The sequence below is a fragment of the Euprymna scolopes genome, chromosome 22 (genome assembly GCF_053919585.1).
Source record: "Euprymna scolopes isolate OS-2025 chromosome 22, ASM5391958v1, whole genome shotgun sequence".
Taxonomy (NCBI): domain Eukaryota; kingdom Metazoa; phylum Mollusca; class Cephalopoda; order Sepiida; family Sepiolidae; genus Euprymna; species Euprymna scolopes.
The window spans coordinates 29508127-29764623 of NC_136503.1; the positions used below are offsets into that span (position 1 = coordinate 29508127).

The 256497-nt window shown below is 34.5% G+C and overlaps 1 protein-coding gene, 281 non-coding genes and 1 pseudogene across 282 annotated transcripts; all 283 read left to right on the plus strand.

Annotated features, from left to right (window-relative positions):
- The first annotated feature begins 31124 nt into the window (after positions 1 to 31124).
- On the plus strand, positions 31125 to 32108 carry LOC145243824 (uncharacterized). Its single transcript, XM_080106851.1, has one exon. The coding sequence runs from the start codon at positions 31125 to 31127 to the stop codon at positions 32106 to 32108; it is 984 nt and encodes a 327-aa protein (XP_079962977.1).
- Positions 32109 to 73192: 41084 nt separating this feature from the next.
- On the plus strand, positions 73193 to 73290 carry Trnai-uau (transfer RNA isoleucine (anticodon UAU)). The gene is made up of 2 exons: positions 73193 to 73230; positions 73255 to 73290. It is a non-coding gene; the product is annotated as a tRNA-Ile (tRNA).
- A 3220-nt stretch (positions 73291 to 76510) lies between these two features.
- Trnai-uau (transfer RNA isoleucine (anticodon UAU)) lies at positions 76511 to 76608 on the plus strand. The gene is made up of 2 exons: positions 76511 to 76548; positions 76573 to 76608. It is a non-coding gene; the product is annotated as a tRNA-Ile (tRNA).
- Positions 76609 to 76818: 210 nt separating this feature from the next.
- On the plus strand, positions 76819 to 76915 carry Trnai-uau (transfer RNA isoleucine (anticodon UAU)). The gene is made up of 2 exons: positions 76819 to 76856; positions 76879 to 76915. It is a non-coding gene; the product is annotated as a tRNA-Ile (tRNA).
- A 209-nt stretch (positions 76916 to 77124) lies between these two features.
- Positions 77125 to 77222, plus strand: Trnai-uau (transfer RNA isoleucine (anticodon UAU)). Its single transcript has 2 exons — positions 77125 to 77162; positions 77187 to 77222. It is a non-coding gene; the product is annotated as a tRNA-Ile (tRNA).
- Positions 77223 to 78051: 829 nt separating this feature from the next.
- Positions 78052 to 78149, plus strand: Trnai-uau (transfer RNA isoleucine (anticodon UAU)). The gene is made up of 2 exons: positions 78052 to 78089; positions 78114 to 78149. It is a non-coding gene; the product is annotated as a tRNA-Ile (tRNA).
- A 520-nt stretch (positions 78150 to 78669) lies between these two features.
- On the plus strand, positions 78670 to 78767 carry Trnai-uau (transfer RNA isoleucine (anticodon UAU)). Its single transcript has 2 exons — positions 78670 to 78707; positions 78732 to 78767. It is a non-coding gene; the product is annotated as a tRNA-Ile (tRNA).
- A 210-nt stretch (positions 78768 to 78977) lies between these two features.
- Positions 78978 to 79075, plus strand: Trnai-uau (transfer RNA isoleucine (anticodon UAU)). Its single transcript has 2 exons — positions 78978 to 79015; positions 79040 to 79075. It is a non-coding gene; the product is annotated as a tRNA-Ile (tRNA).
- A 553-nt stretch (positions 79076 to 79628) lies between these two features.
- Trnai-uau (transfer RNA isoleucine (anticodon UAU)) lies at positions 79629 to 79726 on the plus strand. Its single transcript has 2 exons — positions 79629 to 79666; positions 79691 to 79726. It is a non-coding gene; the product is annotated as a tRNA-Ile (tRNA).
- A 211-nt stretch (positions 79727 to 79937) lies between these two features.
- Trnai-uau (transfer RNA isoleucine (anticodon UAU)) lies at positions 79938 to 80035 on the plus strand. Its single transcript has 2 exons — positions 79938 to 79975; positions 80000 to 80035. It is a non-coding gene; the product is annotated as a tRNA-Ile (tRNA).
- A 211-nt stretch (positions 80036 to 80246) lies between these two features.
- Positions 80247 to 80344, plus strand: Trnai-uau (transfer RNA isoleucine (anticodon UAU)). The gene is made up of 2 exons: positions 80247 to 80284; positions 80309 to 80344. It is a non-coding gene; the product is annotated as a tRNA-Ile (tRNA).
- A 211-nt stretch (positions 80345 to 80555) lies between these two features.
- On the plus strand, positions 80556 to 80653 carry Trnai-uau (transfer RNA isoleucine (anticodon UAU)). Its single transcript has 2 exons — positions 80556 to 80593; positions 80618 to 80653. It is a non-coding gene; the product is annotated as a tRNA-Ile (tRNA).
- Positions 80654 to 80864: 211 nt separating this feature from the next.
- Positions 80865 to 80962, plus strand: Trnai-uau (transfer RNA isoleucine (anticodon UAU)). The gene is made up of 2 exons: positions 80865 to 80902; positions 80927 to 80962. It is a non-coding gene; the product is annotated as a tRNA-Ile (tRNA).
- A 211-nt stretch (positions 80963 to 81173) lies between these two features.
- Positions 81174 to 81271, plus strand: Trnai-uau (transfer RNA isoleucine (anticodon UAU)). The gene is made up of 2 exons: positions 81174 to 81211; positions 81236 to 81271. It is a non-coding gene; the product is annotated as a tRNA-Ile (tRNA).
- Positions 81272 to 81482: 211 nt separating this feature from the next.
- On the plus strand, positions 81483 to 81580 carry Trnai-uau (transfer RNA isoleucine (anticodon UAU)). The gene is made up of 2 exons: positions 81483 to 81520; positions 81545 to 81580. It is a non-coding gene; the product is annotated as a tRNA-Ile (tRNA).
- A 691-nt stretch (positions 81581 to 82271) lies between these two features.
- Trnai-uau (transfer RNA isoleucine (anticodon UAU)) lies at positions 82272 to 82367 on the plus strand. Its single transcript has 2 exons — positions 82272 to 82309; positions 82332 to 82367. It is a non-coding gene; the product is annotated as a tRNA-Ile (tRNA).
- Positions 82368 to 82577: 210 nt separating this feature from the next.
- Trnai-uau (transfer RNA isoleucine (anticodon UAU)) lies at positions 82578 to 82675 on the plus strand. The gene is made up of 2 exons: positions 82578 to 82615; positions 82640 to 82675. It is a non-coding gene; the product is annotated as a tRNA-Ile (tRNA).
- Positions 82676 to 82885: 210 nt separating this feature from the next.
- Positions 82886 to 82982, plus strand: Trnai-uau (transfer RNA isoleucine (anticodon UAU)). The gene is made up of 2 exons: positions 82886 to 82923; positions 82946 to 82982. It is a non-coding gene; the product is annotated as a tRNA-Ile (tRNA).
- Positions 82983 to 83191: 209 nt separating this feature from the next.
- On the plus strand, positions 83192 to 83290 carry Trnai-uau (transfer RNA isoleucine (anticodon UAU)). The gene is made up of 2 exons: positions 83192 to 83229; positions 83254 to 83290. It is a non-coding gene; the product is annotated as a tRNA-Ile (tRNA).
- Positions 83291 to 83499: 209 nt separating this feature from the next.
- Positions 83500 to 83597, plus strand: Trnai-uau (transfer RNA isoleucine (anticodon UAU)). Its single transcript has 2 exons — positions 83500 to 83537; positions 83562 to 83597. It is a non-coding gene; the product is annotated as a tRNA-Ile (tRNA).
- Positions 83598 to 83808: 211 nt separating this feature from the next.
- On the plus strand, positions 83809 to 83906 carry Trnai-uau (transfer RNA isoleucine (anticodon UAU)). The gene is made up of 2 exons: positions 83809 to 83846; positions 83871 to 83906. It is a non-coding gene; the product is annotated as a tRNA-Ile (tRNA).
- Positions 83907 to 84597: 691 nt separating this feature from the next.
- On the plus strand, positions 84598 to 84693 carry Trnai-uau (transfer RNA isoleucine (anticodon UAU)). The gene is made up of 2 exons: positions 84598 to 84635; positions 84658 to 84693. It is a non-coding gene; the product is annotated as a tRNA-Ile (tRNA).
- A 210-nt stretch (positions 84694 to 84903) lies between these two features.
- On the plus strand, positions 84904 to 85001 carry Trnai-uau (transfer RNA isoleucine (anticodon UAU)). The gene is made up of 2 exons: positions 84904 to 84941; positions 84966 to 85001. It is a non-coding gene; the product is annotated as a tRNA-Ile (tRNA).
- A 210-nt stretch (positions 85002 to 85211) lies between these two features.
- Positions 85212 to 85308, plus strand: Trnai-uau (transfer RNA isoleucine (anticodon UAU)). Its single transcript has 2 exons — positions 85212 to 85249; positions 85272 to 85308. It is a non-coding gene; the product is annotated as a tRNA-Ile (tRNA).
- Positions 85309 to 85517: 209 nt separating this feature from the next.
- Positions 85518 to 85615, plus strand: Trnai-uau (transfer RNA isoleucine (anticodon UAU)). Its single transcript has 2 exons — positions 85518 to 85555; positions 85580 to 85615. It is a non-coding gene; the product is annotated as a tRNA-Ile (tRNA).
- Positions 85616 to 85826: 211 nt separating this feature from the next.
- Positions 85827 to 85924, plus strand: Trnai-uau (transfer RNA isoleucine (anticodon UAU)). Its single transcript has 2 exons — positions 85827 to 85864; positions 85889 to 85924. It is a non-coding gene; the product is annotated as a tRNA-Ile (tRNA).
- A 210-nt stretch (positions 85925 to 86134) lies between these two features.
- Trnai-uau (transfer RNA isoleucine (anticodon UAU)) lies at positions 86135 to 86230 on the plus strand. The gene is made up of 2 exons: positions 86135 to 86172; positions 86195 to 86230. It is a non-coding gene; the product is annotated as a tRNA-Ile (tRNA).
- Positions 86231 to 86440: 210 nt separating this feature from the next.
- Trnai-uau (transfer RNA isoleucine (anticodon UAU)) lies at positions 86441 to 86538 on the plus strand. Its single transcript has 2 exons — positions 86441 to 86478; positions 86503 to 86538. It is a non-coding gene; the product is annotated as a tRNA-Ile (tRNA).
- A 516-nt stretch (positions 86539 to 87054) lies between these two features.
- On the plus strand, positions 87055 to 87152 carry Trnai-uau (transfer RNA isoleucine (anticodon UAU)). The gene is made up of 2 exons: positions 87055 to 87092; positions 87117 to 87152. It is a non-coding gene; the product is annotated as a tRNA-Ile (tRNA).
- Positions 87153 to 87363: 211 nt separating this feature from the next.
- Positions 87364 to 87461, plus strand: Trnai-uau (transfer RNA isoleucine (anticodon UAU)). The gene is made up of 2 exons: positions 87364 to 87401; positions 87426 to 87461. It is a non-coding gene; the product is annotated as a tRNA-Ile (tRNA).
- A 210-nt stretch (positions 87462 to 87671) lies between these two features.
- On the plus strand, positions 87672 to 87769 carry Trnai-uau (transfer RNA isoleucine (anticodon UAU)). Its single transcript has 2 exons — positions 87672 to 87709; positions 87734 to 87769. It is a non-coding gene; the product is annotated as a tRNA-Ile (tRNA).
- A 210-nt stretch (positions 87770 to 87979) lies between these two features.
- Positions 87980 to 88077, plus strand: Trnai-uau (transfer RNA isoleucine (anticodon UAU)). Its single transcript has 2 exons — positions 87980 to 88017; positions 88042 to 88077. It is a non-coding gene; the product is annotated as a tRNA-Ile (tRNA).
- A 211-nt stretch (positions 88078 to 88288) lies between these two features.
- Trnai-uau (transfer RNA isoleucine (anticodon UAU)) lies at positions 88289 to 88384 on the plus strand. Its single transcript has 2 exons — positions 88289 to 88326; positions 88349 to 88384. It is a non-coding gene; the product is annotated as a tRNA-Ile (tRNA).
- Positions 88385 to 88594: 210 nt separating this feature from the next.
- On the plus strand, positions 88595 to 88692 carry Trnai-uau (transfer RNA isoleucine (anticodon UAU)). The gene is made up of 2 exons: positions 88595 to 88632; positions 88657 to 88692. It is a non-coding gene; the product is annotated as a tRNA-Ile (tRNA).
- Positions 88693 to 88902: 210 nt separating this feature from the next.
- On the plus strand, positions 88903 to 89000 carry Trnai-uau (transfer RNA isoleucine (anticodon UAU)). Its single transcript has 2 exons — positions 88903 to 88940; positions 88965 to 89000. It is a non-coding gene; the product is annotated as a tRNA-Ile (tRNA).
- Positions 89001 to 89210: 210 nt separating this feature from the next.
- Trnai-uau (transfer RNA isoleucine (anticodon UAU)) lies at positions 89211 to 89309 on the plus strand. The gene is made up of 2 exons: positions 89211 to 89248; positions 89271 to 89309. It is a non-coding gene; the product is annotated as a tRNA-Ile (tRNA).
- Positions 89310 to 89516: 207 nt separating this feature from the next.
- Positions 89517 to 89614, plus strand: Trnai-uau (transfer RNA isoleucine (anticodon UAU)). The gene is made up of 2 exons: positions 89517 to 89554; positions 89579 to 89614. It is a non-coding gene; the product is annotated as a tRNA-Ile (tRNA).
- A 210-nt stretch (positions 89615 to 89824) lies between these two features.
- Trnai-uau (transfer RNA isoleucine (anticodon UAU)) lies at positions 89825 to 89922 on the plus strand. Its single transcript has 2 exons — positions 89825 to 89862; positions 89887 to 89922. It is a non-coding gene; the product is annotated as a tRNA-Ile (tRNA).
- A 210-nt stretch (positions 89923 to 90132) lies between these two features.
- On the plus strand, positions 90133 to 90230 carry Trnai-uau (transfer RNA isoleucine (anticodon UAU)). Its single transcript has 2 exons — positions 90133 to 90170; positions 90195 to 90230. It is a non-coding gene; the product is annotated as a tRNA-Ile (tRNA).
- A 210-nt stretch (positions 90231 to 90440) lies between these two features.
- Trnai-uau (transfer RNA isoleucine (anticodon UAU)) lies at positions 90441 to 90538 on the plus strand. Its single transcript has 2 exons — positions 90441 to 90478; positions 90503 to 90538. It is a non-coding gene; the product is annotated as a tRNA-Ile (tRNA).
- A 211-nt stretch (positions 90539 to 90749) lies between these two features.
- On the plus strand, positions 90750 to 90847 carry Trnai-uau (transfer RNA isoleucine (anticodon UAU)). Its single transcript has 2 exons — positions 90750 to 90787; positions 90812 to 90847. It is a non-coding gene; the product is annotated as a tRNA-Ile (tRNA).
- Positions 90848 to 91365: 518 nt separating this feature from the next.
- Positions 91366 to 91463, plus strand: Trnai-uau (transfer RNA isoleucine (anticodon UAU)). Its single transcript has 2 exons — positions 91366 to 91403; positions 91428 to 91463. It is a non-coding gene; the product is annotated as a tRNA-Ile (tRNA).
- A 210-nt stretch (positions 91464 to 91673) lies between these two features.
- Positions 91674 to 91771, plus strand: Trnai-uau (transfer RNA isoleucine (anticodon UAU)). The gene is made up of 2 exons: positions 91674 to 91711; positions 91736 to 91771. It is a non-coding gene; the product is annotated as a tRNA-Ile (tRNA).
- A 211-nt stretch (positions 91772 to 91982) lies between these two features.
- Trnai-uau (transfer RNA isoleucine (anticodon UAU)) lies at positions 91983 to 92080 on the plus strand. The gene is made up of 2 exons: positions 91983 to 92020; positions 92045 to 92080. It is a non-coding gene; the product is annotated as a tRNA-Ile (tRNA).
- Positions 92081 to 92461: 381 nt separating this feature from the next.
- Positions 92462 to 92559, plus strand: Trnai-uau (transfer RNA isoleucine (anticodon UAU)). Its single transcript has 2 exons — positions 92462 to 92499; positions 92524 to 92559. It is a non-coding gene; the product is annotated as a tRNA-Ile (tRNA).
- Positions 92560 to 92770: 211 nt separating this feature from the next.
- Trnai-uau (transfer RNA isoleucine (anticodon UAU)) lies at positions 92771 to 92868 on the plus strand. Its single transcript has 2 exons — positions 92771 to 92808; positions 92833 to 92868. It is a non-coding gene; the product is annotated as a tRNA-Ile (tRNA).
- A 211-nt stretch (positions 92869 to 93079) lies between these two features.
- Positions 93080 to 93177, plus strand: Trnai-uau (transfer RNA isoleucine (anticodon UAU)). The gene is made up of 2 exons: positions 93080 to 93117; positions 93142 to 93177. It is a non-coding gene; the product is annotated as a tRNA-Ile (tRNA).
- A 211-nt stretch (positions 93178 to 93388) lies between these two features.
- On the plus strand, positions 93389 to 93486 carry Trnai-uau (transfer RNA isoleucine (anticodon UAU)). Its single transcript has 2 exons — positions 93389 to 93426; positions 93451 to 93486. It is a non-coding gene; the product is annotated as a tRNA-Ile (tRNA).
- A 211-nt stretch (positions 93487 to 93697) lies between these two features.
- Positions 93698 to 93795, plus strand: Trnai-uau (transfer RNA isoleucine (anticodon UAU)). Its single transcript has 2 exons — positions 93698 to 93735; positions 93760 to 93795. It is a non-coding gene; the product is annotated as a tRNA-Ile (tRNA).
- Positions 93796 to 94006: 211 nt separating this feature from the next.
- On the plus strand, positions 94007 to 94104 carry Trnai-uau (transfer RNA isoleucine (anticodon UAU)). Its single transcript has 2 exons — positions 94007 to 94044; positions 94069 to 94104. It is a non-coding gene; the product is annotated as a tRNA-Ile (tRNA).
- Positions 94105 to 94315: 211 nt separating this feature from the next.
- Trnai-uau (transfer RNA isoleucine (anticodon UAU)) lies at positions 94316 to 94413 on the plus strand. Its single transcript has 2 exons — positions 94316 to 94353; positions 94378 to 94413. It is a non-coding gene; the product is annotated as a tRNA-Ile (tRNA).
- A 211-nt stretch (positions 94414 to 94624) lies between these two features.
- Positions 94625 to 94722, plus strand: Trnai-uau (transfer RNA isoleucine (anticodon UAU)). The gene is made up of 2 exons: positions 94625 to 94662; positions 94687 to 94722. It is a non-coding gene; the product is annotated as a tRNA-Ile (tRNA).
- Positions 94723 to 94933: 211 nt separating this feature from the next.
- On the plus strand, positions 94934 to 95031 carry Trnai-uau (transfer RNA isoleucine (anticodon UAU)). Its single transcript has 2 exons — positions 94934 to 94971; positions 94996 to 95031. It is a non-coding gene; the product is annotated as a tRNA-Ile (tRNA).
- Positions 95032 to 95242: 211 nt separating this feature from the next.
- Positions 95243 to 95340, plus strand: Trnai-uau (transfer RNA isoleucine (anticodon UAU)). The gene is made up of 2 exons: positions 95243 to 95280; positions 95305 to 95340. It is a non-coding gene; the product is annotated as a tRNA-Ile (tRNA).
- Positions 95341 to 95551: 211 nt separating this feature from the next.
- Positions 95552 to 95647, plus strand: Trnai-uau (transfer RNA isoleucine (anticodon UAU)). Its single transcript has 2 exons — positions 95552 to 95589; positions 95612 to 95647. It is a non-coding gene; the product is annotated as a tRNA-Ile (tRNA).
- Positions 95648 to 95857: 210 nt separating this feature from the next.
- On the plus strand, positions 95858 to 95955 carry Trnai-uau (transfer RNA isoleucine (anticodon UAU)). Its single transcript has 2 exons — positions 95858 to 95895; positions 95920 to 95955. It is a non-coding gene; the product is annotated as a tRNA-Ile (tRNA).
- A 211-nt stretch (positions 95956 to 96166) lies between these two features.
- On the plus strand, positions 96167 to 96264 carry Trnai-uau (transfer RNA isoleucine (anticodon UAU)). The gene is made up of 2 exons: positions 96167 to 96204; positions 96229 to 96264. It is a non-coding gene; the product is annotated as a tRNA-Ile (tRNA).
- Positions 96265 to 96783: 519 nt separating this feature from the next.
- Positions 96784 to 96881, plus strand: Trnai-uau (transfer RNA isoleucine (anticodon UAU)). The gene is made up of 2 exons: positions 96784 to 96821; positions 96846 to 96881. It is a non-coding gene; the product is annotated as a tRNA-Ile (tRNA).
- Positions 96882 to 97091: 210 nt separating this feature from the next.
- Trnai-uau (transfer RNA isoleucine (anticodon UAU)) lies at positions 97092 to 97189 on the plus strand. Its single transcript has 2 exons — positions 97092 to 97129; positions 97154 to 97189. It is a non-coding gene; the product is annotated as a tRNA-Ile (tRNA).
- Positions 97190 to 97399: 210 nt separating this feature from the next.
- Trnai-uau (transfer RNA isoleucine (anticodon UAU)) lies at positions 97400 to 97497 on the plus strand. The gene is made up of 2 exons: positions 97400 to 97437; positions 97462 to 97497. It is a non-coding gene; the product is annotated as a tRNA-Ile (tRNA).
- A 210-nt stretch (positions 97498 to 97707) lies between these two features.
- Trnai-uau (transfer RNA isoleucine (anticodon UAU)) lies at positions 97708 to 97805 on the plus strand. The gene is made up of 2 exons: positions 97708 to 97745; positions 97770 to 97805. It is a non-coding gene; the product is annotated as a tRNA-Ile (tRNA).
- Positions 97806 to 98016: 211 nt separating this feature from the next.
- On the plus strand, positions 98017 to 98114 carry Trnai-uau (transfer RNA isoleucine (anticodon UAU)). Its single transcript has 2 exons — positions 98017 to 98054; positions 98079 to 98114. It is a non-coding gene; the product is annotated as a tRNA-Ile (tRNA).
- Positions 98115 to 98324: 210 nt separating this feature from the next.
- On the plus strand, positions 98325 to 98422 carry Trnai-uau (transfer RNA isoleucine (anticodon UAU)). Its single transcript has 2 exons — positions 98325 to 98362; positions 98387 to 98422. It is a non-coding gene; the product is annotated as a tRNA-Ile (tRNA).
- Positions 98423 to 98632: 210 nt separating this feature from the next.
- Trnai-uau (transfer RNA isoleucine (anticodon UAU)) lies at positions 98633 to 98730 on the plus strand. The gene is made up of 2 exons: positions 98633 to 98670; positions 98695 to 98730. It is a non-coding gene; the product is annotated as a tRNA-Ile (tRNA).
- Positions 98731 to 98940: 210 nt separating this feature from the next.
- Positions 98941 to 99038, plus strand: Trnai-uau (transfer RNA isoleucine (anticodon UAU)). The gene is made up of 2 exons: positions 98941 to 98978; positions 99003 to 99038. It is a non-coding gene; the product is annotated as a tRNA-Ile (tRNA).
- Positions 99039 to 99248: 210 nt separating this feature from the next.
- On the plus strand, positions 99249 to 99346 carry Trnai-uau (transfer RNA isoleucine (anticodon UAU)). The gene is made up of 2 exons: positions 99249 to 99286; positions 99311 to 99346. It is a non-coding gene; the product is annotated as a tRNA-Ile (tRNA).
- A 210-nt stretch (positions 99347 to 99556) lies between these two features.
- Positions 99557 to 99654, plus strand: Trnai-uau (transfer RNA isoleucine (anticodon UAU)). Its single transcript has 2 exons — positions 99557 to 99594; positions 99619 to 99654. It is a non-coding gene; the product is annotated as a tRNA-Ile (tRNA).
- A 211-nt stretch (positions 99655 to 99865) lies between these two features.
- Trnai-uau (transfer RNA isoleucine (anticodon UAU)) lies at positions 99866 to 99963 on the plus strand. Its single transcript has 2 exons — positions 99866 to 99903; positions 99928 to 99963. It is a non-coding gene; the product is annotated as a tRNA-Ile (tRNA).
- A 211-nt stretch (positions 99964 to 100174) lies between these two features.
- Positions 100175 to 100272, plus strand: Trnai-uau (transfer RNA isoleucine (anticodon UAU)). Its single transcript has 2 exons — positions 100175 to 100212; positions 100237 to 100272. It is a non-coding gene; the product is annotated as a tRNA-Ile (tRNA).
- Positions 100273 to 100482: 210 nt separating this feature from the next.
- Positions 100483 to 100580, plus strand: Trnai-uau (transfer RNA isoleucine (anticodon UAU)). Its single transcript has 2 exons — positions 100483 to 100520; positions 100545 to 100580. It is a non-coding gene; the product is annotated as a tRNA-Ile (tRNA).
- A 210-nt stretch (positions 100581 to 100790) lies between these two features.
- Positions 100791 to 100888, plus strand: Trnai-uau (transfer RNA isoleucine (anticodon UAU)). The gene is made up of 2 exons: positions 100791 to 100828; positions 100853 to 100888. It is a non-coding gene; the product is annotated as a tRNA-Ile (tRNA).
- A 210-nt stretch (positions 100889 to 101098) lies between these two features.
- On the plus strand, positions 101099 to 101196 carry Trnai-uau (transfer RNA isoleucine (anticodon UAU)). The gene is made up of 2 exons: positions 101099 to 101136; positions 101161 to 101196. It is a non-coding gene; the product is annotated as a tRNA-Ile (tRNA).
- Positions 101197 to 101406: 210 nt separating this feature from the next.
- On the plus strand, positions 101407 to 101504 carry Trnai-uau (transfer RNA isoleucine (anticodon UAU)). Its single transcript has 2 exons — positions 101407 to 101444; positions 101469 to 101504. It is a non-coding gene; the product is annotated as a tRNA-Ile (tRNA).
- Positions 101505 to 101715: 211 nt separating this feature from the next.
- Trnai-uau (transfer RNA isoleucine (anticodon UAU)) lies at positions 101716 to 101813 on the plus strand. The gene is made up of 2 exons: positions 101716 to 101753; positions 101778 to 101813. It is a non-coding gene; the product is annotated as a tRNA-Ile (tRNA).
- A 211-nt stretch (positions 101814 to 102024) lies between these two features.
- Positions 102025 to 102122, plus strand: Trnai-uau (transfer RNA isoleucine (anticodon UAU)). Its single transcript has 2 exons — positions 102025 to 102062; positions 102087 to 102122. It is a non-coding gene; the product is annotated as a tRNA-Ile (tRNA).
- A 210-nt stretch (positions 102123 to 102332) lies between these two features.
- On the plus strand, positions 102333 to 102430 carry Trnai-uau (transfer RNA isoleucine (anticodon UAU)). Its single transcript has 2 exons — positions 102333 to 102370; positions 102395 to 102430. It is a non-coding gene; the product is annotated as a tRNA-Ile (tRNA).
- A 210-nt stretch (positions 102431 to 102640) lies between these two features.
- On the plus strand, positions 102641 to 102738 carry Trnai-uau (transfer RNA isoleucine (anticodon UAU)). The gene is made up of 2 exons: positions 102641 to 102678; positions 102703 to 102738. It is a non-coding gene; the product is annotated as a tRNA-Ile (tRNA).
- Positions 102739 to 102948: 210 nt separating this feature from the next.
- Trnai-uau (transfer RNA isoleucine (anticodon UAU)) lies at positions 102949 to 103046 on the plus strand. The gene is made up of 2 exons: positions 102949 to 102986; positions 103011 to 103046. It is a non-coding gene; the product is annotated as a tRNA-Ile (tRNA).
- Positions 103047 to 103257: 211 nt separating this feature from the next.
- Trnai-uau (transfer RNA isoleucine (anticodon UAU)) lies at positions 103258 to 103355 on the plus strand. Its single transcript has 2 exons — positions 103258 to 103295; positions 103320 to 103355. It is a non-coding gene; the product is annotated as a tRNA-Ile (tRNA).
- A 211-nt stretch (positions 103356 to 103566) lies between these two features.
- Positions 103567 to 103664, plus strand: Trnai-uau (transfer RNA isoleucine (anticodon UAU)). Its single transcript has 2 exons — positions 103567 to 103604; positions 103629 to 103664. It is a non-coding gene; the product is annotated as a tRNA-Ile (tRNA).
- A 210-nt stretch (positions 103665 to 103874) lies between these two features.
- On the plus strand, positions 103875 to 103972 carry Trnai-uau (transfer RNA isoleucine (anticodon UAU)). Its single transcript has 2 exons — positions 103875 to 103912; positions 103937 to 103972. It is a non-coding gene; the product is annotated as a tRNA-Ile (tRNA).
- Positions 103973 to 104182: 210 nt separating this feature from the next.
- Trnai-uau (transfer RNA isoleucine (anticodon UAU)) lies at positions 104183 to 104280 on the plus strand. Its single transcript has 2 exons — positions 104183 to 104220; positions 104245 to 104280. It is a non-coding gene; the product is annotated as a tRNA-Ile (tRNA).
- A 210-nt stretch (positions 104281 to 104490) lies between these two features.
- Positions 104491 to 104588, plus strand: Trnai-uau (transfer RNA isoleucine (anticodon UAU)). The gene is made up of 2 exons: positions 104491 to 104528; positions 104553 to 104588. It is a non-coding gene; the product is annotated as a tRNA-Ile (tRNA).
- A 210-nt stretch (positions 104589 to 104798) lies between these two features.
- Positions 104799 to 104896, plus strand: Trnai-uau (transfer RNA isoleucine (anticodon UAU)). The gene is made up of 2 exons: positions 104799 to 104836; positions 104861 to 104896. It is a non-coding gene; the product is annotated as a tRNA-Ile (tRNA).
- A 211-nt stretch (positions 104897 to 105107) lies between these two features.
- On the plus strand, positions 105108 to 105205 carry Trnai-uau (transfer RNA isoleucine (anticodon UAU)). Its single transcript has 2 exons — positions 105108 to 105145; positions 105170 to 105205. It is a non-coding gene; the product is annotated as a tRNA-Ile (tRNA).
- Positions 105206 to 105416: 211 nt separating this feature from the next.
- Positions 105417 to 105514, plus strand: Trnai-uau (transfer RNA isoleucine (anticodon UAU)). The gene is made up of 2 exons: positions 105417 to 105454; positions 105479 to 105514. It is a non-coding gene; the product is annotated as a tRNA-Ile (tRNA).
- Positions 105515 to 105724: 210 nt separating this feature from the next.
- On the plus strand, positions 105725 to 105822 carry Trnai-uau (transfer RNA isoleucine (anticodon UAU)). Its single transcript has 2 exons — positions 105725 to 105762; positions 105787 to 105822. It is a non-coding gene; the product is annotated as a tRNA-Ile (tRNA).
- Positions 105823 to 106032: 210 nt separating this feature from the next.
- On the plus strand, positions 106033 to 106130 carry Trnai-uau (transfer RNA isoleucine (anticodon UAU)). The gene is made up of 2 exons: positions 106033 to 106070; positions 106095 to 106130. It is a non-coding gene; the product is annotated as a tRNA-Ile (tRNA).
- A 211-nt stretch (positions 106131 to 106341) lies between these two features.
- Trnai-uau (transfer RNA isoleucine (anticodon UAU)) lies at positions 106342 to 106439 on the plus strand. The gene is made up of 2 exons: positions 106342 to 106379; positions 106404 to 106439. It is a non-coding gene; the product is annotated as a tRNA-Ile (tRNA).
- Positions 106440 to 106649: 210 nt separating this feature from the next.
- Positions 106650 to 106747, plus strand: Trnai-uau (transfer RNA isoleucine (anticodon UAU)). Its single transcript has 2 exons — positions 106650 to 106687; positions 106712 to 106747. It is a non-coding gene; the product is annotated as a tRNA-Ile (tRNA).
- Positions 106748 to 106957: 210 nt separating this feature from the next.
- Positions 106958 to 107055, plus strand: Trnai-uau (transfer RNA isoleucine (anticodon UAU)). Its single transcript has 2 exons — positions 106958 to 106995; positions 107020 to 107055. It is a non-coding gene; the product is annotated as a tRNA-Ile (tRNA).
- Positions 107056 to 107265: 210 nt separating this feature from the next.
- Positions 107266 to 107363, plus strand: Trnai-uau (transfer RNA isoleucine (anticodon UAU)). Its single transcript has 2 exons — positions 107266 to 107303; positions 107328 to 107363. It is a non-coding gene; the product is annotated as a tRNA-Ile (tRNA).
- A 211-nt stretch (positions 107364 to 107574) lies between these two features.
- Trnai-uau (transfer RNA isoleucine (anticodon UAU)) lies at positions 107575 to 107672 on the plus strand. Its single transcript has 2 exons — positions 107575 to 107612; positions 107637 to 107672. It is a non-coding gene; the product is annotated as a tRNA-Ile (tRNA).
- A 211-nt stretch (positions 107673 to 107883) lies between these two features.
- Trnai-uau (transfer RNA isoleucine (anticodon UAU)) lies at positions 107884 to 107981 on the plus strand. Its single transcript has 2 exons — positions 107884 to 107921; positions 107946 to 107981. It is a non-coding gene; the product is annotated as a tRNA-Ile (tRNA).
- Positions 107982 to 108191: 210 nt separating this feature from the next.
- Trnai-uau (transfer RNA isoleucine (anticodon UAU)) lies at positions 108192 to 108289 on the plus strand. The gene is made up of 2 exons: positions 108192 to 108229; positions 108254 to 108289. It is a non-coding gene; the product is annotated as a tRNA-Ile (tRNA).
- Positions 108290 to 108499: 210 nt separating this feature from the next.
- Trnai-uau (transfer RNA isoleucine (anticodon UAU)) lies at positions 108500 to 108597 on the plus strand. Its single transcript has 2 exons — positions 108500 to 108537; positions 108562 to 108597. It is a non-coding gene; the product is annotated as a tRNA-Ile (tRNA).
- Positions 108598 to 108807: 210 nt separating this feature from the next.
- Trnai-uau (transfer RNA isoleucine (anticodon UAU)) lies at positions 108808 to 108905 on the plus strand. The gene is made up of 2 exons: positions 108808 to 108845; positions 108870 to 108905. It is a non-coding gene; the product is annotated as a tRNA-Ile (tRNA).
- A 210-nt stretch (positions 108906 to 109115) lies between these two features.
- On the plus strand, positions 109116 to 109213 carry Trnai-uau (transfer RNA isoleucine (anticodon UAU)). The gene is made up of 2 exons: positions 109116 to 109153; positions 109178 to 109213. It is a non-coding gene; the product is annotated as a tRNA-Ile (tRNA).
- Positions 109214 to 109424: 211 nt separating this feature from the next.
- Trnai-uau (transfer RNA isoleucine (anticodon UAU)) lies at positions 109425 to 109522 on the plus strand. Its single transcript has 2 exons — positions 109425 to 109462; positions 109487 to 109522. It is a non-coding gene; the product is annotated as a tRNA-Ile (tRNA).
- Positions 109523 to 109732: 210 nt separating this feature from the next.
- Positions 109733 to 109830, plus strand: Trnai-uau (transfer RNA isoleucine (anticodon UAU)). The gene is made up of 2 exons: positions 109733 to 109770; positions 109795 to 109830. It is a non-coding gene; the product is annotated as a tRNA-Ile (tRNA).
- A 210-nt stretch (positions 109831 to 110040) lies between these two features.
- Trnai-uau (transfer RNA isoleucine (anticodon UAU)) lies at positions 110041 to 110138 on the plus strand. The gene is made up of 2 exons: positions 110041 to 110078; positions 110103 to 110138. It is a non-coding gene; the product is annotated as a tRNA-Ile (tRNA).
- Positions 110139 to 110349: 211 nt separating this feature from the next.
- Trnai-uau (transfer RNA isoleucine (anticodon UAU)) lies at positions 110350 to 110447 on the plus strand. The gene is made up of 2 exons: positions 110350 to 110387; positions 110412 to 110447. It is a non-coding gene; the product is annotated as a tRNA-Ile (tRNA).
- A 211-nt stretch (positions 110448 to 110658) lies between these two features.
- Positions 110659 to 110756, plus strand: Trnai-uau (transfer RNA isoleucine (anticodon UAU)). The gene is made up of 2 exons: positions 110659 to 110696; positions 110721 to 110756. It is a non-coding gene; the product is annotated as a tRNA-Ile (tRNA).
- Positions 110757 to 110967: 211 nt separating this feature from the next.
- Trnai-uau (transfer RNA isoleucine (anticodon UAU)) lies at positions 110968 to 111065 on the plus strand. The gene is made up of 2 exons: positions 110968 to 111005; positions 111030 to 111065. It is a non-coding gene; the product is annotated as a tRNA-Ile (tRNA).
- Positions 111066 to 111275: 210 nt separating this feature from the next.
- Positions 111276 to 111373, plus strand: Trnai-uau (transfer RNA isoleucine (anticodon UAU)). Its single transcript has 2 exons — positions 111276 to 111313; positions 111338 to 111373. It is a non-coding gene; the product is annotated as a tRNA-Ile (tRNA).
- A 210-nt stretch (positions 111374 to 111583) lies between these two features.
- Positions 111584 to 111681, plus strand: Trnai-uau (transfer RNA isoleucine (anticodon UAU)). Its single transcript has 2 exons — positions 111584 to 111621; positions 111646 to 111681. It is a non-coding gene; the product is annotated as a tRNA-Ile (tRNA).
- A 210-nt stretch (positions 111682 to 111891) lies between these two features.
- On the plus strand, positions 111892 to 111989 carry Trnai-uau (transfer RNA isoleucine (anticodon UAU)). The gene is made up of 2 exons: positions 111892 to 111929; positions 111954 to 111989. It is a non-coding gene; the product is annotated as a tRNA-Ile (tRNA).
- Positions 111990 to 112200: 211 nt separating this feature from the next.
- On the plus strand, positions 112201 to 112298 carry Trnai-uau (transfer RNA isoleucine (anticodon UAU)). The gene is made up of 2 exons: positions 112201 to 112238; positions 112263 to 112298. It is a non-coding gene; the product is annotated as a tRNA-Ile (tRNA).
- Positions 112299 to 112509: 211 nt separating this feature from the next.
- Trnai-uau (transfer RNA isoleucine (anticodon UAU)) lies at positions 112510 to 112607 on the plus strand. The gene is made up of 2 exons: positions 112510 to 112547; positions 112572 to 112607. It is a non-coding gene; the product is annotated as a tRNA-Ile (tRNA).
- Positions 112608 to 113125: 518 nt separating this feature from the next.
- Trnai-uau (transfer RNA isoleucine (anticodon UAU)) lies at positions 113126 to 113223 on the plus strand. Its single transcript has 2 exons — positions 113126 to 113163; positions 113188 to 113223. It is a non-coding gene; the product is annotated as a tRNA-Ile (tRNA).
- Positions 113224 to 113741: 518 nt separating this feature from the next.
- On the plus strand, positions 113742 to 113839 carry Trnai-uau (transfer RNA isoleucine (anticodon UAU)). The gene is made up of 2 exons: positions 113742 to 113779; positions 113804 to 113839. It is a non-coding gene; the product is annotated as a tRNA-Ile (tRNA).
- A 211-nt stretch (positions 113840 to 114050) lies between these two features.
- Trnai-uau (transfer RNA isoleucine (anticodon UAU)) lies at positions 114051 to 114148 on the plus strand. Its single transcript has 2 exons — positions 114051 to 114088; positions 114113 to 114148. It is a non-coding gene; the product is annotated as a tRNA-Ile (tRNA).
- Positions 114149 to 114358: 210 nt separating this feature from the next.
- Trnai-uau (transfer RNA isoleucine (anticodon UAU)) lies at positions 114359 to 114456 on the plus strand. Its single transcript has 2 exons — positions 114359 to 114396; positions 114421 to 114456. It is a non-coding gene; the product is annotated as a tRNA-Ile (tRNA).
- A 210-nt stretch (positions 114457 to 114666) lies between these two features.
- Trnai-uau (transfer RNA isoleucine (anticodon UAU)) lies at positions 114667 to 114764 on the plus strand. Its single transcript has 2 exons — positions 114667 to 114704; positions 114729 to 114764. It is a non-coding gene; the product is annotated as a tRNA-Ile (tRNA).
- Positions 114765 to 114975: 211 nt separating this feature from the next.
- Trnai-uau (transfer RNA isoleucine (anticodon UAU)) lies at positions 114976 to 115073 on the plus strand. The gene is made up of 2 exons: positions 114976 to 115013; positions 115038 to 115073. It is a non-coding gene; the product is annotated as a tRNA-Ile (tRNA).
- Positions 115074 to 115284: 211 nt separating this feature from the next.
- Positions 115285 to 115382, plus strand: Trnai-uau (transfer RNA isoleucine (anticodon UAU)). The gene is made up of 2 exons: positions 115285 to 115322; positions 115347 to 115382. It is a non-coding gene; the product is annotated as a tRNA-Ile (tRNA).
- Positions 115383 to 115592: 210 nt separating this feature from the next.
- Positions 115593 to 115690, plus strand: Trnai-uau (transfer RNA isoleucine (anticodon UAU)). The gene is made up of 2 exons: positions 115593 to 115630; positions 115655 to 115690. It is a non-coding gene; the product is annotated as a tRNA-Ile (tRNA).
- A 210-nt stretch (positions 115691 to 115900) lies between these two features.
- Trnai-uau (transfer RNA isoleucine (anticodon UAU)) lies at positions 115901 to 115998 on the plus strand. The gene is made up of 2 exons: positions 115901 to 115938; positions 115963 to 115998. It is a non-coding gene; the product is annotated as a tRNA-Ile (tRNA).
- A 210-nt stretch (positions 115999 to 116208) lies between these two features.
- Trnai-uau (transfer RNA isoleucine (anticodon UAU)) lies at positions 116209 to 116306 on the plus strand. Its single transcript has 2 exons — positions 116209 to 116246; positions 116271 to 116306. It is a non-coding gene; the product is annotated as a tRNA-Ile (tRNA).
- Positions 116307 to 116516: 210 nt separating this feature from the next.
- On the plus strand, positions 116517 to 116614 carry Trnai-uau (transfer RNA isoleucine (anticodon UAU)). The gene is made up of 2 exons: positions 116517 to 116554; positions 116579 to 116614. It is a non-coding gene; the product is annotated as a tRNA-Ile (tRNA).
- Positions 116615 to 116825: 211 nt separating this feature from the next.
- Trnai-uau (transfer RNA isoleucine (anticodon UAU)) lies at positions 116826 to 116923 on the plus strand. Its single transcript has 2 exons — positions 116826 to 116863; positions 116888 to 116923. It is a non-coding gene; the product is annotated as a tRNA-Ile (tRNA).
- A 211-nt stretch (positions 116924 to 117134) lies between these two features.
- On the plus strand, positions 117135 to 117232 carry Trnai-uau (transfer RNA isoleucine (anticodon UAU)). Its single transcript has 2 exons — positions 117135 to 117172; positions 117197 to 117232. It is a non-coding gene; the product is annotated as a tRNA-Ile (tRNA).
- Positions 117233 to 117443: 211 nt separating this feature from the next.
- Positions 117444 to 117541, plus strand: Trnai-uau (transfer RNA isoleucine (anticodon UAU)). Its single transcript has 2 exons — positions 117444 to 117481; positions 117506 to 117541. It is a non-coding gene; the product is annotated as a tRNA-Ile (tRNA).
- Positions 117542 to 117751: 210 nt separating this feature from the next.
- Trnai-uau (transfer RNA isoleucine (anticodon UAU)) lies at positions 117752 to 117849 on the plus strand. Its single transcript has 2 exons — positions 117752 to 117789; positions 117814 to 117849. It is a non-coding gene; the product is annotated as a tRNA-Ile (tRNA).
- A 210-nt stretch (positions 117850 to 118059) lies between these two features.
- Positions 118060 to 118157, plus strand: Trnai-uau (transfer RNA isoleucine (anticodon UAU)). The gene is made up of 2 exons: positions 118060 to 118097; positions 118122 to 118157. It is a non-coding gene; the product is annotated as a tRNA-Ile (tRNA).
- Positions 118158 to 118367: 210 nt separating this feature from the next.
- On the plus strand, positions 118368 to 118465 carry Trnai-uau (transfer RNA isoleucine (anticodon UAU)). Its single transcript has 2 exons — positions 118368 to 118405; positions 118430 to 118465. It is a non-coding gene; the product is annotated as a tRNA-Ile (tRNA).
- A 211-nt stretch (positions 118466 to 118676) lies between these two features.
- On the plus strand, positions 118677 to 118774 carry Trnai-uau (transfer RNA isoleucine (anticodon UAU)). The gene is made up of 2 exons: positions 118677 to 118714; positions 118739 to 118774. It is a non-coding gene; the product is annotated as a tRNA-Ile (tRNA).
- A 211-nt stretch (positions 118775 to 118985) lies between these two features.
- On the plus strand, positions 118986 to 119083 carry Trnai-uau (transfer RNA isoleucine (anticodon UAU)). The gene is made up of 2 exons: positions 118986 to 119023; positions 119048 to 119083. It is a non-coding gene; the product is annotated as a tRNA-Ile (tRNA).
- Positions 119084 to 119601: 518 nt separating this feature from the next.
- On the plus strand, positions 119602 to 119699 carry Trnai-uau (transfer RNA isoleucine (anticodon UAU)). Its single transcript has 2 exons — positions 119602 to 119639; positions 119664 to 119699. It is a non-coding gene; the product is annotated as a tRNA-Ile (tRNA).
- Positions 119700 to 120217: 518 nt separating this feature from the next.
- Positions 120218 to 120315, plus strand: Trnai-uau (transfer RNA isoleucine (anticodon UAU)). The gene is made up of 2 exons: positions 120218 to 120255; positions 120280 to 120315. It is a non-coding gene; the product is annotated as a tRNA-Ile (tRNA).
- Positions 120316 to 120526: 211 nt separating this feature from the next.
- Positions 120527 to 120624, plus strand: Trnai-uau (transfer RNA isoleucine (anticodon UAU)). Its single transcript has 2 exons — positions 120527 to 120564; positions 120589 to 120624. It is a non-coding gene; the product is annotated as a tRNA-Ile (tRNA).
- A 210-nt stretch (positions 120625 to 120834) lies between these two features.
- Trnai-uau (transfer RNA isoleucine (anticodon UAU)) lies at positions 120835 to 120932 on the plus strand. Its single transcript has 2 exons — positions 120835 to 120872; positions 120897 to 120932. It is a non-coding gene; the product is annotated as a tRNA-Ile (tRNA).
- Positions 120933 to 121142: 210 nt separating this feature from the next.
- Trnai-uau (transfer RNA isoleucine (anticodon UAU)) lies at positions 121143 to 121240 on the plus strand. The gene is made up of 2 exons: positions 121143 to 121180; positions 121205 to 121240. It is a non-coding gene; the product is annotated as a tRNA-Ile (tRNA).
- Positions 121241 to 121451: 211 nt separating this feature from the next.
- Trnai-uau (transfer RNA isoleucine (anticodon UAU)) lies at positions 121452 to 121549 on the plus strand. The gene is made up of 2 exons: positions 121452 to 121489; positions 121514 to 121549. It is a non-coding gene; the product is annotated as a tRNA-Ile (tRNA).
- Positions 121550 to 121760: 211 nt separating this feature from the next.
- On the plus strand, positions 121761 to 121858 carry Trnai-uau (transfer RNA isoleucine (anticodon UAU)). The gene is made up of 2 exons: positions 121761 to 121798; positions 121823 to 121858. It is a non-coding gene; the product is annotated as a tRNA-Ile (tRNA).
- Positions 121859 to 122068: 210 nt separating this feature from the next.
- Positions 122069 to 122166, plus strand: Trnai-uau (transfer RNA isoleucine (anticodon UAU)). The gene is made up of 2 exons: positions 122069 to 122106; positions 122131 to 122166. It is a non-coding gene; the product is annotated as a tRNA-Ile (tRNA).
- Positions 122167 to 122376: 210 nt separating this feature from the next.
- Trnai-uau (transfer RNA isoleucine (anticodon UAU)) lies at positions 122377 to 122474 on the plus strand. Its single transcript has 2 exons — positions 122377 to 122414; positions 122439 to 122474. It is a non-coding gene; the product is annotated as a tRNA-Ile (tRNA).
- A 211-nt stretch (positions 122475 to 122685) lies between these two features.
- Positions 122686 to 122783, plus strand: Trnai-uau (transfer RNA isoleucine (anticodon UAU)). Its single transcript has 2 exons — positions 122686 to 122723; positions 122748 to 122783. It is a non-coding gene; the product is annotated as a tRNA-Ile (tRNA).
- Positions 122784 to 122994: 211 nt separating this feature from the next.
- On the plus strand, positions 122995 to 123092 carry Trnai-uau (transfer RNA isoleucine (anticodon UAU)). Its single transcript has 2 exons — positions 122995 to 123032; positions 123057 to 123092. It is a non-coding gene; the product is annotated as a tRNA-Ile (tRNA).
- Positions 123093 to 123302: 210 nt separating this feature from the next.
- On the plus strand, positions 123303 to 123400 carry Trnai-uau (transfer RNA isoleucine (anticodon UAU)). Its single transcript has 2 exons — positions 123303 to 123340; positions 123365 to 123400. It is a non-coding gene; the product is annotated as a tRNA-Ile (tRNA).
- A 211-nt stretch (positions 123401 to 123611) lies between these two features.
- Positions 123612 to 123709, plus strand: Trnai-uau (transfer RNA isoleucine (anticodon UAU)). The gene is made up of 2 exons: positions 123612 to 123649; positions 123674 to 123709. It is a non-coding gene; the product is annotated as a tRNA-Ile (tRNA).
- Positions 123710 to 123920: 211 nt separating this feature from the next.
- Positions 123921 to 124018, plus strand: Trnai-uau (transfer RNA isoleucine (anticodon UAU)). Its single transcript has 2 exons — positions 123921 to 123958; positions 123983 to 124018. It is a non-coding gene; the product is annotated as a tRNA-Ile (tRNA).
- Positions 124019 to 124228: 210 nt separating this feature from the next.
- Trnai-uau (transfer RNA isoleucine (anticodon UAU)) lies at positions 124229 to 124326 on the plus strand. The gene is made up of 2 exons: positions 124229 to 124266; positions 124291 to 124326. It is a non-coding gene; the product is annotated as a tRNA-Ile (tRNA).
- Positions 124327 to 124843: 517 nt separating this feature from the next.
- Trnai-uau (transfer RNA isoleucine (anticodon UAU)) lies at positions 124844 to 124941 on the plus strand. The gene is made up of 2 exons: positions 124844 to 124881; positions 124906 to 124941. It is a non-coding gene; the product is annotated as a tRNA-Ile (tRNA).
- A 211-nt stretch (positions 124942 to 125152) lies between these two features.
- Positions 125153 to 125250, plus strand: Trnai-uau (transfer RNA isoleucine (anticodon UAU)). The gene is made up of 2 exons: positions 125153 to 125190; positions 125215 to 125250. It is a non-coding gene; the product is annotated as a tRNA-Ile (tRNA).
- A 210-nt stretch (positions 125251 to 125460) lies between these two features.
- On the plus strand, positions 125461 to 125558 carry Trnai-uau (transfer RNA isoleucine (anticodon UAU)). Its single transcript has 2 exons — positions 125461 to 125498; positions 125523 to 125558. It is a non-coding gene; the product is annotated as a tRNA-Ile (tRNA).
- Positions 125559 to 125768: 210 nt separating this feature from the next.
- Positions 125769 to 125866, plus strand: Trnai-uau (transfer RNA isoleucine (anticodon UAU)). Its single transcript has 2 exons — positions 125769 to 125806; positions 125831 to 125866. It is a non-coding gene; the product is annotated as a tRNA-Ile (tRNA).
- A 211-nt stretch (positions 125867 to 126077) lies between these two features.
- Positions 126078 to 126175, plus strand: Trnai-uau (transfer RNA isoleucine (anticodon UAU)). The gene is made up of 2 exons: positions 126078 to 126115; positions 126140 to 126175. It is a non-coding gene; the product is annotated as a tRNA-Ile (tRNA).
- A 211-nt stretch (positions 126176 to 126386) lies between these two features.
- Trnai-uau (transfer RNA isoleucine (anticodon UAU)) lies at positions 126387 to 126484 on the plus strand. The gene is made up of 2 exons: positions 126387 to 126424; positions 126449 to 126484. It is a non-coding gene; the product is annotated as a tRNA-Ile (tRNA).
- Positions 126485 to 126694: 210 nt separating this feature from the next.
- Trnai-uau (transfer RNA isoleucine (anticodon UAU)) lies at positions 126695 to 126792 on the plus strand. The gene is made up of 2 exons: positions 126695 to 126732; positions 126757 to 126792. It is a non-coding gene; the product is annotated as a tRNA-Ile (tRNA).
- Positions 126793 to 127309: 517 nt separating this feature from the next.
- On the plus strand, positions 127310 to 127407 carry Trnai-uau (transfer RNA isoleucine (anticodon UAU)). The gene is made up of 2 exons: positions 127310 to 127347; positions 127372 to 127407. It is a non-coding gene; the product is annotated as a tRNA-Ile (tRNA).
- A 210-nt stretch (positions 127408 to 127617) lies between these two features.
- Positions 127618 to 127715, plus strand: Trnai-uau (transfer RNA isoleucine (anticodon UAU)). The gene is made up of 2 exons: positions 127618 to 127655; positions 127680 to 127715. It is a non-coding gene; the product is annotated as a tRNA-Ile (tRNA).
- Positions 127716 to 127925: 210 nt separating this feature from the next.
- On the plus strand, positions 127926 to 128023 carry Trnai-uau (transfer RNA isoleucine (anticodon UAU)). Its single transcript has 2 exons — positions 127926 to 127963; positions 127988 to 128023. It is a non-coding gene; the product is annotated as a tRNA-Ile (tRNA).
- A 210-nt stretch (positions 128024 to 128233) lies between these two features.
- Trnai-uau (transfer RNA isoleucine (anticodon UAU)) lies at positions 128234 to 128331 on the plus strand. The gene is made up of 2 exons: positions 128234 to 128271; positions 128296 to 128331. It is a non-coding gene; the product is annotated as a tRNA-Ile (tRNA).
- A 211-nt stretch (positions 128332 to 128542) lies between these two features.
- On the plus strand, positions 128543 to 128640 carry Trnai-uau (transfer RNA isoleucine (anticodon UAU)). The gene is made up of 2 exons: positions 128543 to 128580; positions 128605 to 128640. It is a non-coding gene; the product is annotated as a tRNA-Ile (tRNA).
- A 209-nt stretch (positions 128641 to 128849) lies between these two features.
- Positions 128850 to 128947, plus strand: Trnai-uau (transfer RNA isoleucine (anticodon UAU)). Its single transcript has 2 exons — positions 128850 to 128887; positions 128912 to 128947. It is a non-coding gene; the product is annotated as a tRNA-Ile (tRNA).
- A 210-nt stretch (positions 128948 to 129157) lies between these two features.
- On the plus strand, positions 129158 to 129255 carry Trnai-uau (transfer RNA isoleucine (anticodon UAU)). The gene is made up of 2 exons: positions 129158 to 129195; positions 129220 to 129255. It is a non-coding gene; the product is annotated as a tRNA-Ile (tRNA).
- Positions 129256 to 129465: 210 nt separating this feature from the next.
- Positions 129466 to 129563, plus strand: Trnai-uau (transfer RNA isoleucine (anticodon UAU)). The gene is made up of 2 exons: positions 129466 to 129503; positions 129528 to 129563. It is a non-coding gene; the product is annotated as a tRNA-Ile (tRNA).
- Positions 129564 to 129773: 210 nt separating this feature from the next.
- Trnai-uau (transfer RNA isoleucine (anticodon UAU)) lies at positions 129774 to 129871 on the plus strand. Its single transcript has 2 exons — positions 129774 to 129811; positions 129836 to 129871. It is a non-coding gene; the product is annotated as a tRNA-Ile (tRNA).
- Positions 129872 to 130081: 210 nt separating this feature from the next.
- Positions 130082 to 130179, plus strand: Trnai-uau (transfer RNA isoleucine (anticodon UAU)). The gene is made up of 2 exons: positions 130082 to 130119; positions 130144 to 130179. It is a non-coding gene; the product is annotated as a tRNA-Ile (tRNA).
- Positions 130180 to 130390: 211 nt separating this feature from the next.
- On the plus strand, positions 130391 to 130488 carry Trnai-uau (transfer RNA isoleucine (anticodon UAU)). Its single transcript has 2 exons — positions 130391 to 130428; positions 130453 to 130488. It is a non-coding gene; the product is annotated as a tRNA-Ile (tRNA).
- Positions 130489 to 130698: 210 nt separating this feature from the next.
- Trnai-uau (transfer RNA isoleucine (anticodon UAU)) lies at positions 130699 to 130796 on the plus strand. Its single transcript has 2 exons — positions 130699 to 130736; positions 130761 to 130796. It is a non-coding gene; the product is annotated as a tRNA-Ile (tRNA).
- Positions 130797 to 131006: 210 nt separating this feature from the next.
- Trnai-uau (transfer RNA isoleucine (anticodon UAU)) lies at positions 131007 to 131104 on the plus strand. The gene is made up of 2 exons: positions 131007 to 131044; positions 131069 to 131104. It is a non-coding gene; the product is annotated as a tRNA-Ile (tRNA).
- Positions 131105 to 131315: 211 nt separating this feature from the next.
- Trnai-uau (transfer RNA isoleucine (anticodon UAU)) lies at positions 131316 to 131413 on the plus strand. Its single transcript has 2 exons — positions 131316 to 131353; positions 131378 to 131413. It is a non-coding gene; the product is annotated as a tRNA-Ile (tRNA).
- Positions 131414 to 131930: 517 nt separating this feature from the next.
- Positions 131931 to 132028, plus strand: Trnai-uau (transfer RNA isoleucine (anticodon UAU)). The gene is made up of 2 exons: positions 131931 to 131968; positions 131993 to 132028. It is a non-coding gene; the product is annotated as a tRNA-Ile (tRNA).
- A 210-nt stretch (positions 132029 to 132238) lies between these two features.
- Trnai-uau (transfer RNA isoleucine (anticodon UAU)) lies at positions 132239 to 132336 on the plus strand. The gene is made up of 2 exons: positions 132239 to 132276; positions 132301 to 132336. It is a non-coding gene; the product is annotated as a tRNA-Ile (tRNA).
- A 210-nt stretch (positions 132337 to 132546) lies between these two features.
- Positions 132547 to 132644, plus strand: Trnai-uau (transfer RNA isoleucine (anticodon UAU)). The gene is made up of 2 exons: positions 132547 to 132584; positions 132609 to 132644. It is a non-coding gene; the product is annotated as a tRNA-Ile (tRNA).
- A 210-nt stretch (positions 132645 to 132854) lies between these two features.
- Positions 132855 to 132952, plus strand: Trnai-uau (transfer RNA isoleucine (anticodon UAU)). The gene is made up of 2 exons: positions 132855 to 132892; positions 132917 to 132952. It is a non-coding gene; the product is annotated as a tRNA-Ile (tRNA).
- A 210-nt stretch (positions 132953 to 133162) lies between these two features.
- Trnai-uau (transfer RNA isoleucine (anticodon UAU)) lies at positions 133163 to 133260 on the plus strand. The gene is made up of 2 exons: positions 133163 to 133200; positions 133225 to 133260. It is a non-coding gene; the product is annotated as a tRNA-Ile (tRNA).
- A 210-nt stretch (positions 133261 to 133470) lies between these two features.
- On the plus strand, positions 133471 to 133568 carry Trnai-uau (transfer RNA isoleucine (anticodon UAU)). Its single transcript has 2 exons — positions 133471 to 133508; positions 133533 to 133568. It is a non-coding gene; the product is annotated as a tRNA-Ile (tRNA).
- Positions 133569 to 134087: 519 nt separating this feature from the next.
- Trnai-uau (transfer RNA isoleucine (anticodon UAU)) lies at positions 134088 to 134185 on the plus strand. The gene is made up of 2 exons: positions 134088 to 134125; positions 134150 to 134185. It is a non-coding gene; the product is annotated as a tRNA-Ile (tRNA).
- A 210-nt stretch (positions 134186 to 134395) lies between these two features.
- Positions 134396 to 134496, plus strand: Trnai-uau (transfer RNA isoleucine (anticodon UAU)). The gene is made up of 2 exons: positions 134396 to 134433; positions 134458 to 134496. It is a non-coding gene; the product is annotated as a tRNA-Ile (tRNA).
- A 207-nt stretch (positions 134497 to 134703) lies between these two features.
- Positions 134704 to 134801, plus strand: Trnai-uau (transfer RNA isoleucine (anticodon UAU)). Its single transcript has 2 exons — positions 134704 to 134741; positions 134766 to 134801. It is a non-coding gene; the product is annotated as a tRNA-Ile (tRNA).
- A 211-nt stretch (positions 134802 to 135012) lies between these two features.
- On the plus strand, positions 135013 to 135110 carry Trnai-uau (transfer RNA isoleucine (anticodon UAU)). Its single transcript has 2 exons — positions 135013 to 135050; positions 135075 to 135110. It is a non-coding gene; the product is annotated as a tRNA-Ile (tRNA).
- A 211-nt stretch (positions 135111 to 135321) lies between these two features.
- Trnai-uau (transfer RNA isoleucine (anticodon UAU)) lies at positions 135322 to 135419 on the plus strand. Its single transcript has 2 exons — positions 135322 to 135359; positions 135384 to 135419. It is a non-coding gene; the product is annotated as a tRNA-Ile (tRNA).
- Positions 135420 to 135628: 209 nt separating this feature from the next.
- On the plus strand, positions 135629 to 135726 carry Trnai-uau (transfer RNA isoleucine (anticodon UAU)). Its single transcript has 2 exons — positions 135629 to 135666; positions 135691 to 135726. It is a non-coding gene; the product is annotated as a tRNA-Ile (tRNA).
- A 211-nt stretch (positions 135727 to 135937) lies between these two features.
- On the plus strand, positions 135938 to 136035 carry Trnai-uau (transfer RNA isoleucine (anticodon UAU)). The gene is made up of 2 exons: positions 135938 to 135975; positions 136000 to 136035. It is a non-coding gene; the product is annotated as a tRNA-Ile (tRNA).
- A 211-nt stretch (positions 136036 to 136246) lies between these two features.
- Trnai-uau (transfer RNA isoleucine (anticodon UAU)) lies at positions 136247 to 136344 on the plus strand. The gene is made up of 2 exons: positions 136247 to 136284; positions 136309 to 136344. It is a non-coding gene; the product is annotated as a tRNA-Ile (tRNA).
- A 209-nt stretch (positions 136345 to 136553) lies between these two features.
- Positions 136554 to 136651, plus strand: Trnai-uau (transfer RNA isoleucine (anticodon UAU)). Its single transcript has 2 exons — positions 136554 to 136591; positions 136616 to 136651. It is a non-coding gene; the product is annotated as a tRNA-Ile (tRNA).
- Positions 136652 to 136860: 209 nt separating this feature from the next.
- On the plus strand, positions 136861 to 136958 carry Trnai-uau (transfer RNA isoleucine (anticodon UAU)). The gene is made up of 2 exons: positions 136861 to 136898; positions 136923 to 136958. It is a non-coding gene; the product is annotated as a tRNA-Ile (tRNA).
- Positions 136959 to 137168: 210 nt separating this feature from the next.
- On the plus strand, positions 137169 to 137266 carry Trnai-uau (transfer RNA isoleucine (anticodon UAU)). The gene is made up of 2 exons: positions 137169 to 137206; positions 137231 to 137266. It is a non-coding gene; the product is annotated as a tRNA-Ile (tRNA).
- Positions 137267 to 137476: 210 nt separating this feature from the next.
- Positions 137477 to 137574, plus strand: Trnai-uau (transfer RNA isoleucine (anticodon UAU)). Its single transcript has 2 exons — positions 137477 to 137514; positions 137539 to 137574. It is a non-coding gene; the product is annotated as a tRNA-Ile (tRNA).
- Positions 137575 to 137785: 211 nt separating this feature from the next.
- On the plus strand, positions 137786 to 137883 carry Trnai-uau (transfer RNA isoleucine (anticodon UAU)). The gene is made up of 2 exons: positions 137786 to 137823; positions 137848 to 137883. It is a non-coding gene; the product is annotated as a tRNA-Ile (tRNA).
- Positions 137884 to 138092: 209 nt separating this feature from the next.
- Positions 138093 to 138190, plus strand: Trnai-uau (transfer RNA isoleucine (anticodon UAU)). The gene is made up of 2 exons: positions 138093 to 138130; positions 138155 to 138190. It is a non-coding gene; the product is annotated as a tRNA-Ile (tRNA).
- Positions 138191 to 138400: 210 nt separating this feature from the next.
- Positions 138401 to 138498, plus strand: Trnai-uau (transfer RNA isoleucine (anticodon UAU)). The gene is made up of 2 exons: positions 138401 to 138438; positions 138463 to 138498. It is a non-coding gene; the product is annotated as a tRNA-Ile (tRNA).
- A 211-nt stretch (positions 138499 to 138709) lies between these two features.
- Positions 138710 to 138807, plus strand: Trnai-uau (transfer RNA isoleucine (anticodon UAU)). Its single transcript has 2 exons — positions 138710 to 138747; positions 138772 to 138807. It is a non-coding gene; the product is annotated as a tRNA-Ile (tRNA).
- Positions 138808 to 139018: 211 nt separating this feature from the next.
- On the plus strand, positions 139019 to 139116 carry Trnai-uau (transfer RNA isoleucine (anticodon UAU)). The gene is made up of 2 exons: positions 139019 to 139056; positions 139081 to 139116. It is a non-coding gene; the product is annotated as a tRNA-Ile (tRNA).
- A 210-nt stretch (positions 139117 to 139326) lies between these two features.
- Trnai-uau (transfer RNA isoleucine (anticodon UAU)) lies at positions 139327 to 139424 on the plus strand. The gene is made up of 2 exons: positions 139327 to 139364; positions 139389 to 139424. It is a non-coding gene; the product is annotated as a tRNA-Ile (tRNA).
- A 209-nt stretch (positions 139425 to 139633) lies between these two features.
- Positions 139634 to 139731, plus strand: Trnai-uau (transfer RNA isoleucine (anticodon UAU)). The gene is made up of 2 exons: positions 139634 to 139671; positions 139696 to 139731. It is a non-coding gene; the product is annotated as a tRNA-Ile (tRNA).
- A 210-nt stretch (positions 139732 to 139941) lies between these two features.
- On the plus strand, positions 139942 to 140039 carry Trnai-uau (transfer RNA isoleucine (anticodon UAU)). Its single transcript has 2 exons — positions 139942 to 139979; positions 140004 to 140039. It is a non-coding gene; the product is annotated as a tRNA-Ile (tRNA).
- A 211-nt stretch (positions 140040 to 140250) lies between these two features.
- On the plus strand, positions 140251 to 140348 carry Trnai-uau (transfer RNA isoleucine (anticodon UAU)). Its single transcript has 2 exons — positions 140251 to 140288; positions 140313 to 140348. It is a non-coding gene; the product is annotated as a tRNA-Ile (tRNA).
- A 211-nt stretch (positions 140349 to 140559) lies between these two features.
- On the plus strand, positions 140560 to 140657 carry Trnai-uau (transfer RNA isoleucine (anticodon UAU)). The gene is made up of 2 exons: positions 140560 to 140597; positions 140622 to 140657. It is a non-coding gene; the product is annotated as a tRNA-Ile (tRNA).
- A 210-nt stretch (positions 140658 to 140867) lies between these two features.
- On the plus strand, positions 140868 to 140965 carry Trnai-uau (transfer RNA isoleucine (anticodon UAU)). Its single transcript has 2 exons — positions 140868 to 140905; positions 140930 to 140965. It is a non-coding gene; the product is annotated as a tRNA-Ile (tRNA).
- A 209-nt stretch (positions 140966 to 141174) lies between these two features.
- Trnai-uau (transfer RNA isoleucine (anticodon UAU)) lies at positions 141175 to 141272 on the plus strand. The gene is made up of 2 exons: positions 141175 to 141212; positions 141237 to 141272. It is a non-coding gene; the product is annotated as a tRNA-Ile (tRNA).
- Positions 141273 to 141482: 210 nt separating this feature from the next.
- On the plus strand, positions 141483 to 141580 carry Trnai-uau (transfer RNA isoleucine (anticodon UAU)). Its single transcript has 2 exons — positions 141483 to 141520; positions 141545 to 141580. It is a non-coding gene; the product is annotated as a tRNA-Ile (tRNA).
- A 211-nt stretch (positions 141581 to 141791) lies between these two features.
- On the plus strand, positions 141792 to 141889 carry Trnai-uau (transfer RNA isoleucine (anticodon UAU)). The gene is made up of 2 exons: positions 141792 to 141829; positions 141854 to 141889. It is a non-coding gene; the product is annotated as a tRNA-Ile (tRNA).
- Positions 141890 to 142098: 209 nt separating this feature from the next.
- Trnai-uau (transfer RNA isoleucine (anticodon UAU)) lies at positions 142099 to 142196 on the plus strand. The gene is made up of 2 exons: positions 142099 to 142136; positions 142161 to 142196. It is a non-coding gene; the product is annotated as a tRNA-Ile (tRNA).
- Positions 142197 to 142406: 210 nt separating this feature from the next.
- Trnai-uau (transfer RNA isoleucine (anticodon UAU)) lies at positions 142407 to 142504 on the plus strand. The gene is made up of 2 exons: positions 142407 to 142444; positions 142469 to 142504. It is a non-coding gene; the product is annotated as a tRNA-Ile (tRNA).
- A 211-nt stretch (positions 142505 to 142715) lies between these two features.
- On the plus strand, positions 142716 to 142813 carry Trnai-uau (transfer RNA isoleucine (anticodon UAU)). Its single transcript has 2 exons — positions 142716 to 142753; positions 142778 to 142813. It is a non-coding gene; the product is annotated as a tRNA-Ile (tRNA).
- Positions 142814 to 143024: 211 nt separating this feature from the next.
- Positions 143025 to 143122, plus strand: Trnai-uau (transfer RNA isoleucine (anticodon UAU)). Its single transcript has 2 exons — positions 143025 to 143062; positions 143087 to 143122. It is a non-coding gene; the product is annotated as a tRNA-Ile (tRNA).
- A 210-nt stretch (positions 143123 to 143332) lies between these two features.
- On the plus strand, positions 143333 to 143430 carry Trnai-uau (transfer RNA isoleucine (anticodon UAU)). The gene is made up of 2 exons: positions 143333 to 143370; positions 143395 to 143430. It is a non-coding gene; the product is annotated as a tRNA-Ile (tRNA).
- A 209-nt stretch (positions 143431 to 143639) lies between these two features.
- On the plus strand, positions 143640 to 143737 carry Trnai-uau (transfer RNA isoleucine (anticodon UAU)). The gene is made up of 2 exons: positions 143640 to 143677; positions 143702 to 143737. It is a non-coding gene; the product is annotated as a tRNA-Ile (tRNA).
- A 210-nt stretch (positions 143738 to 143947) lies between these two features.
- Positions 143948 to 144045, plus strand: Trnai-uau (transfer RNA isoleucine (anticodon UAU)). Its single transcript has 2 exons — positions 143948 to 143985; positions 144010 to 144045. It is a non-coding gene; the product is annotated as a tRNA-Ile (tRNA).
- A 210-nt stretch (positions 144046 to 144255) lies between these two features.
- Trnai-uau (transfer RNA isoleucine (anticodon UAU)) lies at positions 144256 to 144353 on the plus strand. Its single transcript has 2 exons — positions 144256 to 144293; positions 144318 to 144353. It is a non-coding gene; the product is annotated as a tRNA-Ile (tRNA).
- A 211-nt stretch (positions 144354 to 144564) lies between these two features.
- Trnai-uau (transfer RNA isoleucine (anticodon UAU)) lies at positions 144565 to 144662 on the plus strand. The gene is made up of 2 exons: positions 144565 to 144602; positions 144627 to 144662. It is a non-coding gene; the product is annotated as a tRNA-Ile (tRNA).
- Positions 144663 to 144873: 211 nt separating this feature from the next.
- Trnal-uag (transfer RNA leucine (anticodon UAG)) lies at positions 144874 to 144971 on the plus strand. Its single transcript has 2 exons — positions 144874 to 144911; positions 144936 to 144971. It is a non-coding gene; the product is annotated as a tRNA-Leu (tRNA).
- A 210-nt stretch (positions 144972 to 145181) lies between these two features.
- Positions 145182 to 145279, plus strand: Trnai-uau (transfer RNA isoleucine (anticodon UAU)). Its single transcript has 2 exons — positions 145182 to 145219; positions 145244 to 145279. It is a non-coding gene; the product is annotated as a tRNA-Ile (tRNA).
- Positions 145280 to 145489: 210 nt separating this feature from the next.
- On the plus strand, positions 145490 to 145587 carry Trnai-uau (transfer RNA isoleucine (anticodon UAU)). Its single transcript has 2 exons — positions 145490 to 145527; positions 145552 to 145587. It is a non-coding gene; the product is annotated as a tRNA-Ile (tRNA).
- A 210-nt stretch (positions 145588 to 145797) lies between these two features.
- Positions 145798 to 145895, plus strand: Trnai-uau (transfer RNA isoleucine (anticodon UAU)). Its single transcript has 2 exons — positions 145798 to 145835; positions 145860 to 145895. It is a non-coding gene; the product is annotated as a tRNA-Ile (tRNA).
- Positions 145896 to 146104: 209 nt separating this feature from the next.
- Trnai-uau (transfer RNA isoleucine (anticodon UAU)) lies at positions 146105 to 146202 on the plus strand. The gene is made up of 2 exons: positions 146105 to 146142; positions 146167 to 146202. It is a non-coding gene; the product is annotated as a tRNA-Ile (tRNA).
- Positions 146203 to 146412: 210 nt separating this feature from the next.
- Positions 146413 to 146510, plus strand: Trnai-uau (transfer RNA isoleucine (anticodon UAU)). The gene is made up of 2 exons: positions 146413 to 146450; positions 146475 to 146510. It is a non-coding gene; the product is annotated as a tRNA-Ile (tRNA).
- Positions 146511 to 146720: 210 nt separating this feature from the next.
- On the plus strand, positions 146721 to 146818 carry Trnai-uau (transfer RNA isoleucine (anticodon UAU)). Its single transcript has 2 exons — positions 146721 to 146758; positions 146783 to 146818. It is a non-coding gene; the product is annotated as a tRNA-Ile (tRNA).
- A 210-nt stretch (positions 146819 to 147028) lies between these two features.
- On the plus strand, positions 147029 to 147126 carry Trnai-uau (transfer RNA isoleucine (anticodon UAU)). Its single transcript has 2 exons — positions 147029 to 147066; positions 147091 to 147126. It is a non-coding gene; the product is annotated as a tRNA-Ile (tRNA).
- A 211-nt stretch (positions 147127 to 147337) lies between these two features.
- On the plus strand, positions 147338 to 147435 carry Trnai-uau (transfer RNA isoleucine (anticodon UAU)). The gene is made up of 2 exons: positions 147338 to 147375; positions 147400 to 147435. It is a non-coding gene; the product is annotated as a tRNA-Ile (tRNA).
- A 210-nt stretch (positions 147436 to 147645) lies between these two features.
- Trnai-uau (transfer RNA isoleucine (anticodon UAU)) lies at positions 147646 to 147743 on the plus strand. Its single transcript has 2 exons — positions 147646 to 147683; positions 147708 to 147743. It is a non-coding gene; the product is annotated as a tRNA-Ile (tRNA).
- A 210-nt stretch (positions 147744 to 147953) lies between these two features.
- On the plus strand, positions 147954 to 148051 carry Trnai-uau (transfer RNA isoleucine (anticodon UAU)). The gene is made up of 2 exons: positions 147954 to 147991; positions 148016 to 148051. It is a non-coding gene; the product is annotated as a tRNA-Ile (tRNA).
- A 519-nt stretch (positions 148052 to 148570) lies between these two features.
- Trnai-uau (transfer RNA isoleucine (anticodon UAU)) lies at positions 148571 to 148668 on the plus strand. The gene is made up of 2 exons: positions 148571 to 148608; positions 148633 to 148668. It is a non-coding gene; the product is annotated as a tRNA-Ile (tRNA).
- A 211-nt stretch (positions 148669 to 148879) lies between these two features.
- Trnai-uau (transfer RNA isoleucine (anticodon UAU)) lies at positions 148880 to 148977 on the plus strand. The gene is made up of 2 exons: positions 148880 to 148917; positions 148942 to 148977. It is a non-coding gene; the product is annotated as a tRNA-Ile (tRNA).
- Positions 148978 to 149188: 211 nt separating this feature from the next.
- Positions 149189 to 149286, plus strand: Trnai-uau (transfer RNA isoleucine (anticodon UAU)). The gene is made up of 2 exons: positions 149189 to 149226; positions 149251 to 149286. It is a non-coding gene; the product is annotated as a tRNA-Ile (tRNA).
- Positions 149287 to 149496: 210 nt separating this feature from the next.
- Trnai-uau (transfer RNA isoleucine (anticodon UAU)) lies at positions 149497 to 149594 on the plus strand. The gene is made up of 2 exons: positions 149497 to 149534; positions 149559 to 149594. It is a non-coding gene; the product is annotated as a tRNA-Ile (tRNA).
- Positions 149595 to 150112: 518 nt separating this feature from the next.
- Positions 150113 to 150210, plus strand: Trnai-uau (transfer RNA isoleucine (anticodon UAU)). Its single transcript has 2 exons — positions 150113 to 150150; positions 150175 to 150210. It is a non-coding gene; the product is annotated as a tRNA-Ile (tRNA).
- A 211-nt stretch (positions 150211 to 150421) lies between these two features.
- Trnai-uau (transfer RNA isoleucine (anticodon UAU)) lies at positions 150422 to 150519 on the plus strand. Its single transcript has 2 exons — positions 150422 to 150459; positions 150484 to 150519. It is a non-coding gene; the product is annotated as a tRNA-Ile (tRNA).
- A 211-nt stretch (positions 150520 to 150730) lies between these two features.
- On the plus strand, positions 150731 to 150828 carry Trnai-uau (transfer RNA isoleucine (anticodon UAU)). The gene is made up of 2 exons: positions 150731 to 150768; positions 150793 to 150828. It is a non-coding gene; the product is annotated as a tRNA-Ile (tRNA).
- A 210-nt stretch (positions 150829 to 151038) lies between these two features.
- On the plus strand, positions 151039 to 151136 carry Trnai-uau (transfer RNA isoleucine (anticodon UAU)). Its single transcript has 2 exons — positions 151039 to 151076; positions 151101 to 151136. It is a non-coding gene; the product is annotated as a tRNA-Ile (tRNA).
- Positions 151137 to 151346: 210 nt separating this feature from the next.
- On the plus strand, positions 151347 to 151444 carry Trnai-uau (transfer RNA isoleucine (anticodon UAU)). The gene is made up of 2 exons: positions 151347 to 151384; positions 151409 to 151444. It is a non-coding gene; the product is annotated as a tRNA-Ile (tRNA).
- A 210-nt stretch (positions 151445 to 151654) lies between these two features.
- Trnai-uau (transfer RNA isoleucine (anticodon UAU)) lies at positions 151655 to 151752 on the plus strand. The gene is made up of 2 exons: positions 151655 to 151692; positions 151717 to 151752. It is a non-coding gene; the product is annotated as a tRNA-Ile (tRNA).
- An 828-nt stretch (positions 151753 to 152580) lies between these two features.
- Positions 152581 to 152678, plus strand: Trnai-uau (transfer RNA isoleucine (anticodon UAU)). Its single transcript has 2 exons — positions 152581 to 152618; positions 152643 to 152678. It is a non-coding gene; the product is annotated as a tRNA-Ile (tRNA).
- A 519-nt stretch (positions 152679 to 153197) lies between these two features.
- Trnai-uau (transfer RNA isoleucine (anticodon UAU)) lies at positions 153198 to 153295 on the plus strand. The gene is made up of 2 exons: positions 153198 to 153235; positions 153260 to 153295. It is a non-coding gene; the product is annotated as a tRNA-Ile (tRNA).
- Positions 153296 to 153505: 210 nt separating this feature from the next.
- Trnai-uau (transfer RNA isoleucine (anticodon UAU)) lies at positions 153506 to 153603 on the plus strand. Its single transcript has 2 exons — positions 153506 to 153543; positions 153568 to 153603. It is a non-coding gene; the product is annotated as a tRNA-Ile (tRNA).
- A 210-nt stretch (positions 153604 to 153813) lies between these two features.
- On the plus strand, positions 153814 to 153911 carry Trnai-uau (transfer RNA isoleucine (anticodon UAU)). Its single transcript has 2 exons — positions 153814 to 153851; positions 153876 to 153911. It is a non-coding gene; the product is annotated as a tRNA-Ile (tRNA).
- A 211-nt stretch (positions 153912 to 154122) lies between these two features.
- On the plus strand, positions 154123 to 154220 carry Trnai-uau (transfer RNA isoleucine (anticodon UAU)). Its single transcript has 2 exons — positions 154123 to 154160; positions 154185 to 154220. It is a non-coding gene; the product is annotated as a tRNA-Ile (tRNA).
- A 210-nt stretch (positions 154221 to 154430) lies between these two features.
- Trnai-uau (transfer RNA isoleucine (anticodon UAU)) lies at positions 154431 to 154528 on the plus strand. The gene is made up of 2 exons: positions 154431 to 154468; positions 154493 to 154528. It is a non-coding gene; the product is annotated as a tRNA-Ile (tRNA).
- A 211-nt stretch (positions 154529 to 154739) lies between these two features.
- Trnai-uau (transfer RNA isoleucine (anticodon UAU)) lies at positions 154740 to 154837 on the plus strand. The gene is made up of 2 exons: positions 154740 to 154777; positions 154802 to 154837. It is a non-coding gene; the product is annotated as a tRNA-Ile (tRNA).
- A 210-nt stretch (positions 154838 to 155047) lies between these two features.
- Trnai-uau (transfer RNA isoleucine (anticodon UAU)) lies at positions 155048 to 155145 on the plus strand. The gene is made up of 2 exons: positions 155048 to 155085; positions 155110 to 155145. It is a non-coding gene; the product is annotated as a tRNA-Ile (tRNA).
- Positions 155146 to 155357: 212 nt separating this feature from the next.
- Trnai-uau (transfer RNA isoleucine (anticodon UAU)) lies at positions 155358 to 155455 on the plus strand. The gene is made up of 2 exons: positions 155358 to 155395; positions 155420 to 155455. It is a non-coding gene; the product is annotated as a tRNA-Ile (tRNA).
- Positions 155456 to 155665: 210 nt separating this feature from the next.
- On the plus strand, positions 155666 to 155763 carry Trnai-uau (transfer RNA isoleucine (anticodon UAU)). The gene is made up of 2 exons: positions 155666 to 155703; positions 155728 to 155763. It is a non-coding gene; the product is annotated as a tRNA-Ile (tRNA).
- Positions 155764 to 155974: 211 nt separating this feature from the next.
- On the plus strand, positions 155975 to 156072 carry Trnai-uau (transfer RNA isoleucine (anticodon UAU)). The gene is made up of 2 exons: positions 155975 to 156012; positions 156037 to 156072. It is a non-coding gene; the product is annotated as a tRNA-Ile (tRNA).
- Positions 156073 to 156282: 210 nt separating this feature from the next.
- Trnai-uau (transfer RNA isoleucine (anticodon UAU)) lies at positions 156283 to 156380 on the plus strand. The gene is made up of 2 exons: positions 156283 to 156320; positions 156345 to 156380. It is a non-coding gene; the product is annotated as a tRNA-Ile (tRNA).
- A 211-nt stretch (positions 156381 to 156591) lies between these two features.
- On the plus strand, positions 156592 to 156689 carry Trnai-uau (transfer RNA isoleucine (anticodon UAU)). The gene is made up of 2 exons: positions 156592 to 156629; positions 156654 to 156689. It is a non-coding gene; the product is annotated as a tRNA-Ile (tRNA).
- Positions 156690 to 156900: 211 nt separating this feature from the next.
- On the plus strand, positions 156901 to 156998 carry Trnai-uau (transfer RNA isoleucine (anticodon UAU)). The gene is made up of 2 exons: positions 156901 to 156938; positions 156963 to 156998. It is a non-coding gene; the product is annotated as a tRNA-Ile (tRNA).
- A 211-nt stretch (positions 156999 to 157209) lies between these two features.
- Trnai-uau (transfer RNA isoleucine (anticodon UAU)) lies at positions 157210 to 157307 on the plus strand. Its single transcript has 2 exons — positions 157210 to 157247; positions 157272 to 157307. It is a non-coding gene; the product is annotated as a tRNA-Ile (tRNA).
- Positions 157308 to 157518: 211 nt separating this feature from the next.
- Positions 157519 to 157616, plus strand: Trnai-uau (transfer RNA isoleucine (anticodon UAU)). Its single transcript has 2 exons — positions 157519 to 157556; positions 157581 to 157616. It is a non-coding gene; the product is annotated as a tRNA-Ile (tRNA).
- Positions 157617 to 157826: 210 nt separating this feature from the next.
- Positions 157827 to 157923, plus strand: Trnai-uau (transfer RNA isoleucine (anticodon UAU)). Its single transcript has 2 exons — positions 157827 to 157864; positions 157889 to 157923. It is a non-coding gene; the product is annotated as a tRNA-Ile (tRNA).
- A 210-nt stretch (positions 157924 to 158133) lies between these two features.
- Positions 158134 to 158231, plus strand: Trnai-uau (transfer RNA isoleucine (anticodon UAU)). The gene is made up of 2 exons: positions 158134 to 158171; positions 158196 to 158231. It is a non-coding gene; the product is annotated as a tRNA-Ile (tRNA).
- A 1134-nt stretch (positions 158232 to 159365) lies between these two features.
- Positions 159366 to 159463, plus strand: Trnai-uau (transfer RNA isoleucine (anticodon UAU)). The gene is made up of 2 exons: positions 159366 to 159403; positions 159428 to 159463. It is a non-coding gene; the product is annotated as a tRNA-Ile (tRNA).
- A 211-nt stretch (positions 159464 to 159674) lies between these two features.
- Trnai-uau (transfer RNA isoleucine (anticodon UAU)) lies at positions 159675 to 159772 on the plus strand. The gene is made up of 2 exons: positions 159675 to 159712; positions 159737 to 159772. It is a non-coding gene; the product is annotated as a tRNA-Ile (tRNA).
- Positions 159773 to 159983: 211 nt separating this feature from the next.
- Trnai-uau (transfer RNA isoleucine (anticodon UAU)) lies at positions 159984 to 160081 on the plus strand. The gene is made up of 2 exons: positions 159984 to 160021; positions 160046 to 160081. It is a non-coding gene; the product is annotated as a tRNA-Ile (tRNA).
- A 210-nt stretch (positions 160082 to 160291) lies between these two features.
- Positions 160292 to 160389, plus strand: Trnai-uau (transfer RNA isoleucine (anticodon UAU)). The gene is made up of 2 exons: positions 160292 to 160329; positions 160354 to 160389. It is a non-coding gene; the product is annotated as a tRNA-Ile (tRNA).
- A 210-nt stretch (positions 160390 to 160599) lies between these two features.
- Positions 160600 to 160697, plus strand: Trnai-uau (transfer RNA isoleucine (anticodon UAU)). Its single transcript has 2 exons — positions 160600 to 160637; positions 160662 to 160697. It is a non-coding gene; the product is annotated as a tRNA-Ile (tRNA).
- A 211-nt stretch (positions 160698 to 160908) lies between these two features.
- Trnai-uau (transfer RNA isoleucine (anticodon UAU)) lies at positions 160909 to 161006 on the plus strand. Its single transcript has 2 exons — positions 160909 to 160946; positions 160971 to 161006. It is a non-coding gene; the product is annotated as a tRNA-Ile (tRNA).
- Positions 161007 to 161217: 211 nt separating this feature from the next.
- On the plus strand, positions 161218 to 161315 carry Trnai-uau (transfer RNA isoleucine (anticodon UAU)). The gene is made up of 2 exons: positions 161218 to 161255; positions 161280 to 161315. It is a non-coding gene; the product is annotated as a tRNA-Ile (tRNA).
- A 211-nt stretch (positions 161316 to 161526) lies between these two features.
- On the plus strand, positions 161527 to 161624 carry Trnai-uau (transfer RNA isoleucine (anticodon UAU)). The gene is made up of 2 exons: positions 161527 to 161564; positions 161589 to 161624. It is a non-coding gene; the product is annotated as a tRNA-Ile (tRNA).
- Positions 161625 to 161835: 211 nt separating this feature from the next.
- On the plus strand, positions 161836 to 161933 carry Trnai-uau (transfer RNA isoleucine (anticodon UAU)). The gene is made up of 2 exons: positions 161836 to 161873; positions 161898 to 161933. It is a non-coding gene; the product is annotated as a tRNA-Ile (tRNA).
- A 517-nt stretch (positions 161934 to 162450) lies between these two features.
- On the plus strand, positions 162451 to 162548 carry Trnai-uau (transfer RNA isoleucine (anticodon UAU)). The gene is made up of 2 exons: positions 162451 to 162488; positions 162513 to 162548. It is a non-coding gene; the product is annotated as a tRNA-Ile (tRNA).
- A 211-nt stretch (positions 162549 to 162759) lies between these two features.
- Trnai-uau (transfer RNA isoleucine (anticodon UAU)) lies at positions 162760 to 162857 on the plus strand. Its single transcript has 2 exons — positions 162760 to 162797; positions 162822 to 162857. It is a non-coding gene; the product is annotated as a tRNA-Ile (tRNA).
- A 210-nt stretch (positions 162858 to 163067) lies between these two features.
- On the plus strand, positions 163068 to 163165 carry Trnai-uau (transfer RNA isoleucine (anticodon UAU)). The gene is made up of 2 exons: positions 163068 to 163105; positions 163130 to 163165. It is a non-coding gene; the product is annotated as a tRNA-Ile (tRNA).
- A 209-nt stretch (positions 163166 to 163374) lies between these two features.
- On the plus strand, positions 163375 to 163472 carry Trnai-uau (transfer RNA isoleucine (anticodon UAU)). The gene is made up of 2 exons: positions 163375 to 163412; positions 163437 to 163472. It is a non-coding gene; the product is annotated as a tRNA-Ile (tRNA).
- Positions 163473 to 163683: 211 nt separating this feature from the next.
- Trnai-uau (transfer RNA isoleucine (anticodon UAU)) lies at positions 163684 to 163781 on the plus strand. Its single transcript has 2 exons — positions 163684 to 163721; positions 163746 to 163781. It is a non-coding gene; the product is annotated as a tRNA-Ile (tRNA).
- A 211-nt stretch (positions 163782 to 163992) lies between these two features.
- Trnai-uau (transfer RNA isoleucine (anticodon UAU)) lies at positions 163993 to 164090 on the plus strand. The gene is made up of 2 exons: positions 163993 to 164030; positions 164055 to 164090. It is a non-coding gene; the product is annotated as a tRNA-Ile (tRNA).
- A 209-nt stretch (positions 164091 to 164299) lies between these two features.
- On the plus strand, positions 164300 to 164397 carry Trnai-uau (transfer RNA isoleucine (anticodon UAU)). The gene is made up of 2 exons: positions 164300 to 164337; positions 164362 to 164397. It is a non-coding gene; the product is annotated as a tRNA-Ile (tRNA).
- A 211-nt stretch (positions 164398 to 164608) lies between these two features.
- Positions 164609 to 164706, plus strand: Trnai-uau (transfer RNA isoleucine (anticodon UAU)). Its single transcript has 2 exons — positions 164609 to 164646; positions 164671 to 164706. It is a non-coding gene; the product is annotated as a tRNA-Ile (tRNA).
- Positions 164707 to 164917: 211 nt separating this feature from the next.
- Positions 164918 to 165015, plus strand: Trnai-uau (transfer RNA isoleucine (anticodon UAU)). Its single transcript has 2 exons — positions 164918 to 164955; positions 164980 to 165015. It is a non-coding gene; the product is annotated as a tRNA-Ile (tRNA).
- Positions 165016 to 165535: 520 nt separating this feature from the next.
- On the plus strand, positions 165536 to 165633 carry Trnai-aau (transfer RNA isoleucine (anticodon AAU)). Its single transcript has 2 exons — positions 165536 to 165573; positions 165598 to 165633. It is a non-coding gene; the product is annotated as a tRNA-Ile (tRNA).
- Positions 165634 to 165844: 211 nt separating this feature from the next.
- Trnai-uau (transfer RNA isoleucine (anticodon UAU)) lies at positions 165845 to 165942 on the plus strand. The gene is made up of 2 exons: positions 165845 to 165882; positions 165907 to 165942. It is a non-coding gene; the product is annotated as a tRNA-Ile (tRNA).
- Positions 165943 to 166769: 827 nt separating this feature from the next.
- Trnai-uau (transfer RNA isoleucine (anticodon UAU)) lies at positions 166770 to 166867 on the plus strand. The gene is made up of 2 exons: positions 166770 to 166807; positions 166832 to 166867. It is a non-coding gene; the product is annotated as a tRNA-Ile (tRNA).
- Positions 166868 to 167078: 211 nt separating this feature from the next.
- On the plus strand, positions 167079 to 167176 carry Trnai-uau (transfer RNA isoleucine (anticodon UAU)). The gene is made up of 2 exons: positions 167079 to 167116; positions 167141 to 167176. It is a non-coding gene; the product is annotated as a tRNA-Ile (tRNA).
- Positions 167177 to 168934: 1758 nt separating this feature from the next.
- Positions 168935 to 169032, plus strand: Trnai-uau (transfer RNA isoleucine (anticodon UAU)). The gene is made up of 2 exons: positions 168935 to 168972; positions 168997 to 169032. It is a non-coding gene; the product is annotated as a tRNA-Ile (tRNA).
- A 521-nt stretch (positions 169033 to 169553) lies between these two features.
- On the plus strand, positions 169554 to 169651 carry Trnai-uau (transfer RNA isoleucine (anticodon UAU)). The gene is made up of 2 exons: positions 169554 to 169591; positions 169616 to 169651. It is a non-coding gene; the product is annotated as a tRNA-Ile (tRNA).
- Positions 169652 to 173886: 4235 nt separating this feature from the next.
- On the plus strand, positions 173887 to 173984 carry Trnai-uau (transfer RNA isoleucine (anticodon UAU)). The gene is made up of 2 exons: positions 173887 to 173924; positions 173949 to 173984. It is a non-coding gene; the product is annotated as a tRNA-Ile (tRNA).
- A 2998-nt stretch (positions 173985 to 176982) lies between these two features.
- Positions 176983 to 177080, plus strand: Trnai-uau (transfer RNA isoleucine (anticodon UAU)). Its single transcript has 2 exons — positions 176983 to 177020; positions 177045 to 177080. It is a non-coding gene; the product is annotated as a tRNA-Ile (tRNA).
- Positions 177081 to 179769: 2689 nt separating this feature from the next.
- On the plus strand, positions 179770 to 179867 carry Trnai-uau (transfer RNA isoleucine (anticodon UAU)). Its single transcript has 2 exons — positions 179770 to 179807; positions 179832 to 179867. It is a non-coding gene; the product is annotated as a tRNA-Ile (tRNA).
- Positions 179868 to 184097: 4230 nt separating this feature from the next.
- On the plus strand, positions 184098 to 184195 carry Trnai-uau (transfer RNA isoleucine (anticodon UAU)). The gene is made up of 2 exons: positions 184098 to 184135; positions 184160 to 184195. It is a non-coding gene; the product is annotated as a tRNA-Ile (tRNA).
- A 211-nt stretch (positions 184196 to 184406) lies between these two features.
- Trnai-uau (transfer RNA isoleucine (anticodon UAU)) lies at positions 184407 to 184504 on the plus strand. Its single transcript has 2 exons — positions 184407 to 184444; positions 184469 to 184504. It is a non-coding gene; the product is annotated as a tRNA-Ile (tRNA).
- Positions 184505 to 184714: 210 nt separating this feature from the next.
- Positions 184715 to 184812, plus strand: Trnai-uau (transfer RNA isoleucine (anticodon UAU)). Its single transcript has 2 exons — positions 184715 to 184752; positions 184777 to 184812. It is a non-coding gene; the product is annotated as a tRNA-Ile (tRNA).
- A 211-nt stretch (positions 184813 to 185023) lies between these two features.
- On the plus strand, positions 185024 to 185121 carry Trnai-uau (transfer RNA isoleucine (anticodon UAU)). The gene is made up of 2 exons: positions 185024 to 185061; positions 185086 to 185121. It is a non-coding gene; the product is annotated as a tRNA-Ile (tRNA).
- Positions 185122 to 186262: 1141 nt separating this feature from the next.
- On the plus strand, positions 186263 to 186360 carry Trnai-uau (transfer RNA isoleucine (anticodon UAU)). Its single transcript has 2 exons — positions 186263 to 186300; positions 186325 to 186360. It is a non-coding gene; the product is annotated as a tRNA-Ile (tRNA).
- A 3918-nt stretch (positions 186361 to 190278) lies between these two features.
- Positions 190279 to 190376, plus strand: Trnai-uau (transfer RNA isoleucine (anticodon UAU)). The gene is made up of 2 exons: positions 190279 to 190316; positions 190341 to 190376. It is a non-coding gene; the product is annotated as a tRNA-Ile (tRNA).
- A 210-nt stretch (positions 190377 to 190586) lies between these two features.
- Positions 190587 to 190684, plus strand: Trnai-uau (transfer RNA isoleucine (anticodon UAU)). The gene is made up of 2 exons: positions 190587 to 190624; positions 190649 to 190684. It is a non-coding gene; the product is annotated as a tRNA-Ile (tRNA).
- A 210-nt stretch (positions 190685 to 190894) lies between these two features.
- Positions 190895 to 190992, plus strand: Trnai-uau (transfer RNA isoleucine (anticodon UAU)). The gene is made up of 2 exons: positions 190895 to 190932; positions 190957 to 190992. It is a non-coding gene; the product is annotated as a tRNA-Ile (tRNA).
- A 210-nt stretch (positions 190993 to 191202) lies between these two features.
- Trnai-uau (transfer RNA isoleucine (anticodon UAU)) lies at positions 191203 to 191300 on the plus strand. Its single transcript has 2 exons — positions 191203 to 191240; positions 191265 to 191300. It is a non-coding gene; the product is annotated as a tRNA-Ile (tRNA).
- Positions 191301 to 192441: 1141 nt separating this feature from the next.
- Positions 192442 to 192539, plus strand: Trnai-uau (transfer RNA isoleucine (anticodon UAU)). The gene is made up of 2 exons: positions 192442 to 192479; positions 192504 to 192539. It is a non-coding gene; the product is annotated as a tRNA-Ile (tRNA).
- A 4230-nt stretch (positions 192540 to 196769) lies between these two features.
- Trnai-uau (transfer RNA isoleucine (anticodon UAU)) lies at positions 196770 to 196867 on the plus strand. The gene is made up of 2 exons: positions 196770 to 196807; positions 196832 to 196867. It is a non-coding gene; the product is annotated as a tRNA-Ile (tRNA).
- Positions 196868 to 201970: 5103 nt separating this feature from the next.
- On the plus strand, positions 201971 to 202088 carry LOC145244264 (5S ribosomal RNA; annotated as a pseudogene).
- The last annotated feature ends 54409 nt before the right edge of the window (positions 202089 to 256497 follow it).

Below are 256497 nucleotides of genomic sequence, written 5' to 3' on the forward strand. Positions count from 1 at the left end.
TTGAATAAGAAATCCTGATTGAGTTTTTATTGAAAATAGAACTATATCTGTGTGGGTATTTGAAAGAGTTTTGTACAATGTTGAAGAATTCCTTAGGTATATTAGTTTTGACATTTAGGCTAAATGGAGGATTAAACCAAATATTTTTCTTTCTCCTGATGCAACTAGGTGGGTTAGAGATATTGCGATTAGTATTTTGGTTTGGATTAAATATGTAGACTGGTTCATTGTTATTGATAGCGGCAGATCTTGTTATTTGAACTGGTTTCTTACGAGTCATATTCTGTGTGATTACAGATATAAGGCGGACTGCAGGAGGAGCATAATTGTTGTATTTAATCTTTTCCTTGTGTCCTGAGTTCCTTAAGGCATTATTGAAGAAAGTAGCATTTTGATTAAAAGTTCTTTTATCAGCGGAAAGAGCAGAAATTCTTCTAGAGAAGAATGGCACTATAGATTTTATAATTGAGTTGGGGTGGTTAGAAGATTTATGGATGTATAAAAGCGTAAGGTTAGGTTTATGATAGAGACTATGAGTTTCGGTGTCAAGATTAAGTGTAACATCTAGAAAATTTGAAGATTTTTTGTTTGGTTCGATAATTATAGAAAGGCCAAAGTTATTAAAGAAGTTATGTAATTTTTTAATTATTTTGCTGTACTCTCTTGACCTGGCTGTTGTAGTAAAAAGGGCATCATCTCTATCAAGGCCCCCTTGGATATGTTTAAAGTGGTATTTAAGTTCTTTCAGTAAGAAGAGTCCCACTAAATCGGTAACTTCTGCAGAGTCAGAAGCACCCATCAAGATGTCAAAATTATCAGGGGTGTCCTTTCTAGTTCAAAGCTTATTGTTAAATTGTATAAGGGACTTTCTCGCTAGGAGAATTAATTTAATTTCTAAATTAGTTAAGTCAGAATTTCTTTTGGCAAAGATTAGAGCCTTATTTAAAAGGATCGGAGAAATTGATTGATAATAATTTTGGATATGAAAGGTTATGAAGTTAAGGAGGTGTTTATTTTTAAGGGAGACAAACCAATTAATTACGGAATCTGAATTTAGCCAAAGAGGGAAACTTACTTTTTCTTTAATAGAAGGGATGATTCTATCTAAGATATTTTTGCTTATAGCATCTCAGTCAGAGTTAGATGGGCAGATCAATCTGATGGAGGGGTTGTCATAGAAATTAGGTTTATGATCTGTGAGGGTGAATCTAGAGGTACCCGGAGAAATTATTTCAGTGACGTTATGAATATTCATAGAAGTCAGTAAACGTTTAGCTTCAGAATTAATGGAATCTAAAGTCTTAGGAGGAACTATTTTATAAGATTTATTAAGTTCTTTATACAAAAGTCTTTTATATGTAGAATAGTCAAGTTTATAATAGTTTTTTGTCTTATCAGCAGGGACGAATATATGTTTATTCTTTTTAACTTTTTTCGACAAAATTATTTATTTTTCGAGTAACCGGATTATAATGGTGTTTTTGTTTCTAGAATTTAAATTTTTGACTAAATTTAACATAGAATTCTCAAAGCTCTATCTCCTATTTGGTTTTATCGAGCTTTTACATCTGGTTGAGATTAGTTTATAAATATTAATTCTTTAATATTTATAATATACTTTAGTTTTACAATCTTGGATCATTTTGGTAAATTTAATTGTAATTTTTGTTTTATATATATATATATATATATATATATATATATATATATATATATATATATATATATATATATATATAAAGTTATGAACTGTACATGGGCCTGAGAAAAGCCGGGCTGAACTGCTAGTGAGTGCGCGTGTGTGTGTATATATATCTATTTATATATCTATAAAAGTGAACGTGTCTGTGTGTGTACATTTCCCTACGCAATAACTCTGTCAATTTTTAGTCTACAGACTCGAAATTTAATATACAAGGTACTGAGATTTGGAAAAATCTATGTAATCGGGTTTCGGCCATAAATTTGGTTGTTAAGGGGTCAAAGTTCAACGATTTGACCTTTCAGAACTTTACCAAATTCCTCCGCCAATTTGGGGTCTAAACACTTAAAATTTTAGATATAGGTTCCTTGCACATGGATCTAACTTAATAACTTTATGTGAGCTCAAAAAAAATACATGTTAAGGGGTCATAATAGGGGTCAAAGTTTAAAAATATTGGCCGTTTTATATATATATATTACGCACACATAAAGGAAACATTTTCTTCAATATACACTTCGTAATCATACAGACGACTTGTTTCTTTATTATTTTTCATTGATCTCATCTAGGCTGGGACTGGTTGATGAAATTGCTGTACGGGTTGGATACCTTCGTGTGTGTATGTGTGTGTGTGTGTGTGTGTGTGTGTCCTGCCATTGACCACTGAATTCGGTGAGACGTGCACAGCTTTCAAACTAAATCCCATGAACAATTGACTCTTTGTTTGGATCGTGTCAACTTGCCCCAACGGTGGTGGAAGAGTAAGGGGGGGGGGCGGACCATTCTGAAATACCGGATTCTTCCACAGATGAATCACGTCACGTGACAACTTCAACACAACACTCCGTCATCATTTTACACAAATGCGTAGATGAAAACAAAATGGAAGTTTCATTGAAGATGTTTTACGACATGCGTTTGAAGACAAGGCAGTGCAAGAGTTGCTCATCAAAAATGCATTTGAATAAATTAATGTTTTTCACTAGACAATGTCAACACCACAGAGATGTATGGTAAATCAGAAATTGATATGCAAGACGAACGGGCATGGGAAGTTTACTTACTAGTTTATGTAAGCTCACCCTTTTCGTTCTTTGTTCATTCGGCCTATATTTTCCTATTCTTTCCTTTTCTTTAACTTTCATTTCTTTCTTTCTTTCTCTTATATAATCGCTGTTTTGCAGTCTATATAATTTCTAAAAAAAATCAACCTTTATCATTGTGTCGGTATATACACTTGGCAGCAAAATAAAACACACACAGCTGGTTATAAAATATTTTGTTTATTAAAAATAAACTTTTCGGTTTCAGAATGACAGTTATGACATTCATGACGGCGTGCGTGGTTGGGCTGGTGTGTTTTTTTTTGTAGTGGAGAAGAATGTGTCGCTTTGCTCGCATGTCGTTGCCACTTCTCCCTCGTTGTTGTCTGCTCCTCTATTTCATTGGCACAGATGACGTCAAACATTCCACCATGCATTGTCTTGAAATGTCTTTCAATCTCGCTGACCTAATCTTCGAGAATTCTAAATCTCTTATTTCAACTTCTTGGACGTCATTCTCAGGAGCACCTGCATCCAGGCTTCTGACCGACTTTCCTTTGACATCATTCCCGGGCACTTGGATTGTCCAATATTTCTTTCTTCTCCGGCTAATAAAGTTATTTGCTTTAAACTAAATACACACTGGTTTTAACATAGAGATGTGAATTCTATATTTTTCAACCAGTTAAAATGGTCCCCACATGTTTTAAAACCAAGCAAAAATAAGAAGCCCATACCTAATATAAAACTGTGACTGGTCAATAAAATCAGTTTTTCTTGTCGCGACCCACGAGCGGATCTTGACTCGCCGCCGTCGTCGCAGCAGCAGCAGCAGCAGCAGCAGCAGCAGCAGCAGCAGCAGCAGCAACAACAACAACAACAACATTCCACCACTATCACTACCAAATCAGTAAACACGTCTTGACGTGCACAAAGCTGGAAATGTTTTAAGCTTGACTGCTTTCTCTACAATAAAAAAACTTATTCACAAGAAGGTAAAGTCTCTCTCTCTCTCTCTCTCTCTCTCTCTCTCTCTCTCTTTTACACACACACACGCATATATACACAAAGAAAACCTTCAAAGAAACGATTATTCTAACACTCGTGTCTAGTTCTCAGTCAAGAACTTTAAACCTTCTCAACGAACTTTGATCTTTCAAAGTATATTTTACACCTTTGTAAAATTGCGGAGATATAAATGTTTTATTCGTTTAATTCAAGTTTTCTCGATTTCATTAACAAAACCTCGTTGTTAAAAGTTTGCACTTGGTAAATGGTGACACATTCATAACATCCATACTTTTTTTTTATCAATCGCGCCCCTTCACCAAGTCAGCTACATTTTTATTAAATGTTAGAGTTGTTCTTGGCGCTTTTCAAAGATGGGACCGTCGTCTAAATACACAAAAGCCAGAATGAACGTCACACATGTACATTTTGCACAGAAATCTGATTAATTCAATTCCAGATTAAAACAACTGAATTTCAAATTTAAATAAATGGAATTAAACTTTAAAAATAAATGTTTAAATCAAAAGCAAAATAAACGTTGTTGGATATGCCACATTGGTTAGGACTATGATGTTGGCGATGATCACTGTTTTAACAGTATTTACGTTAATCGTGTTTACCATGCCCGATGTAATACTTGAAATATCTTGTAAACGACCCATTAAACCATTCAGCTTGTTATTTTACATTGTTAGATTACACTTCTGATTGGACAAGACTTTCCTCTTCGACCAATAAACAAACATTGAATATTGGCAGCATGAAGTCGAAATTGTGGCCGGAATCTAGTCAAGACGCTAACTCATTCTGTTGAATTAGCTTTTATTTTGTTGTAAAAAACATTTCTTATAATTTAATACGTTTGTTATTGTTTGGCACGGTCTTGCTGATTTCTGTGAGCTTTAATCCAGCATCTTCCGTAAAATATGAACCAAATCATTTTTTCCAACCGAATCCTTTCAATACATATTTAAGAATACACTCCAACACACACACACACACACACACACACACACACACACACACACACACACACACACACACACACACACACACACACACACACACACACACACACACACACATTAACAAAATGAAAAAAAAAATAATTGCAACTTCTCTCCAATTTTCCGATTTTGTAATAATGTCCATATGATTTATTTTCTTTTAAAAATTGATAAGTGCCTTTTCTTCTAATGAATTAAGGGCGCAATAAATTCAAGAATTGATAAACTAATTACATCATAAATGATGCTGCACTGCGAAACAGGTCATGTCAAGAATTATGCATATGAACTTACTTAAAGAAATAAACGGTAAGATGGCCAACATCTTGAGATTTGGAATATAGACTTTTTCATATATATATATATATATATATATATATATATATATATATATATATATATATATATATATTTCCTTGGATTTTACTTGTACAAATGGAAATTCTTTTAACTTTCTTGAAGTTATACATTTGGATTTTACCGTCACTGGATTTTTTTATCTTCCACCAGACTATCCATTCATGTGTAATCACCTTTTTCTTCACCATATTCCCTCTACTTCACTTTTTTAGTTTTCAAGTAAGATCTTTGATTTACTTGCTGTTTCATCAAATACTTCTGCATGCAAAATCCGATCCCGCATTTTGCTAATTCCTGCCCTCTGATGAGAAGGAAAGTATTTCTTCGAAACTCCGCGGATTAAGGACTATCCATTTATCTAGTGTTTCCTTTTCAGATTAAATATGTTTTTAACTCATTTCAAAGTGTTTTTTTAACATATTTTATTAACTGTTTGCTAATATTATAAGCCCTATTTCCTGTTTGGTTTTATCGAGCTTTACATCTGGCTGAGATAATTTTATAAATATTAATTCTTTAATATTTAAAATATACTTTAATTTTACCATCTTGGATCATTTTGGTAAATTTGATTGTAATTTTTATTTTATATATATATATATATATATATATATATATATATATATATATATATATATATATATATATATATATATATATCTATATATATATATATATATATATATATATATATATAGAAAGAGAGAGAGAGAGAGAGAGAGAAAGAGAGAGAGAGAAACTTACAAAGATAAATATAAATATTATATTAAAATTAGATAATATAATATAATAAAATAAAAAGCTCAAAATATTAGATAGAGCAACTAAGAAACACGAAAATCTGATAATGGAAAATAAAGTTGAATAAATTACAATTTTTATTGATTCATTAAATACTCAAACAAACAAGTATAATAATGAAAACTCTTTAATCGATGAATTTTCACAAAATGAAACTCTTTTTATTGAGGAGTTACATTAGTAAAAAGGCATCACAGGTGAGCATAAATTCGAAAAAAAAATATTAAAAATATATATGAGAATATTTTACGACAAATAAAACGCATTTTTAATAACAGATAAAAATTCAATCAATTAATTAATGGAATAATAATCCGTAAGGTAAAATGAAGAATATGGAATCCAAGTGTGAAGAATATAAGTGTTAATTGTAATATAAAAAATTAATTTGAAAATGAATTCATCATCAATTTTTCCTATATTTCTGTTTGTGTCTTTTGTGCTGCCATTATTCGCTGAACTTGCACATATGTGCACAGCTAGGTGTGTCAGAAACTGACCTTACGAATGCGTGAAAAAATATTGAATAATTTGACCCCCTCTCTTTCCAAGCTTATAACTACTCGAAAAATGCAATTCAAATCCTATTTTTTTCAATTAAAGGAGCAAGGACCAAGATTTCATTTAACCCCCCCCCCAAAAAAAACAAAAAAACAACAACAACAACAACAACAACAACAACAACAACAACAACGTGGTTTAAAAAAAAAGGTTTTAAACTTCGGACTTTACAGGTAAATTTCTAAAAACACTTCTTTTTTGTTTTAAATTTGAATATATTATTTATTGATCTTTTATCTTCAATTTGTGATGTATAAAACTAAATGGGGGGTGCGTGAATTAAAAAATATTCTATTCGGTTTATTGGAAAGAGCATAAAATCTCACATTGACCCTGAAAATATCGTAAAAATTGAATACATATATATATTTATAATATGGTTTAAAAATACTATTTAGAATATATATATATATATATATATATATATATATATATAAATATATATATATTGTGCATATTTAAAACTAGCCATTAGCAATTTGAATCAAATTAGTAATATCCAAGAAAATTACCAATATGTATATTTATGTAATGGTATATACGTGTATATGGGTACATGTGTGTGTATATGTATGTATGTATGTATGTATGTATGTATGTATGTATGTATGTATATATACATCTACTTCTTACTGGAGATCTATATCTCCACGCATATGTATATAGGTAGGTATATATATATATGTGTGTATATGTATATATGTGAGTATGTATATGTGTATAAGAGTTGTGTGTATGTGTGTGTGTATGTCTGCATATAGATCCATGTATGTCTGCATATACATTGTTTATATATATATGTGTGTGTGCCTATGTGTCTGTATGTGGATGTGTAGAAATGTACATATGTATGTATATGTATGCATGCGTATTTGCGCGTGCGTTAACGTATGTATTAACTCTTAACTGCCTAAAAAACAACCCATTGTAAACTGAAATGAACAAGTCGACTTATAGCGACTACGAAAATTTTAAATGGAACCCTGTACTTGTCAAACACATGACATCTACACTAACCCTTTCCCCTCTCTCCCTCTCTCTCCCTCTCTTTCCCTCTCTCTCTCCATCCTGTCTCTTATCTACTTAATATACCTTGCCGAACAAGCAAAAAGCAGTTTAAAGTTTAAAACCTAAAAATTGAAACTCCCCCTTCCTCTCCTTACTCCCTCCCTTTTTCCTTTACATTCCTCTCTCCACCTCCACCCCCCTATATCCATATATCTCCACCCACGCCTACCCGAATCTGCTGCACCCCACAATACAATCTAATTTATTTTAACCTTCAAAACTGAAATATTGTCAGTATCCGTCTTCCTCCCCCTTATTATCTCCTACCACCCATTTTCCTTTTATTTTCTTATTTCTTCTAAAACACTTCTTCCTAATACTAACAACGATTTCTGTAAGCTCTGACGCGGCTGGTGGATCGTAAACATGGTTCAACATCCGAAACATGTAACCAAACAGATAAAACGGTAATAAAACACATATTAGCTCTGCAATAGTATTGAGCACTCTCTTCAGGTTTTTACTAATTACCAGTTTTACCAAATATATATATACATATATATATATATATATATATATATATATATAGCTTTAAGTAAAAAAGAAAAGAGAAAGATCAATTCCACAAAAGGAGACTTATCCGGATAATTCCAAGCTCAACAATAATTATTGGAGCTTTGTTCAATAAATGATCCATTCTATATCTACCTATATATAGTTTTGTGTCTTCATTTCATTCTCTTGTTGTCCAATATATATATATATATATATATATATATATATATATATATATATATATATATATATATATATATATATATATATATATATAAACATTATATATTGGATTTTCTAATGTCTGCGCCCGATTGTGCATTTATTACTTATTAATTCCTTTCATTTTCGTGTCAGTTACTTTGGTGGGCTGAAAGTAAAAGCTTAGCAAATGGAGTCAAACGTGACTTGGTTCGAATCACCGTTAAATTGATGATTACATAAGCATAAAACACTGGTATGAACGAATAATTATTATTCAATTACAGGGTGAACGATAAAATTATCGCCATAGAAAAGACGACATGATTCCATTTTCGTTTGACGAAAACCGGTTTTCTTTTTTTGTTGAAGACCATCTACTATTTGGCCAGTTGTATACAAATCCCAAGAGCGATAGGAGCCTTCTATCATGTCTGAAAGTGACACAATATTTAACGAGCAAAATTGGAGCTGTACAATTTGGTGTGGTTTCAAGTGAGGACCACATCATGCCACCTCACATTTTCGAAGTCGGCTTGAAAGTCAACAGGAAAATGTACCTAGATGTGCTGAAGAGTGTAATCTCCTGATGCAATCAGGTAGCCGCTGGCAGACGCTGAATATGGCAGTAAAACTTGCAACCGGCTCACAAGTCCAAAGAGACCTAGACTTTGCTCCAGAAGGAGTGCCACGACTTTGTACCATTCTCTTACTGGCCCACTCCTAGCCCCACCTGAGCTGACTACTTCGTTTGGTCATATGTCACCATGATCTTTCACAACACCAAAGCGAACCCGATCGCCGCCGTCGGCGCTAGTTGAAAAGGCATGCTCCCAGTTCCGGACACATATCGAGACGGTGATTTAGGCTGAAGGCGGCTACATTGTATGCATGTCAGCTCTACTACATAATCAAGTTATCTGAATTGAATTTTTCAATAAAAGTTCTAAAATAAAGCTGTAGTGTTGTTTTTTCATTGCGACAATTTATTGTCCCCCCCTCTCTCTCTCCCCTTTCTCTCTCTCTCTCTCTCTCTCTCTCTCTCTCTCTCTCTATATATATATATATATATATATATATATATATATATATATATATATATAAATAATTTAAAGGAGATTAGAACAATAGTCTAAAGAGCAGAGTGTATTTTAATGTAATAGCGAAATTACTAGTTTAATTAAAATACAGGAAAGAAAAAGTGCTCGTTGTAATTTAGATATATAATAATATCAATCACATTACTAAATATATATATATATATATATATATATATATATATATATATATATATATATATATATATATATATATAGACTCTTTTTCAACGACAAAATTGCTCTTGATGATAAACAAATGTTTGAAAGCGCTAGAAGAAAATGGCCGAACAAAAAATAAATCGGCAACCTAATGCACAATTTACTAACTGAAACGAGAAAAAAAAAAAATGCTCAGCAGATTGAGAAATCAACTGAAAAATAAAGAAAGAAAACTCCATTGTATTTAATCAAACGCGCCTTTATAACGACTTGCTGCCAAAATACACACACACACACACACATATATATAAGGTGAGATTAAAGAATTCGGGTAAATCATTTATATAGGGATTTTTAGTATATATAAAGCGCAACACTTAAGAGTGACGCATAACATAGTAATAAATTCAAGCCAAAATAATATAATAGTAGATATTTTATTTCTCAGTTCAATAAGAAAAAATATAAATAAAGTTTATAGAAGTTTTCTTAAACCATTGTTTATATGATGTTTTTTTTTCATTGAACTGACGAATAAATATATCTATACTTATATTATTTTTGGCTCGAATTTATGTATATGGCTACAGTATTCAAGTATATATATGTATATGTTTATTTATGTATATGGCTACAGTATTCAAGTATATATATATATGTTTGTGTGTGTGTGTGTGTGTATGTGTGTATACATGTATATATATATATATATATATATATATATATATATATAAGAGCAAATAGTTAATAAAAATAAAATAAAAATAGTTAATTTGAAAAGGAAACATTAATCCTTAATCTGCGGAGTTTCGAAGAAATACTTTCCTTCTTATCAGAGGGTAGGATTTAGCAAAATGCGGGATCTGATTTTGCTTGCAAAAGTATTTGATGAAACTACAAATAAAAAGTATTTGATGAAACTTGATAAAAAAAGTGAAGCAGAGGGAATATGGCGAAAAAAAAAGTGATTTCACGTGAATGGATAGTCTGGTGAAAGTATCCAATGATGATAAAATAAAAAAATGCAAATCCAGGAAAGTTAGTTAAATTTCTATTCGCACAAGTAAAATTCAAAGGAATCCTGTAATTGGAAGATGGTCCGAAATAATCCAAAAGGTAGAAATCCGTGGAATAATTCACAAATAGGTACAAGAAAATGGGGAAAGAATTCCAATAATATTATTGAAAGAAAGATAAGATATGCGTTATATTCGGCTGGCGAGGCAAGGCGTAATTAAGAAAAATGAGTGCAGAAGAAGAGAAAAAAATGAATGGTGATTGGCTTTTTTATTCTAAATTTAATATATATATATATATATATATATATAGGCAAAAAGAAAGTCCGCACTTGTAATTTTTTCAAAAAACTGCAAATTTCAGCTAAATTTAATGCAACTGTTTAAACAAACTATACCTTATTTGATTGGATTTTTATTCTTCTATAATTTTACCTGTTCAAATTTGACTTTTAATTGAAATATTCTAGTGTTCACGCCAATTAAAAAAATAACTTCAAATTGAGGAGGCAAAAAGAAAGTTTACACAATAGAAAATTGTTATTTAAATGTATCTTTAGAACATTAATGCAACACAAATACATCAGGAACACAATGAAGTAGTTAATATTTAGTAGCATAGCCCTTCTGCGATTTGACAGCCTGCAATCTTTTGGGAATTCCTTAAATTAGTCTGCAGCAATACTCTGGGGAAAGGACATCCTACTTTTCTTTAGTTTTGTCCAAAGTTCTTCCAAATTTGAAATTTTATCATTGCGTAGCTGTTGCTTGATGTAATGTCATACGTTTTCGATAGAATTGAAGTCTGGAGATTGTGCAGGCCAATCGAAACACGGAATATCATGCTCTTTCATGAACCTCTTGACATTGCCAGCTGTACTATTGGGTGCATTATCCTGCATGAAGATAGGATTATCATCCAAATTCCGACCAAAGTAGGGTAGAAAATTCTCAGTCAACATATTAATATACTTGCTCGAATTAATTCGACCTTGCAAGCGAATTAACAAAACTGAACCTCCACCACCTTGCAGCGTTGAAACTGAGCACATAGGATTAAATTCTTCGTCTTTCCTACGACGGACATACTGCCTACCATCACTACCTAGACTATTAAACTTGCTTTCGTCGCTAAAAAGCACTTTTGACAAATATGAAGAGTCATGATCTTCATTGCATCTGACGAAGTCCAGACGACGCTTTCTGTTCTTTACAGAAATCATTGACTTGCGTCTTGCAACATATCCTCGCAAATTAAATTCCTTTTACCTGTACTTGAGAGTAGAAAGAGAGCACTTTTTAACAAGATTGCACTGTTTTTGGATTTGGGGAGCCGTTTCAAATCTGTTTCTTAGGCTGCGGATCTTGATAGTATTGTCTTCCCTGTTAGAAGTAACTCTAGTACGACCAGATTTAGGGGCATCACGAATACTGCCGATGTTTTGGTGCTTTTGCACAGTTTTTCGTACCGTTTTCTCATCACATTTCAATCTGCGGCCGATTTCTCGACTGGATAAACCAGAAAGGTGGAGATGAATGAGCCCCTGACAACCACTAAGAGAAAGTCGTGGCAAAATTTAAGAATTCAGGTGATAAGTCATCTCTCTCTCAGTACAGACCAATAAGTCTCCTGTGTGTTATGAGTAAGTTGCTGGAATCCATATTAAATAGAGAAATAGTCAGCCACCTCAGCAGGAATAACCTTCTTAGTGACACACAATATGGTTTCCGCTCTGCAAGATCTACCGCAGACGTGATGACGGTTATATCCCACAGGATTAGTGAATCTCTTGACAAAGGCTTCCTTTCTAGGGCAATTGCTCTTGACATATCAAAGGCCTTCGACAAGGTATGGAATAAGGGTCTACTTCACAAGATTTCCAGCTACGGTATAACTGGAAATGTTTTCTCAATCATTAAATCATTTCTCTCCGATAGGCTCATAAGAATAGTGGTAGATGGACAAAAATCGAAGGCCTGCAATATAAATGCTGGAGTCCCTCAGGGGTCAATCCTGGGCCCAACTCTCTTCCTGATCTACATCAATGACCTCCCTAAACACATACTTAAATCATTCATTGACATCTATGCTGATGACACGACCATCTACGGCAACACATCAAAGGCTGTAAATGACAAAGTTCTCTCTGATTCTCTCTCCTCTGATCTCGAGCACGTGGTTCAGTGGGGGAAGATGTGTCTGGTTACCTTTAATGCATCCAAAACCAAACTCCTATCCTTACATCATCAACGCTCTGATCCCCAGCTGGCATCAATTGTGATGGATGGCTCTCGTCTGGGTGAGGCCCCGTGTTTTGACAAGCTTCTGGGTTTGACCTTTACCCCAGATCTGAAATGGAACACGTACATCAAGTCTGTTGCCAAGGTCGCTGGAAAGATGGTGGGATCCTTCTACCGCTCCAGAAGATATCTCACTACTGATGCAATTCTCTATCTATATAAAAGCCAAGTACGTCCAAGGATGGAGTACTGCTGCCATATCTGGACAGGAGCTGCTAAAACAGCCTATCCTGCCTTGACAGAGTACAAAATAGACTTCGTGGCTTAGTGGAGGATGCCCTTTTCTCTACCCTGCAACCCCTTTCCCACAGAAGAGACGTTGCGAGCCTATCCTTGTTTTATCGTTATTTCCATGGCAGGTGCTCGTCTGAACTCCAATCTCTGGTCCCCCCTCGCCAATCTTTCACGGAAAACACCCGTCTAGCTGAATCCACTGTGAAAAATTTTCCCCACTCTGTATCTGTGCCTAAATCTAAACGCGGATTCCATGAACAAGGCTTCTTTCTTAGAACTGCACGCCTGTGGAACTCTGTTCCGTCTGCCTGCTTCCCACCGGACTACAACTTGGATGTGTTCAAGTCCAATGTTAACAAATTCCTAATGAACCGCCCCCTTAAGTAAACACTTCATCAAATCTCCACACTAACGTAATGTACTTGCAATAACCCTTATCCCTGAGTGGCTTCCGGGCCTTGATAAGTGGTGATCACTGTGTAAAAAAAAAAAAAAAAAAAAAAAAATTCAACAACAGTTTGTTCCTGCTGTTAAGGTTATTCATTTTAGCATCTTCCTTTGTTGATAAAACATGTCAATAATTGTTATTCTTTGTGGTGTTGTTTTTGATAACAATATCGAAGGATAAGGGTTTGTTTTTTAATGGGATACGTTAAAGGAAGCAACTTAGCAGACTTGTCGTCTACTTGTTATTAAAATTTCTTCCTCTTACATTAGGTGGGACGTTTATTCAGCTGTGCTTTACGGCGTTGTAGATTCCAACATGGTACAGATTTGTCGTCTGCCAGTTAGCGATATCAACTTTGTCTGCAGCCGTCTCATCTCTCGGGCAAGCTGTCAAGTCTTCTGGCTCACGTGGTAGCAGCATCTGATAGTAGCGCCTTCGATGGATTTGTTGATCCTTAGGCTGGGGATTTGACCAGCGGTCTGATGTGGAAGTCAGTATTAGCCGGTGGTAGACCGGTGAAGTTGTACTTCTCATCTCTTGGTTTTAGTCGGCCAGGGTTAAAGTTGATTGCTCTCCTTGGGTTGGAACTTGGGTTCTCAACTAACAGCGATTCGCGTGGCGTGCGCCGGGCTTTATCAAGCCAGTTTTCTCGGATCAGCTTAGCTCATCTCTATTTAAACGTAAACATAGCAGGTGCCTGGCTCCCACGGCAAGTCGTTTCTAATTGGTCAAAGTTGGATTTTGATAGTCAATCAAATTGTTGGAAATTAACCAATCAGAGTTGAGTATTTTGGTATGTTGTAAAAATTGTTGTTTTTTAGCTGCTGCTATTATTTGTCATGGTTGGGGCTGTCCCTTCTAATTCAATACTGTATTTGCTGCTCCTGCTAATTTGTTGTTTTCTTTACGAGGAAGCTTCACAAATCGAAATGAGATCTTGCACTCAACTTCGTAACACACACACACACACACACACACACACACACATATATATATAAATTCGTATTCCTGTCTGTTTGTTTGTTTATTTGTTTGTGTGTTCACAATTTGATTAATATATACAAAGGGCCCATTACTTTATTATTTTATTCATTCCTATATATACTATGATTCTTGCAAAATATACGATTAAGATGTGATGTCATTTGCAGATTAGATTAAGAAAAATCGATTTCATTAAATAGTGGTGTGTTAGTTATTGTTTATAGTGAGAGAATTGTTTGAAGTGTTCTATTTAAGTTTATTATTTAAATTTGATTTATATTGATAACATATTTAATCTAATTTATTTTTACCGACATCAATTTTTTTATAAACTGGTTTGAATTATTTCCCCTGGGTGCGAACTTTGTTCTTTTTTGTTTTAGTTTTCTTTTTCGTCGGATATCAAAACTAAATCTAAATAAAATAATTTCCGTGATTTCGCAATTAACGTTGTGATCCAGTAGATTTTTATTTTAAAATAAATAAACAATCCAATTTAACTACGATTCTTTATTTAAAACAAAAACAAACAAAAAAAAACTTCCATTCACGTTTTTTACCAGTTTATTTCTTCAAATTTTTTTGACATCGTGACTACTATTTTTTTTTCTTTTAATAACACAATTAGTCATAACTCATCATTTTTATAACATAAAAACGTGTATTTCGATTAACACAAATTCTACTTTGGTATTTTTGAAACTGAATTATTTACAGTTTGTTTTCGTTGAAACAGGGTGTGATAACAAATCTTTCTAAACTGAGGTAGCATTAAAAGAAATTTGCTTACACTGGAATATAGTCATAAAAAGGTGCTCAATATCCGGAGAATAGCTTCTCTTACTATCCCTTCTGCCGAAATATCTGGTGGAGAGTTTGTCACATACTTTTCTTTTTTTTTTTTCGATGGGGGGGGGGGGGATTACATTTTCGTGTTTTCATTTTTTCTTTTATTTTTGAAATTTTTGTTAGGGCAACGATGGAGTTGACATATAATAATGAAAAACTGCTCAATATTTTAAGTATAGCAGGTGTGATCAAATCGAACTTGATGTCGACTCTGGCAATGCTGGGTATCCATGCTAGTATATATATATATATATATATATATATATATATATATATATATATATATATATATAAATATATAATTTGCAGTATTGAAACCCGCTGTTAGAAAACAGGATGAGGATGATTTTGCAGTTCCTGCCGACTTTCAACAAGAACCGAAATATAGAATCTGTGGCAGATTTTTTCTGTCTAAAGCTAGTTTGGTGAAACTTTTAAAGTCACACATTAGTAGAATCAAATGGGAAAGCGACAGTGTTCTATGACAAAGACATACAGGCGGGCAGACACATAAAAGACAAGGTTCCAAATGATTTTGGCCTTAATAGAGTTGAACGGGGAAAGATAACAAAATATCAGGACCTAAAAATATGATCTAAAAATGACATGGTCTCTGAAAGAAATAAACATTATACCTATTGTGATAGGAGCAACTGGCCTAATAAAAAAATAATCTTCAGAAATACTTAGAAGCAATCCCTGAAAAACCAAGCTGTAACGAAATACAAATAACTATAAAGGGAATAGCATCTATTCTTAAAAGATCCCTCGGATATGAATATAAATCACAACGGAATCAAGCGTTAGCTCCAGGAGGGAGCCCCTTGATCTCTTAAAACTTACTGAAATAGAAAAAAAAAAAGTAGATAAAGCCAACAGTTTTCTGAGCATGTGCTGCCACCAAGATAATCCAAGTATTGTTGTAATTTTTATAGATTGATTTGTAAATCTGCTAGCAGGTTGACAAGACACCGAAAGCAAATTAGACACAACGTCGTTTTTAATGTGAGGGGAAACCAGCTCCCCCAAAAGGCGGCACTTTGGCAGTTTCCAAATAAATAGTAATTGTCTTAGTATGAAGGGTCTCCCCCCACATTGATCAAAGACAAATTACAGAACAGATATTACCAGGCCGGAAGGCCGGGAGTTGGCGCATGACTACAAGCAAATATTGGCAAGTTCTCCTGTCATATCTTTTAACGATTATATAAGAGTGAAGCTGAGCTGAAGAGATGGCAAGCTTCTGTCAAGAAGTGTGTGTGTGTGTATGTATGTGTGTGTGTGTGTCTGTATGTGTGTGTGTGTGTACGTGTGTGTGTACGTGTGTGTATGTACGTGTGTGTGTACGTGTGTGTGTGTGTGTGTGTGTGTGTGTGTAATGCCTAATTTGTGTTTTTTTTCAGTCACATCTGTTCTTTGTGATGGGAATACTTAGACGGGGGTGACCTGTTATTTAATATTCCAAAAGTACGAAAATTCAGTAGACACTTAGTCATGTACAGAGCTTTCCGTTACACACCCAGCATTATTATTGCCTTCATATTCACAATAAGACACAGTCTTATAGAACAACGGTGGCCAATCTTTCATATAGCAACCACAAATTCATCACACCTGAGTCCAGATGTGTCCTACAGTTTTACATGACATTAAATTAGTTACTTTCAGTCTGAATTTTTGAAATTAGAAATTATCATCTAATATATAAAGTAAAGTTAGTTTTACTCAGCACTTTTGTGACCGATGACGTTTTTAATACAAACTACATAAAAAGCTGTAAAAGGAAAATTTTAGTGCGTTTTTTTTTACATAGCCTCCCCAAAAATGTTGAATCGATTTGAGCGATTTTTATATTTATCCTGATCAATAATACTTTTTTTTTGAGGAAGAGTTCTTACCTTCTCAGTCAGAAATCTTAATACCGCTACTCATATCATCGCGTTATTAAAACGGATTCTTTTTCGATCTTTACTGGTTTGTCTTTTTTTTTTTATCGCTCGTTAAAGATTAAATTCGATTAGCTCTAAAATTTGCGGAATGCACTCAGTGTAAATTTAAAATATTTAAGAAAAATAGTCAAGAGTTTCTTTTTTAATGATAACCATCCTCCACTTTATAAAGTTTATATATATATATATATATATATATATATATATATGAGAGAGAGAGAGAGAGAGAGAGAGAGAGAGAGAGAGAGAGAGAGAGAGAGAGAGAGAAGAGACAGTGTATGTATTGTTAATCAAACGGATGAGTTAGTTTCTGTAAAAAACCTTTAATGTGAGAGCTCAATGCGAAACTAAGCATACATAATGGTTAAAAGAAAAATACAATATATATATACATATATATATATATATATATATATATATGTGTGTGTGTGTGTGTGTGTGTGTGTGTGTGTGTGTGTGTGAAAATAATTTGATTTGGAGACAATTTAAACTTGGCCTTTGGGTCAAGATCAAAGTGTAGTATCTGTCTTCAGATACTACACTTCAATTTCTTGTTCTCTCTTAGTGGAGGAGAAATCCTTTACGACTGAGACAAATTTTATTTTTGTTCCTTTTCTCCACCTTAAAAAAACGACCCTGGTGTCTAACTCTGTCCTGTGGGGAGGCATTGTAAATAGGGACAATTTAAAAAGGGAGTAAAGTTGAATTGATTTTTACCTTAGCGACATCAGATTAATTACTGTTGGGAACGGCACCCTCTATTACTGGGAATAATGAACTATTTCATGAAGTCATTTCCGTTCATGACGTCACTTCCGGGGAACGAGAAGGGTTTACCAGAGAGTCAAAGTCACGCGAAGCGGATGATCGTTCACAACTAGTCCTGCCATGAGCAAAAGATATTTTCAAGTGCCTGTTTTATTTATTTTATTCTTACTGCGTCTTTCTCGTCATTTATTCAACTACTAACACCACAACAATAGTAAAAATCTCATTTCTTAGAAATTCTTTAGCATATTTTTATACTCTTTTCCACCCCCAAATAAGGCATATTGTTATTTAGTCATAAGAGGCTAGCTACTATTTGTGTTTCATGTTTAATATAGAATTGTGGGGATTTTAATAGCGAGGTATCTATTCACGCTACGTTTAAACTTCTGCATGTCAGTACAGCCAGGAAAGCAGGAAACAGGGAGGGAAATCCAAAGTCTGGCGGTCCGAGGGAAGAAACTATTAGAACAAAAGCCTTTCTCGAATCTAGGAACCTTCAACATTAAAGGGGTGGAATTTTGCTGATTATCACGTTGGTCAGAAGTATGTATGTCGAGGGCGGAGGGACAAGTGTTTTGACTACAGCAGAGCACGTTCCATTAAAGTACTTGTAAAACGGGCAGAGCGATGCAACATTGCGGCGACGGGACAGAGGTTAGATTTTAGATTCGTTTTTGAACCCTGTCTAAGAGTGAAAAACGATTGGTAGATACAACAACCCAGATGTGGCAGTCATAGGCGAATTGTAGCTAAATAGAGGTATATAATATTTTCAGCTGTGATTAATTTTCTAGCATGGTAGAGAGAGCCCGCCTTCTTTGCAACAGTCTTGGCAATGTACTCAATATCTTTGTTTCAATTCATGTTATCTGCGAATGTCAAGCCGAGGAGTGGTATTTTTCTTGGCAATCAGTGGTATTATTATTATTATTATTATTATTATTATTATTATTATTATTATTATTATTATTATTATTATTATTATTATTCACCCACTAGAAGTTTTCACATTGGTTAATATCAAATATTTTTCTTTGTGAATAACCTGCGGTATTCCCTGGAGTCTGAGTGACAACAAGTCTCCCCAGATTTTCAATACTCTTTACCTCTTTCGATAACCTTTACAAATGAATTTGCGTTATCGCAACCACCGTTTACCATTGATTTTTCACTGGTAGAGACCATTGGTCTTCATTGGAATTTAGATGGCAATAAGTCTCCACAAAGCGCCAGTCTGTTCTCACTAATCCAGTGGAGGTCAGGTTAGTGCTTTCTCATCTAGGTCTTTCCATTCTTCTTGGCTCTCATCGATTATATGTGTGTGTGTGTGGGGGGGTGAATAATAATAATAATAATAATAATAATAATAATAATAACAATAATAATAATAATAATAATAATTATTATTATTATGATGATGATGATCATCATCATCATCATGATCAGAATAAAAATATTCTTCATATTGCCTTTTCTTGATTTTTCTTTCTAGAAATATACAATGCCTGATCGTGCTAGGATCAAAGTATAATAATTGCCCCACTCCCTTTCGAGTGTTACGAAGGATTTATTGCCTGTCATCATCGTATTTCCATGTCGGATTGGTTTATTGCTTATTATACGAGGCACTCTCATCCGTGAGAGAATGCCAACGAGATCGAGCAAGATATTTTTTGCGGCAGTATCAGAGTGCGTCTCTTTTCGGAGAGCTGGAGTCACACGATAAACTGAGTTTTAGTTTAACCTTGTTATCGTGGGGGGGCAGGTAACCAAATATACTTCAACCTTTCCGGAAGAGAGTTCCAGTAACCGGATGTGAGTCAGCAAAAAGGCGTTTCAACCTCGCACGTTTCATGAGAACACGCACAGAGAAGAGCTTTTAAGAGAACTTTTTCAAAGTTTGATTGTATTTCTTTTTTTTTTTTTACAAACATGTTTTTCCTTTAATCTTTTTTTAAACTATCATTATTATTTTGCCTGTTGGTTTATTGTTTCGCTTATCGAGTGCATTTGTTACATTGACTTCCCCTTAATAGTAGAATCACCTGATACGAGAATAATTTCCACTTTATTATCTCGGACTGTATACCTCAGGAATTTCTTCCCTCTTCGTTTTATCTCATGCAGATTTCTTTGATTATTATTCAATATATAGTAATTGATTATTATTCAATATATAGTAATTGATTATTATTCAATATATAGTAATTGATTATTATTCAATATATAGTAATTGATTATTATTCAATATATAGTAATTGATTATTATTCAATATATAGTAATTGATTATTATTCAATATATAGTATTATTATTGATTATTATTCAATATATAGTATTATTATTGATTATTATTCAGTAATGATTTCAAAAGTTATGTATAAAAAAGTATGACTTAGGTACAATTCGCTAGAATCGAATCCAGAACGTTTAGCACTCCAGAAAAATAAATTCTGGAGCACAAAAAAAAAAATCATTCGTTTTAATGATACCACTCCTATATCCGTAGCTCTTCAACTTTTTAAGTGAAAAAATATTAGGCTTTTCTTTTGGAACGACCCTCATATGGCATAGCGTGCTCTAGTCTCCCATGCACGGTTATCGTGCATCGCTGGCAAAAATGCATTGAGAATGGTGGCGACTATGTAGAAAAAATTATCCGGAGTATAAAAAACAGTTTATGGTACAACTCCCGTCTTCGAAGTTCTTTAATTTCTTTAGTTAAAAAAATGAGATGCTTTACTCTTGGGACGACCCTCGTATGTATATATATATTTTGTATGTAAACGATTAACTCCTAAACTAATTAACCGATCATTATAAATTTTGGGAAAACATCCGTTAAGAGTCCAAATGCGAGATTACTTTATTTTATTTTAATTTAATGAAAAGCGAGGGAAAAGGTAACAATAAATATTAGATATCAATATTTTTCTAATGTCTAGTTTTATTGGAGTTTTTAAAGAATTTTAGGGAGGGTATGGGACACCATCGCATTTGAAAATTCAAATCCATCAGATGTACATGTTTGATCCATAATCTTTAGGCAACAATTTAGCAAGATTTCCTGAATGCCAAATTCTTCTTAAGACCTCTGAAGCTTAAGCTTTAGATTGTAAACATTTTCTAGAACCAAGATAATAGAAACTGATTTTAATCATAGTTGGAATAAGGATACAAGGCATAAGGTTTAGTATAATTATATCTTGAGTTTAATCTTTTTAACAGCGACATAAAAGTGTTGCAAAACTCTTCCGTTCGAGGAATTAATTTTACCTATCCTGGGACGGGTGTTTGGTAATTTTTTTTAATATATATATATTTAACATCATAGTGATTTTAGAAAAGTAAAACTTCAGCCAATATTAACGCCCATACGAAGTGACGTATTAAAATATGTTGTTACTGTTAAAGGCAACTCTATATCATTAAACAGATCAAAGAATAAAACTAAGATGAGCCCCAGAGTCCTTATAAAATCATCTCCACTAGGAATTTTGCCCCTACTCACACCATCTTATAATATTTACAAGCCCTACAACTATGCAATTTTCTAGATGAAGGGTCTGCAAAGTTTTCGAATGGGAGATCGGCGGCATATTGCTGACTTTTTAGAGCTACGTGGGGCAAAATAATAATCAGAAAAAAAAATGACCTGGACGTGTTTTATATTGTTTTACTCATAAGCTTTGCTTCGTAGTGAAACTGGTTCTCCCAAACCTCATTCTTTTAATCTTTTTTTGAACAAACAGAAAAAAACACACTCTAAAAAACACACTCTTTTCACACATTTCCATTTAAAAAAAAAATCCTGAATATTTTTACGTTTTCCATAAGAGCCCTGCGGGCCGAATTAAAGACTGGCTTGTTGGTTGTAGTTTGGCAGCCCCTGTCCTAGATTAGGATTTATCAAACATTTTTACTCCCATCAGAAATTTTGGTAGTAGACTTAGCAATACGACAACTAGCAATGGAGGAAATGTATTAGCAAGTCAGTCTTCATAAAGTAAATTATCTATATCATATTCCTCTTAGTCTATCTGTATGTCTGTCTGTCTACCCGTTCTACTTTTTCTCGATACCGAACTGAGATTTTGTATGGATTTTTATTGATGCAACGAATCAAGTATTATGGTATCCGTTTAATGAGATTTAGGATAAACCCCCTGCTATACAACACAGTTAGGGGTTAATAAGGGTTGATCATTACAATACCACATTTACTCTAGAAGTTTTCCCGGAAACTACTGAGCCGATCTGACTGAAAATTATGTATGGACTTTTGCTATAAGAAGGCGCAGCAAACTAAATATCATGGTATACGTTCGGTACACAGTTCTGGATTAATAGGGATTTATAGAGATAAATCTTACTACAATAAGACATTTACGCGAGAAGTTTTCTCAGAAACTGTTTTAACGGCCTTGCTAATTTTTTTTACTGACAAGGTACTTTGAACTAAGTATTATCATATCCGTTCGATGTACAGTTAGGGATTAATAGAGATTTATAGGGTTTGGCATTTAATGCATAATGAACAAAAATTTAACCATATCCAACCTTCAATTTGGCATGAAGCACTTATTCTAAGTCAAATGGCAAAAACTCTTGTATATATATATATATATATATATATATATATATATATATATATATATATATATATATACATACTAGACTAAGCCCGATGAATCCTAGCGTGGATGAAATGCGGAGTATTCTGTGTAGCTTAATCGCAATATATATATATATATATATATATATATATATATATATATATATATATATATATATATATATATATATATATAATAGAGTAATATATTTGTAGGACAAATTTCACATCCCAGTTAAAAGTAGGTCGAGCATACACAGTTTTACGAACAAACGAGGGGAAAGATAAGAAACAATATAAAATAAATAAATAAAAAGAATGAATATACAACAACATTTCAGGAATGTAACCGATGAAATATTTAAGATATCAAATTTCGTTTGTGTATTCATACTAGCAAGTCGCCCTACGTTGCCCGGTCGTAAAATACGCTTAAATATGATATTTTAATTCATGCAGATTTCGTATTTATTTTTATAGAGCCAATATTCTATTGCTTAATATATTGTAGCCAATATATAGTAGTGATTTAAAAATTTTAATAAATGACTTGGGTGCCATCAGCTAGAATCGAAATCAAGAAATGAAAGTCTATAATAATTAAACGACAGTCACTCGGATGTGAGTGTGACATACAAAATACGCTATCTTAATATATAGATAATAATGCCACCAGTCTTGACTGATACCACACAAAATACTCCTGAAGGGTCGAGGAGGATGGAACGACTGATGAGGAAGGTATAACACGACGGAGATTCCAGAGAGTGTTCGCCGGTATAAGAGTTCGGTTTTAGGCTGTTCCGATCACAGAAAACCCAAGAAAATTCAGCACTCACAACATGATAGCTTGGCCTTGATCGTCTACGCGAGGACAAGGTTTGATGAGGGATTCTTGTTATTCTGTTTCAGCAAGAAAAGTCCGCAAGTCCAGAGAGATAGGTGCGGCCAAGGCCACGTCGTGATTTTTTTTATCCGCGGGCTACACCCCCACGTCCGGCGCTGAGGTAGGCACTCTTCTTCCAATAGGTCTCCTGAAAAATAACTTAAATTAACCCTCCGGTTCGGTAGCAATGTTAAACAGCCTCACAGAAGCAGTAATTAAAATCTCCAGTAGTTGTTTCATTTTAATAAGAATTATATTAACAGTAAACTATATAACTCCAGAGTTCTAATATAATACAGCTGGAAAAAAGAGATAGTTGGGATGAAATCAACTCAGAGTCCACAGTTCAACACGTGTCGCATCATCTGCGACAGATAGTGCTCTCACCAAAAGAGACAGTCGCCCGTAGTTCCAAAATACACTTTTTCGTAACAAACACGAATTAGCCAACAGTTAGTTCTAGAAGTTTTCAGCCACAACGATCTTATGCTTTCTTCCTCTCTAGTTCTATTTCCTGTCGGCTTGGAAATCAGCCGATTGGTCACAGTGAGAGTGACGCGGGTGGAGGTGGAATTAGCGAGCGTTAAAATTCCATTGAGGACCAATTCACAATCAGGGAGTTAGGAAAATAAATCCGCGTTTTCAACTTGTGATCTTTGGGAGTCGCCGCTAGGAGCTCATTCAGACTCTCTTCTGTTAAGACTCGTCGTCTAACTACGAAATCTGTCCCAAATCGCTCGTGTATAAACGTATATAATGGGGTGACGGATAGGGGTCTGGCGCTCTCATGTCCATTTCAGCCAATCGGTGATCGCCGCGTCACGTCCCCTTCTCTTTTGATATGTCCAATATCAATCTTATATAATCACTCCTCGAAAGTACTTTTCCATCGAGATGATTCACACGCAGACTATTATTGGGAGGATGACCTCAGGGTCCTCGGCGTAACAATGTTTCACTACCATTTTCTTGAATTACATGGTTTTAATAACAAAACAATATTAGTATCAAAACATTATTATCAATCTCAAATCCGCTCAGCTGAAGGTATTGTCCCTTATTTTGGTTTGTGTTATCGACCAAACAAATGGAGTCAGCAAGGCAATCAGGAATTGCCCGGGATTGTTCACATAATTAAAGCTCAAACCCAGATCTATTATAATCGTTATTAATGTAAAATTCGACCACCATAGGTGGTTACAAGAGCACTAATCTGACTCCTACCAGTGTTACGTTGTCGAATCATAAAACGGGCGTTTGTTGTATATTGTTATCTCTAAAGGATTGAGTGTTTGATTATCTTATCAGAGTTAATGTCGTTGTCTGTGTGTTCGTCTAGTGGTCTTTTTATTACATATGTTCATATGCTGTTAAGTGTGAATATGTGTGTGACATGTCATTTGAACATACCTTCTGCCATTTTGTTGGTCCATCTGGAAATTCTCGTCTGAGAGGGAGACTTGATACTTGTTTTTGGGGAAGAAGGTTTATTTCACTCCAAGAAAAGAAATTGGATATATAGTTTTTTTTATTCACCTTCCAGTTTGTTCACAGAAGATTGGAAAGTGAATTTGGCCTGTGTTTTCTTCTTCTAGGTCTTATTTATACCACGTCAGCCTTCCCCCCTCCCCCAGCGAAGGGGAAGAGACAACGGTGAAGCCGTCCGCTCTCTTCCAAGTCCCAAGCAAATCTCCTCGATTCAGCTAACCTGATCACATGACTCACACGCAATCCAATCAGCTGATCTTGACTTCCGATCAACGTGTCTACACTATAATTCACACACACACACACACACACACACACACACACACACACACACACACACACACACACACACACACACTCTCTCTCTCTCTCTCTCTCTCTCTCTCTCTCTCTCTCTCCATTCTCTAACACCAGAAGAGTACGGGGGTACTGGGACCGAGCAGAGACTTATTGCCACCCAAATTTCAAAGAAGACCAAAGATCGTTGTCGGCAAGAAATCAATGGCAAGCGGTTGGCAATGGCAACAGCAAAAATTCCAATGAGTGATATTTAGTTCTTTCCCGCTGTAAGAACTATGACACCAGGGTTGGAAAGTGGGATTGAGAAGTCAGTGCTCCTCTGAGAAAGGGGCACTCTGGCTTGCTAAACGTGCTTGCGGGGGCGTGGCATTTTCCAGTAAGGGCGACCCAGGCGATTAGCAATAAACTAATCCCTTCAAAAAGAGAGAAGGAAAAGCCTGGGAAGGTGGACCATCTAGGACTGTACAAAACTAGCATTACATCGCAATCAACAGGGAATAGATCATTACAGGAATGCTCTGATCTCTGTTGATTTTGGAAGGCGAGGATAAAAATCCATAACCGTTTTGGAGTTTTGGAGTTAACGATTATTATTGGTGACAAATCACTTATGATGACAAGTGTGAGAACTACTACTACTACTACTACTACTACTCAGATCAGGGAACCTTGCCTGTGTTTGTACCAGTGAGTCATCACTACAAGAAAAATAAGATGAAAAAGAAAAAAATTAAGGCCCAATGCAGCCACAAAGAGAAATAGGATTAGATCAAGACACGCGCTTAGAGAAGCAGAGAAGGTTCGTATTGGTACTGAACGACGAAAAATGACAATTCAAGTGGTTTTATTCAATAAACGTATTTTAATCTTAGTCAACAAACACATAAGAATGTGGGCTAGACAGGTGAGAAACCAGACATTCCACGAATGTCTCGCCATGGAGCGACTTTATTTAGGTCACCTTCCGTTTTCAACAACGTCTCTCTCTCTCTCTCTCTCTCTCTCTCTCTCTCTCTCTCTCTCTCTCTCTCAATATATATATATATATATATATATATATATATATATATATATAGATGTTATTTGTTTTTGTTTCTGCGATATGTTTTGAATGAATTCAAATATTGACGAAAGTGCATTTTTACCTAAATGCGAGTTGGGAATAATTTTCCATTTAACCAACTTGGTACCCCTACATGGGGAGCGCCATACATATTGTTGTTTTTTTGTTTGTTTTGTTTTAAATATAAGCATTTACTGACACGTGTTTCGTCGTCTACGACTCATCAGAGTGGCTGAATCTAGCGAGATTCGAAATCGGGACCCCGAACTTAAGATTCGAAATCGGGACCCCGAACTTATATATATATATATATATATATATATATATATATATATATATATATATATATATATATATATATATATATATATATATATATATAAAAATTAAGTTCGGGGTCCCGATTTCGAATCTCGCTAGATTCAGCCACTCTGATGAGTCGTAGACGGCGAAACATACCCCGAACTTAATTTTCGGGTATCTTGTTAACATGAACTAAAAACCAGCATTTCTCCAAAAGTGCTTAACACGTGTGTAGAACTTTTATATAAATAAATTATATGAGCATTCTAAGGAATCCATGCGGACCGATCAACGGTTCAACATTTTCATGTTTCATCAGCACTCCAAACTAATCTGGCAGTCGGAAAATCAAATCAAAATTTTCCCAGAATGTCACATCGTAACAACAGAAAAGACAACTCCTTCATTTTTTCATTTAGATTCTTTTTAAACACAGTAACCCTCTCGTCCCTGTCGCATACCTAAGTGTGTGTGTGTGTGTGTGTGTGTGTGTGTGTGTGTGTGTGTGTGTGTGTGTGTTGCCTTCCAAATTGTTTTAAACTTATTATGAATTATGGAATATGTATTATAGGCAACAGGCTGTGTAACATGGGCACATTGTTATTTTTTTTAACTATACCATTTAGTTGTTTCGTTTTTCTTTGTATACTAATGGGTCACTGCTTATCAAGGCCTGAAGACCACTCAAGGATAAGTGTTAATGAGATTGTAAGTTGGTGAAGAATAACATCTTTGAAATGATTGGAGACGATGACTTAAATGGTAAAAATTCGATTTTTAAGTGAGCAGTTTTTCAAGAGTTTATTGGCATTAAACTCAAAAGCAACCATATTGTATTCAGCTGAGAAGCAGCCTTGCGGTATCGTGTTCCCCAGATGATTAGTTATTAGAAAGAAAAAAAAACTTTGTTCGTGGTAATTCTTTACAGTAGTTGGAGCTAGATTAGTTTTTACTGCGAATGTTTTACAAGTTAAAAACCAGAGATTGGAGCTCAGCCGAGCACCTTTATATATATATATATATATATATATATATATATATATATATATATATATATATATATATATATATATATATATATATTAGACAAAAAGGGCTGCAGGGAAGATAAGAGAGTACCGTCACTAGATTTCGAAAACGATTTTATGCTCTGTCAAGCTAGGAGAGAATGCTCTGAGCATCACGTCTCCAGATGTGGAAACAGTGCTCCATCTTCAGGCAGATAGAAGATCGCGTCAAGAATGAGATGAGATATTTTGAAAAAAAAAGAAAAAGATTAACAAACAAAACAAACGACAATCACAGCATTTAAATAACCGTTACTCAAATATTAGGGACATGGGACAAAACCTAATAACGGATATTTGTTTTTAGATAAAAAAATTAAAAAAACAACAAAAAAAACAAAAAAAAAAACGTTGCTGTAATCCGATCACCTTCGTGATCGCACCATGATAAAATAACACAAGACAAGTGTTTGATACAAATCAGTTAAGCTCTGTGTGTATGTGTGTGTATGCGTGTGTGTGTGTGTGTGTGTGTGTGTGAGAGTGTGTGTGTATGTATGTGTATGTGAGTGTATGTATGTGTGTGTATGCGTGTGTGTGTGTGTGAGAGAGAGAGAGTGTGTGTGTATGTGTGTGTATGTGTGTGTATGTATGTGTGTGTATGCGTGTGTGTGTATGTGTGTGTATGCGTGTGTGTTTGTGTGTGTGTGAGAATGTGTGTGTGTATGTGTGTGTGTGTGAGTGTATGTGTGTGTATGTGTGTGTGTGTGAGTGAGTGAGTGTGTGTGTGTGTGTGTGTGTGTGTGTGTGTGTGTCTGTGTGATACCGTCGCGTAACGTAAAAACAGGAACTCCAACGTTGTCCATTGATAGCCCTCTGGTCGTGCCAGTCCCTAACAATTTTCTTATCGGCCCGATTTACTTTCGTCCAGATTCGATCTCTCTTGGGGGACCCCTCGCCGCCAACTCCCCTCGACTAAGTACAATTCGTTACTATCGTCAACCGGAAACTCTCCGTTTGTTGTCGTCATCTGTCACACCTTGATTACAACACTACCTCACCTTTTCTTTGTGTGCATTGTTTGTTTGTTTTTTAAATATCTATATAGTAACTGCTGTCTTTGCTGGTCTTCTTGTAAATTGTTTTTAATATTCATAAGCGGGACTATAACGGGCTGTGGGTCATTTGGTACCGGGCCGCACAGAAAAAAATTGGTTCATTTTCTATTTATTTTATTATTGCGATGTGCAGTAGTATGCGAGGGGGGAACACCGAAAAGCGGTAACTAAAGGGGAGACGGAAAAATCGGGTATAGCCAACCATGTCTGGATGGAGAGGGGGGACCATCGCCCCCTATGGGATGAAGTAAAGATAATAAACAGAGAGACCCACTGGAAAGTGAGAAAAAGAAACAGCTCACATGCTCGGACATAACAACCTCCTGAGCAAACCAAGCGTAGAGCTGAATGCAATTTGGCCACCTCTAATAGAGAGAGAAAACCATGAATAACAACATAGGTTTAACATTAACAAAAACCAACTAAGAATTGTCCTAGTGATATGTGGCCGAGTGGTCCTAGACGTTATATCAAAGTTTACAGTAACCCAATCCTGAACGAAGGCAGTGAAAAGTAACATTCAAAACAGAGAATCAGCGACTATGTCCCAGAGACTAGCTGGAGTTCGAACACGGTACCCCCATGATAATAATAATGGGTTGGGATTCGAGACTCCTTACAAACGGTTCCCCAGTTCGATACAAAACACCTGATGAAGGCCGGAGGGCAAAACGGCCGAAACGTTGTGACTATAACAACCAAGATGAAGAAGTCAGTCCGACAATCTCAATGCCTTAACATATTTAAATTTGAGTTCAGCACCATGCAAAACTACTAAATAGACACACACAGAAAAACGTAGTGTTTTTATTAGCCCTAAAAGAGTCCCCGGGGCACACCCAAGAGTTATCGGTGAGTATAGACACAAAAAATCATATAGACATCAGTTAGTTAGTTACAACTTTTCAGGAATAAAAAATCCAAGGCATCAGTTTTTTTTTAATAAGCGTAAAAGTCTACAATTTTAGCTATTTTAACTCGAAAGGCACACATAGGGGGGGGGGCAACCAGAGTTTTCCCGAAAAATGCGTTCTATTACTTTTATTTTACTCATATCATGTTTAATGTTTGTGCAAATTTTCAAAAAATTCCAAAGCGTAGTTATTGAGAAAAGCGCGGACAGACAAATGGACAAGGATGAATTTACAGTTCCACCCTTTTTTTTGTCGGGGGGGCCAAAAAGGATTTAGAACGAAATTATTCAACATTACATTTAAAACATGTTCTTTTACATGAATGCTGTTCATTTTCCTGTCGCAAAATACGGTTCAATATAATATTTTAATTTATGCAGATTTCATATACATTATTATTATTATCTTGACACAGGATTTTTATCCTGAGCCCCCAAAACCAGCAGAGATTAGACCATTCCTGTAATGATCCAGTTCCTATTGATTTTGCGGTGGGAGTACTATTCTGTGAAGTTCTAGGAGGTCCACCCTCTCAGGCTTTGCTTTCTCTCTTTGAGAAAGGGGTTAGTTTATTGCTAATCGCCTGGGGCGTCATTATCGATTATCATATACTAGCAGTGTTGCTCGGTCGCAAAATAAGCATAAATATTAGCTTTTAATTAATGCAGTACGTGGACGCTGGTGACTATAGAAACTTCTATGAAGTCTTCAAGACAATTTATGGCCCACGCACCACGCCCAGAGTCCTCTGCATAGTGCGGACGGCCAGACACTCCTCACAGATGGAGCGTTTATCCCGAACCGTTAGTCTGAGCACTTCCAGGCCTTCTTCAGAACTGACCGGGTCATTCAGAACTCAGCAATTCTCTCCATCCCTCAGCTGTCAGCCAAACTAGAATTGGATGAACCTCCCTCCATGAAAACCTCACTGAGGCCATACAAAAGTTGAGGAGTGGCAAGGCAGCAGGAATTGACGGGATCCCACCAGAGATCTGGAAATATGAAGGCCCAGCGTTGCACAGCAAGCTTCTTGAGCTCTGTCTGTTGTTGGGAGTATGAGAACTTTGTGGCGCAGTCATTGTTGCATTGTAAAAGAACAAGAGGGAAAAGTCAGTCTGCTCTAATTATGGGGTGGGAGATCACCTTACTCTCTGTCGCAGGTAAAATCCTTGTCCGTGTGCTCCTGAGCAAACTGATACCTTCCATCAAAACCCAATATGGCTTAAGAGTAAGCTGGAACATCACGGACATAGTCTTCGTCCTCAGGCAACTCCAAGAGGTGCCAAAAACCAAACAGGTTACCATGTAACGTTTGTGGACCTGACCAAAGCATTTAACACAGTGATCAGGAGGGGGATTTGGCTGATTATGAAGCGCCTCGGCTATCCCCCAAAGCTCCTCAGCATGATCATTCAGCTGCATGAGAACCAGAGTAGTCAGGTCAGAGTGAATAACAACCTCTCAGAACCCTTCCTCATCGTCAACAGCGTGAAACAGGGATATGTCATGGCACCAACATTCTCCAGCATCTTCTTCAGCATGATGCTCAAGCAGGCGACCGAAGATCTTGACGATGATGATGCTGTCTACATTCACTATCGCCTCGACGGCAGTCTGTTCAACCTCAGAAGTCTGCAAGCCCACAAAAAGACTCTTGATCAACTGATCCGAGACCTCCTCTTTACTGATGACGCTGCCCTCGTTGTCCACACCGAAAGAGCCTTGCAGCGCCTCACACTCTGTTTTGCAAAGGCTGCTCAGCTCTTCGAATTCGAGGTCAGCTTGAAAAAGACGAAAGTCCTCCAGCAGCCCGCTCCTTGGGTAAAGTACCGCCCTCCCCACATCACTATTAGCGAGACTGAGCTGAAGGCCATTCACCAGTTTACCTACCTGGAGTGCACCATCGCATCAGATTCCATACTCGACAGGGAAATTGACAACAGACTGGCCAAGGAAAACAGCACTGGAAAAAAAAAACCCCACAAAAAAAACCCACTCCGCATCATCCTCAACGTTCACTGGAGTGACTATGTCCCCAATGTTGAGGTCATCGAGCAGGTGGTAACCACTAGCATTAAGGCCATGCGGCTGAAGTTGCAGCTACACTGGGCCGGGCACGTCTCCAGAATGGAGGATCATCGCATGCCCAAAATAGCCCTATATGGCGAACTCTCCACTGGCCACCGTGACAGAGAAGCGCTGAAGAAACGAAGAAGTCCCTCGGTGCCTGCCACATTGCCCACTACTAGCGACGCCCTGTCCACCAGGCTGTCACTTCCTTTGAGGTCACCCACACAGAGAAATGCTGCAGGAGGAAGATCCGGGAGACCTCAGCAGCCGTACCTGACGTGAATTTGACTACAGCCGCTGCGGCCAAACCTGCTTGTCCCGCATCAGGTTCGTCAGCCACAAACGGGCCTAGTCGACGTAGCATCCTTCGTAAGATCTTCGTTCGCAATGTCAAGCCAAGAGTGAAATTATATACTAGCAGGCTGTAGATTATGTACCTGCGCAGTCTATTAGGATCATCGCCGATTTAAAATTAAATGTTTCGGGAATATCATCTACTGGATTCATACTTATTATGTTGTTTGAATTTAATGTCTTTTTAACATATGTGAAATTTTTAAACTGTTAAACTATTTTCTGTTGCACATTCACCTTTGTGAAACTGCTAAAACTGCAAAAAATATAACACATTCATTGTTTCTTTTCATATTTCTGTAAATAAACATATTTTAAAAATATATTAACAGTTGGACAAAATATACAACATATTAACTTAAATAACCATAGTTATTTGAAAGAAATATGCAATTAAAAAAAAACTGAATTGATAAAAAAGATGTATTTTTATACATTTTTATTATAAGGGGATGAAAAAAAAACATAAAATATAGATAACTATAAAATAGTTTAACATTTTTAAAATGTGAATATTTCACAGATGTAAAAAAAAACATTAAATTCAAACAACATAATAAGTACGAATCCAGTAGATGATATTATTCATTTTTAAATCGGCGACGATCGTAATAGATTGTGCAGGTTTAAATAAAGTAATTTAAATAAAGTACATTAAAAAAAACGTAACTATGTTTGAATAATATAATTACAATGTACAAAGCGAGCGAGCGAGAGAGAGAGAGAGAGAGAGAGAGAGAGAGAGAGAGAGAGAGAGAGGGGGGGGGGAAATAAATTTTTGTTGTTTTCTCTTCAGTATCGTTGTAAAATGTTTTCTTTTTCGGCATAAAAAGAAATGTAAAAAGCGAGAGAGAGAGAGAGAGAGAGAGAGAGAGAGAGAGAGAGGAAATACAAACTGACGCCATAAAATGTAAGAAAATGAACTCAGCAATTTGCTCAGAGGGCAAAAGTAGGTATCATTGCGACGGATATTTGAATGGTACATTTACGTTTGTTCAGCATGGGAATACCCTTAATTCGGAATATAGGAATGGTCAGAGCTCAGCTAATCAGAATGATCAGAATTACGCTGAGGAGACTTTATTATTTTTGAATTGAAAAAGGAAAAGGTTACGTCATATCTATGAGTTTATGGTCCATTTATGAAGGGTGCAAGTACAATATATGTATAATGTGTATATTTCCTCCCGGTGTTAACTGGGGCGGTAGAATGATTTGATATTTAGAGAGAAAAATAGGAACTACTTCCTCTAAACATGGTTGCGATTGTGATGATGTTACTCTTAAGATGAAATGTAGGTTTTATTATAACGATTAAATGTGTCTAAAATGTCGTTCTTAAGTTACATAAGATAGTGGTTAATAGTCTAGACATAATAAATTTGTATGTGGCATCTGTTGTTGTAAACCTATGGTGGTTTGGTCCAGAGGGGAGTTTCTATAATCAAAATATAATATACGGAGACAAGATTAAAGCGAGCGAACTATTAAGCTTGTTTAATAAGTACATTTAAAACAGGTTTTTCTTTAATATGTCATTACTTTTGTGTAATTAATTTCATTTCATCGCCTGTCCAGCCTCGTTTGCTGAAAGATTGCCTTGTGTGAAACTGGTTTGTGGTGCAGAATAGGTTGGAGATTGCTGGTGTTGCGTACTTAATTCAGTCATGCGCAAACTACGCCCCGCAAACATTTCTATAATGACGCACCCAATTTAACAAGGGAGATAAAAATGTTTACATTTCGTTTCGTTTTCTTCTTTTTGAAATTTAAATTTACTTTTACGAAGTAATCTTTTCAGTACATTTTTATGCATCATCAATTTTATTTTTCAGTTTATAAAGTTTTTTTCTACTTTATCGTTATTCCATGAAAGTGTTCGAATAAGCCCCAATCTTCATGTGAAACATTCACCGCAAGAACTCGTCTTAAAACACCACTGCAAGGATTTTCATTTCTTTATTTCGTGTGCCTAACATAAAACAAAATTTCATGGACAGAGTTTCTTTCTAAGAATGTGACATTTGCGGAATACGATGCCACAAGAGTACTTCCCTGCGGTTTACAACATTGGATTTTCAAATCTAACATCAATAAACACTTATCACAAGGCATCCTTATAACCATTAACCCTTAACTTTGAGTGGCTTTTAGCATCGATAAGTAGTGACGCATCTAAAAAAATGTCAAACGAAATTGTAATTTATCAAACTGTTAAGCAACGTAGGACCGGTTCAGTACTAAGATGAGTGACAATTTGGGAAATACCAAGTGCTGTATGTGTTCTCCACTTATCTCAACATTGTTTGTAGCTTTTCTTTTACACAGGAGTGACTACTTATAAAGGCCTGGAAGCAACTCGACGATAAGGGTTAATGAGTGTAGTCAATTGAACAATAGTAATCGTTAGTAGTGGAAATTTGGCGAACTGGATTATTTAAGGGTAATGGCTCATCAAGAAATTATGGATTTCTTCTCACCACTGGAATCAAGCAGCGCTGGCCCAGGATATGTTTGGTTAGGTATTTGTTCAACCACTGCTTCACAATTACGCGCACATACACTTACAGGGAGTATCCATTGTTTCTAGCGACTGGACAAAGGTCATAATATGAAATACACGTCTGTAAATTATTTTTCAATGTATAACGGCACTATTGTATGTTAATCATATTGATACCAGTGGTATTTATTATTATATTATATTGGACTCAATACATCGTAATGATTTAAAAAGTTAACCACCGAGAATCGAAACCAAAACGTTTAGCTTATGATTTACTTTTTTCTTTGACGTTAATGCCTTAGCTATGAAGACATGTTTGCTGTAAGGTTAAAAATTAAAACATGAACCAACAGCTATTACATTACGCATTCATATTCGTAATGCCGTCGTTCGACCTTCACCTGGAAAATTCCATTTTTTTTAATTTTCGCATTCATAGATTCCACGACTCATATATAACAAAGTTGTATTTTCTTTTGAAATAATCAGAAAAAAGGTTCGCCTTTTTTACTTCTCGGCCTTTGGACCAAGATCTTTTTTCTACTATCAAAGTGTAGTATCTGTTCCGGCAGATACTGCAATCAAAGACCATATGTGGGGGGGGGCAACCCCACATATAAGACCATTGCCGAATGTAGGGGAAACCCTTCAAACCAATTGTCACTATCCAGTTCCCTCTCGGGAGAACTGGTCCCCTCCCCTCACTCTCTACATTAAAAAACGGCCTTGTGCCTAATTTGCTCAGTGTGGAAACAAATAACTAAATAATCAGAAAAAAGGGGTTTTAATATGAATATCAATACAAAAACAAAAGCAAACCAAATTTATAGTATAGATAAAAATAGATTTTATTGAAATAGAATAAAGCATTTTTTCGCAAAACAAAATTGTGGATAGCAAATACTGACATCGAAAGTGGTTTTGTAGAGTTGTCAATCATATTATTTTAATTAATAAATTATAAACACACGCATGGTCATCGAGTGTCAGCATGACGTCAGCAGATTATAAGTGATTAGGGGGATGAAAGTTTTTGCAAAATTTTGTCAGTAAGGAAATACTCGCCGGATAGTAGAGAAAATAAATTTGGATAAAACCGTAAACCGTTACCCATTGGCTGTAATATTATCACGTATTCAAGTAATCAAATCTGATAACTCTCTATATTTTAAGAATGCGACCATTTACATAAATCGGAACTTAACCATGATTTCTTGAACAATGAAAATTCGGGATATAACATGACTTTATTTTGTTTGTAGTATGGTTAATGCATTTCATGAATTAACATTGTATGTTCCAAGAATTCAGATAAAAGTTTGCCGGAATTATCTTACCGACGAGAAAGGGGAGTGGGTGAAGAAACGGCATAAAGGCTTGACAAGGAAATGGCGTCGTTGCGTTAAAACAATCTTTTCTTGTAACGTTAACGAACTGGTAATGTAGACACATATGTCTTCTCTCAGGGGAAAAAAACGAACATTAACAACAACGAGAGATCGCGAATAGCATATTTTACACGCCCAACCTCTCGTTCAGCGAGATTTGACGAGACTAGCGTGTCTATATAATGCATCAAAGCCGTTTTTGTTCGTTTGTTTGTTTGTTCTTTTTTTTATTTTTAAAGAAACACAGTGCAATGTCGTCCACATACGAAAATATCTTACTTCCCCCTCCTCGGCAAGTTTAACAATTCCAAGTTCTTACAAATTTTAGTGTATTTCCAGAGAAGTGAGAAGGGGAAACAAAATAAGAAATCTGTGGCAGCCGACACTCGCTACAAACATAGATAGGAGCTGCTTCTCACGACTTCGAGATTTGAAATCCATTTTCTACCTAGCTTGTCCAATCACAAGCCATCTCTCTATCACGTAACAGAGTATATAAAAAGCGAAATCACATATCGCCCTCGGCCGAACGTGAGTACTACAAGCTAACAATGTCTCCCTTCTAATGACCACACACACACACACACACACACACACACACACACACACACACACACACACACACAAACACACTTACTCTTTCTTACCACGAGACACTAACCATTTGCCCTGTCTCTACTATCGGACGCACGCTCCTACATACGTATATACATTGGACACCTGTCTCCTTCTTTCTCCTTCAACAAGCCTGACCTATATCTAATTGTCGGATATCTAATCTTCGTCTCCACGTAAGGAACTCTTCACGACTACTATAAAAACACGTGCGCGTACGAACACTGAACTCTCTTACTAATCCGTTTCTCTCTTGTACGCATCTACACGCTATTAACGAGGATGACAAATAAGGTTGTTTATTAATATAGAATGAAACTCCATTGCGTTGCCCCTTATATTCTATAAATCTTTATAATCATCGTAACTTGTTTTAAAGTTGCTATTCGTTTCTTCGCCTATTGTTATGCAAAATATCAATTGATTTTGTTTGTAAGAGGCCGATTTCCTTAGTACAAAAGATAGTGTATTGTTATTCAGTGCAATATCAATTTACTACTTCCGTCAAGGAGGTTATGTTTTCCGTCGAATGTGTTTATTTGCTTCTCTGTGAACAGCTTAGCGTCTACATTGCTTGACCAATCGTCACCAAATTCGATCAAAATTTCATTCATGTTCTAACTTAGAAGTAATTCAATTTTAGCATATCTAGATCAAATTTCAAAGGTCAGGGAAATGAGTAATACTTTTGGCGATACCTTCGGTTTTCCCTATCATAGAAACTATCTATTTGATCTTTACCGCAGCATATGACGTCTACTATAGCATTTGACGTCTACTATAGCATATGGAATTTATCTTGACCATCGAACTTTAACGCGCCGGTCAAAGTAGAAAATTTAGCGGAATTTTAGCTTCGAGTTTTTCCAAATGGATCTGATGCTATTTTATAACGGTATATGCAAAATTTCTGTCTAATTAGATAGTCTTTTTTTGTTATCAAAATTTTTATGATATAACTTCTGACAACATAGAGAAGTAAGGTCAAGATAAGACCTTGGTCCATCCTTACGTTGTCTGGTGAGAGTATGCAGTTTCACGACTGACTTACGTGCTTCTTTTATACATAGACTATCTTTTAGTTTAAAATATTTTTTCTATATTAATGAATGACATATTGGTATAAAATATATTTCTAATTTGCGACTGTTCCACTTTTGTCAGGAGCCACCTAACCCTCACCCTAACCCTAACCACTTCGATGGTCATGATGTTTACTTATCATTGAAAAACAAAATGAACTGCTTGAGCTGGTGAAGTTAAATTTGAGAGAAAACCGAGGAAACATATCTTATACGTGTTACTTAGAAAAAAAAAATTATTTTAATCGTATTTCTAAATCTAATTCAATTTTCGCACAGAATTGATACTTTAATTGAAACCACATTGCGCCAAGTTGGGATTTATATATTTTTTAAAATCCACTTTATTTTATTGTGCATTATCATCAATTTTAATGTGCGTGTGCGAAGGTTAATCTCAAACCGGTGTCGACCGAAATCTGTCCCTTTCTTTTCTCCCGCCAGTTCTCGTCTGCTGGGGTCTTATAACCGTCTTGATACACGAAAGAAATGCAAGTGTTAATATTAAAAGATATTTGCATAATATCTATGTATGTGTAGGGTTGCTTATAAAATACTACTGGTATTTCATTGTATTTTAAAAAATAAACTTTTTTTTTATCCAATAGAGTTTATTTACACTAAATGATTATGGTCGTGTGAATCGAGCGAAATAGTGATGTGTTTGTATCTTTATTTTGACTAGTTGGTTGCATGTTTATACACTGTTCCATGTACTAAATATTTCATTTCGTCTGAAATTTTCATTTCATATTTTAAACCCCCTTATATTAGTCACCACCACCACCACCACCACCACCACCACCACCACCACCACAACAACAACAACAACAACAACAACAACAACGACGACGAAGATAATCGTCGGCCCATATAGAACGTCATGCTTTGGTCGCATGGATTATCACCAGTTGTAGACAAAAATGCCGCCACAAATAAAACAGGTTCAGCATAACATTTTTCCCACGGAGTTAATACTTTAATGAAGACTTTATTTCGAAAAAATCTGATTTATATTTGTCTAAAGTCCAGTTTATTTGATTAAGTATTGTCCTCGATTTGATCAAAGAAATTCAGGTGTGTCCATCCACAAATATTTACACATTGTTTATTCAAACGAATATCTATGCATGTGTCAGGTTGCTTATAAAGTAACACTGGTGCCCAATACTGCCTTGCATATTGTCTTGGTTACCGATGACTAAGTTGATGACTAAGTTGATGACTTGGCGAGCAGGATAACTAAACAGGAATTGTGAAAGGGCTGATGAAAGTGTAGGGTCAGCGGTCATCTAGAACAGTGTTCACAATCGGTGATCCACAGACCACTGGTGGTCCACAGGCAAAATCGTTTGATGGTCCACACAAACATTGGAGCATTATTTAAAATTGTTATGAAGCAATTTAAGCATGAATTAAAGAAAACTATCAATTTATATTGCTACGGCAGTCTCAAAACTAAATTCTAGTTATCCTTATGAAGACATCGTTTTTGACTCTAGAACCCCCCCCCCAAAAAAAAAAAAGATTAATAACGCAGCACTCTATAAAAAGCAATGAAATTTTTCATTTAATCACCAACAGCATATTTATGAAAATGGGGAACTTTTTCTCTGTCACAGCAATTAAAATTCGGTACTAGCCTCGACCTGAACTAAACACAGCTCTTCGCCTTGCGATGACGTCATTAGAGCCCTAAAATCCACAAACCAGTTTCAAACAGGAACAAGTGGAACACTAAACTCATGTGATAATCCCATCGATAGTGCTTGAATAACTGAAAGAGTAGTTTTTCTTTGTTTTGCCTCTCCTTCTGTTGGGAAATTTTCTTGGCGAGTGTTGTGCATGTTGTGCGTATAACATTACAACGAGTGTTGAACGAGAGTTGTGTCTGATTGTTGGTCTAGCGAGTAAGACGGGCTTTCCATTAATTTCAGTTTGTTATTCTTTTCTTCTCCAACGCGAAACCTTTTTTTTTTTTGTATAATAACAAGAATTTATTTACTCCTTCTCAAAAATAGGTGAGGTTTTGAAAAACCAGTACGCTCAGAGAAGCGTATTCTGACCTACGAAAATGCCTGTACAGCCCTGTCGATATTTTCCAGTAAGGGCGGCTCAAGCGATTAGTAATAAACAAACTTTCAAAAAGAGAAGGCAAAACCTGGGAGTGTGGACCTCAAAGAACTTCAAAGAATCATACCTCAGCGCGATAAAAGCAAAAGCATTGTTAGACTGATTGTCGAAGACGTATCCTCGACTCGCATAAACCAGGTCGGATAAGAGGGTTAGGGTTAGAATTAGGGTATGAGAAAATTTATTCTATTTTTTTGTAAGGCGTTAATAAACTTTATTTACCAGAGAAAATATATTACGCTTTTTTTTGTGCTGGAAAGAAAACCAGATCAATATTATGGTTAGCTTCAAAGTGTAGTATCTGTTCTGTTTAGAGGAGGATCCTTTCAGGGAACATTTTCTTCCGGATCGTCGAAAAATGTATTACATTTTATTTCCTCGCTCCTTTCAAAGAAAGCATGGATATATTGTTTATCGCCTGGGGCGTTCGCATTCATGAAGGAATGCCGATCGGATCGACCAGGCAGTTTTTTGCAGCGTGTGCCTGTTTGTGGAGTTGAATTCCGACTATAATCTGACTTAGTGCCTAACCTGCTTTGTGTCAGACAGAGAAACACATCTGGCTATCTAATTAGATATAATGTGTAGTATCTGTTTTGTTCCCCAGTCAGAAAAAGAGAAATCCTTCAAGACTGAAATAATTTGTATATACAATTGTTACTGACCATAAATACGTTGTTTCTCTCATAAATTGCATATTCTTACGTTAAGCTTGATCTGTATCACATCTAGCCCCGGTGGAGAGGTCATTAAGAAAACGGTATATAAATATTATTGCCGATATAATGTTAAAATTTTTTTTTTTCTCAATACTACTATGAATTCTGATTTCAAACAATACGCACACACACACACACACACACACACACACACACACACACACACACACACACACACACACACACACACACATAATCTTCATTATAGTAAAAACAAATTCTTTCTTTAATTAGAGCAGTAGCTTTAGAGATTCGTGACCCCCTCCCCCGAAAGGTTAATAGGAACCGACGTTAGGTCGTCAAAATAATTTCCGTGTTCATCGTACTAAGTAGCCTAACTTTGACCTAAAATATAATTTTGCAGAAGTATTTTAGCTCGTTTCCCAATCAAAATATCAGCACTCCTACGCTTATGAAAGATATGAGCCCACACTTTATGACGGCTAACGTTAGTAAAACAACTTGTCTTCAATAGATGTTACTTAGTATGCATTGTATAACACCAAATAACTTAATAACTTAAATAACACCAAAGTCGTATATGAACGATAGCGCACCTTTTACTTGTTGAAAACATTTTAGGCGCCTAAATAAATATTTGAACAAACCAGTTTTCTCTTCACACTTCGCTTACATTGTTTTCAAAGAGGTTTTAACATTATTGATTCCTTTCATCGTTTTCGATTCCGTCTTGCTTTTGTTAACGTCGTATGCTAGCTGCGCTCTAACCCGGCGTTTCCAGAGAATATTTAGTTTGTAGTTTTTAAATATGTTAGGTACATTTCACGGAGCGTTAGCAAAACCGTTTAAAAAATAAGGATAGTTAATAGTAAATAATGGAAACAAGTTAACATATAAATAAAGTTGCCCATTTATGAAGTTTGCCTTTTTATGAAGTTTACTAATTTATGGAGTTTACTTACTTTGAAGTTTACCTTTTATGAGTTTTCATTTTATGAAGTTTACTAATTTATGGAGTTTACTAATTGATGAAGTTTACCTTTTATGAGTTTTCATTTTATGAAGTTTACTAATTTATGGAGTTTACTAATTGATGAAGTTTACCTTTTATGAGTTTTCATTTTATGAAGTTTACTAATTTATGGAGTTTACTAATTGATGAAGTTTACCTTTTATGAGTTTTCATTTTATGAAGTTTACTAATTTATGGAGTTTACTAATTGATGAAGTTTACTTACTTTGAAGTTTACTTATTGATGAAGTTTAACTTTTTTTTCTCCGAATTGATAAGGCGTTTCTGAATTTTTGAGATGAGGATTGGTTATACATATTATTATTCCCGAGTTCGACAAGATACACCTGAAGTAGGTCGGAGGTTACATCGACCGAAACGTTGTGAAAATCACCCTGAAGATAAGAACAGTAGCCCGATGAATAATAATACGTAAAGACAGTTTTCTCTTCACGAAATTTCACTTACATTGTTTTCAAAGAGGTTTTAAAATTCTTGATTTCTTTCAGCATTTCCTGTTCCCCCTTGCCTTTGTTAACGTAGTTTTTTCTTTTTTTTTACACAGTGATCACCACTTATCAAGGCCCGGAAGCCACTCAGGGATAAGGGTTATTGCAAGTACATTACGTTAGTGTGGAGATTTGATGAAGTGTTTACTTAAGGGGGCGGTTCATTAGGAATTTGTTAATGTTGGATTTGAAGACATCCAAGTTGTAATCCGGTGGGAAGCACGCAGACGGAACAGAGTTCCACAGGCGTGCAGTTCTAAGAAAGAAGCTTTGTTCATGGAATCCGCGTTTTGATTTAAGCACAGATATAGAGTCGGGGAAATTTTTCACTGTGGATTCAGCTAGACGGGTGTTTTTCGTGAAAGATTGGCGAGGGGGGGGGGAACGTAGTATGCTAGCGGTGCTCTAACCCAGCGTTGCCAAAGAATATTTTGTTTGTAGTTTTTAAATACATTAGGTACATTTCATGGACCGTTAGCAAACCGTTTCAAAAATAAGGATAGTTAATTATAATTCAATAACTTGAGTGTCATTTCTTCCGCCCGTCGCACCAATAATTTCCTGGGTAAGGTTGACAATGTTGTCCAAACTTCCAACTTCCAAACTTCTGTATACGTAACACACCTCTCAACTCCAAACGAACTTTTGCTAATTCAACCTATTTCTTCGAAATCCAACTTCCAAATGAACATCCCTCTAAAAAATCAACCCTTTTTATCTCCAACCAGGAGCATCTCATTTGCATATCGGGTGGTCACATTACAGGCATATAAAGAGATAAGGCAGACATGTTTGTTTCTTTCTTCTTCATTCATTTCATTCCACGACCGACCCGTTGAATTATGCACACGTGCTTCTTAGGTAAGTCACACGTTTCCCTATACCCCCCGATCTCATGATCACATACAGGGCAGGGGGGCAGTCGTCTTTGTCGGGTACTTCTTCGAAGAATCGGGGGCAGCACTTCCTCATTGCCATCTTCCTTATTAGCACCGTTATTGCCACCAGTCTGTACCATTATCCCCTCTTGTGGTTCCCTATGCGGTGTTTCACAATCAGGGCAAGGGGGCAGTATCCGTCTTTGTCAGGTACTCCTTTGAAGAATCGGAGGCATCACTTCTTCGGTTCCATCTTCCTCAGTATGTTCCATCATCCCCTCTTGTGGTGCTATAGGCGGTGTTTCACAATCATGGCGGGTGGTCAGTATTCGTCTCTCGGGTACTTCGATGACGAACTGGTGGTATTACTTCTTCATTTCCATCGTTCTCATCACTATTGCCACTATTATGTTCCATCATTCCCTCATCTGGTTCTGTAGGTAGTGTTTCTATGCTCACCTGTAGGGGCAGTAGGCGATCAGGATCATCCCTGAACTGTATGTGATCTTCCTCATTATCCTCAGAATCAGAAGAGGTATAACAAGGGTGGATATCTTTTACATGACGTGGTACGCCATTAATCAACATGGTCTGAGGACTTATGATTTTGTCTATTTTTCCTCTGCAAAATTTTACAGTGCACCCAGCATTTGGGGGTTTTACCCAAACACGGTCTCCTACTTGATATGGTGCACTGATAACGCTAACCACTGATGGTGTGACATCAATTCCTTTTATACGCTGTTCATAGCGGTAAATCCCATTAGCTGGTGCAGTTTCTGGTGTTGCATCATCCTTTGGTGTCACATTATACCAGTACACAGCTTCTGGAATAGAACACTGTGTCCTGGCCGCAATTCTTTTAATGGTGCGGTGACACCGCTCCGCTATACCGTTACCTTCTGGAAAATATGCACATCGGTAACGCATTCTAATCCCCCATTCCTGCGTGAATTTCTGATATTCTTGACATCGAAACGTAGTGGCGTTATCAATCAGAATTTCAACCGGGACACCACGTTAAAAAAAGACAGCTCTCAACTGTCATATAATGCTAGATGCATCCTGTCGTGTCAACAGGCGCTATATCGTGAAACGTGTCGGACCACAATCTGTCAAGGTCAAAAATGCTTGCCCTAATAATGCGTTACATCCATTCCTACTCGATACTAGTTATCCTCCACCTCAAGCTTCCCTTTTTGCCATTGGGACGGTGCTGGATCAATTCGCTGACACTCTTCACACGAGCGTATAGCTGCCTTGATTGATGCTCTTGTAGTTGAAGGAAACACTCTTCGGACAAAATATGTTGTCCTCCGAATTCCGGGATGTCCGGAAGGCAGACGTTTTTGTTTCTTTCTTCTTCATTCATTTCATTCTACGACCGACCCGTTGAATTATGCACACGTGCTAGTTAGGTAAGTCACACGTTTCCCTACAATAATAAATAATGGAAATAAGTTAACATATAAATATCCGAATGAACGTATAATTTTGATTCTTTGGGTTACTGTTGTCATTTTGAGTTAAATTTGCACAACGTTTCGGTCGATATAACCCCTGACCTTCAGATGCATCTTGTCGAAATCTGAAATCTTTCTGTCGAACTCGGGAATCTGCACGTGTAATATTGCAACCCTTTGGCTGTGATCACAGCGTAGTATCTGTGTTAACTGTGGTAGGCAGTGCCAAAAGTCAAAACATTATTATCATTAATTGATCCGAGAGACGGCGGATCGCTGAATCGATTATTATGATTAGAAAAATAAATACAATTAGATTGGAAAAATGTGAGTGACAGCTGAAATAATAAAAGGCCACAAAGGAATGTTAACTCGGAAAATAAAGGTAAACAAAGTTCTGGAAATAATTTTAGTTTACGTAAACGAAATAACTCGATTTAGGCTTACGTCAGCGTTGGGGTTTTGGACACGCAATGGTGATGCGATGATACGTAGACTTGAGTAGATTTTAATGTCGTTAGTTGAACGCCGGGGAGAACGGACGATTCAAGGGGGAATTAAACTTTCGTCATGACGCAGAGAGTGGCGTTTTCCAAGACAGCCAAAATATGAAGACGTTGTAATCTCTGAAGATGCCGACCGGAATCGAGAGAATAAATGTTTTATATATAAACCAGGTATGTGGTGTGTTTGTCTACAACTCATAAAACGAACTATTTTGCCTACAACTGTTCCGATACGTCCACGTCAATGCCGATGGGGATATCCGGTAAAAGATATAAACGAAAATAAAAACAATATTAATGTTGCGATGTTGAATTTATATATAATTTTCTACTTGTAGTTCAAATGCTTGCTAAAATCATATATTATATACTGATAATTATTTTGTCGCTTTTCTAAAAATCGACGCAGAGACAAATTCCAAAGTATAAGTTTTATTTAAAATTAAATTTCTTGATAATTGACAAAAACAGAGAGAGAGAGAGAGAGAGAGAGAGAGAGAGAGAGAGAGAGAGAGAGAGAGAGAGAGACAGAGAGAGAGAGAGAGAGAGAGAGAGAGAGAGAGAGAGAGAGAGGGGGGGCGTTGGTTGTAAGAGGTTGTGTGGCTCGACGACTGAGAGGTGTCAATTACGTTCGCTGCTGTCAGCCTGGTCTCTTCTGTTTTCTGCTGTCTATTTTTCTTTTATATAGTCATAAATCGACATTCCTGGAATTGTAAATATCAAGATACCACATTCTTCTTTTTTATTTTACATTGCGCAAGTTATAACTTCTGATTGTGGAATGTAAACAGTTCTTTGTTTTTGTGATAAGTACCATCCCGGTCATTTTTATGGGGCACAAAAAATGTCGATCAACTACATCTGGAATGTGCGTCTGTGGACACCTTTGCTTTCAAATGTGCGTCGCCACGTCTCTATATTCAACACTAATCGTTATCGATAATTTGGAGTATTAGTAACGATCGCAACTAATTACAGTGTATTTCATAAACGACTTGTTCTTTCTAGGTAATAAACCAAAAATGACTCTAGACTAAAAAATTTCCTAGCAAGCATAATTATTATCAGAAAGAAACTTAGTTGAACTAAATTTAACAGACTCAATAACATAGTGAAAGAAAAAAAAACAAACAAAAAGGATTATTTTCAATTCCAGCATATATCAGTTAGATAAATTGCTACTTAGGTATGGCTTTAAAAATCTGACAAGATAATACTACATATAAGATTGTTAATTAAAAAATCCGAATACGATGTTTTAACTTCCGAATCGTACCGTTTTCCACCTTAATTTTCTAAACCATTAATCCATTGAATTTTAAAGATAACGATACTCTTCCTTCTGAAAGTAGACATTAAATTTATAGGGAAATTTTTGAAAACAATCCCCATATAGGAATTGCTAACAATTTTACGACAGTAAAATCACCTTTCTACCCATTGTTTCAAGTACAGGCATTCTCTGTATTTATCCTGGATCTGCAAAAAATAAAATAACATAAAACAAAGAGAAAGAAAATGCAGCCGTCACAAATGATCTATTTTTTTTTTGTGAATCAAAGCCCCCCCCCCCTCGCTGAGGATTCGGTGACATAATAACCAATCAGCTTTTTTTTAAACACTGCTAACCAGCAAAGAGAACTCAGCCAACAGAGAAGACAGAAATCGTGCTTTCTTTACCGCCCCGATCCACTCGACATTCCAGCATCGACGTATTTCTTTGAAAATAACTGCTGCCAACCTGGGACAACACAAAGCGTGGTTTCCTGACTGACAGGCCTAAAGAAGCTTCTATTGTTTTCTTCTCAACCCGGACACAGTCCAACTTTCAACTTTCTACTGTCCAAATAAATCGTTTCGTTGTTTTCTTTTAAAAAGTGTTTTCTTATTTGTTCCGTGATTTTGTGTTCGACAACTAATTATTTTATTCGGGGTGCTTACATTTGAACATTTTAAAACGTTTTAGACATAGATAAAATAAATTAATCGCTCGCGGCCAGGGAAGACCAGAAAGAGTATTTTTCATTACTATACAGAAATGTAGGAAATTCCATCAAACCTTTCGTTGGATTGCTCCACTTACTCTTGATCCTCACCTTATAACATTGAATCATTAACAAGAAGGCAGCAAGTATCAGCTTTTGTTTTTGATATGATTCGACCGAAGATTGAACCCAGGTCTCTTGGCACACGTGACCAGTAGAGACGAAAAGGGATCACCTGTCGTCATTCTGATCCCTGGCAGGTGCGATGCCTATCTCAAAATCATTAATTCTCGTCGGAGACAGCTACGGGAATAGGCAATCATGGTGGTCGAACAGGTGTTGCCCCTAACATCGAGAACTGACCTAAGTTATAGCGGTCAACGAAAACACTAAAGAACAACAAAGAGATTAAGAGTTAATTATCACCAGTTCAACCCACAGGCTATAGAAACTGACAATAAACACACCTCTTTTTTATATAGGGGACTGAATTATTTCACTTGAAACTAGCCATGAGCAAATTGTAATACTGGAGGGCTTCTGAATGACATGCTTAATTTTATGAGGAAAATCACATTTATTAACATTGTGTTGGTTTCGTTTTGTTCTTTTTTCTTTTTTTGGAATATCCAAATTAAAATCAGTAACTAAAGAAAGAGTCTTTTTCATTAGTAGAAGAGCTCTTACGTAAAGTTATGATTCTCGAGTCCATGTCAGGATCTCATAAGTGTATGGGTGGGATAACTAAAAACGTGTCTCGTGACGATTAAAACAGACATAGAAACTATATATGACCGTCGCATCTACGACTTTCGACGTTTGACAAGAGTGGTTCCAATCTATAACCAATGCTTCCGTAGGTCGGAGACAATGGGATACAACTATCAGAGGTGTGCCGCAGCCGTTCTCTACTGCACTGTTGTCCATGCTAGGTGCCCAACTGAGCTCGAATCCCAACAAAAATCCGTTTAATTACAGCCACAGAAAAGAACTATCCCATTCTTCCTTTCAATAACAAAATCAAACAGAACTTCTATGAACAAAGTTTTTCACTAAAACATCTCATCTGTGAAACAAGGTATATGATTGCTTCCCAACCGACTGTAAGATGATTGTATTCAAGTCTAATGTGAACAAATACTTGTAGAACCGTACTCTTGGATTATAAATTCCTTTTAGTAGTTCCACCGGAGGAGAGTTACTTGGTTGAGGAACGTCTTGGTGACAACCAGCTCCCCGGGGGTTAGACACGATATCCAACGATATCCAAACGATTGGCACATGTTGGAAACATCAACAAAAAACGGGTCGATATGTCGTCGGCTATAACTGTCTGGCATGGGTCGCTTCTTGTGTGTTCATTGCGTCATTACAGGCAGCTTTCCGTCGTCACATTAATGGGAGGAACTGCAGGCTGAAATCGAACACTTGTACAAAAATAGCGAACACATGCATTTTTATAAAAATATATGATTTATTTAACAGTTAAAACGTAGGAAGCATATTTAGTCTACCCATTGCGTGCACACCAAACTACTATGTCCGAGGCGTACGGGGTGCAAGCTTCAACTGTTTTTACAATACAATCATATTTCAATTCTCTCTTTTTTCATTGAAAGAGAGAAAAGGGAGTAAAAGAGAGAAATAGAGAAAGAAAGAGAGAGAGATAAAGAAAGAAAGAAAGAGAGAGAGAGAGAGAGAGAGAGAGAAATGTGCGTTTTACACAATGTTTTGTTTATCAAATTATAAATGTCAACATAGTTTAACTTTTATTGTGCACTGGAATCATAAACACCTGCCAATCTTCGTGTGTCGACAGTTTTAACCTTAAAAAAGTGTCCGCACTGAAATGTGTGTGTGTTTACCTCTACATAAGTTCAAACCAAGTTAAGCACAAAGTTTATTAATGTAGAAGCCCCCAGCTCCTTCAAAAGGGGCTACGCCATTATGCCACAATAGACCCTTTAAAATGTAACCAGACACTTACGCGGACGACCCTAAATCCATGTGGCAATAACTTTAATACGCTGGCTGGTCGCTCGTCGTCAGATGCTGTGGTTTGAGTTCTTCTCGTAGGTGCTCTGGTGAATGGTTGGTATATCGCTTTTCTCAGTGCAATTCAAGCTGGTTGTGGCGTCACGGCTGTAAATAACTGTCTTCAAATCAATAATAAATCAGAGATAATTTTCTTATAAACGAGAATAATTATTCATAAGATATTTCAGGGTGCACTTGTTGCAAAGGGGAGTTAAATTATTCGGGTTATTAACAGTTTCAAGATGCAGGATATTTTCCAACTTAGATTCGTTCAGATGGTTTCTCACTCAAAGGAGAAAGAGGTTTCCAACAGTTCTTTCGGACATATTCCAGTTTGGGGGCTAAACCCAAAAACTGATGCGTCCGATCCAAACGTTTTTTTCTCAATTTCTGGCTCCCCCTTCTCTTTAAGCACTATTACCATTCTCTTTCTCTTAATTCATGTCTTCCTCTAATTCTTTTATTCCTTTTTCCTTCTTTTCTCTAAAATTATTTTCTCTCTCTTTCGCTTAATCTTTTGTTTTAAAGAAATTTTTATTATCATAGCAAACCTTCCTGGGAAATAATTCTCTGGCTGGATACAAACCACGTGACATCTCTAAACATATCAAGCCAGATTCCAAGGCGTCAAATGTCGACTTTACTTCGTTGAGAAATTACTTTTTTTTTTCTTTATTATCACATAACAAACATATCCTCTCATCCTTTTGGGCATACGGGACATCTTTGGCCAAGTGTCAACACCCCACCTAACCTTAGCCCGTAAGCAAAGCATGCAACAACGTTACAATTAACCCATATCCTCGAGTTGCTCCACTTCCTCAATAAGTGGTGACCCATCAATAAAAAGTAAGAAAAAAGAGAAAAATGAAGAGATCATCCCGCACCTCTCCAGATTTTGAAGGATGAGGCAAGAAAGAGTGGCCTGAGATGGACATCGCAGGATGTGGCAACATTGTACCATCTGAGAACATATCTGACTCTTGCATAGGCAGAGGATTGCATCTGGAGTCAGGTACATTCTGGAGCGATAGAAGGATCCAATTATTTTTCCAGCGATCTTACCAACAGACTGGAAATACGTCTTTCTGTTTAAATATGTAGTGAAAATCAGTCCTGAGAGCTTATCAAATCGTCTATGATGGCGTATCCCCAGATGTGGTACTAGTTTAGTTTGGTTGTTTTGTTTTCCGGGATAAGTACCCTTTTCGGATAATTTAATGGCGAATTCAGTCAATTTTGATAAAAGTATGTACGCTTTAAGTTCCTAATAACCTCATATATTTATAGTTTGATCTATATAATCTGTCAACGAAGAGTTATTGTTACTTTACTCCCCCCCCTAAAAAAAAAACTATTCGAAGTCTTATTCTTTCTTCTTTTTGGCTTGAAATGACTTTTGCTCTCCAGTGATACAGACTTTAGTTACCAATGCCGAACGATTCGGCTTGTTGATCTTTTCACAACGTTGGGAGAGTGAGGAATCCGCCGGATCGGATTTTTAAACACTCATGCCCATTGCCAAAGTGACCGTCGAGTACCATGAGATAAACCGGGATTAAGAACAACCGATTTTGGTGACATCACTCAATGGACATCGTTGGAGGAGTAAAAATATTCCGTAAATAGATAGTCAGAAATATTGTTCTGTCTTCTTATCACTTATGTCTGGGTTCGAGGTTATTATACCTTCTGCGTTTCGCTATACTGATGAGTATTTTTAAAACGAAACAATGGGTTTCTATTTTGTACATATATACTTGTTGATTCGACCGGGCTTTGGCCGGGATTATATAAAGTTGTTTATATTTTGAAAAAAGAAAAGGGTCCGAATCGGTTATTTCCAATTATAAACGTTGATACATATTAGGTTAGTGCAAAAATAATGTCCTTTTTTATAAGATATACATACGTCAAAAACGACATTATTTTTGCACCAAGCTTAAAAAAATAGAACGAGTTCAATGGTTTTCGCAAAATTACCTTCGAACTTGTTTACTGAGATAATGTGAATTGACCTTAAAAATGCGATGGAATAAAAAAGAATAAAAGAAAGGAAATTTAAAAGAAGAAGAAAAAAAGAAACCTATTTTCTTGTTTCATTTGTTCTTCTACCCCTTCTCTCTCTCTTAAAATGTATTTATAAGAGGGAAATGTTTGTCAGATTGGGTAATGGTAGAAATCTCGGTCAAGTAGTGTAGTGTGAGGGTTTCAATTCTCAGGTGGTTTGTAAGATACGTTTATGGTTTCCCAATCATTATTTAATGGGATGTTGTACTTATGTAACTATAAGTAAAAACTGGCCCTCCCTATCCGGCAATTATGAATCTAGATCTAAGAATACTTTGAACTTATAACTTATATCAGATATATTTAATGTACCCCTCGCCCCTCGAAATTTGATTAACGTTAGGCAAGGCCAAACCGGAAGGAGGGAGTAAGCAGACAGAATCTCTCTTTAAAACTCTACCAAAAATCAAGTAATTATCTAATCAATACGAAATTTTCACCGATTATTAAGTGAAGAATGAACTTTATAACGGTGTACTTTTTTTTCATAATCGATATATATATATATATATATATATATATATATATATATATTGCCTACAACCTCCTTCTTTATTTGTGGTTACAAATATGCTCAAAACTGAACAAAATATATTGTATTGTGGGGAGAGTGAGGATTGTAGATAAAAACAAACAAACAAAAAACAACTGCGCGCGATTTTAAGGTTGAAAATCCGAATTTTAAATGTGTTTAATTCTTCATCCACTGGGTTTTATAATATAAAATTAGTATATGCTAATAATAGTAATAATTATCATTTCAGATTAGCAATATATATATATATATATATATATATATATATATATATATATATATATATATATATATCCATTATTTTTAACGAAAAACACTACTTTTAAATCTTTGTCAAATAAATTAATAATTTTCTTTTAGTGAACCCAATATCGCTAATATACCATTAAATAGGAAATGCTTTGAAGAATCGATACCAAACAAGAAAAAATCGATAAATAACCGCGCATTTTGCTAAAAATACGATAATTTCTTTCGCCAATTTAATATTACTTCACCTATGGTAATCCATAAAGATCTACAAACAGTTATTATCTCACCTTTTTCCTTTTTGCTATGACTAAGTTTAAAGTATGGGGGCCTTGCATCTACCACATTTTCTCGTTCAGAAACACTTGGTTCTGCAAAACGACCAAGCGTGATACTAGATGCGGGAGTTGTCTCCAACACATATGACGCCTAGCATTCTCAAAATGCTTACCCCTCTGGTACTGGACAGCCTCATCATTGCTTAACTTCGGGGGTTATGTAGGTAACAAATATGTATTGCTTATAAAAAAAGATAATTAAACCCTTATAAAGTTGATTCTTCACTTTATCGTCAAAACAAACGTTAAAATACATGGAAATTTACAGGACTAAATGACTTTATTTATTTATGTAAAGGCTACCGTAGTTTCTTCCAAACTATCATTAAATTTTGGATTTATTAATTTCGCCACGCGAAATCTATAGAGTGAGATAAAAGATGGAATTATTTGAAATTCAGATACTTATGTTATAATATTTTTGCATAATCTTATAGCAAATCATCCTAAATCTTATTTAGCCACAAAAAAATTTAATTGATTCAAAACATTGAAAAATATGCACATAAATGTGTTATACATCGAGACAAAATGAATGAATGGTGAACGGTGATTTTTTTTTCTTTTATTAAAAATAGTAGAAAAACTTTTATATTATTCTGCTTTTCATATGATAAAATTCAGGCTTTAATCTTTCTGGGAAAACAGTTACTCAAGAATTATGGATATTAATAGATTTTAATTCGTTTTTAAAATAAAAACAACTAAGTTTTTCTATCATTTTTTGGCCGTGCCTAATTAACGTGATATTTTAAAAGTTTTATCAGTTCTTTTTATTAAATCACTTTTATTGCTTTAATTAATATCGATACAAATACTCTCTCTCTCTCTTTATCTACTAATTTACCTCTCTCTATATATCTATTATCTCTCTCTATATATATCGCCCTCTCTCTCTCCTTATATATATATATATATATATATATATATATATATATATATATATATATAGTAAAGTGTTATCTTTAAGAAATGTTTATAGCTCTAGTATTGCACTATTGAGCTATCTAAATGAGAACTTTGTGTTATTTATTTATGTGTAACCACAATCTCAAGTAGTATAAATTATATGTATTATATATATATATATATATATATATATATATATATATATATATATATATACGCGCGCACACACACACACACACACACACACACACATATATATATATATATATATATATAAGAACAATAAAATTACAAATGAATAATGCCAAACATATAGATTGTTAAAAAAATAGTTATGCAAATTTAGTATAAAAATAGATGTATGTGGGCCATAGCTTTTCTATTGTGTATACAGCATTTCAAACGTCTATTTTGTATCATTAATTTAAATGGCAGTGAGTCGTTTTGATATTAATATAGGTATTTTGTATGCAAACATAGAATAGCTGTCATCTTTAGTGGGTTGCATGTTTGTAATACGTTCGAATAACAACCTTCGTTGCGAGTTGAGATATTTGAACGAAGAGAGACTGCACAAGAGTTTTGATCATCTAGAAATTGATTTCTTCTTGAAATAAGAGTATTGTTTCTACAGTGCTGTGACTATAACCTACTCAGGATCTTCCAGATACAGAACCAATAAGCAATACTTTTTTATGTCCATAGATAAAACTGCCAATTATTTTCAAGTGGATAACTGAGTTGTCTGTTCCAAACACCAGAATAGCTACAAACCCGCACTGAAGAGCTGTTATACAGTGAAAATATCTGTCTGGATAACTATAAATGTTACCTTTCTTAAGTTGAGCATATTGGTGAGTGAAATAACAAACTACTACTACCGTATAACGCAATGCTTACAAATGGGGCTTACGGCGTTTGGACAATGTTGGTCATTGCTATCTTATCTACCTACTTAGCAGCAGCCAAAATAGCATAACGGTGATCGAGTTTCGACCCTAGCTTGAGGCAGTTGATGATCTAGACACACCAGAGAGTTATGATACAGCTTAACAGTCTGTCCATCGCTGATTATATATATATATATATATATATATATATATATATATATATATATATATATATATATATATATATATATATATGTATATATATATGACAACAACAACATATATATATATATATATGACAACAACAACAACACAACAATCGCACCTGGTCAACAAAGTATGGAAATAAAAAATGAAAAAAAAAAAAACTTAAATACTTAAAAACTTAAATAGGGATGGTATAATAAAATTGTGGGGTCTGCGTTCGCATCTGTACTCCATGGAAATATGGCACAAACTTTAATAAAGACTTTTCATATCTATTTGTGTAAGGAGACTTTGATAATTATGTTTCAGTTTGAAGAAGTATGGTATAATAAAATTATGGGGTGTTCGTTCGCGCCTGACTCCCATAGAATGTAAATATGTCACAAAGTTTAACAAGGTTTTTTTAAAAGGGGTGAGGGTCCACAATAACACCTTAACTTTAATCTCAATTCACGTTAGCTCTTATTTATTTTTTTTTTAGTTGAATCATATTGTGTCGAATAAATTCACGTTCTTATTAAAGTGAAAGCAAAAAAAAAGTCGGAATTTTAGACAATTCTCGACACAAATTTTGCATAACTCTGTTTTTTCCTTCTCCACTTGCACGTGGCACTCTTTCGAAATAGATAAATAGATAAATAATAAAAAATAAGAACGTTACTGGTTATCGTGTCAAAAGAAGGAAAAACCCTGCTCACATGATTACATGTCTTTTTAAAAACATTTACATAACCTTTTTATTTTTATTTATATATCTGTTTAAGTTGTTTTTGTCAGTGTACTAGAAGGAATTCAGTTGATTACAACCCTTTCTGCGTATTCTTTACATTACAATAGTACAACCCTGAATCCGACGGCGTAATACCACACCGTTCAATACTGAAAACCGAAATGAAGCTGTTCTGCTTGAAAAGGGCACCATTTTCTTCTTATTAATTTTTATATCGATTCTTTGCTTTAAAAAACTAAAGTAATTACGTGTTTACTTTTTTTAATATCCCATTTTGCTGTTTCGGATTATTTTACTAAAGTAAGTAAAGCTTCATTATTTTTCCAAACTGTTTTTGTTTCTTTGTGTTTCGATATTTCGTCGATATTATTTAGTAAGAGTGTTTAGCAGAAAAGCCAACAAACGACTACCCGAAAAATTAATATACAAGAAATAAATGTTACCATAGTCAATAAAAGTTCAGTTCATGTTTTTTTTGTTTTGAAATAGTTTTTAATGCTCTTTACTTGAACTTTACTTCAGCGAACCGAAATTAAAACGAAATTTGAGGCGATAACTACTTAAATGAATTTTAATATAAACTACACATGCCATAATCGAATATTCCTCAAGCACAAAATAACGGAAAATATTAAAATATGTTTATAAATATTCCTTACGTTGACGGAACTCTCTTAAATTGTAAACACAGAATGTTCAGGTGCCCCTCCTCCAAATTGAAAACGGGACTCTCCATTTCAAAGTCGTTGCCATTTTGATTTTTTTAAAACCGGTTCGTGAATTAAAAAAAAAACATTTTTTTTTTACAAACTACTTAAACATACAAACCAATAAACTTTTCTACCATAAAAGTAACTTTTCTTGACTATGGTAACATTTATTTCTTATATATTTATATTGTTATATATATATAACATTTTCTCTTTGTAAGGAAACATAATTTCGTTGGTCACTCTTGGCTACGAATGGAAACAAAGTTGATATAAAAAGTATATTTTCGCGAAAATTATCTTTACTTTCATCATATTTTGCTTAGGGTAAAATTTTTGAGTATCAAAACCTATCTCTTTACAACCCCCTCCTTTTCATAACCTATTACACTTTCATCAATCACAGTCCATTTTCTGTAGGCTGTTTTTGAACCCAGTCAATACATAATGTAGCGAGACTTTGTGGACACCCTGTATATATATATTACTCTTGATTCACCACGCTTGAGTATAAAGTAGAATTTTGTCCGTCACATTTAAGTTTTAAAAAATTGTCAGTCTGTTACACTTAAGCTTAAAATATTTTTTTTGCCGGTCTGTCACGTTAAATTTAAAAATAATGTATTTGTAGATTTTTCCACCCATCCCTAGAACATGCTCTATACGTTATCTGTTTTTTACGCTTAAGTTTAAAATACAATTTTCGTTGACCTGCCACGCTTAAGTTTGAAAAAAAATAACATCTTTTATCTGTTATGCTTAAGTTTAAAATAGAAATTATTTTGTTTGCCACGTTTAAGTTAAAAAAATAACATTTTCATTGATAAACGCGCAGGTTGAATGGGCGTATTTTATATTCACACAAGAGGTTTTGTCCGTCGATAAGTGTGTTTGGAATCCTAATGTTTTTTATACGTTCACTAATCTATGCCCATCTGTCGATCTGTCACGATCAAATTCAAAATAGTATTTCCAGTACAAAACGCACAGATTAAATGGGCGTATCTTCATAAAACTAGTTTTTTAATGTTATTGTTGAATCATTTACTGCAAACACATATACGCATGCATGTATCCGCTTTCCTATATTCCGTTTTATTATGTTTTAGATTCATAAGAATTCCCCAAACACACAAATGAGTTGTTAGTTGAGGCAATTTTGAAAATATTGCCCCCCCCCGTTAGTGTGTTATTAGGCAAACCTTGTACTCCACATCACTCTTCTACAATCGGGTTAATGAATTGTGAACCAATGGTGAGCATTTTAAAGGATTTCGCGATGGTCCACGAATATTAATCACTGTTTTGCCTCTATTTTTCGCCCATACCTTTACTACATTCTGCCATTCGATTGGTTCCTAAGTGACACGTCATCATTCAACCATTCGGTCTGTTCTCGGTTTCAGAATTATTGATCGTGCTATCGACAGCGCAATATTTCGTTTGTCATGCCCTACAAACAAAATGGCTGCCGAAGAATAACGCTTTGCTTACGTCATAACATGCAATCGTGGATTTGGAATCTCATCGATATACGGCTCTCTAACTTTAAAAGTAAAAAAAAACTGGGTAAAAACGCTCACTTTTTTTTTTTTTTAATTATTAGGCGTTTCAATTATATACCACTTTCTTATCCCATAACCAGCATTACAAACTGAGATTTTCAAAAACCCGCTAAATCACCTCTCCAATTTCCATAAAACCGTTAAATTTAAACATTTTGTACCTTATATAAAAACATTACGAACATACATCATAGTTCGTGTTTTCCATACGTTTTTTTTGTTGTTAATCTAATATTAAAAAACAAAAACAAAACAAAACAAAAACTCGCTATGTCTGTCTATCTGTGTGTATGTCGGTTTTTCTCCATGTTTTTTTTCAAACTGCATATATCCCGACTCACAATGTCGCAGAGTGACGCGATGCGGATCAAATGATTGTGTTTTTTTGTGGACAGTTCTTTTATGGGGTTTCAGCCGGTAAAAAAGCAGCTAAGGGGTCAAAAAAAAAAAAAAAAAAAAAAAAAAAGAAATGGAACTTAAAGTACTTTTGTACGCATGCACAAATATGCAGTCGGTTCATTTTTAAAACTATTTATTATCTGTCTTACGATAGCTCAAACGATAACGAGTTTGAGCGCTAAATGTTTTGGTTTTGATCACAACCGATGCCATACAAATCTTTTTTTTTTTAACTTTTGAAATCATTACTATATATATTGGGTACAATATAGTAATCAATACAGAATTAGCGTTATAATAATAAATACGAAATCTGTATGAATTAAAAATATCATATTTAAGCACGTTTTATGCCGGGGCAACACCAGGGCCCTGCCAGTATTATTTATATTGTTGTTTGTCACTTTAATGCTATTTATATTTCATTAAAAAAGTTAAATAAACGAGATCTAATTCATGAACGATTTGCTTTTAAATGTTTTCTTTTGTTATTTATTATTTTTTTTTTTTTACAAATGATTAATAAAAGTCCGATGGAGTAGTTCATGCTTAGTATGGAAATACAGCCATCGTCAAAAGTTTTGAGACTAGGGTAATTTTCAGGATTTCAGGCTTTCAACTATTTATTTTTATTTCAAAATGCTGCATAAATAATTTGAAGAAGAAATATAAGCAAATTTGCTGTCCAAATTAATTTATTTAGAAACAGCAACAAAATTCTTCTTTAGTACAGTTTCAATACGTTTGGTTTTCAATAAATTTTCAATCGTTTCTGCACTAATATTGTTCCATTATTGAGTAATAAGTTCTTTCAGCTGCTCACAGTTAGATGGTTTTTACTTATCCACCGCTCGTTTAATTATTGACCAAAGATTATGTATGGGATTCAAATCCGGTGAATTCCCGGGCCAAGATTTCAAGATTTCGATATTTTTATCATACAAGAACTCTGTTATCGTCCTCGCGGTATGGCAAGGATAACCATCGTGCTGGAAAAAAGCAGTTTGCGCCCAGAAATTGCTCTTGAATTGTTGGGAGAAGGTGATCTTTAAGCACATTCAGGTACCATTTGGCATCCACAGCAGTATTTTTTCCAATTCCCCGAGATGAAAAGCACTCCCACACGTGAGCGGTGTTCGGATGCTTTACCGTAGGGATCACGCAAGATGTATGGAAACGTTCCTCCTTCCTTCTACTAAGAAGGGATTTTCCAGAAGCTCCAAACAAGCAAAATGGTGCCTCATCCGAAAATATCACCTTGCTCCAATCCTCCACTGTCCAATCTTTATATTTTCTGCAAAACTTTAGCCTGTCTGAAATATTTTTTCTCGATAGAAAAGGCCTTTTTGCTGCTCTCCTTAATTCAAGGCCACTGTCGAAAAATCTTCTCCTCACTGTATGCGTTGAGGCACTTACACCAGCCTCATTCCACGTTTCAGCAAGTGTGGCACTGGATGAAGTCTGTTCCTTAAGTTGAAATCTTATCAAGAGACGATCTTGGCGAGCATTCGACAGTCTTGGTCGTCCAGAGGATTTTTTCCCCGAGTATCACCTGTTTCTTTGAACTGTTTGACGATTCTGAAGAAGGTACTCCTTGTTGCAATGCCATTGACTACAATATCTTTGCATTTCAATCCACTTTGATGCACAGCAATGATAGTTTGGCAGTTTCACACCTGGAAAAAGATGAAGAAAATTTTGTTAAGCAAAATGTTTCAGAATAATGACAAAATGTTGCTAAAATCTCATGTTTTTTATGTTCATTGTGACTGTTCATTATGTTGATATCTTATTGCGACTTAATAATACAACCAATTTACCCAATCCAACTTCTGCAGGAATTAGCCAAAAGAGCAATTTTAGTGCAAGGGATAAAATCTCCAGTTATTATCCAAAGTATTAAATATAAAGACTTTTAGATAATCTGCAGAAAATCACATGTTAGAAAAATACATCATGAAACATTTTTCTTAATAACTTAGGGATAAAATATAAAATATCTAATAGTCTCAAAACTTTTTGCCATGACTGTACCTATTTACAATGCCTCCCCACGGGACAGAGTTAGACACCAGGGTCGTTTTTTAACGTGGAGAAAAGGTACAGAAATAAAAATTGTCTCAGTCGTGAAGGACTGCTTCTCCACCGAAAGAGAACAAGAAATGGAAGTGCAGTATCTGAAGAACAGATACTACACTTTGAGGTATTTATTTGCTGCCCCACTGAGCAAATTAGGCACAAGGCCGATTTTTAAAGTGAGGAGTGAAGGTGAAATGGGGACCAACTCCGCGGGGAGTAGGGGAGCTGGATAGTGACAATTGGTATGAAGGGTTGCCCCAACATTGACGAAGGTCTTATATGTGGAGTTGCCCCCACATCTGGTCTTTGCTTGCAGTATCTGCCGGAACAGATACTACACTTTGATCCTGGCCCGAAGTCCAAGTCAAGGCCATGGCTGTAGAGTGACATCTTGTGTTAATCATACAATCAGAACATTAACAAATTAATGATTTTCAGTCTCAAAATCAGTCATGTTTGGGATGTGTTATTAGATATTTGTTGGCGTACTCCAATCATATATTTTCGCTATACGTTATCTAAATTGGCCGGTTTGTGGATAACAAACAAAATCTACAGATGGGAGTAGATCCTAGATTTCAAATAAAATCTCCAGATCTAGTCACGAATGTTTCTTATCTTTGATCAATGTTCTTGTCTGAAGTCCACCAAATATCATAGCTTTAAGCTTTCCACTGCTTAAACCCGAAAATTTTTTTGCATTCATTATTATAATAAATTTCCGTATATATCGAGTACCCTGGCAAGTTTTATTTTTATCCCAATTTCATATGAAGAGGCGATAATATAATTTTACTTCTTGAATTGAAAAAATTATTAACTTAAGTATGGAGTCTTATTTTATTTTTTTTTTTGGGGGGGGGGGTCGTCGTTTGATAATACCCTCGAGTTACACTATAGTTTAATCCTACTTATAAAATTACAAATGCTTTTTGCATATTTTTTTCATAAATATTTAGGCATCGCTACGAGTATACTGGGCTTTTGTAAACGCAAAATCGCCTGATGTTTGTTAGTTAGTTATGACTGAAACATTCATGAATCTAGCGATACCTAAACGTTTATGTAAAAATAAATGCATCTTGCTCTACCTTGGTATTGAGCACTCTCGTATACACCTAGTTAAATACCTCACATGCATTAAAAAACAACAATAAAAAAGATACTTTGTATAACCCAACTGTTCACCCAATAAAAAATTCACTATTTTAAAATCCACACAAATTATCAATCGATTCTCCAGATTATGCAGGTTATCCAAAACTTGTTTCAAGTTTTGATATCTTGCCTTCATTTTTGTAGAATGTCCAATAGAAATACAAGCAAACATTTTTTTACTATTGTGTAAAAGCACACATTAGAATCTCGTTTTGGTGCTCTCCTAAAATAGCCACCATTTTTCGTGCTTGCATTAAGTAACACTGGTATTTATCTGTGTCTGTCTGATTTAATTTATAAAAAAAAATAGATCTTGAGTTTTACTTTCAGCAGCTTCATAACTCCAGATTCCCTTCTTTAGTCCTTTATTTCTCACATTCCATGAATGATGTTTCTGACAAACGGGGAAGAATTGCTATATATATGGTTTGGAATTTATCGATTTCACACTTATCATTAGCTAGTTTTTGATTTAGAAATAGTAGTTTTTAACTCTTTATATGAAGTAGCTTCATGCTTTGTCTGGGAGTGATTTATATTAGAAAAAAAAAAATGATCATGAGACCCCAGCACCGGCACTGACCTACTAAGATATAATAGACTCTTAACTTCATTTACTCTGTAAATACTTAGCAACTCTTTAAAATCCAATATGCATAATTAGCTTCAACTATAATAACACCTTTTCTCTGGGCCCTTAAAGACGAGCCACTTCAGATAATATAAAAAAGGTATGAGCGTCCCAGGAGACCTAGTTTTTCCCTCTACAACTCTTCCTTCAAACATTCTCTTGTTTAGCTAATGTCTAAATCTGGCCCTGTCAGTAAGATATGATCATCACAGGTCTATGTATGGTATCACCGATCGAGACAGTTTTAATTTAGTCACTTATCTTATCAAGCGTTACACCCTTGTAACTCAAGGGACCATTGCGCCCCTTTAGTTGTGTGTATACAGACTTATATGGTTATAAAACAACACGATGCATGTTGAAAGTTTTTTCTTCTTTTATTCGCATATTTAGTTTATCTGTGTGTGTCTAATTTGGTCTATACATCTGGCGGGAGAGAGTTTTCTTTTTATAGATTAACCTTTCTTTTTCTGTGTGTGTGTTTTTTTTTGTGTGTTTATTCTTCTGTCGTTGTCCATATGTTTTTGAAATAACAAAGTTAAAAAAAAAATCTGCAAGATGAACAAATTAATTAGATTAATGAAAATACAAATAACCAAATGTATCGCTCTTCTAAGCTTTAATCAATGAACATGGTGTTAAAGTCGCTTTAAAATCACTTTATATTATTATACCAAAAAAAAAAAAAAAATAAATAAATAAAAAATAAATAAAAATAAATAAATAAAATTCATCGCTGCCTCCTTTATCGGGACATTATTGTGAAATAATCCATGGTTTAATTGATTTTTTTTTAATAAAGAGCCATAACTTATCGAAGCCCAAAGGCTATTCGAGGATAATAGTAAAAAATAACACAATAATATAATAATAGTTTAGTTTATATGCCATTCACGTCTCTCTCTCCCATCATCATCATCATCATCATCATCGTCGTCGTCGTCGTCGTCATCGTCATCATCATCATCATCAGCAGCAGCAGCAGCAAGAAGAAGAAGAAGAAGAAGTACAACAACAACAACAACAACAACAACAACAATGATAATAATAAGCGGAAGTAGACAGAAAAATTAAATAGATGCAAAGAACTAAAGGGAATACGGATCATAAAGAAAACTACAGTAATACCAATAATTGTAGGAGCACTATGAAAAAAAAATGAGGAAAAAAGAGATTATAAGAAACTTAAATCAAAGATAGGACTGGCACAATACGTACCATAATCCTGATTAAAACAGCTGAAATATTAAGAAAATCCAAGAGTGCGGAAACCAAGCTTACACAACCAGGCGACGCAGACCAGCCACAACTAGAAATATAGATAGAACATACCAAGGGAACAGAGACTGCCAAGATAGATATATTAAAAACTTCAACAGCATCCAAATCGATTCATATAACAGAAAATGTTTTTTAAAGGCCTCGTAAGATGGAAAGGTTGAAGAGAAAAAAATACTATTTAATTCTCCACTAGAATATTACGAAGAGTATTCAAATTCTAGTTGGCTGCTTATTGTCATACAACCCTCTTCCCCTAAAAAAAAGCCACCGGCCGTTACCAGCGAAAATTTATTGGTAAAATATTCGCCGCTATAATGCAAAGTACCTTGCAACTATTAGCGAATCAAGAGTATTGGGAAGCTGGGTATACTTGATGTCACTCAGACCGCCTGTTCCTTTTTATTATTATCATTTATTTATTTGTAAATGGACGATCATTGGTAATGATGCGTGCTATAACTTCTGGTAATAATATATTAATTATAATAATTGACTGACTTAGTAAATACGAGGGGCGTGCAATAAGTAATGCCCCTGACCCACTTCCCATAGCAGTAGAGCAACGAAACTTGGCACAGTTATTAGTCTTTCTCTACATAGGAACCACCCAGAGTTATGCATTTCTCTCATCGTTTGATGCAGCTCTGGAGACCGTTTTTGTAGAACACCCCAGGTTGGTCCTCCAACCACGACGCGTCTTCAGTAATCAATGCTGCATCATCTGGGAAACGCTTTTCTTTCAAAAACAAATTCATGGCTGGGAAGAGGTGAAAGTCAGAGGGTGCAAGGTCAGGAGAGTAGGGATGATGGGAAAGATTTCATAACCACACGGCTGTGCTTCTGATCTGGCGACATGCGAGTTGTGGATGAAGTATTGTCCTGTAGGAGGAGGGTACCTTTGCTGATCTTGCCCACCTCTTGATTTTGATAGCTTCCCTTAATTTCCTCAAAAGTGAAGCATAATAGGCTCCTGTAATTGTGGTACCCTTTGTCAGGAAATCTATCATCACTACTCCGTCCTGGTCCCAGAAGACTGTGAGCATGACCTTGCCAGCGGAGGGCTACACCCTTGCCTTCTTTAGAGGTGGTGACTTCAAGTGCTTCCACTGCATTGACTGGGCTTTGGTCTCTGGATCATAGTAATGGATCCAGGTTTCATTCTGTGTAATAAGTCTTTTGAAAAACTTTGACTCATCTTCTTGGCACATCTCCAAATTCATCCTCGAGCACTCAACGCGTTCTCGCTTCTGGAATGGTGTGAGCAACCTGGGTATCCATCTGGCAGACACCTTATGCATATTCAAATGGTCATGAATGATAGTTTCCACAGACCCTGTACTAATCTTGACATCTTGGGCTATTTGGCGAATAGTAATGCGCCGATCTTCCAAAATGGCAGCCTCAACTTGACGGACAGATGCCTCATCAATGGTAGAAGGGGGGGGCGACCAGATCTGGGAGCTGTTTCCACAGACTTCCGGCCATGTTTGAATTCACGATGCCAGCGTTTTACAAGGTCATATGATGGGGCATTATCACCATAAGTTTCTTTCATTTCATCAAAAGTCTCCTGTGGTGTGTGTCCTTTCAAATACAAAAACCGGATCACTGCTCAACATTCAACAGGCTCCATTTCACACATGACTCAGTTCAAACATCTGTAAAACAGAAACCACAATTAGTTCAGAGCTGTAATTTGCCACATAACCCGTAGAGATATAAATCATTGCATATGCAAAATTTCAGCTAGATCAGACAACTGGAAGTGGGCAGAGGCATTACTTATTGCACGCTCCTCGTATTATACGCCATATATTATAGCTTTGGGTCACAGTAAAGACCTGCTACTAATAACTTAAATATCACGTAACGATATAGACTCTTAAATTTCAATAATTAGGTTTAAGTTAGACACAGAACTAATACTATGTAAGGTCCTAATTTTCTCATAATAGTCAGTTAGCATATATAACCAAATAGTATGCAATGAGAGGGGCATTGTATTTCAAAGGTGAGCATTAACTTTGTAGGGGAATAACGGTGAAGAACTCCGGTTGATAAGACACTGGTGGGTTTCTTCCTCTTAGGTAGAGAGATCTATCTAGAGATCGGGACACGATGCATGTTTTTCGCATGGTAGGTCAAATTCCACATGGGCGGATACAAGACTATGTACACCTCTGTATATTTTCCTCTTATGTAAGAGACCACTATGAAAATGAGTACATACCATCCTATCTCGACCCTATAACTACCTTGTATTGCAGAGACCACCACGAATGTGAATAAAACCGTTTTATTGTATGTTCTGTTATGTTACTTGTCTTCTTACACTTGTCAATGTGTAAATAAAACGTGTGTAATGTATTTAGGCGCATTTTCTTCTTATTCAGTGTCTCGCATGGAGTCGAGTGCAGTACATATGTTTTTCATCCTATACAGGAGATCTATCTATCTATCTATCTATCTATCTATCTATCTATCTATCTATCTGGTTGGGCTACTGTGACTCTCTTTCTCCAGATTTTCCTGTTTTCCATCAACTGCCTCAGATCTTCAGGATCACAGTTGGCGGCATGTGCATTCAAACTCCCTAGTCTAGCATTCACCAAAGGTATGAATTGGAGTAAATACATAAATGCAGAGAAGATACTGCCAAGTATGCTGCAAAGAAGGTGGGCATCCTCTACCGGGCTAGAAAACTTTCCAGCCCTGCCAGTATTCTATATATTTATACGGTCATGATTTGCCCATACATGAAATATTGTTGAGACACCTTGGCTGATAAACCGACTCCTAATCTCTCTCCTTCTTAAAATTGATTTTGTTTCTAGACAAATTCGTTAAAAATCATCTCAGATGGAAGTTAGCTATACATCGAAAAATGAAAAAAAAATGTCTTAAAAAATATAAAATTATATTTTATAGATCTAGGTTGTCCTTTGCTCGTGTGTCCGCGCCGTAGAGTCTACAGCGATACATTTCTCACTAGCTCTTGCTTGCTTCTGTGGCAGTGACCAGAAAATCGTAGACGTCGTTCCCTGATAGTGGCAGATATGGCAGGTAGGTTGCCATAAAGTTGCTGCTTCGTGGGATGATCTTGCCAATATATATTTAACACTGTTCGCTGTTAAACAAAAACAGGGAACAGAGAGATAAATGCAATATATATATATATATATATATATATATATATATATATATATATATATATATTTATATTTATATTTATATATATATATTTATATTTATATTTATATATATATATATTTATATTTATATTTATATATATATATATATTTATATTTATATTTATATATATATATATAGTAAAACTGGTAATTAGTAAACACCTGAAGAGAGTGCTCAATACTATTGCAGAGCAAATATGTGTTTTATTTTTTTTTTATTACTGTTTTATCTGTTTGGTTACATATGTTTATATACGGCATAATCATGTAGACATACCGGTTCCCGTCAGATCACCGAAGTTAAGCAACCTTGAGCCTGGTCATTACTAAAATGGGTGACCAATTTGGGAAGTCCAGATGCTGTATGTAGGAGGACGTCAACATCTCCCTACAAAAAGTTGCAAAAACCTAACGTCGTCATCTCCCCTAACGGGGATATACATGCGACTGGGGGCCGCTTGTGAATTTCATACTCCCATGAAACTTCCTACTTCGGAGGAAGCCGGTTAAACTCTGAATAGGGTTGGTGCTGACTGCACACACATACATATGTTTCGGATGTTGTACCATGTTTACGATCCAACAGCATCATGCACATGCGTGCATCTGAGTGTTAGTGTCTGTATATATATATATATATATATATATATATATATATATATATATATATATATATGTATATCTATGTATGCATGGGTAAACGTATGCATGCAGATATAGCTGTATCTGAGTTTATATGCATGTATATGTTTGTATGTATATATATGCCTATATCCACAATACATTTGACACTGAAAATAAAGTTAAGCATAACCACTGCCCAAAGCACCATGTTAGGAGCCCACTCCATATATATATGAACTTAACGGAACTAATAGAACCCCTGACTCATTATAACTTAACCACTACTCTCATAATCGTTAACCTTTAAACCTTTATACGCCCTTTTTAAATTATTTTTCTAGACACTATAATTTAATCCCTATCCAATAAGCAAAGCAAATCAATACAGACCCCTAAATTTTAAATCAACAACATGTATTCTGAACATATCTTACAATGCGTCTACCTAACCTCGCATTATTAACTACACTCGTTTATTTATTTATCATAACTTTACTTTATTTACTTAGTATAAATATACACATGTCTATGTATGTATATATATATATATATATATATATATATATATATATATATATATATATATCTGTATATTTACATTTTTATGAATATGTATATTTATATAATTGTATATACGTGTGTGTGTATGTATGTATGTATATGTACATCTACTTCTTACTGGAGATCTATATCTCTACGTATATGTATATATGTAGGTATGTGTGTGTATATATATATGTATATATATGTATATGAGTATGTATATCTGCATAGGAGTTGTGTGTATGTGTGTATATGTGTATGTGTGTATATATAAATGCATGAATGTCTGCATATACATTGTTTATATATATATATGTATGTGCGTATGTGTGTATGTGGATGTGTATAAATGTACATATGCATGTGTCTGTATGTATGCGTATTTGCGCGTGAGTTGGCGTATATATTAACCCTTAACTACCTAAAAACAGCTCCTTGTCAACTGAAATGAACGAGTCTACCTTTACTTACAAACCTTTTCTCTCCCCACTCTCTCTCTCTCTCTCTCTCTCTCTCTCTCTCTCTCTCTCTCTCTCTCTTTCTCTCATCTATTTCATATACCTGGCTAAACAACCGAAAATCAGTCAAAATTTTTAAAACCTAAAAATTGAAATTCCTTCCCCCTACTCTCCTTAACCCCCCTTTTTTAACAATCCACTCTCCCCTCCCCCTCCCTATATCCATATGTCTCCACCCACGCCTACCTGAATCTGCTACCTCCCCACACAAACTACAACCTAGTGTATTTTAACCTTCAAAACTTAAATATTGTCGATACCCGTCTCCCTCCTCCTTATTATCTCTTACCCACATTTTCTTTTCTTTTTTTTTCTCGTATTTCCTCTAAAACACTTCTTCCAAATACTAAGAACCATTTCTGTAAGGTCTGACGAGGCTGTTGGATCGTAAACATGGTCTAACATCCGAAACAAACAGATAAAACGGTAATATGTATGTATATATATATATATATATATATATATATATATATATATATATATATATTTATATATATATATACTGTACCCAGGATGCGTTTGTTTAGAAACATACGATCCTTAAACAGTTAGCATAAACGCGTACTAGCAATGAAAACACTGAAGACAGGAAATGCCATAAACAGGTTTATTGAAGGTAGATACGGTAAAAAACTTAAAGAAACAAACAAAAAAACATTGTTCAGAATACAAAGAGAAAAAGTCCCGAACGAAGTTATAAAAGGGGTGGATCGGGGAGTCGTATGTAAGGAAATTAATAAGGCCGAACACGTGGATAAAAAAAATAAACAAAGTTCGTGGTTAAAATGAAATAATATAAAAAAATAACATTAAAGTATTAAAAGGTGTTTTTAGGAAGGGAATAATATAATGTTTCTTACCGGAGATGGCTTAAGACGGCGAAGGATAATTAGAGATAAGAAACCGATCCATGCGGCTAGAAAGACAGCTAATTAGGGGACAAAACACCGGTCAATCTGCCGATGTCGAGTAGGGGAAACTCTATAAGAAAAATGTCCGGCCAAGGGAGATAACTGTTTAAGGCACAAAACTCAGAGGCATAACACTCCTCGCCTGACGTCTTAGACGTCATAAGTTTTCTAGTTCTCGGTACAAAGAAGGACAATCTCTGTAATGGGTCTGAGGAGGAGCTTGGTGCCAACCTTTCTGGAAATCTTGACTTCCACTTTCCTTACTAGGTTGTCTTCACTGGAGAATATGCGTGTGATCAGTCCTAAGGGCCACTTGTTTCTTGCAGCCTGGTTGTCTTTGAGCAACACCATGTTCCCTGGTTGAAATCACCGGTTAATCTGCCGGTTTCGAGTCAGGGGAAACTCTATAAGAAAAATGTCCGGTCAAGGGAGATAACTGTTTAAGGTACAAAACTCAGAGGCATAACAATATATATATATATATATATATATATATATATATATATATATATATATATATATATATATATATATATATATAACAACCTGTTCCAGACATATCTAACAATGTAGCAACAGTGTGGAGACTATACAACTAACTAATGCTTTCTAGTCTGGCACGAGAATCTCCGGAATTATTCGGATGGAAAGATATAATGATTAGTTAAACGAAAGTTAAACGTTTACTTACAGAATGTGTAGATGTTAATTTGCATTTTTCGCTTTCTTGCTTCCCATGAAAGAATTATTGTTGCCATTTACACACTATAGCAGTTAGGTATGGTATGAAGTCCCATGCCCCCACAATAGTAAGTAAAATAGTAACTTAAATTCAAATTATCTTAACCGTTTACAATAGGTATCGTGTTTAGAGGCCAACATCCAAACTCCATAGTCTAACATACATCAGAGGTACGAATTGAAACAAATGTATAAATACAGAGAAGATACTGCAAAATATGCTGCAAAGAATGTGGGCATCCTCTATCCGGTCAGAAAACTGCCGCAAAGATAAGGTCGTGTTTTTGTTTTTCGTTTTAAAAGAAGCTACACAATAAAGATTGCGATGCGTTTCCCAGTGTAAGCTAACCATGATACTTAATCAATTATCAAAAAGATGGTGAATGATGGAAACCAATCAATAGTTTAGACGCCAGTATTCTATATATTATTATACGGCCACGATTCGGCCATGCATGAAATATTATTGAGACACATGGGCTGATAAACCGACTCCTAATCAACCCCCTCTTAAAATTGTTTTTGTTTCTAGACGAATCATCTCAAATTTTTTTAATGGTGGTAGTTTCAAATTATTTCTTGTTTGTTTTCCCTCGCTCTATCATACCTGTTAAGCTATTTAATATTATTTACTACTACATTCGGTTGTGTCATATTTGTTTTTTATTTCTATATCTATAAATTTGCTTTTGTTTCAGTTTTGTTATAATACTATATGAAAACTCAGAATCAATATTATTATTGAACCTTTAATGATCAGATATAACCATTTGTTATGGCAGCGATAATAATTATTTAAAAAAAAATGTAGGGTAATTGGGAAATCTGTATTGTAATTAATTAACTGATATTACTTTAATGAAAATTATGTTTATCACGCATCTTCAGGCATGGACGTATGCATGTATGCATAGGTCAGCGTAAGGTTATCAGTATTTAATTTTCTGTTTATGAGCGATTATTAATTTTGCATTTGTTTTTGTGTTTTAAATGATTGCCTCTTGTAGAAAGTGGCACCATATTTGAACAGACGTGGAGCGTTCGTTTATGTATTAAGAAGTAAATTCCAGAATAATCGAATTGTCAGCTCTCAGCCATTGAAGTTGGGCGAAATTTAAGTACTGAGCATTTATTATTATGAATCGGGAAATGGACGATTACGTTATCTCTATGAATTTATGATCCAGTTTAATGGGGGAAGCACAATATCTGTAGAACGTGTATATTTACTTCCGGCTTTGATTGGGGTGGTAGGAGGACACAATATTTAGGGAGAACAATAGGAACTATTTCCTATAAACATGTTGCTCTTGTGATGATATTGTCCTGGGATGAAATGTATAGCTTTATTATGACAACTAAATGTGTCTAAAACGCAGACAAAAAGTTACAGAAGCTAGAGACCTATAATCTATACATAATAAATTTATATATTGCATGTGTTGTGCAAACAAATGTACATTTGGCCCAAAGTAGAATTTCTGAAATCTAAATATTATATATGGAGATATATGAATAAATACGTAATATTGATTAAAAAAGTTTAAAAAAATGAATCGTGCGCTACCACCGAGAATCAAACATAATATTTAGCTTACAATACACTTTTTCCTTTAATGTTAATACAAGAAAGTCTGAGCCCATGTGGCGCAATTGGTTAGACCGCCGTACTTATCGACAATTTGTTAATATAAAAAAAATGCAAAGGTTATGAGCTCGACCTACACCAGAAACAAAACATTTAAGATAAATTTGCTATTGTTAAAAGAGAAGATTATACCATCACTTAGGATGAGACATTTGATCTGATTTTAATTGTAAACTTTGTAATCACACATATCTAAATAGTTTGTGTATATTATTGAGTAGGATGTGTTAATTGAATTATAACTGCTTCGTAATAAAAAAAAATTCAATATTAATGCACTTGTGCACGAACGTTCCAGCTGCGGTGGCGTAATCGTTTAGCGCGCCGTACTTATAGACATTTGGTTAATGGTAAAAGATATGCGGAGGGTGTGAGTTCGACGCTCACCTGGTGCAATGGTTTTATTTGAATTTGCTATCGTTAAAGTGTAAGCTCCGGTGGCGCAATCAGTAAGCGCGCCGTACTTATAGACAGTTGGTTAATAGTAAAAGATATGCGAACGTTATGAGTTGGATCCTAACCCAGAGCAATAGTTTTATTTGAATCTGCTATGGTTGCTATGATAAAAACAGAAGATTATACAATCACTTAGGATTAGACTTTTGACCTGCATTTCAATGTAATGAAACATTTTCAATGTGAATTTTTGTAATTACATATTTCTTACTATTTTGTTTATATTACAGAGTATGATGTGTTAATTCGTAATAAACATTTACTAATATTAATGTTATTTTGCAATAAAGTGTAAGCTTCGGTGGCGCAATCGGTTAGCGCCCCGTACTTATAGACGGTTGATTAATGGTAAAAGACATGCGGAGCTTGTGAGTTCGACCCTCAGCTGGAGCAATGGTTTTATTTGAATTGTCTATGGTTAAACCGAAGATTAAACAATCACTTAGGATTAGACTTTGGATCTGCATTACAATGTAATGAAACATTTTCAATGTAAACTTTTGTACTTACCTATTTCTTACTATTTTGTTTAAATTAGAGAGTATGATGTGGTAATTCGTAATAAAAAATGCAAGTATTATGCTATTTTTAAATAAAGTGTAAGCTCCGGTGGCGCAATCGGTTAGTGAGCCGTACTTATAGACAGTTGGTTAATGGTACACGGTATGCAGAGGTTGTGAGTTCGACCCTCACTACGAGAAATGGTTTTATTTAAATTTGCTATGGTTAAATAGAAGATTATACAATCACTTAGGATTAGACTTTTGACCTGCATTTCAATGTAATGAAAGATTTTCAATGTTAACTTTTGGAATTACATATTTCTTGCAATTTTTTTTATATTACAGAGTATGATGTGTTAATTCGTAATAAAAAATCCTAATATTAATGCTATTTTACAATACAATGTAAGCTCCGGTGGCGCAATCGGTTAGCACGCCCTAGTAATAGACAGTTGGTTAATGGTAAAAGATATGCGGAGGTTGTGAGTTCGACCCTCACCCGGAGCAATGGTTTTATTTGAATTGTCTATGGTTAAACAGATGATTATACAATCACTTAGGATTAGACTTTTGACCTGCATTCAATGTAATGATACATTTTCAATGTAAACATGTAATTACATATTTCTTACTATTTTGTTTATATTACAGAGTATGATGTGTTAATTCGTAATAAAAAAAAACTAATATTAAGGTTATTTGGCAATAAAGTGTAAACTCCGGTGGCGCAATCGGTTAGCGCGACGTAGTAATAGACAGTTGGTTATTGGTAAAAGATATGCGGAGGTTGTGAGTTCGACCCTCACCCGGAGCAATGGTTTTATTTGAATTGTCTATGGTAAAACAGACGATTATGCAATCACTTAGGATTAGACTTTTGACCTGCATTTCAATGTAATGAAACAATTTCAATGTAAACCTTTGTAATTACCTATTTCTTACTATTTTGTTTATATTACAGATTATGATGTGTTAATTCGTAATAAAAAAATTCTAATATTATGCTATATTGCGATAAAATGTAGGCTCCGGTGGGGCAATCGGTTAGCGACCTATACTTATAGACAGTTGGTTAATGGTAAAAGATATGCTAGGGTGTGAGTTCGACCCTCACACGGAGCAATGTTTTATTTGAATTGTCTATGGTTAAACAGAAGATTATACAATCACTTAGGATTAGACTTTTGACCTGCATTTCAATGTAATGAAATATTTTCAATGTAAACTTTTGTAATTACCTATTTCTTACTATTTTCTTTATATTAAAGAGTATGATGTATTAATTCGTAATAAAACATCCTAATATTAATGCTATTTTGCAATAAAGTGTAAGCTCCGGTGGCGCAATCGGTTAGCGCGCCGTACTTATAGACAGTTGGTTAATGGTAAAAGATATGCGAAGGTTGTGAGTTCGACCCTCACGCGGAGCAATGGTTTTATTTGAATTGTCTATAGTTAAACTGAAGATTATACAATCACTTAGGATTAGACTTTTGACCTGCATTTCAATGTTATAAAATATTTTCAATGTAAACCTTTGTAATTACCTATTTCTTACTATTTTGTTTATATTACAGACTAGCGGGGGTACCCGGCGTTGCCCGAGTGTTTGTTTCCTGGATGGGGGGGGGGGAGTTTTAAAAAATGTTATGGTAGGTAAGTAGGAAGGATCAAACCCGGAGTCATGAGTAAAAGTAGGAAAATAAAGTGTGAAAAAAAAAAAATCTGCAACGTTAACAGTTCGACCACCAAGAACAGTCCATTCCAGTTGTTTAGGAAAAAAAAAAAAAAAAAAAAAAAAACGATTACGGTAGGTCGGCGCGAACGTTAAAATATAATGTGAATTGTCTAGCACGCTAACCACTACGCCACAGAGCACTACAACTCAGTTTAGTGATTTTAAATAACTTCACATGAAAGAACTACGAAGCCAAACCGGTGTTCTCTTCTCAACTGTTCCTTGTGAACGATCCCCAAACGGTGTTAAGTGGTGGCAGGGGGAGGAGGAATTTATTAGAGAGAAAATATTTTACCACTTCCATTGATCTTAACCGATTTTGGCCGTGACTTCTCAGCAGAAAAAGTATAGAAATCTAAGATAATCGAGGAATTTGAGAAATAATAAGCCTATAACACACCTCAGATATTGTTCTGCCGTTTGTGCATATTATATTTGCATGAAATATCTTGATTTTTAATCCTATTAATGTCAAAATCAGACGGGAAAAAATGAGTTCATTTTACTTATATATATATATATATATATATATATATATATATATATATATATAAGAAAGATAGAAGAGAAGAGATTATGATTATATTATTATTATATTATATATGATTATATGATAATTCGTAGTAAAAAATCCTAATATTAATGCTATTTTGCAATAAAGTGTAAGCTCCGGTTGCCCAATCGGTTAGCGCGCCGTACTTATAGACAGTTGGTTTATGGTAAAAGATATGCGGAGGTTGTGAGTTGGACCCTCACCCGGAGCAATGGTTTTATTTGAATTGTCTATGGCTAAACAGAAGATTATACAATCACTTAGGATTAGACTTTTGACCTGCATTTCAATGTAATGAAACATTTTCAATGTAAACTTTTGTAATTACCTATTTCTTACAATTTTGTTTATATTACAGAGTATGATGTGTTAATTCGTAATAAAAATACTAATATTAATGCTATTTTGCAATAAAGTGTAAGCTCCGGTGGTGCAATCGGTTAGCGCGCCGTACTTATAAACAGTTGGTTAATGGTCATCATCAACATCATCATCGGGTGTCACTCGTGTCCGAGTAAGACTGTCCTCCGTTGTGGCTTCTGTGGGTCCTCAGGTGAGCATAGAGCCCAATCCTAGACCCAATTTGTCTTGTGCAATTTAGGCAGATAAAGGTAGTGGTGGTGGGGTCGGGTTGGGTGTGTCTGGTTAATAATCTGTCCTTTCTGTGCTTGCGTTTATCCTCAGCAGCTTGATTTAGGTCACCACTATAAAGCGCAGCACCTTTGTGGACAGCGCTCCTCCATGCCAACCTGCTCCCAGCCACGTCCTCCCATGTCTCAAGGTCCATGTGAAACCGCTTTAGATTTGCTTTGATGTTGTCCTTATACCTCATCTTTTGGCCACCCTGGGCACGCTTTCCCTCAACAAGCTGAGAGTAGAATATCTGTTTTGGGAGGCGGAGATCCGGCATTCGGACAACATGACCAGTCCATCTGAGCTGGCGTTGAGCAACAGTAGCGGTGATAGTGGGAATGTCAGCCTCACTCAGGACGCTGGTGTTGGTGCGTCGGTCCTTCCAACTAATTCTGAGGATTTTTCGGAGGCATCTTTGGTGGTACGTCTCCAGGGTTTTTACGTGCCTCCTGTATGTGGTCCAGGTCTCCGATCCATAGAGAAGAGTGGGCAGCAAGACAGCTTTATATACCATGATCTTGGTCTTTGCCAGGAGGTCACGGTTCTCAAATACTCTCTTCCTTAGCCTTGAGAAAGCCCCACTCACAACCTCCGCAAGTTCCCACAGTTTGCCTTGTCTCCCTTCTTAAAGACAACTAGGGCATCTCTAAGTTGTGCAGGGATTTTCTCTTGTTCCGATATTTTGAGCAGCAGGGCATGGATGTGTCTGAGAAGATAAGGCCCGCCTTTCTTCAGGATTTCTGCTGGGATGCCGTCAGAACCAGCCGCCTTATTGTTTTTCATCTTCTAATTGCATCCCGCACCTCTTCCAGACTGGGTGGTTCTCCCATGCTCTCAATGATGGGCTGTTGGGGGAGTTTTTCAAGGGCCTCACTCTCTGGAGTGGTGTCCCTGTTCAGAAGATCCTCGTAATCTCTTTCAATCTATTTGTTATTCCTCCCTTTCCTTTCAGCAGCGTGAGCCCATCCTAAGACCGAAGGGGGGTCAGAGAACGGTAGCTGGGGCCGTATACCACTTTTGTGGCTTCAAAGAATCTTCTGGTGTCCCCAGAGTCAGCAAACTGCTGGATCTCCTGAGCCTTCTTCATCAACCAGAGGTTCTTCAGTTTCCTGACTGGTGCAATCGGTTAGCGCGCCGTACTTATAGACAGTTGGTTAATGGTAAAAGATATGCGGAGGTTGTGAGTTCGACCCTCACTCAGACCAATGGTTTTATTTGTATTGTCTATGGTTAAACAGAAGATTATACAATCACTTAGGATTAGACTTTTGACCTGCATTTCAATGTAATGAAACATTTTCAATGTAAACTTTTGTAATTACCTATTTCTTACTATTTTCTTTATATTATAGTGTATGATGTGTTAATTCGTAATAAACACATCCTCATATTAATGCTATTTTGCAATAAAGTGTAATCTCCGGTGGCGCAATCGGTTAGCACGCCGTACTTATAGACAGTTGGTTCATGGTAAAAGATATGTGTAGGTTGTGACTTCGACCCTCACCCGGAGCAACGGTTTTATTTGAATTGTCTATGGTTAAACAGAAGAGTTTACAATCACATAGGATTAGACTTTTGACCTGCATTTCAATATAATGAAACATTTTCAATGTAAACTTTTGTAATTACCTATTTCTTACTATTTTGTTTATATTAAAGAGTATGATGTGTTAATTCGTAATAAAACATCCTAATATTAATGCTATTTTGCGATAAAGTATAATCTCCGGTGGCACAATCGGTTAGCGCGCCGTACTTATAGACAGTTGGCTAATGGTAAAAGATATGCGGAGGTTGTGAGTTCGATCCTCACCCGGAGCAACATTTTATTTGAATTGTATATGGATTAACAGAACATTTTACAATCACTTAGGATTAGACTTTTGACCTGCATTTCAATGTAATGAAACATTTTCAATGTAAACTTTTGTACTTACCTATTTCTTACTATTTTCTTTATATTAAAGAGTATGATGTGTTAATTCGTAATAAAAAATCCTAATATTAATGCTATTTATCAATAAAGTGTAAGCTCCGGTGGCGCAATCGGTTAGCGCGCCGTACTTATAGACAGTTGGCAAGGTAAAAGATATGCGGAGGTTGTGAGTTCGACCCTCACCCGGAGGCACATTTTATTTGAATTGTATATGGATTAACAGAACATTTTACAATCACTTAGGATTAGACTTTTGACCTGCATTTCAATGTAATGAAACATTTTCAATGTAAACTTTTGTACTTACCTATTACTTACTATTTTCTTTATATTAAAGAGTATGATGTGTTAATTCGTAATAAAAAATCCTAATATTAATGCTATTTTGCAATAAAGTGTAAGCTCCGGTGGCGCAATCGGTTAGCGCGCCGTACTTATAGACAGTTGGCTAATGGTAAAAGATATGCGGAGGTTGTGAGTTCGACCCTAACCCGGAGCAATGGTTTTATTTGAATTGTCTATGGTTAAACAGAAGATTATACAATCACTTAAGATTAGACTTTTGACCTGCATTTCAATGTAATGAAACATTTTCAATGTAAACTTTTGTAATTACCTATTTCTTACTATTTTCTTTATATTACCGAGTATGATGTGTTAATTCGTAATAAAAAATCCTAATATTAATGCTATTTTGCAATAAAGTGTAAGCTCCGGTGGCGCAATCGGTTAGCGCGCCGTACATATAGACAGTTGGTTAATGGTAAAAGATATGCGGCGGTTGTGAGTACGACACTCACCCGGAGCAATGGTTTTATTTGAATTTTCTATGGTTAAACAGAAGATTATACAATCACTTAGGATTAGACTTTTGACCTGCATTTCAATGTAATGAAACATTTTACATGTTAACCTTTGTAATTACTTATTTCTTACTATTTTGTTTATATTACAGAGTATGATGTGTTAATTCGTAATCAACAATCCTGATATTAATGCTATTTTGCAATAAAGTGTAAGCTCCGGTGGCGCAATCGGTTAGCGCGCCGTACTTATAGACAGTTGGCTAATGGTAAAAGATAGGCGGAGGTTGTGAGTACGACACTCATCCGGAGCAAGGGTTTTATTTGACTTGTCTATGGTTAAACAGAAGATTATACAATCACTTAGGATTAGACTTTTGACCTGCATTTCAATGTAATGAAACATTTTCAATGTAAACTTTTGTAATTACCTATTTCTTACAATTTTGTTTATATTACAGAGTATGATGTGTTAATTCGTAATAAAAAATCCTGATATTAATGCTATTTTGCAATAAAGTGTAAGCTCCGGTGGCGCAATCGGTTAGCGCGCCGTACTTATAGACAGTTGGTTAATGGTAAAAGATATGCGGAGGTTGTGAGTACGACACTCACCCGGAGCAACGGTTTTATTTGAATTGTCTATGGTTAAAAAGAAGATTATACAATCACTTAGGATTAGACTTTTGACCTGCATTGTAATGTAATGACACATTTTCAATGTAAACTTTTGTACTTACCTATTTCTTACTATGTTGTTTATATTAAAGAGTATGATGTGTTAATTCGTAATAAATAATCCTTATATTAATGCTATTTTGCAATAAAGTGTAAGCTCCGGGGGCGCAATCGGTTAGCGCGCCGTACTTATAGACAGTTGGTTAATGGTAAAAGATATGCGGAGGTTGTGAGTTCGACCCTAACCCGGAGCAATGGTTTTATTTGAATTGTCTATGGCTAAACAGAAGATTTTACAATCACTTAGGATTAAACTTTTGACCTGCATTTCAATGTAATGAAACATTTTCAATGTAAACTTTTGTAATTACCTATTTCTTACTATTTTGTTTATATTAAAACGGATAATGTGTTAATTCGTGATGAAAAATCCTAATATTAATGCTGTTTTGCAATAAAGTGTAGGCTCCGGTGGCGCCATCGGTTAGCGCGCCGTACTTATAGACAGTTGGCTAAAGGTAAAAGATATGCGGAGGTTGTGAGTTCGACCCTCACCCGGAGCAACATTTTATTTGAATTGTATATGGATTAACAGAACATTTTACAATCACTTAGGATTAGACTTTTGACCTGCATTTCAATGTAATGAAACATTTTCAATGTAAACTTTTGTACTTACCTATTTCTTACTATTTTCTTTATATTAAAGAGTATGATGTGTTAATTCGTAATAAAAAATCCTAATATTAATGCTATTTTGCAATAAAGTGTAAGCTCCGGTGGCGCAATCGGTTAGCGCGCCGTACTTATAGACAGTTGGCTAATGGTAAAAGATATGCGGAGGTTGTGAGTTCGACCCTCACCCGGAGCAATGGATTTATTTGAATTGTCTATGGTTAAACGGAAGATATTACAATCACTTAGAATTAGACTTTTGACCTGCATTTCAATGTAATGAAACATTTTCAATGTAAACTTTTGTACTTACCTATTTCTTACTATTTTCTTTATATTAAAGAGTATGATGTGTTAATTCGTAATAAAAAATCCTGATATTAATGCTATTTTGCAATAAAGTGTAAGCTCCGGTGGCGCAATCGGTTAGCGCGCCTGAATTTCAATGTAATGAAACATTTTCAATGTAAACTTTTGTACTTACCCATTTCTTACTATTTTCTTTATATTAAAGAGTATGATGTGTTAATTCGTAATAAAACATCCTAATATTAATGCTATTTTGCAATAAAGTGTAAGCTCCGGTGGCGCAATCGGTTAGCGCGCCTGCATTTCAATGTAATGAAACATTTTCAATGTAAACTTTTGTACTTACCTATTTCTTACTATTTTCTTTATATTAAAGAGTATGATGTGTTAATTCGTAATAAAACATCCTAATATTAATGCTATTTTGCAATAAAGTGTAAGCTCCGGTGGCGCAATCGGTTAGCTCGCCGTACTTATAGACAGTTGGCTAATGGTAAAAGATATGTGGAGGTTGTGAGTTCGACCCTCACCCGGAGCAATGGTTTTATTTGAATTGTATATGGTTAAACAGAACATTTTACAATCACTTAGGATTAGACTTTTGACCTGCATTTCAATGTAATGAAACATTTTCAATGTAAACTTTTGTACTTACCTATTTCTTACTATTTTGTTTATATTAAAGAGTATGATGTGTTAATTCGTAATAAAACATCCTAATATTAATGCTATTTTGCAATAAAGTGTAAGCTCCGGTGGCGCAATCGGTTAGCGCGCCGTACTTATAGACAGTTGGCTAATGGTTAAAGATATGCGGAGGTTGTGAGTTCGACCCTCACCCGGAGCAATGGTTTTATTTGAATTGTCTATGGTTAAACAGAAGATTTTACAATCACTTAGGATTAGACTTTTGACCTGCATTTCAATGTAATGAAACATTTTCAATGTAAACTTTTGTAATTACCTATTTCTTACTATTTACTTTATATTAAAGAGTATGATGTGTTAATTCGTAATAAAAAATCCTAATATTAATGCTATTTTGCAATAAAGTGTAAGCTCCGGTGGCGCAATCGGTTAGCGCGCCGTACTTATAGACAGTTGGCTAATGGTAAAAGATATGCGGAGGTTGTGAGTTCGACCCTCACCCGGAGCAATGGTTTTATTTGAATTGTATATGGTTAAACAGAACATTTTACAATACCTTAGGATTAGACTTTTGACCTGCATTTCAATGTAATGAAACATTTTCAAGGTAAACTTCTGTACTTACCTATTTCTTACTATTTTCTTTATATTAAAGAGTATGATGTGTTAATTCGTAATAAAACATCCTAATATTAATGCTATTTTGCAATAAAGTGTAAGCTCCGGTGGCGCAATCGGTTAGCGCGCCGTACTTATAGACAGTTGGCTAATGGTAAAAGATATGTGGAGGTTGTGAGTTCGACCCTCACCCGGAGCAATAATTTTATTTGAATTGTCTATGGTTAAACAGAAGATTATACAATCACTTAGGATTAGACTTTTGACCTGCATTTCAATGTAATGAAACATTTTCAATGTAAACTTTTGTACTTACCTATTTCTTACTATTTTCTTTATATTAAAGAGTATGATGTGTTAATTCGTAATAAAACATCCTAATATTAATGCTATGTTGCAATAAAGTGTAAGCTCCGGTGGCGCAATCGGTTAGCGCGCCGTACTTATAGACAGTTGGCTAATGGTAAAAGATATGCGGAGGTTGTGAGTTCGACCCTCACCCGGAGCAATGGTTTTATTTGAATTGTCTATGGTTAAACAGAAGATTTTACAATCACTTAGGATTAGACTTTTGACCTGCATTTCAATGTAATGAAACATTTTCAATGTAAACTTTTGTAATTACCTATTTCTTACTATTTACTTTATATTAAAGAGTATGATGTGTTAATTCGTAATAAAAAATCCTAATATTAATGCTATTTTGCAATAAAGTGTAAGCTCCGGTGGCGCAATCGGTTAGCGCGCCGTACTTATAGAGAGTTGGCTAATGGTAAAAGATATGCGGAGGTTGTGAGTTCGACCCTCACCCGGAGCAATGGTTTTATTTGAATTGTATATGGTTAAACAGAACATTTTACAATCACTTAGGATTAGACTTTTGACCTGCATTTCAATGTAATGAAACATTTTCAAGGTAAACTTCTGTACTTACCTATTTCTTACTATTTTCTTTATATTAAAGAGTATGATGTGTTAATTCGTAATAAAACATCCTAATATTAATGCTATTTTGCAATAAAGTGTAAGCTCCGGTGGCGCAATCGGTTAGCGCGCCGTACTTATAGACAGTTGGCTAATGGTAAAAGATATGTGGAGGTTGTGAGTTCGACCCTCACCCGGAGCAATAATTTTATTTGAATTGTCTATGGTTAAACAGAAGATTATACAATCACTTAGGATTAGACTTTTGACCTGCATTTCAATGTAATGAAACATTTTCAATGTAAACTTTTGTACTTACCTATTTCTTACTATTTTGTTTATATTAAAGAGTATGATGTGTTAATTCGTAATAAAAAATCCTAATATTAATGCTATTTTGCAATAAAGTGTAAGCTCCGGTGGCAAAATCGGTTAGCGCGCCGTACTTATAAACAGTTGGCTAATGGTAAAAGATATGCGGAGGTTGTGAGTTCGACCCTCACCCGTAGCAATGGTTTTATTTGACTTGTATATGGTTAAACAGAACATTTTACAATCACTTAGGATTAGACTTTTGACCTGCATTTCAATGTAATGAAACATTTTCAATGTAAACTTTTGTACTTACCTATTTCTTACTATTTTCTTTATATTAAAGAGTATGATGTGTTAATTCGTAATAAAAAATCCTGATATTAATGCTATTTTGCAATAAAGTGTAAGCTCCGGTGGCGCAATCGGTTAGCGCGCCTGCATTTCAATGTAATGAAACATTTTCAATGTAAACTTTTGTACTTACCTATTTCTTACTATTTTCTTTATATTAAAGAGTATGATGTGTTAATTCGTAATAAAAAATCCTAATATTAATGCTATTTTGCAATAAAGTGTAAGCTCCGGTGGCGCAATCGGTTAGCGCGCCGTACTTATAGACAGTTGGCAAGGTAAAAGATATGCGGAGGTTGTGAGTTCGACCCTCACCCGGAGCAACATTTTATTTGAATTGTATATGGATTAACAGAACATTTTACAATCACTTAGGATTAGACTTTTGACCTGCATTTCAATGTAATGAAACATTTTCAATGTAAACTTTTGTACTTACCTATTTCTTACTATTTTCTTTATATTAAAGAGTATGATGTGTTAATTCGTAATAAAAAATCCTAATATTAATGCTATTTTGCAATAAAGTGTAAGCTCCGGTGGCGCAATCGGTTAGCGCGCCGTACTTATAGACAGTTGGCTAATGGTAAAAGATATGCGGAGGTTGTGAGTTCGACCCTCACCCGGAGCAACATTTTATTTGAATTGTATATGGACTAACAGAACATTTTACAATCACTTAGGATTAGACTTTTGACCTGCATTTCAATGTAATGAAACATTTTCAATGTAAACTTTTGTACTTACCTATTTCTTACTATTTTCTTTATATTAAAGAGTATGATGTGTTAATTCGTAATAAAAAATCCTAATATTAATGCTATTTATCAATAAAGTGTAAGCTCCGGTGGCGCAATCGGTTAGCGCGCCGTACTTATAGACAGTTGGCAAGGTAAAAGATATGCGGAGGTTGTGAGTTCGACCCTCACCCGGAGGCACATTTTATTTGAATTGTATATGGATTAACAGAACATTTTACAATCACTTAGGATTAGACTTTTGACCTGCATTTCAATGTAATGAAACATTTTCAATGTAAACTTTTGTACTTACCTATTACTTACTATTTTCTTTATATTAAAGAGTATGATGTGTTAATTCGTAATAAAAAATCCTAATATTAATGCTATTTTGCAATAAAGTGTAAGCTCCGGTGGCGCAATCGGTTAGCGCGCCGTACTTATAGACAGTTGGCTAATGGTAAAAGATATGCGGAGGTTGTGAGTTCGACCCTCACCCGGAGGCACATTTTATTTGAATTGTATATGGATTAACAGAACATTTTACAATCACTTAGGATTAGACTTTTGACCTGCATTTCAATGTAATGAAACATTTTCAATGTAAACTTTTGTAATTACCTATTTCTTACTATTTACTTTATATTAAAGAGTATGATGTGTTAATTCGTAATAAAAAATCCTAATATTAATGCTATTTTGCAATAAAGTGTAAGCTCCGGTGGCGCAATCGGTTAGCGCGCCGTACTTATAGAGAGTTGGCTAATGGTAAAAGATATGCGGAGGTTGTGAGTTCGACCCTCACCCGGAGCAATGGTTTTATTTGAATTGTATATGGTTAAACAGAACATTTTACAATCACTTAGGATTAGACTTTTGACCTGCATTTCAATGTAATGAAACATTTTCAAGGTAAACTTCTGTACTTACCTATTTCTTACTATTTTCTTTATATTAAAGAGTATGATGTGTTAATTCGTAATAAAACATCCTAATATTAATGCTATTTTGCAATATAGTGTAAGCTCCGGTGGCGCAATCGGTTAGCGCGCCGTACTTATAGACAGTTGGCTAATGGTAAAAGATATGTGGAGGTTGTGAGTTCGACCCTCACCCGGAGCAATAATTTTATTTGAATTGTCTATGGTTAAACAGAAGATTATACAATCACTTAGGATTAGACTTTTGACCTGCATTTCAATGTAATGAAACATTTTCAATGTAAACTTTTGTACTTACCTATTTCTTACTATTTTGTTTATATTAAAGAGTATGATGTGTTAATTCGTAATAAAAAATCCTAATATTAATGCTATTTTGCAATAAAGTGTAAGCTCCGGTGGCAAAATCGGTTAGCGCGCCGTACTTATAAACAGTTGGCTAATGGTAAAAGATATGCGGAGGTTGTGAGTTCGACCCTCACCCGTAGCAATGGTTTTATTTGACTTGTATATGGTTAAACAGAACATTTTACAATCACTTAGGATTAGACTTTTGACCTGCATTTCAATGTAATGAAACATTTTCAATGTAAACTTTTGTACTTACCTATTTCTTACTATTTTCTTTATATTAAAGAGTATGATGTGTTAATTCGTAATAAAAAATCCTGATATTAATGCTATTTTGCAATAAAGTGTAAGCTCCGGTGGCGCAATCGGTTAGCGCGCCTGCATTTCAATGTAATGAAACATTTTCAATGTAAACTTTTGTACTTACCTATTTCTTACTATTTTCTTTATATTAAAGAGTATGATGTGTTAATTCGTAATAAAAAATCCTAATATTAATGCTATTTTGCAATAAAGTGTAAGCTCCGGTGGCGCAATCGGTTAGCGCGCCGTACTTATAGACAGTTGGCAAGGTAAAAGATATGCGGAGGTTGTGAGTTCGACCCTCACCCGGAGCAACATTTTATTTGAATTGTATATGGATTAACAGAACATTTTACAATCACTTAGGATTAGACTTTTGACCTGCATTTCAATGTAATGAAACATTTTCAATGTAAACTTTTGTACTTACCTATTTCTTACTATTTTCTTTATATTAAAGAGTATGATGTGTTAATTCGTAATAAAAAATCCTAATATTAATGCTATTTTGCAATAAAGTGTAAGCTCCGGTGGCGCAATCGGTTAGCGCGCCGTACTTATAGACAGTTGGCTAATGGTAAAAGATATGCGGAGGTTGTGAGTTCGACCCTCACCCGGAGCAACATTTTATTTGAATTGTATATGGACTAACAGAACATTTTACAATCACTTAGGATTAGACTTTTGACCTGCATTTCAATGTAATGAAACATTTTCAATGTAAACTTTTGTACTTACCTATTTCTTACTATTTTCTTTATATTAAAGAGTATGATGTGTTAATTCGTAATAAAAAATCCTAATATTAATGCTATTTATCAATAAAGTGTAAGCTCCGGTGGCGCAATCGGTTAGCGCGCCGTACTTATAGACAGTTGGCAAGGTAAAAGATATGCGGAGGTTGTGAGTTCGACCCTCACCCGGAGGCACATTTTATTTGAATTGTATATGGATTAACAGAACATTTTACAATCACTTAGGATTAGACTTTTGACCTGCATTTCAATGTAATGAAACATTTTCAATGTAAACTTTTGTACTTACCTATTACTTACTATTTTCTTTATATTAAAGAGTATGATGTGTTAATTCGTAATAAAAAATCCTAATATTAATGCTATTTTGCAATAAAGTGTAAGCTCCGGTGGCGCAATCGGTTAGCGCGCCGTACTTATAGACAGTTGGCTAATGGTAAAAGATATGCGGAGGTTGTGAGTTCGACCCTAACCCGGAGCAATGGTTTTATTTGAATTGTCTATGCTTAAACAGCAGATATGACAATCACTTAGGATTAGACTTTTGACCTGCATTTCAATGTAATGAAACATTTTCAATGTAAACTTTTGTACTTACCTATTTCTAACTATTTTCTTTATATTAAAGAGTATGATGTGTTAATTCGTAATAAAAAATCCTAATATTAATGCTATTTTGCAATAAAGTATAATCTCCGGTGGCACAATCGGTTAGCGCGCCGTACTTATAGACAGTTGGCTAATGGTAAAAGATATGCGGAGGTTGTGAGTTCGATCCTCACCCGGAGCAACATTTTATTTGAATTGTATATGGATTAACAGAACATTTTACAATCACTTAGGATTAGACTTTTGACCTGCATTTCAATGTAATGAAACATTTTCAATGTAAACTTTTGTACTTACCTATTTCTTACTATTTTCTTTATATTAAAGAGTATGATGTGTTAATTCGTAATAAAAAATCCTAATATTAATGCTATTTTGCAATAAAGTGTAAGCTCCGGTGGCGCAATCGGTTAGCGCGCCGTACTTATAGACAGTTGGCAAGGTAAAAGATATGCGGAGGTGATGAGTTCGACCCTCACCCGGAGCAACATTTTATTTGAATTGTATATGGATTAACAGAACATTTTACAATCACTAAGGATTAGACTTTTGACCTGCATTTCAATGTAATGAAACATTTTCAATGTAAACTTTTGTACTTACCTATTTCTTACTATTTTGTTTATATTAAAGAGTATGATGTGTTAATTCGTAATAAAAAATCCTAATATTAATGCTATTTTGCAATAAAGTGTAAGCTCCGGTGGCGCAATCGGTTAGCGCGCCGTACTTATAGACAGTTGGCTAATGGTAAAAGATATGCGGAGGTTGTGAGTTCGACCCTCACCCGGAGCAACATTTTATTTGAATTGTATATGGACTAACAGAACATTTTACAATCACTTAGGATTAGACTTTTGACCTGCATTTCAATGTAATGAAACATTTTCAATGTAAACTTTTGTACTTACCTATTTCTTACTATTTTCTTTATATTAAAGAGTATGATGTGTTAATTCGTAATAAAAAATCCTAATATTAATGCTATTTATCAATAAAGTGTAAGCTCCGGTGGCGCAATCGGTTAGCGCGCCGTACATATAGACAGTTGGCAAGGTAAAAGATATGCGGAGGTTGTGAGTTCGACCCTCACCCGGAGGAACATTTTATTTGAATTGTATATGGATTAACAGAACATTTTACAATCACTTAGGATTAGACTTTTGACCTGCATTTCAATGTAATGAAACATTTTCAATGTAAACTTTTGTACTTACCTATTACTTACTATTTTCTTTATATTAAAGAGTATGATGTGTTAATTCGTAATAAAAAATCCTAATATTAATGCTATTTTGCAATAAAGTGTAAGCTCCGGTGGCGCAATCGGTTAGCGCGCCGTACTTATAGACAGTTGGCTAATGGTAAAAGATATGCGGAGGTTGTGAGTTCGACCCTAACCCGGAGCAATGGTTTTATTTGAATTGTCTATGCTTAAACAGCAGATATGACAATCACTTAGGATTAGACTTTTGACCTGCATTTCAAGGTAATGAAACATTTTCAATGTAAACTTTTGTAATTACCTATTTCTAACTATTTTCTTTATATTAAAGAGTATGATGTGTTAATTCGTAATAAAAAATCCTAATATTAATGCTATTTTGCAATAAAGTGTAATCTCCGGTGGCACAATCGGTTAGCGCGCTGTACTTATAGACAGTTGGCTAATGGTAAAAGATATGCGGAGGTTGTGAGTTCGATCCTCACCCGGAGCAACATTTTGTTTGAATTGTATATGGATTAACAGAACATTTTACAATCACTTAGGATTAGACTTTTGACCTGCATTTCAATGTAATGAAACATTTTCAATGTAAACTTTTGTACTTACCTATTTCTTACTATTTTCTTTATATTAAAGAGTATGATGTGTTAATTCGTAATAAAAAATCCTAATATTAATGCTATTTTGCAATAAAGTGTAAGCTCCGGTGGCGCAATCGGTTAGCGCGCCGTACTTATAGACAGTTGGCTAATGGTAAAAGATATGCGGAGGTTGTGAGTTCGACCCTCACCCGGAGCAACATTTTATTTGAATTGTATATGGATTAACAGAACATTTTACAATCACTTAGGATTAGACTTTTGACCTGCATTTCAATGTAATGAAACATTTTCAATGTAAACTTTTGTACTTACCTATTTCTTACTATTTTCTTTATATTAAAGAGTATGATGTGTTAATTCGTAATAAAAAATCCTAATATTAATGCTATTTTGCAATAAAGTGTAAGCTCCGGTGGCGCAATCGGTTAGCGCGCCGTACTTATAGACAGTTGGCTAATGGTAAAAGATATGCGGAGGTTGTGAGTTCGACCCTAACCCGGAGCAATGGTTTTAGTTGAATTGTCTATGCTTAAACAGCAGATATGACAATCAGTTAGGATTAGACTTTTGACCTGCATTTCAATGTAATGAAACATTTTCAATGTAAACTTTTGTACTTACCTATTTCTTACTATTTTCTTTATATTAAAGAGTATGATGTGTTAATTCGTAATAAAAAATCCTAATATTAATGCTATTTATCAATAAAGTGTAAGCTCCGGTGGCGCAATCGGTTAGCGCGCCGTACTTATAGACAGTTGGCAAGGTAAAAGATATGCGGAGGTTGTGAGTTCGACCCTCACCCGGAGCAACAATTTATTTGAATTGTATATGGATTAACAGAACATTTTACAATCACTTAGGATTAGACTTTTGACCTGCATTTCAATGTAATGAAACATTTTCAATGTAAACTTTTGTACTTACCTATTACTTACTATTTTCTTTATATTAAAGAGTATGATGTGTTAATTCGTAATAAAAAATCCTAATATTAATGCTATTTTGCAATAAAGTGTAAGCTCCGGTGGCGCAATCGGTTAGCGCGCCGTACTTATAGACAGTTGGCTAATGGTAAAAGATATGCGGAGGTTGTGAGTTCGACCCTCACCCGGAGCAACATTTTATTTGAATTGTATATGGACTAACAGAACATTTTACAATCACTTAGGATTAGACTTTTGACCTGCATTTCAATGTAATGAAACATTTTCAATGTAAACTTTTGTACTTACCTATTTCTTACTATTTTCTTTATATTAAAGAGTATGATGTGTTAATTCGTAATAAAAAATCCTAATATTAATGCTATTTTGCAATAAAGTGTAAGCTCCGGTGGCGCAATCGGTTAGCGCGCCGTACTTATAGACAGTTGGCTAATGGTAAAAGATATGCGGAGGTTGTGAGTTCGACCCTCACCCGGAGCAACATTTTATTTGAATTGTATATGGACTAACAGAACGTTTTACAATCACTTAGGATTAGACTTTTGACCTGCATTTCAATGTAATGAAACATTTTCAATGTAAACTTTTGTACTTACCTATTTCTTACTATTTTCTTTATATTAAAGAGTATGATGTGTTAATTCGTAATAAAAAATCCTAATATTAATGCTATTTATCAATAAAGTGTAAGCTCCGGTGGCGCAATCGGTTAGCGCGCCGTACTTATAGACAGTTGGCAAGGTAAAAGATATGCGGAGGTTGTGAGTTCGACCCTCACCCGGAGGAACATTTTATTTGAATTGTATATGGATTAACAGAACATTTTACAATCACTTAGGATTAGACTTTTGACCTGCATTTCAATGTAATGAAACATTTTCAATGTAAACTTTTGTACTTACCTATTACTTACTATTTTCTTTATATTAAAGAGTATGATGTGTTAATTCGTAATAAAAAATCCTAATATTAATGCTATTTTGCAATAAAGTGTAAGCTCCGGTGGCGCAATCGGTTAGCGCGCCGTACTTATAGACAGTTGGCTAATGGTAAAAGATATGCGGAGGTTGTGAGTTCGACCCTCACCCGGAGCAACATTTTATTTGAATTGTATATGGATTAACAGAACATTTTACAATCACTTAGGATTAGACTTTTGACCTGCATTTCAATGTAATGAAACATTTTCAATGTAAACTTTTGTAATTACCTATTTCTTACTATTTTCTTTAAATTAAAGAGTGTGATGTGTTAATTCGTAATAAAAAATCCTAATATTAATGCTATTTTGCAACAAAGTGTAAGCTACGATGGCGCAATCGGTTAGCGCGCCGTACTTATAGACAGTTGGCTAATGGAAAAAGATATGCGGAGGTTGTGAGTTCGACCCTCACCCGGAGCAACATTTTATTTGAATTGTATATGGATTAACAGAACATTTTACAATCACTTAGGATTAGACTTTTGACCTGCATTTCAATGTAATAAAACATTTTCAATGTAAACTTTTGTAATTACCTATTTCTTACTATTTTCTTTAAATTAAAGAGTATGATGTGTTAATTCGTAATAAAAAATCCTAATATTAATGCTATTTTGCAATAAAGTGTAAGCTCCGGTGGCGCAATCGGTTAGCGCGCCGTACTTATAGACAGTTGGCTAATGGTAAAAGATATGCGGAGGTTGTGAGTTCGACCCTCACCCGGAGCAACATTTTATTTGAATTGTATATGGATTAACAGAACATTTTACAATCACTTAGGATTAGACTTTTGACCTGCATTTCAATGTAATGAAACATTTTCAATGTAAACTTTTGTACTTACCTATTTCTTACTATTTTCTTTATATTAAAGAGTATGATGTGTTAATTCGTAATAAAAAATCCTAATATTAATGCTATTTTGCAATAAAGTGTAAGCTCCGGTGGCGCAATCGGTTAGCGCGCCGTACTTATAGACAGTTGGCTAATGGTAAAAGATATGCGGAGGTTGTGAGTTCGACCCTAACCCGGAGCAATGGTTTTATTTGAATTGTCTATGCTTAAACAGCAGATATGACAATCAGTTAGGATTAGACTTTTGACCTGCATTTCAATGTAATGAAACATTTTCAATGTAAACTTTTGTACTTACCTATTTCTTACTATTTTGTTTATATTAAAGAGTATGATGTGTTAATTCGTAATAAAAAATCCTAATATTAATGCTATTTTGCAATAAAGTGTAAGCTCCGGTGGCGCAATCGGTTAGCGCGCCGTACTTATAGACAGTTGGCTAATGGTAAAAGATATGCGGAGGTTGTGAGTTCGACCCTCACCCGGAGCAACATTTTATTTGAATTGTATATGGATTAACAGAACATTTTACAATCACTTAGGATTAGACTTTTGACCTGCATTTCAATGTAATGAAACATTTTCAATGTAAACTTTTGTACTTACCTATTTCTTACTATTTTCTTTATATTAAAGAGTATGATGTGTTAATTCGTAATAAAAAATCCTAATATTAATGCTATTTTGCAATAAAGTGTAAGCTCCGGTGGCGCAATCGGTTAGAGCGCCGTACTTATAGACAGTTGGCTAATGGTAAAAGATATGCGGAGGTTGTTAGTTCGACCCTCACCCGGAGCAACATTTTATTTGAATTGTATATGGATTAACAGAACATTTTACAATCACTTAGGATTAGACTTTTGACCTGCATTTCAATGTAATGAAACATTTTCAATGTAAACTTTTGTAATTACCTATTTCTTACTATTTTCTTTATATTAAAGACTATGATGTGTTAATTCGTAATAAAAAATCCTAATATTAATGCTATTTTGCAATAAAGTGTAAGCTCCGGTGGCGCAATCGGTTAGCGCGCCGTACTTATAGACAGTTGGCTAATGGTAAAAGATATGCGGAGGTTGTGAGTTCGACCCTCACCCGGAGCAACATTTTATTTGAATTGTATATGGACTAACAGAACATTTTACAATCACTTAGGATTAGACTTTTGACCTGCATTTCAATGTAATGAAACATTTTCAATGTAAACTTTTGTAATTACCTATTACTTACTATTTTCTTTATATTAAAGAGTATGATGTGTTAATTCGTAATAAAAAATCCTAATATTAATGCTATTTTGAAATAGAGTGTAAGCTCCGGTGGCGCAATCGGTTAGCGCGCCGTACTTATAGAGAGTTGGCTAATGGTAAAAGATATGCGGAGGTTGTGAGTTCGACCCTCACCCGGAGCAATGGTTTTATTTGAATTGTCTATGGCTAAACAGAAGATTTTACAATCACTTAGGATTAGACTTTTGACCTGCATTTCAATGTAATGAAACATTTTCAATGTACACTTTTGTAATTACCTATTTCTTACTATTTTCTTTATATTAAAACGGATGATGTGTTAATTCGTGATGAAAAATACTAATATTAATGCTATTTTGCAATAAAGTGTAGGCTCCGGTGGCGCAATCGGTTAGCGCGCCGTACTTATAGACAGTTGGCTAATGGTAAAAGATATGCGGAGGTTGTGAGTTCGACCCTCACCCGGAGCAACATTTTATTTGCATTGTATATTGATTAACAGAACATTTTACAATCACTTAGGATTAGACTTTTGACCTGCATTTCAATGTAATGAAACATTTTCAATGTAAACTTTTGTACTTACCTATTTCTTACTATTTTCTTTATATTAAAGAGTATGATGTGTTAATTCGTAATAAAAAATCCTGATATTAATGCTATTTTGCAATAAAGTGTAAGCTCCGGTGGCGCAATCGGTTAGCGCGCCTGCATTTCAATGTAATGAAACATTTTCAATGTAAACTTTTGTACTTACCTATTTCTTACTATTTTCTTTATATTAAAGAGTATGATGTGTTAATTCGTAATAAAACATCCTTATATTAATGCTATTTTGCAATAAACTGTAAGCTCCGGTGGCGCAATCGGTTAGCGCGCCGTACTTATAGACAGTTGGCTAATGGTAAAAGATATGTGGAGGTTGTGAGTTCGACCCTCAACCGGAGCAATGGTTTTATTTGAATTGTATATGGTTAAACAGAACATTTTACAATCACTTAGGATTAGACTTTTGACCTGCATTTCAATGTAATGAAACATTTTAAATGTAAACTTTTGTAATTACCTATTTCTTACTATTTTCTTTATATTAAAGGGTATGATGTGTTAATTCGTAATAAAAAATCCTAATATTAATGCTATTTTGCAATAAAGTGTAAGCTCCGGTGGCGCAATCGGTTAGCGCGCCGTACTTATAGACAGTTGGCTAATGGTAAAAGATATGCGGAGGTTGTGAGTTCGACCCTCACCCGGAGCAATGGTTTTATTTGAATTGTATATGGTTAAACAGAACATTTTACAATCACTTAGGATTAGACTTTTGACCTGCATTTCAATGTAATGAAACATTTTCAAGGTAAACTTCTGTACTTACCTATTTCTTACTATTTTCTTTATATTAAAGAGTATGATGTGTTAATTCGTAATAAAACATCCTAATATTAATGCTATTTTGCAATAAAGTGTAAGCTCCGGTGGCGCAATCGGTTAGCGCGCCGTACTTATAGACAGTTGGCTAATGGTAAAAGATATGCGGAGGTTGTGAGTTCGACCCTCACCCGGAGCAATAATTTTATTTGAATTGTCTATGGTTAAACAGAAGATTATACAATCACTTAGGATTAGACTTTTGACCTGCATTTCAATGTAATGAAACATTTTCAATGTAAACTTTTGTACTTACCTATTTCTTACTATTTTGTTTATATTAAAGAGTATGATGTGTTAATTCGTAATAAAATATCCTAATATTAATGCTATTTTGCAATAAAGTGTAAGCTCCGGTGGCGCAATCGGTTAGCGCGCCGTACTTATAGACAGTTGGCTAATGGTAAAAGATATGCGGAGGTTGTGAGTTCGACCCTCACCCGGAGCAATAATTTTATTTGAATTGTCTATGGTTAAACAGAAGATTATACAATCACTTAGGATTAGACTTTTGACCTGCATTTCAATGTAATGAAACATTTTCAATGTAAACTTTTGTAATTACCTATTTCTTACTATTTTCTTTAAATTAAAGAGTATGATGTGTTAATTCGTAATAAAAAATCCTAATATTAATGCTATTTTGCAATAAAGTGTAAGCTCCGGTGGCGCAATCGGTTAGCGCGCCGTACTTATAGACAGTTGGCTAATGGTAAAAGATATGCGGAGGTTGTGAGTTCGACCCTCACCCGGAGCAATGGTTTTATTTGAATTGTATATGGTTAAACAGAACATTTTACAATCACTTAGGATTACACTTTTGACCTGCATTTCAATGTAATGAAACATTTTCAATGTAAACTTCTGTACTTACCTATTTCTTACTATTTTCTTTATATTAAAGAGTATGATGTGTTAATTCGTAATAAAACATCCTAATATTAATGCTATTTTGCAATAAAGTGTAAGCTCCGGTGGCGCAATCGGTTAGCGCGCCGTACTTATAGACAGTTGGCTAATGGTAAAAGATATGCGGAGGTTGTGAGTTCGACCCTCACCCGGAGCAATAATTTTATTTGAATTGTCTATGGTTAAACAGAAGATTATACAATCACTTAGGATTAGACTTTTGACCTGCATTTCAATGTAATGAAACATTTTCAATGTAAACTTTTGTACTTACCTATTTCTTACTATTTTGTTTATATTAAAGAGTATGATGTGTTAATTCGTAATAAAAAATCCTAATATTAATGCTATTTTGCAATAAAGTGTAAGCTCCGGTGGCGCAATCGGTTAGCGCGCCGTACTTATAGACAGTTGGCTAATGGTGAAAGATATGCGGAGGTTGTGAGTTCGACCCTCACCCGGAGCAATAATTTTATTTGAATTGTCTATGGTTAAACAGAAGATTATACAATCACTTAGGATTAGACTTTTGACCTGCATTTCAATGTAATGAAACATTTTCAATGTAAACTTTTGTAATTACCTATTTCTTACTATTTTCTTTAAATTAAAGAGTATGATGTGTTAATTCGTAATAAAAAATCCTAATATTAATGCTATTTTGCAATAAAGTGTAAGCTCCGGTGGCGCAATCGGTTAGCGCGCCGTACTTATAGACAGTTGGCTAATGGTAAAAGATATGCGGAGGTTGTGAGTTCGACCCTCACCCGGAGCAATGGTTTTATTTGAATTGTATATGGTTAAACAGAACATTTTACAATCACTTAGGATTAGACTTTTGACCTGCATTTCAATGTAATGAAACATTTTCAATGTAAACTTTTGTACTTATCTATTTCTTACTATTTTCTTTATATTAAAGAGTATGATGTGTTAATTCGTAATAAAAAATCCTAATATTAATGCTATTTTGCAATAAAGTGTAAGCTCCGGTGGCGCAATCGGTTAGCGCGCCGTACTTATAAACAGTTGGCTAATGGTAAAAGATATGCGGAGGTTGTGAGTTCGACCCTCACCCGGAGCAATAGTTTTATTTGACTTGTATATGGTTAAACAGAACATTTTACAATCACTTAGGATTAGACTTTTGACCTGCATTTCAATGTAATGAAACATTTTCAATGTAAACTTTTGTACTTACCTATTTCTTACTATTTTCTTTATATTAAAGAGTACGTTGTGTTAATTCGTAATAAAAAATCCTAATATTAATGCTATTTTGCAATAAAGTGTAAGCTCCGGTGGCGCAATCGGTTAGCGCGCCGTACTTATAGACAGTTGGCTAATGGTAAAAGATATGCGGAGGTTGTGATTTCGACCCTCACCCGGAGCAATGGTTTTATTTGACTTGTATATGGTTAAACAGAACATTTTACAATCACTTTGGATTAGACTTTTGACCTGCATTTCAATGTAATGAAACATTTTCAATGTAAACTTTTGTAATTACCTATTTCTTACTATTTTCTTTATATTAAAGAGTATGATGTGTTAATTCGTAATAAAAAATCCTAGTATTAATGCTATTTTGCAATAAAGTGTAAGCTCCGGTGGCGCAATCGGTTAGCGCGCCGTACTTATAGACAGTTGGCAAGGTAAAAGATATGCGGAGGTTGTGAGTTCGACCCTCACCCGGAGCAACAATTTATTTGAATTGTATATGGATTAACAGAACATTTTACAATCACTTAGGATTAGACTTTTGACCTGCATTTCAATGTAATGAAACATTTTCAATGTAAACTTTTGTACTTACCTATTTCTTACTATTTTGTTTATATTAAAGAGTATGATGTGTTAATTCGTAATAAAAAATCCTAATATTAATGCTATTTTGCAATAAAGTGTAAGCTCCGGTGGCGCAATCGGTTAGCGCGCCGTACTTATAGACAGTTGGCTAATGGTAAAAGATATGCGGAGGTTGTGAGTTCGACCCTCACCCGGAGCAATGGTTTTATTTGAATTGTATATGGACTAACAGAACATTTTGCAATCACTTAGGATTAGACTTTTGACCTGCATTTCAATGTAATGAAACATTTTCAATGTAAACTTTTGTACTTACCTATTTCTTACTATTATCTTTATATTAAAGAGTATGATGCGTTAATTCGTAATAAAAAATCCTAATATTAATGCTATTTTGCAATAAAGTGTAAGCTCCGGTGGCGCAATCGGTTAGCGCGCCGTACTTATAGACAGTTGGCTAATGGTAAAAGATATGCGGAGGTTGTGAGTTCGACCCTAACCCGGAGCAATGGTTTTATTTGAATTGTCTATGCTTAAACAGCAGATATGACAATCACTTAGGATTAGACTTTTGACCTGCATTTCAATGTAATGAAACATTTTCAATGTAAACTTTTCTAATTACCTATTTCTAACTATTTTCTTTATATTAAAGATTATGATGTGTTAATTCGTAATAAAAAATCCTAATATTAATGCTATTTTGCAATAAAGTTTAATCTCCGGTGGCACAATCGGTTAGCGCGCCGTACTAATAGACAGTTGGCTAATGGTAAAAGATATGCGGAGGTTGTGAGTTCGATCCTCACCCGGAGCAACATTTTATTTGAATTGTATATGGATTAACAGAACATTTTACAATCACTTAGGATTAGACTTTTGACCTGCATTTCAATGTAATGAAACATTTTCAATGTAAACTTTTGTACTTACCTATTTCTTACTATTTTCTTTATATTAAAGAGTATGATGTGTTAATTCGTAATAAAAAATCCTAATATTAATGCTATTTTGCAATAAAGTGTAAGCTCCGGTGGCGCAATCGGTTAGCGCGCCGTACTTATAGACAGTTGGCTAATGGTAAAAGATATGCGGAGGTTGTGAGTTCGACCCTCACCCGGAGCAAAATTTTATTTGAATTGTATATGGATTAACAGAACATTTTACAATCACTTAGGATTAGACTTTTGACCTGCATTTCAATGTAATGAAACATTTTCAATGTAAACTTTTGTACTTACCTATTTCTTACTATTTTCTTTATATTAAAGAGTATGATGTGTTAATTCGTAATAAAAAATCCTAATATTAATGCTATTTTGCAATAAAGTGTAAGCTCCGGTGGCGCAATCGGTTAGCGCGCCGTACTTATAGACAGTTGGCTAATGGTAAAAGATATGCGGAGGTTGTGAGTTCGACCCTCACCCGGAGCAACATTTTATTTGAATTGTATATGGATTAACAGAACATTTTACAATCACTTAGGATTAGACTTTTGACCTGCATTTCAATGTAATGAAACATTTTCAATGTAAACTTTTGTAATTACCTATTTCTTACTATTTTGTTTATATTAAAGAGTATGATGTGTTAATTCCTAATAAAAAATCCTAATATTAATGCTATTTGGCAATAAAGTGTAAGCTCCGGTGGCGCAATCGGTTAGCGCGCCGTACTTATAGGCAGTTGGCTAATGGTAAAAGATATGCGGAGGTTGTGAGTTCGACCCTCACCCGGAGCAACATTTTATTTGAATTGTATATGGATTAACAGAACATTTTACAATCACTTAGGATTAGACTTTTGACCTGCATTTCACCGTAATGAAACATTTTCAATGTAAACTTTTGTAATTACCTATTTCTTACTATTTTGTTTATATTAAAGAGTATGATGTGTTAATTCGTAATAAAAAATCCTAATATTAATGCTATTTTGCAATAAAGTGTAAGCTCCGGTGGCGCAATCGGTTAGCGCGCCGTACTTATAGACAGTTGGCTAATGGTAAAAGATATGCGGAGGTTGTGAGTTCGACCCTCACCCGGAGCAATGGTTTTATTTGAATTGTATATGGACTAACAGAACATTTTGCAATCACTTAGGATTAGACTTTTGACCTGCATTTCAATGTAATGAAACATTTTCAATGTAAACTTTTGTACTTACCTATTTCTTACTATTTTCTTTATATTAAAGAGTATGATGTGTTAATTCGTAATAAAAAATCCTAATATTAATGCTATTTTGCAATAAAGTGTAAGCTCCGGTGGCGCAATCGGTTAGCGCGCCGTACTTATAGACAGTTGGCTAATGGTAAAAGATATGCGGAGGTTGTGAGTTCGACCCTCACCCGGAGCAACATTTTATTTGAATTGTATATGGATTAACAGAACATTTTACAATCACTTAGGATTAGACTTTTGACCTGCATTTCAATGTAATGAAACATTTTCAATGTAAACTTTTGTAATTACCTATTTCTTACTATTTTCTTTAAATTAAAGAGTATGATGTGTTAATTCGTAATAAAAAATCCTAATATTAATGCTATTTTGCAATAAAGTGTAAGCTCCGGTGGCGCAATCGGTTAGCGCGCCGTACTTATAGACAGTTGGCTAATGGTAAAAGATATGCGGAGGTTGTGATTTCGACCCTCACCCGGAGCAACATTTTATTTGAATTGTATATGGATTAACAGAACATTTTACAATCACTTAGGATTAGACTTTTGACCTGCATTTCAATGTAATGAAACATTTTCAATGTAAACTTTTGTACTTACCTATTTCTTACTATTTTCTTTATATTAAAGAGTATGATGTGTTAATTCGTAATAAAAAATCCTAATATTAATGCTATTTTGCAATAAAGTGTAAGCTCCGGTGGCGCAATCGGTTAGCGCGCCGTACTTATAGACAGTTGGCTAATGGTAAAAGATATGCGGAGGTTGTGAGTTCGACCCTCACCCGGAGCAACATTTTATTTGAATTGTATATGGATTAACAGAACATTTTACAATCACTTAGGATTAGACTTTTGACCTGCATTTCAATGTAATGAAACATTTTCAATGTAAACTTTTGTAATTACCTATTTCTTACTATTTTCTTTAAATTAAAGAGTGTGATGTGTTAATTCGTAATAAAAAATCCTAATATTAATGCTATTTTGCAACAAAGTGTAAGCTACGATGGCGCAATCGGTTAGCGCGCCGTACTTATAGACAGTTGGCTAATGGAAAAAGATATGCGGAGGTTGTGAGTTCGACCCTCACCCGGAGCAACATTTTATTTGAATTGTATATGGATTAACAGAACATTTTACAATCACTTAGGATTAGACTTTTGACCTGCATTTCAATGTAATAAAACATTTTCAATGTAAACTTTTGTAATTACCTATTTCTTACTATTTTCTTTAAATTAAAGAGTATGATGTGTTAATTCGTAATAAAAAATCCTAATATTAATGCTATTTTGCAACAAAGTGTGACCTCCGATGGCGCAATCGGTTAGCGCGCCGTACTTATAGACAGTTGGCTAATGGTAAAAGATATGCGGAGGTTGTGAGTTCGACCCTCACCCGGAGCAACATTTTATTTGAATTGTATATGGATTAACAGAACATTTTACAATCACTTAGGATTAGACTTTTGACCTGCATTTCAATGTAATGAAACATTTTCAATGTAAACTTTTGTACTTACCTATTTCTTACTATTTTCTTTATATTAAAGAGTATGATGTGTTAATTCGTAATAAAAAATCCTAATATTAATGCTATTTTGCAATAAAGTGTAAGCTCCGGTGGCGCAATCGGTTAGCGCGCCGTACTTATAGACAGTTGGCTAATGGTAAAAGATATGCGGAGGTTGTGAGTTCGACCCTCACCCGGAGCAATGGATTTATTTGAATTGTATATGGATTAACAGAACATTTTACAATCGCTTAGGATTAGACTTTTGACCTGCATTTCAATGTAATGAAACATTTTCAATGTTAACTTTTGTAATTACCTATTTCTTACTATTTTCTTTATATTAAAGAGTATGATGTGTTAATTCGTAATAAAAAATCCTACTATTAATGCTATTTTGCAATAAAGTGTAAGCTCCGGTGGCGCAATCGGTTAGCGCGCCGTACTTATAGACAGTTTGCTAATGGTAAAAGATATGCGGAGGTTGTGAGTTCGACCCTCACCCGGAGCAATGGTTTTATTTGAATTGTCTATGCTTAAACAGCAGATATGACAATCACTTAGGATTAGACTTTTGACCTGCATTTCAATGTAATGAAACATTTTCAATGTAAACTTTTGTACTTACCTATTTCTTACTATTTTCTTTATATTAAAGAGTATGATGTGTTAATTCGTAATAAAAAATCCTGATATTAATGCTATTTTGCAATAAAGTGTAAGCTCCGGTGGCGCAATCGGTTAGCGCGCCGTACTTATAGACAGTTGGCTAATGGTAAAAGATATGCGGAGGTTGTGAGTTCGACCCTCACCCGGAGCAACATTTTATTTGAATTGTATATGGATTAACAGAACATTTTACAATCACTTAGGATTAGACTTTTGACCTGCATTTCAATGTAATGAAACATTTTCAATGTAAACTTTTGTACTTACCTATTTCTTACTATTTTCTTTATATTAAAGAGTATGATGTGTTAATTCGTAATAAAAAATCCTAATATTAATGCTATTTTGCAATAAAGTGTAAGCTCCGGTGGCGCAATCGGTTAGCGCGCAGTACTTATAGACAGTTGGCTAATGGTAAAAGATATGCGGAGGTTGTGAGTTCGACCCTCACCCGGAGCAACATTTTATTTGAATTGTATATGGATTAACAGAACATTTTACAATCACTTAGGATTAGACTTTTGACCTGCATTTCAATGTAATGAAACATTTTCAATGTAAACTTTTGTACTTACCTATTTCTTACTATTTTCTTTATATTAAAGAGTGTGATGTGTTAATTCGTAATAAAAAATCCTAATATTAATGCTATTTTGCAATAAAGTGTAAGCTCCGGTTGCGCAATCGGTTAGCGCGCCGTACTTATAGACAGTTGGCTAATGGTAAAAGATATGCGGAGGTTGTGAGTTCGACCCTCACCCGGAGCAACATTTTATTTGAATTGTATATGGATTAACAGAACATTTTACAATCACTTAGGATTAGACTTTTGACCTGCATTTCAATGTAATGAAACATTTTCAATGTAAACTTTTGTAATTACCTATTTCTTACTATTTTCTTTAAATTAAAGAGTATGATGTGTTAATTCGTAATAAAAAATCCTAATATTAATGCTATTTTGCAACAAAGTGTAAGCTCCGATGGCGCAATCGGTTAGCGCGCCGTACTTATAGACAGTTGGCTAATGGTAAAAGATATGCGGAGGTTGTGAGTTCGACCCTCACACGGAGCAACATTTTATTTGAATTGTATATGGATTAACAGAACATTTTACAATCACTTAGGATTAGACTTTTGACCTGCATTTCAATGTAATGAAACATTTTCAATGTAAACTTTTGTACTTACCTATTTCTTACTATTTTCTTTATATTAAAGAGTATGATGTGTTAATTCGTAATAAAAAATCCTAATATTAATGCTATTTTGCAATAAAGTGTAAGCTCCGGTGGCGCAATCGGTTAGCGCGCCGTACTTATAGACAGTTGGCTAATGGTAAAAGATATGCGGAGGTTGTGAGTTCGACCCTCACCCGGAGCAATGGATTTATTTGAATTGTATATGGATTAACAGAACATTTTACAATCGCTTAGGATTAGACTTTTGACCTGCATTTCAATGTAATGAAACATTTTCAATGTTAACTTTTGTAATTACCTATTTCTTACTATTTTCTTTATATTAAAGAGTATGATGTGTTAATTCGTAATAAAAAATCCTAATATTAATGCTATTTTGCAATAAAGTGTAAGCTCCGGTGGCGCAATCGGTTAGCGCGCCGTACTTATAGACAGTTGGCTAATGGTAAAAGATATGCGGAGGTTGTGAGTTCGACCCTCACCCGGAGCAATGGTTTTATTTGAATTGTCTATGCTTAAACAGCAGATATGACAATCACTTAGGATTAGACTTTTGACCTGCATTTCAATGTAATGAAACATTTTCAATGTAAACTTTTGTACTTACCTATTTCTTACTATTTTCTTTGTATTAAAGAGTATGATGTGTTAATTCGTAATAAAAAATCCTAATATTAATGCTATTTTGCAATAAAGTGTAAGCTCCGGTGGCGCAATCGGTTAGCGCGCCGTACTTATAGACAGTTGGCTAATGGTAAAAGATATGCGGAGGTTGTGAGTTCGACCCTCACCCGGAGCAACATTTTATTTGAATTGTATATGGATTAACAGAACATTTTACAATCACTTAGGATTAGACTTTTGACCTGCATTTCAATGTAATGAAACATTTTCAATGTAAACTTTTGTAATTACCTATTTCTTACTATTTTCTTTAAATTAAAGAGTATGATGTTTTAATTCGTAATAAAAAATCCTAATATTAATGCTATTTTGCAACAAAGTGTAAGCTCCGATGGCGCAATCGGTTAGCGCGCCGTACTTATAGACAGTTGGCTAATGGAAAAAGATATGCGGAGGTTGTGAGTTCGACCCTCACCCGGAGCAACATTTTATTTGAATTGTATATGGATTAACAGAACATTTTACAATCACTTAGGATTAGACTTTTGAGCTGCATTTCAATGTAATGAAACATTTTCAATGTAAACTTTTGTAATTACCTATTTCTTACTATTTTCTTTAAATTAAAGAGTATGATGTGTTAATTCGTAATAAAAAATCCTAATATTAATGCTATTTTGCAACAAAGTGTAAGCTCCGATGGCGCAATCGGTTAGCGCGCCGTACTTATAGACAGTTGGCTAATGGAAAAAGATATGCGGAGGTTGTGAGTTCGACCCTCACCCGGAGCAACATTTTATTTGAATTGTATATGGATTAACAGAACATTTTACAATCACTTAGGATTAGACTTTTGACCTGCATTTCAATGTAATGAAACATTTTCAATGTAAACTTTTGTACTTACCTATTTCTTACTATTTTCTTTATATTAAAGAGTATGATGTGTTAATTCGTAATAAAAAATCCTAATATTAATGCTATTTTGCAATAAAGTGTAAGCTCCGGTGGCGCAATCGGTTAGCGCGCCGTACTTATAGACAGTTTGCTAATGGTAAAAGATATGCGGAGGTTGTGAGTTCGACCCTCACCCGGAGCAATGGATTTATTTGAATTGTATATGGATTAACAGAACATTTTACAATCGCTTAGGATTAGACTTTTGACCTGCATTTCAATGTAATGAAACATTTTCAATGTTAACTTTTGTAATTACCTATTTCTTACTATTTTCTTTATATTAAAGAGTATGATGTGTTAATTCGTAATAAAAAATCCTACTATTAATGCTATTTTGCAATAAAGTGTAAGCTCCGGTGGCGCAATCGGTTAGCGCGCCGTACTTATAGACAGTTGGCTAATGGTAAAAGATATGCGGAGGTTGTGAGTTCGACCCTCACCCGGAGCAATGGTTTTATTTGAATTGTCTATGCTTAAACAGCAGATATGACAATCACTTAGGATTAGACTTTTGACCTGCATTTCAATGTAATGAAACATTTTCAATGTAAACTTTTGTACTTACCTATTTCTTACTATTTTCTTTATATTAAAGAGTATGATGTGTTAATTCGTAATAAAAAATCCTGATATTAATGCTATTTTGCAATAAAGTGTAAGCTCCGGTGGCGCAATCGGTTAGCGCGCCGTACTTATAGACAGTTGGCTAATGGTAAAAGATATGCGGAGGTTGTGAGTTCGACCCTCACCCGGAGCAACATTTTATTTGAATTGTATATGGATTAACAGAACATTTTACAATCACTTAGGATTAGACTTTTGACCTGCATTTCAATGTAATGAAACATTTTCAATGTAAACTTTTGTACTTACCTATTTCTTACTATTTTCTTTATATTAAAGAGTATGATGTGTTAATTCGTAATAAAAAATCCTAATATTAATGCTATTTTGCAATAAAGTGTAAGCTCCGGTGGCGCAATCGGTTAGCGCGCAGTACTTATAGACAGTTGGCTAATGGTAAAAGATATGCGGAGGTTGTGAGTTAGACCCTCACCCGGAGCAACATTTTATTTGAATTGTATATGGATTAACAGAACATTTTACAATCACTTAGGATTAGACTTTTGACCTGCATTTCAATGTAATGAAACATTTTCAATGTAAACTTTTGTACTTACCTATTTCTTACTATTTTCTTTATATTAAAGAGTGTGATGTGTTAATTCGTAATAAAAAATCCTAATATTAATGCTATTTTGCAATAAAGTGTAAGCTCCGGTTGCGCAATCGGTTAGCGCGCCGTACTTATAGACAGTTGGCTAATGGTAAAAGATATGCGGAGGTTGTGAGTTCGACCCTCACCCGGAGCAACATTTTATTTGAATTGTATATGGATTAACAGAACATTTTACAATCACTTAGGATTAGACTTTTGACCTGCATTTCAATGTAATGAAACATTTTCAATGTAAACTTTTGTAATTACCTATTTCTTACTATTTTCTTTAAATTAAAGAGTATGATGTGTTAATTCGTAATAAAAAATCCTAATATTAATGCTATTTAGCAACAAAGTGTAAGCTCCGATGGCGCAATCGGTTAGCGCGCCGTACTTATAGACAGTTGGCTAATGGTAAAAGATATGCGGAGGTTGTGAGTTCGACCCTCACCCGGAGCAACATTTTATTTGAATTGTATATGGATTAACAGAACATTTTACAATCACTTAGGATTAGACTTTTGACCTGCATTTCAATGTAATGAAACATTTTCAATGTAAACTTTTGTACTTACCTATTTCTTACTATTTTCTTTATATTAAAGAGTATGATGTGTTAATTCGTAATAAATAATCCTAATATTAATGCTATTTTTCAATAAAGTGTAAGCTCCGGTGGCGCAATCGGTTAGCGCGCCGTACTTATAGACAGTTGGCTAATGGTAAAAGATATGCGGAGGTTGTGAGTTCGACCCTCACCCGGAGCAATGGATTTATTTGAATTGTATATGGATTAACAGAACATTTTACAATCGCTTAGGATTAGACTTTTGACCTGCATTTCAATGTAATGAAACATTTTCAATGTTAACTTTTGTAATTACCTATTTCTTACTATTTTCTTTATATTAAAGAGTATGATGTGTTAATTCGTAATAAAAAATCCTACTATTAATGCTATTTTGCAATAAAGTGTAAGCTCCGGTGGCGCAATCGGTTAGCGCGCCGTACTTATAGACAGTTGGCTAATGGTAAAAGATATGCGGAGGTTGTGAGTTCGACCCTCACCCGGAGCAATGGTTTTATTTGAATTGTCTATGCTTAAACAGCAGATATGACAATCACTTAGGATTAGACTTTTGACCTGCATTTCAATGTAATGAAACATTTTCAATGTAAACTTTTGTACTTACCTATTTCTTACTATTTTCTTTGTATTAAAGAGTATGATGTGTTAATTCGTAATAAAAAATCCTAATATTAATGCTATTTTGCAATAAAGTGTAAGCTCCGGTGGCGCAATCGGTTAGCGCGCCGTACTTATAGACAGTTGGCTAATGGTAAAAGATATGCGGAGGTTGTGAGTTCGACCCTCACCCGGAGCAACATTTTATTTGAATTGTATATGGATTAACAGAACATTTTACAATCACTTAGGATTAGACTTTTGACCTGCATTTCAATGTAATGAAACATTTTCAATGTAAACTTTTGTAATTACCTATTTCTTACTATTTTCTTTAAATTAAAGAGTATGATGTGTTAATTCGTAATAAAAAATCCTAATATTAATGCTATTTTGCAACAAAGTGTAAGCTCCGATGGCGCAATCGGTTAGCGCGCCGTACTTATAGACAGTTGGCTAATGGAAAAAGATATGCGGAGGTTGTGAGTTCGACCCTCACCCGGAGCAACATTTTATTTGAATTGTATATGGATTAACAGAACATTTTACAATCACTTAGGATTAGACTTTTGACCTGCATTTCAATGTAATGAAACATTTTCAATGTAAACTTTTGTAATTACCTATTTCTTACTATTTTCTTTAAATTAAAGAGTATGATGTGTTAATTAGTAATAAAAAATCCTAATATTAATGCTATTTTGCAACAAAGTGTGACCTCCGATGGCGCAATCGGTTAGCGCGCCGTACTTATAGACAGTTGGCTAATGGTAAAAGATATGCGGAGGTTGTGAGTTCGACCCTCACCCGGAGCAATGGATTTATTTGAATTGTATATGGATTAACAGAACATTTTACAATCGCTTAGGATTAGACTTTTGACCTGCATTTCAATGTAATGAAACATTTTCAATGTTAACTTTTGTAATTACCTATTTCTTACTATTTTCTTTAAATTAAAGAGTATGATGTGTTAATTCGTAATAAAAAATCCTAATATTAATGCTATTTTGCAACAAAGTGTAAGCTCCGATGGCGCAATCGGTTAGCGCGCCGTACTTATAGACAGTTGGCTAATGGAAAAAGATATGCGGAGGTTGTGAGTTCGACCCTCACCCGGAGCAACATTTTATTTGAATTGTATATGGATTAACAGAACATTTTACAATCACTTAGGATTAGACTTTTGACCTGCATTTCAATGTAATGAAACATTTTCAATGTAAACTTTTGTAATTACCTATTTCTTACTATTTTCTTTAAATTAAAGAGTATGATGTGTTAATTCGTAATAAAAAATCCTAATATTAATGCTATTTTGCAACAAAGTGTAAGCTCCGATGGCGCAATCGGTTAGCGCGCCGTACTTATAGACAGTTGGCTAATGGAAAAAGATATGCGGAGGTTGTGAGTTCGACCCTCACCCGGAGCAACATTTTATTTGAATTGTATATGGATTAACAGAACATTTTACAATCACTTAGGATTAGACTTTTGACCTGCATTTCAATGTAATGAAACATTTTCAATGTAAACTTTTGTAATTACCTATTTCTTACTATTTTCTTTAAATTAAAGAGTATGATGTGTTAATTCGTAATAAAAAATCCTAATATTAATGCTATTTTGCAACAAAGTGTGACCTCCGATGGCGCAATCGGTTAGCGCGCCGTACTTATAGACAGTTGGCTAATGGTAAAAGATATGCGGAGGTTGTGAGTTCGACCCTCACCCGGAGCAACATTTTATTTGAATTGTATATGGATTAACAGAACATTTTACAATCACTTAGGATTAGACTTTTGACCTGCATTTCAATGTAATGAAACATTTTCAATGTAAACTTTTGTACTTACCTATTTCTTACTATTTTCTTTATATTAAAGAGTATGATGTGTTAATTCGTAATAAAAAATCCTAATATTAATGCTATTTTGCAATAAAGTGTAAGCTCCGGTGGCGCAATCGGTTAGCGCGCCGTACTTATAGACAGTTTGCTAATGGTAAAAGATATGCGGAGGTTGTGAGTTCGACCCTCACCCGGAGCAATGGATTTATTTGAATTGTATATGGATTAACAGAACATTTTACAATCGCTTAGGATTAGACTTTTGACCTGCATTTCAATGTAATGAAACATTTTCAATGTTAACTTTTGTAATTACCTATTTCTTACTATTTTCTTTATATTAAAGAGTATGATGTGTTAATTCGTAATAAAAAATCCTACTATTAATGCTATTTTGCAATAAAGTGTAAGCTCCGGTGGCGCAATCGGTTAGCGCGCCGTACTTATAGACAGTTTGCTAATGGTAAAAGATATGCGGAGGTTGTGAGTTCGACCCTCACCCGGAGCAATGGTTTTATTTGAATTGTCTATGCTTAAACAGCAGATATGACAATCACTTAGGATTAGACTTTTGACCTGCATTTCAATGTAATGAAACATTTTCAATGTAAACTTTTGTACTTACCTATTTCTTACTATTTTCTTTATATTAAAGAGTATGATGTGTTAATTCGTAATAAAAAATCCTGATATTAATGCTATTTTGCAATAAAGTGTAAGCTCCGGTGGCGCAATCGGTTAGCGCGCCGTACTTATAGACAGTTGGCTAATGGTAAAAGATATGCGGAGGTTGTGAGTTCGACCCTCACCCGGAGCAACATTTTATTTGAATTGTATATGGATTAACAGAACATTTTACAATCACTTAGGATTAGACTTTTGACCTGCATTTCAATGTAATGAAACATTTTCAATGTAAACTTTTGTACTTACCTATTTCTTACTATTTTCTTTATATTAAAGAGTATGATGTGTTAATTCGTAATAAAAAATCCTAATATTAATGCTATTTTGCAATAAAGTGTAAGCTCCGGTGGCGCAATCGGTTAGCGCGCAGTACTTATAGACAGTTGGCTAATGGTAAAAGATATGCGGAGGTTGTGAGTTAGACCCTCACCCGGAGCAACATTTTATTTGAATTGTATATGGATTAACAGAACATTTTACAATCACTTAGGATTAGACTTTTGACCTGCATTTCAATGTAATGAAACATTTTCAATGTAAACTTTTGTACTTACCTATTTCTTACTATTTTCTTTATATTAAAGAGTGTGATGTGTTAATTCGTAATAAAAAATCCTAATATTAATGCTATTTTGCAATAAAGTGTAAGCTCCGGTTGCGCAATCGGTTAGCGCGCCGTACTTATAGACAGTTGGCTAATGGTAAAAGATATGCGGAGGTTGTGAGTTCGACCCTCACCCGGAGCAACATTTTATTTGAATTGTATATGGATTAACAGAACATTTTACAATCACTTAGGATTAGACTTTTGACCTGCATTTCAATGTAATGAAACATTTTCAATGTAAACTTTTGTAATTACCTATTTCTTACTATTTTCTTTAAATTAAAGAGTATGATGTGTTAATTCGTAATAAAAAATCCTAATATTAATGCTATTTTGCAACAAAGTGTAAGCTCCGATGGCGCAATCGGTTAGCGCGCCGTACTTATAGACAGTTGGCTAATGGTAAAAGATATGCGGAGGTTGTGAGTTCGACCCTCACCCGGAGCAACATTTTATTTGAATTGTATATGGATTAACAGAACATTTTACAATCACTTAGGATTAGACTTTTGACCTGCATTTCAATGTAATGAAACATTTTCAATGTAAACTTTTGTACTTACCTATTTCTTACTATTTTCTTTATATTAAAGAGTATGATGTGTTAATTCGTAATAAAAAATCCTAATATTAATGCTATTTTGCAATAAAGTGTAAGCTTCGGTGGCGCAATCGGTTAGCGCGCCGTACTTATAGACAGTTGGCTAATGGTAAAAGATATGCGGAGGTTGTGAGTTCGACCCTCACCCGGAGCAATGGATTTATTTGAATTGTATATGGATTAACAGAACATTTTACAATCGCTTAGGATTAGACTTTTGACCTGCATTTCAATGTAATGAAACATTTTCAATGTTAACTTTTGTAATTACCTATTTCTTACTATTTTCTTTATATTAAAGAGTATGATGTGTTAATTCGTAATAAAAAATCCTACTATTAATGCTATTTTGCAATAAAGTGTAAGCTCCGGTGGCGCAATCGGTTAGCGCGCCGTACTTATAGACAGTTGGTTAATGGTAAAAGATATGCGGAGGTTGTGAGTTCGACCCTCACCCGGAGCAACATTTTATTTGAATTGTATATGGATTAACAGAACATTTTACAATCACTTAGGATTAGACTTTTGACCTGCATTTCAATGTAATGAAACATTTTCAATGTAAACTTTTGTAATTACCTATTTCTTACTATTTTCTTTAAATTAAAGAGTATGATGTGTTAATTCGTAATAAAAAATCCTAATATTAATGCTATTTTGCAACAAAGTGTGACCTCCGATGGCGCAATCGGTTAGCGCGCCGTACTTATAGACAGTTGGCTAATGGTAAAAGATATGCGGAGGTTGTGAGTTCGACCCTCACCCGGAGCAACATTTTATTTGAATTGTATATGGATTAACAGAACATTTTACAATCACTTAGGATTAGACTTTTGACCTGCATTTCAATGTAATGAAACATTTTCAATGTAAACTTTTGTACTTACCTATTTCTTACTATTTTCTTTATATTAAAGAGTATGATGTGTTAATTCGTAATAAAAAATCCTACTATTAATGCTATTTTGCAATAAAGTGTAAGCTCCGGTGGCGCAATCGGTTAGCGCGCCGTACTTATAGACAGTTGGCTAATGGTAAAAGATATGCGGAGGTTGTGAGTTCGACCCTCACCCGGAGCAATGGATTTATTTGAATTGTATATGGATTAACAGAACATTTTACAATCGCTTAGGATTAGACTTTTGACCTGCATTTCAATGTAATGAAACATTTTCAATGTTAACTTTTGTAATTACCTATTTCTTACTATTTTCTTTATATTAAAGAGTATGATGTGTTAATTCGTAATAAAAAATCCTACTATTAATGCTATTTTGCAATAAAGTGTAAGCTCCGGTGGCGCAATCGGTTAGCGCGCCGTACTTATAGACAGTTTGTTAATGGTAAAAGATATGCGGAGGTTGTGAGTTCGACCCTCACCCGGAGCAATGGTTTTATTTGAATTGTCTATGCTTAAACAGCAGATATGACAATCACTTAGGATTAGACTTTTGACCTGCATTTCAATGTAATGAAACATTTTCAATGTAAACTTTTGTACTTACCTATTTCTTACTATTTTCTTTATATTAAAGAGTATGATGTGTTAATTCGTAATAAAAAATCCTAATATTAATGCTATTTTGCAATAAAGTGTAAGCTCCGGTGGCGCAATCGGTTAGCGCGCCGTACTTATAGACAGTTGGCTAATGGTAAAAGATATGCGGAGGTTGTGAGTTCGACCCTCACCCGGAGCAATGGATTTATTTGAATTGTATATGGATTAACAGAACATTTTACAATCGCTTAGGATTAGACTTTTGACCTGCATTTCAATGTAATGAAACATTTTCAATGTTAACTTTTGTAATTACCTATTTCTTACTATTTTCTTTATATTAAAGAGTATGATGTGTTAATTCGTAATAAAAAATCCTACTATTAATGCTATTTTGCAATAAAGTGTAAGCTCCGGTGGCGCAATCGGTTAGCGCGCCGTACTTATAGACAGTTGGCTAATGGAAAAAGATATGCGGAGGTTGTGAGTTCGACCCTCACCCGGAGCAACATTTTATTTGAATTGTATATGGATTAACAGAACATTTTACAATCACTTAGGATTAGACTTTTGACCTGCATTTCAATGTAATGAAACATTTTCAATGTAAACTTTTGTAATTACCTATTTCTTACTATTTTCTTTAAATTAAAGAGTATGATGTGTTAATTCGTAATAAAAAATCCTAATATTAATGCTATTTTGCAACAAAGTGTGACCTCCGATGGCGCAATCGGTTAGCGCGCCGTACTTATAGACAGTTGGCTAATGGTAAAAGATATGCGGAGGTTGTGAGTTCGACCCTCACCCGGAGCAACATTTTATTTGAATTGTATATGGATTAACAGAACATTTTACAATCACTTAGGATTAGACTTTTGACCTGCATTTCAATGTAATGAAACATTTTCAATGTAAACTTTTGTAATTACCTATTTCTTACTATTTTCTTTAAATTAAAGAGTATGATGTGTTAATTCGTAATAAAAAATCCTAATATTAATGCTATTTTGCAACAAAGTGTAAGCTCCGATGGCGCAATCGGTTAGCGCGCCGTACTTATAGACAGTTGGCTAATGGTAAAAGATATGCGGAGGTTGTGAGTTCGACCCTCACCCGGAGCAACATTTTATTTGAATTGTATATGGATTAACAGAACATTTTACAATCACTTAGGATTAGACTTTTGACCTGCATTTCAATGTAATGAAACATTTTCAATGTAAACTTTTGTACTTACCTATTTCTTACTATTTTCTTTATATTAAAGAGTATGATGTGTTAATTCGTAATAAAAAATCCTAATATTAATGCTATTTTGCAATAAAGTGTAAGCTCCGGTGGCGCAATCGGTTAGCGCGCCGTACTTATAGACAGTTGGCTAATGGTAAAAGATATGCGGAGGTTGTGAGTTCGACCCTCACCCGGAGCAATGGATTTATTTGAATTGTATATGGATTAACAGAACATTTTACAATCGCTTAGGATTAGACTTTTGACCTGCATTTCAATGTAATGAAACATTTTCAATGTTAACTTTTGTAATTACCTATTTCTTACTATTTTCTTTATATTAAAGAGTATGATGTGTTAATTCGTAATAAAAAATCCTACTATTAATGCTATTTTGCAATAAAGTGTAAGCTCCGGTGGCGCAATCGGTTAGCGCGCCGTACTTATAGACAGTTGGCTAATGGTAAAAGATATGCGGAGGTTGTGAGTTCGACCCTCACCCGGAGCAATGGTTTTATTTGAATTGTCTATGCTTAAACAGCAGATATGACAATCACTTAGGATTAGACTTTTGACCTGCATTTCAATGTAATGAAACATTTTCAATGTAAACTTTTGTACTTACCTATTTCTTACTATTTTTTTTGTATTAAAGAGTATGATGTGTTAATTCGTAATAAAAAATCCTAATATTAATGCTATTTTGCAATAAAGTGTAAGCTCCGGTGGCGCAATCGGTTAGCGCGCCGTACTTATAGACAGTTGGCTAATGGTAAAAGATATGCGGAGGTTGTGAGTTCGACCCTCACCCGGAGCAACATTTTATTTGAATTGTATATGGATTAACAGAACATTTTACAATCACTTAGGATTAGACTTTTGACCTGCATTTCAATGTAATGAAACATTTTCAATGTAAACTTTTGTAATTACCTATTTCTTACTATTTTCTTTAAATTAAAGAGTATGATGTGTTAATTCGTAATAAAAAATCCTAATATTAATGCTATTTTGCAACAAAGTGTGACCTCCGATGGCGCAATCGGTTAGCGCGCCGTACTTATAGACAGTTGGCTAATGGTAAAAGATATGCGGAGGTTGTGAGTTCGACCCTAAACCGGAGCAACATTTTATTTGAATTGTATATGGATTAACAGAACATTTTACAATCACTTAGGATTAGACTTTTGACCTGCATTTCAATGTAATGAAACATTTTCAATGTAAACTTTTGTACTTACCTATTTCTTACTATTTTCTTTATATTAAAGAGTATGATGTGTTAATTCGTAATAAAAAATCCTAATATTAATGCTATTTTGCAATAAAGTGTCAGCTCCGGTGGCGCAATCGGTTAGCGCGCCGTACTTATAGACAGTTGGCTAATGGTAAAAGATATGCGGAGGTTGTGAGTTCGACCCTCGCCCGGAGCAACATTTTATTTGAATTGTATATGGATTAACAGAACATTTTACAATCACTTAGGATTAGACTTTTGACCTGCATTTCAATGTAATGAAACATTTTCAATGTAAACTTTTGTACTTACCTATTTCTTACTATTTTCTTTATATTAAAGAGTATGATGTGTTAATTCGTAATAAAAAATCCTAATATTAATGCTATTTTCCAATAAAGTGTAATCTCCGATGGCGCAATCGGTTAGCGCGCCGTACTTATAGACAGTTGGCTTATGGTAAAAGATATGCGGGGGTTGTGAGTTCGACCCTCACCCGGAGCAACATTTTATTTGAATTGTATATGGATTAACAGAACATTTTACAATCACTTAGGATTAGACTTTTGACCTGCATTTCAATGTAATGAAACATTTTCAATGTAAACTTTTGTACTTACCTATTTCTTACTATTTTGTTTATATTAAAGAGTATGATGTGTTAATTCGTAATAAAAAATCCTAATATTAATGCTATTTTGCAATAAAGTGTAAGCTCCGGTGGCGCAATCGGTTAGCGCGCCGTACTTATAGACAGTTGGCTAATGGTAAAAGATATGCGGAGGTTGTGAGTTCGACCCTCACCCGGAGCAATGGTTTTATTTGAATTGTCTATGCTTAAACAGCAGATATGACAATCACTTAGGATTAGACTTTTGACCTGCATTTAAATGTAATGATACATTTTCAATGTAAACTTTTGTAATTACCTATTTCTTACTATTTAGTTTATATTAAAGAGTATGATGTGTTAATTCGTAATAAAAAATCCTAATATTAATGCTATTTTGCAATAAAGTGTAAGCTCCGGTGGCGCAATCGGTTAGCGCGCCGTACTTATAGACAGTTGGTTAATGGTAAAAGATATGCGGAGGTTGTGAGTTCGACCCTCACCCGGAGCAACATTTTATTTGAATTGTATATGGATTAACAGAACATTTTACAATCACTTAGGATTAGACTTTTGACCTGCATTTCAATGTAATGAAACATTTTCAATGTAAACTTTTGTAATTACCTATTTCTTACTATTTTCTTTAAATTAAAGAGTATGATGTGTTAATTCGTAATAAAAAATCCTAATATTAATGCTATTTTGCAACAAAGTGTGACCTCCGATGGCGCAATCGGTTAGCGCGCCGTACTTATAGACAGTTGGCTAATGGTAAAAGATATGCGGAGGTTGTGAGTTCGACCCTCACCCGGAGCAACATTTTATTTGAATTGTATATGGATTAACAGAACATTTTACAATCACTTAGGATTAGACTTTTGACCTGCATTTCAATGTAATGAAACATTTTCAATGTAAACTTTTGTACTTACCTATTTCTTACTATTTTCTTTATATTAAAGAGTATGATGTGTTAATTCGTAATAAAAAATCCTAATATTAATGCTATTTTGCAATAAAGTGTAAGCTCCGGTGGCGCAATCGGTTAGCGCGCCGTACTTATAGACAGTTTGCTAATGGTAAAAGATATGCGGAGGTTGTGAGTTCGACCCTCACCCGGAGCAATGGATTTATTTGAATTGTATATGGATTAACAGAACATTTTACAATCGCTTAGGATTAGACTTTTGACCTGCATTTCAATGTAATGAAACATTTTCAATGTTAACTTTTGTAATTACCTATTTCTTACTATTTTCTTTATATTAAAGAGTATGATGTGTTAATTCGTAATAAAAAATCCTACTATTAATGCTATTTTGCAATAAAGTGTAAGCTCCGGTGGCGCAATCGGTTAGCGCGCCGTACTTATAGACAGTTTGCTAATGGTAAAAGATATGCGGAGGTTGTGAGTTCGACCCTCACCCGGAGCAATGGTTTTATTTGAATTGTCTATGCTTAAACAGCAGATATGACAATCACTTAGGATTAGACTTTTGACCTGCATTTCAATGTAATGAAACATTTTCAATGTAAACTTTTGTACTTACCTATTTCTTACTATTTTCTTTATATTAAAGAGTATGATGTGTTAATTCGTAATAAAAAATCCTGATATTAATGCTATTTTGCAATAAAGTGTAAGCTCCGGTGGCGCAATCGGTTAGCGCGCCGTACTTATAGACAGTTGGCTAATGGTAAAAGATATGCGGAGGTTGTGAGTTCGACCCTCACCCGGAGCAACATTTTATTTGAATTGTATATGGATTAACAGAACATTTTACAATCACTTAGGATTAGACTTTTGACCTGCATTTCAATGTAATGAAACATTTTCAATGTAAACTTTTGTACTTACCTATTTCTTACTATTTTCTTTATATTAAAGAGTATGATGTGTTAATTCGTAATAAAAAATCCTAATATTAATGCTATTTTGCAATAAAGTGTAAGCTCCGGTGGCGCAATCGGTTAGCGCGCAGTACTTATAGACAGTTGGCTAATGGTAAAAGATATGCGGAGGTTGTGAGTTAGACCCTCACCCGGAGCAACATTTTATTTGAATTGTATATGGATTAACAGAACATTTTACAATCACTTAGGATTAGACTTTTGACCTGCATTTCAATGTAATGAAACATTTTCAATGTAAACTTTTGTACTTACCTATTTCTTACTATTTTCTTTATATTAAAGAGTGTGATGTGTTAATTCGTAATAAAAAATCCTAATATTAATGCTATTTTGCAATAAAGTGTAAGCTCCGGTTGCGCAATCGGTTAGCGCGCCGTACTTATAGACAGTTGGCTAATGGTAAAAGATATGCGGAGGTTGTGAGTTCGACCCTCACCCGGAGCAACATTTTATTTGAATTGTATATGGATTAACAGAACATTTTACAATCACTTAGGATTAGACTTTTGACCTGCATTTAAATGTAATGAAACATTTTCAATGTAAACTTTTGTAATTACCTATTTCTTACTATTTTCTTTAAATTAAAGAGTATGATGTGTTAATTCGTAATAAAAAATCCTAATATTAATGCTATTTTGCAACAAAGTGTAAGCTCCGATGGCGCAATCGGTTAGCGCGCCGTACTTATAGACAGTTGGCTAATGGTAAAAGATATGCGGAGGTTGTGAGTTCGACCCTCACCCGGAGCAACATTTTATTTGAATTGTATATGGATTAACAGAACATTTTACAATCACTTAGGATTAGACTTTTGACCTGCATTTCAATGTAATGAAACATTTTCAATGTAAACTTTTGTACTTACCTATTTCTTACTATTTTCTTTATATTAAAGAGTATGATGTGTTAATTCGTAATAAAAAATCCTAATATTAATGCTATTTTGCAATAAAGTGTAAGCTTCGGTGGCGCAATCGGTTAGCGCGCCGTACTTATAGACAGTTGGCTAATGGTAAAAGATATGCGGAGGTTGTGAGTTCGACCCTCACCCGGAGCAATGGATTTATTTGAATTGTATATGGATTAACAGAACATTTTACAATCGCTTAGGATTAGACTTTTGACCTGCATTTCAATGTAATGAAACATTTTCAATGTTAACTTTTGTAATTACCTATTTCTTACTATTTTCTTTATATTAAAGAGTATGATGTGTTAATTCGTAATAAAAAATCCTACTATTAATGCTATTTTGCAATAAAGTGTAAGCTCCGGTGGCGCAATCGGTTAGCGCGCCGTACTTATAGACAGTTTGTTAATGGTAAAAGATATGCGGAGGTTGTGAGTTCGACCCTCACCCGGAGCAATGGTTTTATTTGAATTGTCTATGCTTAAACAGCAGATATGACAATCACTTAGGATTAGACTTTTGACCTGCATTTCAATGTAATGAAACATTTTCAATGTAAACTTTTGTACTTACCTATTTCTTACTATTTTCTTTATATTAAAGAGTATGATGTGTTAATTCGTAATAAAAAATCCTAATATTAATGCTATTTTGCAATAAAGTGTAAGCTCCGGTGGCGCAATCGGTTAGCGCGCCGTACTTATAGACAGTTTGCTAATGGTAAAAGATATGCGGAGGTTGTGAGTTCGACCCTCACCCGGAGCAATGGATTTATTTGAATTGTATATGGATTAACAGAACATTTTACAATCGCTTAGGATTAGACTTTTGACCTGCATTTCAATGTAATGAAACATTTTCAATGTAAACTTTTGTACTTACCTATTTCTTACTATTTTCTTTATATTAAAGAGTATGATGTGTTAATTCGTAATAAAAAATCCTAATATTAATGCTATTTTGCAATAAAGTGTAAGCTCCGGTGGCGCAATCGGTTAGCGCGCAGTACTTATAGACAGTTGGCTAATGGTAAAAGATATGCGGAGGTTGTGAGTTCGACCCTCACCCGGAGCAACATTTTATTTGAATTGTATATGGATTAACAGAACATTTTACAATCACTTAGGATTAGACTTTTGACCTGCATTTCAATGTAATGAAACATTTTCAATGTAAACTTTTGTACTTACCTATTTCTTACTATTTTCTTTATATTAAAGAGTGTGATGTGTTAATTCGTAATAAAAAATCCTAATATTAATGCTATTTTGCAATAAAGTGTAAGCTCCGGTGGCGCAATCGGTTAGCGCGCCGTACTTATAGACAGTTGGCTAATGGTAAAAGATATGCGGAGGTTGTGAGTTCGACCCTCACCCGGAGCAACATTTTATTTGAATTGTATATGGATTAACAGAACATTTTACAATCACTTAGGATTAGACTTTTGACCAGCATTTCAATGTAATGAAACATTTTCAATGTAAACTTTTGTAATTACCTATTTCTTACTATTTTCTTTAAATTAAAGAGTATGATGTGTTAATTCGTAATAAAAAATCCTAATATTAATGCTATTTTGCAACAAAGTGTAAGCTCCGATGGCGCAATCGGTTAGCGCGCCGTACTTATAGACAGTTGGCTAATGGTAAAAGATATGCGGAGGTTGTGAGTTCGACCCTCACCCGGAGCAACATTTTATTTGAATTGTATATGGATTAACAGAACATTTTACAATCACTTAGGATTAGACTTTTGACCTGCATTTCAATGTAATGAAACATTTTCAATGTAAACTTTTGTACTTACCTATTTCTTACTATTTTCTTTATATTAAAGAGTATGATGTGTTAATTCGTAATAAAAAATCCTAATATTAATGCTATTTTGCAATAAAGTGTAAGCTCCGGTGGCGCAATCGGTTAGCGCGCCGTACTTATAGACAGTTGGCTAATGGTAAAAGATATGCGGAGGTTGTGAGTTCGACCCTCACCCGGAGCAATGGATTTATTTGAATTGTATATGGATTAACAGAACATTTTACAATCGCTTAGGATTAGACTTTTGACCTGCATTTCAATGTAATGAAACATTTTCAATGTTAACTTTTGTAATTACCTATTTCTTACTATTTTCTTTATATTAAAGAGTATGATGTGTTAATTCGTAATAAAAAATCCTACTATTAATGCTATTTTGCAATAAAGTGTAAGCTCCGGTGGCGCAATCGGTTAGCGCGCCGTACTTATAGACAGTTGGCTAATGGTAAAAGATATGCGGAGGTTGTGAGTTCGACCCTCACCCGGAGCAATGGTTTTATTTGAATTGTCTATGCTTAAACAGCAGATATGACAATCACTTAGGATTAGACTTTTGACCTGCATTTCAATGTAATGAAACATTTTCAATGTAAACTTTTGTACTTACCTATTTCTTACTATTTTCTTTGTATTAAAGAGTATGATGTGTTAATTCGTAATAAAAAATCCTAATATTAATGCTATTTTGCAATAAAGTGTAAGCTCCGGTGGCGCAATCGGTTAGCGCGCCGTACTTATAGACAGTTGGCTAATGGTGAAAGATATGCGGAGGTTGTTAGTTCGACCCTCACCCGGAGCAACATTTTATTTGAATTGTATATGGATTAACAGAACATTTTACAATCACTTAGGATTAGACTTTTGACCTGCATTTCAATGTAATGAAACATTTTCAATGTAAACTTTTGTAATTACCTATTTCTTACTATTTTCTTTAAATTAAAGAGTATGATGTGTTAATTCGTAATAAAAAATCCTAATATTAATGCTATTTTGCAACAAAGTGTGACCTCCGATGGCGCAATCGGTTAGCGCGCCGTACTTATAGACAGTTGGCTAATGGTAAAAGATATGCGGAGGTTGTGAGTTCGACCCTAAACCGGAGCAACATTTTATTTGAATTGTATATGGATTAACAGAACATTTTACAATCACTTAGGATTAGACTTTTGACCTGCATTTCAATGTAATGAAACATTTTCAATGTAAACTTTTGTACTTACCTATTTCTTACTATTTTCTTTATATTAAAGAGTATGATGTGTTAATTCGTAATAAAAAATCCTAATATTAATGCTATTTTGCAATAAAGTGTCAGCTCCGGTGGCGCAATCGGTTAGCGCGCCGTACTTATAGACAGTTGGCTAATGGTAAAAGATATGCGGAGGTTGTGAGTTCGACCCTCGCCCGGAGCAACATTTTATTTGAATTGTATATGGATTAACAGAACATTTTACAATCACTTAGGATTAGACTTTTGACCTGCATTTCAATGTAATGAAACATTTTCAATGTAAACTTTTGTACTTACCTATTTCTTACTATTTTCTTTATATTAAAGAGTATGATGTGTTAATTCGTAATAAAAAATCCTAATATTAATGCTATTTTCCAATAAAGTGTAATCTCCGATGGCGCAATCGGTTAGCGCGCCGTACTTATAGACAGTTGGCTTATGGTAAAAGATATGCGGGGGTTGTGAGTTCGACCCTCACCCGGAGCAACATTTTATTTGAATTGTATATGGATTAACAGAACATTTTACAATCACTTAGGATTAGACTTTTGACCTGCATTTCAATGTAATGAAACATTTTCAATGTAAACTTTTGTACTTACCTATTTCTTACTATTTTGTTTATATTAAAGAGTATGATGTGTTAATTCGTAATAAAAAATCCTAATATTAATGCTATTTTGCAATAAAGTGTAAGCTCCGGTGGCGCAATCGGTTAGCGCGCCGTACTTATAGACAGTTGGCTAATGGTAAAAGATATGCGGAGGTTGTGAGTTCGACCCTCACCCGGAGCAATGGTTTTATTTGAATTGTCTATGCTTAAACAGCAGATATGACAATCACTTAGGATTAGACTTTTGACCTGCATTTAAATGTAATGATACATTTTCAATGTAAACTTTTGTAATTACCTATTTCTTACTATTTAGTTTATATTAAAGAGTATGATGTGTTAATTCGTAATAAAAAATCCTAATATTAATGCTATTTTGCAATAAAGTGTAAGCTCCGGTGGCGCAATCGGTTAGCGCGCCGTACTTATAGACAGTTGGTTAATGGTAAAAGATATGCGGAGGTTGTGAGTTCGACCCTCACCCGGAGCAACATTTTATTTGAATTGTATATGGATTAACAGAACATTTTACAATCACTTAGGATTAGACTTTTGACCTGCATTTCAATGTAATGAAACATTTTCAATGTAAACTTTTGTACTTACCTATTTCTTACTATTTTCTTTATATTAAAGAGTATGATGTGTTAATTCGTAATAAAAAATCCTAATATTAATGCTATTTTGCAATAAAGTGTAAGCTCCGGTGGCGCAATCGGTTAGCGCGCCGTACTTATAGACAGTTGGCTAATGGTAAAAGATATGCGGAGGTTGTGAGTTCGACCCTCACCCGGAGCAACATTTTATTTGAATTGTATATGGATTAACAGAACATTTTACAATCACTTAGGATTAGACTTTTGACCTGGATTTCAATGTAATGAAACATTTTCAATGTAAACTTTTGTACTTACCTATTTCTTACTATTTTCTTTATATTAAAGAGTATGATGTGTTAATTCGTAATAAAAAATCCTACTATTAATGCTATTTTGCAATAAAGTGTAAGCTCCGGTGGCGCAATCGGTTACCGTGCCGTACTTATAGACAGTTTGCTAATGGTAAAAGATATGCGGAGGTTGTGAGTTCGACCCTCACCCGGAGCAATGGTTTTATTTGAATTGTCTATGCTTAAACAGCAGATATGACAATCACTTAGGATTAGACTTTTGACCTGCATTTCAATGTAATGAAACATTTTCAATGTAAACTTTTGTACTTACCTATTTCTTACTATTTTCTTTATATTAAAGAGTATGATGTGTTAATTCGTAATAAAAAATCCTAATATTAATGCTATTTTGCAATAAAGTGTAAGCTCCGGTGGCGCAATCGGTTAGCGCGCCGTACTTATAGACAGTTGGCTAATGGTAAAAGATATGCGGAGGTTGTGAGTTCGACCCTCACCCGGAGCAATGGTTTTATTTGAATTGTCTATGCTTAAACAGCAGATATGACAATCACTTAGGATTAGACTTTTGACCTGCATTTCAATGTAATGAAACATTTTCAATGTAAACTTTTGTACTTACCTATTTCTTACAATTTTGTTTATATTAAAGAGTATGATGTGTTAATTCGTAATAAAAAATCCTAATATTAATGCTATTTTGCAATAAAGTGTAAGCTCCGGTGGCGCAATCGGTTAGCGCGCCGTACTTATAGACAGTTGGCTAATGGTAAAAGATATGCGGAGGTTGTGAGTTCGACCCTCACCCGGAGCAACATTTTATTTGAATTGTATATGGATTAACAGAACATTTTACAATCACTTAGGATTAGACTTTTGACCTGCATTTCAATGTAATGAAACATTTTCAATGTAAACTTTTGTACTTACCTATTTCTTACTATTTTCTTTATATTAAAGAGTGTGATGTGTTAATTCGTAATAAAAAATCCTAATATTAATGCTATTTTGCAATAAAGTGTAAGCTCCGGTGGCGCAATCGGTTAGCGCGCCGTACTTATAGACAGTTGGCTAATGGTAAAAGATATGCGGAGGTTGTGAGTTCGACCCTCACCCGGAGCAACATTTTATTTGAATTGTATATGGATTAACAGAACATTTTACAATCACTTAGGATTAGACTTTTGACCTGGATTTCAATGTAATGAAACATTTTCAATGTAAACTTTTGTACTTACCTATTTCTTACTATTTTCTTTATATTAAAGAGTATGATGTGTTAATTCGTAATAAAAAATCCTACTATTAATGCTATTTTGCAATAAAGTGTAAGCTCCGGTGGCGCAATCGGTTACCGTGCCGTACTTATAGACAGTTTGCTAATGGTAAAAGATATGCGGAGGTTGTGAGTTCGACCCTCACCCGGAGCAATGGTTTTATTTGAATTGTCTATGCTTAAACAGCAGATATGACAATCACTTAGGATTAGACTTTTGACCTGCATTTCAATGTAATGAAACATTTTCAATGTAAACTTTTGTACTTACCTATTTCTTACTATTTTCTTTATATTAAAGAGTATGATGTGTTAATTCGTAATAAAAAATCCTAATATTAATGCTATTTTGCAATAAAGTGTAAGCTCCGGTGGCGCAATCGGTTAGCGCGCCGTACTTATAGACAGTTGGCTAATGGTAAAAGATATGCGGAGGTTGTGAGTTCGACCCTCACCCGGAGCAATGGTTTTATTTGAATTGTCTATGCTTAAACAGCAGATATGACAATCACTTAGGATTAGACTTTTGACCTGCATTTCAATGTAATGAAACATTTTCAATGTAAACTTTTGTACTTACCTATTTCTTACTATTTTGTTTATATTAAAGAGTATGATGTGTTAATTCGTAATAAAATATCCTAATATTAATGCTATTTTGCAATAAAGTGTAAGCTCCGGTGGCGCAATCGGTTAGCGCGCCGTACTTATAGACAGTTGGCTAATGGTAAAAGATATGCGGAGGTTGTGAGTTCGACCCTCACCCGGAGCAACATTTTATTTGAATTGTATATGGATTAACAGAACATTTTACAATCACTTAGGATTAGACTTTTGACCTGCATTTCAATGTAATGAAACATTTTCAATGTAAACTTTTGTACTTACCTATTTCTTACTATTTTCTTTATATTAAAGAGTGTGATGTGTTAATTCGTAATAAAAAATCCTAATATTAATGCTATTTTGCAATAAAGTGTAAGCTCCGGTGGCGCAATCGGTTACCGTGCCGTACTTATAGACAGTTTGCTAATGGTAAAAGATATGCGGAGGTTGTGAGTTCGACCCTCACCCGGAGCAATGGTTTTATTTGAATTGTCTATGCTTAAACAGCAGATATGACAATCACTTAGGATTAGACTTTTGACCTGCATTTCAATGTAATGAAACATTTTCAATGTAAACTTTTGTACTTACCTATTTCTTACTATTTTCTTTATATTAAAGAGTATGATGTGTTAATTCGTAATAAAAAATCCTAATATTAATGCTATTTTGCAATAAAGTGTAAGCTCCGGTGGCGCAATCGGTTAGCGCGCCGTACTTATAGACAGTTGGCTAATGGTAAAAGATATGCGGAGGTTGTGAGTTCGACCCTCACCCGGAGCAATGGTTTTATTTGAATTGTCTATGCTTAAACAGCAGATATGACAATCACTTAGGATTAGACTTTTGACCTGCATTTCAATGTAATGAAACATTTTCAATGTAAACTTTTGTACTTACCTATTTCTTACTATTTTCTTTATATTAAAGAGTATGATGTGTTAATTCGTAATAAAAAATCCTAATATTAATGCTATTTTGCAATAAAGTGTAAGCTCCGGTGGCGCAATCGGTTAGCGCGCCGTACTTATAGACAGTTGGCTAATGGTAAAAGATATGCGGAGGTTGTGAGTTCGACCCTCACCTGGAGCAACATTTTATTTGAATTGTATATGGATTAACAGAACATTTTACAATCACTTAGGATTAGACTTTTGACCTGCATTTCAATGTAATGAAACATTTTCAATGTAAACTTTTGTACTTACCTATTTCTTACTATTTTCTTTATATTAAAGAGTATGATGTGTTAATTCGTAATAAAAAATCCTAATATTAATGCTATTTTGCAATAAAGTGTAAGCTCCGGTGGCGCAATCGGTTAGCGCGCCGTACTTATAGACAGTTGGCTAATGGTAAAAGATATGCGGAGGTTGTGAGTTCGATCCTCACCCGGAGCAACATTTATTTGAATTGTATATGGATTAACAGAACATTTTACAATCACTTAGGATTAGACTTTTGACCTGCATTTCAATGTAATGAAACATTTTCAATGTAAACTTTTGTACTTACCTATTTCTTACTATTTTCTTTATATTAAAGAGTATGATGTGTTAATTCGTAATAAAAAATCCTAATATTAATGCTATTTTGCAATAAAGTGTAAGCTCCGGTGGCGCAATCGGTTAGCGCGCCGTACTTATAGACAGTTGGCTAATGGTAAAAGATATGCGGAGATTGTGAGTTCGACCCTAAACCGGAGCAACATTTTATTTGAATTGTATATGGATTAACAGAACATTTTACAATCACTTAGGATTAGACTTTTGACCTGCATTTCAATGTAATGAAACATTTTCAATGTAAACTTTTGTACTTACCTATTTCTTACTATTTTCTTTATATTAAAGAGTATGATGTGTTAATTCGTAATAAAAAATCCTAATATTAATGCTATTTTGCAATAAAGTGTAAGCTCCGGTGGCGCAATCGGTTAGCGCGCCGTACTTATAGACAGTTGGCTAATGGTAAAAGATATGCGGAGGTTGTGAGTTCGACCCTCACCCGGAGCAATGGTTTTATTTGAATTGTCTATGCTTAAACAGCAGATATGACAATCACTTAGGATTAGACTTTTGACCTGCATTTCAATGTAATGAAACATTTTCAATGTAAACTTTTGTACTTACCTATTTCTTACTATTTTGTTTATATTAAAGAGTATGATGTGTTAATTCGTAATAAAAAATCCTAATATTAATGCTATTTTGCAATAAAGTGTAAGCTCCGGTGGCGCAATCGGTTAGCGCGCCGTACTTATAGACAGTTGGCTAATGGTAAAAGATATGCGGAGGTTGTGAGTTCGACCCTCACCCGGAGCAACATTTTATTTGAATTGTATATGGATTAACAGAACATTTTACAATCACTTAGGATTAGACTTTTGACCTGCATTTCAATGTAATGAAACATTTTCAATGTAAACTTTTGTACTTACCTATTTCTTACTATTTTCTTTATATTAAAGAGTGTGATGTGTTAATTCGTAATAAAAAATCCTAATATTAATGCTATTTTGCAATAAAGTGTAAGCTCCGGTGGCGCAATCGGTTAGCGCGCCGTACTTATAGACAGTTGGCTAATGGTAAAAGATATGCGGAGGTTGTGAGTTCGACCCTCACCCGGAGCAACATTTTATTTGAATTGTATATGGATTAACAGAACATTTTACAATCACTTAGGATTAGACTTTTGACCTGGATTTCAATGTAATGAAACATTTTCAATGTAAACTTTTGTACTTACCTATTTCTTACTATTTTCTTTATATTAAAGAGTATGATGTGTTAATTCGTAATAAAAAATCCTACTATTAATGCTATTTTGCAATAAAGTGTAAGCTCCGGTGGCGCAATCGGTTACCGTGCCGTACTTATAGACAGTTTGCTAATGGTAAAAGATATGCGGAGGTTGTGAGTTCGACCCTCACCCGGAGCAATGGTTTTATTTGAATTGTCTATGCTTAAACAGCAGATATGACAATCACTTAGGATTAGACTTTTGACCTGCATTTCAATGTAATGAAACATTTTCAATGTAAACTTTTGTACTTACCTATTTCTTACTATTTTCTTTATATTAAAGAGTATGATGTGTTAATTCGTAATAAAAAATCCTAATATTAATGCTATTTTGCAATAAAGTGTAAGCTCCGGTGGCGCAATCGGTTAGCGCGCCGTACTTATAGACAGTTGGCTAATGGTAAAAGATATGCGGAGGTTGTGAGTTCGACCCTCACCCGGAGCAATGGTTTTATTTGAATTGTCTATGCTTAAACAGCAGATATGACAATCACTTAGGATTAGACTTTTGACCTGCATTTCAATGTAATGAAACATTTTCAATGTAAACTTTTGTACTTACCTATTTCTTACTATTTTCTTTATATTAAAGAGTATGATGTGTTAATTCGTAATAAAAAATCCTAATATTAATGCTATTTTGCAATAAAGTGTCAGCTCCGGTGGCGCAATCGGTTAGCGCGCCGTACTTATAGACAGTTGGCTAATGGTAAAAGATATGCGGAGGTTGTGAGTTCGACCCTCACCTGGAGCAACATTTTATTTGAATTGTATATGGATTAACAGAACATTTTACAATCACTTAGGATTAGACTTTTGACCTGCATTTCAATGTAATGAAACATTTTCAATGTAAACTTTTGTACTTACCTATTTCTTACTATTTTCTTTATATTAAAGAGTATGATGTGTTAATTCGTAATAAAAAATCCTAATATTAATGCTATTTTGCAATAAAGTGTAAGCTCCGGTGGCGCAATCGGTTAGCGCGCCGTACTTATAGACAGTTGGCTAATGGTAAAAGATATGCGGAGGTTGTGAGTTCGATCCTCACCCGGAGCAACATTTATTTGAATTGTATATGGATTAACAGAACATTTTACAATCACTTAGGATTAGACTTTTGACCTGCATTTCAATGTAATGAAACATTTTCAATGTAAACTTTTGTACTTACCTATTTCTTACTATTTTCTTTATATTAAAGAGTATGATGTGTTAATTCGTAATAAAAAATCCTAATATTAATGCTATTTTGCAATAAAGTGTAAGCTCCGGTGGCGCAATCGGTTAGCGCGCCGTACTTATAGACAGTTGGCTAATGGTAAAAGATATGCGGAGATTGTGAGTTCGACCCTAAACCGGAGCAACATTTTATTTGAATTGTATATGGATTAACAGAACATTTTACAATCACTTAGGATTAGACTTTTGACCTGCATTTCAATGTAATGAAACATTTTCAATGTAAACTTTTGTACTTACCTATTTCTTACTATTTTCTTTATATTAAAGAGTATGATGTGTTAATTCGTAATAAAAAATCCTAATATTAATGCTATTTTGCAATAAAGTGTAAGCTCCGGTGGCGCAATCGGTTAGCGCGCCGTACTTATAGACAGTTGGCTAATGGTAAAAGATATGCGGATGTTGTGAGTTCGACCCTCGCCCGGAGCAACATTTTATTTGAATTGTATATGGATTAACAGAACATTTTACAATCACTTAGGATTAGACTTTTGACCTGCATTTCAATGTAATGAAACATTTTCAATGTAAACTTTTGTACTTACCTATTTCTTACTATTTTCTTTATATTAAAGAGTATGATGTGTTAATTCGTAATAAAAAATCCTAATATTAATGCTATTTTGCAATAAAGTGTAAGCTCCGGTGGCGCAATCGGTTAGCGCGCAGTACTTATAGACAGTTGGCTAATGGTAAAAGATATGCGGAGGTTGTGAGTTCGACCCTCGCCCGGAGCAACATTTTATTTGAATTGTATATGGATTAACAGAACATTTTACAATCACTTAGGATTAGACTTTTGACCTGCATTTCAATGTAATGAAACATTTTCAATGTTAACTTTTGTAATTACCTATTTCTTACTATTTTCTTTATATTAAAGAGTATGATGTGTTAATTCGTAATAAAAAATCCTAATATAAATGCTATTTATCAATAAAGTGTAAACTCCGATGGCGCAATCGGTTAGCGCGCCGTACTTATAGACAGTTGGCTTATGGTAAAAGATATGCGGAGGTTGTGAGTTCGACCCTCACCCGGAGCAACATTTTATTTGAATTGTATATGGATTAACAGAACATTTTACAATCACTTAGGATTAGACTTTTGACCTGCATTTCAATGTAATGAAACATTTTCAATGTAAACTTTTGTACTTACCTATTTCTTACTATTTTCTTTATATTAAAGAGTATGATGTGTTAATTCGTAATAAAAAATCCTAATATTAATGCTATTTTGCAATAAAGTGTAAGCTCCGGTGGCGCAATCCGTTAGCGCGCCGTACTTATAGACAGTTGGCTAATGGTAAAAGATATGCGGAGGTTGTGAGTTCGACCCTCACCCGGAGCAATGGTTTTATTTGAATTGTCTATGCTTAAACAGCAGATATGACAATCACTTAGGATTATACTTTTGACCTGCATTTCAATGTAATGAAACATTTTCAATGTAAACTTTTGTAATTACCTATTTCTTACTATTTAGTTTATATTAAAGAGTATGATGTGTTAATTCGTAATAAAAAATCCTAATATTAATGCTATTTTGCAATAAAGTGTAAGCTCCGGTGGCGCAATCGGTTAGCGCGCCGTACTTATAGACAGTTGGCTAATGGTAAAAGATATGCGGAGGTTGTGAGTTCGACCCTCACCCGGAGCAACATTTTATTTGAATTGTATATGGATTAACAGAACATTTTACAATCACTTAGGATTAGACTTTTGACCTGCATTTCAATGTAATGAAACATTTTCAATGTAAACTTTGTACTTACCTATTTCTTACTATTTTCTTTATATTAAAGAGTGTGATGTGTTAATTCGTAATAAAAAATCCTAATATTAATGCTATTTTGCAATAAAGTGTAAGCTCCGGTGGCGCAATCGGTTAGCGCGCCGTACTTATAGACAGTTGGCTAATGGTAAAAGATATGCGGAGGTTGTGAGTTCGACCCTCACCCGGAGCAACATTTTATTTGAATTGTATATGGATTAACAGAACATTTTACAATCACTTAGGATTAGACTTTTGACCTGCATTTCAATGTAATGAAACATTTTCAATGTAAACTTTTGTACTTACCTATTTCTTACTATTTTCTTTATATTAAAGAGTATGATGTGTTAATTCGTAATAAAAAATCCTAATATTAATGCTATTTTGCAATAAAGTGTAAGCTCCGGTGGCGCAATCGGTTAGCGCGCCGTACTTATAGACAGTTGGCTAATGGTAAAAGATATGCGGAGGTTGTGAGTTCGACCCTCACCCGGAGCAACATTTTATTTGAATTGTATATGGATTAACAGAACATTTTACAATCACTTAGGATTAGACTTTTGACCTGCATTTCAATGTAATGAAACATTTTCAATGTAAACTTTTGTACTTACCTATTTCTTACTATTTTCTTTATATTAAAGAGTATGATGTGTTAATTCGTAATAAAAAATCCTAATATTAATGCTATTTTGCAATAAAGTGTAAGCTCCGGTGGCGCAATCGGTTAGCGCGCCGTACTTATAGACAGTTGGCTAATGGTAAAAGATATGCGGAGGTTGTGAGTTCGACCCTCACCCGGAGCAACATTTTATTTGAATTGTATATGGATTAACAGAACATTTTACAATCACTTAGGATTAGACTTTTGACCTGCATTTCAATGTAATGAAACATTTTCAATGTAAACTTTTGTACTTACCTATTTCTTACTATTTTCTTTATATTAAAGAGTATGATGTGTTAATTCGTAATAAAAAATCCTAATATTAATGCTATTTTGCAATAAAGTGTAAGCTCCGGTGGCGCAATCGGTTAGCGCGCCGTACTTATAGACAGTTGGCTAATGGTAAAAGATATGCGGAGGTTGTGAGTTCGACCCTCACCCGGAGCAACATTTTATTTGAATTGTATATGGATTAACAGAACATTTTACAATCACTTAGGATTAGACTTTTGACCTGCATTTCAATGTAATGAAACATTTTCAATGTAAACTTTTGTACTTACCTATTTCTTACTATTTTCTTTATATTAAAGAGTATGATGTGTTAATTCGTAATAAAAAATCCTAATATTAATGCTATTTTGCAATAAAGTGTAAGCTCCGGTGGCGCAATCGGTTAGCGCGCCGTACTTATAGACAGTTGGCTAATGGTAAAAGATATGCGGAGGTTGTGAGTTCGACCCTCACCCGGAGCAACATTTTATTTGAATTGTATATGGATTAACAGAACATTGTACAATCACTTAGGATTAGACTTTTGACCTGCATTTCAATGTAATGAAACATTTTCAATGTAAACTTTTGTACTTACCTATTTCTTACTATTTTCTTTATATTAAAGAGTATGATGTGTTAATTCGTAATAAAAAAATCCTAATATTAATGCTATTTTGCAATAAAGTGTAAGCTCCGGTGGCGCAATCGGTTAGCGCGCCGTACTTATAGACAGTTGGCTAATGGTAAAAGATATGCGGAGGTTGTGAGTTCGACCCTCACCCGGAGCAACATTTTATTTGAATTGTATATGGATTAACAGAACATTTTACAATCACTTAGGATTAGACTTTTGACCTGCATTTCAATGTAATGAAACATTTTCAATGTAAACTTTTGTACTTACCTATTTCTTACTATTTTCTTTATATTAAAGAGTATGATGTGTTAATTCGTAATAAAAAATCCTAATATTAATGCTATTTTGCAATAAAGTGTAAGCTCCGGTGGCGCAATCGGTTAGCGCGCCGTACTTATAGACAGTTGGCTAATGGTAAAAGATATGCGGAGGTTGTGAGTTCGACCCTCACCCGGAGCAACATTTTATTTGAATTGTATATGGATTAACAGAACATTGTACAATCACTTAGGATTAGACTTTTGACCTGCATTTCAATGTAATGAAACATTTTCAATGTAAACTTTTGTACTTACCTATTTCTTACTATTTTCTTTATATTAAAGAGTATGATGTGTTAATTCGTAATAAAAAATCCTAATATTAATGCTATTTTGCAATAAAGTGTAAGCTCCGGTGGCGCAATCGGTTAGCGCGCCGTACTTATAGACAGTTGGCTAATGGTAAAAGATATGCGGAGGTTGTGAGTTCGACCCTCACCCGGAGCAACATTTTATTTGAATTGTATATGGATTAACAGAACATTTTACAATCACTTAGGATTAGACTTTTGACCTGCATTTCAATGTAATGAAACATTTTCAATGTAAACTTTTGTACTTACCTATTTCTTACTATTTTCTTTATATTAAAGAGTATGATGTGTTAATTCGTAATAAAAAAATCCTAATATTAATGCTATTTTGCAATAAAGTGTAAGCTCCGGTGGCGCAATCGGTTAGCGCGCCGTACTTATAGACAGTTGGCTAATGGTAAAAGATATGCGGAGGTTGTGAGTTCGACCCTCACCCGGAGCAACATTTTATTTGAATTGTATATGGATTAACAGAACATTTTACAATCACTTAGGATTAGACTTTTGACCTGCATTTCAATGTAATGAAACATTTTCAATGTAAACTTTTGTACTTACCTATTTCTTACTATTTTCTTTATATTAAAGAGTATGATGTGTTAATTCGTAATAAAAAATCCTAATATTAATGCTATTTTGCAATAAAGTGTAAGTTCAAGTGGCGCAATCGGTTAGCGCGCAGTACTTATAGACAGTTGGCTAATGGTAAAAGATATGCGGAGGTTGTGAGTTCGACCCTCGCCCGGAGCAACATTTTATTTGACTGTGTATGGATTAACAGAACATTTTACAATCACTTAGGATTAGACTTTTGACCTGCATTTCAATGTAATGAAACATTTTCAATGTAAACTTTTGTAATTACCTATTTCTTACTATTTTCTTTATATTAAAGAGTATGATGTGTTAATTCGTAATAAAAAATCCTAATATTAATGCTATTTTGCAATAAAGTGTAAGCTCCGATGGCGCAATCGGTTAGCGCGCCGTACTTATAGACAGTTGGCTTATGGTAAAAGATATGCGGAGGTTGTGAGTTCGACCCTCACCCGGAGCAACATTTTATTTGAATTGTATATGGATTAACAGAACATTTTACAATCACTTAGGATTAGACTTTTGACCTGCATTTCAATGTAATGAAACATTTTCAATGTAAACTTTTGTACTTACCTATTTCTTACTATTTTCTTTATATTAAAGAGTATGATGTGTTAATTCGTAATAAAAAATCCTAATATTAATGCTATTTTGCAATAAAGTGTAAGCTCCGGTGGCGCAATCGGTTAGCGCGCCGTACTTATAGACAGTTGGCTAATGGTAAAAGATATGCGGAGGTTGTGAGTTCGACCCTCACCCGGAGCAACATTTTATTTGAATTGTATATGGATTAACAGAACATTTTACAATCACTTAGGATTAGACTTTTGACCTGCATTTCAATGTAATGAAACATTTTCAATGTAAACTTTTGTACTTACCTATTTCTTACTATTTTCTTTATATTAAAGAGTATGATGTGTTAATTCGTAATAAAAAATCCTAATATTAATGCTATTTTGCAATAAAGTGTAAGCTCCGGTGGCGCAATCGGTTAGCGCGCCGTACTTATAGACAGTTGGCTAATGGTAAAAGATATGCGGAGGTTGTGAGTTCGACCCTCACCCGGCGCAACATTTTATTTGAATTGTATATGGATTAGCAGAACATTTTACAATCACTTAGGATTAGACTTTTGACCTGCATTTCAATGTAATGAAACATTTTCAATGTAAACTTTTGTACTTACCTATTTCTTACTATTTTCTTTATATTGAAGAGTGTGATGTGTTAATTCGTAATAAAAAATCCTAATATTAATGCTATTTTGCAATAAAGTGTAAGCTCCGGTGGCGCAATCGGTTAGCGCGCCGTACTTATAGACACTTGGCTAATGGTAAAAGATATGCGGAGGTTGTGAGTTCGACCCTCACCCGGAGCAACATTTTATTTGAATTGTATATGGATTAACAGAACATTTTACAATCACTTAGGATTAGACTTTTGACCTGCATTTCAATGTAATGAAACATTTTCAATGTAAACTTTTGTACTTACCTATTTCTTACTATTTTCTTTAAATTAAAGAGTATGATGTGTTAATTCGTAATAAAAAATCCTAATATTAATGCTATTTTGCAATAAAGTGTAAGCTCCGGTGGCGCAATCGGTTAGCGCGCCGTACTTATAGACAGTTGGCTAATGGTAAAAGATATGCGGAGGTTGTGAGTTCGACCCTCACCCGGAGCAACATTTTATTTGAATTGTATATGGATTAACAGAACATTTTACAATCACTTAGGATTAGACTTTTGACCTGCATTTCAATGTAATGAAACATTTTCAATGTAAACTTTTGTAATTACCTATTTCTTACTATTTTGTTTATATTAAAGAGTATGATGTGTTAATTCGTAATAAAAAATCCTAATATTAATGCTATTTTGCAATAAAGTGTAAGCTCCGGTGGCGCAATCGGTTAGCGCGCCGTACTTATAGACAGTTGGCTAATGGTAAAAGATATGCGGAGGTTGTGAGTTCGACCCTCACCCGGAGCAATGGTTTTATTTGAATTGTCTATGCTTAAACAGCAGATATGACAATCACTAAGGATTAGACTTTTGACCTGCATTTCAATGTAATGAAACATTTTCAATGTAAACTTTTGTACTTACCTATTTCTTAATATTTTCTTTAAATTAAAGAGTATGATGTGTTAATTCGTAATAAAAAATCCTAATATTAATGCTATTTTGCAATAAAGTGTAACCTCCTGTGGCGCAATCGGTTAGCGCGCCGTACTTATAGACAGTTGGCTAATGGTAAAAGATATGCGGAGGTTGTGAGTTCGACCCTCACCCGGAGCAACATTTTATTTGAATTGTATATGGATTAACAGAACATTTTACAATCACTTAGGATTAGACTTTTGACCTGTATTTCAATGTAATGAAACATTTTCAATGTAAACTTTTGTACTTACCTATTTCTTACTATTTTCTTTAAATTAAAGAGTATGATGTGTTAATTCGTAATAAAAAATCCTAATATTAATGCTCTTTTGCAATAAAGTGTAAGCTCCGGTGGCGCAATCGGTTAGCGCGCCGTACTTATAGACAGTTGGCTAATGGTAAAAGATATGCGGAGGTTGTGAGTTCGACCCTCACCCGGAGCAACATTTTATTTGAATTGTATATGGATTAACAGAACATTTTACAATCACTTAGGATTAGACTTTTGACCTGCATTTCAATGTAATGAAACATTTTCAATGTAAACTTTTGTACTTACCTATTTCTTACTATTTTGTTTATATTAAAGAGTATGATGTGTTAATTCGTAATAAAAAATCCTAATATTAATGCTATTTTGCAATAAAGTGTAAGCTCCGGTGGCGCAATCGGTTAGCGCGCCGTACTTATAGACAGTTGGCTAATGGTAAAAGATATGCGGAGGTTGTGAGTTCGACCCTCACCCGGAGGAACATTTTATTTGAATTGTATATGGATTAACAGAACATTTTACAATCACTTAGGATTAGACTTTTGACCTGCATTTCAATGTAATGAAACATTTTCAATGTAAACTTTTGTACTTACCTATTTCTTACTATTTTCTTTAAATTAAAGAGTATGATGTGTTAATTCGTAATAAAAAATCCTAATATTAATGCTATTTTGCAATAAAGTGTAAGCTCCGGTGGCGCAATCGGTTTGCGCGCCGTACTTATAGACAGTTGGCTAATGGTAAAAGATATGCGGAGGTTGTGAGTTCGACCCTCACCCGGAGCAATGGTTTTATTTGAATTGTCTATGCTTAACCAGCAGATATGACAATCACTTAGGATTAGACTTTTGACCTGCATTTCAATGTAATGAAACATTTTCAATGTAAACTTTTGTAATTACCTATTTCTTACTATTTTGTTTATATTAAAGAGTATGATGTGTTAATTCGTAATAAAAAATCCTAATATTAATGCTATTTTGCAATAAAGTGTAAGCTCCGGTGGCGCAATCGGTTAGCGCGCCGTACTTATAGACAGTTGGCTAATGGTAAAAGATATGCGGAGGTTGTGAGTTCGACCCTCACCCGGAGCAATGGTTTTCTTTGAATTGTCTATGCTTAAACAGCAGATATGACAATCACTAAGGATTAGACTTTTGACCTGCATTTCAATGTAATGAAACATTTTCAATGTAAACTTTTGTACTTACCTATTTCTTACTATTTTCTTTATATTAAAGAGTATGATGTGTTAATTCGTAATAAAAAATCCTAATATTAATGCTATTTTGCAATAAAGTGTAAGCTCCGGTGGCGCAATCGGTTAGCGCGCCGTACTTATAGACAGTTGGCTAATGGTAAAAGATATGCGGAGGTTGTGAGTTCGACCCTCACCCGGAGCAACATTTATTTGAATTGTATATGGATTAACAGAACATTTTACAATCACTTAGGATTAGACTTTTGACCTGCATTTCAATGTAATGAAACATTTTCAATGTAAACTGTTGTAATTACCTATTTCTTACTATTTTCTTTATATTAAAGAGTATGATGTGTTAATTCGTAATAAAAAATCCTAATATTAATGCTATTTTGCAATAAAGTGTAAGCTCCGGTGGCGCAATCGGTTAGCGCGCCGTACTTATAGACAGTTGGCTAATGGTAAAAGATATGCGGAGGTTGTGAGTTCGCCCCTCACCCGGAGCAATGGTTTTATTTGAATTGTCTATGCTTAAACAGCAGATATGACAATCAATTAGGATTAGACTTTTGACCTGCATTTCAATGTAATGAAACATTTTCAATGTAAACTTTTGTAATTACCTATTTCTTACTATTTTGTTTATATTAAAGAGTATGATGTGTTAATTCGTAATAAAAAATCCTAATATTAATGCTATTTTGCAATAAAGTGTAAGCTCCGGTGGCGCAATCGGTTAGCGCGCCGTACTTATAGACAGTTGGCTAATGGTAAAAGATATGCGGAGGTTGTGAGTTCGACCCTCACCCGGAGCAATGGTTTTATTTGAATTGTCTATGCTTAAACAGCAGATATGACAATCACCAAGGATTAGACTTTTGACCTGCATTTCAATGTAATGAAACATTTTCAATGTAAACTTTTGTACTTACCTATTTCTTACTATTTTCTTTATATTAAAGAGTATGATGTGTTAATTCGTAATAAAAAATCCTAATATTAATGCTATTTTGCAATAAAGTGTAAGCTCCGGTGGCGCAATCGGTTAGCGCGCCGTACTTATAGACAGTTGGCTAATGGTAAAAGATATGCGGAGGTTGTGAGTTCGACCCTCACCCGGAGCAACATTTATTTGAATTGTATATGGATTAACAGAACATTTTACAATCACTTAGGATTAGACTTTTGACCTGCATTTCAATGTAATGAAACATTTTCAATGTAAACTGTTGTAATTACCTATTTCTTACTATTTTCTTTATATTAAAGAGTATGATGTGTTAATTCGTAATAAAAAATCCTAATATTAATGCTATTTTGCAATAAAGTGTAAGCTCCGGTGGCGCAATCGGTTAGCGCGCCGTACTTATAGACAGTTGGCTAATGGTAAAAGATATGCGGAGGTTGTGAGTTCGACCCTCACCCGGAGCAACATTTATTTGAATTGTATATGGATTAACAGAACATTTTACAATCACTTAGGATTAGACTTTTGACCTGCATTTCAATGTAATGAAACATTTTCAATGTAAACTGTTGTAATTACCTATTTCTTACTATTTTCTTTATATTAAAGAGTATGATGTGTTAATTCGTAATAAAAAATCCTAATATTAATGCTATTTTGCAATAAAGTGTAAGCTCCGGTGGCGCAATCGGTTAGCGCGCCGTACTTATAGACAGTTGGCTAATGGTAAAAGATATGCGGAGGTTGTGAGTTCGACCCTCACCCGGAGCAACATTTTATTTGAATTGTATATGGATTAACAGAACATTTTACAATCACTTAGGATTAGACTTTTGACCTGCATTTCAATGTAATGAAACATTTTCAATGTAAACTTTTGTAATTACCTATTTCTTACTATTTTCTTTAAATTAAAAAGTATGATGTGTTAATTCGTAATAAAAAATCCTAATATTAATGCTATTTTGCAATATAGTGTAAGCTCCGGTGGCGCAATCGGTTAGCGCGCCGTACTTATAGACAGTTGGCTAATGGTAAAAGATATGCGGAGGTTGCGAGTTCGCCCCTCACCCGGAGCAATGGTTTTATTTGAATTGTCTATGCTTAAACAGCAGATATGACATCAATTAGGATTAGACTTTTGACCTGCATTTCAATGTAATGAAACATTTTCAATGTAAACTTTTGTAATTACCTATTTCTTACTATTTTGTTTATATTAAAGAGTATGATGTGTTAATTCGTAATAAAAAATCCTAATATTAATGCTATTTTGCAATAAAGTGTAAGCTCCGGTGGCGCAATCGGTTAGCGCGCCGTACTTATAGACAGTTGGCTAATGGTAAAAGATATGCGGAGGTTGTGAGTTCGACCCTCACCCGGAGCAATGGTTTTATTTGAATTGTCTATGCTTAAACAGCAGATATGACAATCACCAAGGATTAGACTTTTGACCTGCATTTCAATGTAATGAAACATTTTCAATGTAAACTTTTGTACTTACCTATTTCTTACTATTTTCTTTATATTAAAGAGTATGATGTGTTAATTCGTAATAAAAAATCCTAATATTAATGCTATTTTGCAATAAAGTGTAAGCTCCGGTGGCGCAATCGGTTAGCGCGCCGTACTTATAGACAGTTGGCTAATGGTAAAAGATATGCGGAGGTTGTGAGTTCGACCCTCACCCGGAGCAACATTTATTTGAATTGTATATGGATTAACAGAACATTTTACAATCACTTAGGATTAGACTTTTGACCTGCATTTCAATGTAATGAAACATTTTCAATGTAAACTGTTGTAATTACCTATTTCTTACTATTTTCTTTATATTAAAGAGTATGATGTGTTAATTCGTAATAAAAAATCCTAATATTAATGCTATTTTGCAATAAAGTGTAAGCTCCGGTGGCGCAATCGGTTAGCGCGCCGTACTTATAGACAGTTGGCTAATGGTAAAAGATATGCGGAGGTTGTGAGTTCGACCCTCACCCGGAGCAACATTTTATTTGAATTGTATATGGATTTACAGAACATTTTACAATCACTTAGGATTAGACTTTTGACCTGCATTTCAATGTAATGAAACATTTTCAATGTAAACTTTTGTAATTACCTATTTCTTACTATTTTCTTTAAATTAAAGAGTATGATGTGTTAATTCGTAATAAAAAATCCTAATATTAATGCTATTTTGCAACATAGTGTAAGCTCCGGTGGCGCAATCGGTTAGCGCGCCGTACTTATAGACAGTTGGCTAATGGTAAAAGATATGCGGAGGTTGTGAGTTCGACCCTCACCCGGAGCAATAGTTTTATTTTAATTGTCTATGCTTAAACAGCAGATATGACAATCACTTAGGATTAGACTTTTGACCTGCATTTCAATGTAATGAAACATTTTCAATGTAAACTTTTGTACTTACCTATTTCTTACTATTTTGTTTATATTAAAGAGTATGATGCGTTAATTCGTAATAAAAAATCCTAATATTAAGGCTATTTTGCAATAAAGTGTAAGCTCCGGTGGCGCAATCGGTTAGCGCGCCGTACTTATAGACAGTTGGCTAATGGTAAAAGATATGCGGAGGTTGTGAGTTCGACCCTCACCCGGAGCAATGGTTTTATTTGAATTGTCTATGCTTAAACAGCAGATATGACAATCACTTAGGATTAGACTTTTGACCTGCATTTCAATGTAATGAAACATTTTCAATGTAAACATTTGTAATTACCTATTTCTTACTATTTTCTTTATATTAAAGAGTATGATGTGTTAATTCGTAATAAAAAATCCTAATATTAATGCTATTTTGCAATAAAGTGTAAGCTCCGGTGGCGCAATCGGTTAGCGCGCCGTACTTATAGACAGTTGGCTAATGGTAAAAGATATGCGGAGGTTGTGAGTTCGACCCTCACCCGGAGCAAAATTTTATTTGAATTGTATATGGATTAACAGAACATTTTACAATCACTTAGGATTAGACTTTTGACCTGCATTTCAATGTAATGAAACATTTTCAATGTAAACTTTTGTACTTACCTATTTCTTACTATTTTCTTTATATTAAAGAGTATGATGTGTTAATTCGTAATAAAAAATCCTAATATTAATGCTATTTTGCAATAAAGTGTAAGCTCCGGTGGCGCAATCGGTTAGCGCGCCGTACTTATAGACAGTTGGCTAATGGTAAAAGATATGCGGAGGTTGTGAGTTCGATCCTCACCCGGAGCAACATTTATTTGAATTGTATATGGATTAACAGAACATTTTACAATCACTTAGGATTAGACTTTTGACCTGCATTTCAATGTAATGAAACATTTTCAATGTAAACTGTTGTAATTACCTATTTCTTACTATTTTCTTTATATTAAAGAGTATGATGTGTTAATTCGTAATAAAAAATCCTAATATTAATGCTATTTTGCAATAAAGTGTAAGCTCCGGTGGCGCAATCGGTTAGCGCGCCGTACTTATAGACAGTTGGCTAATGGTAAAAGATATGCGGAGGTTGTGAGTTCGACCCTCACCCGGAGCAACATTTTATTTGAATTGTATATGGATTAACAGAACATTTTACAATCACTTAGGATTAGACTTTTGACCTGCATTTCAATGTAATGAAACATTTTCAATGTAAACTTTTGTAATTACCTATTTCTTACTATTTTCTTTAAATTAAAGAGTATGATGTGTTAATTCGTAATAAAAAATCCTAATATTAATGCTATTTTGCAACATAGTGTAAGCTCCGGTGGCGCAATCGGTTAGCGCGCCGTACTTATAGACAGTTGGCTAATGGTAAAAGATATGCGGAGGTTGTGAGTTCGACCCTCACCCGGAGCAATGGTTTTATTTGAATTGTCTATGCTTAAACAGCAGATATGACAATCACTTAGGATTAGACTTTTGACCTGCATTTCAATGTAATGAAACATTTTCAATGTAAACTTTTGTACTTACCTATTTCTTACTATTTTGTTTATATTAAAGAGTATGATGCGTTAATTCGTAATAAAAAATCCTAATATTAATGCTATTTTGCAATAAAGTGTAAGCTCCGGTGGCGCAATCGGTTAGCGCGCCGTACTTATAGACAGTTGGCTAATGGTAAAAGATATGCGGAGGTTGTGAGTTCGACCCTCACCCGGAGCAATCGTTTTATTTGAATTGTCTATGCTTAAACAGCAGATATGACAATCACTTAGGATTAGACTTTTGACCTGCATTTCAATGTAATGAAACATTTTCAATGTAAACTTTTGTACTTACCTATTTCTTACTATTTTCTTTATATTAAAGAGTATGATGTGTTAATTCGTAATAAAAAATCCTAATATTAATGCTATTTTGCAATAAAGTGTAAGCTCCGGTGGCGCAATCGGTTAGCGCGCCGTACTTATAGACAGTTGGCTAATGGTAAAAGATATGCGGAGGTTGTGAGTTCGAACCTCACCCGGAGCAACATTTTATTTGAATTGTATATGGATTAACAGAACATTTTACAATCACTTAGGATTAGACTTTTGACCTGCATTTCAATGTAATGAAACATTTTCAATGTAAACCTTTGTACTTACCTATTTCTTACTATTTTCTTTATATTAAAGAGTATTATGTGTTAATTCGTAATAAAAAATCCTAATATTAATGCTATTTTGCAATAAAGTGTAAGCTCCGGTGGCGCAATCGGTTAGCGCGCCGTACTTATAGACAGTTGGCTAATGATAAAAGATATGCGGAGGTTGTGAGTTCGACCCTCACCCGGAGCAACATTTATTTGAATTGTCTATGCTTAAACAGCAGATATGACAATCACTTAGGATTAGACTTTTGACCTGCATTTCAATGTAATGAAACATTTTCAATGTAAACTTTTGTAATTACCTATTTCTAACTATTTTCTTTATATTAAAGAGTATGATGTGTTAATTCGTAATAAAAAATCCTAATATTAATGCTATTTTGCAATAAATGATAAGCTCCGGTGGCGCAATCGGTTAGCGCGCCGTACTTATAGACAGTTGGCTAATGGTAAAAGATCTGCGGAGGTTGTGAGTTCGACCCTCACCCGGAGCAACATTTTATTTGAATTGTATATGGATTAACAGAACATTTTACAATCACTTAGGATTAGACTTTTGACCTGCATTTCAATGTAATGAAACATTTTCAATGTAAACATTTGTAATTACCTATTTCTTACTATTTTCTTTATATTAAAGAGTATGATGTGTTAATTCGTAATAAAAAATCCTAATATTAATGCTATTTTGCAATAAAGTGTAAGCTCCGGTGGCGCAATCGGTTAGCGCGCCGTACTTATAGACAGTTGGCTAATGGTAAAAGATATGCGGAGGTTGTGAGTTCGACCCTCACTCGGAGCAATGGTTTTTTTTGAATTGTATATGGATTAACAGAACATTTTACAATCACTTAGGATTAGACTTTTGACCTGCATTTCAATGTAATGAAACATTTTCAATGTAAACTTTTGTACTTACCTATTTCTTACTATTTTCTTTATATTAAAGGGTATGATGTGTTAATTCGTAATAAAAAATCCTAATATTAATGCTATTTTGCAATAAAGTGTAGTCTCCGGTGGCGCAATCGGTTAGCGCGCCGTACTTATAGACAGTTGGCTAATGGTAAAAGATATGCTGGGGTTGTGAGTTCGATCCTCACCCGGAGCTACATTTATTTGAATTGTATATGGATTAACAGAACATTTTACAATCACTTAGGATTAGACTTTTGACCTGCATTTCAATGTAATGAAACATTTTCAATGTAAACTGTTGTAATTACCTATTTCTTACTATTTTCTTTATATTAAAGAGTATGATGTGTTAATTCGTAATAAAAAATCCTAATATTAATGCTATTTTGCAATAAAGTGTAAGCTCCGGTGGCGCAATCGGTTAGCGCGCCGTACTTATAGACAGTTGGCTAATGGTAAAAGATATGCGGAGGTTGTGAGTTCGACCCTCACCCGGAGCAACATTTTATTTGAATTGTATATGGATTAACAGAACATTTTACAATCACTTAGGATTAGACTTTTGACCTGCATTTCAATGTAATGAAACATTTTCAATGTAAACTTTTGTAATTACCTATTTCTTACTATTTTCTTTAAATTAAAGAGTATGATGTGTTAATTCGTAATAAAAAATCCTAATATTAATGCTATTTTGCAACATAGTGTAAGCTCCGGTGGCGCAATCGGTTAGCGCGCCGTACTTATAGACAGTTGGCTAATGGTAAAAGATATGCGGAGGTTGTGAGTTCGACCCTCACCCGGAGCAATGGTTTTATTTGAATTGTCTATGCTTAAACAGCAGATATGACAATCACTTAGGATTAGACTTTTGACCTGCATTTCAATGTAATGAAACATTTTCAATGTAAACTTTTGTACTTACCTATTTCTTACTATTTTGTTTATATTAAAGAGTATGATGCGTTAATTCGTAATAAAAAATCCTAATATTAATGCTATTTTGCAATAAAGTGTAAGCTCCGGTGGCGCAATCGGTTAGCGCGCCGTACTTATAGACAGTTGGCTAATGGTAAAAGATATGCGGAGGTTGTGAGTTCGGCCCTCACCCGGAGCAATCGTTTTATTTGAATTGTCTATGCTTAAACAGCAGATATGACCATCACTTAGGATTAGACTTTTGACCTGCATTTCAATGTAATGAAACATTTTCAATGTAAACTTTTGTAATTACCTATTTCTTACTATTTTCTTTATATTAAAGAGTATGATGTGTTAATTCGTAATAAAAAATCCTAATATTAATGCTATTTTGCAATAAAGTGTAAGCTCCGGTGGCGCAATCGGTTAGCGCGCCGTACTTATAGACAGTTGGCTAATGGTAAAAGATATGCGGAGGTTGTGAGTTCGAACCTCACCCGGAGCAACATTTTATTTGAATTGTATATGGATTAACAGAACATTTTACAATCACTTAGGATTAGACTTTTGACCTGCATTTCAATGTAATGAAACATTTTCAATGTAAACCTTTGTACTTACCTATTTCTTACTATTTTCTTTATATTAAAGAGTATTATGTGTTAATTCGTAATAAAAAATCCTAATATTAATGCTATTTTGCAATAAAGTGTAAGCTCCGGTGGCGCAATCGGTTAGCGCGCCGTACTTATAGACAGTTGGCTAATGATAAAAGATATGCGGAGGTTGTGAGTTCGACCCTCACCCGGAGCAACATTTATTTGAATTGTCTATGCTTAAACAGCAGATATGACAATCACTTAGGATTAGACTTTTGACCTGCATTTCAATGTAATGAAACATTTTCAATGTAAACTTTTGTAATTACCTATTTCTAACTATTTTCTTTATATTAAAGAGTATGATGTGTTAATTCGTAATAAAAAATCCTAATATTAATGCTATTTTGCAATAAATGATAAGCTCCGGTGGCGCAATCGGTTAGCGCGCCGTACTTATAGACAGTTGGCTAATGGTAAAAGATATGCGGAGGTTGTGAGTTCGACCCTCACCCGGAGCAACATTTTATTTGAATTGTATATGGATTAACAGAACATTTTACAATCACTTAGGATTAGACTTTTGACCTGCATTTCAATGTAATGAAACATTTTCAATGTAAACTTTTGTAATTACCTATTTCTTACTATTTTCTTTATATTAAAGAGTATGATGTGTTAATTCGTAATAAAAAATCCTAATATTAATGCTCTTTTGCAATAAAGTGTAAGCTCCGGTGGCGCAATCGGTTAGCGCGCCGTACTTATAGACAGTTGGCTTATGGTAAAAGATATGCGGAGGTTGTGAGTTCGACCCTCACCCGGAGCAACATTTTATTTGAATTGTATATGGATTAACAGAACATTTTACAATCACTTAGGATTAGACTTTTGACCTGCATTTCAATGTAATGAAACATTTTCAATGTAAACTTTTGTACTTACCTATTTCTTACTATTTTCTTTATATTAAAGAGTATGATGTGTTAATTCGTAATAAACAATCCTAATATTAATGCTATTTTGCAATAAAGTGTAAGCTCCGGTGGCGCAATCGGTTAGCGCGCCGTACTTATAGACAGTTGGCTAATGGTAAAAGATATGCGGAGGTTGAGAGTTCGACCCTCACCCGGAGCAATGGTTTTATTTGAATTGTCTATGCTTAAACAGCAGATATGACAATCACTTAGGATTAGACTTTTGACCTGCATTTCAATGTAATGAAACATTATCAATGTAAACTTTTGTACTTACCTATTTCTTACTATTTTCTTTATATTAACGAGTATGATGTGTTAATTCGTAATAAAAAATCCTAATATTAATGCTATTTTGCAATAAAGTGTAAGCTCCGGTGGCGCAATCGGTTAGCGCGCCGTACTTATAGACAGTTGGCTAATGGTAAAAGATATGCGGAGGTTGAGAGTTCGACCCTCACCCGGAGCAATGGATTTATTTTAATTGTCTATGCTTAAACAGCAGATATGACAATCACTTAGGATTAGACTTTTGACCTGCATTTCAATGTAATGAAACATTATCAATGTAAACTTTTGTACTTACCTATTTCTTACTATTTTCTTTATATTAAAGAGTATGATGTGTTAATTCGTAATAAAAAATCCTAATATTAATGCTATTTTGCAATAAAGTGTAAGCTCCGGTGGCGCAATCGGTTAGCGCGCCGTACTTAGAGACAGTTGGCTAATGGTAAAAGATATGCGGAGGTTGTGAGTTCGACCCTCACCCGGAGCAACATTTTATTTGAATTGTATATGGATTAACAGAACATTTTACAATCACTTAGGATTAGACTTTTGACCTGCATTTCAATGTAATGAAACATTTTCAATGTAAACTTTTGTAATTACCTATTTCTTACTATTTTGTTTATATTAAAGAGTATGATGTGTTAATTCGTAATAAAAAATCCTAATATTAATGCTATTTTGCAATAAAGTGTAAGCTCCGGTGGCGCAATCGGTTAGCGCGCCGTACTTATAGACAGTTGGCTAATGGTAAAAGATATGCGGAGGTTGTGAGTTCGACCCTCACCCGGAGCAACATTTTATTTGAATTGTATATGGATTAACAGAACATTTTACAATCACTTAGGATTAGACTTTTGACCTGCATTTCAATGTAATGAAACATTTTCAATGTAAACTTTTGTAATTACCTATTTCTTACTATTTTGTTTATATTAAAGAGTATGATGTGTTAATTCGTAATAAAAAATCCTAATATTAATGCTATTTTGCAATAAAGTGTAAGCTCCGGTGGCGCAATCGGTTAGCGCGCCGTACTTATAGACAGTTGGCAAATGGTAAAAGATATGCGGAGGTTGTGAGTTCGACCCTCACCCGGAGTAACATTTTATTTGAATTGTATATGGATTAACAGAACATTTTACAATCACTTAGGATTAGACTTTTGACCTGCATTTCAATGTAATGAAACATTTTCAATGTAAACTTTTGTACTTACCTATTTCTTACTATTTTCTTTATATTAAAGAGTATGATGTGTTAATTCGTAATAAAAAATCCTAATATTAATGCTATTTTGCAATAAAGTGTAAGCTCCGGTGGCGCAATCGGTTAGCGCGCCGTACTTATAGACAGTTGGCTAATGGTAAAAGATATGCGGAGGTTGTGAGTTAAACCCTCACCCGGAGCAACATTTATTTGAATTGTATATGGATTAACAGAACATTTTACAATGACTTAGGATTAGACTTTTGACCTGCATTTCAATGTAATGAAACATTTTCAATGTAAACTTTTGTAATTACCTATTTCTTACTATTTTCTTTATATTAAAGAGTATGATGTGTTAATTCGTAATAAACAATCCTAATATTAATGCTATTTTGCAATAAAGTGTAAGCTCCGGTGGCGCAATCGGTTAGCGCGCCGTACTTATAGACAGTTGGCTAATGGTAAAAGATATGCGGAGGTTGTGAGTTCGACCCTCACCCGGAGCAACATTTTATTTGAATTGTATATGGATTAACAGAACATTTTACAATCACTTAGGATTAGACTTTTGACCTGCATTTCAATGTAATGAAACATTTTCAATGTAAACTTTTGTAATTACCTATTTCTTACTATTTTCTTTATATTAAAGAGTATGATGTGTTAATTCGTAATAAAAAATCCTAATATTAATGCTATTTTGCAATAAAGTGTAAGCTCCGGTGGCGCAATCGGTTAGCGCGCCGTACTTATAGACAGTTGGCTAATGGTAAAAGATATGCGGAGGTTGTGAGTTCGACCCTCACCCGGAGCAACATTTTATTTGAATTGTATATGGATTAGCAGAACATTTTACAATCACTTAGGATTAGACTTTTGACCTGCATTTCAATGTAATGAAACATTTTCAATGTAAACTTTTTTAATTACCTATTTCTTACTATTTTGTTTATATTAAAGAGTATGATGTGTTAATTCGTAATAAAAAATCCTAATATTAATGCTATCTTGCAATAAAGTGTAAGCTCCGGTGGCGCAATCGGTTAGCGCGCCGTACTTATAGACAGTTGGCTAATGGTAAAAGATATGCGGAGGTTGTGAGTTCGACCCTCACCCGGAGCAACATTTTATTTGAATTGTATATGGATTAACAGAACATTTTACAATCACTTAGGATTAGACTTTTGACCTGCATTTCAATGTAATGAAACATTTTCAATGTAAACTTTTTTAATTACCTATTTCTTACTATTTTGTTTATATTAAAGAGTATGATGTGTTAATTCGTAATAAAAAATCCTAATATTAATGCTATCTTGCAATAAAGTGTAAGCTCCGGTGGCGCAATCGGTTAGCGCGCCGTACTTATAGACAGTTGGCTAATGGTAAAAGATATGCGGAGGTTGTGAGTTCGACCCTCACCCGGAGCAATGGATTTATTTGAATTGTATATGGATTAACAGAACATTTTACAATCACTTAGGATTAGACTTTTGACCTGCATTTCAATGTAATGAAACATTTTCAATGTAAACTTTTGTACTTACCTATTTCTTACTATTTTCTTTATATTAAAGAGTATGATGTGTTAATTCGTAATAAAAAATCCTAATATTAATGCTATTTTGCAATAAAGTGTAAGCTCCGGTGGCGCAATCGGTTAGCGCGCCGTACTTATAGACAGTTGGCTAATGGTAAAAGATATGCGGAGGTTGTGAGTTAAACCCTCACCCGGAGCAACATTTTATTTGAATTGTATATGGATTAACAGAACATTTTACAATCAGTTAGGATTAGAATTTTGACCTGCATTTCAATGTAATGAAACATTTTCAATGTAAACTTTTGTACTTACCTATTTCTTACTATTTTCTTTATATTAAAGAGTATGATGTGTTAATTCGTAATAAAAAATCCTAATATTAATGCTATTTTGCAATAAAGTGTAAGCTCCGGTGGCGCAATCGGTTAGCGCGCCGTACTTATAGACAGTTGGCTAATGGTAAAAGATATGCGGAGGTTGTGAGTTCGACCCTCACCCGGAGCAACATTTTATTTGAATTGTATATGGATTAACAGAACATTTTACAATCACTTAGGATTAGACTTTTGACCTGCATTTCAATGTAATGAAACATTTTCAATGTAAACTTTTGTAATTACCTATTTCTTACTATTTTCTTTATATTAAAGAGTATGATGTGTTAATTCGTAATAAAAAATCCTAATATTAATGCTATTTTGCAATAAAGTGTAAGCTCCGGTGGCGCAATCGGTTAGCGCGCCGTACTTATAGACAGTTGGCTAATGGTAAAAGATATGCGGAGGTTGTGAGTTCGACCCTCACCCGGAGCAACATTTTATTTGAATTGTATATGGATTAACAGAACATTTTACAATCACTTAGGATTAGACTTTTGACATGCATTTCAATGTAATGAAACATTTTCAATGTAAACTTTTGTAATTACCTATTTCTGACTATTTTCTTTATATTAAAGAGTATGATGTGTTCATTCGTAATAAAAAATCCTAATATTAATGCTGTTTTGCAATAAAGTGTAAGCTCCGGTGGCGCAATCGGTTAGCGCGCCGTACTTATAGACAGTTGGCTAATGGTAAAAGATATGCGTAGGTTGAGAGTTCGACCCTCACCCGGAGCAATGGATTTTTTTGAATTGTCTATGCTTTAACAGCAGATATGACAATCACTTAGGATTAGACTTTTAACCTGCATTTCAATGTAATGAAACATTTTCAATGTAAACTTTTGTACTTACCTATTTCTTACTATTTTCTTTATATTAAAGAGTATGATGTGTTAATTCGTAATAAAAAATCCTAATATTAATGCTTTTTTGCAATAAAGTGTAAGCTCCGGTGGCGCAATCGGTTAGCGCGCCGTACTTATAGACAGTTGGCTAATGGTAAAAGATATGCGGAGGTTGAGAGTTCGACCCTCACCCGGAGCAATGGATTTATTTGAATTGTCTATGCTTAAACAGCAGATATGACAATCACTTAGGATTAGACTTTTGACCTGCATTTCAATGTAATGAAACATTTTCAATGTAAACTTTTGTACTTACCTATTTCTTACTATTTTCTTTATATTAAAGAGTATGATGTGTTAATTCGTAATAAACAATCCTAATATTAATGCTATTTTGCAATGAAGTGTAAGCTCCGGTGGCGCAATCGGTTAGCGCGCCGTACTTATAGACAGTTGGCTAATGGTAAAAGATATGCGGAGGTTGTGAGTTCGACCCTCACCCGGAGCAATGGTTTTATTTGAATTGTCTATGGTTAAACAGAAGATTTTACAATCACTTAGGATTAGACTTTTGACCTGCATTTCAATGTAATGAAACATTTTCAATGTAAACTTTTGTACTTACCTATTTCTTACTATTTTCTTTATATTAAAGAGTATGATGTGTTAATTCGTAATAAAAAATCCTAATATTAATGCTATTTTGCAATAAAGTGTAAGCTCCGGTGGCGCAATCGGTTAGCGCGCCGTACTTATAGACAGTTGGCTAATGGTAAAAGATATGCGGAGGTTGTGAGTTCGACCCTCACCCGGAGCAACATTTTATTTGAATTGTATATGGATTAACAGAACATTTTACAATCACTTAGGATTAGACTTTTGACCTGCATTTCAATGTAATGAAACATTTTCAATGTAAACTTTTGTAATTACCTATTTCTTACTATTTTCTTTATATTAAAGAGTATGATGTGTTAATTCGTAATAAAAAATCCTAATATTAATGCTATTTTGCAATAAAGTGTAAGCTCCGGTGGCGCAATCGGTTAGCGCGCCGTACTTATAGACAGTTGGCTAATGGTAAAAGATATGCGGAGGTTGTGAGTTCGACCCTCACCCGGAGCAACATTTTATTTGAATTGTATATGGATTAACAGAACATTTTACAATCACTTAGGATTAGACTTTTGACATGCATTTCAATGTAATGAAACATTTTCAATGTAAACTTTTGTAATTACCTATTTCTGACTATTTTCTTTATATTAAAGAGTATGATGTGTTCATTCGTAATAAAAAATCCTAATATTAATGCTGTTTTGCAATAAAGTGTAAGCTCCGGTGGCGCAATCGGTTAGCGCGCCGTATTTATAGACAGTTGGCTAATGGTAAAAGATATGCGTAGGTTGAGAGTTCGACCCTCACCCGGAGCAATGGATTTATTTGAATTGTCTATGCTTTAACAGCAGATATGACAATCACTTAGGATTAGACTTTTAACCTGCATTTCAATGTAATGAAACATTTTCAATGTAAACTTTTGTACTTACCTATTTCTTACTATTTTCTTTATATTAAAGAGTATGATGTGTTAATTCGTAATAAAAATCCTAATATTAATGCTTTTTTGCAATAAAGTGTAAGCTCCGGTGGCGCAATCGGTTAGCGCGCCGTACTTATAGACAGTTGGCTAATGGTAAAAGATATGCGGAGGTTGAGAGTTCGACCCTCACCCGGAGCAATGGATTTATTTGAATCGTCTATGCTTAAACAGCAGATATGACAATCACTTAGGATTAGACTTTTGACCTGCATTTCAATGTAATGAAACATTTTCAATGTAAACTTTTGTACTTACCTATTTCTTACTATTTTCTTTATATTAAAGAGTATGATGTGTTAATTCGTAATAAACAATCCTAATATTAATGCTATTTTGCAATGAAGTGTAAGCTCCGGTGGCGCAATCGGTTAGCGCGCCGTACTTATAGACAGTTGGCTAATGGTAAAAGATATGCGGAGGTTGTGAGTTCGACCCTCACCCGGAGCAATGGTTTTATTTGAATTGTCTATGGTTAAACAGAAGATTTTACAATCACTTAGGATTAGACTTTTGACCTGCATTTCAATGTAATGAAACATTTTCAATGTAAACTTTTGTACTTACCTATTTCTTACTATTTTCTTTATATTAAAGAGTATGATGTGTTAATTCGTAATAAAAAATCCTAATATTAATGCTATTTTGCAATAAAGTGTAAGCTCCGGTGGCGCAATCGGTTAGCGCGCCGTACTTATAGACAGTTGGCTAATGGTAAAAGATATGCGGAGGTTGTGAGTTAAACCCTCACCCGGAGCAACATTTTATTTGAATTGTATATGGATTAACAGAACATTTTACAATCACTTAGGATTAGACTTTTGACCTGCATTTCAATGTAATGAAACATTTTCAATGTAAACTTTTGTACTTACCTATTTCTTACTATTTTCTTTATATTAAAGAGTATGATGTGTTAATTCGTAATAAAAAATCCTAATATTAATGCTATTTTGCAATAAAGTGTAAGCTCCGGTGGCGCAATCGGTTAGCGCGCCGTACTTATAGACAGTTGGCTAATGGTAAAAGATATGCGGAGGTTGTGAGTTCGACCCTCACCCGGAGCAACATTTTATTTGAATTGTATATGGATTAACAGAACATTTTACAATCACTTAGGATTAGACTTTTGACCTGCATTTCAATGTAATGAAACATTTTCAATGTAAACTTTTGTAATTACCTATTTCTTACTATTTTCTTTATATTAAAGAGTATGATGTGTTAATTCGTAATAAAAAATCCTAATATTAATGCTATTTTGCAATAAAGTGTAAGCTCCGGTGGCGCAATCGGTTAGCGCGCCGTACTTATAGACAGTTGGCTAATGGTAAAAGATATGCGGAGGTTGTGAGTTCGACCCTCACCCCGAGCAACATTTTATTTGAATTGTATATGGATTAACAGAACATTTTACAATCACTTAGGATTAGACTTTTGACATGCATTTCAATGTAATGAAACATTTTCAATGTAAACTTTTGTACTTACCTATTTCTTACTATTGTCTTTATATTAAAGAGTATGATGTGTTAATTCGTAATAAAAAATCCTTATATTAATGCTCTTTTGCAATAAAGTGTAAGCTCCGGTGGCGCAATCGGTTAGCGCGCCGTACTTATAGACAGTTGGCTAATGGTAAAAGATATGCGGAGGTTGTGAGTTCGACCCTCACCCGGAGCAATATTTTTTTTGAATTGTATATGGATTAACAGAACATTTTACAATCACTTAGGATTAGACTTTTGACCTGTATTTAAATGTAATGAAACATTTTAAATGTAAACTTTTGTAATTACCTATTTCTGACTATTTTCTTTATATTAAAGAGTATGATGTGTTCATTCGTAATAAACAATCCTAATATTAATGCTATTTTGCAATAAAGTGTAAGCTCCGGTGGCGCAATCGGTTAGCGCGCCGTACTTATAGACAGTTGGCTAATGGTAAAAGATATGCGTAGGTTGAGAGTTCGACCCTCACCCGGAGCAATGGATTTATTTGAATTTTCTATGCTTTAACAGCAGATATGACAATCACTTAGGATTAGACTTTTGACCTGCATTTCAATGTAATGAAACATTTTCAATGTAAACTTTTGTACTTACCTATTTCTTACTATTTTCTTTATATTAAAGAGTATGATGTGTTAATTCGTATTAAACAATCCTAATATTAATGCTATTTTGCAATAAAGTGTAAGCTCCGGTGGCGCAATCGGTTAGCGCGCCGTACGTATAGACAGTTGGCTAATGGTAAAAGATATGCGGAGGTTGAGAGTTCGACCCTCACCCGGAGCAATGGATTTATTTGAATTGTCTATGCTTAAACAGCAGATATGACAATCACTTAGCATTAGACTTTTGACCTGCATTTCAATGTAATGAAACATTTTCAATGTAAACTTTTGTACTTACCTATTTCTTACTATTTTCTTTATATTAAAGAGTATGATGTGTTAATTCGTAATAAACAATCCTAATATTAATGCTATTTTGCAATGAAGTGTAAGCTCCGGTGGCGCAATCGGTTAGCGCGCCGTACTTATAGACAGTTGGCTAATGGTAAAAGATATGCGGAGGTTGTGAGTTCGACCCTCACCCGGAGCAATGGTTTTATTTGAATTGTCTATAGTTAAACAGAAGATTTTACAATCACTTAGGATTAGACTTTTGACCTGCATTTCAATGTAATGAAACATTTTCAATGTAAACTTTTGTACTTACCTATTTCTTACTATTTTCTTTATATTAAAGAGTATGATGTGTTAATTCGTAATAAAAAATCCTAATATTAATGCTATTTTGCAATAAAGTGTAAGCTCCGGTGGCGCAATCGGTTAGCGCGCCGTACTTATAGACAGTTGGCTAATGGTAAAAGATATGCGGAGGTTGTGAGTTAAACCCTGACCCGGAGCAACATTTTATTTGAATTGTATATGGATTAACAGAACATTTTACAATCACTTAGGATTAGACTTTTGACCTGCATTTCAATGTAATGAAACATTTTCAATGTAAACTTTTGTAATTACCTATTTCTTACTATTTTCTTTAAATTAAAGAGTATGATGTGTTTATTCGTAATAAAAAATCCTAATATTAATGCTATTTTGCAATAAAGTGTAAGCTCCGGTGGCGCAATCGGTTAGCGCGCCGTACTTATAGACAGTTGGCTAATGGTAAAAGATATGCGGAGGTTGTGAGTTCGACCCTCACCCGGAGCAACATTTTATTTGAATTGTATATGGATTAACAGAACATTTTACAATCACTTAGGATTAGACTTTTGACCTGCATTTCAATGTAATGAAACATTTTCAATGTAAACTTTTGTAATTACCTATTTCTTAATATTTTCTTTATATTAAAGAGTATGATGTGTTAATTCGTAATAAAAAATCCTAATATTAATGCTATTTTGCAATAAGGTGTAAGCTCCGGTGGCGCAATCGGTTAGCGCGCCGTACTTATAGACAGTTGGCAAATGGTAAAAGATATGCGGAGGTTGTGAGTTCGACCCTCACCCGGAGCAACATTTTATTTGAATTGTATATGGATTAACAGAACATTTTACAATCACTTAGGATTAGACTTTTGACCTGCATTTCAATGTAATGAAACATTTTCAATGTAAACTTTTGTACTTACCTATTTCTTACTATTTTCTTTATATTAAAGAGTATGATGTGTTAATTCGTAATAAACAATCCTAATATTAATGCTATTTTGCAATAAAGTGTAAGCTCCGGTGGCTCAATCGGTTAGCGCGCCGTACTTATAGACAGTTGGCTAATGGTAAAAGATATGCGGAGGTTGTGAGTTCGACCCTCACTCGAAGCAATGGTTTTATTTAAATTGTCTATGGTTAAACAGAAGATTTTACAATCACTTAGGATTAGACTTTTGACCTGCATTTCAATGTAATGAAACATTTTCAATGTAAATTTTTGTAATTACCAATTTCTTACTATTTTCTTTATATTAAAGAGTATGATGTGTTAATTCGTAATAAAAAATCCTAATATTAATGCTATTTTGCAATAAAGTGTAAGCTCCGGTGGCGCAATCGGTTAGCGCGCCGTACTTATAGACAGTTGGCTAATGGTAAAAGATATGCGGAGGTTGAGAGTTCGACCCTCACCCGGAGCAACATTTTATTTGAATTGTATATGGATTAACAGAACATTTTACAATCACTTAGGATTAGACTTTTGACATGCATTTCAATGTAATGAAACATTTTCAATGTAAACTTTTGTACTTACCTATTTCTTACTATTTTCTTTATATTAAAGAGTATGATGTGTTAATTCGTAATAAACAATCCTAATATTAATGCTATTTTGCAATAAAGTGTAAGCTCCGGTGGCGCAATCGGTTAGCGCGCCGTACTTATAGACAGTTGGCTAATGGTAAAAGATATGCGGAGGTTGTGAGTTCGACCCTCACCCGGAGCAACATTTTATTTGAATTGTATATGGAATAACAGAACATTTTACAATCACTTAGGATTAGACTTTTGACCTGCATTTCAATGTAATGAAACATTTTCAATGTAAACTTTTGTAATTACCTATTTCTTACTATTTTCTTTATATTAAAGAGTATGATGTGTTAATTCGTAATAAAAAAATCCTTATATTAATGCTATTTTGCAATAAAGTGTAAGCTCCGGTGGCGCAATCGGTTAGCGCGCCGTACTTATAGACAGTTGGCTAATGGTAAAAGATATGCGGAGGTTGTGTGTTCGACCCTCACCCGGAGCAACATTTTATTTGAATTGTATATGGAATAACAGAACATTTTACAATCACTTAGGATTAGACTTTTGACCTGCATTTCAATGTAATGAAACATTTTCAATGTAAACTTTTGTAATTACCTATTTCTTACTATTTTCTTTAAATTAAAGAGTATGATGTGTTAATTCGTAATAAAAAATCCATATATTAATGCTATTTTGCAATAAAGTGTAAGCTCCGGTGGCGCAATCGGTTAGCGCGCCGTACTTATAGACAGTTGGCTAATGGTAAAAGATATGCGGAGGTTGTGAGTTCGACCCTCACCCGGAGCAATGGTTTTATTTGAATTGTATATGGATTAACAGAACATTTTACAATCACTTAGGATTAGACTTTTGACCTGCATTTCAATGTAATGAAACATTTTCAATGTAAACTTTTGTAATTACCTATTTCTTACTATTTTCTTTATATTAAAGAGTATGATGTGTTAATTCGTAATAAAAAAATCCTAATATTAATGCTATTTTGCAATAAAGTGTAAGCTCCGGTGGCGCAATCGGTTAGCGCGCCGTACTTATAGACAGTTGGCTAATGGTAAAAGATATGCGGAGGTTGTGAGTTCGACCCTCACCCGGAGCAACATTTTATTTGAATTGTATATGGATTAACAGAACATTTTACAATCACTTAGGATTAGACTTTTGACCTGCATTTCAATGTAATGAAACATTTTCAATGTAAACTTTTGTACTTACCTATTTCTTACTATTTTCTTTATATTAAAGAGTATGATGTGTTAATTCGTAATAAAAAATCCTAATATTAATGCTATTTTGCAATAAAGTGTAAGCTCCGGTGGCGCAATCGGTACGCGCGCCGTACTTATAGACAGTTGGCTAATGGTAAAAGATATGCGGAGGTTGTGAGGTCGACCCTCACCCGGAGCAACATTTTATTTGAATTGTATATGGATTAACAGAACATTTTACAATCACTTAGGATTAGACTTTTGACCTGCATTTCAATGTAATGAAACATTTTCAATGTAAACTTTTGTACTTACCTATTTCTTACTATTTTCTTTATATTAAAGAGTATGATGTGTTAATTCGTAATAAAAAAATCCTAATATTAATGCTATTTTGCAATAAAGTGTAAGCTCCGGTGGCGCAATCGGTTAGCGCGCCGTACTTATAGACAGTTGGCTAATGGTAAAAGATATGCGGAGGTTGTGAGTTCGACCCTCACCCGGAGCAACATTTTATTTGAATTGTATATGGATTAACAGAACATTTTACAATCACTTAGGATTAGACTTTTGACCTGCATTTCAATGTAATGAAACATTTTCAATGTAAACTTTTGTAATTACCTATTTCTTACTATTTTCTTTATATTAAAGAGTATGATGTGTTAATTCGTAATAAAAAATCCTAATATTAATGCTATTTTGCAATAAAGTGTAAGCTCCGGTGGCGCAATCGGTTAGCGCGCCGTACTTATAGACAGTTGGCTAATGGTAAAAGATATGCGGAGGTTGTGAGTTCGACCCTCACCCGGAGAAACATTTTATTTGAATTGTATATGGATTAACAGAACATTTTACAATCACTTAGGATTAGACTTTTGACCTGCATTTCAATGTAATGAAACATTTTCAATGTAAACTTTTGTAATTACCTATTTCTTACTATTTTCTTTATATTAAAGAGTATGATGTGTTAATTCGTAATAAAAAAATCCTAATATTAATGCTATTTTGCAATAAAGTGTAAGCTCCGGTGGCGCAATCGGTTAGCGCGCCGTACTTATAGACAGATGGCTAATGGTAAAAGATATGCGGAGGTTGTGAGTTCGACCCTCACCCGGAGCAATGGTTTTATTTGAATTGTATATGGATTAACAGAACATTTTACAATCACTTAGGATTAGACTTTTGACCTGCATTTCAATGTAATGAAACATTTTCAATGTAAACTTTTGTAATTACCTATTTCTTACTATTTTCTTTATATTAAAGAGTATGATGTGTTAATTCGTAATAAAAAATCCTAATATTAATGCTATTTTGCAATAAAGTGTAAGCTCCGGTGGCGCAATCGGTTAGCGCGCCGTACTTATAGACAGTTGGCTAATGGTAAAAGATATGCGGAGGTTGTGAGTTCGACCCTCACCCGGAGCAATATTTTATTTGAATTGTATATGGATTAACAGAACATTTTACAATCACTTAGGATTAGACTTTTGACCTGCATTTAAATGTAATGAAACATTTTCAATGTAAACTTTTGTAATTACCTATTTCTTACTATTTTCTTTATATTAAAGAGTATGATGTGTTAATTCGTAATAAAAAAATCCTAATATTAATGCTATTTTGCAATAAAGTGTAAGCTCCGGTGGCGCAATCGGTTAGCGCGCCGTACTTATAGACAGTTGGCTAATGGTAAAAGATATGCGGAGGTTGTGAGTTCGACCCTCACCCGGAGCAATGGATTTATTTGAATTGTATATGGATTAACAGAACATTTTACAATCACTTAGGATTAGACTTTTGACCTGCATTTCAATGTAATGAAACATTTTCAATGTAAACTTTTGTAATTACCTATTTCTTACTATTTTCTTTAAATTAAAGAGTATGATGTGTTAATTCGTAATAAAAAATCCTAATATTAATGCTATTTTGCAATAAAGTGTAAGCTCCGGTGGCGCAATCGGTTAGCGCGCCGTACTTATAGACAGTTGGCTAATGGTAAAAGATATGCGGAGGTTGTGAGTTCGACCCTCACTCGAAGCAACATTTTATTTGAATTGTATATGGATTAACAGAACATTTTACAATCACTTAGGATTAGACTTTTGACCTGCATTTCAATGTAATGAAACATTTTCAATGTAAACTTTTGTACTTACCTATTTCTTACTATTTTCTTTATATTAAAGAGTATGATGTGTTAATTCGTAATAAAAAATCCTAATATTAATGCTATTTTGCAATAAAGTGTAAGCTCCGGTGGCGCAATCGGTTAGCGCGCCGTACTTATAGACAGTTGGCAAATGGTAAAAGATATGCGAGGTTGTGAGTTCGACCCTCACCCGGAGCAACATTTTATTTGAATTGTATATGGATTAACAGAACATTTTACAATCACTTAGGATTAGACTTTTGACCTACATTTCAATGTAATGAAACATTTTCAATGTAAACTTTTGTACTTACCTATTTCTTACTATTTTCTTTATATTAAAGAGTATGATGTGTTAATTCGTAATAAAAAATCCTAATATTAATGCTATTTTGCAATAAAGTGTAACCTCCGGTGGCGCAATCGGTTAGCGCGCCGTACTTATAGACAGTTGGCTAATGGTAAAAGATATGCGGAGGTTGTGAGTTCGACCCTCACCCGGAGCAAATGTTTTATTTGAATTGTCTATGCTTAAACAGAAGATTTTACAATCACTTAGGATTAGACTTTTGACCTGCATTTCAATGTAATGAAACATTTTCAATGTAAACTTTTGTAATTACCTATTTCTTACTATTTTCTTTATATTAAAGAGTATGATGTGTTAATTCGTAATAAAAAATCCTAATATTAATGCTATTTTGCAATAAAGTGTAAGCTCCGGTGGCGCAATCGGTTAGCGCGCCGTACTTATAGACAGTTGGCAAATGGTAAAAGATATGCGAGGTTGTGAGTACGACCCTCACCCGGAGCAACATTTTATTTGAATTGTATATGGATTAACAGAACATTTTACAATCACTTAGGATTAGACTTTTGACCTGCATTTCAATGTAATGAAACATTTTCAATGTAAACTTTTGTACTTACCTATTTCTTACTATTTTCTTTATATTAAAGAGTATGATGTGTTAATTCGTAATAAAAAATCCATATATTAATGCTATTTTGCAATAAAGTGTAAGCTCCGGTGGCGCAATCGGTTAGCGCGCCGTACTTATAGACAGTTGGCTAATGGTAAAAGATATGCGGAGGTTGTGAGGTCGACCCTCACCAGGAGCAACATTTTATTTGAATTGTATATGGATTAACAGAACATTTTACAATCACTTAGGATTAGACTTTTGACCTGCATTTCAATGTAATGAAACATTTTCAATGTAAACTTTTGTAATTACCTATTTCTTACTATTTTCTTTATATTAAAGAGTATGATGTGTTAATTCGTAATAAAAAATCCTAATATTAATGCTATTTTGCAATAAAGTGTAAGCTCCGGTGGCGCAATCGGTTAGCGCGCCGTACTTATAGACAGTTGGCAAATGGTAAAAGATATGCGAGGTTGTGAGTACGACCCTCACCCGGAGCAACATTTTATTTGAATTGTATATGGATTAACAGAACATTTTACAATCACTTAGGATTAGACTTTTGACCTGCATTTCAATGTAATGAAACATTTTCAATGTAAACTTTTGTACTTACCTATTTCTTACTATTTTCTTTATATTAAAGAGTATGATGTGTTAATTCGTAATAAACAAATCCTAATATTAATGCTATTTTGCAATAAAGTGTAAGCTCCGGTGGCGCAATCGGTTAGCGCGCCGTACTTATAGACAGTTGGCTAATGGTAAAAGATATGCGGAGGTTGTGAGTTCGACCCTAACCCGGAGCAATGGTTTTATTTGAATTGTCTATGCTTAAACAGCAGACATGACAATCACTTAGGATTAGACTTTTGACCTGCATTTCAATGTAATGAAACATTTTCAATGTAAACTTTTGTACTTACCTATTTCTTACTATTTTCTTTATATTAAAGAGTATGATGTGTTAATTCGTAATAAAAAATCCTAATATTAATGCTATTTTGCAATAAAGTGTAAGCTCCGGTGGCGCAATCGGTACGCGCGCCGTACTTATAGACAGTTGGCTAATGGTAAAAGATATGCGGAGGTTGTGAGGTCGACCCTCACCCGGAGCAACATTTTATTTGAATTGTATATGGATTAACAGAACATTTTACAATCACTTAGGATTAGACTTTTGACCTGCATTTCAATGTAATGAAACATTTTCAATGTAAACTTTTGTACTTACCTATTTCTTACTATTTTCTTTATATTAAAGAGTATGATGTGTTAATTCGTAATAAAAAAATCCTAATATTAATGCTATTTTGCAATAAAGTGTAAGCTCCGGTGGCGCAATCGGTTAGCGCGCCGTACTTATAGACAGTTGGCTAATGGTAAAAGATATGCGGAGGTTGTGAGTTCGACCCTCACCCGGAGCAACATTTTATTTGAATTGTATATGGATTAACAGAACATTTTACAATCACTTAGGATTAGACTTTTGACCTGCATTTCAATGTAATGAAACATTTTCAATGTAAACTTTTGTAATTACCTATTTCTTACTATTTTCTTTATATTAAAGAGTGTGATGTGTTAATTCGTAATAAAAAATCCTAATATTAATGCTATTTTGCAATAAAGTGTAAGCTCCGGTGGCGCAATCGGTTAGCGCGCCGTACTTATAGACAGTTGGCTAATGGTAAAAGATATGCGGAGGTTGTGAGTTCGACCCTCACCCGGCGCAACATTTTATTTGAATTGTATATGGATTAACAGAACATTTTACAATCACTTAGGATTAGACTTTTGACCTGCATTTCAATGTAATGAAACATTTTCAATGTAAACTTTTGTACTTACCTATTTCTTACTATTTTCTTTATATTAAAGAGTATGATGTGTTAATTCGTAATAAAAAATCCTAATATTAATGCTATTTTGCAATGAAGTGTAAGCTCCGGTGGCGCAATCGGTTAGCGCGCCGTACTTATAGACAGTTGGCTAATGGTAAAAGATATGCGGAGGTTGTGAGTTCGACCCTCACCCGGAGAAACATTTTATTTGAATTGTATATGGATTAACAGAACATTTTACAATCACTTAGGATTAGACTTTTGACCTGCATTTCAATGTAATGAAACATTTTCAATGTAAACTTTTGTAATTACCTATTTCTTACTATTTTCTTTATATTAAAGAGTATGATGTGTTAATTCGTAATAAAAAAATCCTAATATTAATGCTATTTTGCAATAAAGTGTAAGCTCCGGTGGCGCAATCGGTTAGCGCGCCGTACTTATAGACAGATGGCTAATGGTAAAAGATATGCGGAGGTTGTGAGTTCGACCCTCACCCGGAGCAATGGTTTTATTTGAATTGTATATGGATTAACAGAACATTTTACAATCACTTAGGATTAGACTTTTGACCTGCATTTCAATGTAATGAAACATTTTCAATGTAAACTTTTGTAATTACCTATTTCTTACTATTTTCTTTATATTAAAGAGTATGATGTGTTAATTCGTAATAAAAAATCCTAATATTAATGCTATTTTGCAATAAAGTGTAAGCTCCGGTGGCGCAATCGGTTAGCGCGCCGTACTTATAGACAGTTGGCTAATGGTAAAAGATATGCGGAGGTTGTGAGTTCGACCCTCACCCGGAGCAATATTTTATTTGAATTGTATATGGATTAACAGAACATTTTACAATCACTTAGGATTAGACTTTTGACCTGCATTTAAATGTAATGAAACATTTTCAATGTAAACTTTTGTAATTACCTATTTCTTACTATTTTCTTTATATTAAAGAGTATGATGTGTTAATTCGTAATAAAAAAATCCTAATATTAATGCTATTTTGCAATAAAGTGTAAGCTCCGGTGGCGCAATCGGTTAGCGCGCCGTACTTATAGACAGTTGGCTAATGGTAAAAGATATGCGGAGGTTGTGAGTTCGACCCTCACCCGGAGCAATGGATTTATTTGAATTGTATATGGATTAACAGAACATTTTACAATCACTTAGGATTAGACTTTTGACCTGCATTTCAATGTAATGAAACATTTTCAATGTAAACTTTTGTAATTACCTATTTCTTACTATTTTCTTTAAATTAAAGAGTATGATGTGTTAATTCGTAATAAAAAATCCTAATATTAATGCTATTTTGCAATAAAGTGTAAGCTCCGGTGGCGCAATCGGTTAGCGCGCCGTACTTATAGACAGTTGGCTAATGGTAAAAGATATGCGGAGGTTGTGAGTTCGACCCTCACTCGAAGCAACATTTTATTTGAATTGTATATGGATTAACAGAACATTTTACAATCACTTAGGATTAGACTTTTGACCTGCATTTCAATGTAATGAAACATTTTCAATGTAAACTTTTGTACTTACCTATTTCTTACTATTTTCTTTATATTAAAGAGTATGATGTGTTAATTCGTAATAAAAAATCCTAATATTAATGCTATTTTGCAATAAAGTGTAAGCTCCGGTGGCGCAATCGGTTAGCGGGCCGTACTTATAGACAGTTGGCAAATGGTAAAAGATATGCGAGGTTGTGAGTTCGACCCTCACCCGGAGCAACATTTTATTTGAATTGTATATGGATTAACAGAACATTTTACAATCACTTAGGATTAGACTTTTGACCTACATTTCAATGTAATGAAACATTTTCAATGTAAACTTTTGTACTTACCTATTTCTTACTATTTTCTTTATATTAAAGAGTATGATGTGTTAATTCGTAATAAAAAATCCTAATATTAATGCTATTTTGCAATAAAGTGTAACCTCCGGTGGCGCAATCGGTTAGCGCGCCGTACTTATAGACAGTTGGCTAATGGTAAAAGATATGCGGAGGTTGTGAGTTCGACCCTCACCCGGAGCAAATGTTTTATTTGAATTGTCTATGCTTAAACAGAAGATTTTACAATCACTTAGGATTAGACTTTTGACCTGCATTTCAATGTAATGAAACATTTTCAATGTAAACTTTTGTAATTACCTATTTCTTACTATTTTCTTTATATTAAAGAGTATGATGTGTTAATTCGTAATAAAAAATCCTAATATTAATGCTATTTTGCAATAAAGTGTAAGCTCCGGTGGCGCAATCGGTTAGCGCGCCGTACTTATAGACAGTTGGCTAATGGTAAAAGATATGCGGAGGTTGTGAGGTCGACCCTCACCCGGAGCAACATTTTATTTGTATTGTATATGGATTAACAGAACATTTTACAATCACTTAGGATTAGACTTTTGACCTGCATTTCAATGTAATGAAACATTTTCAATGTAAACTTTTGTACTTACCTATTTCTTACTATTTTGTTTATATTAAAGAGTATGATGTGTTAATTCGTAATAAAAAATCCTAATATTAATGCTATTTTGCAGTAAAGTGTAAGCTCCGGTGGCGCAATCGGTTAGCGCGCCATACTTATAGACAGTTGGCTAATGGTAAAAGATATGCGGAGGTTGTGAGTTCGACCCTCACCCGGAGCAACATTTTATTTGAATTGTATATGGATTAACAGAACATTTTACAATCACTTAGGATTAGACTTTTGACCTGCATTTCAATGTAATGAAACATTTTCAATGTAAACTTTTGTAATTACCTATTTCGTACTATTTTCTTTATATTAAAGAGTATGATGTGTTAATTCGTAATAAAAAATCCTAATATTAATGCTATTTTGCAATAAATGTAAGCTCCGGTGGCGCAATCGGTTAGCGCGCCGTACTTATAGACAGTTGGCTAATGGTAAAAGATATGCGGAGGTTGTGAGTTCGACCCTCACCCGGAGCAATGGTTTTATTTGAATTGTATATGGTTAAACAGAACATTTTACAATCACTTAGGATTAGACTTTTGACCTGCATTTCAATGTAATGAAACATTTTCAATGTAAACTTTTGTAATTACCTATTTCTTACTATTTTCTTTATATTAAAGAGTATGATGTGTTAATTCGTAATAAAAAATCCTAATATTAATGCTATTTTGCAATAAAGTGTAAACTCCGGTGGCGCAATCAGTTAGCGCGCCGTACTTATAGACAGTTGGCTAATGGTAAAAGATATGCGGAGGTTGTGAGTTCGACCCTCACCCGGAGCAATGGATTTATTTGAATTGTCTATGGTTAAACAGAACATTTTACAATCACTTAGGATTAGACTTTTGACCTGCATTTCAATGTAATGAAACATTTTCAATGTAAACTTTTGTAATTACCTATTTCTTACTATTTTGTTTCTATTACAGAGTATGATGTGTTAATTCGTAATAAACAATCCTAATATTAATGCTATTTTGCAATAAAGTGTAAGCTCCGGTGGCGCAATCGGTTAGCGCGCCGTACTTATAGACAGTTGGTTAATGGTAAAAGATATGCGGAGGTTGTGAGTTCGACCCTCTCCCGGAGCAACATTATATTTGAATTGTATATGGATTAACAGAACATTTTACAATCACTTAGGATTAGACTTTTGACCTGCATTTCAATGTAATGAAACAGTTTCAATGTAAACTTTTGTAATTACCTGTTTCTTACTATTTTCTCTATATTAAAGAGTATGATGTGTTAATTCGTAATAAAAAATCCTAATATTAATGCTATTTTCAATAAAGTGTAAGCTCCGGTGGCGCAATTGGTTAGCGCGCCGTACTTATAGACAGTTGGCTAATGGTAAAAGATATGCGGAGGTTGTGAGTTCGACCCTCTCCCGGAGCAACATTATATTTGAATTGTATATGGATTAACAGAACATTTTACAATCACTTAGGATTAGACTTTTGACCTGCATTTCAATGTAATGAAACAGTTTCAATGTAAACTTTTGTAATTACCTATTTCTTACTATTTTGTTTATATTAAAGAGTATGATGTGTTAATTCGTAATAAAAAAATCCTAATATTAATGCTATTTTGCAATAAAGTGTAAGCTCCGGTGGCGCAATCGGTTAGCGCGCCGTACTTATAGACAGTTGGCTAATGGTAAAAGATATGCGGAGGTTGTGAGTTCGACCCTCACCCGGAGCAATGGTTTTATTTGAATTGTATATGGTTAAACAGAACATTTTACAATCACTTAGGATTAGACTTTTGACCGGCATTTCTATGTAATGAAACATTTTCAATGTAAACTTTTGTACTTACCTATTTCTTACTATTTTCTTTATATTAAAGAGTATGATGTGTTAATTCGTAATAAACAATCTTAATATTAATGCTATTTTGCAATAAAGCGTAAGCTCCGGTGGCGCAATCGGTTAGCGCGCCGTACTTATAGACAGTTGGCTAATGGTAAAAGATATGCGGAGGTTGTGAGTTCGACCCTCACCCGGAGAAATGGATGTATTTGAATAGTCTATGGTTAAACAGCAGATATTACAATCACTTAGGATTAGACTTTTGACCTGCATTTCAATATAATGAAACATTTTCAATGTAAACTTTTGTACTTACCTATTTCTTAAAATTTTGTTTATATTACAGAGTATGATGTGTTAATTCGTAATAAAAAATCCTAATATTAATGCTATTTTGCAATAAAGTGTAAGCTCCGTTGGCGAAATCGGTTAGCGCGCCGTACTTATAGACAGTTGGCTAATGGTAAAAGATATGCGGAGGTTGTGAGTTCGACACTCTCCCGGAGTAACATTATATTTGAATTGTATATGGATTAACAGAGCATTTTACAATCACTTAGGATTAGACTTTTGACCTGCATTTCAATGTAATTAAACAGTTTCAATGTAAACTTTTGTATTTACCTGTTTCTTACTATTTTCTCTATATTAAAGAGTATGATGTGTTAATTCGTAATAAAAAAATCCTAATATTAATGCTATTTTGCAATAAAGTGTAAGCTCCGGTGGCGCAATCGGTTAGCGCGCCGTACTAATAGACAGTTGGCTAATGGTAAAAGATATGCGGAGGTTGTGAGTTCGACCCTCACCCGGAGCAATGGTTTTATTTGAATTGTCTATGGTTAAACAGAAGATTTTACAATCACTTAGGATTAGACTTTTGACCTGCATTTCAATGTAATGAAACATTTTCAATGTAAACTTTTGTAATTACCTATTTCTTACTATTTTCTTTATATTAAAGAGTATGATGTGTTAATTCGTAATAAAAAATCCTAATATTAATGCTATTTTGCAATAAACTGTAAGCTCTGGTGGCGCAATCGGTTAGCGCGCCGTACTTATAGACAGTTGGCTAATGGTAAAAGATATGCGGAGGTTGTGAGTTCGACTCTCACCCGGATCAATGTTTTATTTGAATTGTCTATGGTTAAACAGAAGATTTTACAATCACTTAGGATTAGACTTTTGACCTGCATTTCAATGTAATGAAACATTTTCAATGTAAACTTTTGTAATTACCTATTTCTTACTATTTTCTTTATATTAAAGAGTATGATGTGTTAATTCGTAATAAAAAATCCTAATATTAATGCTATTTTGCAATAAACTGTAAGCTCTGGTGGCGCAATCGGTTAGCGCGCCGTACTTATAGACAGTTGGCTAATGGTAAAAGATATGCGGAGGTTATGAGTTCGACTCTCACCCGGATCAATGTTTTATTTGAATTGTCTATGGTTAAACGGAACATTTTACAATCACTTAGGATTAAACTTGTTACCTGCATTTCAATGTAATGAAACATTTTCAATGTAAACTTTTGTAATTACCTATTTGTTACTATTTTGGTTATATTACAGAGTATGATTTTTTAAGTCGTAATAAATAATCATAATATTAATGCTATTTTGCAATAAAGTGTAAGCTCCGCTGGCGCAATCGGTTAGCGTTCCATACTTATAGACAGTTGGTCAATGGTAAAAGATATGCGGAGGTTGTGAGTTCGACCCTTACCCGGAGCAACGGTTTTATTTGAATTGTCTATGGTTAAACAGATGATTATACAATCACTTAGGATTAGACGTTTGACCTGCATTTCAATGTAATGAAACATTTTCAATGTAAACTTTTGTAATTACCTATTTCTTACTATGTTTTGTATATTAAAGAGTATGATGTGTTAATTCGTAATAAAAAATCATAATATTAATGCTATTTTGCAATAAAGTGTAAGCTCCGGTGGCGCAATCGGTTAGCGCACCGTACTTATAGACAGTTGGCTTATGGTAAAAGATATGCGGAGGTTGTGAGTTCGACCCTCACCCGGAGCAATGGTTTTATTTGAATTGTCTATGGTTAAACAGAAGATTTTACAATCACTTAGGATTAGACTTTTGACCTGCATTTCAATGTAATGAAACATTTTCAATGTAAACTTTTGTAATTACCTATTTCTTACTATTTTCTTTATATTAAAGAGTATGATGTGTTAATTCGTAATAAAAAATCCTAATATTAATGCTGTTTTGCAATAAAGTGTAAGCTCTGGTGGCGCAATCGGTTAGCGTGCCGTGCTTATAGACAGTTGGTTAATGGTAAAAGATATGTGGAGGTTGTGAGTTCGACCCTCACCCGGAGCATTGGTTTTATTTGAATTGTCTATGGTTAAACAGAAGATTATACAATCACTTAGGATTAGACTTTTGACCTGCATTTCAATGTAATGAAACATTTTCAATGTGAACTTTTGTAATTACCTATTTCTTACTATTTTCTTTATATTAAAGAGTATGATGTGTTAATTCGTAATAAAAAATCCTAATATTAATGCTATTTTGCAATAAAGTGTAACCTCAGGTGGCGCAATTTGTTAGCGCGCCGTACTTATAGACAGTTGGCTAATGGTAAAAGATATGTGGAGGTTGTGAGTTCAACCCCCACCCGGAGCAATGGTTTTATTTGAATTGTCTATGGTTAAACAGAAGATTATACAATCACTTAGGATTAGACTTTTGACCTGCATTTCAATGTAATGAAACATTTTCAATGTAAACTTTTGTAATTACCTATTTGTTACTATTTTGTTTATATTACAGAGTATGATGTGTTAATTCGTAATAAAAAATTCTAATATTAATGCTATTTTGCAATAAAGTGTAACCTCCGGTGGCGCAATCGGTTAGCGCGCCGTACTTATAGACAGTTGGCTAATGGTAAAAGATATTCGGAGGTTTTGAGTTCGACCCTCACCCGGAGCAATGGTTTTATTTGAATTGTCTATGGTTAAACAGAACATTTTACAATCACTTAGGATTAGACTTTTGACCTGCATTTCAATGTAATGAAACATTTTCAATGTAAACTTTTGTAATTACCTATTTCTGACTATTTTCCTTATATTAAAGAGTATTATGTGTTAATTCGTAATAAACAAATCCTAATATTAATGCTATTTTGCAATAAAGTGAAACCTCCGCGGGCGCAATCGGTTAGCGGACTGTACTTATAGACAGTTGGCTAATGGTAAAAGATATAAAGAGGTGTTGATTTTGTACCCTCACCCGGAGCAATGGTTTTATTTGAAGTTTCTATTGTTAAACAGAAGATTATACAATCACTTAGGATTAGACTTTTGACCTGCATTTCAATGTAATGAAACATTTTCAATGTAAACTTTTGTACTTACCTATTTCTTACTATTTTCTTTATATTAAAGAGTATGATGTGTTAATTCGTAATAAAAAATCAAAATAATAATGCTATTTTGCAATAAAGTGTAACCTCTGGTGGCGCAATCGGTTAGCGCGCCGTACTTATAGACAGTTGGCTAATGGTAAAAGATATGTGGAGGTTGTGAGTTCGACCCTCACCCGGAGCATTGGTTTTATTTGAATTGTCTATGGTTAAACAGAAGATTATACAATCACTTAGGATTAGACTTTTGACCTGCATTTCAATGTAATGAAACATTTTCAATGTGAACTTTTGTACTTACCTATTTCTTACTATTTTCTTTATATTAAAGAGTATGATGTGTTAATTCGTAATAAAAAATCCTAATATTAATGCTATTTTGCAATAAAGTGTAACCTCAGGTGGCGCAATTTGTTAGCGCGCCGTACTTATAGACAGTTGGCTAATGGTAAAAGATATGTGGAGGTTGTGAGTTCAACCCCCACCCGGAGCAATGGTTTTATTTGAATTGTCTATGGTTAAACAGAAGATTATACAATCACTTAGGATTAGACTTTTGACCTGCATTTCAATGTAATGAAACATTTTCAATGTAAACTTTTGTAATTACCTATTTGTTACTATTTTGTTTATATTACAGAGTATGATGTGTTAATTCGTAATAAAAAATTCTAATATTAATGCTATTTTGCAATAAAGTGTATGCTCCGGTGGCGCAATCGGTTAGCGCGCCGTACTTATAGACAGTTGGCTAATGGTTAAAGATATGTGGAGGTTGTGAGTTCGACCCTCACCCGGAGCAATGGTTTTATTTGAATTGTCTATGGTTAAACAGAAGATTATACAATCACTTAGGATTAGACTTTTGACCTGCATTTCAATGTAATGAAACATTTTCAATGTAAACTTTTGTAATTACCTATTTCTTACTATTTTCTTTATATTAAAGAGTATGATGTGTTAATTCGTAATAAAAAATCCTAATATTAATGCTATTTTACAATAAAGTGTAACCTCCGGGGGCGCAATCGGTTAGCGCGCCGTACTTATAGACAGTTTTCTAATGGTAAAAGATATAAAGAGGTGTTGATTTTGTACCCTCACCCGGAGCAATGGTTTTGTTTGAATTGTCTATGGTTAAACAGAAGATTATACAATCACTTAGGATAAGACTTTTGACCTGCATTTCAATGTAATGAAACATTTTCAATGTAAACTTTTGTAATTACCTATTTCTTACTATTTTCTTTATATTAAAGAGTATGATGTGTTAATTCGTAATAAAAAATCCTAATATTAATGCTATTTTGCAATAAAGTGTAAGCTCTGGTGGCGCAATCGGTTAGCGTGCCGTACTTATAGACAGTTGGCTAATGGTAAAAGATATTCGGAGGTTGTGAGTTCGACCCTCACCCGGAGCAATGGTTTTATTTGAATTGTCTATGGTTAAACAGAACATTTTACAATCACTTAGGATTAGACTTTTGACCTGCATTTCAATGTAATGAAACATTTTCAATGTAAACTTTTGTAATTACCTATTTCTGACTATTTTCCTTATATTAAAGAGTATTATGTGTTAATTCGTAATAAACAAATCCTAATATTAATGCTATTTTGCAATAAAGTGAAACCTCCGCGGGCGCAATCGGTTAGCGGACTGTACTTATAGACAGTTGGCTAATGGTAAAAGATATAAAGAGGTGTTGATTTTGTACCCTCACCCGGAGCAATGGTTTTATTTGAAGTGTCTATTGTTAAACAGAAGATTATACAATCACTTAGGATTAGACTTTTGACCTGCATTTCAATGTAATGAAACATTTTCAATGTAAACTTTTGTACTTACCTATTTCTTACTATTTTCTTTATATTAAAGAGTATGATGTGTTAATTCGTAATAAAAAATCATAATATTAATGCTATTTTGCAATAAAGTGTAACCTCTGGTGGCGCAATCGGTTAGCGCGCCGTACTTATAGACAGTTGGCTAATGGTAAAAGATATGTGGAGGTTGTGAGTTCGACCCTCACCCGGAGCAATGGTTTTATTTGAATTGTCTATGGTTAAACAGAAGATTATACAATCACTTAGGATTAGACTTTTGACCTGCATTTCAATGTAATGAAACATTTTCAATGTGAACTTTTGTAATTACCTATTTCTTACTATTTTCTTTATATTAAAGAGTATGATGTGTTAATTCGTAATAAAAAATCCTAATATTAATGCTATTTTGCAATAAAGTGTAACCTCAGGTGGCGCAATTTGTTAGCGCGCCGTACTTATAGACAGTTGGCTAATGGTAAAAGATATGTGGAGGTTGTGAGTTCAACCCCCACCCGGAGCAATGGTTTTATTTGAATTGTCTATGGTTAAACAGAAGATTATACAATCACTTAGGATTAGACTTTTGACCTGCATTTCAATGTAATGAAACATTTTCAATGTAAACTTTTGTAATTACCTATGTGTTACTATTTTGGTTATAGTACAGAGTATGATTTTTTAAGTCGTAATAAATAATCATAATATTAATGCTATTTTGCAATAAAGTGTAAGCTCCGCTGGCGCAATCGGTTAGCGTTCCATACTTATAGACAGTTGGTCAATGGTAAAAGATATGCGGAGGTTGTGAGTTCGACCCTTGCCCGGAGCAACGGTTTTATTTGAATTGTCTATGGTTAAACAGAAGATTATACAATCACTTAGGATTAGACGTTTGACCTGCATTTCAATGTAATGAAACATTTTCAATGTAAACTTTTGTAATTACCTATTTCTTACTATGTTTTGTATATTAAAGAGTATGATGTGTTAATTCGTAATAAAAAATCCTAATATTAATGCTATTTTGCAATAAAGTGTAAGCTCTGGTGGCGCAATCGGTTAGCGTGCCGTGCTTATAGACAGTTGGCTAATGGTAAAAGATATTCGGAGGTTTTGAGTTCGACCCTCACCCGGAGCAATGGTTTTATTTGAATTGTCTATGGTTAAACAGAACATTTTACAATCACTTAGGATTAGACTTTTGACCTGCATTTCAATGTAATGAAACATTTTCAATGTAAACTTTTGTAATTACCTATTTCTGACTATTTTCCTTATATTAAAGAGTATTATGTGTTAATTCGTAATAAACAAATCCTAATATTAATGCTATTTTGCAATAAAGTGAAACCTCCGCGGGCGCAATCGGTTAGCGGACTGTACTTATAGACAGTTGGTTAATGGTAAAAGATATAAAGAGGTGTTGATTTTGTACCCTCACCCGGAGCAATGGTTTTATTTGAAGTGTCTATTGTTAAACAGAAGATTATACAATCACTTAGGATTAGACTTTTGACCTGCATTTCAATGTAATGAAACATTTTCAATGTAAACTTTTGTACTTACCTATTTCTTACTATTTTCTTTATATTAAAGAGTATGATGTGTTAATTCGTAATAAAAAATCATAATATTAATGCTATTTTGCAATAAAGTGTAACCTCTGGTGGCGCAATCGGTTAGCGCGCCGTACTTATAGACAGTTGGCTAATGGTAAAAGATATGTGGAGGTTGTGAGTTCGACCCTCACCCGGAGCATTGGTTTTATTTGAATTGTCTATGGTTAAACAGAAGATTATACAATCACTTAGGATTAGACTTTTGACCTGCATTTCAATGTAATGAAACATTTTCAATGTGAACTTTGATAATTACCTATTTCTTACTATTTTCTTTATATTAAAGAGTATGATGTATTAATTCGTAATAAAAAATCCTAATATTAATGCTATTTTGCAATAAAGTGTAACCTCAGGTGGCGCAATTTGTTAGCGCGCCGTACTTATAGACAGTTGGCTAATGGTAAAAGATATGTGGAGTTTGTGAGTTCAACCCCCACCCGGACCAATGGTTTTATTTGAATTGTCTATGGTTAAACAGAAGATTATACAATCACTTAGGATTAGACTTTTGACCTGCATTTCAATGTAATGAAACATTTTCAATGTAAACTTTTGTAATTACCTATTTGTTACTATTTTGTTTATATTAAAGAGTATGATGTGTTAATTCGTAATAAAAAATCCTAATATTAATGCTATTTTACAATAAAGTGTAACCTCCGGGGGCGCAATCGGTTAGCGCGCCGTACTTATAGACAGTTTTCTAATGGTAAAAGATATAAAGAGGTGTTGATTTTGTACCCTCACCCGGAGCAATGGTTTTGTTTGAATTGTCTATGGTTAAACAGAAGATTATACAATCACTTAGGATAAGACTTTTGACCTGCATTTCAATGTAAAGAAACATTTTCAATGTAAACTTTTGTAATTACCTATTTCTTACTATTTTCTTTATATTAAAGAGTATGATGTGTTAATTCGTAATAAAAAATCCTAATATTAATGCTATTTTGCAATAAAGTGTAAGCTCTGGTGGCGCAATCGGTTAGCGTGCCGTACTTAAAGACAGTTGGCTAATGGTAAAAGATATTCGGAGGTTTTGAGTTCGACCCTCACCCGGAGCAATGGTTTTATTTGAATTGTCTATGGTTAAACAGAACATTTTACAATCACTTAGGATTAGACTTTTGACCTGCATTTCAATGTAATGAAACATTTTCAATGTAAACTTTTGTAATTACCTATTTCTGACTATTTTCCTTATATTAAAGAGTATTATGTGTTAATTCGTAATAAACAAATCCTAATATTAATGCTATTTTGCAATAAAGTGAAACCTCCCCGGGCGCAATCGGTTAGCGGACTGTACTTATAGACAGTTGGCTAATGGTAAAAGATATAAAGAGGTGTTGATTTTGTACCCTCACCCGGAGCAATGGTTTTATTTGAAGTGTCTATTGTTAAACAGAAGATTATACAATCACTTAGGATTAGACTTTTGACCTGCATTTCAATGTAATGAAACATTTTCAATGTAAACTTTTGTACTTACCTATTTCTTACTATTTTCTTTATATTAAAGAGTATGATGTGTTAATTCGTAATAAAAAATCATAATATTAATGCTATTTTGCAATAAAGTGTAACCTCTGGTGGCGCAATCGGTTAGCGCGCCGTACTTATAGACAGTTGGCTAATGGTAACAGATATGTGGAGGTTGTGAGTTCGACCCTCACCCGGAGCAATGGTTTTATTTGAATTGTCTATGGTTAAACAGAAGATTATACAATCACTTAGGATTAGACTTTTGACCTGCATTTCAATGTAATGAAACATTTTCAATGTGAACTTTTGTAATTACCTATTTCTTACTATTTTCTTTATATTAAAGAGTATGATGTGTTAATTCGTAATAAAAAATCCTAATATTAATGCTATTTTGCAATAAAGTGTAACCTCAGGTGGACCAATTTGTTAGCGCGCCGTACTTATAGACAGTTGGCTAATGGTAAAAGATATGTGGAGGTTGTGAGTTCAACCCCCACCCGGAGCAATGGTTTTATTTGAATTGTCTATGGTTAAACAGAAGATTATACAATCACTTAGGATTAGACTTTTGACCTGCATTTCAATGTAATGAAACATTTTCAATGTAAACTTTTGTAATTACCTATTTGTTACTATTTTGTTTATATTACAGAGTATGATGTGTTAATTCGTAATAAAAAATTCTAATATTAATGCTATTTCGCAATAAAGTGTAACCTCCGGTGGCGCAATCGGTTAGCGCGCCGTACTTATAGACAGTTGGCTAATGGTAAAAGATATGTGGAGGTTGTGAGTTCGACCCTCACCCGGAGCAATGGTTTTATTTGAATTGTCTATGGTTAAACAGAAGATTATACAATCACTTAGGATTAGACTTTTGACCTGCATTTCAATGTAATGAAACATTTTCAATGTAAACTTTTGTAATTACCTATTTGTTACTATTTAGGTTATATTACAGAGTATGATTTTTTAAGTCGTAATAAATAATCATAATATTAATGCTATTTTGCAATAAAGTGTAAGCTCCGCTGGCGCAATCGGTTAGCGTTCCATACTTATAGACAGTTGGTCAATGGTAAAAGATATGCGGAGGTTGTGAGTTCGACCCTCACCCGGAGCAATGGTTTTATTTGAATTGTCTATGGTTAAACAGAAGATTTTACAATCACTTAGGATTAGACTTTTGACCTGCATTTCATTGTAATGAAACATTTTCAATGTAAACTTTTGTAATTACCTATTTCTTACTATTTTCTTTATATTAAAGAGTATGATGTGTTAATTCGTAATAAAAAATCCTAATATTAATGCTATTTTGCAATAAAGTGTAAGCTCTGGTGGCGCAATCGGTTAGCGTGCCGTGCTTATAGACAGTTGGCTAATGGTAAAAGATATTCGGAGGTTTTGAGTTCGACCCTCACCCGGAGCAATGGTTTTATTTGAATTGTCTATGGTTAAACAGAACATTTTACAATCACTTAGGATTAGACTTTTGACCTGCATTTCAATGTAATGAAACATTTTCAATGTAAACTTTTGTAATTACCTATTTCTGACTATTTTCCTTATATTAAAGAGTATTATGTGTTAATTCGTAATAAACAAATCCTAATATTAATGCTATTTTGCAATAAAGTGAAACCTCCGCGGGCGCAATCGGTTAGCGGACTGTACTTATAGACAGTTGGTTAATGGTAAAAGATATAAAGAGGTGTTGATTTTGTACCCTCACCCGGAGCAATGGTTTTATTTGAAGTGTCTATTGTTAAACAGAAGATTATACAATCACTTAGGATTAGACTTTTGACCTGCATTTCAATGTAATGAAACATTTTCAATGTAAACTTTTGTACTTACCTATTTCTTACTATTTTCTTTATATTAAAGAGTATGATGTGTTAATTCGTAATAAAAAAATCATAATATTAATGCTATTTTGCAATAAAGTGTAACCTCTGGTGGCGCAATCGGTTAGCGCGCCGTACTTATAGACAGTTGGCTAATGGTAAAAGATATGTGGAGGTTGTGAGTTCGACCCTCACCCGGAGCATTGGTTTTATTTGAATTGTCTATGGTTAAACAGAAGATTATACAATCACTTAGGATTAGACTTTTGACCTGCATTTCAATGTAATGAAACATTTTCAATGTGAACTTTTGTAATTACCTATTTCTTACTATTTTCTTTATATTAAAGAGTATGATGTGTTAATTCGTAATAAAAAATCCTAATATTAATGCTATTTTGCAATAAAGTGTAACCTCAGGTGGACCAATTTGTTAGCGCGCCGTACTTATAGACAGATGGCTAATGGTAAAAGATATGTGGAGTTTGTGAGTTCAACCCCCACCCGGAGCAATGGTTTTATTTGAATTGTCTATGGTTAAACAGAAGATTATACAATCACTTAGGATTAGACTTTTGACCTGCATTTCAATGTAATGAAACATTTTCAATGTAAACTTTTGTAATTACCTATTTGTTACTATTTTGTTTATATTACAGAGTATGATGTGTTAATTCGTAATAAAAAATCATAATATTAATGCTATTTTGCAATAAAGTGTAACCTCTGGTGGCGCAATCGGTTAGCGCGCACTACTTATAGACAGTTGGCTAATGGTTAAAGATATTTGGAGGTTGTGAGTTCGACCCTCACCCGGAGCAATGGTTTTATTTGAATTGTCTATGGTTAAACAGAAGATTATACAATCACTTAGGATTAGACTTTTGACCTGCATTTCAATGTAATGAAACATTTTCAATGTAAACTTTTGTAATTACCTATTTCTTACTATTTTCTTTATATTAAAGAGTATGATGTGTTAATTCGTAATAAAAAATCCTAATATTAATGCTATTTTACAATAAAGTGTAACCTCCGGGGGCGCAATCGGTTAGCGCGCCGTACTTATAGACAGTTTTCTAATGGTAAAAGATATAAAGAGGTGTTGATTTTGTACCCTCACCCGGAGCAATGGTTTTGTTTGAATTGTCTATGGTTAAACAGAAGATTATACAATCACTTAGGATAAGACTTTTGACCTGCATTTCAATGTAATGAAACATTTTCAATGTAAACTTTTCTAATTACCTATTTCTTACTATTTTCTTTATATTAAAGAGTATGATGTGTTAATTCGTAATAAACAAATCCTAATATTAATGCTATTTTGCAATAAAGTGAAACCTCCGCGGGCGCAATCGGTTAGCGGACTGTACTTATAGACAGTTGGCTAATGGTAAAAGATATAAAGAGGTGTTGATTTTGTACCCTCACCCGGAGCAATGGTTTTATTTGAAGTGTCTATTGTTAAACAGAAGATTATACAATCACTTAGGATTAGACTTTTGACCTGCATTTTAATGTAATGAAACATTTTCAATGTAAACTTTTGTACTTACCTATTTCTTACTATTTTCTTTATATTAAAGAGTATGATGTGTTAATTCGTAATAAAAAATCATAATATTAATGCTATTTTGCAATAAAGTGTAACCTCTGGTGGCGCAATCGGTTAGCGCGCCGTACTTATAGACAGTTGGCTAATGGTAAAAGATATGTGGAGGTTGTGAGTTCGACCCTCACCCGGAGCAATGGTTTTATTTGAATTGTCTATGGTTAAACAGAAGATTATACAATCACTTAGGATTAGACTTTTGACCTGCATTTCAATGTAATGAAACATTTTCAATGTAAACTTTTGTAATTACCTATTTGTTACTATTTTGTTTATATTACAGAGTATGATGTGTTAATTCGTAATAAAAAATTCTAATATTAATGCTATTTTGCAATAAAGTGTAACCTCCGGTGGCGCAATCGGTTAGCGCGCCGTACTTATAGACAGTTGGCTAATGGTAAAAGATATGTGGAGGTTGTGAGTTCGACCCTCACCCGGAGCAATGGTTTTATTTGAATTGTCTATGGTTAAACAGAAGATTATACAATCACTTAGGATTAGACTTTTGACCTGCATTTCAATGTAATGAAACATTTTCAATGTAAACTTTTGTAATTACCTATTTCTTACTATTTTCTTTATATTAAAGAGTATGATGTGTTAATTCGTAATAAAAAATCCTAATATTAATGCTATTTTGCAATAAAGTGTAAGCTCTGGTGGCGCAATCGGTTAGCGCGCCGTACTTATAGACAGTTGGCTAATGGTAAAAGATATTCGGAGGTTTTGAGTTCGACCCTCACCCGGAGCAATGGTTTTATTTGAATTGTCTATGGTTAAACAGAAGATTATACAATCACTTAGGATTAGACTTTTGACCTGCATTTCAATGTAATGAAACATTTTCAATGTAAACTTTTGTAATTACCTATTTCTGACTATTTTCCTTATATTAAAGAGTATTATGTGTTAATTCGTAATAAACAAATCCTAATATTAATGCTATTTTGCAATAAAGTGAAACTTCCGCGGGCGCAATCGGTTAGCGGACTGTACTTATAGACAGTTGGTTAATGGTAAAAGATATAAAGAGGTGTTGATTTTGTACCCTCACCCGGAGCAATGGTTTTATTTGAAGTGTCTATTGTTAAACAGAAGATTATACAATCACTTAGGATTAGACTTTTGACCTGCATTTCAATGTAATGAAACATTTTCAATGTAAACTTTTGTACTTACCTATTTCTTACTATTTTCTTTATATTAAAGAGTATGATGTGTTAATTCGTAATAAAAAAATCATAATATTAATGCTATTTTGCAATAAAGTGTAACCTCTGGTGGCGCAATCGGTTAGCGCGCCGTACTTATAGACAGTTGGCTAATGGTAAAAGATATGTGGAGGTTGTGAGTTCGACCCTCACCCGGAGCATTGGTTTTATTTGAATTGTCTATGGTTAAACAGAAGATTATACAATCACTTAGGATTAGACTTTTGACCTGCATTTCAATGTAATGAAACATTTTCAATGTGAACTTTTGTAATTACCTATTTCTTACTATTTTCTTTATATTAAAGAGTATGATGTGTTAATTCGTAATAAAAAATCCTAATATTAATGCTATTTTGCAATAAAGTGTAACCTCAGGTGGACCAATTTGTTAGCGCGCCGTACTTATAGACAGATGGCTAATGGTAAAAGATATGTGGAGTTTGTGAGTTCAACCCCCACCCGGAGCAATGGTTTTATTTGAATTGTCTATGGTTAAACAGAAGATTATACAATCACTTAGGATTAGACTTTTGACCTGCATTTCAATGTAATGAAACATTTTCAATGTAAACTTTTGTAATTACCTATTTGTTACTATTTTGTTTATATTACAGAGTATGATGTGTTAATTCGTAATAAAAAATCATAATATTAATGCTATTTTGCAATAAAGTGTAACCTCTGGTGGCGCAATCGGTTAGCGCGCACTACTTATAGACAGTTGGCTAATGGTTAAAGATATTTGGAGGTTGTGAGTTCGACCCTCACCCGGAGCAATGGTTTTATTTGAATTGTCTATGGTTAAACAGAAGATTATACAATCACTTAGGATTAGACTTTTGACCTGCATTTCAATGTAATGAAACATTTTCAATGTAAACTTTTGTAATTACCTATTTCTTACTATTTTCTTTATATTAAAGAGTATGATGTGTTAATTCGTAATAAAAAATCCTAATATTAATGCTATTTTACAATAAAGTGTAACCTCCGGGGGCGCAATCGGTTAGCGCGCCGTACTTATAGACAGTTGGCTAATGGTAAAAGATATAAAGAGGTGTTGATTTTGTACCCTCACCCGGAGCAATGGTTTTGTTTGAATTGTCTATGGTTAAACAGAAGATTATACAATCACTTAGGATAAGACTTTTGACCTGCATTTCAATGTAATGAAACATTTTCAATGTAAACTTTTGTAATTACCTATTTCTTACTATTTTCTTTATATTAAAGAGTATGATGTGTTAATTCGTAATAAACAAATCCTAATATTAATGCTATTTTGCAATAAAGTGAAACCTCCGCGGGCGCAATCGGTTAGCGGACTGTACTTATAGACAGTTGGCTAATGGTAAAAGATATAAAGAGGTGTTGATTTTGTACCCTCACCCGGAGCAATGGTTTTATTTGAAGTGTCTATTGTTAAACAGAAGATTATACAATCACTTAGGATTAGACTTTTGACCTGCATTTCAATGTAATGAAACATTTTCAATGTAAACTTTTGTACTTACCTATTTCTTACTATTTTCTTTATATTAAAGAGTATGATGTGTTAATTCGTAATAAAAAATCATAATATTAATGCTATTTTGCAATAAAGTGTAACCTCTGGTGGCGCAATCGGTTAGCGCGCCGTACTTATAGACAGTTGGCTAATGGTAAAAGATATGTGGAGGTTGTGAGTTCGACCCTCACCCGGAGCAATGGTTTTATTTGAATTGTCTATGGTTAAACAGAAGATTATACAATCACTTAGGATTAGACTTTTGACCTGCATTTCAATGTAATGAAACATTTTCAATGTAAACTTTTGTAATTACCTATTTGTTACTATTTTGTTTATATTACAGAGTTTGATGTGTTAATTCGTAATAAAAAATTCTAATATTAATGCTATTTTGCAATAAAGTGTAACCTCCGGTGGCGCAATCGGTTAGCGCGCCGTACTTATAGACAGTTGGCTAATGGTAAAAGATATGTGGAGGTTGTGAGTTCGACCCTCACCCGGAGCAATGGTTTTATTTGAATTGTCTATGGTTAAACAGAAGATTATACAATCACTTAGGATTAGACTTTTGACCTGCATTTCAATGTAATGAAACATTTTCAATGTAAACTTTTGTAATTACCTATTTCTTACTATTTTCTTTATATTAAAGAGTATGATGTGTTAATTCGTAATAAAAAATCCTAATATTAATGCTATTTTGCAATAAAGTGTAACCTCCGGGGGCGCAATCGGTTAGCGCGCCGTACTTATAGACAGTTTTCTAATGGTAAAAGATATAAAGAGGTGTTGATTTTGTACCCTCACCCGGAGCAATGGTTTTGTTTGAATTGTCTATGGTTAAACAGAAGATTATACAATCACTAAGGATTAGACCTTTGACCTGCATTTCAATGTAATAAAACATTTTCAATGTAAACTTTTGTAATTACCTATTTCTTACTATTTTGTTTATATTACAGAGTATGATGTGTTAATTCGTAATAAAAAATCCTAATATTAATGCTATTTTGCAATAAAGGGTAACCTCCGGTGGCGCAATCGGTTAGCGCGTCGTACGTATAGACAGTTGGCTAATGGTAAAAGATATGTGGAGGTTGTGAGTTCGACCCTCACCCGGAGCAATGGTTTTATTTGAATTGTCTATGCTTAAACAGAAGATTATACAATCACTTAGGATTAGACTTTTGACCTGCATTTCAATGTAATGAAACATTTTCCATGTAAACTTTTGTAATTACCTATTTCTTACTATTTTCTTCATATTACAGAGTATGATGTGTTAATTCGTAATAAAAAATCCTAATATTAATGCTATTTTGCAATAAAGTGTAACCTCCGGGGGCGCAATCGGTTAGCGCGTCGTACTTATAGACAGTTAGTTAATGATAAAAGATATGCGCAGGTTATGAGTTCGACTTCACCCGGAGCAATTGTTTTATTTGAATTGTCTATGGTTTAACAGAAGATTCCATATTTCTTACTATTTTCTTTAAATTACAGAGTATGATGTATTAATTCGTAATAAAAAATCCTAATATTAATGCCATTTTGCAATAAAGTTTAAGCTCCGGTCGCGCAATCGGTTAGCGCACCGAGCAGTATCAGAGTTTTGGGGGAATTTTTGACACCCCTTACAGAAAACTGCGATTAAAATATAGAAAACTCGTAATTTCTCTTTCTAAAGTGGGTTATTTATGTTCTTTATAGAATATGCTTCCAAAATAAACTATTTAAGTTGTTTAAAAAATAATAGAAATATTATTTTTCATTGTTTAAAAAACATTGTGTACAAAGTGCGTGCGTGCGTTATGGGAAGCCATTTTGTTACGTAATGAAATCAATTGATTTTTTTGAGATGAATATTTTTCAATTTTTAAACTTTAAAAATCTATCAAAATTTTCCTATTCGTTCAATTGTTCCGTTTTTTTCAGGGTGAATGTAAAATTTTATGCTCTTTCCGATAAACTAAATATAATATTTTAGACAAACGTTGTTTTATAAATTCACCCCCCCCATTTTGGAATGTCTATGAGAAATTTAATAATTAATTTTGCTTGAAACGTTTTATATATCACAAATTGAAGATAAAACATAAATAAATAAAATACTCAAATTTAAAACAACAAAAAATATCACTTATCTGGTAATTTACCGGTAAAGTCCAAAATTTAAATCCTTCTTTTTTCGATAACCACGTGTTATTTTTATTTTTATTTTTTTTTTACGAGGAAGCTTAATTTTTGTTTAGAATTTTCCAGTAATTAATAGTCGATCAGTTTATATAATTATATTTAATTCCTGGTTTCCTCTTTTTCGATATATAAAAAAAAAAGACGAATTCGGATTATGCAGATGTATAGTATAATAAAAAAAATATTCAGGTATTTCTTTAAGATATTAAAAAAAGAAAAATACCAATGAACATCTGCGTTATATAGTAATTCGTGTTATTGAAAAAATGAAAACTATCAGATTTTTTCTACGATAGCGTCAAGGCACAATAATAAAAAAACCGGACAAGTTATCTCCCTTAAGTCAGGCAAAAACACCGTCCACGAAGGCCACGCGTTGACCCGACATTCAGCATTCTTCGGAGCAGACGTTCAGACGTATTTACTAGTTTTTAAAGAATTTTATTGGAATAATGGTGAGTTTTTTTGTTTTTTTTTTTACTACCCGTATTTTTTAACTTTCTGTAACTGATGAGAAAGTTGTATTTAAATTTTATTTTGACTTTTTAAACTTTATTTGAGTAAAAAACATTAATTTTTCAGGTAAGTTCACTTTATCGCCGAAAATGTTTCGGCGATAAAAAGTTACGTTTGTATTACTAGTGTCTCTGTCTGTACACATAGATTAAAAAGAAAGTGGTCTAAAAACAAAAATATAGCAAATAAATGTTATCAAAGGCAAGATAAAATATAAAAAACTCGTAATTTCTATTTTTAAAGTGGGTTTATTTTCTTTCTGGAATATACTTCCAGAACTTATAAAGTGAGTTGAGAAATTCGAAAAAGTTGTCCCAAAACAAATATAGAACAAATAAATGTTATCAAAGGCAAGATAAGTTACATTTCTACCTAACTGGATATATTTTTTGTGTTTTTATTCAGTGTAACAATGTAACATGTTTATTCAGCTCGAAAAACATGCAGTGTTTAAAATTCAAAATGGCGCCCGACTCTCTCTCGGAGAGGGTAAGTTTGGAAAAAGGTATTATAAATTATAAACTAGACAAAATACTGTTAGAAATTCGCTCAATATATGTTACCGTGACATAAGTTGACATATATTCGGTTGATTTTTAATAGTATTTTGTCTAGTTTATTATTTATAACATCTTTTCCCAAACTTACCGAAAGGTTGAATCCAAACCTTTTATTCTAAATTCAAACTGTCTGCTGGAAAAATTTATTTTCTTGTAAAAAAAAAGACAAATATTGAAAAACTTTTTATTCTGGAATTTAAATCTGTCTAAAGAGAATTTATATTTTCTTATTTTGTTTTTAATAAAATTATTTAAACTTTTATTCTGATTTCAAAATGTACGCTGGAAAATTTTATTTATTTTCTTGTTTTAAAGACATTTGCAAACTTATCTTAATTTGTTCCCACTGAATTTAAAATAAACTCAATTTCTTATTTCAATAAATGCAAATGGAATTTCTTTGCCTTTCTGCTTAATTTCTCACATCTTTGAAGAATTTATAAGAAATTATTTGATTAAAATCTTACTGACATTGCAAAATAGGAAATGTCAATCCGAAAGTGTTACCTTCGTTTATTTTATACAAAACGGAATAAAAAACTTATATTATAAAGAAGACGTGTTTTGGTTTGTTATTATTGTTATTATTACATTAAATATTTGTTTAATCATATATTGTAAATATGAAGAATTCCACACTTTATTCAATATAATCCAATATCGAGATTATTAAGGTTTCTGAATTAGTGTTTTTTTTTTACACTTATAGGCCTCCGTACATAAGTAAGAGATAATTTTTCACTTCCGGTGTCGTTACAACTTGCTTTAAAGACACGCGTGGTCGCGATGTGTGTTGGAAAAATCCTTCCATTTAAAAATACATGGATTATAATACATAAATATGAATAAATTCTCATACAGGAAGATTAAAAGAAAGCATATCTTACTCATTAACCAGGTAAGTTCTTTATTTTGCCGTTAAAATAATTATCGTAAGATTCAAGTAATGTTATTGTTCGAATGTTAAGTGAAGAAATCGACGGAAAAATAAATAAAATTGTTTATTTCTCTATTAAAGCTTTTATGATATTAAAATTTGGTCTTTGCTCGTTTTATTGAAATAAAATTTACGGGTTTAAATTACGTTTTACTATTATTAAAATCTGAAAGAAAGATAGGTGTATATTAAAAATGGCGACTTCGCTTGCGAATGTCCCCAAAATTCTGATACTGCTAACGGCACCGTATTATAGACATTTGTTTAATGGTAAAAGATATGCGGAGGTAGTCAGTTCGACCCTCACCCGGAGCAATGGTTTTATTTGAATTGTCTATGGTTAAACAGAAGATTATACAATCACTTAGGATTAGACTTTTGACCTGCATTTCAATGTAATGAAACATTTTCAATGTTAACTTTTGTAATTACCTATTTCTTACTATTGTGTTTGTATTACAGAGTATCATGTGTTAATTCGTAATAAACAAATCCTAATATTAATGCAATTTGCAATAACGTGTAAGCTCCGGTGGCGCAATCGGTTAGCGCGCCGTACTTATAGACAGTTGGCTAATGGTAAAAGATATGCGGAGGTTGTGAGTTCGACCCTCACCCGGAGCAATGGTTTTATTTGAATTGTATATGGTTAAACAGAAGATTATACAATCACTTAGGATTAGACATTTGACCGGCATTTCTATGTAATGAAACATTTTCAATGTAAACTTTTGTAATTACCTATTTCTTACTATTTTCTTTATATTAAAGAGTATGATGTGTTAATTCGTAATAAACAATCTTAATATTAATGCTATTTTGCAATAAAGCGTAAGCTTCGGTGGCGCAATCGGTTAGCGCGCCGTACTTATAGACAGTTGGCTAATGGTAAAAGATATGCGGAGGTTGTGAGTTCGACCCTCTCCCGGAGTAACATTATATTTGAATTGTATATGGATTAACAGAACATTTTACAATCACTTAAGATTAGACTTTTGACCTGCATTTCAATGTAATGAAACAGTTTCAATGTAAACTTTTGTAATTACCTGTTTCTTACTATTTTCTCTATATTAAAGAGTATGATGTGTTAATTCGTAATAAAAAATCCTAATATTAATGCTATTTTGCAATAAAGTGTAAGCTCCGGTGGCGCAATCGGTTAGCGCGCCGTACTTATAGACAGTTGGCTAATGGTAAAAGATATGCGGAGGTTGTGAGTTCGACCCTCACCCGGAGCAATGGTTTTATTTGAATTGTCTATGGTTAAACGGAACATTTTACAATCACTTAGGATTAGACTTTTGACCTGCATTTCAATGTAATGAAACATTTTCAATGTAAACTTTTGTAATTACCTATTTCTTACTATTTTCTTTATATTAAAGAGTATGATGTGTTAATTCGTAATAAAAAATCCTAATATTAATGCTATTTTGCAATAAAGTGGAAGCTCTGGTTGCGCAATCGGTTAGCGCGCCGTACTTATAGACAGTTGGCTAATGGTAAAAGATATGCGGAGGTTATGAGTTCGACTCTCACCCGGAGCAATGTTTTATTTGAATTGTCTATGGTTAAACGGAACATTTTACAATCACTTAGGATTAAACTTGTTACCTGCATTTCAATGTAATGAAACATTTTCAATGTAAACTTTTGTAATTACCTATTTGTTACTATGTTTTGTATATTAAAGAGTATGATGTGTTAATTCGTAATAAAAAATCCTAATATTAATGCTATTTTGCAATAAAGTGTAAGCTCCGGTGGCGCAATCGGTTAGCGCACCGTACTTATAGACAGTTGGCTAATGGTAAAAGATAGGCGGAGGTTTTGAGTTCGACCCTCACCCGGAGCAATGGTTTTATTTGAATTGTCTATGGTTAAACAGAACATTTTACAATCACTTAGGATTAGACTTTTGACCTGCATTTCAATGTAATGAAACATTTTCAATGTAAACTTTTGTAATTACCTATTTCTGACTATTTTTCCTTATATTAAAGAGTATTATGTGTTAATTCGTAATAAACAAATCCTAATATTAATGCTATTTTGCAATAAAGTGAAACCTCCGCGGGCGCAATCGGTTAGCGGACTGTACTTATAGACAGTTGGTTAATGGTAAAAGATATAAAGAGGTGTTGATTTTGTACCCTCACCCGGAGCAATGGTTTTGTTTGAATTGTCTATGGTTAAACAGAAGATTATACAATCACTTAGGATAAGACTTTTGACCTGCATTTCAATGTAATGAAACATTTTCAATGTAAACTTTTGTAATTACCTATTTCTTACTATTTTCTTTATATTAAAGAGTATGATGTGTTAATTCGTAATAAAAAATCCTAATATTAATGCTATTTTGCAATAAAGTGTAACCTCCGGGGGCGCAATCGGTTAGCGCGCCGTACTTATAGACAGTTTTCTAATGGTAAAAGATATAAAGAGGTGTTGATTTTGTACCCTCACCCGGAGCAATGGTTTTGTTTGAATTGTCTATGGTTAAACAGAAGATTATACAATCACTAAGGATTAGACCTTTGACCTGGATTTCAATGTAATGAAACATTTTCAATGTAAACTTTTGTACTTACCTATTTCTTACTATTTTCTTTATATTAAAGAGTATGATGTGTTAATTCGTAATAAAAAATCCTAATATTAATGCTATTTTGCAATAAAGTGTAAGCACCGGTGGCGCAATCGGTTAGCGCGCCGTACTTATAGACAGTTGGCTAATGGTAAAAGATATGCGGAGGTTGTGAGTTCGACCCTCACCCGGAGCAATGGTTTTATTTGAATTGTCTATGGTTAAACAGAAGATTATACAATCACTTAGGATTAGACTTTTGACCTGCATTTCAATGTAATAAAACATTTTCAATGTAAACTTTTGTAATTACCTATTTCTTACTATTTTGTTTATATTACAGAGTATGATGTGTTAATTCGTAATAAAAAATCCTAATATTAATGCTATTTTGCAATAAAGGGTAACCTCCGGTGGCGCAATCGGTTAGCGCGTCGTACGTATAGACAGTTGGCTAATGGTAAAAGATATGTGGAGGTTGTGAGTTCGACCCTCACCCGGAGCAATGGTTTTATTTGACTTGTCTATGCTTAAACAGAAGATTATACAATCACTTAGGATTAGACTTTTGACCTGCATTTCAATGTAATGAAACATTTTCCATGTAAACTTTTGTAATTACCTATTTCTTACTATTTTCTTCATATTACAGAGTATGATGTGTTAATTCGTAATAAAAAATCCTAATATTAATGCTATTTTGCAATAAAGTGTAACCTCCGGGGGCGCAATCGGTTAGCGCGTCGTACTTATAGACAGTTAGTTAATGATAAAAGATATGCGCAGGTTATGAGTTCGACTTCACCCGGAGCAATTGTTTTATTTGAATTGTCTATGGTTTAACAGAAGATTCCATATTTCTTACTATTTTCTTTAAATTACAGAGTATGATGTATTAATTCGTAATAAAAAATCCTAATATTAATGCCATTTTGCAATAAAGTGTAAGCTCCGGTCGCGCAATCGGTTAGCGCACCGAGCAGTATCAGAGTTTTGGGGGAATTTTTGACACCCCTTACAGAAAACTGCGATTAAAATATAGAAAACTCGTAATTTCTCTTTCTAAAGTGGGTTATTTATGTTCTTTATAGAATATGCTTCCAAAATAAACTATTTAAGTTGTTTAAAAAATAATAGAAATATTATTTTTCATTGTTTAAAAAACATTGTGTACAAAGTGCGTGCGTGCGTTATGGGAAGCCATTTTGTTACGTAATGAAATCAATTGATTTTTTTGAGATGAATATTTTTCAATTTTTAAACTTTAAAAATCTATCAAAATTTTCCTATTCGTTCAATTGTTCCGTTTTTTTCAGGGTGAATGTAAAATTTTATGCTCTTTCCGATAAACTAAATATAATATTTTAGACAAACGTTGTTTTATAAATTCACCCCCCCATTTTGGAATGTCTATGAGAAATTTAATAATTAATTTTGCTTGAAACGTTTTATATATCACAAATTGAAGATAAAACATAAATAAATAAAATACTCAAATTTAAAACAACAAAAAATATCACTTATCTGGTAATTTACCGGTAAAGTCCAAAATTTAAATCCTTCTTTTTTCGATAACCACGTGTTATTTTTATTTTTATTTTTTTTTTACGAGGAAGCTTAATTTTTGTTAGAATTTTCCAGTAATTAATAGTCGATCAGTTTATATAATTATATTTAATTCCTGGTTTCCTCTTTTTCGATATATAAAAAAAAAAGACGAATTCGGATTATGCAGATGTATAGTATAATAAAAAAAATATTCAGGTATTTCTTTAAGATATTAAAAAAAGAAAAATACCAATGAACATCTGCGTCATATAGTAATTCGTGTTATTGAAAAAATGAAAACTATCAGATTTTTTCTACGATAGCGTCAAGGCACAATAATAAAAAAACCGGACAAGTTATCTCCCTTAAGTCAGGCAAAAACACCGTCCACGAAGGCCACGCGTTGACCCGACATTCAGCATTCTTCGGAGCAGACGTTCAGACGTATTTACTAGTTTTTAAAGAATTTTATTGGAATAATGGTGAGTTTTTTTGTTTTTTTTTTTACTACCCGTATTTTTTAACTTTCTGTAACTGATGAGAAAGTTGTATTTAAATTTTATTTTGACTTTTTAAACTTTATTTGAGTAAAAAACATTAATTTTTCAGGTAAGTTCACTTTATCGCCGAAAATGTTTCGGCGATAAAAAGTTACGTTTGTATTACTAGTGTCTCTGTCTGTACACATAGATTAAAAAGAAAGTGGTCTAAAAACAAAAATATAGCAAATAAATGTTATCAAAGGCAAGATAAAATATAAAAAACTCGTAATTTCTATTTTTAAAGTGGGTTTATTTTCTTTCTGGAATATACTTCCAGAACTTATAAAGTGAGTTGAGAAATTCGAAAAAGTTGTCCCAAAACAAATATAGAACAAATAAATGTTATCAAAGGCAAGATAAGTTACATTTCTACCTAACTGGATATATTTTTTGTGTTTTTATTCAGTGTAACAATGTAACATGTTTATTCAGCTCGAAAAACATGCAGTGTTTAAAATTCAAAATGGCGCCCGACTCTCTCTCGGAGAGGGTAAGTTTGGAAAAAGGTATTATAAATTATAAACTAGACAAAATACTATTAGAAATTCGCTCAATATATGTTACCGTGACATAAGTTGACATATATTCGGTTGATTTTTAATAGTATTTTGTCTAGTTTATTATTTATAACATCTTTTCCCAAACTTACCGAAAGGTTGAATCCAAACCTTTTATTCTAAATTCAAACTGTCTGCTGGAAAAATTTATTTTCTTGTAAAAAAAAAGACAAATATTGAAAAACTTTTTATTCTGGAATTTAAATCTGTCTAAAGAGAATTTATATTTTCTTATTTTGTTTTTAATAAAATTATTTAAACTTTTATTCTGATTTCAAAATGTACGCTGGAAAATTTTATTTATTTTCTTGTTTTAAAGACATTTGCAAACTTATCTTAATTTGTTCCCACTGAATTTAAAATAAACTCAATTTCTTATTTCAATAAATGCAAATGGAATTTCTTTGCCTTTCTGCTTAATTTCTCACATCTTTGAAGAATTTATAAGAAATTATTTGATTAAAATCTTACTGACATTGCAAAATAGGAAATGTCAATCCGAAAGTGTTACCTTCGTTTATTTTATGCAAAACGGAATAAAAAACTTATATTATAAAGAAGACGTGTTTTGGTTTGTTATTATTGTTATTATTACATTAAATATTTGTTTAATCATATATTGTAAATATGAAGAATTCCACACTTTATTCAATATAATCCAATATCGAGATTATTAAGGTTTCTGAATTAGTGTTTTTTTTTTACACTTATAGGCCTCCGTACATAAGTAAGAGATAATTTTTCACTTCCGGTGTCGTTACAACTTGCTTTAAAGACACGCGTGGTCGCGATGTGTGTTGGAAAAATCCTACCATTTAAAAATACATGGATTATAATACATAAATATGAATAAATTCTCATACAGGAAGATTAAAAGAAAGCATATCTTACTCATTAACCAGGTAAGTTCTTTATTTTGCCGTTAAAATAATTATCGTAAGATTCAAGTAATGTTATTGTTCGAATGTTAAGTGAAGAAATCGACGGAAAAATAAATAAAATTGTTTATTTCTCTATTAAAGCTTTTATGATATTAAAATTTGGTCTTTGCTCGTTTTATTGAAATAAAATTTACGGGTTTAAATTACGTTTTACTATTATTAAAATCTGAAAGAAAGATAGGTGTATATTAAAAATGGCGACTTCGCCTGCGAATGTCCCCAAAATTCTGATACTGCTAACGGCACCGTATTATAGACATTTGTTTAATGGTAAAAGATATGCGGAGGTTGTCAGTTCGACCCTCACCCGGAGCAATGGTTTTATTTGAATTGTCTATGGTTAAACAGAAGATTATACAATCACTTAGGATTAGACTTTTGACCTGCATTTCAATGTAATGAAACATTTTCAATGTTAACTTTTGTAATTACCTATTTCTTACTATTGTGTTTGTATTACAGAGTATCATGTGTTAATTCGTAATAAACAAATCCTAATATTAATGCAATTTGCAATAACGTGTAAGCTCCGGTGGCGCAATCGGTTAGCGCGCCGTACTTATAGACAGTTGGCTAATGGTAAAAGATATGCGGAGGTTGTGAGTTCGACCCTCTCCCGGAGTAACATTATATTTGAATTGTATATGGATTAACAGAACATTTTACAATCACTTAGGATTAGACTTTTGACCTGCATTTCAATGTAATGAAACAGTTTCAATGTAAACTTTTGTAATTACCTGTTTCTTACTATTTTCTCTATATTAAAGAGTATGATGTGTTAATTCGTAATAAAAAATCCTAATATTAATGCTATTTTGCAATAAAGTGTAAGCTCCGGTGGCGCAATCGGTTAGCGCGCCGTACTTATAGACAGTTGGCTAATGGTAAAAGATATGCGGAGGTTGTGAGTTCGACCCTCACCCGGAGCAATGGTTTTATTTGAATTGTCTATGGTTAAACGGAACATTTTACAATCACTTAGGATTAGATTTTGACCTGCATTTCAATGTAATGAAACATTTTCAATGTAAACTTTTGTAATTACCTATTTCTTACTATTTTCTTTATATTAAAGAGTATGATGTGTTAATTCGTAATAAAAAATCCTAATATTAATGCTATTTTGCAATAAAGTGGAAGCTCTGGTTGCGCAATCGGTTAGCGCGCCGTACTTATAGACAGTTGGCTAATGGTAAAAGATATGCGGAGGTTATGAGTTCGACTCTCACCCGGAGCAATGTTTTATTTGAATTGTCTATGGTTAAACGGAACATTTTACAATCACTTAGGATTAAACTTGTTACCTGCATTTCAATGTAATGAAACATTTTCAATGTAAACTTTTGTAATTACCTATTTGTTACTATGTTTTGTATATTAAAGAGTATGATGTGTTAATTCGTAATAAAAAATCCTAATATTAATGCTATTTTGCAATAAAGTGTAAGCTCCGGTGGCGCAATCGGTTAGCGCACCGTACTTATAGACAGTTGGCTAATGGTAAAAGATATGCGGAGGTTTTGAGTTCGACCCTCACCCGGAGCAATGGTTTTATTTGAATTGTCTATGGTTAAACAGAACATTTTACAATCACTTAGGATTAGACTTTTGACCTGCATTTCAATGTAATGAAACATTTTCAATGTAAACTTTTGTAATTACCTATTTCTGACTATTTTCCTTATATTAAAGAGTATTATGTGTTAATTCGTAATAAACAAATCCTAATATTAATGCTATTTTGCAATAAAGTGAAACCTCCGCGGGCGCAATCGGTTAGCGGACTGTACTTATAGACAGTTGGTTAATGGTAAAAGATATAAAGAGGTGTTGATTTTGTACCCTCACCCGGAGCAATGGTTTTATTTGAAGTGTCTATTGTTAAACAGAAGATTATACAATTACTTAGGATTAGACTTTTTACCTGCATTTCAATGTAATGAAACATTTTCAATGTAAACTTTTGTACTTACCTATTTCTTACTATTTTCTTTATATTAAAGAGTATGATGTGTTAATTCGTAATAAAAAATCATAATATTAATGCTATTTTGCAATAAAGTGTAACCTCTGGTGGCGCAATCGGTTAGCGCGCCGTACTTATAGACAGTTGGCTAATGGTAAAAGATATGTGGAGGTTGTGAGTTCGACCCTCACCGGGAGCAATGGTTTTATTTGAATTGTCTATGGTTAAACAGAAGATTTTACAATCACTTAGGATTAGACTTTTGACCTGCATTTCAATGTAATGAAACATTTTCAATGTAAACTTTTGTAATTACCTATTTCTTACTATTTTCTTTATATTAAAGAGTATGATGTGTTAATTCGTAATAAAAAATCCTAATATTAATGCTATTTTGCAATAAAGTGTAACCTCCGGGGGCGCAATCGGTTAGCGCGCCGTACTTATAGACAGTTTTCTAATGGTAAAAGATATAAAGAGGTGTTGATTTTGTACCCTCACCCGGAGCAATGGTTTTGTTTGAATTGTCTATGGTTAAACAGAAGATTATACAATCACTAAGGATTAGACCTTTGACCTGGATTTCAATGTAATGAAACATTTTCAATGTAAACTTTTGTACTTACCTATTTCTTACTATTTTCTTAATATTAAAGAGTATGATGTGTTAATTCGTAATAAAAAATCCTAATAGTAATGCTATTTTGCAATAAAGTGTAAGCTCCGGTGGCGCAATCGGTTAGCGCGCCGTACTTATAGACAGTTGGCTAATGGTAAAAGATATGCGGAGGTTGTGAGTTCGACCCTCACCGGGAGCAATGGTTTTATTTGAATTGTCTATGGTTAAACAGAAGATTATACAATCACTTAGGATTAGACTTTTGACCTGCATTTCAATGTAATAAAACATTTTCAATGTAAACTTTTGTAATTACCTATTTCTTACTATTTTGTTTATATTACAGAGTATCATGTGTTAATTCGTAATAAAAAATCCTAATATTAATGCTATTTTGCAATAAAGGGTAACCTCCGGTGGCGCAATCGGTTAGCGCGTCGTACGTATAGACAGTTGGCTAATGGTAAAAGATATGTGGAGGTTGTGAGTTCGACCCTCACCCGGAGCAATGGTTTTATTTGAATTGTCTATGCTTAAACAGAAGATTATACAATCACTTAGGATTAGACTTTTGACCTGCATTTCAATGTAATGAAACATTTTCCATGTAAACTTTTGTAATTACCTATTTCTTACTATTTTCTTCATATTACAGAGTATGATGTGTTAATTCGTAATAAAAAATCCTAATATTAATGCTATTTTGCAATAAAGTGTAACCTCCGGGGGCGCAATCGGTTAGCGCGTCGTACTTATAGACAGTTAGTTAATGATAAAAGATATGCGCAGGTTATGAGTTCGACTTCACCCGGAGCAATTGTTTTATTTGAATTGTCTATGGTTTAACAGAAGATTCCATATTTCTTACTATTTTCTTTAAATTACAGAGTATGATGTATTAATTCGTAATAAAAAATCCTAATATTAATGCCATTTTGCAATAAAGTGTAAGCTCCGGTCGCGCAATCGGTTAGCGCACCGAGCAGTATCAGAGTTTTGGGGGAATTTTTGACACCCCTTACAGAAAACTGCGATTAAAATATAGAAAACTCGTAATTTCTCTTTCTAAAGTGGGTTATTTATGTTCTTTATAGAATATGCTTCCAAAATAAACTATTTAAGTTGTTTAAAAAATAATAGAAATATTATTTTTCATTGTTTAAAAAACATTGTGTACAAAGTGCGTGCGTGCGTTATGGGAAGCCATTTTGTTACGTAATGAAATCAATTGATTTTTTTGAGATGAATATTTTTCAATTTTTAAACTTTAAAAATCTATCAAAATTTTCCTATTCGTTCAATTGTTCCGTTTTTTTCAGGGTGAATGTAAAATTTTATGCTCTTTCCGATAAACTAAATATAATATTTTAGACAAACGTTGTTTTATAAATTCACCCCCCCCCATTTTGGAATGTCTATGAGAAATTTAATAATTAATTTTGCTTGAAACGTTTTATATATCACAAATTGAAGATAAAACATAAATAAATAAAATACTCAAATTTAAAACAACAAAAAATATCACTTATCTGGTAATTTACCGGTAAAGTCCAAAATTTAAATCCTTCTTTTTTCGATAACCACGTGTTATTTTTATTTTTATTTTTTTTTTACGAGGAAGCTTAATTTTTGTTTAGAATTTTCCAGTAATTAATAGTCGATCAGTTTATATAATTATATTTAATTCCTGGTTTCCTCTTTTTCGATATATAAAAAAAAAAGACGAATTCGGATTATGCAGATGTATAGTATAATAAAAAAAATATTCAGGTATTTCTTTAAGATATTAAAAAAAGAAAAATACCAATGAACATCTGCGTCATATAGTAATTCGTGTTATTGAAAAAATGAAAACTATCAGATTTTTTCTACGATAGCGTCAAGGCACAATAATAAAAAAACCGGACAAGTTATCTCCCTTAAGTCAGGCAAAAACACCGTCCACGAAGGCCACGCGTTGACCCGACATTCAGCATTCTTCGGAGCAGACGTTCAGACGTATTTACTAGTTTTTAAAGAATTTTATTGGAATAATGGTGAGTTTTTTTGTTTTTTTTTTTACTACCCGTATTTTTTAACTTTCTGTAACTGATGAGAAAGTTGTATTTAAATTTTATTTTGACTTTTTAAACTTTATTTGAGTAAAAAACATTAATTTTTCAGGTAAGTTCACTTTATCGCCGAAAATGTTTCGGCGATAAAAAGTTACGTTTGTATTACTAGTGTCTCTGTCTGTACACATAGATTAAAAAGAAAGTGGTCTAAAAACAAAAATATAGCAAATAAATGTTATCAAAGGCAAGATAAAATATAAAAAACTCGTAATTTCTATTTTTAAAGTGGGTTTATTTTCTTTCTGGAATATACTTCCAGAACTTATAAAGTGAGTTGAGAAATTCGAAAAAGTTGTCCCAAAACAAATATAGAACAAATAAATGTTATCAAAGGCAAGATAAGTTACATTTCTACCTAACTGGATATATTTTTTGTGTTTTTATTCAGTGTAACAATGTAACATGTTTATTCAGCTCGAAAAACATGCAGTGTTTAAAATTCAAAATGGCGCCCGACTCTCTCTCGGAGAGGGTAAGTTTGGAAAAAGGTATTATAAATTATAAACTAGACAAAATACTGTTAGAAATTCGCTCAATATATGTTACCGTGACATAAGTTGACATATATTCGGTTGATTTTTAATAGTATTTTGTCTAGTTTATTATTTATAACATCTTTTCCCAAACTTACCGAAAGGTTGAATCCAAACCTTTTATTCTAAATTCAAACTGTCTGCTGGAAAAATTTATTTTCTTGTAAAAAAAAAGACAAATATTGAAAAACTTTTTATTCTGGAATTTAAATCTGTCTAAAGAGAATTTATATTTTCTTATTTTGTTTTTAATAAAATTATTTAAACTTTTATTCTGATTTCAAAATGTACGCTGGAAAATTTTATTTATTTTCTTGTTTTAAAGACATTTGCAAACTTATCTTAATTTGTTCCCACTGAATTTAAAATAAACTCAATTTCTTATTTCAATAAATGCAAATGGAATTTCTTTGCCTTTCTGCTTAATTTCTCACATCTTTGAAGAATTTATAAGAAATTATTTGATTAAAATCTTACTGACATTGCAAAATAGGAAATGTCAATCCGAAAGTGTTACCTTCGTTTATTTTATACAAAACGGAATAAAAAACTTATATTATAAAGAAGACGTGTTTTGGTTTGTTATTATTGTTATTATTACATTAAATATTTGTTTAATCATATATTGTAAATATGAAGAATTCCACACTTTATTCAATATAATCCAATATCGAGATTATTAAGGTTTCTGAATTAGTGTTTTTTTTTTACACTTATAGGCCTCCGTACATAAGTAAGAGATAATTTTTCACTTCCGGTGTCGTTACAACTTGCTTTAAAGACACGCGTGGTCGCGATGTGTGTTGGAAAAATCCTTCCATTTAAAAATACATGGATTATAATACATAAATATGAATAAATTCTCATACAGGAAGATTAAAAGAAAGCATATCTTACTCATTAACCAGGTAAGTTCTTTATTTTGCCGTTAAAATAATTATCGTAAGATTCAAGTAATGTTATTGTTCGAATGTTAAGTGAAGAAATCGACGGAAAAATAAATAAAATTGTTTATTTCTCTATTAAAGCTTTTATGATATTAAAATTTGGTCTTTGCTCGTTTTATTGAAATAAAATTTACGGGTTTAAATTACGTTTTACTATTATTAAAATCTGAAAGAAAGATAGGTGTATATTAAAAATGGCGACTTCGCCTGCGAATGTCCCCAAAATTCTGATACTGCTAACGGCACCGTATTATAGACATTTGTTTAATGGTAAAAGATATGCGGAGGTTGTCAGTTCGACCCTCACCCGGAGCAATGGTTTTATTTGAATTGTCTATGGTTAAACAGAAGATTATACAATCACTTAGGATTAGACTTTTGACCTGCATTTCAATGTAATGAAACATTTTCAATGTTAACTTTTGTAATTACCTATTTCTTACTATTGTGTTTGTATTACAGAGTATCATGTGTTAATTCGTAATAAACAAATCCTAATATTAATGCAATTTGCAATAAAGTGTAAGCTCCGGTGGCGCAATCGGTTAGCGCGCCGTACTTATGGACAGTTGGTTAATGGGAAAAATATGCGGAGGTTGTGAGTTCGACCCTTACTAGGAGTACTGGTTTTATTTTAATTTGCTATGGTTAAACAGAAGATTATACAATCACTTAGGATTAGACTTTTGACCTGCATTTCAATGTAATGAAACATTTTCAATGTAAACTTTTGTAATTACCTATTTCTTAATATTTTGTTTATATTACAGAGTATGATGTGTTAATTCGTAATAAACAAATCCTAATATTAATGCTATTTTGCAATAAAGTGTAAGCTCCGGTGGCGCAATCGGTTAGCGCGCCGTACTTATAGACAGTTGGTTAATGGTAAAAGATATGCGGAGGTTGTGAGTTCGACCCTCACCCGGAGCAATGGTTTTATTTGAATTTTAATCTGGTTAAACAGAAGATTATACAATCACTTAGGATTAGACTTTTTAACTGCATTTTATGTAATGAAAAATTTTCAATGTGTACCTTTGTAATTAACTATTTCTTACTATTTTATTTATATTACAGAGTATGATGTGTTAATTCGTAATAAACAAATCCTAATATTAATGCTATTTTGCAATAAAGTGTAACCTCCGGGGGCGCAATCGGTTAGCGCGTCGTACTTATAGACAGTTGGCTAATGGTAAAAGATATGCGGAGGTTGTGAGTTCGACCCTCACGCGGAGCAATTGTTTTATTTGAATTGTCTATGGTTAAACAGAAGATTATACAATCACATAGGATTAGACTTTTGACCTGCATTTCAATGTAATGAAACATTTTCAATGTAAACTTTTGTAATTCCATATTTTTACTATTTTCTTTAAATTACAGAGTATGATGTGTTAATTCGTAATAAAAATCCTAATATTAATGCTATTTGGCAATAAGGTTTAAGCTCCGGCGGCTCAATCACTTATCGCGCTGTACAGTTGGTTAATGGTAAAAGATAGTCGGTGGTTGTGAGTTCGACCCTCACCCCGAGCAATGGTTATATGTGGATTTGCTATGAGTGAACAGATGATTATATAATCACTTAGGATTAGACTTTTGACCTGCATTTCAATGTAATGAAACATTTTCAATGTAAACTTTTGTAGTTACATAATGTTTGCCATTGTCTTGAAATTACAGAGTATTATGTGTTAATTCGTATTAAAAAATCCTAATATTAATGCTATTTTGCAATAAAATGGAAGCTACGGTTGCGCAATCGGTTAGCGGTCCGTACTTATAGATAGTTGGTTAACGGTAAAAGATATGCGGAGGTTGTGAGTTCGACCCTCATCCGGAGCAATGGTTTTATTTGAATTGTCTATAGTTAAACAGAATATTATACAATCACTTAGGATTATACTTTTGAGCTGCATTTTAATGTAATGAAATATTTTCAATGTAAACTTTTGTAATTGTATATTTCTTACTATTTTGATTATATTACAGAGTTCGATTCCTTGATTTAGTTATAAATGTTTCGTAATAAAAAGATATTAATGCAACGTTGCACAAAAGCAGCAGCTGGGTTGGCGCAATTGATTAACGCACCGTATTCGTGGACGGTTGGTTAGTGGTGATGGGCGGATTTTTTGTGTTCAATTCTTATCCGGTTGAATCGTGTTTTTTGAATTTGCCATTAAACAGGCATCTGTCGACAAGTGCCCTATCTACCTACGTCTACCTTGGCTAGGTAATGTTAGTGAAAGATTTGCCAAGCAAATTTCTTCTGTCGTACAACAATGTTACTTTGCATCAAATACCCGTGTTGTTTTTTCTTGTAAACCCATTTTGTCTTCAATTTGTAAAGACGTTCTTCCCCTCCCCCCACCATAACAATTCTATTATTTATTTATTTAAATGTAGCTGCGGTGTGCGCTATGTCGGGCGGACGTCTCAAAGATTAGATTATAGGGTAAAACAACATGTTCAATCCAAAATTCGAAATGGAAATTACCTACCTTCGGACGTTTTGAACAATACCCACGGCTCATCTATAGGAGAGCACCTTATAAATAATCGTATTTGTGCTTTGAATTTTAGTGCTGACTTTTTTTCCATCCTTAGTAAGTCGCACTCTCTTTATCATCTTAAAATTCTAGAAACTATATATATTAAGACTCTGAGACCTTCTCTTTGCAAACAAAATAGAATCTCTTAGGACTTAATCTAGTTTCTATTTAATAATTAAACCCCCTTTTTTTATATATTCCCCCCTACTTTTTCATCTCCGATTCATTGTTACCCCCGTTTCTTTTTAAAACGTAATTAAGCTCGATTTTAGCTCTGTTGAGCGAGCTTCGAAACCGGTCAGCTGACACATTCATTTTTATTTTTTAATTTCACAATCTTAAATAAATAATGTTTTCTAACAAGTTTAAATTTAGTCTTTACATAGCCATAATAAAATTTTGTACCCCGCAAAAAATATTTAAATATATATATAATAACAATAATATATAGCAATAATATGAGAATAATTTTTCATTCAAATATTTCAAATTCGCATCAAATTTGATCCAAAGTCATTAGCAACATTTTTGAATTTTTTTAATACACACACACACACACACACACACACACACACACACACACACACACACACACACACATACATACATACATATATATATATATATATATATATATATAGATAGATATATATATACATATACACACACACATATATATAGATATATATAAATACATACACACACACACACACACACACACACACACACACACACACACACACATATATATATATATATATATATATATATATATATATATATATATATATATATACACAATATAAATTTATTTAAATTTAGCACTCCTTGCTTTTTATGGGAATGTTTGAAACAACGAAAGGATAGAAGGAATCCCAAGTATTTGATTTATTTAAAAGAAAAAAAACATATATAATGGGCGATATAAAACTGTCTATCTGCGATATACAGAAATATCAGGGTTGGCATCTGAATACATACAACCGTCTGAATAAACGAGCTGGATTTATTGCATTTTGTTCACTCTTACCATCGCCACTGCCTGTGAAGCCTGAACACATACACCCATTGCATCTATTGTCACCGATTGTACACCAATCACACGCAACCCCGCTACGTTTAAAATGAGAAAAATATTTTTATGCATTTATTTAAAACATAAAAATGTTTTTTTATGTTCCAATAATCTCTCATGACCGATTCATTAACTTGTCTTTGTCCATTGTAAGTTGGAAACGCGCACGCACATGCACGCACGCATGCGCGTGGCGCGCGCGCACACACACACACACACACACACACACACACACACACAGAATCCACTAATATCTGTTGTATGTATCGATCATTAAATTTACTTGTTAGTGTGTTATTATATACGTTAAATATATACGGATTTGTATCATCAATTTAACCACAGTTATTACATAATAATATACAGTGATGATCATATTTATTGGCACGGTAAAATAAAAGTTAAATTTTGTCTAATAAATTCTAAAAAAGGGATTAAATTAAAGAAAATAACAAAGTATATTATGTATTTTTAACTGGCCTTTCCGATGCAGCAATCGGATTTTAGAAAAAATAAATAACAAAGGAACAACAAACATAATTGCAAAAAACCCTTGTTCAAAATTATTGGCACGATTTATTTAATAATCAATTGTATAGCCTTTGGCTTTGATTACCCTCCTCAGTCGCTTTTCATAGTATACAACCAAGTTGTTGCACTCTTCAGTAGTAATTTTAGCCCACTCTTCCTGACAATAATCCTCCAATTGAATAAGATTCTTAGGCTTCCTTTGCATTACCCTCAATTTTAATGTTCTCCATAAATTTTCAATTGGATTAAGGTCTGGGCTTTGTGATGGCCACTCCAAAACATTAATATGATTGTCCTCAAGCCATTTCTTAGTCAGTTTAGCCGAATGCTTTGGGTCATTATCTTGCATGAACCACCAACGACGACCAAGTGAGAGCTCTTTAGCAGAGTCTTTCAGGTTTTCATCCAATATTTTAACATAATCTTCCTTTTTTATGCTACCTGTGACCTTAACAAGTCGCCCTGGTCCAGAGGCAGCAAAGGATCCCCAAAACATCAAACTGCCTCCACCGTGCTTCACTGTGGGTATGGTGTTCTTAGGCAGGAAAGCTTCGCCAGATTTTCTGTAAATATAAGACACTTTATTATGGCCAAATAACTCTATTTTCGTTTCGTCAGTCCATAGAACACGTTTCCAGAATGCAACATCTTTATCAATATGACGTTTTGCAAAGGCTAGCCTTGCTTTCAGGTGCATAGGCTTCAATAAGGGAGTCTTCCTCGGACGACATGCTTTTAAACCAGCTCTCTTCAAAACTCTACCAACTGTATGTCGAGATACATTCACTCCAGAGGTGCTCTGTTCATCAACAATCTCCCCAACAGAGATCCTTGGGTTTTGTTTTACTTGTCGAACAATTTTCCGTTCATCTCTTGGGGAAAGAATCCTTTTTCTCCCTCTACCCTCTAAACTCATAACGTGGCCTTGCGATTTGAACTTGTTTATTATGGCTCTAACAGTGGATTTGGGAAGGTTTAGCTTCTTTGAAATCTTATCATAGCCCTCCCCATTGGTATGGCATGCTACAACAAGCTTCCTGACGTCTTCGCTGTGTTCCTTAGTTTTAACCATGGCGATTGAAAATTATAATTTAGTCACTTATAATAGTTTAAATAAATCGCTATCTAAAAATTATCTGAAAAAATTATTCACTGAATTAGCGTTAAACAAGCATAATATGGCTATAAAAAAGTTCAGAAAGCACGTAAACCGGAAATTGATTGATATTATACTGATACTAAAAGAAAAACAAAGCCGTGCCAATAATTTTGAACAAGGGTTTTTTGCAATTATGTTTGTTGTTCCTTTGTTATTTATTTTTTCTAAAATCCGATTGCTGCATCGGAAAGGCCAGTTAAAAATACATAATATACTTTGTTATTTTCTTTAATTTAATCCCTTTTTTAGAATTTATTAGACAAAATTTAACTTTTATTTTACCGTGCCAATAAATATGATCATCACTGTATGTTCAACCTCCTCTAAAGGCGCAACCCCATAGTCCGCTAGACTGGCGCATACCACCAACAATCCAATTTTGATATCGTCAGTTGGTTGACAATTTTTGTACCGAAAAAACAAAAACAAACTCCGCTGAATTCTAGTGTGTGCGTTTTCCTTCCTTACTAATCCACACTTCTTCACCGCTGCCGACAATAAGGCTATATCATTATATTTATTTATATATCATTATATTTTCATATATCAGTTGTCATCATACTTTTATGCACAATAGAAATACTACACAACAAGCTGCGGCGAAGGTATTTACACAGTGAACACGTTTGGAATTCGTCATTGAAGTAATAAAAATAAAAATAGAAAAAGAGGAGGAAAAATTGTAATTTCCTCACGGGTTATATGTTTCTTCATACGGCATAATCACGTTTGACACACTGGTTCTCGTCAGATCACCGAAGTTAAGCAATGATGAGCCTGGCTAGTACCAGGTGGGTGACCATTTGGAACTTCTAGGTGCTGTATATGCTCTCCGTTTATCTCGGCATTGTTTCCAGTCCTCATGGGCTTCTCCTTGCCACTAGACTCAAACAGTGCCGATTCAGGAGATTACGTAAACCTCGCCAGATAATTACACGCGCAGCTGCCCCTACAGGGGGTATCCTCTGTCTTTCGAGACTGAACAGAGGCACCGAGATATTCTTCTTCAGTTTTTAATACTAAACACTAAACAACGAGAAAAATGTACAAGTTTTTTTTTTTTTTAATTCTGAAAGAAGAGATCAGCTCATCCAAAAAAAGTTTTAGATGCAAACAAATTTGCAAAAATTAATTCCGCGGATCCTTTCATCACATCGATTGAATGGATCCACGGATTACACCGATTACATGTTTAAATAGCAATAATATGAGAATAATTTTTCAATAATTCAAATATTTCAAATTCGCATCAAATTTGATCCAAAGTCATTAGCAACATTTTTGAACTTTTTTAAACATCATAATTTATCTCAGAACTAGGGTAGCAAGAAACTGATGAAGCTTCAGTTTTTGCTACTCTAGTTCTTTTCTGAACCGTAACACAAGGTGGAAACAGAATCAAAGGAACAAACTATCACTTCTTATAGTCGAGAGTAATTATTATTTTCCTTCTTCTAAAAACTTAACTCGATATTTGTCCATTTCCTTCTTGCGTTTACATTTTTATTGAAATGTATTCTCATGTCTCTTTTGTTATTTCTTTCTTTAAGCAGTTTTAACAGTTTTTAATAAATAATAACGCCAATCAAGGCTGCTGTAAAAGAAACAAAAATAAATCATGCTGAGCTCCCTCTACCATGCTAGAAAACTACTATTCCGTATCTGTACAAAGCCACCATTCACCCATGCATGGAGTATTGTTTTCACATCTGGACTGATACACCTACAACTAGTCTCTCCCTCTTAGACAAGTTAAAAAAAAGTATCAAATTTAATATGTCCAGCACGGTCAACCGAGCTCCAGCACCTGTCACATCGCTGAAATGTTGCATCCCTGTGCCTGTTTTACAAGTACTTTAATAGAATGTATTCTACTGAACACGTAGCACTTGCGTCCTCCCCCTTCTCGACGTAAATACTCCCGGCTAACCCAATAAGCAGAAAAATGTCACCCCTTTACTATAGAGGTACCTTGACGACAGAAAGCTTTCTAATCTAATAGTTTATTCCCTCGCTAGACATTGGAATTCCCTCCTTGTCTCCTACTTCCCTGACTGCACTAACACGCAGATATTTAAATATGCGAACAGACATCTTATTACTCAACTTTCTGCATAGAATTTCTGTAGGCTCCATCTTAAATAATTGTCCCTTATATCCAAATGGCAATATGCCTTGTTTAGGGTGAATAAGAGTTTAAAAAAAAATATAAAAAAATAACATCTGTATGAAGCGTTACTCTCTTTTTCTTTCAAGAACGGTATGTAGTCACATTGTACATGAAATAATGTCGTTTTAAAACCATTATTTCAAAATAAAACCAGGTGATGAATAGTGTCAGGAAGAGTCGGTGTTACCCAACGTCAATCCCCCCTCCCGATCGAGGTAAAGCGAAGGGCCCAAACCTGCTGGGAACGGAAGAGAATTGTTTCAGTAGTGCACACAATGGGTCCTTAGCTTTAACTTTTTTCATTGTACTTAAATATTCCAAACTAAAGAATTCTATAGACTCTTTTAACGGCGTATCAAAAACTTAATTGCGCATGTGCATTAATCCGCCCTAAACTTAATTTCAGTCATACTTCAGTTCTTTAAAAAAGTTTTAAATTTGAAAACATACATTCTTTATAAAATAATGAATACAGACTAAGCCTTTCATTAATATATCCGGCTCAATAGAATGATATGACAACATATATCGAAGTTAACAATACAAATTCACCACAAGGAGTCTAAGATTATAAAATAATAATAATAATAATAATGATAATAATAATAATAATAATAATAATAATAATAATAATAAAAAATTGAAAATCGATTAGGATATATGTAAGAAAATGCATTGTCAATTTCATATGGATCTACCAGAGGCAGTGGACAAGGAATATGATGGTTGTCAAACTGTGACTTGAAGATTGGGACAGAAACTCTAATATGTGCCGCACAAAAGCAGATGCTTAGGATATATTATATGAATGTCACATTGATAAAACGGCGTAAAGTCCCCGATTGTGTGGACAACAAGGTGAGAATATACAACACATCGTCAGTAGTTGTGTAAAGTCAGCTCAAAAGGAGTACAAGAGACGTCAGGACATTTTTAGGAGAACGGTACATTGGGATATATGTAAAACAAGAGGATTGGAATGCAATGAAAAATGGTACGAGAATGTTCCAGAAGGAGCGATGGAAAGTGATAATATGAAATTATAATGAGATATGAATATCCAATGTGAAAATTTGACTGAATCAAAGAGACTAGATTTAATTTTGTTAGAAAAAAATGTAACAAAAGACAACTACCATTACAGTACCAGGGTAAAAAAAAAGTATCAAGACTTGAAAAGGGAGTTAAAAATATTGTGAATGAGGAAGAAAATAGACGTTGCACCTGCTATAACGGAAGCCCTAGGAGATAACAAAAGGATCTGACAAGTGGATTTAGAAAATTGGAATCAATTGCAATGTTGGGGTGATACTGAAGACTGCCTTGTCGGGAATCGCCAGAATCTTGCGGAAATTACTGGAAGCCTGAGAAAAGAAGAAGCTGATAGCCTATAATCTAAAATCGGCAATAATAACAATCAAAATGTGACATAATAATAATAATAATAATAATAATAATAATAATAATAATAATAATAATAATACCAAGCGGGATCACCAACGTAATAGAAAATGCAATGAAAACATGGAGACTGGAATTAACAGCCGATGGAAACACATAACAGAAATTAACATACAAAGAGGCATCTTTCACGGAGACTCACTATCACCACTACTGTTCATCATAGCCATGATGCCCTTGAACAGTATTCTGAGAAAGTGCCAAGCCGGATACAAGTTCTCCAATACACAGGAAAAAATGAACCACCTGATGTACATGGACGATCTGAAACTTTTTTGCAAGGACCGAAAAGGAGCAAGAGACACTAATCAACACTACCAGAATCTACAGCCAATATATCCAAATGGAATTTGGAATGGAAAAGTGCGCACAACTAGTTATAAGAAAGGGAAAACTGCAAACGACAGAAGGCATGGAACTACCCAACCAAACAGAAATGAGGGCACTAGGGGAACAAGACGACTATAAATACTTGGGAATTCTGGAAGCGGACACCATCAGAGCAACAGAAATGAAAGAGAAAATTAGAAAGGAATACCTCAGGAGAACGAGAAAACTCCTGGAAACGAAATTATATAGCAGAAACCTAATAAAAGGTATAAATACATGGGCAGTATCACTAGTAAGATACTCTGGACCGTTTATAGGATGGAGAAAAGAAGAACTGAGACAGCTCGACCAGAAAACCAGGAAACTCATGACCATGCATAATGCACTGCATCCAAAGGACGATACTGACAGACTCTACGTGAAAAGGAATGACGGTGGGAGAGGACTGATCTGTGTAGAAGACTGTGTGAAGGATACGAAAAAAGTACTAGAAAAATACATAATGCAAAACACTGAAAGGATAATTATGGCAGCGAGAGACACCGAAAAAACAAAACAAAACAGAAAACAGAGAGACAAACGACAAAACGAGAAAAGAGAAATGGGAAGAGAAACAACTCCACGGAAGATTCATAAGAATGACAAAACATGAGAATAACGAAAACACCTGGACATGGATGCGAAAAGGACATATAAACCGAGAAACTGAATCTCTAATAACTGCAGCACAAGATAACACGATACGAACCAACCATATCAAAGCAAGGATCAATAAAACATAAGAAAGCAGCAAATGCAGACTCTGTGGACAGAAAGACGAAACGATAAACCATATAGTAAGTGAATGCAGCAAACTGGCTCAAAAGGAATACAAAAACAGGCATGACCAAGTGGGGAGGGCGGTGCACTGGGAATTATGCAAACGATTGCATTTTGAGCGTACAGACAAATTGTACAAGCATAAACCCGCGACAGCACTCGAAAACTAGAACCACAAAATCCTATGGGACATGAACATACAGACGGACAAATCCATGCAAGCAAAAAGACCAGATGTCGTAATAATTAACCAGAAAGAAAAATCCTGTCCCAACTGACCAAAGGGTGAGTATGAAAGAAAAGGAGAAACGAAGCAAATACACAGAGCTAGCCAGAGAGTTAAAAGGGATTTGGATGATGAAGAAAATCAAAATCGTACCGATAATAGTAGGAGCACTAGGAACAATTCCGAAAAACTTCGAAAAAAGAATGTCAGAAATTAGAATCAGAGGAATAACTGCAGAAGTAAAACGACTAACGATAATAAAAACGACTGAAATATTAAGGCAAACCATTGAATGCGGAGAATAATGCAAGAAGGCAATATAACGAATAAGCGTTACAGGGAATGAAGAACACCGAAGCTGCATATCTACAAGTTCTACTCCCCATCATGCATCCCCCCATTGTTTCATCACCGTTCCCCCCAATAAAAAAGTGATACCAAAGAGCCGATAAGCGTCAATAAGGGCTAAAAGACCGAGGAGCGAGTGCTAACCAGACCTCGGCTGGACAAGCTCAAAGAGAACTGGGACCTTAGGGAGGCTGAGTGCCACTCAAATTCCAGTACAAACTCTTAGAAACCGTATTATAAAGTAGAAATCGTATAAAAAGAATAAATACTCGAGCAGTAGTCCTAGTAAGATAGATAGACCCTTCATGAGCTGGGAAAAAGAAGAAAAACGCCCAAACCAGAAAACTATGAAACTAGTGAGCATAAACAACGTGAAAGATGATACTGATTGACACTATTGTAAAAGGGAGATAAGGGGGGAGAGGACTGGTACGCATACAAGATTGTGTGGATGATACAAAGCATAACTAGAAAAATACATTATTCAAAACACAGAAAAACATAGCATCACAGGAAAAGTCACCACTAAAAAGAACAACACTGAGTACTAAAAAACCGAAAAAAAAGGCGAGAAAATAAAAATAAGCAGGTATATGGACGATTTACAAGATTAACCAGAGAAGGCAGACAGAAAAGATAAAAACTCCTTGGACATAGCCACGAAAAGAACACTTGAACATAGAAACGAAATCGCTACCAACAACCGCACAGAAAAGCATGATTAGAACGAACTATATCAAAGCTAAAATAAACCAAATCCAGGAAAACACTAAATGTAGACTATATGGATGGCTATCTACGAATCACATAATAGGCGAATATAGCAGAAATTTAAATGTAATGTGAACAAACATCTTACTGATCCCTTTCAGGTTTTCCCTGAAAATGTGGCTCCTAACTCAAGTTACACTTCAATGGCAATATGCATTGCTTGAGGCGAATAAATGCAATAAAAACAAAACTGACGTTTAGTTTGTTTGACGCCGAATAAAGTCTCCTGTTCTTTGACAATCTCTACTATCATGTGTGTGTGTGTGTGTGTGTGTGTGTGTGTGTGTGTGTGTGTGTGTGTGTGAGTGAGTGTGTGTGTGTATGTGTTTGTGTGTCTGTGTGTGTGAGGGTGTGTGTGAGGGTGTGTGTGTGAGTGTGTGTGTGTGTGTGTGTGAGTGTGTGTGTGAGTGTGTGTATGTGAGTGTGTGTGTGAGTGTGTGTTGTATGTGTGTGTGAGTGTGTGAGTGTGTGTGAGTGTGTGTGTGTGTGTGAGAGAGAGAGTTCATTCTCTATGGACTCGAAAACAGCTGGACTGATTTTTATGAAATTTGGCGCAAATGTACTTTATGTGTCTGACAATGTTCTTAGATAGGTTTTGAATCGGAACGTCTTCGATAGGTATCGATAATCGAAATAATCCAATCAAAGAAGGAACAGGCGATTTTGATCAAAGTTAACACCTTACACAGCCTAAAACCATAAGTGCAGTTGAGAAGTTTTATTACCGCATAAGCAGAAAAACCCGACATATAAAATAAACAATAGGTTCGTTGATAAAACAGAGGCGCGTTCGAAATGAATGTTTCCGTTTAGAGCACAGTTGAAGCATGATACTTGACTTTTTCATTTTAATCCAAACTATTACATACATAAAAATAATTTTATAAAATCATCAGTATGTTCTCTACAGTGCAATGTAGACTACAGTGTATTGTGGACTAAGTCACTGCTGGGAGGCATGTGATGTATTCTCCCAATGCACCGCGATGTGTCCCCAACTAGAGTAGGAAATCAACTGATTTGATTGAAGAAGGGCGATTTCACCGATTTCGATGACAATAAAAATATGGGAGTGTGAAATATTCATTAATAACATTCAATCCCGGCCAGCATCGGTTCTTCCTGCTAGTATAACGTATATTGTGAACGATTCATAATATGGAATTAAGAGAACATGTTACTATTTTACTTATAAACATGGAGGGGAATTATAGGTCCGCTACCTTTCTTAATATTAATTAGTGCGTAATTAAACCGATCAAAACTGACATGATTTTTTCACTCGGTATATGTGTTACCATCGCCTGCGAGGATATCCATTAAGCCACGCGAACTCCTATATTTTTTTTATTACATTTTCACCCCAAACAAGGCACATTGTCACTTTGTTGTAGGGGGCTACTATCAGGGACATAAGCATCAGGGGTACTGTGTAGGGAGTTGGGCAGCAAGATGTCGGTTCACGTTACACTTGAACTTCTGCATGTCAGTACAGTTAGGGAAGCAGGAACCCGGAAGGGAATTCCAAAGTCTAGCTATTCTAGGGAAGAAACTGCTGGAGTAGAAAGCTCTCTTACATCTAGGGATCTCTACAATGAAGGGGTGGAATTTAGCTGCTTGTCGGGTTTGTCGGGGGTATTTACGTCGAGGGGGCACAAGTGCTTGCAGTTCGTAAGAGCATTCACCGTTAAAGTACTTGTAGAACAGGCAGAGGGATGCAACATTTCGTCGATGGGACAGAGGCTGAAGTTTAGATGACAGTTCAGGACCTATCAGATTGGCGACTCTCTTTTGAACCTTGTCTAGGAGCGAGAGACTAGTGGCAGATGCACCAGCCCAAATATGACAACAATACTCCATACATGGGCGAATGGTGGCCTTATACAGGTATATGATATATATATTGTCAAGTTTAAGGATATTTTAGCAGGGTAATATTAGAATAAAAAGATTGATGAGTATTTGGTAGTACATATTAGCTAGTATGCAGGAAGTGTTGTAAACTAAAGGTCAGTATAGCTAAGAGAACAGGAAGTGGATGATTAAGGACGGATGTGATGTCATATATCCAAAAGCGACAAGATTCTTGCATCAATTTCGATGGCGTTTTGGAAAAGCAATCAAGCGTGTTAAATATAGTCTAATAAAACAATAATCCGTGATTTACTGACTTTACTGATTGATCCTCTCTCTCTCCCCCCCCCTTTCTCTCTCTCTCTCTATTTATCTATCTATCTTTCTTCCTTTCTCTTTCTCTTTCTCTTTCTTTCTCCTCTCTCTCCCTCTTTCTTTCTCTCTCTCCCTCTCTCAAACATACACAAACACACACATACCCTCTCTCTCTCTCTCTCTCTCTCTCTCTCTCTCTCTCCCTTCTGCACCCTCTCTCGCATTGCCGCTTTGTAAAGATCTAATTAGGTAGGACGTGATTGGTGGTGTGTATCTCAAATAACTCCCTCGTTCGCTAAGAATGTATCGTTGAATTAACCGCATAATTATTGTAAGAAAGGTATGGTTGAGAACGCTTGATTTTACGAAACAGTTTTAGCAAAATACATGTACTTCGACGATCGTCAAGGCAAGGAGAAAAACAATACAAATCAAAGAGGAATGATCATACGTTCGAAAACTTAGACAATCAATTAAATGTTTAAAGAACTAAACGATTATGCCACGAATGGATACGAATTGTTTATATATAAAAAAGATGTAGTTAAATAGTGAATGATTCATTGTATAAGATTAATTTAACACAGGTCGTAATTTTATCCACAGAACTTAGTACAGTCTATTCAATACAGGATTTGAACTCTGTATAGTTAGTTCAATATATGGTTTCAACTAGGTACAATTGATTCAATATAGAATTTGAGCTCGGTACAGTCGATTCAACATAGGATTTGAACTCGGTATAATTGATTCAATATAGGATTCGAACTAATTATAATCGATTCAATATATGATTTTAGTTCGATATATTCGATTCGGTATCGGATTGGACTAGAAATAGACGATTCAATATATCGTATGAGTTCAGTATAGTCGATTCAATATAGGATTTGAACTAGGTATTATCGTTTCAGTATATGACTTTAACATGATATAGTTGATTTAATATAAGATTTATCAGGCAAAGGTAAACGCGCGCTCATAGGCTATGATAAATGGATGTGTGAATAACAAAGAATCTGATTGGCTGCCTAGCAAAGCAAGTAGCACAGGGATATATAAAAAGACGAAGCAACATCGATTCCATGCAATACCATATGAAAAATAATAAAAAATAGGTACCTATTTTTTTATTATTTTTTATCACTCGCCTGAGGACGACTTATGAAGGTCGAAAACGCTCGCGAATACGGCAAATTTCTTTTTATACTCGAACAGAATGGATTGTAAGAGAAACAAACAAGAGTTGTCTCTGCTTTTCAATGAAACGTGCATAAAGTAAAAAAATGGATTGCAAGAAAAAACAAACCAGAAAACACACACACACACACACACACACACACACACACACACACACATATATATATATATATATATATATATATATATATATATATATATATATATATATATATGCACTTTGCTTTAATGTGTCTATATGTGTGTGTGAGAGAGTTCATTGTCTATAGACTCCGAAACAGCTTGGCCGATTTTTATCAAATTTCACACAAATATATTTTATATGTCCGGGAGTGTTTTTGATAGGTTTTTTCTATCGGATGACTTCCGATAAATATCGAAAATCATTAATCAATAATCGAAAAGTCTAATTAAAGAAGGAAAAGATCGATTTTGAATAAAGTTATCACCCTCATTAAGCCTTACATCACAAGTGCATTTGAGAAGTTTTATCACCACACAAGCAGAAAGACCTAACGTATAGAACCAACAGAAGGTTGTTTGATTTAACAGGGGCGCGTCCTAAATAAATACTTCTGTTTAAGGCACAATTGAATCATAATACTTGATTTTGGAATTGTAAGCTTTAATTTAAGCCATTATATATAAAACACTTTTATAAAATCAACAGCAGGCTCTCTACAGTGCAATGTAAACTACAATATACTGTGGATTAAGTCACGATGCAGTGCAGTGAGTTTCTCACTAGAGCAATCAATTAGTTTGATTGAAAGTGGGCAATTTCACTGATTTCGTTGACAATAAAGTCTCTGTTTTTAATTTTTCTCTCTTTTTCTCTCACCACCCATTTTCCCTTATTTGATTCGGTATCTTCATTTTAAGATCCTGCTTTTCTCTTGATCCGTCATTTTAAAAACAACGGTGCATATCTTGACTTCTCCACAACCTGATGACTTTTTTTGAAGCTCCATTTAACCCTGGACATTTATATTTATATTTCTGTTTTCTCATGTATTACCAAATGCATTTTCAACAGACCCATTTCGGATTTTTCCTGTCGTGGATTTTATCATCTTTCCCATCGGCTTTGTGTCATATCCTTTTTCCTGTGTCGTGCTTTCTCAATCTCTTTGAATCCCTATAAACTGTTTGAAACTGTTAGCTGACCTTTTTGATGCAAATATGATAAACTTCATATCATTGTTTTCTCTGTGATGCATTAACTTGCAAAATGTATTGTATATTTAGTAAACCTCTTCCTTTTGATGAAAAGAATTGCATTCTTCGAAACTCCATGGAATAACGTTTTTCTTGTTTTATTTGTATTCCTTGTTGAATAATTAAAATTTTGTATACCTGCCTTATAGGTTTATAAGTTCTTTTTTAATTTGTATAAATTTTCAATATCAATATCAATATATATATATATATATATATATATATATATATATATATATATATATATATATATAATTTAAAGGAGATTAGAATAATAGTCTAAAGAGCTAAGTGTATTTTAATGTAATAGTGAAATTACTAGTTTAATTAAAATACAGGAAATGCTCGTTGTAATTTAGATATATAATAAGCTCGATAGTTAAATGTCCTAGAGCTAATTCAATATTAAGTAATGTGATTTATAATTTAAAAATTTTAAAAAATTTTTAAAATTTAAAAATCAAAATTTAATTAAATTAAAAATCAGTTTCATAAGAAGGAACAATATATATATATATATATATATATATATATATATATATATATATATATATATATATATATATATACTTTACTAAAACTGTTAAATAGAAAGACTTAGCATTTGCATAAGCCGATTCCGCAAAAGTCTTCAATTTTAAAACAGAATTTAACTACATGAGGATGGAAAGAGAAAACCTTAACTAAAATTTTGTAATTAGAAAACGGGGATTATCAGCTGCTTACCATGTAGCTGTTTCGGAGATTTAAAAACAGGACAGCTGTTTAATACATGGCTCTCCAATGGATATATATAATTTATCAACAGACACGTGTTCTATCATATTACGAGTTTTAGTGTCGACGCTATATTGCGTAGTTACACAACATTCGTTTTATTAAATGGCATAAATAATATTTTATTTGTTGACCATGTTTTTAAATTCCTACTAAACATGCATCCGTCCGACAGTTGATAGCGCCGCCTTTCTGACTCCTACATATGTTAAAAATAATTGTTTTGATAAAGAATTATATGAACGTGTGAACCTCTTCTCGTTTGTTACCATGGTAACTTTACATGGTTGATTACATTATAGGAAAAGATAAGAAGGAGGATAATGATTGTGTTATCTAATACAATATTTTAGTAAATTTGGTGCTATGGTTTTCACAACTAAATTGTTTTAAAGTCGAGAGTGAAGAGAAAAACCAAATAACTCTTAGTTCTGGAAACGAATCAAGCAGCCATATTTGGTGGTGGGTGGGGTATTTGCTATGTTTCCATTGTAGAACAATATCGGAGACGTACTCGAAACAGACAACCGGATGTACGCGCTTTTTCAATACAGTGCGGAAACAGCACTTCCATCAAACATGACAACGTTTGCCGCTGTTTTCTGCAGTCATTCAACGAAACTAACGAAATCTGAACTACGTCATGTTCACAATTTCAACAAATTACGTTAAATACGCATTTCTATTGGCGTTAGTTTGCAAAAAATCTACAACCAAAATGGTCGTAAAATTTTACATTTCGAATGCAGAGTTCAAATATCTGAAATATTAAAAGGACGAATATATTAAACCGATACTTTGAATAGAAAGCTTATTTGATGCTTGTGCAGATTACTAATGTTTTAAACCAACGCATTTCAGAGGAAAACATTATTATGTGCTTACGTGTTATGCTGAAATTAGTATAAACGCCAAAAAATTCCGAAAAATGATCGAGTAAAAGATGGTCTAGATGTGTTTTAATTAAAACACACACACACGCACCCCCCCACACACACATTCACAATTACGTTATGCCATTTTCTGTTTAAAAATGGCGGACCATTAATTAAAATAAAGGGAGATAAGTCAATTTGCCAGACAGAATTAACCGCACACCTCTTCCACATTAAAAAATACGCTAATACTCAATCGATAAATTCTATTTTTATAATTTATGGATTTTTTATTAATATCGACATGGCACGTTTTTTCCTTCTTTTGACACGATTATAGGTAACGTTCTTATTTTTTATTATTTATCTATTTTCGAAAGAGTGGCACATGCAAGTGGAGAAGGAAAAAAAAAAACAGAGTTATGTAAAATTTGTGTCGAGAATTGTCTAAAGTACCAACTTTTTTTTTTTTTGGCTTTCACTTTTATAAGAACGTGAATTTATGAGGTGAATTTATTCGACACAATATGACTCAACTAGAAAAAATAAATAAAAGCTAACGTGAATTAAGATTAAAATTAAGGTGTTATTGAGGACCCTCACCCCTTTCAAAAAACCTTGTTAAACTTTGTGACATATTTACATTCTATGGAGGTCAGGCGCGAACGAACACCCAATAATTTTATTATACCATATTTCTTCAAACTGAAACATAATTATCAAAGTATACTTATGCAAATAGATATGAAAAGTCGGGTTTGTATTACTGTACACATAGATTCGAAAAAGTTGTCAAAAAACAAATATATAACAAATAAATGTTTTCAAAGGCAAGATAAGTTACTTTTCTACCAAACTGGATATATTTTTCGTGTTTTTATTCAATGTAACATGTTTATTCAGCTCGAAAAGCATACAGTGTTTACCGATGTATTGGAACATTCAAGATGGCGTCTGATTCTTTCTTTAACACGGTAAGTTTGGGAAAGGGTGTTATAAATAAAAAACCGAATGAAATACTGTTAAAAACTCGCTCAATATATGTTACCGTGACATAGGTTGACATAAATTGGGCGGGTTTTTAATAGTATTTTGTATAGTCTATTATTTATAACACCTTTTCCCAACCTTACGGTGTTAAAGAGGGTGTGAGACGCCATCTTGAATTTTCGAATAAATCGGTAAACACTGTATGTTTTTCGAGCTGAATAAATATGTTACATTGAATAAAAACACAAAAAATATATCCAGTTTGGCAGAAAAGTAACTTATCTTGCCTTTGATAACATTTATTTGTTATATATTTGTTTTTTGACAACTTTTTCGAATCTATGTGTACAGTAATACAAACCCGAAAAGTCTTTGTTAAAGTTTGTGCCATATTTCCATGGAGTACAGGCGCGAACGTAGACCGCACAATTTTATTATGCCATCCCTATTTAAGTTGAAACATACTTATCAAAGTATTCTTATGTACATCTATATCAAAAACACTTGTAAACATTTTGTTTTTTAATTTTTTATTTCCATACGTATCGCAAAAACAAAAACAAAACAAATAACACACAAACATACATTATATATATCTATAGTACATATATATATGCATATATATACATATATATATATACATATATATACATACATATATATACATACATATATATACATACATACATATACATACATATATATACATACATGCATATACATATAGCATGTACATATATACATACATATACATACATATACATATATATACATACATACATACATACATATATATATACACATAATACACACACACACACACATATATATACAAATAATACACACACACACACATATATATATATATATATATATATATATATATATATATATATATATATATAATTATTATTTTTTTTACTATAATAATTAAATACCTACATTATATATATATAGCTCCTAGGTCCGAACTAATTCAATACTGTTAATTTTTCTATCTGAAAAATATCTTGGCCAAAGGGAGAGAGAGAGAGAGAGAGAGAGAGAGAGAGAGAGAGAGAGAGAGAGAGAGAGAGACCGGAGAAATTTAACGGATAAAAGCCCCCTGTTGACTGTACAACTGTTGTCGATATGAAAAAGGGCCGAGGATGGTGGTTGTACTGTTGGGCTGCTGCTCGTGCTATATGGCAATGTTGAAGCGTTAGTCACCCATGGAATCCAGCAGTTTCAAGTCTGCGACTGGATTTCTTTCACTAAAAGACCCGTTGCATTTGTTGAAGTGTAAACCTGTAGCCGTCATGGAATTCGATTTAGGGACAGACGTCGGTGTGTTTAATACAGGCGGGGGCGGGGTGGTAGATGGAGTCGCGGAAGAAAAGGAAAGGAAGTGAATGCGTCCTAGACACATTCTCTGCGGTTCGTCATCCGACTACGCCGGCGACTGATGCCGTTGTTGTTCGCTGGTAGAAATGGCGTTGGGAGAACCCGTTATACATTAACGCAAATTTACACCGCCCCCCCTCCACATACTTTCTTTTCATTCCTTCTCACCTTAATCTTCTGCTACAGTTGGTAAAACGAAAATTTATACAATGAAGCGTCCCCTCCCCGGCTCCATTTACGAATCCCTTCACACTCAGTCCTGAACTGGAAGGGAAATTGCAATGAAATTAGTCATGACAAATAAACGCGCGAATTCCTTCCATTGTTTCGTTTTTTCCACAACGACTCAATACATGCACCATCTTTTTTTTTTTAAATTATTATTATTATTATTATGATTATTATGATTATTATTATTATTATTATTATTATTATTATTATTATTATTATTATTATTATTATTACTACTATTGACTCACAAAGAGCTTTCACACAGGTTATCAAAGATCTTATTGAATATAGCCTGTGGTGCTCCCTGGAAGCTGAGTGACAACAAGTCTCCCCAGATTTTCCAGTACTCACCACCTCTTTCGATATCATTTGCTAATAAATTTGCATTATCGCAATGTCTGTTTGCCATTGTTTATTATTATTATTATTATTATTATTATTATTATTATTATTATTATTATTATTATTATTATTGATCGGATGTAGATGCGTTGTTTGTGAATAACACTTTAAAATTCGAAGTGAGTAAGAATTGAGGGTTTTAAACTAACTGGTTGATTTTAGGATTATGGAGGGTAGAGAGAACATGTGCTTTGTCTACTGCGACACAACAAGCTCCTATTTGTCTAGCTCTTGCTGGGAACAGGGTTGGATACATTTTGTTTTTTATGTGGAGAAAATTCAGTTTTTCTCCAAAATGCGTACGCTGGGTTGAGACAAAAATAAAAACTGCCTTAGTCTAGAAAGATCTCCTTTACGGACTGGTCGCAGAAAAGATGTTGTGTAGTATCAGAACACTAGCAGACACTACACTTTGCTCCAAATGAAAATGACAAGATTAAAAATCTTTTGAAATGCGACCGCGGCTTTCTATAAGAACGCTGCCGGACTGCGCATAACTGCCAGAGCTATTAAAACATCCTTTATTTTGACAAAACTAAGTTTTTTTCATTAATGGCGAGGTTTTCCACAAAAGATCCACGCAATTTCCCTGAATAGCCAACACCAAAAAAGAACGAAAAAAAATAAAATAAATATACGTGTTACCATAAATAAAATAAGTGTTACCAAAAAATAAATAAAAATAAAATAAATAACAAAAAATAAATAAAATAAATAACAAAAAATAAATAAACATAAAATAGATATATGTGTTACCAAAGGCAATAAAAGTTACTCTTCTACCTACTTGGATAAGTTTTTTTTGTTTAAACTTATTATATAGTGTATATACTTAACAATAAAAGTTGTGTAATGCCTGTTTAATTAAAAGGAAAGTCATAGTCAAGCCTCAATAATCGCTTAAAAATCGAAAATTAAACAAAATACTGGTAGAAAATCATCCAATGTAACCAATCATGCGAAAATGCAATGTTCTACTAATATTTTGTTTAATTATCGATTTTGGGTAGAGAGAGGAAAGAGTAACATATCTTACCTTTAGTAACATTTATTTTGTGTTCATACCATGTTAGAGTGCCAAAAATATCACAACATGCTATTTCGGCAGCAGAGATGATGTGGATTTGTTTAACTTAAATTTCTACTTAAACTGTTTTCATCATCAAATTTAATCGTACAAAAATTAAAAATTTTCATCCATAAAAAATTAAATATTTGTTAAGGAAAAAATATTGTGTGGATTTTTAAAGAGAATTATCCTGTAAACTTGATTGGTCGTAACATCAGGGTTCAGGGTTCAGTGTTGAAAATTGGTCGGTGTTCATCGAAGGTTATCTAAATACTCCTTAAAATTACAGTTGTTCATAACTCTTATGAATTTTATTTTTATTTTTATTCTTTATGTTATTTTATGCATGAAGCTACTTGATGTAAGGAGAATAAGAATGAATGATGATTATCGCAAATAAAGGATATGTGTGTAATGCAAACAAGTTCTTGTTGAGCCGTCCCCTTAAATAATCCAAATTCTACCCAATCTACACTATCACTAAACTACCACCTTACATTCATTAACTCTTATGCTCGAGTGGCCTTAGGGCCTTGATAAGCGGTGAGTCCCTTGCAAAAAAAATGCCTTTCAACTTTAGTTGTAGAAAAATCAAGATTATAGGTAGTAGGAAAAAAGGCGACAGTTCTTGGAAACAGGAAGCTGTATCACAATGGAACTTCCGTTTTTTTTTTGTTTTTTTTTTTAAGTACAGAGAGGAAGAAAAGATAGTTTTTTGCCAATATTAGATGAGTGACCATTTGGAAATTGCTGTATTTGCTCTCCACGTATCTCGACACTGTTTCCAGTCGTTCTGAATTTTCTACTTGCCACAGGAATAAAACAGTGTCGACTAATGAAAAGTGTGGTTAAAAAAGATTCCGCAATTCTTGCTACAAAAAGAATTCACGTGCAAAACACAGCATCATTAGTGATATTCTCTGTCTTCATCAACAAAGATGGATGAACAATGCATTACTGGTTGAGTTATGATGACGTTGAAAATCTCCCCCAAAGCAGAGAAATTGTAGACTCGCATCGAATTATATTTTATATGTATTTTTTCAATATTGATTTTTCAAAACATGATTACTTAAAATGACAGTTTCACAAATATGTTTGATGTTAGATTTGAAGAAGACCATGGTGTAGTCTGGTGGAAAGAAGTCCTGTGGTAGTGTGTTAGACACACGCATACACACACGCACATGCACACACACACGCACACACACTCACACACGCACACACACAAATATACTTGCCCCCATACTTACAAAACTGTTTAAGCGTTGCCTTAAAGAAAAGTACTTCCCAACATCCTGGAAAACCTCATCAGTATGCCCTGTATTTAAGAATTCAGGTGATAAGTGGTCCCCCTCTCAGTACAGACCAATAAGTCTCCTGTGTGTCATGAGTAAGTTGCTAGATCTACAGCAGATGTGCTAACGGTTATATCTTATAGGATTAGTGAATCTCTTGACAAAGGGTTCCTCTCTAGGGTAATTGCTCTTGATATATCAAAAGCCTTCGATAAAGTATGGCATAAAGGCCTATTACCAAGATTTCCAGCTACTGAAAATGTTTTCTCGATCATTAAATCATTTATCTCTGATAGGCTCATAAAAGTAGTGGTTGATGGGCAGAAATCAGAGGCCCTCAGTATTAATGCTGGAGTCCCTCAAGGGTCCATTCTGGGCCCAACTCTCTTCCTGATCTACATCAATGATCTCCCAAAACACATCATTCGTTGACATCGATGCTGATGACACAACCATCTATGGCAACACATCAAAGGCTGTAAATTACAAAGTTCTCTCTGATTCTCTCTCCTCTGATCTTGAGCGCGTGGTACAGTGGGGGAAGAGATGGCTGATTAATTTTAATGCATCTAAAACCAAGCTCTTGTCTTTACATCATCAACGCTCTGATCCCCATCTGGCATCAATTGAAATGGATGGTTCTTGTCTAGGGAAGGCTCCATGTTTTGATAAGTTTCTGGGCTTGACCTTTACTCCTGACCTGAAATGGAACATGTACACCAAGTTTATTGCCAAGGTCGCTGGTAAAATGGTAGGATCCTTCTACCGCTCCAGAAGATATCTCACTTCTGATGCAATTCTCTACTTATATAAAAGCCAAGTACGTCCAAGGATGGAGTACTGCTGCCACATCTGGACAGGAGCTGCTAAAAACAGTCTATCCTACCTTGACAAAGTACAAAATAGGTTTCATGACTTAGTGGGGATTCCCTTTTCTTTTCCCTGCAACGCCTCTCCCAAAGGAGAGACGTTGCGAGCCTGTCTTTGTTTTATCGTTACTTCCATTGCATGTGGCCGTCTGAGCTCCAATCCCTGCCCCCCCTCTCGCCGATCTTTCACGAAAAACACCCGTCTAGCTGAAACCACCGTCAAAAATTTTCCCCACTCTTTATCTGTGCCAAAACCAAAACGTAGAGTCCATGGACAAAGATTCGTTTTTAGAAGTGCACGCCTATGGAACTCTGTTCCGTCTGCCTGTTTCCCACCTAACTACAACTTGGATGTCTTAACGTCCAACATAAACAAATTCCTGGTGAACCGCCCCCTTAAGTAGACACTTTATCAAATCTCAACATTAACGTACTGTACACGCAATAACCCTTACCCCCGAGTGGCTTCCGGGCCTTGATAAGTGGTTATCATCTTGTAAAAAAATATACATATATATATAAATATATGAGGGTCGTATTAAAGTACCCTATGTTTTAACTAAAAAAAAGAGAAAAAGGTTGAAGAGCTACGAAGACGGAAGTGATGCCATTAAAACAGACGACCTTTTGTACTCCAGAATTTATGTTTCTACATAGTCATCATCATTCTCGATGCACGTTTGCCAGCGATGAACGATGGATGTGTATGGGCGTCTGGAGCGTGTTTTATCATAAAGGAGGGGATGGGGTTGTTCCAAAAGTAGGGCCTCCTATTCTTTAATCAAAATGTTGAAAAGCTACGATAACGGGAGTGGTACCATTAAAACGAGCGACCTTTTGTGTTCTAGAATTAATTTTTCTACATAGTCACCACCATTCTCAATGAACTTTTGCTTGGAATTCAATAACGCATCTTTGCTTCTGACGCATGTTCATGACAGGGGTTGCTTTCTTAGAGTCTCACACCATCAATATTTGCAACAGAGAGATGAAACTTTCATGCCATGAATGCATAAGTTCATTCATCATAACAATGTAATTTGCAATCCCCTATGATTCATTCAGGCGAAATAAAAATTAGGAGGCATTACTTTTAGAACGCTTCTCGGGTATATATCAAGTTTACGTCTACAATCCTTACTTGTTTTGCGTTAGTCTTGAGCTACGGCGGTGCCTGCAATCCAGTGACTCCTTACTGTGTTTATATAAAAGTTCTCAACAATAATAGATAGAGCCATTTACTACATATAAAATGTCTTGTTCATACAAACATGTTTTGGATACACATTTGCAAACATATTTCGGTCAAAGTTGCAAAACAACAATATCTCTTCAGGTCATTTATCTTAAAAAGTACTTAAATCTAAATGACTAAATCTTCTTAGATGGTGACTATGTGATTTATTCAAAATCGATTTTGTTGAAACCAACATTCAAATTATCTCCGTTATATTATTTTGGACTATTTTCTTTTCTTTTTTTTTCACAAAAATTACTTTTACTTAGGATGTTGACAAGTTTCACGTATTTCCTCCTGTAATTCTCAATGTCTTTCTAGAAAGAAGACTGACTAGAAAAATATCGGGAAAACCAATGCCAAGAATAGAATCTTTGAATTTCATACGATATGGTGATGATTATTTCCATCTACCAAAGTTGCAATAGAGATTCACAATTTTTTGCTACAGCATAGCAGCACAATCTACGGCACAATCGCATTGACACACCAGTTCTTGCCAGATCACTAACGTTAAGTAACGATAAGCCTGGCTAGTACTAGATGGGTGACCATTTGGGAAGGCTAGGCGCTGTATGTACCGAGCAGAGTCGTAGTAATTTCCAGGTTGGTATCTGGGGGCCGTTTAACTCACAGGGAGGGGGAGATACACTCTTGAATCAAGAAGGAAAGCAACGGGAAACTACCGTCTTTATTTATATTTCCGATATTACCATTCCTCTACAATTTGGAGAGCCGTGGTCGCCGACGCTATTAAAACAGCAGGGCAGCTGCATGTATACATGCATGAAAGCTAAAATACAGATTAATTTCATTTTCTAAGAAGGAACACATCCGAGAGCATAAAAAAATATTGGATGCTTTTTATTTGATCTCGGAAAGGACTTTTATTTGGTTAATATGACGTTCCGATATACCCTTTATCTTCTTAAGCTATACAAAGGATACGTGACAAAAGAAATCTTATTTTACGTTGGAAATAGCATTAGAAAATGTTTTCGCTTTCGCGATATGAATCGCTTCTTTTATTATTATTATTATTATTATTATTATTATTATTATTATTATTATCATCATCATCATCATCATCATCATCATCATCATCTATTTATTTATTGTCTCTCCATTTACTTGAGAGACTCACTGTGTTTAATTTGAATTATTATTCAATAAAAACCGTGGGAAAATAACGTAGCAATAAATAGAAACCACTTAAACAAGAAATCAAGTTTTTTAATGAAACATTTCGTCAAACCATTCTTCTTGTTCAATCGTATGTGATAAAAATATATTTGAGTCATTTTCGCTTAAAATGGCGTATTTGAATTTGTTAAGCGAGACGAATAAAATATAATTATTTAAATTTTTTCCATTATTAAACAAACAAACAAACAAACAAACAAACAAAAGCAATGTGATAATGAACAAGAGATCATTTACTGATATTCCATGCTCTATTTAACATAGGTGTAGTGGCTTGCATATACGGCATAACTACGATGACACACCAGTTCCCGTTAGATCACCGAAGTTAAGCAACGTTCAGCCTTGTCAGTACTAAAAATGGGTGACCATTTGGGAATTCCAGGAACTGTGCGTGCTTTCTGCTTATCTCTGCATTATTTCCAGTTGTCCTGGACTTCTTGCCACTGGCCTCAAGCAGTGCCGATTCAGGAAAGGTGCGGTTGAGAATTGCGCAACCTTTGTCTACTATTTACACGTGCAACTACCCTTAAAGGGCGTATCCATTGTCTTTCGAGACTGAACAAAGATGACGATGACGACGACAAATGGCTTGTTAATGATGCCCGAGTAATACCTCGATGATTACTGGTAAAACCTCTTCGATTATATACCACAAAGATTCAAGTATAAGTCCTAGTACTGATAAATATAGGAAAAGGAGTTTAAATGCCCGGATCCAACCCCACTCCTGTCTCTTATTTGGATTATTCGAATTACTGGATGTTATTCTCACAACGTTTCGATCGATGTATCTTTAGACCTTCTTCAGGCGCATTTTGTCTAACTCGGGAATCAGTGATAGTAATTTAAAATAGCGTAGAAATAACTTACTCAAAACTTACAGCCGGTCATGGCTGACAGAACGAGAACAATCTACCCCCGTGGATTAAATAAAGGATCAAATTTGAAATTTCACATAGATTTACGAGTTTGACAAAATGCACCTGAAGAATGTCGGAGGTTACATCGACCGAAGTTTTATGAGGATAACACCTAAAACGAGAGATAGTAGCCCGAATTATCCAAATGGTAAACTAATAGTTTTTCATAAGATAGACGTTGGTTTTGTGTAGCAAGGATAAAGCTTTCCTTTTCACCGCTGATGGGTTTGGCTCTGTTCGCATCTGCTTATTTAGTGCGGGCCATTCATCTTGCATCTTTCACTTTATTTCATTTGTTGCTATTTGTTTTGTTAGGTTTTTCTTGTACAGCTTTTTAGCATTTCAGTAACAAACAAATGTTTACCGAGTAAAACGTTCATCGAAAAGAGCACGTAGTCTTTTCACACAAACGCGTGCTCACTGCACTTGCAGATCTGATCCATTCGAACGAAATAAAAAAAATAGGAGGCGTTACTTTTGGAACGCCTTTCGGATATGTATTAACTCGATAAGTTTACGTCTACAAGATAGAATAAAATGATGAATCCTTACTTACTTTACTTACATCTCTAGCTACGGCGGTGACTCCTTACTGTGGTTATATAAAATTTCACAACAATAATAAATAGAGCCATTTACGGAATATAAAACGTCTTGTTCATACAAAAATGTTTTGGATACACACTTGCAGACATATTTCGGTACAAACTGTAAAACAACAATATCTCTTCGGGTCACTTATCTTAAAGAGTGCTAAAATCTAAATGGCAAAATTTTCTTAGATTTATTCAAAATCGATTTCCTTGACACAACCATTCAAATTTTCTCCGTTATATTATTTTAGATTATTTTCTTTCTTTTTTTTTTTTTTTGTTCTTTTAAAGGTTGAAAATATTTAAAAGTTTAAATTTTCCTTAATGGGTAACGACACGGACTGACGACATGGCTGTCCCAAGTTCGATTCCAGTGAGGGATTAAGAAACGTAATCAATTAATAAGTCTTTTTTACATACGTGCACGAGCTTCATTTATTTTAGCGTTTCTGTCCATGTGTGTGCGGCCGTTGATCGTTCAATGATTGTAATCTTCTGGTAACACAAGGCGAATAAAACTCATGTGTGAAAACACGATGAAGACTTGTTGGCTGCTTTTAAATGTGTTATTTGGGAGAGGAATCCGCTCACAAGGGGACAGACCAAAATTAATTCCTTCTTATTTGATTTGTCTTAGTTAGCCTTAAAAATGGTTACTGTCATTTACATTCACTTGGATTCCTACATTTTCGAGCACGCTGTTTTGAAACTCTGCCGAACACGTCATGTAATTTCTTATATCATCGACACCTGCTTCTAGAGCATTTTGTCTTGGGAGCTGACCTCTAGACCCTCGCATCAATCATTTCAAAGATATACTGGGTCCATCTCTGTTCACCGCCAGGCCATTCTGATATGTATTACGGTCCTGGATATGACCGTAAACTATATCCAGTGGTGAGGCCCCAGCTTGCGGGCTTTGGGGAGTATGGAGCTACCCTTTAATTGCCATTGCTCCCAGGTCCACTCTGATCAGGAGTGGTAGTACCTGTTAGGGTCCCAACTATAAAACCGACTTGAAAACAACAAATATATTCTATTAAAAAAATTTTCTTCAAAATATTTGGATTCGGCATTAAATAACCTGAAAAGGGTTGATATGCCGTAAAACGAAAACAACTAACCAACCAACCGATATGTATTTAATGTAACGCCCCCCAAATTTATACTAGTTAACATAATATTCAGCTAACGGCGTAGGCTCTCATTACATAACAGTTCTGGTGAACTTGTTTGATAATTCTGAACTTCCACCTCGTTTGTGCCTTTAAGTTGAAGTTCTTTCTTAAATTATTACTTGTAAAATACATAAATGCGAAAGCTTTGAATCCATTTATCGCATCTATGTTACCTAAAACGTTTTTTTTTTATTACATTTTCACCCCAAACAAGGCACATTGCCACTACTGGGGTACTATGTTGGGATTTGGGCAGCAAGATGTCGGTTCACGTTACACGTGAACTTCTGCATGTCAGTACTGTTGGGGAAGCAGGGATCTGGAATGGAATTCCAAAGTCTAGCGGTTCTGGGGAAGAAACTACTGGAGTAGAAAGATCTTTTACATCTAGGGATCTCTACTGTGTGAGGGTGGGATTTAGCTGCCTGTAGGGTGTGTCGAGGGTGTCTACGTCATGGAGGCACAAGTGCCTGCAGTTCGCTAGAGCATTCACCATTAAAATACTTGTAAACAGGCAGAGAGATGCAACACTTCGTCGATGGGACAGAGGCTGGCGCTTAGATTACAGTTCAGGACCTATCAGATTTGCGACTCTCTTTTGAACCGTGTCAAGGAGCGAGAGACTAGTAGCAGATGCACCAGCCCAGATGTGACAGCAATACTCCATACATGGGCGAATGGTGGCCTTATAGAGGTACAGGATACTTTCGGTGTTAGTAGTTTTCTAGCAGGGTAGAGAGAACCTACCTTCTTCGTAGCTGCCCTGGCAATGCTTTCAATGTAATTGTTTCAACTCATGTTTCCTGTGAACGTTAGGCCAAGCAGTTTGCAAGATGTACTCTCAGATAAAGGGTCACTCGCCATTGCTATTGGTGGCAGAGAAGGTTTCTTGTAATTATTGAAGGAAACCAGTTTAGTCTTTGCAGCATTGAATGTGACCATCCATTTTTGTTCCCATTCCACTACAAATTGGAGGCCATCCTCTTGTGTTTTTGCTATTTCTTTAGATATGTGTTCATTTGTTTCCCTGTCATGCCTGTTATAGAGTGTGGTGTCATCAGCATATATACCCATCTCAGAGGAAATTTTGTCGGCGAGGTCATTAATGAATATTCAGAACAATAGAGGTCCAAGGATAGACCCTGAGGCACTCCTGCATTTATATCATATTGTTTAGATGTACGACCGTCGAGGACAACCTGGATTTTTTTCTTATCTAAGATGGATTTAATTATTGTACCAGTGATACCGTATGATCTAATTTTCCTGACGAGACCCTCATGCCATACCCTGTCAAAAGCCTTAGATATATCAAGAGCTACCGCTCTGCCCTCCCCCGCTTTGTCCAGTGAATGGTATATACGTTCAGAGATTACAGTGAGGATGTCAGCTGTGGAACGGGCTTGTCTAAATCCATATTGTTTGTCCGTCAGAAGTTTAGTATCTCTAAGGTGATGGACTAGAGCATGGTTAATTAAGGTCTCAAATATTTTGGCGAAAAGTGTGTGTGTGGGGGGGTTAATGGGGCGATAATTTGATGGGTCAGTTCTTTCGCCAGAATTCTTGATTACTGGTCCACAGAAGCAGTTTTCCAACAGCCCGGAAAGCAAGCTTCATTAAGGCATTTGTTGTAGAGTTTGGAGAGACCTGGATCTACTTCGGCTGAGCACTTTTTTAATAGCACAGCTGGGATGAGATCGGGTCCACATGCTTTTGAAGTGTCAAAGTGTTTTATGATAGCATGCACTTGAGCAGGGGTGATTTTTAGATCGTCTAGCGTGGCGTCTGTCTGCAAAGGAATGTCAGGCAGGGGGTGGTTGGAAGGGTCCAGTGTGGAGTTTGAGGCAAACCGACTGGCAAGCATATTAGCCTTGTCGGTTGTTGAGCAAATAACCTCATGATTGTTGGTTAGTGGGGGAATTGTTGATTGCTCATTATTTACTACACTGTTGCAGATTTTCCAGAAGTCACGAGTTCCTAATTTTTGTGCTTCGATGCGTTTCTTGGTGGTTTCAGTAAATTCTCTCTTAGCTGTCGCTATTTCTTTCTTAGCGTTATTTCTAGCTTCTATATACTTCTGTCAGTTTGAACTGGATTTATATCGGTTAAATCTGTGGTATGCATGCTGCCTTTGAGCAATGGCGGTTGCGCAAGTCGACGTAAACCATTGGGGGAGAGTGGGGCTTGCTATAAAATTTCCGCATGGAAACATGTTTCGATTGCCGTTTTGAACCATTCAGTGGTCTCATATGCGCACTGTTCAGCAGGAAGAGAAAAAATATTTCCCCATGGGGCATCTCTGATTAGTTCCCTGATGGCTTCCCAGTCAGCCTTTTTATAATATCTTGTTGTTTTGAGCACTGGCTCTTCAGTTTTGGGTCTAGAGTTTAGGGCGAGTTCAACCATTATCACTGCATGATCAGCGTTCCCGAGTGGGCTGTGGGCCTTCGTTATGCAGTCATCGGGAACTGTTGTCAAAAACAGATCTAGAAGTGATACGTGTTGTTCTTCTTGGTCAGGGAAAGGGTTGGAAACGTAACAATTTGTGATAGGGAGTGAGATATAGCGAAGCTATGTGTTGTGCTGCCCGCTGTATCTGTGTAAGTAGAGAATCCAAGCTAGTTTTTGTGGTGGACATTAAAGTCACCAAATACATGTACTCGTGCGCTAGTGTCGAGGGAGAGTGATGTGTCTATACTCTCAGAGACTTTGTTTATTATGGTGCAGTCCTGGGTCAAGGGAGAGCGGTAGAGAAAATAAAAGTAGCTAATGTTATGTTGTATGTTTAGTCTATTTTTTTTATTATACTGTCATCATGTTTTTAAAGAGTTTCAGTTAGGTAAGTGGGAGCTGAACAAGAGGTTATGCAGGGTATCAGACATGCATCACAAGTAGACAATCAGTTGACCTTTTTTCAACGAGGACTGTGGCCTCAGGAAAGCCCACCGGGGATGAGTGTAGAGTCCCTTTCCATGCGCGACATGGCACTACAAACATCCCGATATTATACAACTGTTGATGGAGCAGCTGCTCTAAGCGCTACCAAAGAGTTAGGGCTCTTGTACTACCAGTCGGAAACAGCAGCTAGGAACTGTCAATCCGGTACCCGTAACTCATCAGACGAAGGTCAACCCAATCTAATTGCACAGGCATATGTGGTACTCAAGCACTCCCAAGGTCCCAGTTTTGAAGGATGGGGTGTGTCGGGAGTGGGGAAAACGGCGTTCATTACCCTAGACAAGAAACAAGATCTACCACTGAGTGTTTTGTCGAATCACTGTGATAGCGTCTCTGCGCTTGACTAATAGGCAAAGAAGGAACATGGAAGCCGGGCGATAGACAGTCTATCTACTCCTTTAGCAGTTTAGGTTTGCAGACCGGTGAATTTGTTTGAGTCACCAGCTCTAGGAAGGTTGTCATCCAAGACTGGAGAGGCCTCCCTCCTCTTTAGTTTAGTTTCAGAGTTTTCCTTCTCCTAGACGGATGATCTGGGAAGATCTACTGAACCCATCAGCCCTTAGAGGGTTTGCTCCGCGCCTGGGTTCTAATCCAGGTATTTCTGCAACCCCGCGTGGTTAGTTAATGTTACAGGGTTAGTTTTTAGAGGTTATATATCTAATGAATAGTTACACTCCTCAAAGTGATTTAGGGGCATTGCTATTTCATTGTTACTAAGGAGAGAGGAAAAAAAACTCATGCAGTGGAAGTAACTATGTGAGCAAGCTTGTTAGAAAGGCGTTAGTGTGGATTATTTGAATCAATACAATATGCTGTGGAATCTCTAGATATGAAAGGCTCTACTTATGAAAGTTTCAGCTTACGAAACGTGATGTGAAATTTTTTTATCAGTACTAGGACTTATACTTAAATCTTTGTGGCATATAATCGAAGAGGTTTTACCGGTAATCATCGAGGTATTACCCGGGCATGATTAACAAGCCATTTGTTGTCGTCTTCATCATCATATTCATCATCATCATCATCGCCGCCGCCGCCGCCGCCGTCGTCGTCGTCGTCGTCGTCATCTTCATCATCTTCATCATCATCATCTTTTTTTTTTTGTCCCTGCATACGAACAAAATTTTCAGGATACGAAAGATGCGAGTGACAGAAAAACTATTTTTAGGCATCTAATTCATAGGAATTCTTTGAAAAATCGGGGTTTTGTTCGGTTAAAAAAAAAAAAAATTAGTAATTTTCTTGAAATATTTGTGCTGATTTTCATCTGGGAAACATTTTTTCTTTGACTTGAATTTATCTTTTCTACTTACCACCCCATAAATCAAAACTATTTTAAAAGTTGAGAAACTAATGTACGCATTACAATTTTTACTACATTTGAAGAAAGATTTTCCGTTTTAATTTTTATCGCACATCCCCTGGAATTTCTGTAATGGGTGGGAGGAGTTTGTGATTATTTTTCTTAGAAATTGCAAATTAAGAAATAATAAATAATTTATTTAACTTTAAAGCCTTTTTCTTTCGTGTGCATGTGTGCTCGTGAATTTTATTGAAGCCATGACCTTACGAGTAAGGAATATAATAACGATAAACAATTTGTCATATCTCTAAATCGTTTTATTATTAAATGTCATGTAGTCATTTGTATTGTATTCGGTGTGTATATATAACTGACTTGTCTGTAGTGTGTTTATAGACAATATGCGTGATGTGATGTTCAGTGTGTGTTTAACTCTGTGTGTGTGTGTGTGTGTGTGTGTGTGTGTGTGTGTGTGTGTGTGTGTGTGTGTGTGTGTGTGTGTGTGTGTGCAAAACCGTTCACAAACATATAGTATCTGTTCTTCAGAGGCTGGACTTCAATTTCTTGTTCTCTGTCAGTGGAAGAGAAATCCTTCACGAGTAAGACAATTTTTATTTTTGTTCCTTTTCTCCACATTAAAAAAACGACCCTGATGTCTAACTCTGTCCCGTGGGGAGACATTGTAAATAGGAACATTTATACGGGACTAACTTTTTTCCTATCCGATGGATTCATTTAAGAGGCTTCTTTTTTGTCATCATTAGACGGAGCTGGAACAAAGATTTCTTTCCCTTAGCAGAGATCAACATAACGAACTGGTTATATAAAACATGGGTTATTCTTCGACCAGCTTTTGGTTGTCCCAACCTCGGATGTCTCTGCAACTCTGTCGGTACATTCTAAGTAAGCTTCGGTTCACCCCCTAGCCGTTCTCAAGAAGTCTCAATCTTTCTCGCCGAGTTATAGATTTCAACTGTCCCAAAACTCAATCTCTACAAAATCCACGTCACTTCTTAAGTGGCCTCGAGGTCAGATTATGTCAGTCTTTCAGAAGTTCACATATCTAAATTGTAGCGTGATCCCACTTCGATTATTGTCTTGGATTTTATTTTGTTTATAAACATTATAATCTAGAGTTAACTTTAACTATAAACATTTTCTTTCAAATATTCTTTCTACAAACGAATGTAAACTATTTTTCCCAAAACCTAATTTCTAAACAATAACAATTATAGTTCGAGTGCTCTATGCAACATAAATAGAATTTTATATTTGGATATCAACGAAATTAAAAAAAATAGCAAGTGAATGTATTAACGGTTTGGTTAGGTCTGTTTGGATCTTCCATAGACCTTGGAACGGATTAGACCATTTAACTTTTGGACACCAGTAATTTAATTAAATTTGTTTATATGTAAAAAAAAAAAAATATGCATTAAAAAAAATGTTTTTATTTAACTACCATTATTAAACATTGGAAAATTCACCAAATTTTTTTTCCCCTTTTCATAGATAAAGTTAGAAGCTTTTTAAAAGAAAATAATCGACCGTTCTTTAACTTTTGGACGCTACTGTATACATGATGATTGCAACGTCTTGTCAGACGAGTGCCACTCCATCAGACACTTAAAGTCCATGAGCCCAAAAATGACTTCCATCACCACAGGACCATTTTTATAGACAAATGCCTGAGGGAGTATCTATACACAGATGATGTTACAGAGTCTTAGCTTTGTACGACAGCTAAGTCTCTCTCTCGGTTCAAAATGTTGAGATCCACCAACAAGCAAGAGTAAGATAGCCAGCAACAAGTTAAACTGCAGACCAGCTTAATGCGGATACTGGTCTCCAGCCTTATGTTTTTTTTAAATCAGAGATTTGCTTCTCCTAGTAAGGTTACCTTCACCACGGCTTATGGGAGCCCTCTCCACCCCAACACACACATACATACGCACAAACACACGGTGCTTGTTGGCCGTTGACCCCGAAAAAGTACTACTTCAAGGTTAATGAAAAAAAGCCAATAATAAGTATTAAATCGATAGATTCCGATAAGATAGATTCCGATAAAATAGATTCCGATACGAATTAATAAAATGGATGGATTACCAGTTTTGCGTGAGCCTTTTCTAGTCTCACACAAAAACACGCGTTCACATCTCAAGCCATATTACTTGTTATATACATACGCGCACACAAACATACGCGCGCACGCCCACACACGCACATATATTCACTTCGTGTACATGCACTCACATTCACGTGTATACACATACACACGCTAACGTACGCACATGTACGCACACATGGACAACGTCACTTCCCTTTCAAAGGAAATCCACACATGGAGACAACTATAAAAGCAAGAGACAAGCTGTTTCCAGCCCTTTTCGGACCAGCTTCCGAGCTGGGCGGTTTACAGACCGACAGCGTGCCTTTTCGGCAGGCGCGCGCATGCGCGTGCCTTGCGCCACTAGCTACTATGTAGGACAAAAAGCTAACAGACCGTACGTACACTTTATATGCTTTCTCTCTCCATGAACTGGATTGACATTATCACCCTTTCTCTCTCTATATATATACAACTTGTCCCTGAGAATACCTTCGCGTAGCTGACTGCTAACATGGCGAGCAGTTTAACTGATGTCAACCCTCTATCCTTTTCTTTGTCTACACGCTGGACTATCATTCCCATTTTACACTACATTACTCACGTCTCTTCCCACGCGTGAACAAACGATAGCGACTCGAACGTGAGATGAACACACATTTCCTTTTTCCTTCTATACTACCAGTCCCGCAACAAACGATGGTTACACCCGCGCGGACATGAACATGTTATATCTAAAACATTCATTCTTTCAACAGTAAATAAACGACACGTTTATCTTATCCAGCAATTGAGTTTTTGTTTCCTTCATTCCATTCGTTTCATTATTCTCTTTTGTAACGGGATTAGGATGTATATATCCTAGTCCTCTACAAACGATGGTGACCCCGACCCATCTACAGTTTTCTTCTTATTTCATCTTTTTATCATCACATTCTATGAGTGATGTCCCTGACAAAGCGTAAAGAATAGCTGTTAGTGTCCTCGAGTGGCTTTTGTACTTGACAAGTTATGACTCATGAATAAAAACAAAACGAAAACATCTAAAATTAGCGTCTGCTTCATTCAATGTGTGCGCTTAGCGAGTCTCACGGTTATAAATATATTAAGGGGATTCATTTGGGGTTGATTAGCTTCCCTCACGTGCCTTCTAAAGCCGATCATATTTCGGTGAGATACCTTTGCCGTCCACCCTCCCCACCATCCGCAAAATCTTATTCACGTGGCATAGCAATAAGTCACTTTGTTTCTTTTATTGTTACATTTCAATTATTAAATATGGAATATGAATAATGCCCCATAATGTCCCAAGCCTTTTGTTCGCTAATCCCTCGTGGCTTTATGTAGTTGATGTTTGCAGCTTTCTTTTAGAGTTCTCCTCGAACAACCAAGTTGGTCGCTATAAGCAGGCGGCGGAGATTAAGACCAATTGTCTTTTTTTTTTTAAGACTATTTTAGAGTCACTTTTATCGAAACAAAAGATTGTATTAAAACAGCTTAACACTTATCAAGCGGACTTATATATTGTGCGGGGGGGGGGGTCTTATCACAAGAGACACGTGTGACTCAAACGGAGAAATCATAGTAAACACGTCGTTTCCCGATCCACGAAATGCAACTTGAAAGACGAAATGCAGTAGTGTGAAATTTGGAATAGAGAAAGTTAAGCCGAAAAAGTATTGATGTTTCTTCGTTATGAGATCGAAATTCGAAAATCGAAATATTGAGTTTCAAGTAAAACCGTTAAATATAACTGTCATGTCGCTGTAATGAACATATCCAAAAATTACGAAAAACGATATGGTAGAATATTAATGTAATTAATTAAGGTAGAATATTAATTTAATTAATTAAAATTTTTAAGTTTTCTAATGCTTTTTGCAAAAAATGTTCATTCATCATCGACAGACTAACTGTTCGACAGATTTTGTTTGCTAGGACCTCAGCGATGATGTCATTTTTCAGCTTCCGAGTCTTGATAACATATATTACGAAGGCTACGGTTTTACCACCCTGGACATCGGTTAATTGCATTGCGACAGAAACATACAGAAGGTAATAGCAGACAGTCAACCTTTATTTTTCAGTTTCTCCAATCTTGGTTGATGTCGAAATGGCTGATTTTGCGACAGAAGGTAAAAGCTATTTTTTTTCACACAAAAAGAGTCAAAATCGATAAACCTGACAGTTCCACAGCAATCTTAGTTGCACGCGAAAGCGTGTATTCTTAAAACTCGTCTTTCTGTCTATTCGCCATTTTCTGTCGTATATTATTCTTTGTCTTTTGCAGAAATAAAATTGTTAAAATATAATGCACGTGTATTTCGTTCTCTCCAGAAGCTGTCGTTCAAAATTCACCTCCAAGCAATTGTCTTCGAGGAATATTCTTACTTTCTCACGCAAAAGGATTAATCTTTTTCTTTTTTCAGGAATGCAGATCACCACAATATTAAAACACTTTCCATTACAAAGTACCATTATTTATTGAGCATATAATATCTTTTATTTTATTCCACTTTAGACAATCAATAGTTTCCCAGGACAGAATATTGTAACGAAAACTATTCTTTTGGTGTCAGTGGGATCCAAAGAAATCTAAGACCCCAAAGCAAAAGTTAAAAATAAAGTTAGGGACCGCGCCATGAAATAAATCCTGATATTATTAATAGATACGAGATTAGAAGAAAAGTTTAGAAATTTATGGCAGAAAGATCGCCTATTTACAAATATTATTTTTTGGTGTCAAAGAACTATGTTTAAAATCAAATAGCAGATTTATGATCCATTCTAATGATGACTTCGGTAAACACCTAGTCTGAAAGACGATATGCCGTAGTAGAAAAGTTGAAAAGTTGGAATGGAAGCAGGTACTACGAAGCGAAACGAAGTAAAATCCTTTACTGAAAACCTGCCCATATATCTATTCACCTAATTACGCATGACTCAAAACTTGTTGTTTTATCCATACTATATTGCACTTGCATCTTAACCCTCCTATCATCTAAAATAGTTTGGGCACAACTCGTAGCTCAATTCTTAATACCTACTCATACTGTAACATTATCCTAGACCCAAGCTAACATAAATAAAGTAAATAAAAAGGGTAAGACTCAAACCACATTATCTCCTCCCTAACAAGACTTCTTACAATCATAGATGCTTACACTGCATGAGCTCCACTCACCCCCTTTATCCATTAACAATTAAATAGCAATGTCCCTAAATCACTTTGAGGAGTGTAACTAATCAACAGAGATATAACCTCCACAAACTAACCCAGTAACACTAACTAACCACGCGGGGTTGCAGAAATACCTGGATTAGAACCTAGGCGCGGAGCAAACCTTCTCAGTGCTGACGGACCAAGTAGGTCTTCCCAGATCATCCGTCTAGGAGAAGGAAAACTCTTAAACTAAACCAAAGGGGAGGGAGGCCTCTTCAGTCTTGGATGACAACCTTCCTAGAGCTGGTGACTCAAACAAATTCACCGGTTTGCAAACCTACACTGCTTAAGGAGTAGATAGGCTCTGTCTATCGCGCGGCTTCCATGTTCCTTCTTTGCCTATTAGTCAAGCCCAGAGACACTATCTCAGTGATTCGACAAAAACACCCAGCGGTAGATCTTGTTTCTTGGCTAGGGCAACGAACGCCGTTTTTCCCCATTCCCAGCACACCCCACCCCTAAAACTGGACATTTGCGAGTGCTTGAGTACAATATATGCCTGAGCAATTAGATTGGGTTGACCTTCTTCTAATGGGTTTACGGTACCGGATTGACAGTTCCTAGCTGCTGTTCCCGACTGGTAGTAAAAGAGCTCTAACTCTTTGGTAGCGCTTAGAGCGGCTGCTCCATCAACAGTTGAATGATATCGGGTTGTTTGTAGTGCCATGACGTGCATGGAAAGGGACCCTGCACTCATCCCCGGTGGCCTTTCCTGAGGCCACAATCCTAATTTGAGAAAGGTCAGCTGATGGTCTACTTGTGATGCATGTCTGATGCTCTGCATAATATCTTGTTTAGCTCCCCCATACCTAAACTGAAACTCTTTAAAAAATATGACGACAGTACAATCTAAAAATAAGTTTAAACCAGGCTTAGGGACAAACAAATTCAACTTGCCTCCTCCCTTGAGGCTTATATTCACAAATATCCGTGGGTTTAGAACTAATTTAGCTGATGTTGAAGCATTTCTCCTAACAAATACCCCGGATATCTTAGCACTAAGTGAGACTAACCTACACTCCTCCATCCCCTCTAACTACTTTAACATGCCTGGATATCTCCCACTCTGCCGTAAGGACTCTGACAGACACATGCACGGACTTGGAGTTTACATTCGTAATACCCTCCCCCTAACTAGAGAAACAAACCTAGAAACGGATGATCAAGCCTTTATGTGCTTTAGACTAAACATGCAACACAATATTAGCTACTTTTATTTTCTCTACCGCTCTCCCTCGACCCAGGGCTGCAGCATAATAAACAAAGTCTCTGACAGCATAGACACGGCACTGTCCCTCGACACTAGCGCACAAATACATGTATTTGGTGACTTTAATGTCCACCACAAAAACTGGCTTGGATTCTCTACTTACACAGATGCAGCGGGCAGCACAACTCATAGCTTCGCTATATCTCACTCCCTATCACAAATTGTTACGTTTCCAACCCTTTCCCTGACCAAGAAGAACAACACGTATCACTTCTAGATCTGTTTTTGACAACAGTTCCCGATGACTGCATAACGAAGGCCCACAGCCCACTCGGGAACGCTGATCATGCAGTGATAATGGTTGAACTCGCCCTAAACTCTAGACCCAAAACTGGAGAGCCAGTGCTCAAAACAACGAGATGTTATAAAAAGGCTGACTGGGAAGCCATCAGGGAACTAATCAGAGATGCCCCATGGAGAAATATTTTTTCTCTCTCTGCTGAACAGTGTGCAAACTTGACCACTGAATGGTTCCAAACTGAAATCGAAGCGCATGTTCCCATGCGGAAATTTTATAGTAAGCCCCACTCTCCCCAATGGTTTACGTCGACTTGCGCAACCGCCATTGCTCAAAAGCAGCATGCATACCGTAGATTTAACCGACATAAGTCCAGTTCAAACAGACTGAAGTATATAGAAGCTAGAAATAACGTTAAGAAAGAAATAGCGACAGCTAAGAGAGAATTTACTGAAACCACTTAAAAGCGCACCGAAGCACAAAAACTAGGAACTCGAGACTTCTGGAAAATCTGCAACAGTGTAGTAAATAATGGGCAATCAACAATTCCCCCACTAACCAACAATCATGAGGTTATTTGCTCAGCAACCGACAAGGCTAACATGCTTGTCAGTCGGTTTCCCTCAAACTCCACACTGGACCCTTCCAACCACCCCCTTCCTGACTTTCCTATTCGGACAGACGCCACGCTAGACGATCTGAAAATCACCCCTGCTCAGGTGCATGCCATCATAAAACACTTTGACACTTCAAAAGCATGTGGACCCGATCTCATCCCACTTGTTCTATTAAAAAAGTGCTCAGCCGAAGTAGCTCCAGTTCTCTCCAAACTCTACAACAAATGCCTTAATGAATCTTGCTTTCTGGGCTGTTGGAAAACTGTTTCTGTTGTACCAGTATTCAAGAATTCTGGCAAAAGGTCTGACCCATCAAATTATCGCCCCATTAGCCTCCTCCCACTTTTTGCCAAAATATTTGAGACCTTAATTAACCATGCTCTAGTCCATCACCTTACAGATGCTAAACTTCTGACTGACCAACAATATGGATTTAGACAAGCCCGTTCCATAGCTGACATCCTCACTGTAATCTCTGAACGTATATACCATTCACTGGACAAAGTGGAGGAGGGCAGAGCGGTAGCTCTTGATATATCTAAGGCTTTTGACAGGGTATGGAATGAGGGTCTCGTCAGGAAAATTAGATCATACGGTATCACTGGTAGAATACTTAACATAACTAAATCCTTCTTAGATAAGAGAATAATCCCGGTTGTCCTCGACGATCGTACATCTAAACAATATGATATAAATGCAGGAGTGCCCCAGGGTTCTATCCTTGGACCTCTATTTTTCCTGATATTCATAAATGACCTACCCGACAAAATTGCCTCTGAGATGGGTATATATTCTGATGACACCACACTCTATGGCAGGCACGACAGGAAGACGAATGAACACATTTCTAAAGAACTGGCAGAAACACTAGAGGAAGACCTCCAATCTGTAGTGGAATGGGGACAAAAATGGTTGGTCACGTTCAATGCCGCCAAGACTAAACTAGTTTCATTCAATAATTACAAGATACCCTCTCTACCACCTATAGCAATGGCCAACGACTCTTTATCTGAGAGTACATCTTTCAAACTCCTTGGCCTAACGTTCACAGGAAACATGAGTTGAAAAATTACATTGAAGGCATTGCCAGGGCCGCTGCAAGAAAGGTGGGCTCTCTCTACCGTGCTAGACAACTACTAATACCGAAAGTATCCTGTGCTTCGATGAGGCCACCATTCGCCCAGGTATGGAGTATTTCTGTCACATTTGGGCTGGTGCATCTGCTACTAGTCTCTCGCTCCTTGACAATGTTCAAAATAGAGTCGCAAACCTGATAGGCCCTGAACTGGCATCTAAGCTTCAGCCTCTGTTGCATCCTTCTGCCTTTTCTACAAGTATTTTAGTGGTGAATGCTCTGACGAACTGCAATCACTTGTGCCCCCACGACGTGAGCACCATCGACAAACCCTACAGGCAGCTAAATTACACCCCCACACTGTAGAGATCCCCAGATGTAAAAGATCTTTCTACTCCAATAGTTTCTTCCCCAGAACCGCTAGACTCTGGAATTCCATTCCAGGTCCCTGCTTCCCCAACAGTACTGACGTGCAGAAGTTCAAGTGTAACGTGAACCGACATCTTGCTGCCCAAATCCCTACATAGTACCCCAGTAGTTGTTGCCCCTGATAGTATCCCCCTACACCAAAGTGGCAATTTGCCTTGTTTGTGGTGAAAATGTAAAAAAAAAAAAAGAATAAAAATATTTTATTTAAAACACATGAAATATAAAAATATTTTATATAAAATATTTAAATTTTTATGGATAAGTATATAAAATTTATTTCCTTTTTATTAATTTATATATTAGAATAACAACATATTAGAATCAATTAAAAATCAATGAAAAACTTTAACGTTTTCAAACGTTTTAATAAATTCTATGGTGAGCTGTTGGTGCACGTTGAATGCAGAGACAGGAGATCGTCATTTTGTTTTCAATCAGTGATGAGATTAGAATCTATTTTTGTAATTTACAATTAATCATATTTGTTCCTTTACATATTATCTTTTCACGCGAAGAATATGAATATTGTATATTCTTATTCTATTAAGATAATCAACGTGTGGTAAGGGAATCTGAACGAATCCCCTAAACACGTACGTACCAAAATATATTTCGTGCAATACCTGAAAAGTATGCATACGCCGGCAACAAAACACAAGACAGAAGTCTCACGTTTCTGAATTTTGAAGATGAGGATAGAAAATTCAGATAACTTGAACTACTGTTCTCATCTTGGATTCAGCTCATGTAACCTCTGACCTCCTGCTGATCTGTATCTTGTCGAACTCGGGAATCTTTTCTGCTCTTATTCCCTATACCCATTATCGTCGGGTAAAAGTCTTAAGTAATTCGCAGTTGTATGCCTTGTATGACCTGCACAGAGGATTGAACCTTCAACCTCCAGAAGAGTGTCACTCTGTCTCTCCAGAAGAGTGTCATTTCGTACCTGAATTTTACTTAATACTATATCCGTTAAACCACTGGTCTTTGTCAAAAATTCTACTATGAATTTTGGAAGCCTTAACACTATTCTTATTTTTAGATGTACAATCTTATTACTTATCATTGTAAATATATACTTAATAATGTATCTATATATATATATATGCATCCTTTATGTATGTATGTATGTATGTATGTATGTATGTATGTATGTATGTCCAAAGCTGGGTATGTGAACCACACAAAGACACACGAAAAACGTTCTACTGTTCTCATCTTGGATTCAGCTCATGTAACCTCTGACCTCCTGCTGATCTGTATCTTGTCGAACTCGGGAATCTTTTCTGCTCTTATTCCCTATACCCATTATCGTCGGGTAAAAGTCTTAAGTAATTCGCAGTTGTATGCCTTGTATGACCTGCACAGAGGATTGAACCTTCAACCTCCAGAAGAGTGTCACTCTGTCTCTCCAGAAGAGTGTCATTTCGTACCTGAATTTTACTTAATACTATATCCGTTAAACCACTGGTCTTTGTCAAAAATTCTACTATGAATTTTGGAAGCCTTAACACTATTCTTATTTTTAGATGTACAATCTTATTACTTATCATTGTAAATATATACTTAATAATGTATCTATATATATATATATGCATCCTTTATGTATGTATGTATGTATGTATGTATGTATGTATGTATGTATGTATGTCCAAAGCTGGGTATGTGAACCACACAAAGACACACGAAAAACGCCCTTATGTACCCTTGCCTTCGCGAACTGATGAGACAACCTGTATGGTGTGTGGCAGGAAGTGCAAGTTGACTGCAGGTCTGAGGAGGCATATGGTTGTCTAGTGACATCATATAACAGAGTGGTCTAGATAACCCGCGCCAGACACTTGACTTTATGTGTCATCTTTGCTTCAGGCCATGTACGTCGGCTGTTGGTTTCATGGCCATGTAAGGTGAACTGGGGAATGAGGTTGGTGTTTTTTTTTATTGTTGGGCAGGACGGCCATCATCTGCAAAGATGAAGCAATCATGTATGTATGTATGTATAGTCATGTCATGTCATATGCTACTGGTACCATGTAACTCAGTACTACCTGCCTCGTGGTCGGGTCATCAGCGACTAAACTGGTTCCCCCACCAGACTTGTTTGGTGAGGAGGACGGATAGTCTCCCTGAAGGATTAAAACAAGATCTTTCAAAGGGCGAATGAACCGTTTTTCTGGGTCAACGGCCAACTAGCACCATGTGTGCTTGTGTATGCATGTGCGTGCTGGGGTGGAGAGGGTTCCCGTAAGCCGTGGTGAAGGCAACCTTTATAGGAGAAGTAAATCTCTCATTTAAAAAGCCATAAAGCGGGAGACCAGTATCCGCATTAAGCTGGTCTGCAGTTTAACTTGTTGCTGGTTATCTTGCTCTTGCTTGTTGCTGTATCTCAACATTTTGAACCGAGAGAGAGAGAGACTTAGCTGTCGTACAAAGCTAAGACTCTGTAACATCATCTGTGTATAGATACTCCCTCGGGCATTTGTCTATAAAAATTGTCCTGTGGCGATGGAAGTCATTTTTGGGCTCATGGACTTTAAGTGTCTGATGGAGTGGCAGTCGTCTGACAAGATGTTCCAATCCTCATGTATGCATGTATCTCTTTGTCTCTCTCTAGACACACAAATATACACATATATATACATACATACATATATATATACATACATACATGCATATATATATATATATATATATATATATATATATATATATATATATATATGATGGTAGCAAATTCGTTTTCGAACATTCTCGTTACTTGATATAGCACATATAAAAAATAGATATACAGAAACACGAAAACAAATGAATGATGGGCCGCACGAACGTGGCTATTAAGCCCTGCCAAACTCTGGTATTCTTTGGCACACATTGTGCAGACATGTGCGCCACTAGCAGCACGTTATTGATGGTCACTTCTATGTATAATCAAATGCCGCTTCAAACCGCCTGTTGTTTTGCACGTCCGCCCGCAGTTGACACAGGTTAGATCTGGCAACACAAGACTGCTTTGTATCCCACTGCGCTGAGGAGTAGTCTGGTGGCTTATCAGCCCAGCTCTGCTCAAACATAATCTTCCGCACACCTCACAGTCCAGACCAATTTGGCGCCCCAGTCCATCCACTGCTCCTTTCACCATCCCTTTCCAGATATCACGTTTCAGTCGCTCATACTGGGTTCCATCAGCTTCAAACTTGCCCACACCTCCCCGCAAGGTCCTTCTCCACTCTCCACGATCCAAAGCAAGAATTTCCCAAGTTCTTTCATTGATCTCACATTTTTTTAAGGTGGACCTCAAACAACCCTTGAATTTCATTTAAGGCTTTTGAGACAGACGTCTTCCCTCAGTGAGCTCGCTATAAAGGAGTTGTTTGGGAAGTCGAATGTCTCACCACATGTCCACTCCATCTCAGTCTGTTTGATAATGTGAGCTTCAATGCTTAGACATTGTGTCCGTTCAAGAACCTCAACATCACTGACATACATTTGCCACCCCACACCTGATATTCGCCGTGGGCACATATGGTGAAACCGCTCGAGATGTCCCAAATGCTTCCTGTATGTTGGCCAAGTCTCACATAGAGAAGAGCAGAGAGAACGCATGAGGTATAAACCTTAATCTTAGTTGGCAGCAAGATCCCATGACGTCTCCACAAACGCCCGTCCAACTTTCCAAAGGCATCACTTGCCCTGCTGATCCGTAACGATACCTCATCATCCAGGGCACCAGACATACTCAGTGTGCTACCCAAGTATAAAAACTTAGAGACAACCGCTATCCTTGACCCACAGATATAAACTGATGGCTCATAGTATGGCATGCCCGGAGCAGGCTGATACATTAAGACAGTTTTTTTTCAGACCCAATGCGCTGCAGGCAACTGCAAAGACATCCACAAGATGCTGCATATCAGCCTCGGTATGAGCTACCAGATCACAGTTATCCGCATAGAGCAAGTCACGGATTGTGTTGGTGAGTACTTTTGTACTTGCATTGAAGCGCCTAATGTTGAACAACCCCCAGTAGTTCGGTAGCGAATATAGACACCATATATATATATATATATATATATATATATATATATATATATATATATATATATATATAAAATTAAATAATATTTATTCTTTTACACCTACAGACACTAGTGTTTAATGTTTACACAATCATTAGCGTAGGAGGTGACAATTCCTACCGGTCGGGAGATTCAAACAGCCATGAAGCCACGTTTGACTCCATTTGTTAAGCCTTTGCATCCAGGCCACCAAACAATTTACATGAGAATGAAGGGAATTAATAACTATTAATAAAAAAGAAGAAAATTGAAAAAGAAAAGAAGAAGAAAATTGATTATTTGAAGATCGGATGTAAGAGCAAAGGTTTCTTTTTTTTTTTTTTTTTGCTTCTGCAATTTTCGTGGGTCACGCCGGTACACTGGTCCCACTAGTAAATATTTAAATATATAAATACTTCAAAGTAAGAAAGTGGAACACGTGTTTTGCACTTGTCTACTTAATATAGCATGGCAGAACGCACCATATATCAACCATGCGTAAGAATAGGGAGGCAATCAAAGGAACTAATGTAGCGTGCGTCGCCATTTGCTTTCATACGTTATCACTTACAAGAATTGTATCATGTTCCTGAATTTTTGTTTCGATAAGGATTTATTATTCGTATTGTTTTGATTTGATTCTTCGAACTGCTCTTCTTATCTTAAATTCTGTTTTCACGTCTTGGTCGATGTAACCTCTGACTTTCTTCAGATGTATTTTGTTGAATTCAGGAATCTGCAGAGAATTTTGAACAGAACCTTTTTTATTTAATCCATCGGGGATAGCATGCTATCATTCCGCCAGTCACGACTGAGTAAAAGTCCTAAGTATTTCGCAATTGTATTTTGGGTTACGTCCGTACTGAATGATGAACCTTCGACCTCCAAAATAGTGTAATTTACCACTGAATTATACCAAGCACTTTACCTTCTATGACCATCAACTTAAACGTTGTAAAAAGCATACACAAGACGAAAATGGTAGGCCAAAGAATTCAAATAATACGAGGAATTTCATCGTCATCGGCTGATCCAGGAACAGTTTCCCGCAGACACAGGAAACAGTTTTTCGACCAGTTTCTCTTGACTCTTCAAGAGTTTTCATTCTTATGAAGTATATTCCTGCTACCAGCGCCTATATTGTATTTCTACTGCTATACTTACGTGTTTCACGTTTTAGCCGAATTTCTCAGCTTTTACCAGAAGTGTGCAGTGGACCGATTTGCATCTCAAATTAAGGCAGTTGTCTACCTTGACTTTCAATTCTGTTATGGGAAGGGCAGACTGCCACAGACAGTATTCGTGACTGGAGCTATTAATTATTTTTGACAATGGTGTTTTGTTGGCTAGGGGAGTTGTCTCTCGGACAGGAATTAAAAAAAAACACGAAATAATGCAGTGAAGGAAACACAAAGATATATGAAAACTGAAAAAAGTTTTATTTCAGAAACCGGCTATCGAAGTACTAAATCCTCAACTTATATTTAAAAGGCATTTTGTCCGTGTGTGAGTTCGTTCCCTATAGATTCCGAAACAGCTGAGCTAATTTCTTTAAAGAAATGACACAAATGTACTTTATGTGTCTGGGAGCGTTCTTAGATAGGTTTTGCGTCGGAATGCCTCTGATAAGTATCGAAAATCGGTAATCGAAAAAATCCGATTAAAGAAAGAACAGTCAGATACAAATTAACATCACAAGTGCATTTGCGAATTTTTGATGACCGCGCAAGCAGAAGGGCTCAGCGTATTAAATCAACAGTATGTGCTTTGATGAGACGAAAGCGCGTTCGAAATGAATGTTTCTGTTTAGAGCACTATTGAACAATGATTCTTGACTTTTGCTTTTTAATCAGTAAGTCAAGCCATTATATAAAATAATTTAATAAAATTAACAGTAGATTCTCTCCAGTGCAATGTCGACTACAATGTATTGCGAACTAAATCACTGTGGGGAGGCAAATGATGCTTCTTCCAGGTGTACACAGCGTTGGATCTCCGATTAGAACAGGCAATCATTCGATTTGATTGAAAAATGGGCAATTTCACTGATTTCGATGACAATAAAAGTATTGGAAGTGTTGAACATTCATTGATCCTAATTCAATCCCGAGAAACGTCGAGTTTCCCTGTTAGTAGGCGATAGACGTATTATTGTTTAAACGTGGAAATGCGATGCTATGTATGTCAACGTGAAATCCGAAGCACTCTCTTTGGCCAATGTAGATATGATATATCTGTCTTTTCTTAACTCGAAGATATGTCGATATCCCATTAGTCTTTGCTTATTCAACGTTAATGAACGAAAAAGAATGGTTTCGTCTTCAAGGTCAGATAGCAAGCAAGTCCAAATTTTGCAAAAAGGTCTCTCGTCCGAAACGAAAACTTCCGTACCTTTTTTCAGCTGTTGTTCAAATTTCTTTAAAAATGTCGCACTATTTTGCCTATGATATAGCAACTCAAATGTGGCACCCATTCTCCATGCATCGGCGAATTGTGACTTTGCAAAGATACAGGATACTCTCTGGTGTTACTACTTTTCTGGCACGCTAGAGGGAACCCACCTTCTTTACAACAGTCTCAGTAATGTCATCAACGTATTTGTTCCAATTCATACTGCCTATAAATGTTAAGCCGTGTAGCTCTCGGGTAAGGTGTCATTTGTCATAGTGATCGGTAATTGAGAAGGAGGGTTTTTTTTTTGTTAAATGGTATGAGATTAGTCTTAGTGGTATTAAATTAAACCGTCTATTTTTAGCCTTATTCCACTGCAGACTGAAGGTCATTTTCTAAGGTTTCTGTCATTGCCTTGAATATGTATTCATTACATCCTTATACGGCATAATCACATTGACACACTGGTTCCATCACATCACCGAAGTTAAGCAACGTTGAGCCTGGTTATTACTAAAATGGGTGACTACTTTGAGTATTCCAGACGCTGTATGCATGAGGACGTCGACACTTCCCTGAAAAAGTTGCAAAAACCTAACGTCGTCATCTCCCCTAACGGGGATATACAATCGACTGGGGACCGCTTGTGACTTTCATACTGCCACGAAACTTCCTCCTTTGGAGGAATCCAGTTAAACCCGAATAGGGCTAATGCCGACCGACGCATATGTATCCATTTGTTTTCCCTTCATGTCTATCATAGAGTGTGGTGTCATCAGCAAATATACTCATCTCATACTCAATTTTGTCTGCGAGGTCGTTTATGAATACCAGGAATAATAAAGGTCCAAGGTGTATAGTAGCTTATTCTTCTTTATTTTTTTATCATATCCCTTTTCCGGGTGCCACTTTTGAGTCAAGAGAGAATAATGAGTATAACCCCTACATTCAATATCGGTTGCGTTAAGAGGAGAAGTGAAAGAAAGGGAGAAGCACACTACAGTTTCTGTTCATACTTTTCTTATCAGTTGGGGTAATGGCAAAGTTCGATCACGTACGCCTTCCACCTTTTTAAGTGGCTAAGCAAGGGAACCAAATCATGCGATATGGATCGTAATAAGACGTAATTATCATGTATCCCCCGATTTCCGGTTTTGAAATCTTATTAATATTGGCGCAGTCCCACCTGGCGACTGAGGGCGTTAACATATCTCGGTGTCTTTGGTTGTCCCCCAACGAGACAATTGATTGTCTTTTAGACGAGTCCTAAAAATTTCCACCATCGGTGGAAAATTTCTGATGGAACCTAAGTTCACTACTTTGAATCTTAATCAAATATTCAAAACAACAACTGCTCAACTAATTTTCAATCGCTTTTTCCTCCTTGTAAGCCATTCACATTAACAACTCGTGTTCTACCAAAACCGCAAGAAGCTTACTTTACTTTTTTTTGTCCGTGAGCTTCACATCAAGCGGAATTTCCATGAACACAGTTTGTTTCCAAGAACTTCTCATTTATATATATAAAAAAAATCATTATAATTGGACTATTTTCCTGTAGACGACGACATGGCCGTCTTCGATTCCTCTGTCAACAAGTACTTTTCATAAATCTTCCTTATAAGTATTCCAATTTTGTAAATTCCGTTCATCAGTTTTAATCCTCTCATGATATTCTTCATCATTTCAACTGACAATCTATTCTATCGAGTTAACCATTGTTATGAGTGACTATTGATCTTGATATACGATAACTCAAACAAACAAACAAACTAAAAACAAACAAAAAATCCGGCTCGCCTTTCCCTAAGCAGTTCAAATTTTCGGGTGCTGCTGCCTGTTCTTCAGAATTCTGAAGAAAAACAGAACTAATATCTATTATAATAAAGTCGTGTTCATGTCTGTCTGTTTGTTCACGGTATACGTCATATATGATGTCATAGCAGATGATTTGTGTGGTGCACGCGCGCAGACACTCACACACAGGTCATAGATGATGTGATAGCTATACATGATGTGATAGTTAAAAAAAAAAAAGGAGGGGTGGCAAAAATGATAGTAAATATTCCGGGGCAACGCCGGGTAGATTATCTACTTAATAAATAGTACTATGCTTGAGAGTTATGACAAAACAACCAAAAGAAGCCATCCAGTTGAAACGTTTTCTAAACTCAAATCTGCGTTCATCATCGCTATTTTGGAAACAATGATGAGGTCACATTTGTCTTGTATGTGGGGGAGGGGGCTAGATGGCACTGTAACATTCACATATTTTGATTACTATTTTCTCCTGATGTAAATAGGCAGTTTTATCTGTAGCAGTTACATATTTTGATGTACTATTTTTTAAATGTAAATAAACAGGTTTATCACTGGATAATTTGAACTATCGGCCAATCAGATGTTTCTGCGTAAGAATACAATTTGTTGGGCTACTTGTGTAACGTTACACATGTCGACACACATAAACCCAACACGTTGTAGCAAGATATGTCGCAAGGAACATAAGACAAGTAATAACTTAACATTTATTTCTGGGTACTTTACTGAATAAAAGGGATGCCTCGGATGCTGCAGTGCTGCACGACAATGGATCTCGAGATGGAGAGGAACGCGATGATGATGATGATGATGATGATGATGATGATGATGATGAGCTTTCGTTTGTTATGGTTTTTTAAAAAATGTTTTTAATTATTATTATTATTATTATTATTATAATAATAGTAGTAGTAGTAGTAGTAGTAATAATAATAATAATAATAATAATAATAATGATAATGATAATGATAATGATAATAATAATAATAATAATAATAATAATAATAATAATACGAAACAGAAAATCGGCGAGAATCCAAACACAAAACTAAAACAAATACAAAAATAAAGTAGCAAACATTTGTTAAGTGGTTAAATTAACTACTTTAAAGAATTTCGAAATTAATTCAATTTCGAACAAGGTTCTATACGAGAAGTTTCGCTTTCTTCAAAAACACTGAAGATATCCCCAAATTTATTGCAACATTTTCATTCCCGGCCAACACGGGGCTACTCTTTTAGTAAGCGTTAAGACCAGTGAACCTGATATTAGTGTTAATTGCTTCCATAAACAAAGAGGGGCAAACTTTTAGAGCATAACAGCCACAAAGAAAAAAATGTGTTGGAAGAGGCCTCAAAGAGATATCACAACTAAATAAGAAAATGGAAAAAAAGAAGAGGAAAAAAATATTAATGGGAGAAAGAAGAAAAGGAAAAAAAGAAGAGGAAAAAATTATTCATGGGAGAAAGAAGAAAAGGAAAAAAAAGAAGAGGAAAAAATTATTAATAGGAGAAAGAAGAAAAGGGAAAAAGGAGAGGAAAATAAATTATTAGTGGGAGAAAGAAGAAAATGGAAAAAAGAAGAGGAAAAGAAATTATTCATGGGACAACGTTGCCACAAGAAAAGATTTTCTTTATCCACGATAAGAACAAAGATTAAAATAACTCATTATATTTATATGCTTCTAACGTGACGCCATTTAGATGTAGTGTGTTGATTCGCAGTCTCACCCTAGTACTAGGTAGTCATTCTTCAACTCCCTTCCCCTTCTCCGAACTCTATGAGACAGGGTCCCTACTGGGATCCTATTCTTTAGAAATCAAAGAATATGTATTTTTCGTGTGTGTGTTTTTATAATCCTCTTCTTCTCCTCTATGAAAAAAGCGTCCCATTCTTGTTCTTTTTTTTTTTTTTTTATTAATGCGTCATCATTTATCAAAGACGAAAGGCCATTCGAAGATAAGGGTTAAAGTGATAGATGGAAATTCAGTTAAAGAATATTATGAGAGTATTGAAAATGATTTTTTTTTCCTAATAGAAAAAGTGCACACGACTTGAGATGAAGATCAAAAATATATCATTAACGTCACTTAGATGTCGTGTTTTGATTATCAGCCTTGCTTGCTATAAGCATATACTCACACCAGTGCAAATACTAGGTATTCATGCCTCTCCCACGCCCCGAAATATACGATACATGATTCTTACTAGGGGTGGGGGTCGATACTCTATAAACAATGGAATGTGTTGTTGTTGTTGTTCTTCTTCTTCTTCTAAATCGTTGGAACGTTATACGTTACAATTCCATAAATAGTTTCGAGCTTTTTTCATTCTTTCATTTAACGACCAAATAGACACGGTATAAAATAATATTTTAAAACTGTTGTTGTAGGAACTATCTCCTCCCACTTTGGTTAAAATTTTTCATTCAGCATGCGTATCTTCTGCATTGTACCGGATTATTTGCTTGTGCTTTACAGGCGGAGAGGGAAATGAAGGAATTTCTGTCGAACTCGGGAATGTTTCCATAAAACTCGGGAATCTTTCCGTAGAACTCGAAATTTTGAACAGAACATTTCCGAGTTCGACAAGATATACCTGAAAAATGTTGGAAGTTACATCGCCCGAAACGTTGTGAAAATCACACCCAAGATGAGAACAATAGTGCGAAGAATCCAAATCATCTTAAATAAGATTCTCAATTCTCAGTTCGAGCATCATCTAAAAATACAATTACGAATTACTCAGGACTTCATGGCTGATGAAATGAGAACATGCTACCCACCTTGATTAAATAAAAAGTTCCGTTTGAAATTCTGCGCAGATTCTCGAGTTCGACAGAAAGATCTCTGAGTTTGATAAGACACACCTGAAGAAAGTCGGAGGTTACATCGACTGAAATGTTGTGAAAATAACAGTCAAGATGAGAAAAGTAGTTCGATGAGTCCAAAGAATATGAATAATCAAGCCTCATCTAAAAAAAATAAATAAATAAACGACAATAAATCGAATGTTTATGGTATGTGTGTGATCAGTTAGTTGAACACTGTTCAGACTGTATTGTCTGTTTTATATGACATAAATCATGTTCTTTTCTCCAATTGTCGCACAGCTGTTGAAGTTGGCCAATTGGTTAGATCGTTCGGTTTTGAGTTAAAATCTGCTCGTGACTGAAGAATTGAATGGTTCGACCGCTCCAACGGTTACTTTTATGATTCCATTAGAAGGAAAGGTATATGAATAGTGGATAATAAATAATACACACACACACACACACACACACACACACACACACACATATATATATATATATATATATATATATATATATATATATATACTAGCATGGGTTCCCGGCGTTGCCCGGGTGTTTGGAGGTGTATGCTGAGCAAAAAAAAACAAAAAAAAACGTCAATTTATTTTAAATTTGACCCCTATTATTACCCTTTAAAATTTATTGTTTAGGGCTCAAATCAAGTTAATAAGTTAGATCCATGTCCAAGGAATCTCTATCTAAAATTTCAAGTGTTTGGACCCAAAATTGTAGGATAGATTTGGTAGAGTTCTCAAAAGTAAAATCGTTTAACTATCACAAAATTTCTGCCTGCACCTTGTATATCAAATTTTGAGGCTGTAAGCTTAAAATTGACAGAGTTATTGCGTAGGGAAATGTACACACACACACACACACACACAGATAGACACTTTCACTTTTATAGATATACTAGCATTTCAGCCCGGCGTTGCCCGGGTATTTGGAGGTGTATGTTGAGCAAAAAAAAAAAGCGGTCAATTTTATATAACTTTGACCCCTATTATGACCCCTTAAAATTAATTGTTTTTTTTTTTTTGTCCAACGAATCTGTATCTAAAATTTCAAGTGTGTAGAGCCAAAATTGTCGGAGGAGTTTGGTAGAGTTCTCAAAGGTCAAATCGTTGAACTTTGACCCCTTAATCGCCAAATTTCTGGCCAAAAATCGATCACATCGATTTTCCCAAACCTCAGTACCCTTTATATCAAATTTCGAGTCTGTAGACTAAAAATTTACTTATTTAGTTATTGCGTAGGGAAATGTACACACACACACACAGGCACTTTCACTTATATATATATATATATATATATATATATATATATATATATATATATATATATGACTACTTCATTTACTCACATAAATTAATATACGAAAGTATAAATTTATGCGTGAATTTTAAGTATTTACTACAACAGTGCGCAATATGTAGGTAGAGCTAGTTAGTAAGTTATAAAATATAGATGGCGATTAAGCTACACTGAATATTCCGCGTTTCACCCACTCTAGGATTCTTCAGAATTTATGTGGTTGTCTCGCGTTTTTATATATATATATATATATATATATATATATATATATATATATATATATATATATATATATATATATATATATATATATGTATATAGAGTTTTTAGTTAGCCAATCAGCTTTCTAGTATCCATCGCACCCTTCCTAATCAGCCAATGGGCAGGCACTTACAGAACAAAAACCCAGTTGACCTCCGGTTGATCCGTTCCGTTGTGTGTGCTATTTAGCGTAGATATCTAGTGTCTTGGCCTGTTTTAAATCTAGGTTAAGCATTTTTTTTTTAAATTTTTTATATGTTAGTTTATATATATATATATATATATACACCAGTGCATATATATATATATGTGTGTGTGTGTGTGTGTGTGTGTGTGTGTGTATACACACACACACACACACACACACACATATATATATATATATATATATATATATATATATGTGTGTGTGTGTGTGTGTGTGTGTGTGTATGTGTGTGTGTGTGTTAGTTTATGTATATGCATGTTTATTGCCTTTTTTATTTGTTTATTTTCTATTGTTATTGTTGGTTTTAAAATTATTTTGTATCTCTATTCTGGAGTAAATTTTATCCTGTGATCACAGTTGTTCGCTATTTTTCTCCTACAGTTTAATAGATGTTGGGGTCCTTTAAAGTATAGGATAGCAGATTTTTCATGAAGGTATAATCTAAATCGATCATCTAGGTCTTTACATGTGTTTGCTTGTCTTACTATTTTCCATTCGACTACCAACGAACGTCCACTTTCCTTGAGTCCCCAGTACTTTTATTATTGAATGTACAACAACCATACTAGGAATAAAAATAAAAATACTAATAATGAACAAGATAAATACAACTGTAGATATCGCACACTTTGCGCACTTCAAAATAAATGTCTAATCAAAAGCATAGCTTACCAGGCCACAATATTTGCGAAAGAAACCCCAAATAACAAGAGATATTACATAGGTATAACTTCCTTAGATTTCCAAACTCGATATTATGACCACAAAAGTAAATTCAATAATAAAAAACACCGTATGAAAACAACTCTTTGAATATGTATGAGTTTCCCTGTGTTATTATACCACAAAACCACATCTTTTTGGCGACTTTTATTTGTTGCATTGTGTTGTGTGTTGGTGAGGTTTGGATGAGATTGAAGAGTGTTTATGTATTTTTGGTTGGTTTACTATTATTGTTTTTGTTGTTTTAGTATGTTGCTGGGTTTGTTGTTTTGGTTGAGTATGTTATGTTTTCTTGTTCTCTCTGTGAATATTTCTGGATTGATTTTGTTGTATGTAGAAACGTATGCTAATATCTGTTCTTTATGCCATTTGGAAGGGGGTGTAATTGTTCAAATAACATTTTTCTGCTATGTTTTACTTGTGAAGGATATCCTCTTCTCAGTAAAGGTTTTCATGGTTCTTATAATTCGTAGGTGTTTAAAACTAACTATAGTACATATTCTACGTGCTCGACAACGGAGTATAGATTTATATGGAAATATTGTCTGATATCTGTAGATTCCTGGGAGATGACATGATTGATTTTAATTTTAACTAGTATACTTAGGAAGACTAATTCTATGTGACCGTGTTCTAGGATGAATTTAATTTGGGTGCTCGAATATACTGTGTAACTCTTTGATATCCTCCCCCATGTATGTTCCTAAGGGATAAAACTATCATCTAGGTATATCTTTCAAGAGTTTATGACAAATGTTTTGATATTTTGTCCGTATTTTTTTTATTTATCTTTCATATAAGATCTTTTCTCAGTATTAGAGTGACATATACTGATGCGATTTTTTGTTTCTGTTGCTCTACTTTGGATTTGAATGTAGTTTTCGTTGTTAAATTAGAAAGAGTTATTGTTAAGAATTGTTTACGCTGTTGATAATGAATTGTTTGGTAAATCTTTAATGTAATATTTTTGCGAGTTTGCCAATCTGATATGATAATGTTTCTTTAACTTGGTTATGGCGTATTGTTACATTTCACTCTGGTGATGAAACGATGATGAGGATAACCGTGTCGTCAATTTCATTTAAGTCTATTTAATTTTAAAAATACTTAAACACTCGTCAGTGGAATAGAAAACTCACGCAACTGATTATAAAAATATTCGTTGTTTATTTCTGTACATTTAAGTTTTTAATAACAGATTGACAAATCTGATTGCCGCGTAATGGGGTTGGTGGGTCATGTGTAGCAAACTGTGTTGCTCTCCACTCGTGTTGTTGTTGTTGTCTCGTCTCTTCTCATCTTTTGTTTTATTTTACTTCAGTCAAAGTTCTCAGAAACCAAGGGTCCCACGACCTGGGGATAACACTTAAACTCTATATAAGATACATATGTCTATATGAAAATACATAGATATTCGAATGTTCTATTAAACTTCCTTATCTCTCAGACACTGAGTTAGTAAAGAAATTGAGAACATAATTTTCCTCTCCCCAAATAACCATTTTCATACGTTGTAGTATATCTTTCGTTTTGGTCTCTTGGTCTTACTGGATTCCAGGACAAGAATTTATCTAGTCTGGTGGAGTATCCAGCTCCGTGCAGTTACTTGAGGTAACATCACTTGAAGAAGGTGCACCATTCCTCGTAAAAGCTAATGTGGGTTAGCCATAGTGAGGAGATCTTATTTGGGAAGCGAATACCATGTGATTTTGAATATTTGGTCAGGGTTTACTTCTAAAGGGAAAGTATCCTCATATCAGTTTGTTCTGGTAAACCCCTGTACAGAGAGACCTTAGTCCCTCGAGGATAGTGTCTTACTGTGTGCCCCTTTTTATGTGCCATAGAATGACGATTTCCAATCGACTGACATTCCATCGACATTGTTTCGAAAGAATGTGGTAACTCGCTTTGACCTCATCTCCTGGGCTCTCTTAGATTTGTGGCTGACTTTTTTTTTCACCGTCCTTGACCATACGAAGATTCCGCACGTAACCCTTGGTCACGTTTTCTGGCCATATTTATTGTTTAACCACCTACCAGAAGTCTCTTATGCCGCAGTATGTTACTATATAAGCTGTTAACGTCAAATGTAGCTGTGTCTACTGTTTGTGGTAAGGAGCTTGGTAAGTAAATATCGTTTCTTATGTGGCTACTGACTATGAAAGATGAAAATTACGTTACTAAGTCTGCTTATAGAAACAACTCAGTTCTGCTACTCTGGGTCTAAATGTAAGATCACCAAGATTTGGGGCGATATTATATTCTGATTTTTGTTAGTTGATGACATTTCTTATCTCATTCGAGCTATGTATCTTATCAAAGTCCGTAAAAATTGCTTGCTTTTGTGAAGTTTGTTTCTTTTTATTGCCTTGCTAATATTTCATTGTAATTTGTGTAAAATTTATGAAATGTAAAATGTTCTACAATGATCAGAAGGGCGTGTGGTCTGAAATGCTAACAAAAGTAAAATAAATTACTCTTTTGTGATTAAACTCTTCAAAAATTGGTACAAACCTGTTTTTGTGTAGCATGTAAAGTCCCGTGCAGAAAAAAAGAATGGAGAAAACAGAAAAAAATGACTGCCTTTTCTATTTATGTGTTTGCTATATTGTCACCTAATATGCAAATGAGACGCTTCCGGTTGGATCTAAAAGGCCTGATTTTTCGGAAATCGGGTTGATTTTTGGATTCAGATATTGGAGTAGCAAGTGTTGTCAGCAGTGCGTCGTGTTCTGGAGTTGAGTTTTGACAATAGAGTGTCGAGATTTTTTAGTTGAGTTTTGACAGCAGAGCGTCGAGATTTGGAGTAGCGAGTTTTTGGCAGCAGTGTGTCGAATTTAACCTACATTTTTTCTTTGTTAATATTTTATTTTACATTGTGTAAAATGATGCGATTTTAGAAATGATGGTATTGTCTATGTTTGGGGTTAAGTGATTTTAGTATTCCTTGTTTCCTAGTGCATCTGGATTTCTTCGTTTTATAGTAATTTTTATCAATGATGATTACAGCATTTCCTTAGTCTGTTTCGCGTATTGAGGATGTCGTGTTTTGTGAAAATATTAGGTGACTAGTAAGTTTAACTCTTTTCTGGGAGTTGATGTTCCAGAGGTTTTCAAATAACATGTTTAATTCTTTCGTATTCCTGCGTTTGTTAGGGAATTATGTGGATTTATTTTTAGTAAATGAATCATCTGCTGTGTCTTCTTTGTTACTCAATGTTTCTATTAGTCTGAATTTACGACAAAATTATATAAGGCCCTTCTTCAGTTTTGCTATATTGCTTTTGAGAATTAAGAAGAATTTGAAATTTAATTTTAGTATTTCGATTTCATACATTATTGATGTACATCCTCGACAGACCCGACAAGCTGCAAAATCCCACCCCCACACTGTAGAGATCCCTAGATGTAAAAGATCTTTCTACTCCAGTAGTTTCTTCCCCAGAACTGCTAGACTTTGGAATTCCATTCCAGATCACTGCTTCCCCAACTGTACTGACATGCATAAGTTCAAGTGCAACGTGAACCAACATCTCGCTGCCCTAATCCCTACATAGTACCCCAGTAGATGTTTCCCCTGATAGTAGCCCCCTACACCAAAGTGGCAATGTGCCTTGTTTGGGGTGAAAATGTAATAAAAAAATTAAAAAAAAAACAAAAAAAACATAAATTAATGATTTTGGATTCATGCTATCTAATCTGGAATTGTTGCTCTGGGAGAAATTTCTAAGAATGACGAAAGTTCGTTGCTTTGTTGTTTTGTGGGGGTTTCAATAGAATAACGATGTTTTTTAACTGATGTTGTGTTATTTTGATATCTGAAAAAACTTTGGTAGAATTTTTTATTCCTCCACTTCCAGACATCCCGTAATGGTTTTTTCGTTCTTTCCTCTACATTAAAAAGTCTTTATGGAAATTCCAAATATTTTTTAAATTTCCTTTTGTGTGACGATGGCATTCAGAAAGTAAAAAACACCTTTGCTTTCCTGATTACTCATATGGCAAACGTTTATGAAAAGATGAGAATATTAGTGTTAGGCCTAATTATAACATCAATGATGTTAGGTTCAAAACTATTAACTTAGTGCCTATTCAGAAAAAACAAAAACGTCCATTGTGAATTTAGCTTACACCCACCCTATACATATATATATATATACATATATATATATACATATATATATATATATATATGTGTGTGTGTGTGTGTGTGTGTGTCTGTGGGTGTGTGTGTGTGTGTCTGTGTGTGTGTCTGTGTGTGTGTGTTTATGTGGACATATATATATACATATACATATGCATACACACATATATAAATACAAAGATAATACTTACATACATATACATATATTTACATACACACAAATATATACATATACATAATATATACATATACATATATATGTGTGTGTATATATATATATTTATGTGGACATATATATGCATATATATATATGTGTGTGTGTATATATATTTATGTGGACATATATATACATATATATATATATATGTATATACACATATATAAATAGATAATACTTACACACATATATAAATAGATAATGCTTACATACATATACATATATTTACATACACACAAATATATATATATATATATATATATATATATATATATATATATATATATATATATATATATATATATAATGAATGAATGAGCAGGAGAG

Bases quoted from the DNA above. Each gene is read 5' to 3' on its own strand.
- LOC145243824 (XM_080106851.1), top strand. From the start codon at position 31,125: ATGAAGCGCCTCGGCTATCCCCCAAAGCTCCTCAGCATGATCATTCAG.